Source organism: Budorcas taxicolor, chromosome 13, assembly GCF_023091745.1.
Source record: "Budorcas taxicolor isolate Tak-1 chromosome 13, Takin1.1, whole genome shotgun sequence".
NCBI classification, from domain to species: domain Eukaryota; kingdom Metazoa; phylum Chordata; class Mammalia; order Artiodactyla; family Bovidae; genus Budorcas; species Budorcas taxicolor.
In genome coordinates this window covers 19,288,095-19,576,452 of record NC_068922.1, presented here as the reverse complement: position 1 = coordinate 19,576,452, position 288,358 = coordinate 19,288,095, and the positions used below count along the sequence as shown (strand labels likewise).

The 288,358-nt window shown below is 43.4% G+C and overlaps 1 protein-coding gene across 3 annotated transcripts; it reads right to left on the bottom strand.

Annotated features, from left to right (window-relative positions):
* Positions 1–109,165: 109,165 nt before the first annotated feature.
* Positions 109,166–255,532, bottom strand: NRP1 (neuropilin 1). Of its 3 annotated transcripts, none has more exons than XM_052650758.1 (17): positions 255,225–255,532; positions 251,689–251,863; positions 198,961–199,142; positions 192,324–192,551; positions 184,131–184,286; positions 181,690–181,856; positions 153,541–153,696; positions 149,686–149,830; positions 141,257–141,588; positions 135,511–135,655; positions 132,044–132,148; positions 127,161–127,220; positions 120,969–121,106; positions 117,266–117,537; positions 116,679–116,775; positions 114,251–114,301; positions 109,166–112,166 (listed from the first exon to the last, which is right to left on the bottom strand). In XM_052650758.1, the coding sequence occupies exons 1-17, from the start codon at positions 255,295–255,297 to the stop codon at positions 111,877–111,879; spliced, it is 2,772 nt and encodes a 923-aa protein (XP_052506718.1). In that variant the 5' UTR covers positions 255,298–255,532; the 3' UTR covers positions 109,166–111,876. The 3 variants fall into 3 exon arrangements, with proteins under 3 accessions (XP_052506718.1, XP_052506719.1, XP_052506720.1); XM_052650759.1 differs by having other exon boundaries at positions 132,065–132,148; XM_052650760.1 differs by lacking the exons at positions 116,679–116,775; positions 117,266–117,537.
* Positions 255,533–288,358: the final 32,826 nt, after the last annotated feature.

The following is a 288,358-nucleotide window of genomic DNA, read 5'->3' as shown; positions in this document are numbered from 1 at the left end:
GGATGTATAGCCTAATGAGGACATTTCAATATATTAAAGAGCCACCTATGATAGGCCCTCGGTGGGTGGAGGGGGTAGGGGGAGGCTCAGTCCTTTTCCCTTGAGTTCAATCATCATTGAGGAATTGCTAAGCTTTGGAAGGTTCCCAATGTCAAATGGAGCAGTGTGGCCCAGGGAGATGGACAGAAAGTGCCAGTGATGGTCCTGGGGGATTGAGAACACACACTTTCCCTGGAGCCAGCTCCTGGCTGGCAGATGTCTGTGTGTGCTTAGTCACTCAGTCGTGTCCAGCCTCTTTGCGACCCCATGGATTGTGTAGCCCTGACAGGCCATGGACTGTAGCCCCACCAAGCTCCTCTGTCCATAGAATTCTCCAGACAAGAACATTGGCGTGGGTAGCCATTCCCTTCTCCAGGGGATCTTCCCAACCCAGGAATCAAAGCTAGGTCTCCTGCCTCGCAGGCAAATCTTTACCATCTGAGCCACCAGGAAACCAGACCTACCATTCCTCAAGCGGGAGATTATATACCTCTACAGGATTCTTCAACTCTCTCCAGAAGCAATAGTTTGAAAATGTAGCTAGATTGTCCTTCAGACCTGGGGTAAGAGAACAAAGGTGCTTCATTGTAAAACGTAATCGACTCCTATTCCAGGTGATCCCCTGGTAAAGGACAGGAATTCCTGCCTTGGAGCCAGTGCCAGTGGTCAGCTTGTAGCTTCCTAGGTGGTAGACAGGGGTTCAGGGTCATACATGAATTTGACCTCCACCCTTCTCGTGAAGGGACCCAGGTGGTGCTCTCTAGAGACAGGGTTTAAGGGCAATTTGAACACCTCTTTCCTGGTCTCCAGGCCCTCTGAAGAGGGAGTCTGAAGGCCCTTGGGCTCATGACGCTGGTCTCCCCTCTAAGTCTTGGATGGGCCCCCAAGCATGGTTTGTGGGAGGCCCAGTTTCCATACTCAGGCTGTTTCCTCCACTCCTGTCTGGGGAGGGAAGCAGGAATCCTCTCAGCACCAAGTTTTATATAATGTGATGCATAACGAAAACACATTTTCATGGTATTAGAAAAAATGCAAAAGGTGGTTGTGCCACTTTATTCAGCAGAGAGAACTAAATATATATGTTTCTTTTTTTTTTTCAGTGAATCATTCCCGTGATCTATTTTTCTGACTGCAAAACATCAAACTGTTAAGGAATTATAAATAGCATGCGAATCAATCTGTGGCCTTGCCTCATGCAGGTTCTTTAAATCCCAGTAATGATTTAACGGGCAAACATGCCCAGCTCACCTGCCCCAGTGAAGTGCAGTGATTCTCCTGCTGAGCAGTGAGTGATTTCTTCCCTTGTTCCAACTGGGCTCTGCGGTTCTTTTTTGTGTGTGTGTCTCGTTACTGATCCTACACGTCTTTCCAGTAGCTTCTGTTTATCTTGTGCATTGGATATGCCTCTGGTGATTTTCTTTCTGCCTTGTTTTGCTGGGGTGGCGTCTGGAAATGTGATCAGGCAGAGGGTGAACAGCCTCACAGAAGCATCCTGCTTCCCAACTGAGCCATGGGTTGCGAGGATCTCAGGGGCTTCCTCCACCAATAAAACATAGAACCAGTCTTGCCACTAAAGCACAATTCAGGATTATATTTATAATGGAGATATGATTTGTATCTGGTGAATAAATAATATCATAGCTGGACTGGACTCCACACATTTTTTCCCTTTCATAATTTTTGTGTTAAAGGCATAATGCAGAAAAAAGCCTTGTCAAAGCAAGCACAAGAATTCCAGTTTGCTCACTGGCTCGGCTGATGTGGGATACCAGGTTTGGTGAGTAGGTACGGAAGTTTTCAATCCATTCAGATTCTGCTCTTTAAAATTGGTTTGGAAACTACCTCAACCAAATAAATTGAGATGAGCACGGTGAGGGACATAATCTGTGTGTAAGCAAAATATCCGAGCCCAAGCTGAATATATCCTGTGCTTAGATTATGTTTATAACCCAAACAGTGTTGGCTTGAACCTCAGCTTACGTGTGAAGAGATTTTACCCTGTGGAGTGTGCTCTTCATGGGTCCTTGCGTTCTTGGGCGGCACCTTCTCTGAGAGCCGTGGCACCAGTGCCTTTACTGCTTTGGACATTGCTCTGTGTGCTGATTCTTCATGGCCCCACCTGTGCAAGCTCTGCCAAAGCTCCAGAACTGGTCCTCCTCCACAATTGCCCCCCAGGATGGTCGGTGCCCGGCTATCATGAGGCACAGGGAGAAAAGAGATGTTCTGTCCACATCCTAGTCTAAGGTCCACTCCAGAGCCCTTGATTCCTGTCCCAGAATTGACTCTCTTTTCTCAATAACCAGCCAGAGAAATATCCACTACCCATAGGGACAACCCATTCTTACACACAGGTGTGTAACAGCTTGAGAACAGTTTCTTTTGGATTATTTATTCATTAGTAATGTCTTTCATGATAGTTGATACCAAGTCCATGCTGGGCTGTGCCAAACCCTGGCCAGGTGCTTTCCATGCACTCTCTTCTGGTGGGAAGAATGGTCTGGTAGGAAATACAGTTTCTTTCTATCTTGTGCTAAGTCTCCAACCAAGGTTTTCCACAATTTCCAGAGCATACCGCCCTCTGAAGTTACACAGAGCTGAGAGACATTGCCAGAACCCTTTCCTCAATATCCCCCACCAAAAGGCAAGAAATTCTTAAATGGCCTTGGCTCAATTAATTCTAGTAATGTTTCAGTTCTTCAAGCAAATTATCTTCTCAATATTAAAACTGCGTTCATGTCAATGGTTATGTCCAAATACTAGGAAAAATATAGAGTATCTCCGTTTAGATCTATAAAATTAAAGGAATACTTAGAGACTTTGTACCAAACAAGGGTTAGCCTTGAAAACGGTGAATACACATCTTCAAACTTTTTATAGAAAGAAATCCTTTGTGGCTTAGAAAGGTTCCTTTTTCCAGATTCTAAATTCCAAGTTGCAAAACAGATAATACCAACTTTGATAAATCACCATGCAATGAGCTTAATAAGAGAAAAATGTTCTGTGTAGGTTGTTAAGCACCTTTTTTTTCCTACTTGGGTTACTTGAGGAATATGAATTAAAAGAAAAGGGATCAGAGCCAAGGGGTTAGTGTATAGGGGTGAGTTGGGAGGAAAACCTAAACATACATTGAGCACCAGCTGTGTTCAATGCTGTGCTAGATAATTTACATAAGATATTTTATGCTATTCCTCAACCATCCTGTGATTTAGTGAATAATATAGTCCCTGATGGATGAGAATAAAATATAAGCCTGGGGAGATTTCCCTGGTGGTCCAGTGGTTAAGACTCTCAGCTTCCCGTGCAGGGAGAGTGAGTTCAAACATTGGTCGAGAAACTAAGAGCCCACTCACCATGTGGCACAGCCAAAAACAAAAAAAAAATTTTTAATGTAGGCTTGAGGATTTCAAATCTCTCATGCAAGCTCACACAACTTGTTTGTATATGTAGAGCTTGGATTCCAGCACAAAGCACTTCTAAGTCTCCTGACATCACGCTACATCCCTGGCCGCAGATCCCACACCAGTCACCCTGAGAAAGGACATGGGGCTGCAGCCTTGGATCCTTTGGGCACATTAAGAGAACTTGAACGTGAGGAAGACTCTCCCAGGATTATTTGCTATTTCCCACATTCTCACCATCTTTTCTGTAACTCTGTGTAATTGACTGTGGATTTTTCATTGTAGGAGGGTATTTTCAGTCAGAAGAATATAGTCAGGGAAAAAAGGAGGTGAGGGAAGAGATTTATGAGGCTTTCAGGAAACTTACAGGAAAATCCCCTAAAAAGTCATCATTTGTTATTCTTAGTATCGACTTGTTAAAAGTGAATCTCATTACCTTTGTCTTATCTGGCATGTTTATGGAAAATGTTTATTTATTAATGAATTTTCCTAAAGCAAATGCAATAGACACATAAGGGCATGCTCATGATCACTTAGCTGTGCAGCTGTGTATATTTATTACTGGTCTTTAGAGACTGTTCAGAAATGGAGGGTTCCAGGAAAACAACCCCAAAGCATTCAACTTGTTAAAATGCATGCATTCCATGAATCTTTTATTCAAGGAATTAAGAAGCAAATATAGTTTGAGTTTGTCTGTGATCAAAAATAATCTTCCTCAGCATCTTTCCCAGAATTGTCCAGAACAATGTTCTTTTCCTTCCAAGAGATGCATGTATCTCTGAGGCCCTGGTTCAAAGAGGTGTCAGGGTTTGTTCTCCATCAGCTTGATCTGGTCACACGAGAGCACGGAAGAAGCCCATCCATGATCTCCTTTCTTGGGTCTTTGCACTTCATGCTCCTTCCACTCTTACCAGGTGTGTTGGGCATCCTGGAATTCCATAAAGTGAAAGTGAAAGTGAAGTCGCTCAGTCGTGTCCAACTCTTTGCGACACCGTAGACTGTAGCCCACCAGGCTCCTCTGTCCATGGGATTTTCCAGGCAATAGTACTAGAGTTAAGTGACCCCTAAAGGACCAGGAGGCACCACCTATGAAATGCAGTCATGCAAGCCAAGACTGTCACACAGGGAGGGGTCTGCAGGCCACGTCATCACTAGCTCCCTTTTTCTGCAGATTTGGAGGCTGAGAGCCAAAGAGGGTCACCTGACCTGTCTGTGGTCACCTGGTAATAACCAGAAAAGCTGAGACTCTGACCGGGGGCTTTCCCCTGTTCCATACTGAGCTGGGGGATGTCAGGGACTTCATCTGATCTAAATTTCTGTCCCCTTAGTCTCATATGAAAGAGAAGCAATCACAGACTGGGTCTGAAACTCTGAGAACATGCCGGGCACCTCCCAGGTGGATCAGTAACGCTTGTCATCAGAAATCCCAGAAGAAGGGAGAAACACGTGTTTGAATGAAGTGTATTCATAAAGAGTAAACACGTGGTGCACGTTGACCGTGGAGAGAATGCCCTGCAGCAAGGTCTAGGCAGGGCTTCTTGCCTTAAAACCACAAGCTGAGGACTTAGTGCTCTGGCATCCACAGTTGCCTTTGGGCCTTGCTTCACTGACCAGCAACACCTCACAATGAGAAGGCTGTTTCCTGGGTCCTGGGGTCTGACTGTAGGCCTGGCCTATTCCAAGCTGTGAAATGAGCTGCTCTCATTTTTTTTTTTTTTTTCCTTTTTTTTTTAAGGATGGGGCCAACATGGGTATTCTCATTAGGCCCTGTGTTTCTATATATGTGTGGGTTCCTGAAACAACTCTCCTTCCCTTCCCTTGATAAATTCTGATAAACTGGCAGTTTACTGTATCCAGTATCTACCTTTTACTGTCCTAGAAGCTCAGGAAGCCTGAAGAAGAGACACAGCACAATAGATTCTTGGGCTGAATTTGACTGGCAGACATATTTCAGTTGGCTTGAAGAGTATTTAAAATATTTTGAGACAATGTTTAAAAACTGGTGGCCTCATGTGAGAACCTGGATTTGGAGTATGTCTTGTTAAATAAAAAAATCAGCCAATCTGTCCGTGCTGGGCCACAGTTCCCTGTGGCAGAGTCGTCAGAGTCTGAGCCCTGTGGATGAGCCATGCATTCTCTCACTGAGGTTTGCCATATATCCTCATGGCAGCAATCTGGGTTTACAACAATTATTGAAGAGGAAACAATAAAAGCCACTAAACTGCATGTCCACCAGAATTTGTGTATTCTTTTATTTACCCACTCACAAATACTTGAAACCTGACTCTATGCTGGAACCTGTTCTAATATTGAGGAAAGGATTTTCCTGGTGGCTCAGACGGTAAAGAATCTGCCTACAGTGCAGGAGACCAGGGTTCAATCCCAGGGTAGGAAGATTCCCTGGAGAAGGGAACGGCAAACCATGCAGTGTTCTTGCCTGTAGAATTCCATGGACAGAGGAACCTGAAGGGCTACAGTCCATGGCTCATAAAGAGTCAGACATGGCTGAGCAACTAACACGTTCACTTTCACAGTGAAGCACACAGACAAGGTTCGAACCTGCAGAGGAACCTACAGTCTAGGAGGGCAAAGAATTGAGCAAAGCGTGATTACTGGAAGAAGCCAAAGATGTCAAACTGTGCTCCACAGAGAATTACAACTGAGCTATCTGATGGGGACTTCAGAGAGGAACCCAGGAAGGCTTCTCTCAAGAGCTGGCGTCTGAGGTCTGAAGGAAGAGGAGGGGTCACTTGTGCAGTCATCAGGGAGACAGGGTTCCAGGCTGAAGACAAAACTAATACAGTGGCTCTAAGTCTTGTTCAGGATTTGAAGGAAGGTCTATGTGGCCGGAGAGTGTGGACAAGAGGAGGTAGAGACGCGGCAGGAGCTATTTAGCCCTCTGTAGCCCAATGAGATAGAATTTTAGTCTCAGTTGCATGCAACCCACTGGAGGGTTTTATGCAGGAGAACAATGTTATCTGCCTCAAGTAACTACTTCTGAATGTGTAAGTTTCCATTTCAAAACTGGAATTAAATCCTGCATCTAAGAGAGGTAAGCACTTCTTAAGCTGCTTCAGTTTTCCTAAAAGGAATGACTTACTCTCGGCAAAAGTTACAGAATAAGTCATTTCCTGGGGCTGCCATAACAAACGACCACACTTGGTGACTTTAAACAACAGAAATGAATTCCTACAGTTCTGGAGGTAGAAGCTCAATATCTGAGGGCTTAAACCAAGGTATAAACCAGACTGGGCTCCCTCCAAAGGCTGGGGGAGAACCCGGTCCCTGCCTCTTTCAGCTTCCAGTGGCCACAGGTCGTCCTTGACTTGTGGTCACAGAAGCAGAGCCCACAACACAGGTTCAGGGCAGGTAGTTTACTTGGGTGGTGATGCCAGAGGCTCTGGCAGGGGAGTGGCGGGAGGTGGGGGGTTAAAATGGAGCAAGGGAGCCAACAAAAATGCGTTATTGAGGACGATGGCACTATGGGCCACGGAGGCTCCGTTCTACAATGACCATGAACAGTCAGTCATCGGCTGAAGGCTGCCTCAGGGGACGTGAACTCCCCCACACATCTGCCTGACCCCTCAGCCAACTGGAGGCCAGAGAAAGCCCTCAGCGAGGGAGGAGCTTGCATTTGGGGGCTGCAGGGCTGGCTCACCTAGGGGTGAATATGGAGAAGCTTTGGGCAGGATCTGACATCTGCTGTAGTCGTCAGCGTTTTTAAGATTTCTCTTGAGCCTGTTTTATCTTATATTTAAAGTTGAAATAAAATTAGTAAATTTTATAAATTTATAAAATTTATAAATAAAGTTAGTCGATCTATTTCTAAAGAGATTTACTAAAGAGACAAGGTGAGAAAGTTTATAAATATTCTACTAATGATGGTTTCATTCACATTTACATTTATCTATATGAATAGAGAACATTTTATTTAAAATTTATTAGCAGTCTGACTCAACTCTTAAGTGCATATGAGCTTGGGTCTAGTAAGTTCTTAACTATTAGGTGCATCTAAGCATGTACCTATTAGGCATTAGGTATTGTGAGAATGTAAAATAGAACAAGATTTGCCCCCCTGTCCAAGTCACGTAGAATTAGTGGGTAAGATTCTTTACCATCTGAGCCACCAGGGAAGCCCAAGTGGGCAAGACACAGATGCACAAATCGTTTTCATAATAGCTGCTGCGGCGCAGGTTCATGAAATTGAAGAGTCAGTGTCTCATCCATCAGTTGTTTTCCACAGCAGTACTGTTCCAGGTACCCACAACTCAGGGGTACACAGGGCAGAGGAGAACTCACATTTGTGTGTGGAATTCCTAGCGTGCTACTTCAGTTCAATCACCCTCTGTCTCTCCTGCCTCATTTCCTGCCACTTCTAGGTTTTGATGCTTAAGCCACCTGACCATTCATGATTTTTTCGGTCCAGACTTACAGAGCTTGTGAATAGCAGAGCTAGGTCAGAAGGGAACCTGGGTGATTCCTGGGCCCAGGCTTTGTGCTCCTACTGCCACACTCACTGGAGATTGATAAGATTATGTCAATAGATAGGAATATTTCCAGTGGTCTGTTTACAGTATTTTCTCTTTTGACAATATAGTAGGCTGAATAAAAGTTCCCCAGAGATGTCTCCAATCCAAGCTCTGGTACCTGGCCGTATGTTACCTTATGTGGCACAAGGAACTTTGCAGATGTGACTAAGTTGAGGGTATTGAGATGGGAGGTTGTCCTGGATGATCTGGGTGGGCCTCATGTAATCACAAGTGTCTTTATAAGAGGGAGGCAAGAGGTCAGAAGGGAGAGAAAATGCTATGCTATTGGCTTTAAAGATGAAGGAGACAGACAGGAGCCAAAGGATGAGATGAGGCAACCTCTGGAAGGTGGAAAGGGAGAGGAAAGGAATTCTCCCCTGGAACGTCCAGAGGGACCCCAGCCCTGTGGACCCATTTTAGACTCCTGACCTCCAGAACTGTAAGAAAATAAAATTTTGCTTTTTGAAGTCAATAAGTTTGTGGTAATTTGTTACAGCAGATGGTGCAGCAGAAAGGTATCCTGTTCTATGAAATGTCAACTTTGGACAAGCTTATCACAAGGCCCTCTCTGGTCTGTAGTCTAAGCCGAGGGTCCTCAGGGATCAATCAAGGCCTACAGTCCTGACTGGTCATGTCTGGGCTTCCCAGGTGGTGCTAGTGGTAAAAACAAAACCAAATCCACCTGCCAGTGCAGAAGATGTGGGTTTGATTCCTGGGTCATGAAGTTCCCCTGGAGGAGGGCGTGGCAACCACTCCAGTATTCTTGCCTGGAGAATCCCATGGGCAGAGGAGCCTGGTGCCAGGCTATGGCCCATAGGGTCTCATGTTTGGAGCTGAGCATCACAGGAGTTAACCTACGGAACAGAAGCTTTCAGGATTAGTCTGAAATACAGGCAGTATTTTACTGGCAGCCTCTTAAAAGCACATGACTCATTCAGAAATACAACATGTGGTCGATGACTATGTCAGACTTTCAGGTAAATTTAATCAATAGACAACCACTATTTTATTTTTATCCAAACCTGAATTTCATATTACATTTCATTCCATTAGCCTTGATATAAAGTGGCAGTTGATAGCAAGCCATATTGACAGGCCCTCCTGGGCATAATCTAGTAGTCACCCTAAATCATTTATTCGCTGCATGATTCATGGCTTGTAAGGAGCAGGTAGTCACCAAGTATTTAAAAAGAAAGCTAAATAACAAGGCACTCGAAATTTTTATTTCAGTTATTTAATCCACCTTAATTAATTAAAGGCATTTGATCGCCTCTCAGCATCTCGAATCACAATGGGTACTGTTTGTTCCTAGCACAAAAAAGGGCAAAGACACAGGTGATTTTGGGGAGTGGATGGGGTGGGATGCCTCTGTGTGATTTTGTAAGTCGAGGTCCCTAGAGGCTAGCTCTGGCGGTGTGCTCCCACTTGGGGCGGTCATCTTGCTTTGATGCAGGGGATTGATGCAAATCATTTGAGATTAACAAATGTTTCTTGATCATCTAGAAAATGTCAGGCTAGTCACTAGAGGTATAAAGATTAAGAAGGCTCAGACTCCACTCTGTAATTCTCTTAGTTCAGGGAGTATCTGTGAAGTTTTTGAATTATTTTTCATTGATGAGTTATTTTGTTTTAGAAATACTGGTGACAAGAAAACCAATAGTGACTTAAGCTGGTTTCTGGTAGCTTCTTGCTTATAGGCAAAATAGGTGTTGAAGGTTTTCCTGGTCCCTGGAAGGTCCTTCAGCGAGAGGGATCGTGTAGTCACTCAAGGTCTGGGAGAAGAGTTCAGGGGTCTCTGCAGAGTATTAGGTTCCTCTCGGGCACCACTTAGCTCGCAACCATGAACAGTCTGAGAATGTGAGAAGGAACTACTTTAGACCAATAGCAAATCTACAAGTGGAAAATTCTGTGCTGGGCATACACTGAGAGTGAAATACAAACATGTCGCAGAGGGAAACGGTGCAGACGTCTGTCAGCAGCAGAGCCAAGGGGGCGGTAGGATTCCCACAGGGTTTCCTTTACTTCAGCCGGCAGGGCAGCGCATGTACCCCGGTCTTATTCTTGCAGCGTGTGAACTCTCTAGCTTTGCCACGTGGGCCTCCCCCTGGGTTAGGTGCCCAGAATTCGTGAGAACACTGTGATGCAAAAGATTGAATCCTCCATCGCTCTGTTCCTCTGCCCCCCAACCCCGAGGTTTATTAGGATTACAAAGCAGTGGCCAGTTTACCTCCCACATGGAAGCAGTGACATCCAGTGAGAGCCGTGGTCCGTGTGAGGCATGAGACTCCAGACTGTGAGGCTGGGCTGGTGATGCCCTGGAAGGGTTTACTGTCCACTCAGGAGACTCCAAGTCCCTGTGAAGATCACTACATCTGAGTCTGAGAGCTAAATACCCATCAGTGGTTACAATCAGTCCTGCCGGTATTAAAGGCCAGAGGCTTAGCCTTTGTGGAAGAAACGGGCCTTGGGCTGAACTTTGAAAGAACAAACTGGCAGTCTTTAGGCTGATAACTAGTGGGACTCTGCACACCTCTTTTTGCCTATGATTCGTACACTAGCTGCTCACTAGTGAGGGGGGCACAGTGTTGGCGAGAGAGTCCAGGGTCTTGAAGGAAGACAGACCTGAATTCAAGTCCCAGTTCCAACTTTGCCATTTCCTACCTTTACAGACAAGGTACAAAGTGTCTCTCACCCTCAGTGAGCAGATAAAATAGAATAACAAAACAAAAAATAATAAAATAGAACAATACTTATCTCACCATGTTTTTATAAAGAGGAAATAAAAATCTAATAAAAATAAAAAGGTGCCCAACTCCGTCTGAAAATTACAGTCTGTTAGGATAATGGTTAAGTGGGCTGTGACAAAGACTTCCAAAGCTACACTGTTTGAAGGAAAAAGGCATAACTGAGCCCTAGTCATGGAGACGGTGGGATATCTTGAGATCACCCAAGGTGACCTTCTTCATTTAACAGAGCAGTGCTCTTCAACTAAATTTAACTTCTCAGGTATTGAGTAAGTCTGTCTCTATATATGAAGCCTTTTAACTCTGAGGAGCTCTAGGTAATTTTTTTTTTTCATGGTACAATAGTATTTAATGAGCACCACGTTGGTATTCTAGGTAAGTATTCTACCCAAATAATCCCATGAATGCTGGGCTCTATTCTAGAATATCTGAAGTGGTCAGATATGGGCCTGGGTTAGGAAGACTTTGAGGAAGTGGGAGAAGTCATTTAAGTCAGTAAAAAAAAAAATAGTTGGGCTGGTGAGTCTTCCCAGGAGGTCCAGTGGCTAAGATTCCATTCTCCCAATGCAGGGGGCCCAGGTTCAATCCCTGGTCAGGGAACTGGATCCCACATCCCACAACTAAGAGAGCATATGCTACTACTAAAGGTCCTGCGTGCCTAAGGAGGACTGAAGGTCTTAGTTGCATGCTGCAACTAAGACCTGACACAGCCAAATAAGCAAATAAATGTATATATTTTTAATAGTAGGGCTGGTTGGAAGGGAAGTCCACCGAGAAATGGCAAAAGAGGACCCACTGAAGTTCTTGCACTCAAGGCAGGAAAACACCCTGCCATTTTATTATGCAGCACTTAATGTTCTAAACATAGAGATGCATAGAGATCATCTGGGGAGCCTGCTTAAAATTCCCATCTCCAGAGGTGCCAGCTCAATGGATCTAGTGGACAGAAATATACGTTTTTAATAAGGATCCCAGGAGGTTCTGATGCCAGTGATCCATTGACCTCAATTTAAGAAACACTATCATAGATTGACCTTTCAGAAAACTCTAAGATATTTCTATTTTCATCTACAAAATAGCTGCCCATTACACTTAATATTGGTAGTTTATTTTGCCACTTAGCCCAGGTTCTGATTGATGATGTACATGCTCAGGGATCAAGGACCCATGAGGAACCAGGAGCAGTTTTGTTAACATGACAATCCCTCATGCCCAGCACTCACCTCTGGTGGAAGCTGGTCTGGACGTGTGCTTTTGGCTGGAGCCAAAGTCTGTCCTGTGATTTCTTCCTCCCTGAATTTCTGCTTACCTCACTCTTCCTTTCTGTCCACAACAAATGATGGGCAGGACACAGTGAAAGCAATGTGAGGCAAAGGCTACCAACCACACACACACTAGCCACCTAGAAGGGGAGAAGGACAGCAAGAGAATAACCTGGGCTGTAAAGCCAAGATGGTAGCCAGAGGCAACAGATTACAAAGCATTAGAGAGGACCCTTAAAATGGTGAGAAAAGTGTTTTGTGCAAGTAAAAGAAGTGACTTTCAGGGATTAAATTTTACACAAGATATACAATGTCACTTGTGCACAGGGTCAATGACCAGAGCCAGCCAGAGCCAACCAGGCCCCTTAGTTCCTGGTGAGTCCAGGAGACACCCTCCCTCCCTCTCTGTTGCTTTCTTTTCAGAAATCAAGAATGAATTTCTCATCAAGACCAAGCTTAAGAGAAGGTTGAGGAAGGTGCATTATTCATCTCTCTCCTTTTTCTTGTAATGGGCCTGGGCAGATGCACGGCTGTTAATGAGCGACTGTCAGGGATTCCTGCTCAGCCACTGGTCAGCATCGCAGTGGGTCCCTCCCCCAAGCGAGCGACAGTTAGGGGGTGACCTTAGCAGTCCTGCTCAGCCATTGGTAGGCACCGCTGTGGGCTCTGCCCCCTCCCGTCCTCTGTATAAAAGGAGCAGAATTGGGACTGAGGGAAGGTGGTTTTTTGAGACCCTAGACTGCCATCTTCTCAGTCTGCCAGCTTTCTGTTAAAGTCTCTATTCCTGGAACTTCCCTGGTGGTCCAGTGGCTAAGATGACACGCTCCCAAAGCAGGGGGCCTCAGTTTGATCCCTGGTCAGGGAACTAGACTCCCACATGCTGCAACTAAAGATTCCAAGAGCTGCTGCAGCTGAAAAAAAGAATCGCCATTCCTTGCCCCAACAACTCAGCTGATTTACTGGCCTGTCATGTGACGAGCAGAGCAAGCATGGACTCGGTAGCATTCTTACATTCTCATAGGGCCCCTCGTTCTTATACACACTCTCTCTGACACAGAAACTGGTGCTGCGCTAGGCACACACAGTAAGAGCTTTGTTAAGTCTCAAGGTCAGATGCAGGCAGAGCTCAGAGATGCTTTTCACAGATGGGTGAATTCTCTCCCATGATGAGCAGCCATCCTGTGAGGGGATCTGCCGTGGCCTCCCTGCCCCATACCTCCCCTCACTTCAACCACACACCTGCCCCCAGGGGGCTCTTTCCTCTGACCATCCTAGTGCCATCATTTCTATAGAACGCTGTGCCCTGACAGTGATCACAGCCTCATTCCAACGGCCTCATCCTCGCTACAACCAGTCTACCTACCCCACAGCCACGGCATTTGACTTGATAGTGACATCTTTGGGCTTAGCAATGATCCAGGTATCCTGACTACAAGGTTGAAATAGGACCCTTCTGACCAACTGACTTGGGGGTGCTGTCTCTCCTAAGATGCAGAATGATGTATTAGTCTGCTAGGGGTGCCGTGACGAAGTTTCATGAACTAGGTGGCTTAAGCCACAGAAAGGTAACATCTCACAGCTCTGAGACCGGAAGTCTAAGATCAGTGTGTCCGCAGCACCATTTCCTTTTTAGGATCACAAGGAGCGTCCACTCCTTCCCTCTCTCTTAGCTTCTGCCTCTTTGCTAGCTATCTTTGCACGTGTGGATGACCCACACTTATCTCTGCCTTCATGTTTTGTCCTTCACATGAGTCTCTGTCCGAATTTCCCATTTTCATAAGGACATCAGTCACACCAGATCAGGGCTCCAGTCTACCCCAGAATGATCGCATCCTAACCAACTACATCTCTGATGACCCTATTTCCAGATAAGGCCACATTCTGAGATACCAGAGGCTAGGACTTCAACATCTTTTTGTTCAGCTGTGTCCGACTCTTTGCGACCCCATGGGCTGCAGCACGCCAGGCTCCCCTGTCCTTCACATCTCCCAGAGTCCACTCAAACTCAAGTTTATTGAGTCGGTGATGCCGTCCAACCATCTCATCCTCTGCCGTCCCCTTCTTCTCCTGCCTTCAGTCTTTCCCAGCATCAGGGTCTTTTCCAATGAGTCAAAGTATTGAAGCTTCAGCTTCACCACCAGTCCTTCCAATGAACATTCAGGGTTGATTTCATTTAGGATTGACTGGTTTGATCTCCTTGCTGTCCAGGGGACTCTCAAGAGTCTTCTCCAATACCGCAGTCCAACATCTTTTGGGAGGACACAATTCAACACGTAATGGATGGTAACTTTCTGTCACTTGTATGTACCAGGCCCCTTACCAGGGATGATACTGGAGTGAGGTAAGTGAGACACTCATCTGTAACTAAATTGAGGGAGTGCAAAATAACTCAGCAATCAAGATAAATAATATGTTAATAATTCATTTTAAGCAATTAAAGTTAGAGAAAAATTCCATAATGAGCAAAACATCAACATTTGAAATAAAGGCAGCCCCTGGCCCCACACTTGCCTGATGGGGTCTCCGTCTCCTTCTGCTCCTGACCATCGATCCATGGCCTCACTGCCCTCCTCAGAGAGAGCCCTGGCTTCTCTCTCTTTCAAATTCACTTTTTATTTTTACTTGGAAAATAACTGCTTTACAGTGTTGTGTTAGTTTCTGCTGTACAACAGCGTGAATCAGCTTTATGTGTATGCGCATCGCCTCCCTCTCGAGACTCCTTCCCGCCCTCCCTCGCCAGGCCATCACAGAGCAGCAAGCTGACCCCCCTGTGCTACACAGCATCTCCCCACTAGCTGCTTCACACATGGTGGCGCACACACGCCAATGCTGCTCCCAGTTTGCCCCTCCCTCTCCTCCCCTCCTGTGTCCGCAAGTCTCTCCTCTGTGTCTGCCTCTCTATTCCTGCCCTGCAAATAGGCTCATCTGCACTGTGTTTCTAGATTCCATATACATATATATACGCATTAATATACGATACTTGTTTTTCTTTTTCTGACTTACTTTACCTGGCCTCTCTTTACCCTTGAATATAATCTCATGAAATTTAGAACACAACTTAGGACATGTCTTTGGATTTTGAATTCAAAAGGCTCATTTAACACTAGGCTTGAACCTTATTCATTTCCCACTTAAGTAATTCTCTGCCACGTACCTTCCACATCTCTCAGACTATGAGTTTAATTAGACTACCTTAACTCTACTACTAGAGAGTTTATCTAGTTTATCAAGACTAGCTTGATATCGCAGACCCACATAAACACTTCCTGGAAGGGGTTTCTGCTTCTTTCTGATGTCATTTGGCCCTGTCAGCATTGCTTCATCTTTGGTGTTTTGTTTTCTTTAAATACCAAACAATGGTACACCCAGGATTCTCTCTCCATCCCTGGCCCCCTTCAGGGATGGACTGGGTTGCTCTGGAGGTTTATTTCTCCTCACTTCGAGGGCAAGAGCAAGTCTGGGGTGGGACATCAGCCTACCCCAGACTTGCCAAACTCACCCACATACGAGAGTTGGAAAGGAGAGAAACTTCCTCAATTTCAGGGAAAGAAGATAAGCATTGAGCATCTTTCAGAGACTGACCAGGGTGAGCTGTTTTGCCAAAGTGACAGAGAGAAAAGGCAACAGTAGCAGATAGGCATGTGTTATGATAAGAGAAGGACACTCCTATTGCTGACCCCATAGTCTGTGACCTGCCTGTTGATGGCTAATTGGGCAGATGAAGTGGGCACGTGGACAGTCTCTTGTCTCTGCTTCCAGACTTTTCCAGCCTCCATCACCCTTATGACTCCCAACTTCATTCTGACTTAGCTTTTCTTAGCACAACCCACAGCACCCACATCTACACACCTACACCACATTTACTTGCCAGCCACCTAATTCATCAGCTAAACACACTTTAAGTCCTTATTTCTTTAGTGAAGTGTAGACTAGTTTCTGTGCTTATATGGAGGAGAAAAGATGTTCTCTGCCATGGATTGTTTTTTTTTTTTTAAACACCATTCACTAATAAGCCTACATTTTACAGCCTCTTGGAAAATACTTCTATCAATGTGTCAATGTGCACGAAACAGCACAGGTCTTGGGCTCCCAGTGGAGCTTCATAAATCTTAGTTCTAAATTACATATCCAATAAAGAAAATGTAGGAATCATTTTGCTTTGGAATAAGGATGTTTTGCAGGGCCAGCACTAGGGGAAATGTTCAGCATCAAGAAGGCCAAGATCTAGGGGGCCACAGGGAACCAGGACCAGAGACTGGAGCTGGGAGGCATGGTTGCTAAGAGCCAATTGCAGCTCTGCCCCTGGTGACTAGTTCACAAAGAAGCTAACTTCTCCAGGCCTTGGCTTCCTTAGGAGTAAGACAGGGGTCCAGCATGGGCGGTGACTTCCCACTCTGACTCCTGAAAATCTGTGACACTGTACTCACTCCTGTGCCTGGATGAAGGGACACTCTGGGCGAAATCACTTCCTTTGTAAGTTAGCAGCTTGTTTCTCCAGGATTCTCTGTAAAGATTGGTGCTGCCAACAGTCACAATCCTCTTGAACTCGATAAATGGCACAGTACTCTGGACACAGCTGCCTTTCTGAGATGGTACTGAAGTCATCCAATTGGGGAAACAGAAGACAAGAAATAACTGTGAATGCTTTTGGGGAGACATAAGATGAAGAAAGAAGCTGTGCTCTTTATGGAATAAAAAGCGGTTGCACAACTGGGTGCGCGTGCTAAGTCGCTTCAGTTGTGTCTGATTCTTTGAGACCCAGGGGACAATAGCACACCAGGCTCTCTGTCCATGGGATTTTCCAGCCAGGAATACTGAAGCAGGTTGTCACGTCCTCCTCCAGGAGATCTTCCCGACCCAGGGATCGAACTCGCATCTCTATGTCTCCTGCATTGGCAGGTGGGTTCTTCAGCACTAGCACCACCTGGGAAGCCCCAGCTTGTGCCTAAATGATTATCTTTACTCTTCAGGTCTTGCTTTTTTTTTTTTTTCCTTAAAGAGCCAGGGAACAAGGGAGGAGATGGATTTCTTCAGAAATAGGGAAAGATGTGCTATCTGCAAGAAAGGGAAAACAAAGGACACGTTCTGTGGAGACGGCAGCCTGTCTGCCCTTCCCTTGGGCAGCAAGCTCACTGCGGCCCAGTTCGCCAGCTCTGGCAGGTTTGCAGTGGCGGTCCCGGTGCTGCCTCTTCCCAGTAGTTCCTGTGGAAGCAGGGCTGGCTGGGGGACACTGGCTCAGCGGCACATTCATTACATTACACAACAGCTGTGGAAAGGATGAAACTTACAGAGAGACAAACGGCTGGGGAGCAAAACAAGTTAGCAGCCCTGGAAACTCAGCAACAGCACATCACGTTGGGTCTTCTCCTTGGATTAAGATGCTGGTCCCTAAATGAGCATCCTCATTGCAGTAAACTTGGCTTTGCCACCTCCCGTGTTTTTCTTTTGCCAGTTAGAGCTCATGGTGCATTGCTTGTTAGAGTCCATCTTACTCCATTTCTTTCCTCCTCCACTTAGGGTCAGGCACCTCCTTGTACCATCAACATCAACCCAGAAACACACATTGCCCCAGGCATGGCCTCAAACACACACATGCCCTCATGTGCACACCCTCCCTCTTTCCACACACACACTCCCCACTCACATGTGAATACAGACACTCACCCTCACGGATGCGCACATTCTGGAAATTCCCAAGTTATCCACCGAAGTTGGGCCCTGGTGGTCAGGCCACTCTCTGAATTTCTCCTCCTGCTCTGAGGTCGCTGAACTGAGCATGTCCCCTCCCAAAGTTGACAGTTCCCAGTGTTCAAGAGTGTAACTGGTTTATTAAATGCTGCGAACTTGGTGAGCAACACTTATGAAGATTTTTTTTTCTGCAAAGCTGACCTTCCAACACGATTTGTCCACTCTCCACTTCCTTCCCATAGTGATGAACCTGTTGTTACTCAGGTATTGTCAGGAATCCCCAAAATGCAGTCTGGCCACTTGAAGACGTGGTATATTAGCTGCTTTAGGGCTCAGGTCACGTCCTTTTCCTGAGAGCCCTGCAGGCGGAGCATCCGGGGAACCCGACGGGGTGTGGCTGGTCTTTTCATTTCTTTTACCTTCTGCTTCTCACAGGTGTGGTTGAGATGCAGAGGGAGGTGGGCTTAGAGAAAGGAGCACACATTTCAATTAAGCTGTGGCTGTGGGTGTTCTCTCCTGGCTGTTGATAGCCCTGTGTGGAGGAATTGGGGGTGCTGGCTAGGGGTTGGGGTGGGGGTGCTGGGGAGGGTGATGCCCTACTGACATGGTGGCCTCTTGCGGCCCCATGTCCTCTGCCTACACCTGAAGCCCCTTGCCCCCCCACCAACGGGGCTCCTGAATGCTGTCCTGGGAAGTCAGCTCAAAACCCACCACATTCTGTGGCGATCCCAGGTGGCGCACACACTCCAGCCATGCCAAAGGGTGGGGGGCAAACATCACTATTCCCGCCCACTGGCCATCCTGCCAGCTCCCTCTGAAAGGCAGGAAGGCAGCTCAGCAAGTCTGCTGCAGCAGAGACGGTCCAACTGAGGAACAGCCCCTAGTAACTCTTCTTCCTTACACTTCACAAAGGAGCCTTTGGGAGCCCACCTAGGACTGGCTTTTTGGAGGCAGTGTTATAGGATAGACAGCCCCAAGATCCCTGCCCCTGGGGGTACACCATGCATCACTCCCTCAAGGCTGCGGGTCTGATGGTTTACCCCCATGATGAGGTCATGTTCTACCGCACAGTTGCCTTAAAGAAAGGGAGAGTAGTGAGGTGGGCCTGCCCTAACTAGGGAGGGCTCAGAACACCTGGTTCCTCCTGGAAACAGACTGTAAGTGTGAGGGGGACTGGACATGGGGGTGCTGCTGTTGGCTTTGAAGATGGTGGGGGCCACACAGTGAGGGAGGTTCATGGCCTCTGGGAGCAGCCTCCAAATGACAGGAAACAGGGACCTCAGTCCCACAGCTGCAAGGAACTGAGTTCTACCATAACGAGTGAGCTAAGAGAACCCGGAGCATCAGAACCCAGAGCATCAGATGAGATCACCGCCACCAACACCTTGATTTCAGCTCTGAGACCCTGAGCAGAAAACTGTGCCGGGGTTTCTGACCTGCAGAGCTCAGGAACTTCTGTGTTTTTAAGCTGCTACATTTGTGGTGATTTGTTACAAAGCAAGATAAAAGGAATAGTAGAAAAGAGGGAGGAGAGACTCCAGAGATCTTCAGGAAGCCAGCAAGTCCCGGTTCCAACTACAGGCGCTGTGTGCACTGTGAAAGTGTGCGTTCACAAATGCACACAAGAGGCAGGTGATGGGTTGACGGCAGCAGAGTCAAATAGCCCCAGGGAAATATCTGGCTGCTACTGGGGTCTTTTAAGAACAGGGGGACACTGGTCTACTACTTTCGACTTTGGAAACGAGCTGCAATTCCCAGACAACAGAGAAAGTTCTGTTGGACCTCCTGCTTGCTATCTAAGGGAGAGGCGGTGGTCACAGCAGCTCCGTCTCTGTGTAACACTGATGTTGAAGAAGCGTGACTTCGGGGTGTAATTATGAAGCAGTTTTACTTTTGTCTTTCTTTGTGCTGTGGAGCTAATTGGTCTCTTGCTCCTGGATGTCCATAGCTTTTATGGTCACCTTCGGGTAATAAAAGGTCTCCTAGTACTATTACTTCAGGTATTAAAAGGTGATTAAGATGTCTGATTCAGAGCAATAGCCAAAACTTTCAGCTTCATTCAAGGTTACAGCTGCACCTCTGGTTATCTGCGGCAGGAGGGAGTGGGTAGCTCACTTCTTTTTCTCCAGCTGTAAACTCTGCCAAGCCCAGAGAGTGAGAGGCCAGCCTGGCAGCTCCAGCTGAGGGGGATCTTTTTTCCCTTGCATCTCTGTTTTCCCTTTCTGGGTTTCACACTGGCTTGCCCAGCTTTTCCGTATTCCTATCTGACCTGTCACCTAGTTTCTATCTCTTCTTCCCCTTCGAGTGTGGCTGTTTCCCTCACCCTCCCGCCTTTGACTTTCTTCTTTTGTTTTCCATGCCCGCCCCCTCTCCCTGCACTCCAGGGCTTCAAGTTGTGTGCGTCTGTGGATGACTTTCCAGCCCTCTCCAGCCCGAAGCGCTAGTTCTGTGTTGCTGATTATCTGTTGGGAATCTTGACTTCCAACGTTCCCCATGTCCCAAAGGCAAAATCTTCTCAAAGCAAATTCCCCTCCCTCTGACTTCCTTGTTCTCAGCTGCACCACAGTTTCCCAGGCATCCAGGCTGCCTGTCATCTTCGGCTGCACCCTCTTCCTTAACCGCTGCAGCAAATCCATCGCCAAGTCCTCACATTCTGCCTTCATGGTGGTTTTTCTTTTTTTCTTTTTTGTAATTGCTTTACAGCTTTGTGTTAGCATCTGCTGTGCAACAAAGTGAATCAGCTGTAAGAACACATATATCCCCTCCCTTCTTGAGCCTTCTTCCCACCCCTCCCTCCCATCCCTCTAGGTCATCACAGAGCACCGAGCTGAGCTCTGGGCTACACAGCAGGTTTTCATTAGCAATCTATTTTGCACATTGTAGTGTATGGGCTTCCTGGTGGCTCAGACGGTAAAGATTCTGCCTGCAATGCCGGAGACCTGAGTTTGATCCCTGGGTTGGGAAAATCCCCTGGAGAATGAAAAGGCTACCCACCCCAGTATTCTTGCCTGGAGGATCCCCATGGACAGAGGAGCCTGGTGGGCTACAGTCCACGCGGAGTCAAAGAGTCAGACACAACTGAGCGACTAAGCACCGCACAGCATAGTGAACATATGGACTTCCCTGGTGGCTCAGATGGTGAAGAATCCACCTGCAATGCAGGAGGCTCAGGCTTGATCCCTGAGTTGGGAAGATCGCTTGAAGAAGCGGACAGCTACCCACCCCAGTATTCTTGCCTGGAGAACTCCATGGACAGAGGAGCCTGGCGGCCTACAGTCCATGGGGCTGCAGAGTCAGCCATGGCTGATCAACTCACAGTGTCACTTTCAGTGTCTGTATATCAGTCATAATCACCCAGTTCGTCCCACCCTCTCCTCCCCTCCTGGGCCCACATGCTTGTTCTCTGTGTCTGCGTCTCTATTCCTGCCCTGCGAATAGGTTCATCTGCGCCATTTTTCTAGATTCTACCTATATGCATTAATATATGATATTTGTCTTTCTCTATCTGACTTACTTCTCTCGTACGACAGTCTCTAGTGTTTCATAGTAGCTTTTGAACAGGTCTCCTCATCTCTATCACAACTGTTTCACCCTGGTTCTACCACTTGGAATTAATAGTTGTTTACATTTTGGTGCATATTTTTCTAGCCTTTTCCTCCTATCAATATATTAAATAAAGAAAGAAATATTCATCTTTTTTTTTATAGACTAGGATTATACTGTTCACTTTGTTCTGTGGAGCTCTTTTTTTTTTTTTTTTAACTTAGTGTGTGGTGAAACACTTTCTAAATCACTTCATATTCATTCACACTATTTTGCAAATACTAAGGCCCCTGAGGACTTGGGGTTTTGCCTTGGCCTTTTCCTCTTCTTCAGTTAACAATGACCTAAATTTCCATAGAAGAGGGAGGAAAAGAAAACTTTGCTGAAAATATGGCAAATCCTGTCCCTGGTGAACCAGAATCCTTGGATGTCGCCTGACTTGGAACGAATTTTTTTTTTTTAGTGTCCACAGTATTTGTTAATCATTTATTTCTTGGAGACTATTCCTCAACCCAGATACTCCTAGTTTCATAGTTCAGGAACACAGCTAAGTGACACAATTTCATGGAACTCAACCCAAAGAAATTCTTTATGTTTTAAATCACTCTGAAAGATACCAGCCTTCCTCTTCTCCTCAAAATCTTTCAGGGAATCATAATTTCTGTAGAAATCTGCACATCCCTTCTTTCTTGGTTCAGCCACAGCAAACTTATAGAAAGCTACAGTTCCCAGGGGGACAATGAATGCTCCAACAAGATGAAATCACAGACCCTTGGCCAGAAGGCCACTCATCTGAGGTTTCGTCAAAAAACTGGGCATGGTAGTTTTTCTTCTTGATGGTTCAACAATGATGTTCTTCCAGGCTGATGGAGAAATGGACCTAGAATGAATGTTTGACAAGCGTTTGTGGAACAAGGGGAGGTGACGAGGAAGGAAGGCTCGCGTGTGGGGGGATACAGTGCCTGGATGGGTTGACCAGAGCTGTTATCAGGCCTGGGCTGGGACAGGTCAGGGAGCCAGTCCCCGTGACTGGCAGAACTTTGATGAAGTTACCTGGCCAGACTTGTGTTCCCCCCTTTGCTGAGAAGAGGCTACCAGTGACCTGTAACAATTGGTCCCAGTCTAGAGTTTTCCCAGGATGTGGGATTTTCAGTGCTAAAAGAGACTGGTTGCAGCAAATCAGGACAGTTGGTCACCCTCCTCAGTGAATCCCACCCTGGGTTCAGATTCTCCTGTAAAGGATAAGGATTGATTCCAAAAGCTTCAAAACCACCATCTCACCCCTGCAGGGACCTTCAGTGTGATATCTGAAAGGAGACATCCTCTAGTCGGAATGAGAAAAATAAATGTCAATCATCTTTACCCCTCAGTTATTCTTGACTCTCTGTCACTAGTAGCCAACCCTAATTCCTACTGATAGGACTGTATAAAAGTGCACGTGTGTGCTCAGCCGTTTCAGTCGTGGCCGACTCTTTGTGACCCCATGGACTGTGGCCCACAAGGCTCCTCTGCCCATGGGATTGTCCAGGCAGGAATACTGGAGTGGGTTGCCATTTCCTTCTCCAGGGGATCTTCCTGACCCGGATCTCCCGCCTCTCCCGCCTCTCCCGCATCTCCCGCATCTCCCGCCTCTCCCGCATCTCCCGCATCGCGGGTGGATTCTTTTCCGCTTAGCCACTGGGGAAGTCCCTGCTGTTGTTCAGTCGCTAAGTCCTGTCTGACTGTTTGCAGCCCCATGAACTGCATTACGCCAGGATTCCCTGTCCTTCCCTATGTCCCAGAGTTTGCTCAAACTCATGTCCATTGAGTCAGTGATGCCATCCAACCATCTCATCCTCTGTGCCTCTTTTTCCTCCTGCCTTCAATCTTTCCCAGCATGAGGGTCTTTTTCCACTGAGTCAGCTCTTCACATCAGATGGCCAAAGTATTGGAGTTTCAGCTTCAGCATCAGTCCTTCCAATGAATATTTCGGGTTGATTTCCTTTAGGATTGACTGGTTTGATCTCCTTGCTGTCCAAGCCCATGTATTAAAGTACTACTAATTAAATTCATTTGCATAAACTCACCAATTTTATTCTTTATTACTGTGATGTGTAATAGCGAAGTATGTACCGCAAAGTACCATTATAAGTCAAATTTTGTGTACAAAACTTAGTTTATAGGTACACTTGGCTTCCCTTAATAGCGTATCAATTATATGTCATTCACTGACAACTTAAAAACCATGGGAGGATACATTCCTTCCAGTGCGTGAATGGAGGCCCAGGGCACCAGGCCCTGATGTTGAATGAGAATAAATAGTGGAACCTCTTTTGAACAGAGTCTGAGAAACAGCATTAACATACTCCTCATGGCCAAAGTGCATTTTATTCAGCCTTTGCTGCACGCAGTTGTTTTTAGAGACGTGGTGTGACCTTTGGTATCTCTGCATCTGTGAAATAATACACCAGCCCTTAAATCAGGATTTTGTGGGATTACAAATGCTTAGAGATGGTTTTCAAATTATTATTCTAGGGCTGGTCTGCTTCCTTTCTTTCTCTTAAATAATCTGCTTTAGGCATTGAAAAGGTCTACTCATTCTCGGACATGACTATAGCTAATTTGCTGAGAGCCTCTGAACATAGCCCAAGCCTGCTTAGGACATCTGCTGAGAAGTTAAATCATTTTAAGTGGGGAATTAGGCTAATGTTTTTTGCTAGGGGAAAAACTGTGAATCTTGGTATTCTACATGAGACTTTTAATGGGGGAAATGAATTATGCTACAGATATACAAAAGAAAAATAAATCTATCTTACTTTATTAGGAGTTTGACACTTTTATTTAGAAAATTTATATTTCTGAATGTTTCCTTCATACATTACAGATGCATTTCAAATGTTACTCTGTTAGGTTAAGAGTCTATGCCTTAAAAACAGATCGGGGTGAAAGTGGGGATTTGGACCACTCTGAAGTAAGAGAGAAAGAAGAGATTTATCTAATGATAAGATGTATCAAAGAGCATTGCAAATCTTTTTTTTTTTTTTAAAGCAGAGGAATTCGGATCTGCCTGAAAGATTCTGAATAGAGAAATATTCCCTGGAAAATTACTTTTGCATCACCACTTACCTTCCCTTTTAACACAGGAAATCTAAATGGGAATTTTATATAATGGACCATCATCCACAATAGATAGATGGACAGTTCCCTATTTGTAGGTTCAATGTTGAATGGTATTTGCCAGGCACTTAGAAAAAACTGGTGTGTTGAGGCTATTGGCTGGTGGCAACATGAGGAATTCTAGCTCAGGGAATAAAAGGCAGCTATGAGGTTCTATTCTGATTGGTTTTCAAATAAGTGCTAGAGTGGGGCTCATGGTGCTAAGAGATTTGGTTTTGAACAAGAATGGCAGTTAGCCATCTCATTCTCTCCCGAGCCCTAATGAAAGCCAAGTTCCCACACTATCAGTTCAGTTCAGTTCAGTCGCTCAGTCGTGTCTGACTCTGCGACCCCATGAATCGCAGCATGCCAGGCCTCCCTGTCCATCACCAGCTCCCAGAGTTCACTCAGACTCATGTCCATCGAGTGAGTGATGCCATCCAGCCATCTCATCCTCGGTCGTCCCCTTCTCCTCTTGCCCCCAATCCCTCCCAGCATCAGAGTCTTTTCCAATGAGTCAACTCTTCACATGAGGTGGCCAAAGTACTGGAGTTTCAGGTTTAGCATCATTCCTTCCAAAGAAATCCCAGGGCTGATCTTTAGAATGGACTGGTTGGATCTCCTTGCAGTCCAAGGGACTCTCAAGAGTCTTCTCTAACACCACAGTTCAAAAGCATCAATTCTTCGGCACTCAGCCTTCTTCACAGTCCAACCCTCACATCCATACATGACCACAGGAAAAACCATAGCCTTGACACTATAGTTCGCCTGTATTACTGTGCACCAACCCCGGGCAGGGGCTTCCCAGGTGGCGCTAGTGGTAAAGAATCCGCCTGCCGATGCCAGAGACACGGTTTTGATCCCTGGGTCAGGAAGATCTTCTGGCATAGGAAATGGCAACCTGCTCTAGTATTCTTGCCTGGAAAATCTCCTGGACAGAGGAACCTGACGGGCTACAGTCCAGGGGGTCACAAAGAGTCAGACAAACACAGAGCGACTAAGCACACACACACAAACACAACACTATGCAACCCATTTTCCCAGGAAGTTGTGGGGAAATATTGGGCACCGCCCACCACTTCTGGCTACAGCTAACCTGCCTGTTATGTTATTTCAAAACATAAGTAAATGTCTTTGAAGAAAAATGAAGCCTGTCTTCCTAATTTAATTGTGCCTTTTTTCCCTCTGCTATTAGTTTCTTTTTTTTTTTTTTTGAACCTCAGTCTCCTACCAAGGAATTCAATAAACTGAGATATTTAAGAAAAATATTTGTAAAGTGTGTCCTTTCAGAAGTGCATGTTCTTCTGGGTGGTTGACTTCTTTATGTTGCCGAACCCCTACGAGAAGGAGTGAGTGAGACATCAGCCAGCTGCTCTAGGCTCTTCTAGGATGGAAGCTCTGATTAGCCTTCTCTGTGTGTGTGTGGCCAGGAGGCCAGGCCAGTGGGTATGAGTTCAGTCCTGCTGTGTCAGACTCTGGGGCCGCTTAGGGAATCTGTTAGCTCATCTATAAAATAATGATGGCAAAGAATGTGAACCACTCTCTGAGCCCTTTGTCACTGTGAATAAGCGTCAAGTCCTCCCTTTGTGCCAGGTAGCATTATTATTCTTCATAACGTCTAGCTGGGGAAAGTTGGTGCCAGGGAAGTTTAATCTTGCTCTCACAGAGGGCACCCCAGTGTGACAATGAGCTCATTCTTCCAGAGGTGGACTCTCTCAGCATTTGCTTCCTGACCGTGATTCATGGTCCTGAATACCTGTGACCCCCTGGTCCTCTTTCTGGCTGGATTTCTCTCCTCAGCTAATTTAGAATGCAGAATTTCATCTTGAGAGAAAGTTCAACATTTATTTCTCTTTACTCACCCTCCCAAGGGTGACTGCAGTGGGGCAGTCTTCAGCAGCCAGAGCTTGTTTGCACCGCAATTATATTTATCCAAAGTAGAATATAAATTGTGCAATATCCTCCAGCCCCCGCCCTCCCCACAGAAGATCTATCAGAAAAAGTAAAGTTTATATTACCCTTAGAAAGGACTTCAGTTGCTTTGTTTTGCTTGTGGTTTCTCATTTCCTGAGACTTTGAGAAATTTTGACCTAGCTTTTCTTTTTTTTTTTTTCCTTTTTAATATATTTTATTGGAAGGAGAGAATGCTCTTGTCACTAAGCAACATAAATAGGGAAACTGCCCGTGGTTGTTTGTTGTATAAACAGTGCAATAGTGAAGATAAAGAACTAAAATCCTGACCTTTTCCTGTTCTTTCATAAACCAGCCTGAAATGCCAGCATGGTGTCTGAACATGTTAATATACTGGGAGGACATCGTTCACACCATGAACTTGACCTTCACAAGCAGAAGGAAGACTGCTGGTATAGCAGTTGTTTTATGAGAATGGCAGTATTCTTTTTATCAGTAGGTTGGAGGCACAATGTACATATAATTTCTTCTTTATTCCAGGATTTTGCTTTCTGGCTCAATTTCAAAAGGCTACTTGGCCAACTACTTTGTGTCTGTCCTTTCAAATTTTGTCCGGTATCGTTTTTCAGTACGGGGAGGTACTTAACCATTGAGAGATATGTGGGCCTGTCTTCTTATTTAACAGATGAAAAGGGAGAGCTTAATTGGTTTGGGCAATGTCACCACACTGAACAAGCCCCCAGGATGTCACTAGAGTTCATGTGTGTTAGTAAGCAAATCTTGGAAAGCCTGAATAACAAATCTCCCACAATAAAGCCTCCTTTCTGAAGTGGGTGGTAAATTTTGACATAAGAACACAAAAAAGGCTTTAATCTGGTATTCAATTCCATAAATAGTTATTGAGTGGTTCTCATATACTAGTAGAAATAGCTACCAGAAAGATAAAACCTCTTGAGTTCTTTGGGCTTTCCAGGTGTCGCCGTGGTAAAGAATCTGCCTGCCATTGCAGGAGACACAAGAGACCCTCGATTGCTAGGCGGAAGATCCCCTGGAATATGAAATAGCAACCCACTCCAGTATTCTTGCCTGGAGAACCCCATGGACAAAAGAACCTGCTGGGCTACAGTCCATGATGTCGCGAAGAGTCAGACATGACTGAGAGCACGTACATGTGGACACAGTTGAGATCTTAGCATGGTCTTTGGGGAACGGACGTCTCTCCTTTGCTTCAACACTTGCTTGTTTCCATTCATTCCTTCATGAAGTCAGTCATTCACTCACCCAACAGACATATCGCTGAGCACACCCTATGGGTTAGGTACTGACTTGGGCCCTGAGATAACAGAGATTCTGAACAGGTTAGTGTCTACTTCAATTCAGGGAGCTTAAAACCAGATGAGGAAGGGTTAGACCATTTCGGTTCGATGGCAACATTAGCACAATGTGCAGGATGTTCTGGAAGCACAACCACACAAATGTATATCTCACGCAGTCCCAGGATGGGATGGTGATTTTTGCCTCTGGAAGAGGCGATCTGAGTTGGGCCTTATCAGAGGGAGTTATTTATGTGGATATTGTAAGGACAGGATAGGAAAAGGCTTCCCAGACTGACAGTGTAGCAAACACAGGCACGCTCAGTCACTTCAGTCGAGTCCCACTCTTCTATGACCCTATGAACGGTAGCCTGCCAGGCTTCTCCGTCTGTGGGAGTCTCCAGGCAAGAATACTGGAGTGGGTTGCCATGCCCTCCTCCAGGGGATCTTCCCGACCCAAAGACCGAACCCATGTCTCCTGCGTCTCCTGCAATGGTAGGAGGATTCTTTACCACTGAGCCGCTGGGGAAGCCCTTAGCAAACATCAGTACAGTTCAGTTCAGTTCAGTCGCTCAGTCGTGTCCGACTCTTTGCGACCCCATGAATTGCAGCACGCCAGGCCTCCCTGTCCATCACCATCTCCCGGAGTTCACTCAGACTCACATCCATTGAGTCTGTGGTGCCATCCAGCCATCTCATCCTCTGTCGTCCCCTTCTCCTCCTGCCCCCAACCCCTCCCAGCATCAGAGTCTTTTCCAATGAGTCAACTCTTCGCATGAGGTGGCCAAGGTACTGGAGCTACAGCTTTAGCATCATCCCTTCCAAAGAAATCCCAGGGTTGATCTCCTTCAGAATGGACTGGTTGGATCTCCTTGCAGTCCAAGGGATCCTCAAGAGTCTTCTCCAACACTACAGTTCAAAAGCATCAATTCTTCGGCGCTCAGCCTTCTTCACAGTCCAACTCTCACATCCATACATGACCACAGGAAAAAACCATAGCCTTGACTAGACAGACCTTAGTCGGCAAAGTAATGTCTCTGCTTTTGAATATACTATCTAGGTTGGTCATAACTTTTCTTCCAAGGAGTAAGCGTCTTTTAATTTCATGGCTGCAGTCACCATCTGCAGTGATTTTGGAGCCCCCCAAAATAAAGTAACTGTTTCTACTGTTTCCCCATCTATTTCTATGAACATAGAAGGTGCCAAATCAGAAATGGTGGGTGTGCTGTGTGTATACACAGCCCTGAGACTGTGAGCTAGAGAGGCAGAATCGGGCAGTTGTTGAAAGCCTGCTGTATCTGGACCTCACACAGAGATTCTGACTGACAAAGGCTCTGTCACTGTATGTCAGTGATTCCGAAGAGGGACGGGACAGTGGAGAACTACACACTGGCTCTTCCATCTACTGCCTGTACCTCACGTGGCCCGTACCTCTCGACAGGAGAGTGCAGTCCTCCTATTTGCACAGAAATAGGAGAAATCGAATAGCTATGATAACCGTAACAAGTGATATTATCAGAAAAATTAAAAAGTTAAAGCTCCTCCACTTGATGCATGTGACCCATTTTTATTTTATCTGGTTTACCATTAACTCTGCCACAGAAAAGTAAGCTCATTTTCCTCAGTCATATTTCCAAGTAATTCATTTTGGAGGGCACACATGAGAGAGTGCCGCGCAGAATAAAAGAATTTTTTTCTATGTGACTAGTTTGCCTGAAGTGATCATCTGAGTCCACCTATTTTTTTTAATTTTAGTTTACAACACTGTATTGGTTTTGCCATACATCAACAGGAATCCGCCACGGATGTACATGAGTTCCTAGTCCTGAACCCCCCTCCCACCTCCCTCCTTATACCATCTCTCTGGGTCATCCCAGTGCACCAGCCCCAGGCATCCATCCTGCGTCGAACCTAGACTGGTGATTTGTTTCTTACATGATATTATACATGTTTCAATGCCATTCTCCCAAATCATCCCACCCTCTCCCTCTCCCACAGAGTCCAAAAGACTGTTCTGTACATCTTTGTCTCTTTTGCTGTCTCGTATTCAGGGTTATAGTTACCATTGTTCTAAATTCCATATATATGCGTTAGTATACTGTATTGGTGTTTTTCTTTGGGATTACTTCACTCTGTATAATAGGCTCCAGTTTCATCCACTTCATTAGAACTGATTCAAATGTATCCTTTTTAATGGCTGAGTAATACTCCATTGTGTATATGTACCACAGCTTTCTTATCCATTCGTCTGCTGATGGACATCTAGGTTGCTTCCATGTCCTGGCTATTATAAACAGTGCTGCGATGAACATTGGGGTATACTGTGTTCACACTATTTTACTAGAACTTTGGGACTGTGGTCTCCCATTTTTCATGCATGTACAAAAGGATATCCTTGAACATCCAGTTGGTCTGCAGTGAGGATGAGAGCACATTGGTAACCACACATCTGCCAGGGGATTATTGTCCATTATCGATGAGAAAGTCAGTGGAGCAAATTAAGCCGAGTACATCACTTTCCTCAGATGGTTCACAGCCTGGATCACGCAGGATCTGTCAGGACCTGAAGGCTCGTGTTACACTGAATGGCCCCTGGAGAACGGCTTCTTCTGAGGGGCATTTTGCTGCACCGTCATCGCCTAGACAGAGGGTACCCAGAGGAGAAGGCTGCTGTAGGATGCAGCCCCATGGAACTCGCACTGTCTGCTGTGAGAATGTTGTCCTAATTAGAAGGACCCCTCCCCTTCCTGAGGGGACAGTCGTACTTCCCTTCAACAGTGGTTTGTTTTTATGTCATGGACACTGAATGCCTCCTCCGACGTCCGCTGGAGAACACAGCATCCACCGTGCCATCCAGTAGCTGTGGTGAAGAATTCACTGTGGGATGCACATTGCCATCATCCCTGGTTCCATTTATGTTACTTGCCTCATGTCCTTTCTTCTGTTCTTCCCTATTTTATAAACAGTCTTTTGCATTTTATACTTTGTCTTTAAATCATTTTTGGGAAAAAAAAATGTGGAGGGAAAGAGTCTTATTTTTTTATCATTGACCTCATTCTTGCTGAGTGTGGAAACACAAAAAAACTCAATTAAAGGTAATTCAGCCTCTTTTAGTTAGAAGAAATCTTTCTCTGGGAAATATTTTGTATTTACAAGTATAGATTTACACTGAGGGATTTTTCTCTCATCTTAAGTGATCTCTGTCTCTCTCCCCTACTGAACCAGTGAAGCTGCTCAGTCCTGTCTGACTCTTTGTGACCCCATGGACAGTAGCCTACCAGGCTCCTCTATCCATGGAATTTTCCAGGCAAGAGTACTGGAGTGGGGTGCCATTTCCTTCTCCAGGGGATCTTCCCCACCCAGGGATCAAACCCAGGTCTCCTGCATTACAGGCAGACACTTTACCATCTGAACCACCAGGGAAGTCCATCTTTCCTCAAAAGGCACCTAGAAGCAGGAAGAAATTGTGGGGGTGGGTGGGAGAAGTGGGTGTTCATATATGTGTGTGTATGTGTGTGTGTGTGTGTGTGTGTGTGTGTGTAGACAATGAATCCAGACAATGTTGTATTGAGTCAGAACTATCTGTAAATAATCCAGGAGGCAGCTGGCTGTCTGACTTGAAAGCCCAGCAAGGTCTAATGAGGGCTTCTTATCTTTATTTGTGAGCTGACCTAATTCTGATTACTTTTGGAGTTTACCGCTAGAGCAAAGAGGCTGCCTTCTTTGTGGTACCTGTTCATCTTGAAGAGGATTAGGGTTTCTCCAGCTTCCAAATGGAGCCCTTTTTCTCCTCCCCTCATTTTTAGGTTACTGATCCATATTTCAAAGCTTTAGAAAAACTCATCTGTGAAAGCCATTTTAAAGATTAAAAATACATTTAGGTTAACACGCATTAACACTTCAGCGCAGCAGTGTCTTATTCCGTGGGGGAAACTGTCCGGCGCGGACAGCATTCAGGGTAAATCTGGACACAGGCTTTTGGTGAGGAGCTGCAGCAGGACCCCTCCACAGCCAAGAGTCAGAGCTGTTTGCTCAAAAGGGACAGTTTGAGAAGAGGAAGAAGAAGGAAAGATTAGAAGGGAAAAGCAAGAATTGCCGATTCTATTGAGCTTCTGAGGATGGTAGACTGACCCTACGGATTGCTTTTTGGGTGAAACTGGGAGGCTTTTTGGTAAGAAGATGTGAGCCCCCTGCAGCAGACAGAAGAGGAGATGATGTTATATCTGAGGAGTCCAGCACCGAGTGAGTGCCAATTCTTGGAGGCAGCCATGCTCCATCAGTTCCTTGAAGGAACCATATCTGCTTTCTCTTTCAGCCCCAGTCTGAGCCAGACTCTGGCATGAAGTAGGTATGAGGGGCTCTGTGGAAGCAGGATAGACTACCTCTGGTCTTTTGGCAAGTGGTTTCCATCAAGTCACAGCGAGTCTCATGTCTGGAGCCCTCCTACAACAAGACACTCTGTAAAGCGTTCGCTCACTATTTACTGAGCCTGTCAAAGTGTTGGCTGCCTCCAGGGCTCTTGAGGGAGCACACATATGCCAGACTGCTTCCAGGAGAAAGACAAGCAAGAGATAAATTTGCTACTCATTTTCAGGACTGTCACTGTGAGAGCATATTTGTTATTTGCTCCCTTTCTGCTGAGGCTCTGGGAACAGGGAAAATACCATGAAGAAATAAATGCAGGGCTTTTCTGGTGGCTCAGGGGTAAAGAATCTGCCAGCCATTGCAGGAGACACAGGTTTGATCCCTGGTCTGGCAAGATCCCACATGCCGTGGAGCAAATAAGCCCTTGTGCTCCAACTACTGAGCCCACGTGCTGCAGCTAGAGCCTGCACACCCTAGGGCCCGCGCTCTGCGAGAGAAACCGCTGCAATAGGAAACCCACACACAGCAGCTAGTGAGTAGCCCCCCTCCCTGCAACAAGAGAACCGTCCACACAGCAACAGAGACCAAGCACAGCCAAAAAGAAACAAATACAATTCTAAAAAAAAAAAAAAGAAATGGAAATGTGATATCAAAGTGTCCTAGCCTGGATGTTATGAACTATGTGTCCTGCCCAAAGTGTAAATATAGTCTCCTCTCTTTTGAGTTTTCCAGGTAATGGCTTAAACTCCCACATCCTGTGTTAATGAAACCTAATACCTTCCTCTTGAGCTTTACCCTCTTGAGCCTGGAATGTGACAGATCTCAGGGGCAGTTTGCTGTGCAAAGTCAGTCCTCTGCAGAATGTGATGCTGCTCCAATTTGCAGTGAGGTCCTCGTGGCCCAGATCCCTGTACGGGTGGCCCTGGAGCTTCCAGGACCATGATCCCATTGTCATCAAAGCTGGGACAAGATCATCCCACACTTTAGTCCTCTAGGTTGTGATTCTTCCTGTTTGGCTCATTTAGTAGCCAGCGCCCAGGGGGCCAGCAGCCGCAGGAGCACAAGTCAGGGCTTCCTGGCATCTACTCTTTTCACACGCACTCCTGACCTCCACCAGGGAGCCACCCTCTGGGCCTTCACTAAACAGGAAGTTCGAGATTCTGGGCATGCAACAATGCCTGAGACAGCCACGGTGCTTCTCCTTGAGGCAATCCAGTGAGTGGATGGGTTTCCAGAGATAGAGAGTGAGAAACGAGCTGAGAGCAGGCTAACCTGTGGAACACCAACGCGGAAGGAATGGTCAAGGAGAGACAAACCTTCAAATGAGACTGAAAGGTGTAGGAGAAAATTTAAGAGGTTGCAGGAGATAGGCAAAAAAGTTAAAACAATATGGTCTATCTACAGGGAATGTTATGCTTCAACAAGGAGGAATGGCCTTGATAGACACTGTAGAGGGCTGAAGATCAGGACAAATAAATGCCCATCGCATTTCACAATAAGGAGGTCATGGGTGCAAATCCTGGTGAGAATAGTTTTCAAGCAATCCTGGCATGATAGCTACTCAAGGACTAAGTGGAAGGTGAAGAAATGGACATAGTGTTGATGCTTCCTTGGGCTTTCCGTGGAAGAAAGGACATTGTTGTTCTTGTTCAGTGGCTAAGTCCTGTCTGACTCTTTGTGATCCCATGGACTGCAGCACATCAGGCTTCCCTGTCCTTCACTATCTCCCAGAGTTTGCTCAAACTCATGTCCATTGAGTCCTCTGTTGTCCCCTTCTCCTCCTGCCTTCAATCTTTCCCAGCATCAGGGTCTTTTCCAATGAGTCAGTTCTTTGCATCAGGTGGCCAGAGTATTGGAGCTTCAGCTTCAGCATCAGTCCTTCCAATGAATATTTAGGGTTGATTTCCTTTAGGATTGGCTGGTTTGATCATCACCTTGCTGTCCAAGGGACCGTTAAGAGTCTTCTCTAGCAACACAATCCAAAAGTGTCAGTTCTTCAGCGCTCAACCTTCTTTATAGTTCAACTCTCACATCTGTATGTGACTACTGGAAAAACCATAGCTTTGACTATATAGATATTTCTCAGCAAAGTGATGACTCTGCTTTTTATAAATATGCTGTCTAGGTTTGTCATGGCTTTCTTTCCAAGGAGCAAGTGTCTCTTGATTTCATGGCTGCAATCACTGTCCACAGTGATTCTGGAGCCCAGGAAAACAAAATCTGTCACTGTTTCCACTTTTCCCCTTCTATTTGCCATGAAGTGATGGGACCAGATGCCACGATTTTAGTTTTTTGAATGTTGAGTTTTAAGCCAGCTTTTTCACTCTCTCACCTTCATCAAGAGGCTCTTTAGCTCCTCTTCACTTTCTGTTGTTAGAGTGGTATCATCTGTTTATCTGAGGTTGTTATTTCTCCTGGAAATCTTGATTCCAGCTTGTGCTTCATCTAGGCCAGCATTTCCCATGGTGTACTCTGTATATAAGTTAAATAAGCAGGGTGACAATATACAGCCTTGATATACTCCCTTCCCAGTTTTGAAACAGTCAGTTGCTCCATGTCTGGCGAAGAAGTTGTTCCATACTTCTTGAACTGTATACAGGTTTCTCAGGAGGCAGGTAAGGTGGTCTGCTATTCCCATCTCTAAGAATTTTCCACAGTTTGTTGTGATCCACACAGTTGAAGGCTTTAGTGTACTCAATGAAACAGAAGTAGATATTTTTCTGGAATGCTCTTGCTTTTTCTATGATCCAACGAATATTGGCAATTTGATCTCTGGTCCTCTGCCTTTTCTAAACTCAGCTTATACATCTGGAAGTTCCTGTTTCACATACTGCTGAAGCCAAATTTGAAGAATTTTGAGCATTACCTTTCTAGCTTGCATGTAAAATGAGTTCTATTAAAACATTTTTGGCATTGCCCTTTTTTGGGGGGATTGGAATGAAAACTGACTTTTTCGAGTACTGTGGCCACTGCTGAGTTTTCCAAATTTGCTGACATATTGAGTGCAGCACTTTAACAGCATCATCTTTTACGGTTTTAAACGGCTTACTTAGCTGGAATCCCATCACCACCACTGCTGCTGCTCCTGCTAAGTCGCTTCAGTCGTGTCCGACTCTGTGCGACCCCATAGACGGCAGCCCACCAGGCTCCTCCGTCCATGGGATTCTCCAGGCAAGAACACTGGAGTGGGTTGCCATTTCCTTCTCCAATGCAGGAAAGTGAAAAGTGAAAGTGAAGTCGCTCAGTCATGTCCAACTCTTCGCGACCCCATGGACTGCAGCCTACCAGGCTCCTCTGTCCATGGGGTTTTCCAGGCAAGAATACTGGAGTGGGTTGCCATTTCCTTCTCCTCACCACCACTAGCTTTGTTTATAGTAATGCTTCCTAAGGCCCATTTGACTTCACATTCAAGGGTGTCTGGCTCTAGGTGAGCAACCACACCATTGAGGCTATCTATGTTGTTAAGACATTTTCGTATAGTTCTTCTGAGTATTCTTGCCATCTCTTCTTAATCTCTTCTCCTTCTGTTAGGTCCTTGCCATTTCTGTCCTTTATCATGCCCATCCTTACATGAAATGTTGCCTTGATACCTCTAATTTTCTTGAAGAGACCTCTAGTCTTTCTCATTTTATTGTTTTTCTCTCTCTCTTTTTTTTTTTTTTTGCATTGCTCACTTCAGTTCAGTTCAGTTGCTCAGTCGTGTCTGACTCTTTGAGACCCCATTAATTGCAGCATGCCAGGCCTCCCTGTCCATCACCAACTCCCAGAGTTCACTCAGACTCACATCCATCGAGTCCGTGATGCCATCCAGCCATCTCATCCTCTGTCGTCCCCTTCTCCTCCTGCCCCCAATCCCTCCCAGCATCAGAGTCTTCTTTTCCAATGAGTCAACTCTTCACATGAGGTGGCCAAAGTACTGGAGTTTCAGCTTTAGCATCATTCCTTCCAAAGAAATCCCAGGGCTGATCTCCTTTAGAATGCACTGGTTGGATCTCCTTGCAGTCCAAGGGACTCTCAAGAATCTTCTCCAACACCACAGTTCAAAAGCACCAATTCTTCAGTGCTCAGCCTTCTTCACAGTCCAACTCTCACATCCATACATGACCACAGGAAAAACCATAGCCTTGACTAGACAGACCTTAGTTGGCAAAGTAATGTCTGTGCTTTTGAATATGCTATCTAGGTTGGTCATAACTTTTCTTCCAAGGAGTAAGTGCCTTTTAATTTCATGGCTGCAATCACCATCTGCAGTGATTTTGGAGCCCCCCAAAATAAAGTCTGACACTGTTTCCACTGTTTCCCCATCTATTTCCCATGAAGTGATGGGACCGCATGCCATGATCTTCATTTTCTGAATGTTGAGCTTTAAGCCAACTTTTTCACTCTCCTCTTTCACTTTCATCAAGAGGCTTTTTAGTTCCTCTTCACTTTCTGCCATAAGGGTGGTGTCATCTGCATATCTGAGGTTATTGATATTTCTCCCACCAATCTTGATTCCAGCTTGTGTTTCTTCCAGTCCAGCGTTTCTCATGATGTACTCTGCATAGAAGTTAAATAAGCAGGATGACAATATACAGCCTTGACACACTCCTTTTCCTATTTGGAACCAGTGTGTTGTTCCATGTCCAGTTCTAACTGTTGCTTCCTGACCTGCATACAGATTTCTCAAGAGGCAGGTCAGGTGGTCTGGTATTCCCATCTCTCTCAGAATTTTCCACAGCTTATTGTGATCCACACAGTCAAAGGCTTTGGCATAGTCAATAAAGCAGAAATAGATGTTTTTCTGGAACTCTCTTGCTTTTTCAATGATCCAGCGGATGTTGGCAATTGATCTCTGGTTCCTCTGCCTTTTCCAAAACCAGCTTGAACATCAGGAAGTTCATGGTTCACATATTGTTGAAGCCTGGCTTGGAGAATTTTGAGCATTACTAGCGTGTGAGATGAGTACAATTGTGTGGTAGTTTGAGCATTCTTTGGCATTGCCTTTCTATGGGATTGGAATGAAAACTGACCTTTTCCAGTCCTGTGGCCACTGTTGAGTTTTCCAAATTTCCTGGCATATTGAGTGCAGCACTTTCACAGCATCATCTTTCAGGATTTGAAATAGCTCAACTGGAATTCCATCACCTCCACTAGCTTTGTTTGTAGTGACGCTTTCTAAGGCCCACTTGACTTCACATTTCAGGATGTCTGGCTCTAGGTGAGTGATCACACCATCGTGATTATCTGGGTCATGAAGCTCTTTTTTGTACAGTTCTTCTGTGTATTCTTGCCACCTCTTCTTAATAGCTTCTGCTTCTGTTAGGGCCATGCCATTTCTGTCCTTTATCGAGCCCATCTTTTAGGAAGGCTTTTTTATCTCTCCTTGCTATTCTCTGGAACTCTGCATTCAGTTGGGTATAAACAGAATGACGGATGGACGAGGATAGCATGTTAGGAAGAGTTTTTGTTTGGTGTTTGCTTCTTAAGATGGGAGCGTCTGCAGTACTTTCAATACTGGTGGAAGAGAGTCAAGTGAGGAACAGATGCGGGAGAGAGAATATTCAGTAAAGAGGATTCTGTTCCCATCAAAGGCAGCTGAGATTTGGGATGGACGGGTAAGACAGAGATGCATTTATGGAGGAGGAGATGTGTCCTTCTTCGTAATAGGAAGGAAGGAGAAGAGGGCGGTACGTTTGGTGTGTGGAAGTTGAAGCAGTTTCAACACTTCAGCTAATAGGAGACAAAGAATGAGGCCTCGGACAAAGGGCTCCATTTATGACATTAACATGTTTAGTTCTGACGCCAAAGCGGAGGCCTGGGGATGATGTTTCTCGACTGAGTCCCAGTCTCATCAGAGGATGAGATGGTTGATTCTGAGCCCTCTCTTCAGATCTGTGAGACAAATTCCGGATCCCATGCTTGTTCTCTGACAGCCGTGTCACCTAACATGTGATAAGAAATAGTTTGGACTTTTTACTTAGTAAATTCAGCTTGAAAACTGTTTACAGGACACCGTCAACGAGCCAGGATTTGGAGATATGAAAGGAGTAATTAATGTTTCTGCCTTCAAGGATCTTGTCCCCCTAGTGACATGAAATGCATTTCAAAGGGAAGCTGACTTTTTAGAATGACTTTTAGATGATCTGCTGCCTTTGAATATCCAGTTCAAGATTACTTTCGATAAATAAAAATGGTAAGTAATAGCTTCTTTGGGGATACTGTGCTCTATTAAGATGAGCAAACTAGGACAAAATTAATTTAATGAATTAATGTAATAATTAATAATGAAGCATCTCTGTTTTATCTAGTGCTTTAACTTTCAAAATGCTCTATATTTATTGTTGCTCTTTATATTACACAGACATTCTCAGATACATTACTTTAATATTTTATAAATTATTTAGTAACCACAACATTAATCTTTAAAGTTAATTCTCTTTTTGGCTGTGGCACGTGGGATCTTCGTTCCTCAGCCAGGGATCGAACCCATGGCCCTCACATTGGAAGCACAGAGTCTTACAGTGGACTGCTGGGGAAGTCTGAAAATTAGTTCTTAATACCTACCATTGGAAGAGAGAGGAAGGATTAAAAAGACAGCATTTATTTTGTACCTGTAATGTGCCAGGCATCTTATATGTGTTATTCAATCTTTACAAAACGGATGACGCGAATGTTAGCCCCATTTTACAGACGGAGAAGTAGAGGGGCAGATCTAGACTGAGGCCATTTAGCTGGGGCAGGGGGTGGATGTCTGGGAATCAAACTCAGGTCTACTGATGCTGTAGCTTTTACATTGTGTAATGTTTTCTTTGGGGTTATTAAAATAATCTCTGCATCTTTGCAGCCACTCTCTGAATTGGATACTGCTAAGTCACTTCAGTCGTGTCCGACTCTGTGCGACCCCAAAGACGACAGCCCACCAGGCTCCGCCGTCCCTGGGATTCTCCAGGCAAGAACACTGGAGTGGGTTGCCATTTCCTTCTCCAGTGCATGAAAGTGAAAAGTGAAAGTGAAGTCGCTCAGTCGTATCCGACTCTTAGCGACCCCATGGACTGCAGCCTACCAAGCTCCTTCGTCCATAGGATTTTCCAGGCAAGAGTACTGGAGTGGGGTGCCATTGCCTTCTCCGCTGAAATGGATAAGAGCACAAAAAAAGTTAAGAGTCTCATCCAGGTGGTGGCCAGGTGGACCTCTGGCTTTTAGTCTGCCGCCCCACCCCCCTTTTGTGACTGAGTCACACATGACATCTCCCCACTGGGCATTACCTACAGCTATGGGCAGGAGAGTCTGCAGGCACTCAGGAGGGCCCTGAGGGTCTGACCTCCAGGAGTGGGTTATTCCCGGGAGAATCTGACTCTCTGGCTTGTTAATTTATAGCATCTGCATTCCTGCGGTTTTATGCTTGACAGACACTAATATTCAAGCTTCCTCCTTTAGAAAATAAACAGGCAAGTCAAAGGAACAAATTAAAGTAAGAGGTTTGTTAAGGGTTGGGGAAATAGTGACAGATTGTGGAATTTCAGGAAGAGTCAAAGTTGATAAACGATCTGAGGGACAGATTGATAGAGAGAAAATGTAAAAACAACAATAATAACAATTAACAAAAAAACAAGCTGAATCTCTACATTCCTTGAGCAAGATAAGGAGTAAGTGTGGTCGTCTCTGAAGGCAAGTGCCAGCAGTTTCGAGGTCTAAGCTGTTCAGCAGATAACTGTGAAATGATATTTACACTGAACTTGAAAGAGGCTCACCTGAAACCTGAGAGGACATACTCATCTTCTAGTGAACTGGTTGTAAAAGACTAAGCAGATTATGCTGTGTCCAACTCAGTCACTCAGTCGTGTCCAACTCTTTGCAACCCCATGGACTGTAGCCCACCAGGCTCCTCTGTCCATGGGGATTCTTCAGGCAAGAATACTGGAGTGGGTTGCCATGCCCTCCTCCAGGGTGTTCTTCCCGATCCAGGGACAGAACTCTCGTCTCTTATGTCTCCTGCGTTGGCAGGCAGGTTCTTTACTACTAGTGCCACCTGAGGAGGTTTTCACTCCACAGAAAATTACCATTAATTGGAGTTTCCCTACTTTAACTGAAGTGAAGTGAAGTGAAAGTTGCACAATCGTGTCTGCTCTTTGCTATCTCATGGACTACACAGTCCGTGGAATTCCCCAGGCCAGAATACTGGAGTGGGTAGCCATTCCCTTCTACAGCGGATCTTCCCAACCCAGGGATCGAACCCAGGTCTCCCGCATTGCAGGCGGATTCTTTACCAGCTGAGCCATAAGGGGAGACCCCCTACTTTAAAACAGGTGACAATTCTGGCATCTACTGCGCTAATGTCTGGCCTGTGGTGCCCTGGACCTCACACTGAAGAGGTCCATTCCTACCTGAAGACCTTTGCCTGTCCTTCCCAGATTCCCAGGCTTCCCAGAAGTCTGGGTCGTTTGTCCCCCTTGGACCCCCAGGCTGGGCTGTCTCTTGAGTATTTTCATCATTCCTCTTTCAAACATGATTCTCTCTTGTCCTGTTTCCCTTGATTTTCCTTTATAATGAACAGCAATCTATCTCCCTTCCAGGTCAGCAACATCTCACTTATCTAGGAATATTTACATTTTATTTACTTTCTTTTTGCCCCTTCTCTTTGGCTGTATCGCATTCCATGTGGGATCTTAGCTCCTGGACCAGGGATCAAACCCGTGCCCCCTGCAGTTGAAGTGTGGATTCTTAACTGTTGGACTGCCAGTGAAGTCCCAGGAATATTTACAGTTTAAACAGGTACATTTACCTGCACTCTCCTTTGCAAAGGAATCGAAACCTCAGCCTAGAAATAGTTTCAAAGGGGAGACTACCTTGATCTCTCCCACACTGATTTTCTCAAATACGAATCCCAGCCTCTGAGGCCACATGGCTGTACCTTGTGGCCAGGAGGTGGGGGTAGGAGAAAGTTGTCACTTCCAGTTTCAGTAATGGGAAGCTGGGCCTGCTTCCCACCATGGTCTAACTGGGGAATTCCCCAGACAAACAATAGGGTCTTCTTAAAGCATGTATATTTCTACGTGTTAGTCGCTGAGTCATGTCCAACTCTTCGCAACCGCATGGACTGTACCCTGCCAAGCTCCTTTATCCATGGAATTCTCCAGGCAAGAATACTGGATTCTCTGGGGAATACCTTCTCCAGGGAATCTTCCTGACCCAGGGATTGAACCCAGGTCTCCTACATTACAGGCAGACTTTACTTGATGGATATATAGTATATAAAAATCATCCATAAAATACAACATATAATTCTACTTCAAATGCAATATATAATTATGTATAATATACATAATATAATATGCACAGCATAATATAGCAAATAGTTTGTCTTATTTCTCCTTTTGCTTAATTTCTCTCTTTCCCAGTTAGTATTTGCTTGAGCACTGGAAATTCATTAAGTCACAGTTACTAGAATAAATACTATTACTTTTTCAAAAGGTGGTTAGAGAGAAGGTTAAAGTAATATTTTTAATGATTTATTTGGAGTCTCTTTTTGTAATTGTGTTCTGTTTCTGCCAGTGTAATGAGGAAATTGAAAGTCAGCTGGATGTCATTTTAAGCTGCTAATCACTCTCATTTCCCCATTTTATTTTTATAAGCCTATTTCATTGTCTATTTCAAGATATTAGGTAGACATACTTAATTAAATAATCAATGAGTGATCAGAAATAATAAAAACAGTAGAAAACAAAAAACCAGAGATAAATTAATAGAAGAATAGGTAGGAAAACTAATTGGTGAATGAAACAGAAAAGCTTCAGTCAAGTACCTGATTAAAAAGCCAGGCATCTGAGGAGTAAACCTTGCATCCTCCACCTTTTCCCACCCATCAGCCCATTCATCCACGCTACGTGGGTGGCCTCTACACTTGGCTATTACAGATTCAGGAATAAACATTCACACAGTTTTGTTTTGTTTCTTTCATTGACTGTATTCTTCACACTGTACATTTCAAAACCTGTGATGTATTTATTCTGCAGCTGGAATTTTGAATGTCTTAATCTCCATCACCTATTTCTTTTCTTTCAACAACACCCTCCCCTGCCCAACACCTGTTTGTTCCCTGTATCTATGACTCTGTTTTGTCGGTTCATTTGTCTTGGTTTTTAGATTCCACATATAAGTGACATCATGTGGTATCTGTCTTTCTCTGACTTATTTCACTTAGCATAATACCCTCAGATCCACTCATGTTGTTGGAAAGGGAAAGATTCTATTCTTTTTGTGGCCAAGTAATATTCCATTGTATGTTATGTGTGTATGTGTATCTTTTTTACCCATTTATCTATCCATAGACAGATAGCATCTATAACTATAACTAGCTATTATAAATAATATGGGTATGTATATATATATATATGTTTCCAAATTAGAGTTTTTGTTTACTTTGGGAAAATATTCAGAAGTGAAATCACTGGATCATATGGTAGTTCTATTTTTAAAGTTTTTTGAGGAACTTCTATACTGTTTTACATACTGATTGAACCAATTTACATTCCCACCAACAGCGCACAGGGGCCCCTTTTTTCTACAATCTTGCCAACACTTGTTATTTTTTGTCTTTTTGATGACAATCTTTCTGACAGGTGTTAGGTTATATCTCATTGTGGTTTTGATTTGAATTTCTTTGATGATTAGTGATAGTGAGCATCTTTTTATGTGCCATTTCTTCAGAAAAATGTCTATTCAGATCCTCTGCCCATTTTAAAATTGGGTTGTTTGTTTCTGATGTTGCTGCCGCTGCTGCTAAATCGCTTCAGTCGTGTCCGACTCAGTGCGACCTTAAAGATGGCAGCCCACCAGGCTCCTCTCCGTCCCTGGGTTGAGTTGTATGAATTCGTTGTATATTTTGTATCACTTTTTCACAAGACTGGCATCATTATTTATTTCGCTAGTGGAAATGGTCTCTATCCACCCATATATAGACAGAGGTGATTTGAAGACCCACTTTATATCAGATCTGCTTTACAGAGAAGCGCTTCATAATAACTTTTGCCAACATTACATTCCATAGAGCCTGGAAAGGCAGTGCAGTGGGGGATCTGCCCTCTCAAGGAGTCAATGCATCTACGTATGCATTTGGAATCCATTCACGCAAAAATCATAGAAGACACTATCGTACAATACTCACGATTATGGCCTGTGCAGTCTAAGAAACCAGAGCGAAAATTACAGCCCCACCACATGCTATACATGTGCCCACAAGCAAATAATCCATCCTTTCTAAACCTTTAAACACCAACCCACAGCAAGGAGAAGAGTCACGGTACTTACCTTGCAGAGCTCCTGGAAAGAGTACACAAGCAAAAAACTCGTAGGATGCTGCCTGGCATACAGTCATTGTTATCATTGGAATATGGCTATTAATCCTTTAATGATCTATAATTTTATTTAAAAAGTTCACATATCATTTTCCCACTTGATGCTTACTACAGCCTATGTTGTAGACATTTTTAGTATTACTCTTTCATGCATTTTATAAAAATTACTTAAGTTCACAGATGTTGAAATAATTGATTAAAGTCCCTCAGGCTAGTATTTGGTGAGACAGGAGTTTTAACTTAGGTCTTCATAGTACAGGACATTTTCCTGGAATGTCATCAGTCAGTCATGTAAAAAGTTGATTATGCCACTATGTTTTGGTGTGTCAATTACACATTTCATGTGAGCATACACTGGAACTTCTGAATTAAAATAGAGCTTTAGATCTTGTAATTTAATAGTGGAGAGTCTGACTACACGGTTATTTCTTTTTAAAAATGTCGAACATGACATAGCAACTGAACAACTAAAACATTGATGAACAATTGAAACACATTAAACTGAACATGTATAAAGTGTACAAGTATGTATACACACGTGACTCCATCAGTACCATCGAGATAAGGAACACTTTCATCACCCCCAGGGTTTCCGGGGTCACCCTTCCTTTTTTTCTCTTCTTGCCCCTCCCCCATCTTCAGGCAACCACCGATCTGCTCGATATCACAATACAGAAGTCTGCAGTTTCTGGAACTTTATATAAGTGAATCATATATTACGTTTTTGGGGATTCTGGTTTCTTTACTCAGTGTGATTATTTTGATATTTACACATACCAATAACCCACTCTTTCTTACTGACCTATAGCCTACTCTTTTAGGGATGTCTACAGTCATTTACCCATTGTTCTATTGTTGGACATTTGAAATGTTTCTCCTTTGGGCTACTATAAAGAAAGCTCTATGGACATTGATTTACAAGTCTTTGTCAGTTACCTGAATATATTTCTTCCCATAGGAGTTGAATGGCTAGGTTATATGTCTGGGGAGGTGTGTGTTTAACTATGTAAGAAACTGCCTCCCCAGTTTTATTTTCTTCTTTAAAAAATATTCTTTCATTTATTTGTCCACATCAGGTCTCATCAAGTCATGTTGGATCTTTTGCTGCGCACATGGACTCTCTAGTTGTGGCTCACGAGCTCAGTAGTTGCAGTGCGTGGCTTCCAGAGCTCATGGGCCTCAGTATTAACAGTTGCTCCTTGGAATGTGGGATTTTAGTTCCTTGACCGGGATTGAACCCATGACCCCTGCAATGCAGTTAGATTCTTAACCACTAAGACCACTAGGAAGTCCCTCCTGCACTGTTTTTCAAGGTGGTTTTACCATTTTCCATTCCTACCAGCAGCAGATGACAGCTTTAGTTTCTCCACATTTTTGCTGACTGTAGGTCAGTCTTTAATTTTAGCCATTCCAGTGGGTGGTCATAGTATCTTCCTGTGGTTTTAACTTGCATTTCCCCAGTGAGTATCTTTGATGTACCTAAATGCCACCTATCTTCTTTTCCAAATTGGGCCATTTGTCTCCTTAGTGATTTATAAGGCTTCTTTCTATAGCCCACATACAAGCTTCTGGGGTGGGGAGTGTTTTTGCAAATATTGTTCTCTCAGACCGTGACTTACTTTTTATTTATGTGAGAGTAGGCATAGGAATTTCATTCATCCTGAGCTCTTTTATTGTGATCCACACCGTCAATGGCTTTAGCATAGTCAATAAAGCAGAAATAGATGTTTTTCTGGAACTCTCTTGCTTCTTTGATGATCCAGCGGATGTTGGCATTTTGATCTTTGGTTCCTCTGCCTTTTTGAAAACCAGCTTGAACATCTGTAAGTTCACGATTCAAGTATTGCTGAAGCCTGGCTTGGAGAATTTTGAGCATTATTTTACTAGCATGTAAGATGAGTGCACTTGTGCAGTAGTTTGAGCATTCTTTGGCATTGCCTTTCTTTGGGATTGAAATGAAAACTGACCTTTTACAGTCCTGTGGCCACTGCTGAGTTTTCCAAATTTCCTAGCATATTGAGTGCAGCACTTTCACAGCATCATCTTTCAAGATTTGAAATAGCTCAACTGGAATTCCATCACCTCCACTAGCTTTGTTCACAGTAATGCTTTCTAAGGCCCACTTGACTTCACATTCCAGGATGTCTGGCTCTAGATGAGTGATCACACCATCGTGATTATCTGGGTCATGAAGATCTTTTTTGTACAGTTCTTCTGTGTATTCTTGCCACCTCTTCTTAATAGCTTCTGCTTCTGTTAAGGCCATACCATTTCTGTCCTTTATCGAGCCCATCTTTGCATGAAATGTTCCCTGTTATCTCTAATTTTCTTGAAGAGATCTCTGTTGTTTTCCTCTATTTCCTCTATTTCCATTTTCTGTTGTTTTCCTCTATTTCCTTGCATTGATCGCTGAGGAAGGCTTTTTTTTATCTCTGCTTGCTATTCTTTGGAACTCTGCATTCAGATGCTTATATCTTTCCTTTTCTCATTTGCTTTTCACTTCGCTTCTTTTCACAGCTATATGCAGGTCAGGACACAACAGTTAGAACTGGACGTGGAACAGTAGACTGGTTCCAAATAGGAGAAGCAGTATGTCAAGGCTATATATTGTCACCCTGCTTATTTAACTTATATGAAGCGCTGGCCTGGAAGAAGCACAAGCTGGAATCAAGACTGCCAGGAGAAATATCAATAACCTCAGATATGCAGTTGACACCACCCTTATGGTAGAAAGTGAAGAGGAACTAAAAAGACTCTTGATGAAAGCGAAAGAGAAGAGTGAAAAAGTTGGCTTAAAGCTCAACATTCAGAAAACTAAGATTGTGGCATCTGGTTCCATCACTTCATGGGAAATAGATGGGGAGACAGTGGAAACAGTGGCAGACTTTATTTTGGGGGGCTCCAAAATCACTGCAGATGGTGATTGCAGCCATGAAATTAAAAGACGCTTACTTCTTGGAAGGAAAGTTATGACCAACCTAGATAGCATATTCAAAAGCAGAGACATTACTTTGCCAACAAAGGTCCATCTAGTCAAGGCTATGGTTTTTCCAGTGGTCATGTATGGATGTGAGAGTTGGACTGTGAAGAAAGCTGAGCACCGAAGAATTGACGCTTTTGAACTGTGGTGTTGGAGAAGACTCTTGAGAGTTCCTTGGACTGCAAGGAGATCCAACCAGTTCATCCTAAAGAAGATTAGTCCTGGGTGTTCATTGGAAAGACTGATGCTGAAGCTGAAACTCCAATACTTTGGCCACCTCATGCAAAGAGTTGACTCATTGGAAAAGACTCTGATGCTGGGAGGGATTGGGGGCAGGAGGAGAAGGGGATGACAGAGGATGAGATGGCTGGATGGCATCACCGGCTTGATGGACATGAATTTGAGTGAACTCCGGGAGTTGGTGATGGACAGGGAGGCCTGGCGTGCTGCGATTCATGGGGTCCCAGAGAGTTGGACACGCCGGAGCAACTGGACTAAACTGAACTGAGCTCTTTTAGCCTCAGGACACTCTGTTCTTTTTTTTATAAAAATATTTTATTTTCTATTGGGGTATAGCTGATTAACAATGCTGTGATTCAGATGGACAGCAAAGGGACTCAGCCATACATACACATGTATCCGTTCTCTCCCAAACTCCCCTCCCATCCAGGCTGCCACATAACACTGAGCAGAGTTCCATGGCTCCTCCATTGATAATGCTACATGTGAATTTCTTTCTATGACTTTTACACCTAACTTCTTTCTGATCTGGCACAATTCTTAAAAGGAAATAATTTATAACAGTGCAAGAATATCAACCTGCTATTTTGTGCTGGAATTTCAGACGTCCTGAACAAAGACTCTGGAGTCTCAAATGGTGAGAACAGATGTCAGTTCTGGCTCAGTGGCACTACAGATTCAATTAGCCCTCAGATCCACCCATGCTCCATGTCCAGGAACTTCCCAGAATTCACTTCCTAGGCTTGTCCACCCACCTCGCCCTTCTGAGAGTTAATTCTAAAGGAACCTCCCTTATATAAGATCAGTAAGTACCAGGGATGCGGTGTACAACATGATACATACAATTAACACCACTGGGTTGTATATGAAAGTTGTTGAGAGTAAATCCTAAGAGTTATCATCACAAGGAAAATTTTTTTTCTGTTTTTTTTTCTATGTCATACCTGTATGAGATGATGGATGCTCACTAAACTTACTGTGACAGATGCTCACTAAACTTACTGTGAAACTTACATCTCATGATGTATGTAAGTAAAATCATTATGCTGTCTACCGTAAACTCATACAATGCTATATGGCAATTATAGTAATATCTCAATAAAACCTAGAGAAAAAAAATGTAGCAGTTGCCTCCTCAGGACAGAGGAGGCACTTGGCACTTTTTCTCACTGGTGGGAAAATTCAAGAGTAATGAAGGCTTTGTTGCCCTACAAGCCTGTTCTGCAATCTCCACGCCTGGCGGGCACTGGGCGTATGCACAAGTTCCCCCTTGTTCCCATGTGGCCTCCAGCTGGGGACTGTCATCTGCGGCGAGTCCTTGAGTCATGGGCGGACACGTTCACACTAGTCTTTCTCTCTGTGTGGAATAGTCAATTGTTCTCCACCCATCTGGACACTGCTCACTGGCAAATCATGGAACCGACAAAATTTCTATTTTTAGTTGCTTATTTCAGAAAAAAAAAACACATAAGACCCCATTATAATCAAGTATAATTTTCTTTTGTAAAACAGAAACTCTGGTCTTTCTGCTTCCAACCCTCCTTTATCGATATCTACTCCATGGGTGAATCAAGGCGACCTCTGTCTTGCGTCATCCTATAGAAACTAGCTGGTTTTCCTGACAACTTAAGCTGTGCATTTTATGGTGAATTTCAGGTTCTGAGAGAGGCCTTTCTAAGAAATGAGTAACTGCAGAGAGAGAGCCTTGAAGAAAAGCTAGTGTTTGGCTTCCTGAATGGAGAGAGCTTTAATATAAGAGGGTGTGAATCACAGGGAATAAAAATGGGGAGTCGGCAGGAAGGAGTCTTGGAAGATTTCGAAGGTAAATTCCAATTAGAAGATAAAAGGAAAAGAAACCTATTGCTAAAACAAGGTTGTGTGATGATCTTTGCAGCTGGGAACATGATTAGAATGCAGAGATGATAATAAAACACGGGTGGTGAAGGGAAACTTTTAAGAGCTGAATGAATAAGGAGGTAAGGTAAAATATTTTAAATCATGTTTAATGAGCTTGAGATGGAAAAAGCCAAAAAGCAGAACTGAAAAGTGCCAAGAGGAAATTTTTAAACAACTTAATACACTTCTTCCCTGTAATGAGGTGGGGGATGGGAAGAGATAGGCGGATCCTTCTCTACAGAGGGCTGCAGTGAGGGGCAGTCCAGGCAGATGGCCCAGTAGGTGGGCGGTGGAAAGGAGTGCAGGACTCCCCTCCTGTCTGGACTCCCCATCCCCTCATGCTGTAGCTGCTTTTCTGCCAGATCATATACAAAAGTCATTTTTAGCTGTGGCCTCCCTGCACCCTGACTCATGTCGAGTGCGCCGAGCTGTGGCTGGCACACCAGGGTGCAGACTGACACCCCGACATGCCATTGATTGATCACCTATTCGTTTAGCACTTAATCGTAACTGGCAACACATGCCAGGTATGTGAATGTGCTTTGTTTCGCAAGTCATATTGTAAGCACCGTTAGGACACAGACTACAGTCCCTCCATCTTTGCTTTTCCCATGGCACCCAGCCAATTGCTATAAAAAGAGAAAGGGGGGACTTCCCTGGTGGCTCAGTAGTGAACAATCTGCCTGTCAATGCGGGAGACACGGTTCTATTCCTGGTCTGGAAAGATCCCACACGCGGTGGGACAGCTAAGCCTGTGTGCCACAGATACTGAGCCAGTGCCCTGGAGCCGGGGAGCCACAGGTACTGAGCTCACACGCCCTAGAGCCCCATGCTCCACAACAAGAGAAGCCGCCACAAACGAGAAGCCGATGCACCGAAATTAGAGAGCAGCCCCCACTCACTGCACCGAGAGAAAAGCCCACACAGTGATGAAGACCCAGCACAGCCAAAAACAAATAAATAAACAAAATCATTTTCCCTCGTGACTCAGATGGTCTCCTGTGTTGACTCAGATGGTCTCCTGGGTTTGATCCCAAGGTCAGGAAGATCCCCTGGAGAAGGGGATGGCTACCCACTCCAATATTCTTGCCTGGATAATTCCATGGACAGAGGAGACTGGAGGGCTATAGTCCATAGGGTGGCAGAGGTGGACACGACTGAGTGACTAACACTTCCAACACATTCATAGTTTAAAAAAAGAAAGTAATCAAGAAAAACATACAGGATGGAGATACAGCTATCTGTCTCATAGCTGTCTGATTTTCTAAAGTGTCTTCAGGCAAAAGACCATACAGATATGGGGCCATCTCCAGAAATTCTGCAGTCCTGAGACTGATTCGGATCATCTTATGGGTCCAGGGACTGAAGAACTGTTAACACAGTTCTGGGTTCCCATTCTTGCATCTAATCAGCATCTGAATGTTGCTGTTTGTCTAAATGAGAAAGGGATGCAGGGGCTGTCTTGTCTACTTCCTTCTCGTTGGGTAATACCAGCTGTGTCTCTAATTGCTGGGTCTTCATTGCAGAGGAGCAGCTGGGGAAGGTGGGAGTCACCTGATGGAATGCCCTGGACCCACGTCTGAAGCTGGGCTCCTAGCACATGAGTTTTCCCATCCTTGGGATTCAACAGGGATTTTTCACTTAGCAGTTTAGATACTAAGCATGCCAGGAAGAGCCAATCATGTGCTGGTTAAACTACATAGAAACCTGTGGTGGATGACACGTGGCGCTCAGACGTGTTTTCCTCTGTAACCGGCAGTTCCTTTTCATTATGACGGGGGTCAGTGCTCTCAATGATCAGGTTTCTCTCCAGGTCCACATGTTGGTCTTAGCCTTAAATATTTTGTGCTTGGATTTTTGCTTTCTTCATTCTTGAGTCTCTTACAGTCTTTCTTGCTTTTTTATGAGGCCCTCATTAGCTCAATGCCTTTTCAAAGTGGTACACAGCCTTCCAGCATTGCTGCGTACACAACTGTGGATACAGATGGTTCTCTTTGTGTTATTCCACTCCCTGCCTTGAATCTTACTCTTTCAGCTGTCTCGGTTCTGAACCATAGCACAGACTTGGATGATTGCTGGAACAACAGTAGTGATTGTTGTAGGAAGGTTTGTCTTAATTAGAGCTGAACTTAGGAGGGTAGATAGGATTCAGAGAGGTGGAAGGAAGAAGATATATACCCTCCTTCTCAGAGTTGCAGGTGGATCAGAAAGACTGTAAAGAAGAGATTGGAAAAGCAGTCTGGGTCTGGGCTGTGGATCATGAAGGTTTTGCCCTCACCACTGTGATAACCTGGGGACAGGGGAGCTGGGCACTGGCAAGAAATGCTTAGGAAGAAGTGAACTGGTATAGAACTTGCTTTTCAAAACCAACACCACCACGTGGCCCAGAAGGAGGGCACACAGACCAGAACTGGTCAGCCAGCAAGAACCAGACAAGGTCTGTAAAAATAAAGTGCTTAGGAATTTAGGAGTTGGCTTTGAAATCACTTCCTGCTCTGGATAGAAACTTAACATTTTCTATGCAATTTCTGTGCTGGTTTTCTCTAAGTAGAAAGCCACTAAAACTTATCTGTTCCAGATCGAGGTGATTTCTGTGCACTGCGATCCAACAGTGAAAGGAAATGGCTCCTGGGGTTTGCGCCTAATAATGACTTTAAATTCCTAGGGGTCCCATTCAACTTTGGGGAAGAATTACTGACTTTTAGAAACATACTATGGTGATTTGACTCAAAGAAAAAAAAAGTAAGCCAGCTTTCTGGGAATTCTAGAATTTTCTTCAGTTTGGCATCTGTTCTAAGTAAATGAAGGTGTGATTTAGAAGTGAAGTAACCTTGTACTTAACCCTTAGAAGACAGTAGAAAGCAGTATATTTCATGATTTAATTTAGTTTCTCTGAAACACCCATACAGACTCTGTTACAGCGGCAAAATGAATGGTTTGAGCTGAAACCTACAGGGAAGACAGTGGAGTGAGTCTGGGTTCTGACATCAGGCGGCCTGAGCTCGTTCTGCGTCCTCCCATTAGGGGTTCCTGTGGTGGCCCAGGCTTTGGTGTCCCTAACCCAGAAGTATGGATGCTTGTCAGAAGGAGTAATTGACATGGTACTTCGGAGTATATGTTCAGTGAATATACCAATTACTTGCTGCTGCTGCTGCTAAGTCCCTTCAGCAATGTCCGACTCTGTGCGACCCCATAGACGGCAGCCCACCAGGCTCCTCCATCGCCGGGATTCTCCAGGCAAGAACGCTGGAGTGTGTTGCCATTTCCTTCTCCAATGCATGAAAGTGAAAAGTGAAAGTGAAATCTCTCAGTCATGTCCAACTCTTCGCGACTCCATGGACTGCAGCCTACCAGGCTCCTCCATCCATGGGAGTTTCCAGGCAAGAGTACTGGAGTGGGTTGCCATTGCCTTCTCCGCCAGTTACTTGAGGACCTATCAATACCTTCTTAGCAAAGCCCTTCCTGGGCTTCCCAGGTGGTGCCAATGGTCAAGAACCTGCCTCCCAATATAGGAGATGTGAGAGATGAAGGGTCAATCCCTGGATTGGGAAGATCCCCTGGAGGAGGAAATGGCAGCCCACTCCATTATCCTCGCATGGAGAATCCCATGGACAGAAGAGCCTGACAGGCTACAGTCCATAGGGTCACAAAGAGTCGGACACGACTGAAGCAACTTAACACACATGCATGCACGCAAAGCCCTCCCTGAGAAAGGACTTGGTTTTAACAAGCAATTTAATCAATGGGAAACATTTTGTACAAATGGGGGATTTAACAAATCCCCAGATTATTGAGTAGTGTAGGGATACACCGATGCAGTTGGAAGGAGAAGTGCAGGAAGAGATAAACTGCAAATTCCATACTCCTTCGGAAATAGGAGGTAGGGTCCTTACAGCTCATTATCGTGGATTCAGGAGGTTTTTAAAATTCCCAGGAAAGTTCAGAGGAGGGAACGGCTATTAATGTACCTGACCCCAGGCGACCTTGGCCCAGGAAGTTCGCAACAGCCTTCCAGTTGGATCCGGCCAGAGGTCATTTTTTTGTTTTTTGTTGTTTGGGTTTTTTTTCCCTTTAATAAAGAGAATAGGAAAAGCATTAATGTGGGAACTGGCTAGGAAAGCATATGGTCATTGCCATTCTGAATTCTTTTGGAAAGAGTGAGCAGAAGAATTGAATGATTTTAATGAGAGTTGTGAGTTTCAAAAGTTAAACCAGTTTCTGCTTCTGGGAACCCAAGAAAAGCCAGGAAGTAAGAGAAAGAAATTAGGAAGAAAAGATGGAACAATTGACTGGGTTTCGGTGCGGTCTATTGTGTCAGTCTATAGCCTCCATCCCTCCTTAGTACTTTTGTGAGTTTTCTTTCCAATTTTGTTCCAGGAATCTTCTGACAGTTTGAGGGGTGGGGCATGTCCTTACCAATGGACCAAAAGTACCAGATGCCTACTCTGCGTCACGTGTCTCATTATAGTAAGTCACCTAAGTATGAACGAGTTCCAATCCAAGAGCATGATTGTAAGTCCAATTTGTTCATAAGTTCAACAGTTAGCAAAGGTATACAACTAATACAATCGGTTATATAGTACTATATTGTAGCAGGTTTATAATAGTTTTCACACAAATAATACATTTTAAAAAGACACAAAAAATAAAGAAAACATTTTTAAACTTAGAGTGCAGTACCTTGAAAAGTACAATAGTCCAGTACAACAGCTGACATACAGGGTCTGGTGTGGAATGAACAGGCAAGAAGAGTTACTGACTGGAGCAGGGAGAGGAGGTGGGAGATGGTGGAGCTGAAGGGTCATCAGCAACAGGAGATGGAGGGCAAGCTGGAGTTTCACTCATGCCCGACACTGATGGCACAGGTTCTGGTTTGTTACTCAATTCAATTCTATCTACCTTCTTGAAAAAACGATCCAGTGATGTCTGGGTACATCCTGGGCTCGAAATGAAGGTACTGTACTCTTGTACTCTATACAGTACCGCACAGTATAGTACACAAAAGCACAATCTCTTGTATAGGATGCTTACACATGACAATGTATGCCAGACATGGGAACTAACCTGCGTGATTGACAGCCGAACGCATGTTTGCATCTTTGAAAGTTCAAGACTCGAAGGTTCATATGTAGGGAACTTACATCCTCTCAACCAGTCTTCACAGCAACTTTGTAAGGAATAGATAAGAACACTCATTTTACAGATGACGAATCTGATGCTCAGAGACAGTAAGCAATTTGCTTAAAGTCACACAGCTCACACATGGTAGGTTGAAATTCAAACATAACTATACCAGAGTACAATGCATATGTACTTTCCTCTACTAATTCTAGATATCAGAGGAGAAAGGGGGAACACTTTACATCAGAGGAACTAATTCTCCAAAAAGCATCTAAGAATATGTTTTATTGCACTCATTTCTGAAGGCTGGTCTGTTCACAGAAGGCTCCGTACACAGTTAATTGGGTGCTACCTTCCTGCATGGAGAATAACTAGCCCAAAACATAGGCAAAATGTAGCCCCAAACTACCCAAAACATAGGCAACTTTAGGGATGGGAACTTGAAATGGCTTGTGATTGCCTATAACTACACTATATAAAATAGTGAACTTTATTAGTAGGGAGAAGAGACAGAGCTGAGACACAATGTTTGAGAGTTAAGAACGCCTGGGAAGGCAGGATAACTCATTCCTTTGGGGATTTCAGCCAGCCATTTGTGGCTATAACACAGTAGGTTGTAGAAAGATCTGTGTGCATGCACACTTTTGAAAAAGTTCAGTTGGCTTATTTGCAGGAAGATGCTCCAATCTACATATGGGCCAATTTCCATTTGGAGCTGAAACAGTAATATAGAAATTGCCGTAATTTAGTCTACTCACGATGTAGGCAGAACCTGCCCATATCAAATTAGATGTTCATGTTCCTTCTCTACTTTATTTCTATATTTAGTTTATTCCCTGCCAAAGATGTGTAACCAAAAGATTATAAAGAAGGAGAGGAAGAAAGAAAGAAAGAAATCTTTCTTTTCTATATGTACATTTTATCAACACAGCCTCAGCCTGAGATCCCTTGGGGAAAGCCTTTCAAGACAGGCAAAATGATGTCCTTCCTGCCACAACATAATTTCCCAGCTGCCAGGGGAAAACTACATATTGTACCCTAAACAACAACTTGGAGAGAATAGATAATAATCACTCCCCAAGGGCACTCGCTTCAGCTTCCCTCAGAAAGGGCTGTAGAAACGATCCTGAAGTTACCACTGACTCTGTATTTTAAGAGACACAACAGACTCCTGTCCTTCTTTATTGGAAAGACTGTACTGCTTTTTTGCAGGCGAGTCTCCATTTTTATTTAACAAACTATAGCACAAGGGGCCTCAGGCATTGGAACAACCAGAGCGGAACAGATCTCATCTGGGCAAAGATTCATCTGAGTGGGAAGAACAGTCTGCAGAGGGCTTCAAATTTCTTTCTTGGTCCTCCTCCCAAGATGTTCTTATTAGTGTGAAAATCTTGTGATGGCCACAGCAGTAAGTGTGAAAACCACATGTTTTGATGCAATACAAGTCTTTACAATTTTTATCCGGAAGCTTATAAGAAACACGTGCCACTTTCTCAGAAGTACCCGACTGAAAGCAAGTGTCGTAGCTTGGAAAAGCTTCTCTCGCTTTCCCCAGTACTCAGAAATGCTGGGGGGCCCAGTCCCTCAGGTAGCCGCTCTGTGAGAGCTCACATTCCCCCCTTTCTCTTTTTTCTCTGTAAGAACCACACAGACTCACAGACTGACATCCTCAGGGCTCCTGCAAGCTGGCACACAGCGGCCCTGCCCTCTCACGCCTCCCGTAATGGACGGACACCTTGGAGAAAGACTTCTAAGTGAGCCTTAGCGAGTGCCCCAAGCCTTCCATCCTCCCTGCCAGAGGTTTCTGCTAAAAACTCAGAAGTGGTTAGCGCTATTTTTATCAAAAGCAAATAGAAAATAATAATTTCCTCAGGATACACATCCTCTCAGAAAAGAAAAAAAAAAAAATTCTCGCTTTGACAGAAAAAGGAAATGGATGAAGAGAGTCAGTTGAGAGTCCTTTTTGTTTCTTCATGTTCCTCCCACACACAGTAGCCAAGAGATTCTTACCCTTGAAAGGGGTCTCCTGAGCTGGTTCAGGGCTGTCCCCTCAGCTTTGATCCCAGCAGGTAAGAGCTACCTCGTTTCCAAACCCAGCCTCCTCGGGCACCTGCTCTGGTGTGTACCAGGCCCCCGTCAGGGGACGCTTCTCAGGGCGACCCCAGTCCCTGCTCCACCCCCCGCCCCCGACAACCCCGCATGTTGTCATTTGCCTTCGCTCTCTCCAGACATGCCCTCCCATCGCCTGTGTGTCAGGGTCCTTCACACGCTTGATGACTTAGAGTCCATCACTCCTCATGTCTCCCTTTTCCCGACCAAGATTAGAAAATGTGCTTCTTTAACTTTTTTCCCTTGTGAGTCCCAGTTTCCAGCCATGTTTTTGGTGTGCCTCTGAACCCTGCCACCTTCCACTTCTCCTCTGCTGAAGAGAGGCTGCCGTGATGGGAAGATTACCCTGGGGTCCCCATGCTTTGATTCTCAGATTCGCATTTTGGATCCAGAAACGGCTCAGGTAACTCAGGGTAACAATGGATTTTTTTTTTTTTTCACTAGCTCTTAAAGATAGTACTGGGAAAAAATATTTCACAATTTTGGGTACCTATGGGAAATTAACTAAAAATCCACCCCACCATCCCTGACTGAATGTGTTAAAAATAAACAGAAGGCCTGAATCATCTATTTTCTGCTCTAAATTATGGTTGGGTAAAAAAGAATGGAACCATTTATAGCGACATGGATGGACCTAAAGATTATCACACCAAATGAAGCCAGTCAGACAAAGAGAGGTATTGTATGATATCACTTGTTTGTGGAATTTAAAAAAATAATACAGAGTAATTTATTTACCAAACTGAAACAGACTCACAGACATAGAAAACACTCTTAGAGTTACCAAAAGCGAAGAAAGGGGAGGAATAAATTAGGAGTTTGGGATTAACAGATATACACTATTATATATAAAATAGTAAAGGCCTACTGTATAGCACAGGGGACTATATTTAATAGCTTGTAATAACCTAAAATGGAAAAGAATAGGTACATATACACCTGAATCACTCTGCTATACACCTGAAAGTAACACAACATTGTAAATCAACTATAGTTCAACTTAAAATTTAAAAAAAAAAAGCTGTGGCTGGGTTTTTGAAGGTGAAGAATAGTTATGGGGGAATTAGCATCAAATAAAAATGTCATCCATAGCTTCATATCTTGTTCTGATGATATTAATGTGAGAGATGCAATTTATTGTCCTGAAATGTGAAAATTTGACCTAAATGGGTCACCAGATGGATGAGTTAGATTAAACAGGAGGAAAGAAACCAAATAGTAGCTGAAGAGTCTGGGAAAGTTCCACGGAACTGTTTGTGTTTTTCATGAATCGCCCAACAGTTGCCCCCATATATAACTATTCTGGAGGTGAGCATGGCCTGTTACCCAGGTCTGAAGTACATCAGGGTGTTCCTGACTCAGGAGTTTATATTCTATGAAATTTGCTTCTGCATGGACTGAACAACTGCTTGGCATTAACTTGTCACATGTGAAGTATAAATTACTGCCATGCCAAAGACATCCTTTATGCATAATGTCAGTTTCAGCTCTTGGTTGGATTCTCCCACTCCAGAAATGAACCAGCGAGACCATTCCAGATTTTCCAAGCATCTTAAATAAAGGAAATCCCATCTCACCATGTGAAATCCTCTTGCAGAGAAAAGGAAGTACGACCCAAGCTGTTGACTTATTCTGAAAAGTAGTCTGAAATTCAGAAAAAAATCTGAAGACTTGTGGTTGTAAAGAAAATTGGCAATTACTTCATGAGTCAGAGTACACTCAAAATATTCTCTTTGATGGCTTAACTTATGTGTGACACCACACAGGTTGTTGACATGTTGTTGTTTTTAAAAATAGGGAGTTCCCTGGTGGTCCAGTGGTTAGGGCTCTGCGTTTTCACTGCTGTGGCCTGCTTTCAATCCTTGGATGGGGAACTAAGATTTCCCCTGTCCCCCCAAAATGTAAAAGGATTAAAAAACACACACACACACATTCGTTACCTGTTTAGAATGTTTACTTCCATAGAATAGAATGTAAGATTAATTAATTCTTATGAGTCAGATCTGGTTGGTAAGGAGTTGGTTAGACAGGTTATCACCACTTACAAAGGGATAAGAGTGAAAGAAATTTAAGTCTCTCTAAGGTCAGAGATGACTCAGCGGTGGGGTGATTAATTCACACCCACACGGCAGTGAGGGGACTAAGAGCCTATTCGTCTTCCGAAATATATTATCCAGAAGCCCTCTTATGGACCTAAGGCTTATGAAGGTTTTTTGATGGCTTTTGTTTCACACTGCTAGGTGTTGTAGTTATTCATCCAAGAAGATAAAATCACAGACCGTAAGGGCTGAACAAATCTTGGGGAAATCCAGGTTTCCCCTTTCTGTAGACAAGGCAAATTAGGCCCCTGCAAGATTACCAAAACCAGGCATAACTCATGACTACAGTATGAGTTTTTTGGCTCTTTCTGCAGCGGGGGATGGCTCTTTTCTTCTCCTGCTTCACATTGCTGGGGCCTATTTTTGGGGCTGACAGTTAAAAATGTTCATCAACTGTACATAAGGAACCGTGTGCTGCTTCTGGTGAATCAGTAGTAGTTTTTATGTTGAATTTGTGGGGCAGATTTCATCTACCAGCATAAAACATCATCATATATTTTCAATTCGGCCCCCTCCCCACACAGAGGCATTGCATCCTGCCTGTTGTAGGCAACTGACGGGGAGACACAGGCACTGTGTGAAAAATTCATTACTGCCTTGCCTAAGGAAAGAAACAGATTCTATCAGCATGTCTAAGCTTTTGCAGATAACAAGAGAGCAACGTCTTGGCTTACCAAGAATGCTGCAGGCTTTTAGTTTTTTTCCTACCTTTTGAAAATTCATTCTTGTCTAGTGATTAGGTATGGGTAAAAGTGAGTTAAGTACTGCCTGACAGTGGGCTCAATAGAAGCTCTGTAATATCACCTCTCCTGGTCTTCTTTGATATAGAACCAGCCATCTGTATCAACGGTTTCTCTGCTTCTTTAATAAGTTGTAAATTGAGTAACATAATTCTTCCCATGTCCAAGGCTAGTCAGCCAAAACACTGTGTTCAGAAATTGGCTGGCTGTGTGTTATAACTTGTCTGTCAACACTTCCTTTCATTACAGTCCTATGCTTGGTTTTTGGAGACCTATTCACTAGAGATTCACTTAACTTGGGTGTGTGCTCACGTTATTCTGTGCTTGAGTTAGACCAAAATCCCACATTCCACAACGGTCTCTAGACTATCACCAAGCACAGAAAGGATCAGTTTGGGGGTTTGCCAAGGCTCCTTCTGTGAGACTTCTCTTTTCGCAATTAATAAGGTTGATCAAATCTATCAACTTTTGTTCCTTGTGCTATCATTTCACAGAAACGGCCTATTCTTGAGTCTTGTAGTTTACTCTCCTTTTTCTTGTGAATATATGTGTAAGGAACCCATATAAGATATAAGTCCAGTGAAAGAAAGCCCTTTCCTGTGGATTAGGCTTTAATAGAGTTTTTTCAGAAATGAAATGGGACAATCTTTTAAAGACAGGATGCGTGGTCATGCAAGTATTTATGAAGAGAATGGATTTCCATGTTAACCTGAAGGTTGAAACAGATTCTAAAACTCCTTCTGAAGCTAACATCTGTTGAAACGATACTCACTTAGTTTAATATAGGGGAGCCCAGGGAAGCTTAACAAATATAAATGGAAGATTTTTGTTTTTTTATTATTATTATCAATTTTACTTGAAAAAGTGAAAATGTTCTTTTTGTAGTTGTTGAAAGAGTCATGTGGGATAAAGGTTTTTGTTTTGGAAGAAAAGAAGGGCAGTTTAGTTTATGTGGCGTGGTGAGAAATTATCTTAAGCTGAAACACACGTCACAGATCCTTCTGTAAGAGCAGCCTGCATTTCCTTAAGGAAGGAAGTATCACTGTCTCATTCCAGGCAAAGGTAAGATGCCCCAGAAATACAGACCAACTCCCCAAATATTTATGAAGCAGCCCTTTTTCTCGAGCCAGCAAAGACAGGTAACAACTGCATCTTCAGGTTGAGGTGGTAAACAACTCAGGCATTGGCCGGCGGAGCATATCTGCTCTTGAAGTCAACCGTGCAGGGAGAGGGGACACAGAGGAAATGCAGTCTCATTTCCCAATAACTTCCCTGACCTGAATTAAGGTGGGAGCCCAGGAGAACATCTGTAAAAATAGCAGCATGCAAACTTCAGAAAGACGGGGCCATGCCCGCTTCACAACACTCTGAGTCCCAAACTCTGTCTAGTCATTGTACAATATGAGTGAAAACTCTTCTGGGATGAATCACGGTTCTAGAATTTTAAATAGTCACTGCAAAGGACAAAGAACCACAGCCATGCGGTATCATACCAGTTTAATAAAGCTACCTGACATCTACCAGCCTGAATATAGACCCTGGCAACGGCAGGGGAAGAAGAAATCCAAACGTTCATTCTCAGAGAATCATTGTTGATGGACTCAATCTCTTCGTTATAATTACAAGACAACTTTGAGCTTATCAAAGGCTCTCAGAATATCACCACTGAGATTCTTCTCTAAGCCTTCACAAATAGTGATTAATAAAGCAATTTCAAAGGACTATAATCCTGGGCTGTGATTCACATGACTGTGAGTTATGATTAACACCAAATCACCAAGATAATTTCTATATGAACACGTGGTCATGTATAGTGTGTGTGTGTCGGGGGGGCACTGCTGAGCTTCAAGAGAAGCCTGAGATGTAATCATTTTCCTGTGTTTGTGTGGTTCTGATCACATGTACCATGAACTGAGGGCAAGTCCTTCTCCATCCTGAGCCTCCGTTTTCTGATCTGTGAAATGGGGGCACTGATGCTGGCCCTTTTGGAGGCTTGGGAAGATGGTACTCAATTACCACTTGCCTTCTTGCGGTGGCTGGCAAAAAGTCAGGCACTACAAGGGAAGTGAGTGTCAGCATGTTGGGGTCAATGGCGACCGCGCTTTTTCCCACAGCATCATAGGCACCCTAGACCTCCCCTGATTCGGCAGGCCACTGCAGGATGCCCAGCATCCACTGAGCCATGGCCAGCCCTCCCGGGAGCAAGCCTACCGAATGCAAACATCCAGAGGGTTCTGACTCTCAAGTGTCTTACAGAAAATAGAGCCAGGAGCTCCATCTGGCACTCCATTTGCCAAATGTCCCATGGATGTCAAATACTGAGAAATGTGGCTCCTTAAAATCCCAGGGAATAAGACTTCTGCTCAGCAGCTTTCTAATGGACACGCACCACACTCTGTGAAGCAGAAGCCCTCCGCTGCAGTGGGCTGGTCACGGAGGATTGCATACCAGCACCCCCCCGCCCCCCACCTCCTTCGACCTCCGCTTTGAGGGACAGGGCTGCTCAGCTGTGGATGAAGGGCTGGTCGGCTTCAGAGGCGTGTGAATACGCCTGTTGCCGATAGAGGGCAGTGTTGCACGTCTGCAAAAGCCCACGCTCGACCGCCTCACAAGACCACCTAAGCTCTTACCTCGGCCCTCCTGCAACTCCAGCACCAGTTTAATGACGAACAGGAGCAATTAAAGCATCTACCCCACGAAACAGATGGCTTCTGGTCAAAGCTCATTATTGCTACATCACCACTTTGATACTGGAAAGGGCTTCTTAATAATTCATTATTATTCCTCACCAGTACTTTTCTGCAGAAGACATGTATTAGCCTCGCTTTTCAACAGACAGATCCAGAGAGACTATTAATACATGGCATAAGTTGTTCAGTCCAGAGCCAGAAAGACCTAGAAAGTACCTCAGGGTTTCTGCATTATGCTGAGGCATTCTCAAAAAGACTGCTTTGCTGTCTTTGAATGAAAACCGCCCATGGTCTTCCTTTGCTCTTTTTTTTTTCCAAAGAAAATATATATTTTTTTTTAGTTGGCTGCACCAGGTCTTAGTTTTAGTTGTGGCACGTGGTATTCCCCGACCAGGGATTGAACTCAGGCCCCCTGCGTTAGAGGCATGAAGCCTTAGCCTCTGGACCACCAGGGAAGTCTGGTTTCCTTTGCTCTTGATTAATTGTCTGGTTTGGAGAGTCACTGAGTCTTCACAGATGGGACCCCTTTCCCCACCACCCCCAACTGCCATTTATCTCAGTTACAGTCAAACCAGCTAATTAAGCCCATTCTGCAGCCCAAGGAAGGAGTCAGAAGGGGATGGGGAACAGACACATATAGACAAGTCAAAGAGTGCAACTGATTTGAGCGATTAAGGGTAAGAGAGTTTTCATCCCTCAGTGTCTCCTCCCTGCTCTTATGTAACTGAGAACATCTTGCCCAGAGCTAGGAAGCTGTCAGCTCTCTCTCCCGCACTCTCCCACTTTCGACCCCTGACTCCTACAGAATCTCATTCTGCAAAGCCACATTCTGAAGGCATTGAATCACTTTTTGGCTAAGCACATGTTGGCTTTGGTGTCACCTACATACACAGCCTTTCTGCTTTATTTGAGGCTGGGTGACACATTCTCTTATGTAATAGGCTGGCAGCCGAGTAAGACTGAAAGCTTCCCTCTTATGTATGAAGTGTCATCTCTAAACGGGAGACTATTTCTTACAGAATGGCACTGATAAATTGGTAAGTGGAATCAGCTGACAAACAGCGCCCAACAGTGCAGGCTCCTCTCATTGCCAATTTATCTCTAAAACACGGTTAGGCGAAAGAAGGCTTTCTGGCCTAAGTGCCATTACGTATTTCGGAATGACAGATTAAAACAAGGATTTGCAGTCAAACCTTGCCGGTAAATGTACACGTATCACTTGTTGCAACGTGGTCCAGTGGAACACAGGGCCAGGCCTGGATACTGGCACACCAGGCGGCAGAAGTTTCTGTTTTGGGCTGTGAAGTTTCTCTCTCTGGTGGAAGCTCTGTCTGGCACATTTTTCAACCACCTAGAAAAGACTGTTGGCCCCCAGATAGTCAAGTGTTACTTTCGCTCTTACTAAGCACTGTGCCAGTCTCGGGGCAGTCGGAAAGGGTGGAGGAGAGCATGATGCTTTGATGGCTCTGGCCTGGTCTAAAGCGACACACCCAAGTCTGAAGGGTTTGTACCCACATCCTTTCCGTTGCACCTGGGTTGCTGGTGGCAATCACTTTTGCAAGATCCGTTGGATACAGTGCCAACTAGAACTCAACTAGATCTCGATATACGTGGGCCATAGGCTTAGTCCTCCCTCCTGGGGACTTCAGAGACCACTAGAAGACAATTTGGCCCAAAGTCTGAACAAGTTTCTCTGATCCAAAATGGCAGCTTGATTCCAGGTGACTTGGATGTGGCCAACTGTTTCATTCAAGACGTCGTCAAACATCAGACATGACAGAGCTCTCAAGGCTGACGTAGTCCAACTGGTCAGCTCACTTTATGCACAAGGACGCTGAGGTTCAGGGAAGTGCAAAGACTCGCCCTCAGGCTGAGGTGATGAAGAAAAGACTCTGCTTCCGGAGTCAGAGGTTCAAGTGTGACTATTTTAGTTGCCCTTGAAGAGAACCTCTCTGAGACTCACATTATTTTTTGTTACTGTTTTTTGTTTTTTGAGTTGTTGATGACAGGTGAACCACTCATTTCTGTGTGGCTCAGCATTGCCTGGAAGACTTGATAGATATACTGATTCTGAACTCCCTGCCAGCCCTCCAGCAGAGATTTGAATCAGGTTTCCTTGGGTCTGTCTGAGGGCCACCATGGAGAATGATGTGATCTTTGCCATCTTAACATGGCACAGTGTCCCATTGGGTCTCTTCACTCTGTTTTTTAGATGTGGTCCTGAGACTGTAGCCTTACGTTACTAAGTAGGAAAAACAATTGGCTTCAGCCACCTTCTATTCCATCTTCACCCCTCCTCTCTCTGATCACCCACACCTTCCTCCTCCTCTTGCCCTATTCAGGACATAGACATAAACAGCCTGTCCGGCTGTTGACCTTATTAAGGCTTCCAAAAGGTCTGACTTTGAGAGTAAGTGTGAACACATATCAGCTTCATGGGGCATAGGCCATTATGTCCTGACTTGCTTGCTACATTCTATCGTGAGCATAGGACTAGATACAGTGGGAATTTCACTCAAGTGCCTTGTTGATGGAGATGTCAGATGTTGCATGGAACTCATGAAATCCTACTGCTTCTCCATGGCCTAATACTTAACGAGTAATAGAATACATTGGCAATTGGTAACTGGACAAATACATGTACATTTTTTTTAGGCTACTCCAGTGGTATGCGATATATTTCTATTTCTAATTCTGACCATAACACATTTTCTACCATTCTTCTAGAACTATAAAAATGAAAATCAACGACAGCAATGAGAAGATCATTTACTATGCAATTTTCTTTTGTGCCCACAATTTGAGTTCTTTATGTTTAAAACGCATGCATGCGTGCTAAGTCAACCCCATGGACTGTAGCCTGCCAAGTTCCTCTGTCCATGGGATTTCCCAGGCAAGAACACTGGATTGGGTTGCCATGCCCTCCTTCAGGGGATCTTCACAACCCAGGGATTGAACCTGTGTCTCCTGCATTGGCAGACGGATTCTCTACCCCTCAGCCACCAGGGAAGCCCATGTTTAAAAATGACATAGTTCAAAATAGGTCAACACTGTTCAAACACTTTATAAAGACCTATAATTTCTTTTTTTTAAATGTTCTGATTTTGTGTATTGAAAAGATAAAATTATAATCAATGAAAATCAAAGAGAAAATAATCTGCTATTTAAGCACTGCAGAAGATCATCTTCTTTTCATTTCCTTTCTGTCTTTATTCATAGACTTGCAACTTAAGGAGGTTTGTTTTCTATTCTCATCTCAGCAAGCATGAGTCTGAGAAAGGAGCCTCACTTTAAGATGGAGGAATAAATGTCCATCTCATTCATGTCAAGGGGTGGTTATGGGAATCTGGGGATTCTACAGGTGAAAATGGTTTGTATGTTATAAAGTGCCTTAAATGCCAAAAGGATTGTCATTTTGATCAAAGTCTCTCATTTCACAATGGTGTTCTCCATCTCTTTAAAAAAGCTGTTGGCATCTGTTTTTAGAGGATGACAGATACAAGGTAAAATGAAGAAAGATGAAAGGGTCTGCAAAGATTTCAGAGCATTTGACCCAAAGAGGAAAAAGCTGAAAAGCTTCTTAATATCTTCAAGGATATAAAGTCCTATGATAAAGTGTGAGTGGGAACCAGCTGTTACCCATCTCTTTGGAGGTCAAATAAAGAAGTTATGGGCTTCATTTTGAAGAGGCCATTTAAGTTTTCTTAAAATCAACTTCCTGACTGTAGGGATTTTTGCCAACTGGGAAGGGATGGTGTAGCACGAGCCTCCTGCCTTGTGTCTTGAAGAATGTTGTGTTCATCTCCTCTCATGTACAAAATACCCTAAAACCTCATGGGCTGAAACAAGCAAGCACAGTTTTACGATGCTCTTGGCTTCTGTGGGTCAGGGACTCAGCTGGGGCATAGAGCGGTCTGGGTCTGCTTGGCTGTAGGGAAGATCCAGAAGTTTGGAAGGAGCTCACATGATCTTGGAACCAGCAGCGGGTGTCATTATGGCTGATGTCTAGGGCCAGGTTGTGCATCTCTCTCCAGGTACAGCTGAGATGTCTTCAGGTGGTCACTGCATCAGCTTCTCCAACACGGCAGCCTCAGGGTGGCTGGACATCTCACATGTGGTTCTAGGAACAAAGGCAAAAGCTGCTTGGCTTTGAAATCACCCAAGTGTCATTTCTGCTTAACTAGGACTGTGGAAACAGTCAGAATCCCATCCAGATTCAAGGGGAGAGAACACTGATGTTACTTCTCAACGGAGGACTGTCAAAGAATTTGTAGCCATGTTTTTGAAAACCATCATAAAGAACTGACTGTCATCCATTTATTCACTCCACCTATCAGTGTTTCTTAAGCCCAGACACCAGGCTGGGATAACTAAGAAGAATTCAACACATCCTGGCCAACCTGAAGGAGTCCCTGGGCCAATGGTGGTGGAGTAAACTTGGGGAGGGACCCTGCAAAGCCCACTCAGGCTTTCTACCATGAAGACCCTCCTCTCTGGGACTGAATGCTCTAGGGGAAAATTCTGGTCCTTGTGGATTCGACTAAGCTATGAGTAGTTTTTCAATCTGGTTTTATTTCTAGCCTTTGGCTTGTGCTTTCTGGATTCCACAATCCAGGGGAACTCGAATCTTTGGCAGCAAGTCCCATCCTAAATGTAAACAGATGGAGAAAGTGCCAGCCTGGCCCTGCAGAATGCATTCTAAAGCAATAACGTGCTGACACTGGTTAGGCAAATGAAGCTGCATTAAACAACTCTGTTTGTTGAGCCCTTTCCCAGAGGACCCAGAAGTTTCACATTGGTGAGGGGCACAGCTAATGCCTCTCTCAGGGTTCCCCCCGGGAAGGGCTCCATCTCAGCTCGGTAGACATTAGTATAGCAAATGAGAGCCTTGTTGGTGAGCTTTCAGGGGAATATACCAGATTAGCTGGAGTGACTTTTAATTATTTCTTTTATGTTCTCCAGCTTTTCTCAGGGCAGAGAATACATCAAAGCCACCTCCAACCCAACTCCTCTTGCCATCACTTAAAATAACTTCATGACTGACATGGGCCCCACTGACTCAGAATCAGATTTCGATTTGTTCTGTCTCTTCCCCATCCTGCCTTCTTGGCACAGGGAGGAGCTGGACAAACTCAGCTTACCTTTCAGCCCAGTATCAGGGCTTCTGATTTTTGCTTTCCTCAATCAGGACAGGAAGAGGCAACACTCCATTGCTGGGGTTAAGAGGTGTCTGTCCAGAGTATCACTTACCCTCACATCTCTCCCTCTGGCTGAATAAAATGTCCACCACTAACTTATGGGCTGTCCCCATAGTCTTGTGGCACAGTTGGCCTATGGGATGTTCAGTAAAGGTCAAATGTCCCCTGGTTACATGGATTAACTCGAGAAAAGCAGTGGCTGTAATAATCAACATGTACTGGGCATGTAGGATGTGCTTGGCTGACCTCTTTTCTTGCAACATCTCATAAAATCTCTGCTATATGAGTGACAACTTGATGGATTAGTCATTATTGTTATCCTTGCTTCCTAGATAAGGGCTCAGGGGGTTACATAGCTTCTCCCAGGTTCCGTGGATATATTGTAAGAGCAAGGATTTGAACCCAAGTCTGTTTTACTCCAAAACTCTTGTTTTGAACTACTGCATAGCAATTAATTATACTTGGCAAAGTGCAGGAGTTCAAGAGTTTGGGATACCTGACAGGTATGTTTTGATGGTGTGGGCTAGGGGAGGAGAGGGAGGTGTTCTTTCTTAGGGAAAACACTTGGGATGCTGCCGCTACTGCTGCTAAGTCGCTTCAGTCGTGTCCGACTCTGTGCAACCCCACAGACGGCAGCCCACCAGGCTCCGCCGTCCCTGGGATTCTCCAGGCAAGAACACTGGAGTGGGTTGCCATTTCCTTCTCCAGTGCATGAAAGTGAAAAGTGAAAGTGAAGTTGCTCAGTCGTGTCTGACTCTTAGCGACCCCATGGACTGCAGCCTACCAGGCTCCTCCGTCCATGGATTTTCCAGGCAAGAGTACTGGAGTGGGTTGCCTGCCATTGCCTTCTTCGGCTTGGGATGCTAGGAAGATGCAAAAATAGAATGTGGAGGATGCTGAGCATAAACCCACACGTTCAGGGTTTATTGAACACCTACTCTGTGTTGACGTATAGTGGAGTCAGGAGTAATGTACAAAGACCAGCAGGAGTTACTTACGAAAGGCAGGAGGAAGACTCAAGAACAGCACTGTGGGTGCTGTGGGTACTTTCTCTTCTGGAAGAACCCACCACCCTGGGGTCAGCCAAGCGGCTTAGCGATCCCAGCCCTCGTAGTTCCACAGCCACACCCCCGGTGGCTGACTCAGTCCCTGGAGTCACAGAGTATGTATGTGTATGTGTACCAAGTCGCTTCAGTCATGTCCAACTCCTTTGCGACCCAATGGATTGTAGCCCACCATGTCCCTGAGATTCTCCAGGCAAGAATACTGGCGTGGGTTGTCATGCCCTTCTCCGGGGGATCTTCCTGACCCAAAGACGGAACTCAAGTCTCTTATGTCTCCTCCATTGCCAGGCGGGCTCTTTAGGAAGTCACAGAAAATGTCTGTAGTGTTTGTGTGTAGCAGGTGTACGAAATAAGAAGCAAAATCAGGACCCAGAGCCCCAGGGACAGCAATCTGCAGAGTGGGCTGGAAACTCTCAAGAACCCCCAATGGGAGCAGCAGGAGCTTTGCTGCAGACCCAGCGGACAAGGAGCAGCTGGACCCTGGGGATGCTGTCATCCTGGGCTCATCCCTGATGGACAGGAAGTACTTCCCTCCAGTGAGTGCTCAGTGCTACTGAAAGAATCGATGGGAGCCAGGGGAGTGGAGGGGCCAGAGGAATCATACATATTTTATGCTGTGGAATCAAATGGGATAGGCAAAGCGATTTCTTTTTCAAATGGAAGTGGCGGAGACTCGATTTCATTTAAGATTAATAGGTGCACTGCCCAGTCATCAGAGCTCGGAGACAAAGTAAGATGAACAGGCAAGATGCTGAGCCACAAAAAATGGAGCTGGGATGTTCAGGGCTGCAGAGGAACATTTGAAATAAATAACACAATCCAGGTGGTGGCCTAATGGGCAGGCACCTCTTCTTTCATATCATTTGTTCCTTGAAAGTGTGGAGAAGCTGGGACATTATTTTCAAAGCACCAGGAAGATTCTGGTAATGCTGATGAAGTTACTTCTAGTATGTGAAAAATGATGCTCCAAAACAGTCTCTGTCCTGATTAAGTCTGGCTGGAACAACAAAACTCAAGGCTGAGGGGCACCCGCCGATGGGTGGACGAAGCGTGCGCAGTGGCCTCTTTCTTTCCCTGCCCTCGCGGGGGCCACCCACCTGAATCATTCCAGAGCACTGAGCATCTAGGCTGTCTGCAGAGATGGGCAGGGACAGATAGCTCACTCTTCCTTTGGGAATTTCTTTTCATGCTTAATAGCCTCTGAAGGCAAATGGAAGGTGATTTTCCAGGCCATTCCCTTTGCTTGATCTATTTCCAAACACTGCGTCTTTGCCTCCACTTCCTGCTTGTTCTATGAAAGGAGAGTGTGGCAGAGCTTCCTTTAGCCAAGCCCTCTTTCTCTCCTTTTGAGGTCTGACACATCCCTAGGAAGTCAGTCATCAGTCATCAGTCACTGCCCAGTCATCAGAGCTCGGAGACAAAGTAAGAACAGGCAAGATGCTGAGCCACAAAAATGGAGCTGGGATATTCAGGGCTGCAGAGGTACATTTGACATAAATAGCATAAATATCATATGGGCAAGAGTAGGATCAGTGCATCTTTTGTGAAACGGAGGCAGATAGAGTGTAGTGACCAGCAGGGCCTTCCCTGCATACAAGACAGGCGTCCAGGAAACACGCCCATTCTGCTCACCCTTTCTTCCCACCAACTAGCCACGAATCTGGGTTGTCGCATCCTCCATGTGGGTCCTGCCCCGGGAGGCAGGCGGAATAGAAGATAAGCTCCCGTTTCCTGCCTGCCAGGCGCGTGCAGACTTCCTGTTTTGTCTCTTGCCCTTGTTTTAACCTGTGCCCAGATCTCTGCTGTACTTCAGCCCATAGGGGAGCCGAGCTGTCAGCACCGCTCCCTGAAGCCCCAGAGAAGAGACATCAATCAGGGGACCCTCTACCTTGGGGCGGCATGGCCTATTTGGGAGTCACTTAGGGCTTCCCTGGTGGCTCAGACAGTGAAAATCTGCCTGCAGTGCAGGAGACCGGGGTTCAATGCCTGGATCAGGAAGATCCCCTGGAGAAGGAAATGGCAACCCACTCCAAAATTCCTGTCCTGGAGAATCCTATGGACAGAGGAGCCTGGCAGGCCATCGTCCATGGGGCCACAAAGAGTTGGATACAACTGAACGACTGACTATGCGGAAAAACAATAAGCGAAGCAATACCAAATATGTCCTTGCAGGGCCCTCCGCACCACGATGCCCGCCCAGAGGACTTCCCTTTTGCAATCATGTGCACGTGAACCTCAAGTCTCTCACGCCTGCAGGAGAAGTGCTGCTGTGACTCCAAAGGGTGGTGGGCAGCGTGATGCCAGAGGCTCTGCTGCTTCTGCTGCTTCATGCTGCCTGCAGGTCCTGGACGGCCCCTCATCTGTCACCCACGGGGGGTCCTCCGCCAGTGCTGCCAGTGCCCTGTGGCATAAAGCTCAGGATGGGCCCACCATTCCTTCAGGTCTTCACCACTTGCCACTCAACTGAAAAACAAATGAAACACTGTCCTCTCCCTCTAAAAACCACACTCAGTCCCAGAAAGTCACAGATGTGTGGGGCCAGGGTGTTGGAGAAGATGATGTCACTGCCCTCCCAGCTGCCTTGATCTGGTTTGTTTTTCAAACGATATGGGAGAGTCTTCGTTGTGATTACAAGCAGAGAGGAAAAGTACCACCATGTTGACCAGGATCAACACCCCCCTGCTTTGCAGGCTCAGGGCTCCTCTACCCAGGGAGCCCTGTGGGCATTTGTGACACACGTGCCCATGGGAGGGTGTGTGTGGGTGCAGGGAGGGCTGGGCCCCATGCAGTCCTGGCTGCGGTAGCAGATACAGAACGGAGGCATTCAGTCATTTATAAAACCAGCCCCCCACTTTTCCTGCAGGAGGTAACGTGCACACGGGCCTGGGACGGGGTGGTACTCAGTTCCTGGTGTTTCCGTTCCTGCAGGGGCAGCGCCAAGGTCCCTGCTTCCGGGGGTCCTGAGCCACCTTCCACGGTGCTTGTTCCCACAGGTGGTCAGCAGGCCACAGGCCACTGCAGGGACATGAAAGCATCTCCTCTCCCAACACGTCATCTTCTCCTTCGGTCCCCCTGTCTCCATTCTTCCCTTTTTCTCTTCCTTCCCCGCTACCCACTCAATTTTCCCCTCACCCCTTACCCAGTCCTTTGGAACCAAGAGAACTGGCGAGCCACCAACTCTTTATGACCTTGGAAGAGGCCTTCACCCCCTTGGGATTCGTGTCTTTTTGAGTAGAAGCAGGAAGCTGGACCATGGCTTGGGAACAGAACCTCGGACTGATCTTGTTGACCTGTTGACCCAAGCCCCAACTGTCCTTCCAGCCCATGTAGGGTGGTGGCTGGGGGCCCCCACAGACCCCGGGCTCCATTCACCAAACTGTCCAACCACTAAAATCAGCTCTAATTGTATTTTCCTTTTTCTCTCTTGCTCACAGAAGGAATGCAGTGGCTAATCCAAGCTGCTGAGGCAGTGTTTTCTGTCACGACCACATCGTGCACCAACCACTTGGAGGTACATCTCGGCCAGTGCTGGGGTGACCTTGGCTCAAGTCTGTACTTTACCTCGGCTTCTGAACAAAGCCAAACAGGAGCCATGAAAGGACTACAGGGCCAATGAAGTAACGTCTGAAAATGTTTTTGGGATCTTTGAGTTTCTCAGAGTAATTTTTTTCTAATTCCAGAAAGACACTGTCCCTTTAAAAATAAAATAAAAACAAGGCCATCTGAGCGGTGAATTTAAATGAGCTGTGCATAATAATTTCATCTTCATGCTGTAGTTGAACCCACAATCCTGGGCAGGGCCTAAATGTAACTACTTCAATTATTTATCAGAAAAATTGTTTTTCTCAACTCCACCCGGATGCTGAAATGGTTTTCTAATACAGTTTTTAAAATATGCTCCAGTTCATGACCTCAACTTCCGGGAATCATTGTGTTCCCATCAGTGGACCACATCAAATCAGTTGGCTCCAAAAAGCACGGGTGATTCAAAAAGTCTGACTCAGCCTGGCCTTAGAGGACACTCCTGCGGATGCAGGTCTGAGCTCAAACTCTTCAACCCTGGGCAAGTTTTAGCAGAGTAGAGTTGGGACGATGGTGATGTTCTCATGATTAATCTCCTGCACAAAAGATTGAACAGGGAATTAATGTGGATTTCTTAGAAGTTGTTGGAACTTAAGAGCCTTGGTTTTAGTGAGAATTTCAGATGCAAGAGCTGCCAGGGACATTTGCCATCAGGATCATGACCTAACTGTATTGATTATCTCTTATTGTCCGTAAGAGTCTGGTAGACGCCACCAGTGAACTTTCCAAATTGTCCGTAGGCCTCCAGTGAATTTGTTCCAGTGAAATAAGTGGGCTCCTGGGAATACCTCCCTCAGGATATGAAGGACGAGAGGATGCTGGTACCTCACTAGGCAAAGCCTCCCCAGCAGGCTTCAGGATCCAGAGCAAGTGTTAGAGATTTTTGGAACTTAGGCCTCAGGTCAAATAGTATGATAATATTGAGCTCCATGAAATTGCCAATATTCAACTGTTTTCTTAAAACTAGATTTTATTATTATTTTTATTTTTGAATGTGCTAGGTCTTCATTACTGCTCCAGCTTTTCTCTAGTTGTGGCAAGTGGGGGCTACTCTCTAGTTGCAATATGCGAACTTCTCATTGCAGGGCCTCCCTTGTTGGAGAGCTCGGGCTCTGGGCACATGGGCTTCAATAGTTGCTGCTCCTGAGCGCCAGAACACAGACTCAATAGTTCTGGTGCACAGGCTTAGCTGCGCCATGGCATGTGGGATCCTCCTGGACCAGGATCAAACCCAAATCTGCAATGCCAAGCAGATTCTCTACCACCTAGCCACCAGGGAACCCCCTCAACCATGTTTTAACCTGTAAAAATGGCTGTTTCATGTGGTTTGACCTAATGTATGTACTTGACACTTGATAGTGACCTTTTTCTTTCATGGAGGCAGAAAGACTCTGTGTTGCACTTAGAATGAAATCCTACTCGTGCTCAAAGGTCCATAAAGCACCTCAACCCCAGTGAACTTAGTCCTGTTAACTCCCTCATGGTTTCTCACCACCCCTGTCAGAGTTAATCTCTCCATCTGGGGTTGTGCTGACAGTTGACTAGCAGTTCTTGTGAAATATACACCTTTAACTATAGCTATTTGTATTCATGAATGCCCATTAAAATTACAAATTCTTTGAGGATGTGGTCTATCACACACATCTTTGCATCTCCTAGATGCCTTTCCACATGGTAGGCACTATTAATTATTTATTGGTTGGCTACCTGGATCTTGATGCTTTTACTAATGTAGCAAAAATTGATTACCACCAGTCAGCTCTTTCAGAATTTATAACAGGACTATAGTTTTTGCCTCATGGAACAAAAATGATTATAGTTTTTTATATTAGGATTAAGAAGGTTGTTGCCTTTTTAATCTCATGTAGCACATAGCATTTTCACAGAGTGCTTTGCGTTCACATTTTCCTTTGCGTTGATGTGATTCAGAAAATACTAAGCGCTGATGGGCTTCCCTGCTGGGTCAGTGGTAAAGAATCCACCTGACAATGTAGGAGATGCATGTTCAATCCCTGAGTTGGGAAGGTCAAGAAAATACTGAGGAGGGAGGTCAAGAATACTGGAGGTAGTTGGATTTCCTGGGAAATCCTATGGACAGAGGAGTTTGGCTACAGTTTATGGGATCATAAGAGTCAGACACAACAGTGACTAAACTACTGTAACAAGAACTGACTGGTTTTCCCAGTTCTGCTATGTCCCCTCAGGTAAGGGGTTCCATGGGGGCACAGAGGGTGTCGCAACTACCAAAACACATGGAACTAGATCACGTGCCCGAGCAGAGCACGTGACCAGAAGCCAAGGACTGGGAGCTTCCAGGGCAACACACCTCCGGTGGAGCTTGGCAGCACTCCACCCTCCCTCCAACCCCATCGTGCCCACCTGCTCCCCGTCGTGGGCTACTTCTCCATGAATGGACCTGATGTTCTTCCAGATGCCGAAGCCAGAAGTCCTTGAGGCCAAACGCACCCTCCCGCCCGTTGCCTCCATGACCCCCGCATCTCACTGGCCATCTCTCTGTTCTTCCGTTCTGTCTCCTTCTGCTGCCTGGATGCCAAGGTAATGCCCTTGGTTCCTGGCTCTCCTGCTGCCTCTCTTCCCTCCGGAGGCTCCTCCACCAGAGTGGGCTTCATAAGCTGTGCTTCTGACCGTGTTGTTCCTCTGCTTCAAACCCTTCCTGCACGCCTCACTTGCAAGTCACACGCTTCCATCCGGTCCGGCCTTCCTCTCTGGAATCCTAGCCCATCGCCCTCTCTCTGAGCTGCTCGGAGTTCCTGTCTCCCCTTGAGTTTTATGTTTCCAGCTCCCTCTGAATGGTCAGCTCACACCCTCCTCACAGCCAAATCCTACTGAACTGTGAGATTCAACTCCAGGGTCTCTTTTATCATTCCCTCCACCAGGCTGGCCCGTGTACCTCCCTGGATCCCACAGCACCAAGCTCACCTCCAGCAGAGAAAGTGGAGCCACCAGCGCAGAAGCAGCTCACCTTAGCTGTGACAGTGTGTTTCCTTTGCTTTGCTTACTTGATGTTATGTGATGCACAGATTTTTATTCTGGCTCTATTTTCTTTGTCAGGACAGTGACTAACGGTAAAGATCCAGCTCTGGCTCTTTACGTGCTAATCCTAGCCTTGAGTATTTCTCTACTTGGCCTGTTAGAGTGGGCATGAATTTATATGTGACAGGCAGACACAGAGCCTTTTAGCTAATTACAAAGAGAATGCCCCACATGGCAGCTATCCTGTCCCCTTGGAAACAAAAGCGGAGAAAGATGATTTGCTGGTGATTGAAGGTAAATCTCCTGAGGTTTCAGAGTTGGGATTTAGTGACTGCCTGCGGAAAGGAATAAACTCCCCCATCGTCAGACAAAACTCAGGTCTAGCTGTGAGCAAGGGGCAAAGCTGCCCATCTTTATTGGATGCCAAGTCTTTATCACAAATGATGAACAGGAGGCAAAATCTCACTTTCCCAGGGTATCAAATTTGTCACAGGCCTATGCTGTGTTCAGGGTGGTCATCTCCTTCCTACTGGAGGATGTGGGGATAGGCAACCTTCAAGACCTACCTGGATGAAGCCTGAACCCTAAACAAGGTGTTAAGAACCCAAACCTGGGGATGGTGCCTGAAATATGGCAGCATCTGTGACTCATGCAAGCTTAGTCATTTCAAGTTGAAGCTGTGCCAGTTCACCACCCAGTAATATTTTCCACTCAATGATCACTGATAAACAAGAGATAACCAGTCATCTCTAGATTGTGCTCAGAGCTCCAGCTCGGAGGCCCAGGCAGCTCAGAGGATCTGGAGGTGGCAAAGCAGCAGGCCTTTCCCCTCCAGCCTATCTGCTGGCTTACACCCTCCCCCAACCCCGCCCCCGAAGGCGGCGACAGCTGGTGTAGCTGCTCAGCACGGAGTTGAAATTGGGGGCTTTTACGTATACAGTAGGTTTCAGAGTTTAAAGAATATTACATAATTGAAATAATATTTTTTTAAAAACCGTTGACTTTGCTATACTGGTTGAAACTACAATTAGAAGCCAGCAGTCAACAGTGATGGGCTTCCTGAGTAGCGCTAGTGGTAAAAACCCTCCTGCTAATGCAGGAGATATAAAGAAATGCGGGTTCAATCCCTGGGTCGAGAAGATCCCCTGGAGGAGGGCATGGCAACCCACTCTAGTATCTTGCCTGGAGAATCCCCATGGACAGAGAAGCCTGGTGGGCTACAGTCCATAAGGTCACAAAGAGTCACACACGACTGAGTGAGCAAGCTATTCAACAGTGATGGAATCTCTGAAACAATGGGAAGAGCCCCTCACATTGAAAGTAGTTCACAGCAGACATGGGAGGTTCAGCCCAGACAGGCCAGGGCTCTGAGAGGCTGCTGTGTCCAGAGGAGGCAGCAGCCAGGTGGGGCTTTGAGGGCCCCAGGTGATACAGGGCACGGCCCCAGGTGATACAGGGCACGGCCCCAGGTGATACAGGGCACGGCCCCAGGTGATACAGGGCACGGCCCCTGTGAGGGCTGTTCATGCTGCAAATTCAAGCACCCATGAGGGAGCAGCTTGGAAGGGCAGGGGTGTTCTTGCTGCTAACTGGTTTAGTCTCAGCTCGAGTCCAGCCTCCCTTGGCAGACACAACTGTTACTATCCAAAGAGACTGAAACTCATCAAAGCTGTTTGCGTCTATGTGTCAAGCCACAGAGATGATGCAGTCATGAGCACAGACTTGCGGCTGAACGCGTGTGTGCCGCAAACTCCTCCACACGAGAGGGGCTCGTGTAGTATAGCAGGAGGCAAGTGTTTTGAAGCGAAAACCTGTGAATATAAGATGACGATGCGACATGACAGGAGACAGGTGTGCTCCGCAGGCAGCCTCTCTCCGTGGAAACTGCAGGGCGGGCGTGCTGAACTTAGTGAGATGCAGCAAGCTCCCAGACTCATTTCAACCCAAGCAGACACAACCTTCCATGACTTCCATTAAACAATTTATTAAAAATTTAAAATAAGAATGCCTGTCTATGATATTTCCTTTTGTTGGATGATGCAGTGAAGTGACCAAGGGGCTGTGTGTGTGTGTTGGGGGGGGGGGGGGGGTGGCCAGGGAAGATCGGGGATAGACAGTGACAGATAAGGGAAGGAATACACAGCGTAATTAGCAACCAATGATGGAAACCTAACTATGCTCTGATTTTATCCTTTTGGGGTTATCGTTTATATTCATACATGATTCAAATAAAAACCCTGGAGAGGCTATTCCTAGTATTCTCTTGTAGATATGGGACTACTGAGGGAAGCTATGTGAGTCCCCCTACGTCACACTCTAGGAAAGATCTCAAAGCACAGTCCCAGGCTTCACACCCAATGCTCTGTCCTCCGAAATATGCTCTTTCTTCAGAAAATCATATAGATCATGGGGACAAGATTTTCCCAAGATTATTTGGATTCCCATGTGCATGCTATTGCCTCACAGTCTGTAGGGTAGAATGCTGGTTCCCATACAATGTGAATCCTACTGTCTGGGATCAGTTGTGAACAGAACTTGGGGACAGGTTGCAGGCTCCTGAGCCACTGGGTGGGGGATGAGGAAAAAACCCATAGATGTCAATATTGTAATACTCATTGTATCAGCTGTGCTTGATAAGCATTTGCTGTGGGCCAGACCCTCAGACCCTTAGTAAACTCCAGGATTTGGTGATGGGCAGGGAGGCCTGACATGCTGTGGTCCATGGGGTCACAAAGTGTTGGACACGACTGAATGACTGAACTGAACTGAACTGAGACCCTCAGACAGGCTTCCCAGATGGTGCTAGTGGTAAAGAACTCACCTGCCAGTGCAAGAGAGGTAAGAGACACGGGTTCGATCCCTGGATCAGGAAGATTCCCTGGAGAAGGAAATGGCAACCCACTCCTTGCCTGGAGAATCCCATGGACAGAGGGGCCTAGAGAGCTACAGTCCACAGGGTTGCAAAGAGTTGGACATGACTGAAGCGACTTTGTACACATGCACGCAGACCCTTAGACATAAGCACTCGTGAAATGGGGGCCACAGCTGGTGAGCACTCATAGACACAGTCCTGGGCTCCGCAAAGCCCCAGTCTTATTAGAAAGATCAGCAAGGGAGCCTGGGCTGCTCCCCCACCCAGCCCTCAACCCATTCCTCACTGAGAATCTCTGGGTGTTATTTAGACACCACCAATCCTGATATTGACTCAGGGTTGGGGGGAGTCTTCTGAGAGAACACAGAACATGGTTCTCTCTATAGAGCAAAGGCAAGGGCCAGCTTGCCCACCCAGAATGGAGGAGAGAAGGGTTCAGAGAGCCAGGGAAGTTAAGTCATTCATTCATTCATCGGATAAATATTTGTAAGGAGCCAATGACGTGCCAGCCACTCTTCTGAGGGCTGGGACGATGGTGGTGCACAAAACAGATAAACACCCCCTGTTCTCGTGGAGATAATAGGCCTTGATCTCCTTGAATAGGCCCAGCCTGGTGGAGAGGCTGGGGGAAGGAGAGAGTGTTCTGTCTCAGTGTAACATTGAAGAACCCAGGGCTTTGCCATCTACAAGCCAGCAGACCCAAGGTGCAACTCAGGCCCTCCACTGTGTGCTGCTACACAAGGGGACCAGTGGAAAGAGGGGTCCTGGGACCTTGGCAGAAACTGCAGAGATGTTGGCACCAAATGTTGTGACTCTAAGTTTGTTCCTTCTGTTATCTTTCCCTTCCGAATGAAAGTTTCTAGGGAGACATGGGTGACAAGTGCACCCAACTTTGTCAACACTTTTGAGTACAGATATTCTATTGAGACCTATTGAGTAAACTTATTCATCTACCCAAATAACACAATGCCCTTAAAGAATTTAAGATATCTGAAAACAGTCATCACATTTGTAAAGTAAGGCAAAGCAATGCCTAACCAAAAAACCAACAGAAAGTTATATGACCATTTTATATTATGCAAAATTGCAGTTAAGAACCAGAATTTGAAAAATACACAAGGAAAGGGCCTAGGGCTTAATCAGTGTATTTATTATTTTTAGAACAAACTCTAAGATCAAACATGTCTATTTCATGGGATTTTATATGTATGATATTTCAGATCAAGACTGAAATTTCTATATTAACAAAAAAATCATCATCCTAAGCTACAGGAGCGGAGCAGGGAATAAACTAGTACTTTCCAGCAATTTCTTTCTGCCAATTCTAAACTGGTTACAGGAAAGAACTGCAATTTGTGAGGTAAACTCAGCAACAGCTTGGTTTTCAGAGGGAAACTGAGATACACACATACCTACCCATGGTTACTTCTTTTCGAAGAGCAAGAAAACAAACCCCAAATGCATGAAGTGGTAATAATGGTTGGTTTTATTCAGCTGATAACAAATTTGCCCCTTTACAGGCAGAAGATGCAAACCCAAGGCAGCAGTGTAGGACTTCCTTTCCCGTGATGGGCAGGTCCCTGGATTTCACTTCTCTGACAGTCACTCTTGACACCTGCCAGCTGATCACTCAGCCCCCATGAACTTCACTCCAGTGCAACGCAGCTTCTGTGGTCATAGCCCTAACCTCGTCATCCACAGCATGTTCTGCCACCTGCATCTTAACCTCCCTGTCCCCTCCATTCCTCCTCCTCTTCCTCCCAGTATTCCTTCTCTGTCTCTTCTGCAGATGCCCTGGCCTCTGGGAGCCTCCATCTGGTACCCTGCCCTCCATCCCTGGTCAGGAGAGTCCGTCCTTATCCATCAGCTAAGCCTCTCTCGTCTCGCACTGTGGCTCTGTCTTTAGAACACCCTTTACCTTTCTCAGGCTGGGCCCAATTCAGAGATCAGGGTCCATCATCTCCATGAGAAGAGGGACTGTTTCTCTGTTTTGTGCACTTCCATAGTCCCAGCACCCAGAAGAGGGGCTGGCACTTCCTGGGCCCTCCATAAGTATTTCTTGGATGAATGAATGAATGACTTAACGCCCCTGGTTCTCTGCACTCTTCTCTCCTCCCTTTTGGGTGGGTGAGCTGGTCCCTCTTGCTCCTCCCGCCATTTCTCCCTTTCCCTGAAGGACCATCAAGATGATCCCTGGTGTCTAAAAAATGCACAACCTGAGGGCCCAGCCCAGATATTCTCAGGGAGGAAGGGGCTGGAGGCCAGGCGTGGGAGCATCCCAGGCTCCCCAGTTGGTCTTTCTGATTAGAGTGAGGCTTCCTTGAGCCCCGAGTTTGTGTCTGTGAACCTTCATCTTCTCCAGCTGCAATCCCTGTTTTCTAAGTGCTTCTAAATGGAGTCCAGTTACCTGGATGAGTGTTTGCCTCTGGGAAACACACTGTTAGAAGGCTCCTTCCTTTCCCACATGACTTTAAGACCAGTGCTTCCAGGGGAGAAGTGTACCAGCCAGGGTGTGGAGGCTCACATTTGAAACCTGGTTGTACCTTGACGGCATAACATCATCAGCCAGCTGCACGCCTGGGCGGCACTGGGCCTGGATCATAATGCGCTTCATCCCTGAGTTACCGTCCTCGTATCTGATTTGCTAGGGAATCTGGATTTGTCAGAGTTCTCAGCACCATCTGCTTCTGGCCAATGTTCCTACTTGTTCAGCACCCCAGAGAGCAGAAAACAGGACCTGGGTCTGCAGTAGCAGAGCGGGCAGCACTGGAGGTGGGTGGGCCACCTAGAAAGACCCCCTGCTCCATCCTTATGTATTTTCTAGGCTGACCAGCACATCAGAAGTGAGGAATGGTCTTTCCTAGCCTGGGGTTTCAGTGAGCGCACCCTCTGCTCCCAGCTCCACACAGAAGGAAAACACACCCAGTCCAGCTCCAGGACTAAGAGAGTCTGGTCCACCGGGGTCATCTTTAGCAAGGACATTAACAGTCAGGAAATGGTGAAAAGAGGTTTCGAGGACTGACAAAGCCTTTAAAACCTCCAGATCTGTGAGGAGCTGGTGAAAGACGGAGGAGGCCAAGAGCTAGCGATTGGCTTTTGGCACCTCTGAGTCTCCCCAGTGAACACAGGCAGCAAAAGCCTTTATGTTTATCCGAGGTCAGCAGTGAGAACGCAGCCAACAGGGAGAGAGCAGCCCATGGAGGAGGAGGGAGTGGGAGGAGGGGAGAGGACGTGGAAAGGAGGCAGGAGGGGCTGGGCAGAGACTGACAAAACCCAGGCAAGTCTGCTCCCAGGGGCTGGGGCTCTGGAAAACAAATTTGGAAACATTATCCCACAAGATCTCCATTGAAGACATTAAGCCTAGAGGCCCTAAGAGACCCACTGAAGAGAGGAGGCCGGAGCCGGGATCTCAGAGGCTCAGCCATTCTGTGAAATCAAAACAGCTTGAGCCAAAACAGCTCGTGAAGAGATAAGGGATTAAACCAAGCTTGGAACCATTTTAGATGAGAGAATCTCTAACATTCTTGAGGTTCCCATAGGAAGAGGTTTGCTCAACTTAGCAATGAGCTGTGAAAAGCAGAATTCCATTTCGGGGGTCCCTGCTGAAGCATAAAAAAAACAAAAATTCTCCCACAGGCCATGTGATTGTGTTTATTCTCTTCCAGGGCTGGCAACATACAGTGAACCCCACATTCCTTAGTGATTGCACCCCAAAATATCATACTAGGGAGTTGTTAGGTCTGGGGACTCAAAATTCACTGATAAAGTGAGTTCTTACTGGAATTCAAAAAGCAAACAGGAACCAAGAGTATTTTTATTGCACTTTTCCATCTAAAGCTTTTTCATCTTGGTTTGGATTCCAGTTGCTCCCTGGGCAGTTTTGAAAAAATAAAAATGAAAAGGAGAAGGCTTCAGCAGCTATAAGTAATAGAGGTGAAGATACCATCGAGAAGGAAGCTGCAAGCGGCTGTGGGGCAGGTCCCTGGGTGCCTGGAGGATGCACGGGTCATGTCTCAGGTCAGGGGCACTGATGTTTTATGCTGAACATTCAAAAAGTTACATCCTGGAACACCTTGGTTAATATCAAGACTCCCCAAGCATGGTGTCAGGGATACGATCTGAGGTCCCCAACAGAATTTCTCCAATTTTTCCAAATGTGTTTCAGGTGAGGAAGTGAATTTTAATACTAGGCAGAGAGTCAGGTCTTTGGGGGTCTCTCAGAATCCAAAAATGTTGAGAGGCCCATCCTCCATCTCCTGTAGCACCGACTCCTGTTTGTACATAAACAAGAGCCAGTATTCTCTACTTCTCTGTTCCCAAGTTGAGGGATGTTATAGGACATTGCATTGTTATCTGGGAGGGCTTGGGGGCCTACGATTCTTCAGAACCGAGGAAGTAGGAAGTCTTGTCAATGGAGAGTGTAAGAAATGAGCGTTCAACTTGGACTCCTGAGCCTGTGGGGAGGGGGTTGGACACTGTGGAAGGGGCAGGTGAGGCTCTGAACCCCTGATTTTCCTAGCCCTCTATCTGGCACCAAAGCCCATGGGAGCCAAAGATCTATCTCCTCCCTGCAAACTGAAATGTGGCAAAGACGTCAATATGGTTCATTCCTAAAGGGCCACATGTGACTTTCAGCTTCACCCACCCAAGGATGCCTCCAGAATGGAGCTTGAAAAGCCACTCTGCTGACCTGTGTGGGCTTCCTTCTATGGAGCACAGTGGCTCTTTTCCTCCATATGTGGGGCTGGTGCTGCCCTTGGTTGAGGAAGAGGAGTAGAAACGGTGATGTCCTGCCCTTCCCTTCTCTTCTGCCTAAACATCACCCAGGAGATCTGAAGTTTGTCAGTATTGCCCTTCTGATAATATATAGGATTCCTACACTGTTGTGCGGATAACTGGACAGAAACCCAAATGACAACACTCAGTGTTACTCAACTGGGGAAACAGAGGCGTGGAAGATTTGGGACAGCTTAGAAAAACTGAAATCAATGAGTTAGGATAATTGTAGATTAAACTCTCAAATTTTAATGTCTTCATACAACAATTTATTTCTGTCTCCTGATCAGTTTGATGCAGGTATTTGAGTGATGTCACAGTGTGGAACTATTGCACAATTGCACTCATCTCACATGCTAGTAAAGTAATGCTCAAAATTCTTCAAGCCAGGCTTCAGCAATATGTGAACTGTGAAATTCCAGATGTTCACACTGGTTTTAGAAAAGGCAGAGAAACCAGAGATCAAATTGCCAACATCCGCTGGATCATGGAAAAAGCAAGAGAGTTCCAGAAAAACATCGATTTCTGCTTTATTGACTATGCCAAAGCCTTTGACTGTGTGGATCACAATAAACTGTGGAAAATTCTGAAAGAGATGGGAATACCAGACCACCTGACCTGCCTCTTGAGAAACCTGAATACAGGTCAGGAAGCAACAGTTAGAATAGGACATGAAACAACAGACTGGTTCCAAATAGGAAATGGAGTATGTCAAGGCTGTATATTGTCACCCTGCTTATTTAACTTCTATGCAGAGTACATCATGAGAAACGCTGGGCCGGAAGAAGCACAAGCTGGAATCAAGACTGCTGGGAGAAATATCAATAACCCTCAGATATGCAGATGACACCACCCTTATGGTAGAAAGTGAAGAAGAACTAAAGAGCCTCTTGATGAAAGTGAAAGAAGTGAAAAAGTTGGCTTAAAGCTCAACATTCAGAAAACTAAGATCATGGTGTCCAGTCCCACCACTTCAAGGCAAATAGATGGGGAAACAGTGGCTGACTTTATTTTTCTGGGCTCCAAAATCACCGCAGATGATGACTGCAGCCATGAAATTAAAAGATGCTTACTCCTTGGAAGAAAAGTTATGACCACCCTAGATAGCATATTCAAAAGCAGAGACATTACTTTGCCAACAAAGTTCCGTCTAGTCAAGGTTCCAGTAGTCATGTATGCATGTGAGAGTTGGACTATTAAGAAAGCTGAGTGCCAAAGAATTGATGATTTTGAGCTGTGGTGTTGGAGAAGACTCTTGAGAGTCCCTTGGACTGCAAGGAGATCCAACCAGTGCATCCTAAAGGAGATCAGTCCTGGGTGTTCATTGGAGGAACTGATGTTGAAGCTGAAACTCCAATACTTTGGCCACCTGATGTGAAGAGCTGACTCATTGGAAAAGACCCTGATGCTGGAAAAGACCCTGATGCTGGGAAAGATTGAGGGCAGGAGGAGAAGGGGACGACAGAGGATGAGATGGTTGGATGGCATCACCGACTCGATGGACATGGGTTTGGGTAGACTCCGGGAGTTGGTGATGGACAGGGAGGCCTGGCGTGCTGCAGTTCATGGGGTCACAAAGAGTTGGACACGACTGAGCGACTGAACTGACTGAACTGAATAGTGTGGCAGTCAGGACACCTGGCTCCTCCCATCTTGTGGTCCAGCTGTCTCCACGGCCTTGGCAGAGACAGCATATGGACAAGGCATCCCCGAGTTCTCAAATGCCCTGTATTGGAAATGACACAAATCATCTCCACCTGCATTCCTGTTCCAGTTCTTTACTGATGCGCAGCAAATCACCCCAAACTTACTGGCTCACAACAGTGACAACATTCGTTTTGAACTTGCAATTTGGACAGGGCTCGGTGGGGACAGCTTGTTTCTGCTCCATGTGGTGGATCCTGGGATGGCTTGGAGGCTGAGGGCCGCAGTTGTTGGCCACCTCACGTCCTCTGTTGCAGTCTAGCAGTCATGGGTACATCAGCTGTGGCTGTAGCCAGAGCTTGTACACTTGAAACTTCCACATGGCTGCTGGGCTGTCTGATTCCTGGGTTCTCATGGTGAGTGTCTCGAGAGGACGGGACGGAGGCTGTATTTATGACTTGGTTTGCTAAGCCTCACGGTCCACCCAGATGGAAGGGAGAGGACCTAGACCCCATGGCTTGATACAGGAGTGCAGTATCACACACTGTGAGACATGAGACAGGGTCCTCTTAATGTGGCTGTCTACAGATTACACATCAGCCACAACCCCATCCGTGAGGACCAGTCTCTTGAGGGCATCTAGATGCCAGGTGAGCTTAGGAAATACAGCTGGAGCTGGGCAGCTGCTTCAAAGTGACAGCGATGGCAGGAAAGCCCTTTTGGGTTGTAAGGAGCCGGCCACATGCAATTTTTTCATGTCATGAATGGGTCTGTTGTAATGCTCACACGTCCTATGGAAGGGAGGCATCTCAGACAGGGCTTTGGCAGAAAAAGCAGAGTCATGCTGTGAATGCATGAGGTTCTGTTTAGGGAGAAAGTGTGATCACGTGCTGCCCAGGCAGCTTCTGTACACTTTCCATCTTTAACACGGTCCAGGGAAGCCAGCCAGGCTAGACAAACCTGGGCTCAGCCGAGCAGCTACAGAAACAGGGTGAGTGGGACACAGGCTGTGCCTTCCCCTGCTCTTCTCCCTCCTTATCCTCCAGCCCCTTCATTCTCAGAGCTACTCTGACTTCCTGTGGATGTAAAGCATCACAGAGAAGCAAGGAAGGCACTAAAACATTTATTCCACCGTGTAGTTAACAAATTTAATGAGCACCTACTGTGTGCCAGGCTCTGGAGAAACCCTGTGAACTAGACTGACAGGAGGTTGAGGGGGTAGGAACCCCAGCCGTGGGCTTTATGCCTGATTTCAGCCAGAATCTGGCATGAGAGTGCTGCGCTCGGAAAGACAGGTGGGCGGGTCACAAAGAGTTTACTGACCTCTGTAGCAGGCTGGTGGCAGGTCAATTAACCTAATTTAACCGCCTAACTGGTAAACTACACACTCCCTGTGTCAGATGTGTAAATCAGTGCTGACAGATGACATGATAGGGATATTCTTGCTGTACATTTATCTGGGGGCGATTAATTATAACGGTCTGGAATGGCATTTGTGCCTTGAAATACGGAGGCAGCTGAAGAAATTCTGTATGTACTGCTGAAGCAAACGCAAAGCTAATTTGCATTTAATTGTAATCGGCATTCATTTAGGGTCCTGGCAGCTGAGCCGCACTGCGTGTCAGCCAGACACCTCGGTGGATCATGAAGTTACCCTCTTGAGTGTTTCAGGGACGCTGACTGCATCAGTAACAAGTGGCGTTTTGAAATCGAGCTCACAAATGAGACAAACTATGAAAGAAATGTCAAAATCAGGAATGGAGAAAATTGCTGAGTGCCTTTGGAAAGGCTTCTCCCCACCCACTCTTGAAAAAAAAAATCCCAGATCTTCTTTTATCCACCCTTTCAGCTGTAGCTGTAGAGCTAAAGCGTGTTTTGCTAAACAGGCAGAGAATGAGTGCTATTTAACAAAGAACACATCAAATGTGGGACAACTTCATAGGAAGGGCTTAGAGGGAAAAAATAAAGAAATCAAGTACTTAAGCTCTTGCTAATTTTGATGCCTGTCAGGGGAGAAGACGTCACTGGCCATTGAGGAAGATTAACAGTTGTTTTTCTAGGAAGTTGGAAGCCACAGTACAGGATGTGTCTCATTTGAGTGTATAAGAAGTGGCCATAAAATCAGAGGACTTCAGCAATATTCAAGAGCGGGCATCTGCATTCAGTTGTGTGCCATCCCTTTCTAAGTACTTATCGTGGGTAGCTCTAGGCTTAAACTGACTCTGTCATTACTTGAAACATTCTTGGAATTCCTCTTCAGAGGGTAAAGCATATTCTCATTGAATACTTTTGTTGTTCTTGTTTAGTCACTCAGTTGGGTCCAACTCTTTGCTACCCCATGGACGCAGCAAGCCAGACTTCCCTGTCCTTCACTATCTCCTGGAGTTTGCTCTAACTCATGTCCATTGAGTTAATGATGCCATTCAATCATCTCCTCCTCTGTCGCCCTCTTCTTTTACTGCCCTCAACCTTTCCCAGCATCAGGGTCTTTTCCAATCAGTCAGCTTTTTGCTTCAAGTGGCCAAAATATTGGAGCTTCAGCTTCAGTCCTTCCAATGAATGTTCAGGACTGATATCCTTTAGGATTGACTGGTTTGATCTCCTTGCTGTCCAAGGGACTCTCAAGAGTCTTCTCCAGCACCACAGTTTGAAAGCGTCCATTCTTTGGTGCTCAGCCTTCTTTATGGTTCAACTCTCACATCTGTACATAACTACTGAAAAAAACCATAGCTTTGACTATATGGAAATTTGTCAGTAAAGTGATGTCTCTGCTTTTTAATATGCTGTCTAGGTTTGTCATAGCTTTTCTTCCAAGGTGCAAGAGTCTTTTAATTTCATGGCTGCAGTTGCTGTCTACAGTGATTTTGGAGCCCAAGGAAATAATATCTGTTGCTGTTTCTATTGTTTCCCCATCTATTTGCCATGAAGTGATGGGACCAGATGCCATGATCTTAGTTGTTGTTGTTGTTTTTTTTAAATACTTTAGCTGTAAAATAATTTAGAGCCAAATCTGGGTCTCATCTAATAAAAATGTGTGTGTGTGTGTGTGTGTGTGTAATATGCAGTGAGAAAGGTTTTCTTATGTGGAGCTGACGCTGGCTCTGAAGCCATTCCTTGAGGAGTGCTCCTGCACTTGTTTGAAAGATAATGACCTTGCTGGAAGATGTCTATGGCCTAACATCTCCCATGCTTCTTTTGCTGTGGGATCCTTTCTTTATATATCTTTATTAACAGCCCATGTAACCACTGTTCCTCAAAATGTCCTTTGGGAAATACTAAACTACAGCCATTACAAAGAAAGGGACACACAGGAATACTCGAGAAGATGCAAGGGACTTCTGGTGAGACAAAGTAAATCGACTTCCTGTATTCCTTTTTTTTTCTCCCAATATGCCAACAAAGGAATACAAAAGACACATTCTCCAAGGCAGTAGAAGGCAACAATAGGCAAAGGATTGCAATACATTCCTGGGGAATGAAGAAGTCCACAGAAGTGGCAAAGCCTTAGGAAAACAGAGGGAGCTAAAACCTAAAACCTAGATTCCCTGAGAGGAGATGTCATAGAAAGGTGAGCTGCTTTGCATACAAGGAGGCGCAGACCTGGATGGTACAAGATATTGCTCTGAGACAGTCTGTGGATGAGATACTAGTATAGACTGAATGTCTGTGTTCTCCCCAAATACATAGGTTGAAACTCTAACTCCCTGATGGGATGGTATTAGGAGTTGGGGCCTTGGGGAGGGTGAGAGGCTAGAGCCCTCCCCAGCAAGACTAGTGCTCTTATAAGACTGCCTCTGCTCTCTGCCAGGTGAGGACACAAGAAGACAGTGGTCTCACCAGGACCTGACCATCCAGGTACCCGAATCTCAGATGTCCAGCCTCTAGAACCATGAGATGTACATTTCTGTTATTCATCAGCCCTTGGTCTATTGCATCCTGTCCCAGCAGCCTGAGTAGTCTGAGAAGGGTGCTGTAATAGGAAAGCAGGTGGAGGTCTACCTGAAGAATGGTGAGGCCCCCAGGCAAGTTCCCCTCTCTGTGTTCCCCTCCTATCAAGAACTAGAAGCTGATTCTTCCTTGGGAAAATTGAAGTTGAGAGGCTCTGAATTTCAAGACATCAGACAAAGATGTAAAGAGGGACAAAGTGGGGAAGGACACACCTGGGAACAAGGAGAGTAAGTCTTGGTTTGGCCGAAAAGTTCATTCAGGTGTATGTTACAGAAAAATCCAAATGAAACTGATAAATGCATTTATAAAGTACGACGGCTTCAAATATCCCCTCCCCCACCCTTCTCCTGCGGGACTGCTAGCCAAATGTCCAGAAAGCAGGAGGTCAGATGATAGAAAATTCATCTATGGAGGAATTTGAGGGCCCCAGAGGAATGCCTGCATGTATTGACATTTGGGCATTCCTCCCTTAAAAAGGCTGGGTTGCTGTGTCAGTATCTTAAAGTAAAGCCCTCTGTTTTGTTCTGGCCACCATCACTCATGCCCAGTGAAGCCCCACCAGGCTTGTAGTACCCTACCTTTAAATCCAAGAAACTGCTAAAGCTTATAAGCATTTAGGGAAAATCTCCTCTGTGAAACAAAAACAAAACAACAACAACACAAAACCAGAAATAGTGACACTGAAGAAAACAGAGATAAAGTAGGGGACAGAAGAAAACAAACTTGGTATTAATATGCTTGCAAGATAAGCGATGCTTTTCCCTTGAAACTAGAATCCATTACTGTGAAAAAAAAAAGAATAAGATATACACCAAAAGCACAGGCAGGAAAAGGGGGAAAAAAATGGATAAATTAGACTTGTTCAAAAGTTTTGTACATCAAATGACACTATCAGAAAGTGAAAAGAGAACCCACAGAATGGGGAAAATATTTGCAAATCACATACCTGATAAGGATTAAAATCCAGAATATGTAAAGAATTCTTAAAACTTAACAAAAAAATCCCAACTTGGTTCAAAAGTACTTCAAAAGGCATTTCTCCAAAGAAGATATACAAATGGCCAATGAGTTCATGAAAAGTTATCTAACATTGCAAATTATTAGGAAAATGCAAATCAAAACCACAATGTGATACTACTTCACATCTGTTAGGAGGGTTATTGTTTTTTAAAAAATCAGTAAATAATGATGAACCTCTTGTGAATTTAGGAAGGTAAAATGGTGCTGCCACTGTGAAGAACATTATGACAGTTCCCCAGATTAAACAGAATTATCATATGATCCAGCATCCACTCTGAGTTATAGATGCCTGACAACTAGAAGCAGAGACTTGAACATATTTGTGCACCAGTGTACACAAAAATATTTGTATACCAGTGTTCATAGCAGCATTACTCACAATAGCCAAAAGGAGAAACAACTCAAACGTTCATTGACAGACAAACGGATATACATACAGTGGAATATAATTCAGCCTTAAAAAGGAGTGACATTCTGACACATGCTGTAACAAGGAAACATTTATGCTGCTGCTGCTGCTAAGTCGCTTCAGTTGTGTCTGACTCTGTGCGACCCCATAGACGGCAGCCCACCAGGCTCCACCGTCCATGGGATTTTCCAGGCAAGAGTGCTGGAGTGGGGTGCCATTTCCTTCTCCAATGCATGAAAGTGAAAAGTGCAAGTGAAGTCACTCAGTCGTGTCCAACTCTTCGAGACCCCATGGACTGCAGCCCATCAGGCTCCTCTGTCCATGGGATTTTCCAGGCAAGAGTGCTGGAGTGGGGTGCCATTGCCTTCTCCAACATTTATGCTAGGGGATATATTACTAAGTCAGGCACAAAAGAGTAAATATTTAATGATCCCACTCATATGAGGTACCAGAAAGTAGAATGTTGGTTGCCCAGGGCCATTGGGAGGGAGTGGGGGCCTAAATGGGGAGTTATTGTTTAAAGGGGACTGAGCTTTGGGGTGGATGATGAAAAAATTCTGAAAATGGGTAATGGTGGTGGTTGCACGACACTATGGATGTACTTACCACTGAATTACACATAAATGGTTAAAATGGAAAATGTTTATTTATTGTTGTGGTTGTTTCAGTTGCTAAGTCATATCTGATTTTTTGCAATCCCATGGACTGCAGCCCTCCAGGCTCCTCTGTCCATGGGATTTCCCAGGCAAGAATACTGGGTTGCCAGTTACTCCTTCAAGGGATCTTCCCAACCCAGGAATTGAACCCTCGTTTCCTGCATTGGCAGGTGGATCCTTTATTGCTGAGTTACCAGGGAAGCCCATGTTATATGTATTTTATCGGAATTTAGAAAAAAAAGAAAAGGAGAAAAAATAAGGATAAGAAAGAGATCATGAAAATTAAAACTAGGACACCCCTTCTTCTAATATTTTATTAGAAAAATTAGAAGAGAAGATAGGAAATATCCCAGAAAAAAATAAATAAAAGGACAAATGGAGTAAAAGAAATGAAGATCTAGAAAATCATAGATTGAATCAGGAAGTTCTGTGTCTAATTCCCAGGAGTTCCAAAAACAGAAAATAGAGTGCATACAATCACGAAAGGATTAACACAAGAAAGTTTCCCAGAACTGAAGGGTGTGATGTTGTCTAGATCGAAAGGGCCCATGAGGGACTTAGAGCAACACACCAAGGGCTAAAGAAAAGCCTGCACAGGGCACAGTGTCGTGAAACTGGGGTAATGAAATGACCCTAAAAGATCTCAGAGAACATGTCACACACAAAGGACTGGAAGGGAGACAGCACTGGTGTTTCTGCAATGACACTGAGAGTTTGGAGTCACAGATCACAGGGGCAAATTCTAAAACTTGGTAAGAATGTGCAGGTAACCTTGTTGCAGGCTGTGCTGAATCCTTGTAAGATTATTTGTTCCCTAAGGCCCTCCTCTGTTGGCCTGTCAGACTAAGAAAGGGTCTTTGCCATCACTTTATAAAAGGTGTTTTCAGTTCCCTTTTCTTAAATTTCAGCTTTATGGAGGTATAACTGGCATATGGTTTTTCCAGTGGTCATGTATGGATGTGAGAGTTGGACTGTGAAGAAAGCTGAGTGTTGAAGAATTGATGCTTTTGAACTGTGGTGTTGGAGAAGACTCTTGAGAGTCCCTTGGACTGCAAGGAGGTCCAACCAGTCCATCCTAAAGGAAGTCAGTCCTGGGTGTTCATTGGAAGGACTGATGCTGAGGCTGAAACTCCAATACTTTGGCCACCTGATGCAAAGAGCTGACTCATTTGAAAAGACCCTGATGCTGGGAGGGATTGAGGACAGGAGGAGAAGGGGACGACAGAGGATGAGATGGTTGGATGGCATCACCGACTCGATGCACATGAGTTTGGGTAAACTCCGGGAGTTGGTGATGGACAGGGAGGCCTGGTGTGCTGCAATTCATGGGTTCGCAAAGAGTTGGACTTGACTGAGCGACTGGACTGAACTGGCATTTGGGCTGTAAGATATTTAGAGCGTACATTGTGGGGATTTGATGTGTGGGTACCGGGGATCATCTGCTCCCAGGACAGCAGGAGAGTCTGTCCCAGAAGGGGAGGAGTCCAGAGAAGTGACAAATGACTCAGCTTCCTTTCTTTATTCTCCTGGTTTTGAGCCCCTGGAATATCCTTAGCCTCTGACTTCCTGTTTTTTGGTTTACTCTCTCCTTTGGCAGAGTTCATCCACCAATAGCTTCCTAGGGAAATGGAAAATCTGAGGCCCTGTGTGCCAGCAAAGCCTTAGTTCTATCCTGAAATTTACTGGACAGTAAATCACCTAAGAAACAGAGGACCCCAAGGTGAATCTGTCCAAGGAGGCCAGGTGCTCAGTTACCCGTCTCTGAGGGAGCCTGTGCTGTGTCCATACAGAACTGTGGATGGGGGGAGACACACATATACATGTGGCACAATTACTGGACTGTCTGGAGAGAAACAGGGATCCATACAAACAAAACCAGACAAATGAACTGAATGGAGTAATTATTAACCCCCGGGAAAGAGTTGTGTGCGAAAGGAGTATTGACCTGTGTGCTCACTGGCTCAGTGTGTGAAAGTCACTCAGTCTTTGACTCTTTGCGACCCCAGGAACTGTAGCCTGCCAGCCTCCTCTGTGCCTATGGAATTCTCTAGGCAAGAATGCTGGAGTGGGTTGCCATTTCCTTCTTTTTCCTGACCCAGGGATTGAACCCACCTCTCCTGCACTGCAGGCAGATTCTCTACCATCTGAGCCACCAGGAAAGCCCAATGGACTCAGTAGTGAAAGATAATTGTATATTGATATCTGGTTGACTACTGATATAACTCAATACTGTGAAAAACCTGAGTTGGGAGAGTTGGAAAAAAGCAGCAGGAATTGGGGGGCGGGTGGCGAGAGGTAAGTTCTTATACACCATGGTGGGATTTAATAGTTAATGTCTAAACTGACAAACCAAGAATGAGAAATAGCAATATATAATTTAGAAATGTGACTGTAAACACTTGAGGGAAATCAAAAGAACTGATTATAGTTAACTCTGGGGACCATGCCTAGATCGTTTGATTGGATTTTTTTGAAAGCTGTGCGTGATGCAAACATCTGTGTTTGATAAAAAAATGTAAATTAACCAGCATATTCTCAATTTATGAAGATTTGTGAAATAGAAAAGTTCCTCAAAAGATAAGGTTATATGATTTGCATATTAAAATCAGAGATGTGCTTGTATGGGTTGAGCCTCTGAAAGGCTTCAGCTGGTTGCTCTTATATGGAGGGGATTCACCAGCCCTGTGGTACCCCAGTGACTACCATAGCCCAGGACACCAGGACAATCACAGTCCCCTCAGCAGTTCATTTTGGAACTTTGAAATTTATAATTGATCACCTCTTTTGTTCTCTTCTCTCCCACTTTTCACTTCTGATGTTGTATGATCTCATAGGGTTGCTCAGGTATGTGATGGTTGAGGGGGCCAAGCTCATTTCAAGGATGGCACCAGGTACCTGGCAATTCTGACTGCAAGTCTCCTGAGGGCAGAGATTTTGAATTATTCAATTAAATACACACTTATGAATCTCTATTGAAGGCATGATCCTTGCACTAGATAAACAAATATGAGGAAAGTACCATCCTTGATGTCAAGGCAGAGATGGTCAGGTTTCTCATAATGCCAAAGCTAGACATTTATAGTATTTCAATAGACAAATTGGGGAGAAAGCGTCCCAGGTGGTGCTAGAGGTAAAGAACCCACCTGCCAATACAGAAGATGCCAGAGACAAGTGTTCGATTCCTGGGTCAGGAAGATCCCCTGGAAGAGGGCATGGCAACCCACTCCAGTATTCTTGCCTGGAGAATCCCATAGACAGAGGAGCCTGGTGCACTACAGTCCACAGTATCGCACAGAGTTGGAGATGACTGAAATGACTTAGCACACAGAGAGACAAGGTCTTAGCCTGAGTTCTTTACCTACGGGTGCTCTTCCAGGGAGGCCCTTGCCTGGGACAGTCTGTGGGCATGTATATTTGGGGTGGGATGGCTCTGGCCCGTCTTGTCCCTCATTAGTCAAAGTTAGCCCTAGGCAGGACATCACCTGCACTGCTGGCCTTTGAGCAGGTGAGATCCTACCCTGTACAAGGAGCAGCTTAGAGTTTGGAAGGGACAGGAGAAAGAGGCCCTCTGGGGGGCTGGTCAGGTGGGGCCAAGGACTGGTTGCCAGACTCTGCACTGAACTAACAGCTGAGAGTCAGGACTTGGGGAGTGGACTGTGGTGGAGGAGGCTAGAAAGCCTGGCTTAGTGCGAGCACTAACCCACTCCCAAGCAATCCCACCCTCTGAGCTTGCAAACAGCTTAGCTTGTAAATATTAGCAATTCTGATTGTTGGCCAGGAAGTGTGATGTCGTTTTTTTAATTTTTTAGTCTAAATAAAGGAAAACAAGATCTCTCTCAGATCAAGGCAAGTAGTCCTGGCAGATGAGTTTATCAGAAGACTGTAAGCTCCCTGAGTGTCTTTTTCTCTTTGGTCCTGGGACGAGTGAATCAATACATTCCTATTGATTTTTTGATGAACAGACCTTATGGGAGAAAAAATAAAATAAAATTACACAATCTGGATCGGCTGTTCTAAAACCATAGTGCCCCCTGGATGGAAGTTTGCGTTTTTTAAGCAAGTTCAAGGTGATCCAGGTGCGGGTGGTTTGTGGACCAAAATAAGAGCAACACTGCTGAAACCTGGGGATTTGTGGCCATATGGATGTGACCTGCAGAAGGTCACACTGTATGTTTACTCACAGCAGGGCCACACCTACAGGGCACAGCTGCAGATACCACATTTTCCTTCCTATCCGTGAGAGGTTGGAGCAATATTTGCTACAGAAAAAGGAACTTGATCACAATGGTAACAAACAACTTGTAAACAAGCAGAGTATAGAACTGTCTAAACAGTGTGGTTCCAGCAGTCCCAATTTGGACTTGAGTCCCATTTTTCTCCCTAATAACCCCATCCCCTAGGATTGAACTTCATAAGCATTTATTAGGCACTGACTTTGTACCAGGCTCTGTGCCTCATTCTGGAGAAGAAAGGTGTTTAAGACACAAAGCTGTTCAAGCCTTAAAAGCTTCCTCTGCATTGGCACTTCCTTTGGGGAAAAATGCAGCCTTGTCCCCTGTGAATCCCCTCGCCAGACACGTGCATGTGAAATAAGCAATGGCGAGCAGGTGAAGACTGCTGAGGTGTGAACCTGGGAAAACCACTTTTGTTCATCTCAGACAGTGAAAAACTGTTGTTTGCTTCACTTCAGAGGGAATGGATGGCCATTCTTGCCTGGAGGCTCCGAGCCTGTGGGTCACTTTGACACAGAAGCAGCCCTAGTGTCCAAACCTGGCGATAAGGCCTTTGAAGACAACATTCCACAGTTATCTCAACTTGGCAGTTTCCAAGGAAACAGGACCCTGAGTCCACTTAGCACTGCTAATAATCAGACTGTGATGTCACCAACACAAGTTAAATAGAACAAGTTTCTGATGGGACCCAGCTGAGGCCACATGGGGTGCCTCCCAGGGCAATACCACAGCTGAGAAATGATGAGTGACCTCCCTTCTCAGAGCAATCACTGCTTTTCTTACCTAATAACAACATTCCCAATGACTGCCTCCGACTTCATCCTTCCTCCCCCTGGGTGATGAGTACTGCTCTCCACGTTTCTAAACTGCCTGCAGCCTGGCAGCCTCCACTGCAGAGCAGTTCCCTCTTCCCCAGTCTCTCTTTAAATCACTCTGCACCACCCCAACTCCCCTGTGATGAGCTGTCCCACATCCTGTGGTGTTTGATCATCCTTGATGTAGCAAGTTATAAACCTAAGTTTGTCTGCCTGCTGGTGTGTCCATGGTGGTCTTTATCTGATGGGCTTCATCAAAGGTAGGGTGTATGTGTGTGTGCATGCATGCATGCTCAGTTGCTTCAGTTGTATCTGACTCTTTGCAATTTTATGGACTGTAGCCCACCAGACTCCTCTGTCCATGGGATTTTCCAGGCAAGAATACTGGAGTGGGTTGTCATTTCCTTCTCCAAGGGATCTCCCTGACCCAGGGATTGAACTCGTGTCTCCTATGGCTCCTACATCGGCAAAAGATTCTTTTACCACTGAGCCACCCAGAAAGCCCCTTATCAAAGGGCAAGGGCTGGCAAAAATGAGATTCTTTCCTTCCCATGGCTCACTGGCAAACGTTTTACAGGATCTCAGAAAAGAAAGGAAAAGGAAAGAGCACTGATTCATAGTGTTTGCCTATTTGTGTGGTGGAAATATTCTCACCTGGGTCAGTTTCAAGCTACCGATATGACTTCACTGAATGCTGAGGTGGGAAGAGACCCACATAATCAGCTTTTGGTGGATTCATATCAGTGGGCTTGTTAGGGGAAGCACACTGATTGAAACCGCCCACCCTGGCCAGGCACCATAGTAACTATTTGCATGAGTTGTTTTATGATAGGAGATCCTGATAAGGAATAGGGAACTAATAAGCCACCACCAACCTGAAGAGTTCGGGAAAGGTCGAAAGGAGACACAGCATGTCCATCCACTTCCCAGAATCCCTCTCGCTAGCATCCATCTTGGCTGAGTGATGGATGCACCACCAGAAAACACTCTGAATTACAGAGATTGGCCAAAGACCACCCGGAAACTAATCCCATAACCACAAACCATAGAGCCATACAGCAAAGCTATTCTCCTGGGTTCTTTTACCCTACTGCTCTCCACCTGGGTGCCCTTTCCCAATAAAATCTCTTGCTTTGTCAGCAGATGTGTCTCCTCGGACAATTCATTTCCGAGTGTTAGACAAGAGCCCAGTTTCAGGCCCTGGAAGGGGTCCCCCTTCCTGCAACAGGCTCAAGCACATCTCTGCCACCATCTCACCCGTCTTCCTCAAGAAGCAACATATTTTGCTCATTCAGTTTTCCAGATTTTGTTTCCCCCTGGAGTAGCATATCATTTTTTTTCTTTCTCTGCATTTGGGTAAGGAATCTGGCACCTGGCTGATTTATAAGCAAGTCCTGAGAAATGTGACTGAAATAAAAACTCATGGACAGTGAACTCACATATAAAAGCAGGCAAACAGCAAAGAACCCAGGGTTTTAGAGACCAGTAAACACATATTTGGGCTTTCCTGGTGGCTCAGCTGGTAAAGAATCTGCCTGCAACATGGGAGACCTGGGTTGATCCCTGGGTTGGGAAGATCCCCTGGAGAAAAGAAAGGCTACTCACTCCAGTATTGTGGCCTGGAGAATTTCATGGACTATATAGTCCATGGGGCACAAGAGTCGGACACGAATGAGAGAATTTCACTTTCAACACACATTCACGTGTCATAGTCAGGAGCTTCACTGAAGGTGGTTTTCTGGCCAAGGTAGGGAGCAAATGATTCTGTCCTGGAGGAGAGAAACATCCCCTCTTAAGATAGCAACCCCAGTTCATCTTCCTTTGGCCTGAGTTTAATCTACCAAACCTATAGCAAGACCTGCCTTTTTTTTTTTTTTTTTTTTTTAATTCTACAAAGAAAACGATCTTTGCTGAATACCCAAGGAGTAATTATAGATAATGGTCCACGATCTGGCAGCTTACAAGTTCAGCCACTTGGCTGAGAAATGAATTCCCTGTCTGCTACTACACGACCTCATTATGTGCTGCACTGGTGAATTGATAATGACAAGACTTAAAGAGTCTGAGAGCAAAAGAAGCTCCTTTCTTAGCCTGACTGGCCTCCAGAGCAGTGCCCTAGGGAACTCAATGCAAATTTCCAACAAGATTACCAGCAGCTTCTTATCTTCCCCTTGGAATGCTGGGAATGTGGGAACTGTGAAAAGCCCACAAAGATGGAAATACCGTGGTTAAAGGGAGAAAAAGAGAAATTTTCAGTTTGACGAAGAGAAAGAAAATGGTTTAAGGTAGGCTGAGAGAATTGATATTATTTTTCTAAAAAAGCATAAGACCTTTCGACAAGATTACAAAGAAAATAGATCTCACATTATGTCAGTACTTTGCTCGACAGATCTACATAGGATCTTGTGCTGAGGGTACCAAACAAAGTTCACCATCTACCAAGAGAGAGAAGTCAAGTCAGCCGCTTACTTCTTTGCTTTCAGATGCAGTCTTAGACTTCTCCCTGAAAGCTGTGTCTCTGAGCCAGGCTCTCTGAGTCACTGGCTTCAGGTCAGTTTCAAGCTGGTAGGAGCACCAGCAGTAGAATGAAGAATGGGAGATGCTAGGATAGCCATCCCCATTTTTATTCTGGGTGGTGACCCAGGGGTGCCAGCTCCCATGGACCAGATCTGGCCAGGTAGCCTTTGTTTCTGAATTCTGATACCAGTTATTTTTCCGTCATTCCTCCAGCCCCACCCAGCAGGTAGTTAGCAGCTGTCCAGTGTCATTACAATCTGCATTGCATCATTGTCCCCTCTTGAGTTTGTCAACTCTCTCAATATCTTTGTAACTAGTTTATTGCACTGAACACTTGGAATGTTCAACTCCTGTGGAATTTCCTAGAATGACCTTGATTTAATTATCTACAGGTTGACCTATATAGAAAGTGTAAACAAATAGTTATAAAGTTTATGTGATGTTGCTAGAAGTGGTCCGTGCTTATGCTATGGGGACCTAGACAGTGGCTCTCTCTCATTTATGGGGAGCAGGAAAGCTTATCCTAAGTGGAAAATTTCAAAATGAGCTCCGAAATTGAGTTGGAAGTTCTGAGGCACTCAATCAAGGAGGATCAAGCAGGAAGAGAGAGAGTATTCCAATTGTTTGCAAAACGCAAGGCAGGTTGACAGGGGGTAGTGTTCTAGAGGAGTGTCAAATAATCAGAAACCTTTGAAGAATGGGTCAGGCACAAAGCACGTAGCTTTCCTGGAGGTTAGCGGTTGGATTCTAGTCTTTTTCTTCTTTCTTTTTTTCTAAAAAACTTTTGGCTATGCCCTGCAGCTTGTGTGACCTTAGTTCCCTGACCAGGGATCCAACTTGCATCCCTTGCATTGGAAAGCAGAGTCTTAACCACCGGACTATTGGAAAAGTCCCCAGATTCTAGGTTCTATGACTGTCGACATCACTACGGCCACAGAAGCCTTCAATTTCCCAGGACTCAGAGAATGGGAACAACCACGTGGGAAACAGCTGGAAAAGTCACTACTGTGTGCTGACTCTTATTCATTCTACCAATGTGAAGGACCATTTGCCGAGCTGGCACCCTCTGGACCCACCCAGTGAAGGAACTTTAAACTATGTGCTTATGTGATATCAATATTACCTGAAGTCTCTAAATTGCAAGGCACGCTCACTGAAAGTCAGATAGTGACTTCCTGGAAGATTCACTCGCTTGGCTCCATTTTATCAGGGTGGGGAGTGGAGAGGCAGAAAAAGAATTCCCAACTCACTACTTGCAAAGAGCCCAGAGTACATCTGTTAAATCCCTTTCTTTTGATTGCAGCACAAAAATGCCTAAAATTTAATTTTTATTTCCTCCCCAAATATACACATGCCGAAGGCAACTGTGGCCTTTCTGCTGGGGGAGGTCACAGATTCCAGTTTGGGAAACATATGTTGGAACCTGTCACTGACACCATAGGATTAACACAGAAGGATCCTCTTGATTCAAGGGTGACATTTACATTTCTATGCCATAAAGCATCTTTATTTCCCAGCAGAGTGAATTTTCAAAGTTGCTTCTCATTCACTCATGACTTAATACTTCCCCACAACTTGGTGAGGCAGCCAAGGCAAACGGACAGAGAGCAGTTACTTGCCAGAGAGCTTCTAACAGACTCAAGACCAGGAGTGGCATTTAGGTCTCTATTTTTGGCACTTTCCACAGTCTTTGTGGGGATGGGGTGGCTGCTGTCATAGCAAGTTTAGGCGCTGTAAGCTATGACCAACCTAGATAGCATATTCAAAAGCAGAGACATTACTTTGCCAACAAAGGTCCATCTAGTCACGGCTATGGTTTTTCCAGTGGTCATGTATAGATGGGAGAGTTGGACTGTGAAGAAGGCTGAGCGCCGAAGAATTGATGCTTTTGAACTGTGGTGTTGGAGAAGACTCTTGAGAGTCCCTTGGACTGCAAGGAGATCCAACCAGTCCATTCTAGAGGAGATCAGCCCTGGGTGTTCTTTGGAAGGAATGATGCTAAAGCTGAAACTCCAGTATTTTGGCCACCTCATGCGAAGAGTTGACTCACTGGAAAAGACTCTGATGCTGGGAGGAATTGGGGGAAGGAGGAGAACGGGACGACAGAGGATGAGATGGCTGGATGGCATCACCGACTCGATGGACGTGAGTTTGAGTGAACTCCGGGAGATGGTGATGGACAGGGAGGCCTGGCGTGCTGCGATTCATGGGGTCACAAAGAGTCAGACATGACTGAGCGACTGAACTGAACTGAAGAGCTCCAGGGCTAACACTCCACTGAAAAACACAGAAGCTACCTGGTGGACCCTGGTTCTCCCTTAGACTATATTTGGGAGGCCATATTCAAAGAGAGATTTCAACCTTAGACAGAGCTTCCAGAGCTTTCCTTTCTCACTACCAACCACCTGACCCCAAGAGAAATGCCCTTCTGACCCCTACTGGCTGTGGTAGCACATGCACTGAGCAAGCACAGAGAATCATTTGAGAGCTGGTGCCGGAAATACTCTCCCAAACACTCTCCCACTATGACTGGACAAGAAGGTTAAACATAGCAAAGCTTGACTCAGTCCTGATTAAACATGCTGGGAAGACAGAAACAAATAATCACCCCGTATATAGCAATAATGGAGCAACAAAGTAAATATTAAGGCAGAGGCTATCAATATTTAACTAGCAGATTACTGTACAGAGGATGCACTTTGGAGAATAGGAGGGTGACCAGAGAGGCAGAAATGGCTCAATTATGATACACTGTCACAGCCTGGGAAGAGGTAGGGGCTGCCTGCATTGTTTAACCTGAGGTTACCAGCGCACACCAGAGGTAATCAAGGGTGATTAAGCTGGGGGAGGATGATATGAGATAATTCTAGGCTCATTAGCATAAATAATTTGTTGAGAGTATGGAACAGAGACATGCTGTAAATTCTGGCTGCAATTTCGTCCCTATGATTCCTGCATGTCTGTGTCTCCCTCATCAAAAATTCTCTTAGGCTTTCTTCCGTCCTTTATTTGCTCAGCTAGGACAAAGAATCTTAAGGACCACTTTGCATCTTGGGGCAATGCTTCCAACTACGACTTAACCTGATGTTCCTGTCTTGTGTTCATGCAAACAAATTTATTTCTTAGTCTATTACTTTCCAACCACTTCTCAGAATGGGGAAACTGTCTAAGTATTGCACACAAGTAATTTTTCGTGGGTAAGTGTGGGACCTTCTGAATTAAAGATTAAAGTGTGTATTAGCATATCAAAGCAGCCGTGATTCTTAAAGAAGAATGTAGTTGTATATAGCATTTCCTGAAAACATTAGTCCCTCAGAACCGTTTTTATGGGAGCATACTGTTAGGTAGGTAGAACAGGGAAAAGGAGTCCAAAATGGCAGTGGCTACAAGACAAGGAAGGGAAAAGCCCACGAAAATGAAACAAAAGAAGGTCCGAGGACCGGAGTGAGGACCTCAGGTAAAACAAACAACACTCCTGGCTGGCCCAATTTGCATAGGACTGGCCCAGGGAGAGATAAACATATAAAAAGAGGAGCCAAAGCTAGCTCTCTCTCTCTCTCTCTCCTGCGCACTGGGGTGTTCTTCTCCTCATGTCTTCAGATGGATGTGCCCTCATGCCTCGAAGATCGATTTTCCTGCTATCTTCTAAATAAAATAGAGAAGTAACACTGAGCTGTAACACTGATTTGTCTAAGAGCTATAACATGGTCCATTCGAGACCTGAGAGCTATAACATGGTCTATCCAAGACTTGAGAGCTGTGACACGCCGAGGGGGCTTTAATGTCCGTCACTCCAAATCTCTGTTGTGACGAGACCAAGAACCGAGGAACGGACACTCACGTGACAATACTAAATAACCAAGGTTCCGTGGAAGGCTTTTGATGAAGGGTTTTTTCCTCCCGTTGTCCTCTTCGGTCATCCCACCAGTTTCAGTTACTGTGTTCCCTCTACAATATTTTGTTCCTCCTTCCTTCGTGTTTGGAGTGAGATGGCCACCAGCTGATTTTCTAGGATCTTTGTAACAGGAGTGAAAATGCCTGAGGAGACCCCATCCTCAAATGTGCAAGGCAACTGCATACTCTGGAGCCTTCCCCAGAGCACTGAACACATGAATGTACTTTATCCTTAGAAGTTAGAGTAACACGCAGACACTTCAGCACTTAATTTAAAAAACAAACAAACAAAAAACCCCCTGCTGTTCCTCAACAGGAAATGACAAATTTCAATCCCACTGGGACTGCGTCATATTCTGATATCATTTCTCCAAAGCTAACGAAATGTGAACCTCTTGGAGGCCAGGAACACAGATGATCCCCTCTTAATGACTTAATACTTTAATGTCTCTGAGTTTTCTCCTGGCTCCCTCGGGCATCTTGTTCTCCACTCCATTCTGAGTCTCACTGAGAATTTCTCCAGAAGCTGCACAGAAACAGGGATATTTGGTCCTTGAGGCAGGGATTCAGGTATCAGGAGATAAAAACCAATGAGAGAGAATTTCAGGGGTCAGGTTTCTCTAGAAAGAGCTCTGTTTCATTCCTGTTTTGGCTACTGCGGATGAATTCTGCCAATAATTCTGTTCTCAAAACTATTTTGTTCTTTACTAAGTTATTTATTAAACCTGTAATGATGCTAGTTTGTTCAGCCGTTTGGCTTAAGTTTGAAAGTCCTATTTCTGTCATATCCTGTTATTTTATTTTCTAATTATAAGTTTTTGTTTATTCATATTCTATATAACATCAAATAATTGTTGTCTCTTTGGTTTCTTGATTTATGTTTTTTCCTAGTTTATGTTATTTTTTTTTTCTATGATGTTTTTGTGTTTTCTGATATTTGTCTGGTGCCCAGATGCTTCTCTTTATCCTGTTTATGCTTGGACCACTGAGCCTGGGCCATATCTTTGCTCTGACATAGACTTTCTCCTCACTCTATCCGACCTACAGTGTGAGCAAAATGAGAAAAGAGTGGGGCAAGATCATCTTGGTGGTTGGTGTCTTTGTTAGTGTATCTGGGCTCAATTTTAAGATTTTGTTCAATGTTCTAAATTCGACATCTGATCAGTTATTAGATGTTATACTGGTTAAGCCACAAATGTCAAAGCAACAGTGATTTAAACAACATAGAAATTTGTATTTCTCTTGGCGTAGGGGACGACAGAAGATGAGATAGTTGGATGGCATCACAGACTCAATGGACATGAGCTTGAGTAAACTCCAGGAGTTGGTGATGGACAGGGAGGCCTGGCGTGCTGCAGTTCATGGGGTCACAAAGAGTCAGACATGACTGAGCAACTGAATTGAACTGAACTATGTAACTAACTGAACATAAACCATCTGGGTTGGTGCCACAGATGTGTCAGGGAGCCTGAACTCTACCTGCTTGTCAATGCGTCTATGCATTATGGGGGTACTTGGCTTTCACTGGTACATCCACAGGCAGTCAGTGTGCAGAGAAAAAGAGCAAGGAAAGGGCATAATTACAGTTTTTTAAAGATAGGAACCTGAGGTTTCAAGCATCACTTCCTGTTCCATATGACTGGCTCGATTGTAGTCACAAGGGCACAGAGTATAGCAAGGGGGGCTGGGAAAGGTAGTCGTTCTCCTGGGAAGTCAGATGTGCAGGTGAAACTTGGGAATTCTATCACCAAAGGAGGATTTCCCTTGTGGTTCAGCTGGTAGAGAATCTGCCTGCAATACAGGAGACCTGGGTTCGATCCCTGGGTTGGGAAGATCTGGAGAAGGGAAAGGCTGCCCACTCCAGTATTCTGGCTGGAGAATCCCATGGACTACACGGTCCATGGGGTCGCAAAGAGTCAGACAAGACAGAGAGACTTTCACTTTCATCACTAAAGGAAGAAATTGAAGAATGAGTTGGCTCTGCCCCACCAAACTTCCCACCCCCTAATGGGGGATGTAATTAATTTCCAGGGAGGGAGTATACATTCACACGGCAGAAAGCAGAACTGTCACAAATCCTAGCAGACACTTCCCCAACACAAACGGTCCTCGATGACAGACACATGTCAGAACCAACTAGCCAAACACCCAAACAGCACTTTGTGCTCAAAAGAAGTTAGCCCATCTGCACACCAGCGGACTGACTGACCTACTGCGTCTTGGAGCTCGTCAGCTTGTCCAGACGCATGTTTCCGCTCCACCGAGGAAAAGCGTAAGTTAACAGCCAGTGCCGAGCAGAGGAGAAACAGGGAGGATCCCCGAAGCAAACGGTTTTAGCAGCCACTAGCAGCATCCCCCCAAACCCCTTTCCTTGGGACAAGTAGCCATGAGCAGCGCCTCCTCACCGCCACCCTGGTGCGCATCATGGCGGCGACGTTGCTCGGGAAAATCCTGGGAGCCAGATGCCGCGAGAGCCCCACGGCGGGAGCCAAAAACCTGACCGGGAGTGGGGAGTCCGCTGCTTGTCATTCTAGGGCCGATAAACAGGCGGAGTTGGTAGAAAGGAAAGTTTCCTTTATTTCAAAGGCTGGCAACCTGTGTGTGTGTGTGTGTGTCTGTGTATGTGCGTCTCTGTGTATGTGTGTGTGTGTGTGTCTGTGTATGTGTGTCTGTGTGTGTCTGTGTGTCTCTGTGTATGTGTGTGTGTGTGTGTCTGTGTGTGTGTGTCTGTGTGTGTGTGTGTCTGTGTATGTGTGTCTCTGTGTATGTGTGTCTGTGTGTGTCTGTGTGTCTCTGTGTATGTGTGTCTCTGTGTATGTGTGTCTGTGTGTGTCTGTGTGTGTGTGTGTCTGTGTGTGTCTGTGTATGTGTGTCTGTGTGTGTGTGTGTCTGTCTGTGTGTGTGTGTCTGTGTGTGTGTGTGTGTGTAGGGGTGGGGGAGTGGACGGCAGACTTCTGTCCAAAGGCCGGCTCCCCCTGACTGACAGTCACAGGGCAAGAGCGTTTTTATCGATGGAGGGAGGAAACATCACAGTCCGCTCTAACTGTCATCTTGAACTTGGGCACAGGGTGCTCTGATCAGTGTCAACTTAATTGTTTTAAGTACAGCTAACCTTTAGTTCCACAGTTGATTTGTTCCCATTTCTTTGAGTTCAGTTCTCAGAACTGTGGCTGCCTCTGTCGTGGCTGCAGTCTAATCTCCCTCAGCTGGTGGGGTTTCAGTATCTATAAGACAGTTCACAAGATATGGCTCAGAATATTATCTGCAGCCCTGAGGAGGAACTAAGGTCCTTGACATTGCTTAATGACCAGACTATTATTACTTGGTCTCATTTGAGTGTTTTCCTTTGTGTATTTTCTCAATTCTCTTATTAAACTTATTGTTTGGCTGAAGTTTTTCTACATATAAAAGGCAAGCTGAGGACAAGAGTTGCAAGGACCAGCTGAGGACAAGAGTTGCAAGAACCATAGGGTCCTGCTCTGTTTCAGTAGGGCGTGAAAGAAATGTCTTTGAAGAAAATATACGAACCCTCCAAGTTCTTGCTCCAGAACAAACTCCTGGTAGGTAAACCCACCCTGAAAATTTCCCCTCTTTTCCCATTTCCACTGAAGTTCTCTTTTTCCAACCAATCACCATGGCTCCTTCATTCAGCAATACTTATTTAGGACCTATAGTGTGACAGGAGCTATTCTATGTGCTGCGGAAACTGCAGGGAACTAAACACAAAAAGTCACTGTCCACGTGGAATTTGCATTCTATTAGTATTAGTGGGGCTTCCCTGGTGCCCCTGGTGGCTCAGATGGTGAAGAATCTGTGCAATACAGGAGACCTGGATTTGATCCCTGGGTCAGGAAGATTCCCTGGAGGAGGGAATGGCTACCCACTCCAGTATTCTTGCCTGGAGAATTCCATGGACAGAGGAGCCTGGCGGGCTACCGTCCATGGGGTTGCAAAATGTTGGACATGACTGAACGGCTAACACTCACTTTTTTTCACTTTTCAGTATAGATGGATAATAAAATAAATAAGTAAGGTATATAGTAAACAAAAAGGTGATAATTTGTATGGAAAAAAAATAGGGAGCAGAAATAAGATTGCGCCTTGGGTATAATTTGACCTGGTTTTTTTTTTTTTAAGTTTTTTATTATTTATTTTATTATTTTTTTAAATTATTTATTTACTTTTGGCTATGCTGCATCTTTTTTGCTATGTATGGGCTTTCTCTAGTTGTGGTGAGAGGGGGCTGCTCTATAGTTGCAGTGCTTGGGATTATCATTGCTGTGGCTTCTTCTGTTGCAGAGCATGGGCTCTAGAGTGTGGGCTTCAATAGTTGTGGGGCATGGGTTTAGTTGCCTTGTGGTGTGTGGGATTCTCCCAGAGCGGGTATCAAACCTGTGTCCTCTGTGTCGACAGGTAGATTCTTAACCACTGGACCACTGGGGAGATCCTGTACCTCAGCTGTTGTAACCTCAGTTCATAAGATTGTTTTAAGTGTTAGTGGAAACATCCAGTAAAGTTTGGTACACAGTAAGCATACAGAAAATTGCAGTGGTCATGATGATAAGGAGTTAAGAAGTTTTCATAGAGTAGATTCAATAATGCACTTGCTGATTAGCTGAAGCACTCACATCCGTTGTTCAAGCTCTGGGTGCTTAAGGGACAGGGACCAAAACCAAGCTGAGTCACTGCGTGGATTTCTCCACACACCCAAACTTTCTAATACATACAGGAAATAAATCAAAAGGATGTTATTTGGATGACAGAGTATTTCTTCTCATAATTCATTGGAACTTAGGTAGCTTGAATATACATAAAATTAAAAGATGACCCAAGAAAAATTATGTCTAAGATTCTAAATTTAAGATCTTTTTAGATAGAATAACAGCAGAAATTTTGCAAATGATCTGAGGGTAATGATCGAATCTGCTTTAAATAGAATCACATATTCAAAGTCAAGAAGCAATTTAGTCAATGTTGAAATTTTTCAGAAGTTGGATGAAATTAGAGCAAGGATGGCCTAATAAGCCATGGAATGGTTTCCCAACAGGGTTACATCAAGATCATTAGTGTTGCCAGCACCACCTCTCTGCAAGATGTTGATGGAGCCTTGAAGAGTGTGTTAATTAACTGGCATTAAAAGTGATGGGCAGGGGAGATGCTCAAATCACCGAAAGGAGCATCCCAGAGACCAGACCTACTCTCTATCCTGGCAAGTTGTCTCGTTCAAGCTGCTGAAGGGTGAGGCTCTGTTATAGTACCATCACCAGAGAACAGGTCCATTTCAACCCAACATTCTGCCAGAGCAAGAGATTTCCAACTCTATTGATAGGGCAGTGATATTAATAAAATTCAGTTGGTTGGTAAAGAATGTGCCTGCAGTGCAAGAGACCCAGGTTTGATCTCTGGGCCGGAAAGATCCCCTGGAGAAGGAAATGGCAAACGACTCCAGTATTCTTGCCTGGAAAATCCTATGGACAGAGGAGCCTGGTGGGCTATAGTCCATGGGGTCACAAGAGTCGGACATGACTTAGTGACTAAACCACCTTTGGTTATGAATGTTACACATTTATTGAACCCCTACATCATAATAGGTACCCCTCTATATGGTCTAGAAGACCATCTTTCTCTATAGAAAAACCTTCTCTTGGGAGTCACTGTTGGGCAGCAAAACTATTACCCTAGAGTTTCTTGCTTATTTGTAATAAGGATCCCAAGAAACGAGATTAGAAATTATTGAAGCAAGATTAAATTGGGTTCAACCTAGTTTCACCATTCAGGATTTTAGATAAGAAGATTGAATTGGCTCATGGGACCTTTATCTTACCATTCAGGATTTTACCATTCATAATTTTAACACCAGTCAGGATTTCAACACCTTTGGAAAGCCGTAAACTGTGTGTGATGAATGAGGCAACTTCTTTTGAACAGAAGGATTTGGCGCTTCACAGATGGATCCTCCTCCTTTCCTCCTGATCACACTGATGAGTAACAGAGTGTTTGCTGCATGTGTGCTAAGTCCCTTCAGTCATGTCTGGCTCTTTGCGACCCTATGGACTATAGCCTTCCAGGCTCCTCTGTCCATGGGATTCTCCAGGCAAGAATATTGGAGTGGGTTGCCATGTCCTCCTCCAGGGGATCTTCTCAGCCAAGAACTGAACCCAAGTGTCTTACATCTCCTGCATTGGCAGATGGGTTCTTTACCACTAGCACCACCTGGCAAGTCCCATTTGCTTTTCTGTATAGCACTTTAAATGTTTCATCAAGCAACATACTTCATGAGCCATTATCTATTCCTCTCAGAGAAGTCCACATGTAGGGTCCTCACCAGCAGCACGCTTCTAGGCTCAGTGAGTGAGATTTCCAAATTTTCTAATTTTACTGTTTTCCAGGCTGCTCAGACTCTTTTGTAAAGTGCTTTGAGAATCTGCAGGTATGTTCCCTGTCTTGGAGTGTCCTCAAACCACCAGGTAAACTCTGGAATATCTGGCATAGTATACCTACAGGCTGGTCAGTGCTTCTCAGACCCAAATGGATGGGCATGTGAGTCATCCAGGGATCTTGTTAAAAGGTCTCAGTGTGTCTGGGGCATGTTCTGAGACTCTTGCTTTTCTAAGAGACTTTTAGGGGATGCTGCTGCTACTGGCTTGAGTAGCCAGGCCCTCCGTGAGCACTTCTCACGCTCATGCAAGCAGGGTTATGGTGTGATAGGAGGAATGGAGGGGGAGATGAGACCAGGTCCATCCTGGATTCACCCTTCAACTTGCCTAAACTTTGGATTCCTCATTTATAAAGAGGAATAATGACAAAGCTTAGCTCCCAGAGCTGCTGTGAAAGTAGAATGTTCTCAACATAAAGTCATTACCATAGAAGTTTCCCACAGAGTTTATTCCTTCTCTCCTGAAATGATATAATTGGTTCATGGGATCTTTAGTGCTATTAAGAAGTGACTTGTGTGTGATAATATAATGCTCTTATTTGTATCACTTTGCAATGTTTCTTTGGAATATTTAAAAAATGCCAGAGATCACACTGGTCGCATTCGCTTCTTGGTGCTAAGTTCTACTTAGTTCAAGGTTCCTTCCCTCTGGCTTCTCAACCTGTGAGCTGAAAAGCTGCTTAAAAATCCTTCATGATAGAGTTTAGGGAAATTTCTGGCAGAACTGCTTTTCATTGCAACATGACAGCTCTGATTATCTCTGGGAAGCAGAAACATCATGGAGTATTACAAAATCCTTCTGATTTGCGAAAAGATAAAGTACAATCCAGCCCAAGTGGTGATTAATATGTTAGCAGGGAAGACAGGAGATGGAATGATAAATAATTTTCATGTTTTCAGTTAAATGTTTCAAGCTTTATGACATATTTTATTCTTGACTTTGGGAAGAATTATACAGTGATTTAGCTCCTTAAACCCAGGAAGAAAAGCCTAGCTTAGCAGCTAACTAGGGATAAGAAATGGGTTGAAAGCATTTATGTTTAAGGTTTCTCAAACAAAGGAAACAGAACCCATGAATCTATAGCCCTTAATTCAGAAAGTATCTCTGGATTAATTCTGGTAGATTCATCATAAGTCATCATGTTTTCTGGGTACACCCATGAACATAAATAGAATTTAAATTCAGTGAAGTGTGAATACCCAACTCTGCCTCCTCTATCCATGGGATTTTTCAGGCAAGAATACTGGAGTTGGTTTGCCATTTTCCTCTTCTAGGGGATCTTCCCAATCCGGGAACTGAACCCACATCTCCTGTGTTTTCCTGCATTGCAGACAGATTCTTTACCTGATGAGCCATCAGGGAAGCCCTTTCTTTAAGCAGAGAAACCTCAAACTCCACTGAGTAGGGCAAATGTTCTCTTCTTAGTTAAAACTTGGAAGATGCCAAAGACATCAGTGTCCAGAGAAAAGTAGACTATTGATTCACTGGGAAGAGCTGTGCAGAGCAGTCCACCTTCATAGATTTCCTGTGCTTCAGAATTAAATTTTCCTATAATCAGAGGAAAGTAAGCAAAGAACTGTTGGTTTGTGAATGGTACTCTATCCTACAGAGCATGCTTTGATTTCACCCTTCTCGTCTTTGTTATTGTAATTATTATTATTACTATACTACTGTTATTTTGGTCCCGGGTGAACTCAAAATTTTCCAAGAATTACCAAGTAGCCAGCTGCAATGCCATGCTTAGCTTTGCCCTCTAAAGAAATTTAGCACAGCTGCATGCATAAACACTATCCAGTTTATTACCTATTTTCTATAAGAACAAAACTTACCAACAGACATATGGGAATTTCATTAAAAAAAAAAAAACTTTACTAAATGGAATATAGAAACATTTGACACAAGATTTGGAGTTGAAAAATTTCCATTTATAAGGCCAAATTCTTTATGCCTTATCTTGACAAGTGTCCAATTTGGGTTGATGTTCTACTTTCAGGAAATGTTTTCTTAATCTTCTCTCCTTATTAGGATATTATTTTAAAAAAAGAACTTAAAAAAATCTTGAAAGTTATTTGTTGCTGGAATAATACCAATTTCTTTAACAGTAACAAAGCTAATATAATAAAAGCCATCAGGTTTGGGATATTTTATGAAAATGTTTAATTCAACTGTTTCTTTGGAATGTAGTAGTCATAGTTTGGAATTTAAGTTACAGTTCAGTTCTATGTGGTTGTTTTATGCAACTCAGTGTCTGAGAATACAAATGTCATTTAAAGTTAAGGCTTCGCTGTTCATTTTGAAACAACAATTTACAAGTGTCATATTGTCATAGAAAATAAAAATTTCTGTAAAAAAAATTTGCACAAAATTTTATGATGGTACAAAACATGAAGCAATAATATACCAGTAAAATGAAAACATTTTACTACAGAAAGATTTATAGATCTCAATAAAGAAAAAATATGTTATTTTACACCTTTTAAAATTATGAAACAATCTAAAACAATATAAACTGAACATTTTGTAACACTGCCTTTACAAATTAATAACTTTATAAACATATACTTTTTAAATATATTTATCAGTGCAAGATACTTTAAAATTTAAAGTTGCAGTATCATTTTTCCTTGGCTGAGGACAACTTTAAGTCTGTTGCCTAAAAAAAAATCAAGTCTTAATGCTTTCGTCTGGGTATGATTATAACGGCTGAATGGATGCCCCTGGGGGTTAAGAATCTATTCTTCTTTCATAGTGATCAATACTTTCCTGGAAACAAAAGGCATTCTCATTTCAATTAAACCAGGATGAATGGACTTTCAGCTCCATGATGCAAATGTGACCCCCACAGATGTACTTGAGTGAGACCTACATCAGTGTAGGAGGGAGGAAGCTCTTCTGTCCTACACGGCAGGGCATAAACACACGGAAAACAACCAAAGCTTCTTCAGGCTAATTCATAGCTGCCTCATAAGACATTTACTTCTCTGTGGCTTACGTCTTGCCAGCTCTAAGGCAGGCTTTCTCATTGTGAGCCACTGGAAGTTTCCAGAAGCTTTCCCTAAGTCTCTTGTTTTTTCAGGGTTGCTGCTGAATGGATTTTTAAGAACATTTGTTTTGACTTTACTCCTTTTCTTCCCCTCTCTTATCTTAAAATACTCCATCCCCAGGCACTAGAATTTATGGTTGCTTTCTTAAATTAACCATTCCTTCTTCCACTTCCTTTGCTTGACTCAATACCAAAACAAGAAGGTTCTCATGGGTCATTTTCATGTATTTGGGTGTAAAAATCTCTGATTTTTGGATTTTGAGGGAATTTCATCCCTTTGAGTCTCACTTGAAAGCCAATGATTTCTTCCCTCAACTTAACCACTATTTCTACTAAATGCAAACATTTCTACTGAAGATCATTTTGATTGGTATAGATAGCAAATGGCTTTAGGAAAAAAGATACTGTCACTTTAACCAGTTAACAAGGAAACCAAAGTTATACTTTGGAGGGCAAAGTTAGGAATTTCCCTTATTTATTTATTTTTCCAACATAAAGTCTAGTAAAATTGTTTGCCATTCCCAGCAGGTTAAAGCTGCGAGTTTCTTTTCTGAAGAATGGCAAATGCTTAAATCCTAAGAGAGAAAAAAGACAGAGGGATAGCAGAGAAAGAGTTTACATTTGAAAATACATTCCATATGAAAGAACAGTAAGAGAGAATATTGCAGCTTTATACAAAAGGGTCAAGAGACATGAAATTGAACTACGGAAAAAGCGGAACGATTAAGTCGCGTTGCCAAATCTTCGGAGCCCTTGCCTTCCTGGAGGCTGACATCTCACACTAAAATATACTTTCTTCTTCGTCAGCAGGCCCCCAGGGTTTGATTCAAGAAGAGGGCTTTCACCAGCGAAAAACAGGGCGGGTGAATGTAACACAATGAGAACCAGTACAAACAAAAAGGCACTTGAGAGGACGTAGACTAGCCAGTGCCAAGGATTCTTCGATGCGGTTGTCCGCATCACACCCAGTTGCCAGCAGTGTTTATGATGGCACAGTTTTCTGTATGGAGTTCACAGCACGAGGTTGAGTACAACACTGGAAAACATCGAGGAAATCTGACGGTATTGCTTCGTAAACAGAGCTGACACACTAGACTGGTACTGAGGCTACGGTATACTTTAACAGAAAACACTCTACTCCTTCTTTGCCTATCCACGACGCGGGCGATTATACACAAGGCCAGCTTCAGGAGTCCACTGAAAGGCGGTTATTCGAATATATTCTGGGCACTGGGCTGCAGGTAGCGTGTCCGTCAAAGGGGGCCCGCTAAATACACTTGGTGCCAGCATCTTGGATTTTGCACAGTTTGCTAAAAGAATCCAGAAGAGGAATAGGAGAGAGAAGGGGAAAGGGGAGTCCTTTGAATGATTAAGTCAATCATACTTGGTCTCAACACCAGCATTTGATTATTCCAACGAAACCAAAAGAAAGAAGCTTGACTGTACAGGATTCCGATTGTTAACACAGCTAAGTTGTCCGTGTCTGTCGGCCAAACTCATTGAAGCTCCTGAGAAAAAGCTGGCTTGGCGTCATCAACGCGCTTCCCAGCCTGAACAGTGAAAGATCAGCCGGCCCCCAGCTCAAGCTCTGTCCTCCGCTCCACTCTTCTGCTTGCCTGCTCACCTCTTGTCTGCTTTCACGCCTCCGAGTAAGTACTCTGTGGATTCAGTTTGTCTTTTTTCAACTTCACGCCATCCACGAGTTCAAAGTTATAGTTCTCCAGGGCAGATAAGTTTCTTTCTGACATCCCGTTGTGCCAACAGGCACAGTACAGCACGACCCCGCAGACAGCGCCCAGGAGGACACCCAGGGCGCTCATGGCGATGATGGTGATGAGGATGGGGTCCAGGGTCTTCAGCACATTGCCCGGCTTCCTGGAGATGTTCTCATCACCTTCACCCGCGCCTTGGTAGCCTGGTGTGCTCCCTGGGGAGAAAAACAAAATTGGCTCCATGAGCACTGCTAACACACCAGATGACGGTAGACAGCAAAATGGACAAGAAGTTAAGCACACATCTGGCTCTGGGCTGTCCTTCCCAAGAGAGCCCCTGGGGGATTTCTGTGGTGGGGTCCGGCTCCTCCATTGCCAAGAAACACCAGCATTTATGTTTGAGAGTTGTTGGGAAACAACGCGTGGGAGGGAAGGTATTGGGGCTTTGGTGCTGTGATTTCGACAGAAAGCTTAGCACATGGAAACCACTGTTTCTGGGCAAGCCGTTAGGGCTGGGTTCTTATCTAATTCAGATTTTATGCAGCCCGCCCTCCATGAGACTGTAATCTGTGTTTATTGTCCTTGGCCAGATACGCAATCTATAAGCTTTGCAAAATGCTCCTTCCCACATTGGTCTAGCAGGGGATTTAACCATTCCTGATGCATCTGTTTGATCCCCAAATCCTGCATGAGAAGATGGCCCAAGCTGCACTTCTGAGTGGTGGTCCTACCACAAGTCAGATCTTCAAGTTTCCCCCCAGACCGACCATGGTTTCACTCAATCAGGAGAGAGCTTTCCGACAGAATGAGGACATGCCTGCTGCTGCTATTTTAAATGGCTTATGGCTCCAACTGAGAAGCCAGGTCGGTGTTGTACTGAACAGAACACATTTAATAATCAGCATCTTTGCTGCCCTGGTTGTTTCACTGGAGATGGTCACACAGCTCTGCACGCAGGCATTGGGGAAATGTTTTCTTTAGAGTGGAACACGAGAAATTATTAACATGGGAGCTCTGAGCCTCATTACCTGATACTAGAAATGAGACTAGAATGTTAATGTGCAACAGGCCTGGTGTTTACTTAATGGTGTTCTGATCAACAAGGATTCCAATCAAAGGAAACTAAAAATATGCGATGCAAGTCCCTACAGGGGGAAAGAAGCTACAGGGACATATTAATATTCTCTCCCTTGATGCGACACTGTTTTGAAACAATCTCTAATAAAGTTTACATCTCAGTGTGGACCACGTAACTAAGCTAAATGAGCCTCGTGTTGAGATGATCAACTGTGAATATGGCGCCATCTCTATTTGTCTCTACCAAATCCAAGTCTGGCTATGGTATTAATATGTGCACATTTCTGATGGCAACTGGTGCTGATGCTGATGGACAGGGCACAGATCTGTGAGCAGCAGCTTGAGTGATGCTGGGGCAAGTGTCCAACACCTGCCACTGCTGGCAGGAGGCATGGAGACTTCTGGGAATACAACATCGGGCAGGACCTCACTCCAACCAAATGCCTTGCACTGGATCACAAAGAAGTGTTCAATGAAAACACACTTTTGAATTAATCAGTTTGAAGTCTGCTGCTACTGCTGCTAAGTCGCTTCAGTCGTGTCCGACTCCGTGCAACCCCATAGACGGCAGCCCGCCAGGCTCTCCGGTCCCTGGGATTCTCCAGGCAAGAATACTGGAGTGGGTTGCCATTTCCTTCTCCAATGCATGAAAGGGAAAAGTGAAAGTGAAGTCGCTCAGTCGTGTCCGACTCTGTGCGACCCCATAGACAGCAGCCCACCAGGCTCCACCGTCCCTGGGATTCTCCAGGCAAGAACACTAGAGTGGGTTGCCATTTCCTTCTCCAATGCATGAAAGTGAAAAGTGAAAGTAAAGTCACTGAGTCGTGTCCAACCCTCAGACCACCAGGCTCCTCCATCCATGGGATTTTGCAGGCAAGAGTACTGGAGTGGGGTGCCATTGCCTTCTCCATCATTGACATGGGTAGGTGTTTATTCTATGTGAACTGCTTTGGTACCCCGGGTTTCCCCTGTGGCTCAGCTGGTAAAGAATCGGCCTGCAATGCAGGAGACCTGGGTTCAACTCCTGTGTTGGGAAGATCCCCTGGAGAAGGGAAAGGCTACCTACTCCAGTATTCTGGCCTGGAGAATTCCATGGACTGTATAGACACAACTGAGTGACTTTCACTTAGTACCCTGGTGTGCCAGAGTTTTAGAGTTTCTCCATAAATATAATAAAAGCCATGTAAACTGTTTTAAAAATAAGTCAGCAAGACAAACTTACCTGTTTCATCGATTTTACTTTCTGGGTTCTTTTTATCCAGGTCTGCTGGTTCTGACAAGTCAAAGAAAATTGAAAGAGATATTTGAACTCTCAACCAAATATAATACATACAAACTACATCAACCCTCACACACTAATCAGCAGCGGCTCTGCTGGGTTTTTCCTCAAAGGTCTTAGCACAATCCGACCCCCCAGGTAACTGGAGAGCTATAGAGAGGCAGTGCTGAATGATTAGGGAATTGGAGTCAGATCTAAATCCAGGAAGCCCTGCTGCAGCAGAGCGCGTTGTCTTAGGAGACGGGTGGGGAGTGCAGTGGAGGCGGGTTGGGGGGAGTCGGGCCACGGGGGGAAGGTGGGGAAGTGGCTCTGGCATTTGGAGTGTGGGGAAGTCTGGTAAAAATAGAAAACAGAAGTGGGGTTGCACATATGGCTGCCATCCTGTGCTTTTGTAGATAAGGGCTTCCTAAGTGTTAGTTGGTTTCCCATATAGTATGTCAGCTCATTAAGGCCACAGACTGCATCCTGTGTCTTATAAAAAAAAAAAAAGTCTCCAGGGGGAGTGGAGTCCCGGTGTCCTTTATGATTCTAGTAGACGATAGGGACCTGGTTCACACCTATGTCCCCAGTATTTAGAACAGTGTCCAGAACACACTCCATGATTCAATAAATATTTGTGGTATTAATGCATGAATAATTAATAAAGAGCTGATAATCTCCTAGCATCCAGGGCTAAATTTTCAAAGAAACATATGTGACGAATAATTGTAGAATTATCTTAGACAACTTCTTACTGTCACAGCAACACAAAGTTGTTGGGTTGGTTTTTTTTTACTATTTTTTAAAACTTTTTATTTTCTATTAGAGTATAGCCAATTAACAACATTGTGATGGTTTCAGGTAAACAGCAAAGGGACTCAGCCATACATATACACGTATTCATTCTCCCCCAAGCTCCCCTCCCATCCAGGCTGCCACATAACAATGAGCAGAGTTCCCTGTGCTACACAGCAGGTCCTTGTTGGTTATCCATTTTAAAGACAGGAGAACATGAAGTTTTAATGGTGCTTTAGCTGTGGCTTCCTGAGTATAACGCCCAGCAGTAACCACAGCTAAGCAGCCCAGTCACATGAACAGAAAAAGGCTCAGGGGACTTGTATTAGCCTCTGTGTCTTCACTGTAGCACTAGGAAGCTGCTTTGCCCTTAATCAGAGAAAACCTGTTGAACCAAACTGAAAGTACTTCTTTGTTTCAGTTGGTGGAGTTTGCTCTCCCATTCCAAAAACATCACCATCAGCCTTCCCATCTTGGAAAAGGAATGAAAGTAGCATAGGCCCTATGTAACTATATGAAATAGACATATTAACAACTGTGTAGACCTGGATGCTGGGGAGTTTGTAAAGCAGTTGTAACTTCAATATTAAGCCTTATTATTTTTTCTATGAAGGTCTGCTAGGTACTGTGGCATTAAATAGATTTCCTTACATAATATGAAGCAGACCTTTATTCACTGCTCATTCTAATTTCTTCAATCGACCCTATCAAATTATTGCCACTTTAGGGACTACATATATCCAATATATTGTATAATAAAAGCTTTGTAAATTGCTGAAATGACCAAAAACCCATTATAGCCAACAGGCCTCCTTTGTCTTAAATTTGCCCAATAGGCTTATTCCATTTTGTTATAATTAACATCCTATTATATCATGATATATAACAAAAGTTTAAGTGTAGCAAGTGGAGCTTAAGACTAATTACTGTGCTATTACATTGCCATTAGTGATGCTATTTATAATTATATATCAAGAACTGGGAGTATGAATTGGTTTTCTATGTCAAGACTTTTATTCATATACACCAGGCCAAGAAAAATCCATAAACTCTGAAATGCTAGGCAAAATCTCTAAATTTCATTTATTCTTTTGAGGCATTTCAACTGTTAGGAGAGTCAGAAACCTCTACTTATTTTTATAATAAATCAAAGAATGATGTTGTCTATGATTCATTCACAATGTAATCTTCATTAAATCCACTGTGATGAAAAATTTCAAAGGCTTCCTATTTTGTTTATACATTGAGATATCTGGAATTACCCAGATGTCTGAGTTTTCCACTTTTCATCACAATGTTTAGGCACGGCCTGAAATTGTGAGTTTCTTCTTTGCTACGATTTTTGGTTGCACATTATTGGTGTACTTCTGTGAATACTATCCAGACATTCTAAGTGAACCAGGTTAGATGATGCGGTAGCAGAAGGTAGACTGACCTGGCTTTATGCCTTGTTGTATCAAAGCAAGCACATCTATAGGACGTGCTTATAGCCCACATTAAAATTCTAGGTCTAAGTGAGCATGACAAAGACCATAAAGTGGACAGACTCATGCCCTGAGCAAGCACCGCACTGGTTTCTACAGCAACCCATACTTACTTGCGCAGTCCTCTTGAGGGATGTGGTTATTGATGCTAATATCATCCACCGCAATCCCGCCAAGGTTGCCTTTTCCGATTTCACCCTCAAAAATCACCTAACAAAATGAGATCATTTTCACAGTATTTAAATGTTTGGTCCCAAATAACAGTGTTTACATATGTTTGTGCAGCTCAAGTCACAGCACGTAAATGAAATTCATGAGATTTCGAATGAGCACGCGACTTGCTCTTCAATCCGTATTAACTGCTTGGGGATGGTATAAAACTTCTCCTCACATTCTCTTTGTGTGACACAGAATCTAAAACTAGGAAGAGCAGCAAATAAAAGGAATGTTGATTGTGACAGCCCTAAATAATTAGAGAGTAGCATTTCCCTTCTTTCTTAGCAATCAGTCCTCTGGCTGTCAACTAGGAGACTATGAAATAATGCTACCTAGATGATCATCGGTGTATCGGTATCTCAGGTTGAGGACACACCTGAAATAATTTTTGGAATGATTCCCGCATCTCATTTGCATAGCTTTCAAACAGCATCCCAGTGCCCCCGAAGCAGCTGCCTGCCCCGACCTAGGAAAGGGGGCTCACCTGGTAAAGCTTCAAAGATTTGTGGAGCAGGACACGCCCTTCTTTCCAGTGGTCCCCTTGGTGTCCGATGGCCATCCAGACCAGCTGGTCATACTCCTCTGGCTTCTGGTAGCGCAGCTTGACCCTCAGCGTGCCCACGTGTGAACCAGACATGTGATACCAGAAGGTCATGCAGTGGGCAGAGTTCTGGGAATAAACCACGGGGCTCACCAGGCGAGCCACTTTGCCCTTTTGGTTTTCATCAGCTTGGGAGTAGATGAAGTTGCCATCTCCTGCTGTGACAAAAAGCTGTGTTGGGGAATGGCCAGATGGATGAACCTCTGTCTCTTTTCCATCAAGTTCTGCTCTCAAACCTCTCCTGGCCAGAGCACCAGAACCCAACTGTGCAGCGGTGGTGGTGGTGAAGTGGGTAATGGTAGGTAACCTCAGTGGCATTGAAAGGCTCTGCTCTTGGCATCCATGAAAGGACGTTTGTGCTGGAAACTGTAAACCTCAATAGTCGGATACCACTTATCTAGAATGCATGGTCACATGGACATGGGCTATGACCTGCGTTGGTCTCTACACCATTGCAAGCAGATCAGATGTACTGGAAGACCTATTTCCATGCAATTTTAAGACTTGAGCCACACGTGTGTGAACACAGAGAGTAAATGTAAATATTTAGATCTATTCTTATTTATTTACCATTGGAGCAGGAAGACTTCTGGTGGATGATGCTTTGGTTACTATAACTGCCTGATAACAATGAAGCTGCTGTCTGTCCACATAATTTGGCAATTTCCCCCCACCCCCACTTCAAATTCCAATTCTTTTCCCCTAGTTTATTTTAATGGCTTATATTAATAAGTTTCTTAAATACACCTGAGAGCTTGAAATTCAACTGTGAGTCCCGCTCTTGTTTGATGTGGGCTTCTGGTTCCAGGAGAGGAGAGGCTGCTTTTCTGAGGCTTATTAGAATGTGCCATTTCAGCAACGGAGATGCTTGCTGAGCTTGGAGGACTAACTCCCGGCTTTCCTGTTAATGACCCCCGGTGGGAGCACTGCCTCCTGCTGCCACCTGGTCTAAACACACAACTCATGTTTCACTGTTTGCTCTGCAAATAGAAATGCTACTTGAACGCCGCACCTGATGAAAGCGTGGATCTGATGGCCAGCTTCGGTGGGCAATGGGGTGTTGTGTGTGCCGCCCCAGGGGCTGGCACCTTTGGGAGATGCTCTTGCACTGCGTGTATGTGGGTGCACCCTGTGTCAGCAGCGTGCAGGTGGAGTGGGTGTGTCCTCACCCACCATCTTCCTCCCTCACCCGGCTGCTTGTATGAGAGGCTCCTCAGCACTCTTAATAAAACTGGTGGGTGGGATAATGAAAGGAGGGTGGGAAATAGAAGCCACAGCCCCAGCAGAATGTGTGCGATCTCCATCTCTCCTGGACCGTGTAGACTCGGTCACTCCTGGGGTCTGTTTTCTCCCACTGATTTACCTAATGATGGTCACCTGTCTGTGTGATGGTGCCACCTCTCTCAGCCCACCAAGACAGGCAGGTAAGACCTTACCCCACCTTGCCTCTGCCGCCTTGCCCCCATTGTGTGGAGAAGAATGAGGTTGAGGATGCTTAGCTGAGCTGGTCCCTGAGCCAGGCCCACATCTTTGCTCCCTTCTGTGCTGTCTTCTGCCACCCCTGCTCCCCCTGCCATTGGACACCCTCATCCCACGGCATGGGTGAGCTGTTTCTCACCTGGAACCAGACTGTGAATGCCCCCAGGCTCGGACTCCCTCCTTTATACCTACATCTCCCGTGCCCCTCCCAGCATCTGCCACGGGTTTGGGGAATCCTCTATAAGAAATGACACAGCTCTATTGTTAGAGGTCCAATGCGGAAAACCAATCGGGATCCCTTTGATAAATTCAAAATCGGGCCACAGACTATTGTACCTAGATACTGTTCATTTTCAGAAGCCTCCACGTCTGATTTGCAAAGCACCACACATGAGCTGTGGCAGGCTGTGTGCGTGTGTCTTGTGTGTGGGGCTCTTTTCATCCAGACTTTCATGTTAACAAGTCCCTGCCTTTCAGATGCCAGGCTCACCCAGCTCGCTCAGCAAATGATTGCAAGTTTAGTGCTGCGGGGGCTCTTTCTGGTCTGGGTGGATCTGGAGGGCTCCCGGGAGGACAAAAGAGAAAAATGCTTCTGAAGGAATCACACTTCTCAGCCGTTCATCTAAGACACGCCTGCCTTTTCTGACACTCCAACACATAAAGCGCTGATATTTTTCCTTTCGGGGTTTTATCGCAATTCTAGGTCAGGAACTCTCTCTCCGTTTTCTCAATTAGCACTGTACTTCTGTAAGCCTTTTAGCTTTTGTCTCTGGCTAACGTAGCTTTTAACCTCCTTTGAATGTCAGATCCTACTGAGCCTTTTTGCTTCACTTTGCATCAATTTTTCCACCATTACTGCCTTCATTTCAGCTAATTGCATTTGGTTAATTTGGTGCCATTTCTACGTACAGTGCCATTTACAGTCAAAGTATTTTAAGTTTTCTAAAACTGCTTGTCTTAAGATTCAATTGAAAGTGTCTCAGAATTGAAGGAGTTCAATTTTATCCAATTTCCTTGTCATTCTTATTAGGAAAGGAGGTAGCCGTGATGAAAAGAGGCCTATTCAACCTACTTAATGGTTGTATTCACTGGGGCAGAGTGAACAACCAAGTGGGAAAAGCATGAAGGAGCCTTTGGCTGTCCATCAGCCCACTGGCCCACTCATCAAGGGGGACCTTGGCTTAATGAGATGTCTCAGCCTCAGCAAATGCCCCTCTGGGGTCTCTTCTGGGAACCATGACTTGAACAAGCAGTGTTGTCAGTAACACTGATTGGGCTGGAAGGTTGTGGGTTGGGTGTGTTTTTTGTGTGTGTGTGTATGAGTATATGAATTTTTTTTTTTTTTTTAAACAGGACATTGATGGTTTTTTAGTCCATCTCTCAAGCTGAGTAATGACTAGGAGGAAAAGAGGATGGCAATGGGTAAGAGTTCCTAGAGGGGCTGACAGCTCCCTGTGCACCCTAACCCTAATTAATCTTAGAAGGAAAGTAAAACAGGAGGTGGGGTGGGCTGTAAACTGGGGTGTGGCGAGGTTTCTACTTGCTCAGAGAGAATGAGCTAGATTACTATCTTCCTCAAAAGAACAAGATTTCAACCCTTGACCCCAATCCACTTCCACTCCGAGGGTCAAGAGAGTAAGCATTAGGCAATAAATGAAATGACACTATCTATGTCTAGACTTGCTTCCAAATCACTCAGAGTCGGGATGCTAGAGATAAAATGAGATTACTAGGATCTGATGAGTGTTGAAGTTGGGTCATGTACAGAGAGGGTTCATTTTTGTATTTCTTTTCTCCTTTTGTCTATGTTTGACATGTCCCATGAAAACAGTTCAGAAGGAGTAGAAAACGGGTCCTAATTCACACACACTGATTTGCCCAGTTTGTTACTTTTCACAGGGGTCAATCAGTTGCTAAGTTTATTTAGCATTCTCCAGTAAGTGGCCTAAGAGAATCTCTACTAGGGAAGGGCATCTTTTTAATTCCAGAAAATAAAAGCACAAGTAAACGATCTGCAGTATTTTCTAAACTCACAGACCCCAGCAACCTTCCTCAGTAACACCCTCTCAAATTTAAAGAAATGAGGCCACAGTGAACCCTCCATTACCTGTGTGATCCTGAATCGGTCCCGTCTTGCTGGTCAACACACTCCATTTGAGCTGCACATGATTGTCATGTTCCCAGTGACAGAATGTCTTGTGAGAACCCCAGCCAAACTCACAGTTAAAACCATATGTTGGAAACTCTTCAGCGGGTGGAAAGGAAGAAACAGAGACAAGTAGAGAAACACACATTTGATCATTTAGGTCAGAAAGGTCCTTAATTCCTTCATGGAAAGCACGATTTATATAATTTAATATCTATCTGAAAATCCTAGGAAGGTCACAACACCCAGGATTGCCAAGGAATGCAAAAGATGCATGGAGAGATGCACAAGCTTGCAGCATCACATTTAGTAACTTTTTTTTTTGGCTCCAGCTCAAAAAAGATTATGGACTGCCTGTCAACTTGGTACATAAAATTTCCAGGAAGGTTACTTTCCAAAGCATGTATTATTACATCTGTAGCATTCTCCCTATTTCCACAATATTTAATATAAAAGATACTCTGCTCTTGAGGACAGTCATATAAATTGATATCCACCAATGAAAAGAATCTTAATTAAGAGACTGACCCATGAACCTCCAAAGTCTAGAAACGTGACTTGGCTGAGTATCTCACCCTGGAGGTTATCTGTATTCTCAATACACCAGCTTATGCTCCAGGTTTTTACTGGCAGATCTCTGAAGCATTTCGTTAAGATTTTTTTTTTTAACTTCTGTGCTTTATATCAGGTCAATTAATTTTAAGTGGGAAATCTCTGCTTCTTTAGTGAATTTTCAGATTTGCATATAAATTGTTTGCCCCACTTAAAACTGCAATATAGGGTCAAGTAAAGCCAAAGCATATTTGAATGGGTACCCACTTGTATATTTTTTAATGTTCAAAATGCTTCCTTTGGGTTCTAAAAAGAGTGTGAAGGGAGTCTCAAGAATGATTTGTTTCATGTGTTCTACAAAGTGCTATTTGACTATGGGTTGTTTTTTTTTTTTTTCCTAACTTGTATAGCCTTAGTTTTTACTCAACCTTTTTGCTGGGGGAATTTGGTTAACTTTTTAAGGATGGGGAAAATGAAGCCCTTGATATTTGGAATTATTTTTGGTAAACTGGAGTTAACAATAAAAATAATCCTAAAGATAAAATTCTTTTCTTTCTGCCAGTCCCACTTGTCTCCTGAATATAAAATTAAACACACAATAGGGGCTGTTTTCTCTAATGACGGTCATTGCTTCTCACTGAGTTCAGGCGTCCACAAGATGGCAGCATTGAGACGAAAAGGAGGGTGCCCCCAGCAGCTTGCCTGCTGATCTAAAAAATAAGTCTAAACAATCTCTCTGTAGCAAAAGGGAAGTATGATATTTTACGCTGTATTAGGGTCAGGCTGAGAGCCTATCTCATTGTGGTCTTTCCTTTAACTTTGTCTAAGTGTTTAACACAAATATTTTGCTTTCTACTGAGTCTGGGCTCCATTGCCCCTCCCCCACTTCAACAATGGCAGGCAGGAGGCAGGGTAAGGGAAAGATTTACTGAATAGATAAGAATGAGTTACTTTGCATTTTTAGTTTCCAAGGAACTCCTTTCAAATGCTAATATGAAATTTTGGAAGGAAGGCACCATACGCATCCTCGAAACTGAGCAAGATGGATTCTCCCTTCCAATGACAGTGTGACCTGCCCAAGGACTCACCGGGGCCAGCTGGAGAAAGAAAGCCTAGTAAGTCATGTGATGTGTATAACACAAGCACTTTCAGTTTGTGCAAAGGGCTATATTTCACAGCGGTAGTGTCACTGGAGATACATATTTTATGCCCCAGTCCATCATAACCATGAAATAGGGCTTCTTAAAGCATGAGAAACCCTCTCCCAAATCCTCCCTTCTGTACAGCATGACTGAATTCTGCAGATGCAGTCAGCTGAGCAATGGAGGAGTAGCTGAGTAACCTTGGCTGCCAACACCCACGGCCCTGGAATGCGCTGTTGTGTAATCTTGTGTTAGAAACTGTTAATACTGAAAAATATTAATATGTGTGTGGTTTTAGGTTTTCTCCTTAAATGTCATTTATAAGACCTACACAGAGAGGAGGGCAGTCAGTCATTACAGGATACACATTTCTGGTAATATCTGCCTTGTTAATGCTTTAAATTTATTGTATAATTTACAGAAAACCACACCATCCATAATTTGGCGATTACTATTCTGGCAGTGTCATAAAATAAATGAACTTGGGTATTTTTGTGGCCAAGACAAAGGGCGACTTTGCCTGAAAGACTAATTTTGACATCTCCTATTCGAGTGAATGGAAGTCAACCTTTATCTTCCACTGTTCTTTCCAATCTATGAATTTTACACAGTGACTACTCAAACTTTTCATATTTTACTACTCTTCTCTCTTTGGCTCAATCATATATAATTTATGGCAATCTTGTTAAATTAGAATTTTATTTTTAATCAGTACCTTTTGTGGGGGATGGGCATGGAGACAGAACAGCTCAATGTTGAAGATTCAAGCCTGGCTAGAAAGGCTATTAAACTCACAAAAATACACACAGACATTTCTAGAAATGGAAAGAGGAAGAGAGAAGGACAGAAGCAGAGGAGAAAAGGGCAGAGAAAGAGAAAAAAGCAAATGGACAAATGAAATTAGTATACAGGACAATGTCCATTTGACCTTTCAATCTTCAAAATATTACCCAGGCCCCATAGCTGCACAATTCTCATTAAATTCATTGGGAATAATCTGGCTAAATCCCTTCTTGACTCTTAAAAATAGCAGGAAACAATATTCTGAACTTAAAACAAATTTATAGCCGCTGTGAGCCAGCACCAGCTGCGCCTGGGGGACCTAGCTTGCCCAGAGTTACATCATTAGCACCATATATGCACAAGGATTTAATTTTCAAATCTGGTCTTCAGAACTTCTATTGGATATGTGAGCTCGCTTACTCATAGGCTGGAAATAAGCAGAGGTGGCTGGGTCCATGTAACCATGGGTCATGAACATACTCTGAACTGATTTAGAGAATGTTTGGGGATCCTTGGAGGGTAAGAGCCTTCTGCCAAGGGGAAGACGGATTTAAAATGCAGGGCTTCTCATCAGTTCCTGGCAGAGCATTAACAGGCTTTTATGCATCTGGTGACAACCCAGATAGCACATGGGTATTATATGCCCACTGAACATATTCTATTGAGAAGAATCTTCAGCATGAAATCTTCAGACTCTGCTTGACTCTCTAGTGGCTTCAGCAAAATCAGATGATGATGAAAGTTTAAGGTCTGATATCCTGCTGTTTGTCAAGGTGCCTGCGGGACAGTGGGGATCCAGGTATCAGTAGATGGGTCTGACCACGAGCAGGGGAAACCTCAGAATTAGACCTGCTTTCTGACTCCACGCAGGCTCAGGTTCTAAGCATTGGCTTAGCCAGGAGGTGACAATGAACAGAACTCCTCAAAGAAACACAGACAGTTCACTATATACAGATGAAGAGAACAAGATTCATGACTCAGACAATGGAAAAACAGGAAACCAAGGCAACTTGTAAAGGACTCTGGGCTGACTGTGGACTAGACCATCCCTATCAGTAAGGTCTGTGGTTCTGTAACAGAGAACAAACCTGACTCCATATTGGATATATTACTTTAGCTCTAACGCTATGCTCTGTTGCCTGAGTGTAGCCGTGCTGGCTCTGCACCTTTTATAAAAGAATGCTGCCTACAGCCTGAAATATACAGGAGAGCCCATTCTCAAGGCTCTGACCTTTAAAGGTACAACACCTTTCTGTTCATGTACAGACAAAAAGTTGCAGGACAGAAAATAATGAATTGTCTTCCTGGGGTTTTATAGGAACATTGTGACCAAATCTACATGGACAGCTGCAAGAACAAAGGATTCCAGGACCAAGAAGTTCACAACCACCAGCTGTACCATCTCCCTTTTTAGTATGAATGAAGCCTCAGTTCTAACTCGGGTAACATGGTTCTTTGGGACACTAGTCCACCACCTTCTTGGCCTGTTGACTTCTTACTGGTTCATGATTTGTATATCCACCCGCTGATCACAGTAGATGCTGGGAGATGACTGTTTGCTCTGGAGCTCCCCCTGAAGCCATCATGCCAAGAGCTTTGAGCCGTAAATTAAAAGTTCACAAAACCATTCCTGCTTTGATAACACAGACCTCCAACACGGAGGGGGAGTCATCTCATTTTGGGCTCTTGTTCACAGGTTGTTGTTGTGTTTTGATGACCCCTAGCTCTTTTGACAGGCAAGCAAAGAGAAGAGATCTGTTGATGGCAGCTTCCTAGTGGTTGTAATTAACTCTCTGGCAAGAGGAAAAACTAGAGCACCAGTTAAAATGTTTGTTACGTTATTAACTTCACTTGTTCACCTCACCCCATTCCCTGTGACAGTCATAAAGAGCTTACAGGAAGTTACCCCAAAGAAAACCACCCAGATGGGGCTGAGTGGGAAAAAAGAAGAAATATATCAGGGAAGATGGGAAGCAAGCAAAAGGCAGCTAGCCAATCCCCCAAGGCCACATTTATAACCTGAAAAGATATGAGGGGGACTCCTGCACGGTGAAGATTTAGCTGAACACTATTCTTCTGTTTCATCTTCGGTATTTGGGGGTGTCTTAGCTGAGTGGTGGGCTTCCTCAATGGCTCAGTGGTAAAGGACCCTCCTGCCACTGCAGAAGACTTGGGTTTGATCCCTGGGTTTGGAAGATCCCCTGGAGAAGGAAATGGCAACCCACTCCAGTATTCTTGTCTGGGAAATTCCATGATCAGAGGGGCCTGGTGGGTTACAGTCCATGGGGTCAAAAAGAGTCGGACACGACTTAGCAACTAAACAACAATGAGCTCAGTGGTAGCAGGGAGTCTGTCACCCAGAGCCAACCATGGGAAAAACTGGGGTTAAGTTCAACTGAAGGGAGGTTTGTTTTGCAGTTTAATCAGGTCAAGAGTGACAGCACCCTTTGAGGAAGCATGCTAATTAGAACAGTCCTTTCTGCTTTCTGCTGGCTGGGGAGGGTCTGCTGTTGAGGAAACATTGATGTACACCACATGCCCGTTAATAAGTGACTGTGGAGGCCAAGGCTGAGCAGGCTTCACTAGAGGAAATGGGAGAAGCTGGTGAGCTGACCTGTTCACCTCTCTCTAATGGTTAACTTTTAAAGTATGTAAAACCTCTGATTGCTTATACGCACTGTTTCCCCTCATGTGTGTCTGTGGGGAAGATTTTCAAAAAATACTATCGAAATACAGAGAGTGAGGGGGAGGCCACCATTTCCCTGTGGCTGGGCCCTGATCAACAGCAAAGCTCTGAAAGTCATCACAGGACTCTATGAACAAGTTACTGACCAGAGACACATTAATATGTCTTTTGTTGTAGTTCATTGCTCAGTGTGTCTGACTCTTTTTGATCCCATGGACTATAGCCCACCAGGCTCCTCTGTCCATGGGATTCTCCAGGCAAGAAACTTCTTCTCCAAGGGATCTTCCTAACCCAGGGATCAAACCCGCATCTTCTGCGTTACAGGCAGATTCTTAACTGTTGAGCCACTGGGGCAGCCCACGTCTTTTGTTACCTGAATGTTATCAACTGGAGACATTTCAATAGTCACCTACATAATAATCACCCGACTAAGTTTTTGCAAACCCCCGCCCCGGGTCAGTGATGTGTTAATAAAGAAGGATGTAGAGGGAGTCCGCCTCAGGGCTCTCCTCTCCAGCCCTGGTTTCCTGCACACCATCTCGCGGTGCACCCACTGGAAACGTGGCTGTAAAACTGCCAACTCCGTGGCAGGCAAAACTGACAAACTTCGCCTGTCTCCGATTTGCAGAGCGGCGATGAAAATAAATAGTCAGGCTGCTGCCTGGGAGATTTCCTTCTCCTGAGTTTGCAAACACAGTCCATGTCCTAGATGTGCTGCGTTTAAACAAAGTATGTTCCTTGGTTCCTTCCGTTGAGAGTGGGGATTGTCACCATTTGGCAATGACTGATGGGGGAGGAAATCTCACTCCCTGCTGCATATACATGTGGATGAAAGGGAAGCCGTGTTTATGGCTCCTGCTTGGGGACCAGATGCTGGTGGCATCTCTGCTAGGACTTGATGGGAAATGCAAACCGAGAAGCATAGCAATGCACTATTTTGGGGAAGAAGACACACATATGTGAATCAATTTTCTCTTTGGTATCTGATACCTGATTGGATAGTGCTGTCTATCACAGTCGGCTTCTCTGTGGTGAGCACAGTGGTACCACCTGAAACACAGAAAGAGTAACATCCGAGATGAGAAAAAGCAGGATGACAAGCAATACCCAGCAGAGAACGCTCTTACATACGTCTGTTAAAGGCTAGCAGTTCCCTTAAATAACTCTTCTTTTAATTCCAGCTAGAGTAACTGTCTCAAATTTTGCTCACCACCACACCAAGTTCAAATAAACCACTATTTTTCACCCATTTATTCATAAAGCATCTAGACAGTATGGATAATCCCAAACTTCCTTCCGAGGGCATTCCTTGACTCCCAGACTAATCGACGATGCTCACAATGGCAACAATGAAAAGCAAAGGCCTCCCAAGGTCCTTAGTGACCTGAGTATTAAACTTGACCTAGACCTCTAAGTTCAAATAGTTTCCCAAGGTTTCAGATGTGTGCCTTTTGGAGGGGAGGGTGTTGCAAGGCTGGTCCCCACCATCTATTTTAGAAACTGAAGGTTTAAAGTGGATAGCTCTAATTCCTCCTTTTTTTGCTGCTGTAGTTGTTTATTTTTCCCAAGGACAAATATTCCACCCAGTATGTAGCTTCGACAAGCTGCAGGGAAAGTAGAAGGGGGGGACACATTTTTCACAGTCCTGAGGAGCTGGAAGACTGCACAAACAACCGCCTGAACACTGTGAACTTTAATCAGTCTGAGTTGACTTGGAATACTTGATCCAAGGACGTTGCGGAAACTTAGATCTACCATCTCAGCTTAAGTATCTTAGCTCAGCCATTTTCTGCCCTTTATCCTGCGACTTCTGTTTTATTTATTTTGGCTTCCCAGGTGGTGCTAGTGGTAAAGAACCCACTTGCCAATGCAGGAGATGCGGGCAAGAGACTCGGGTTCAATCCCTGGGTTGCGAAGATCCCCTGGAGGAGGGTGTGGCTACCCACTCCAGTATTCTTGCCTGGAGAATCCCCATGGACAGTGGCGTCTGGTGGGTTACAGTCCATAGGGTCTCAAAGAACCGGACACCACTGACGTGACTTAGCGACAGCAGCAGGAGGCAGCCTACAGGATCTTCACCAACCAGGGATGGGACCCACGCCCCCTGTGGCGGAAGAGTGGCAGAGTCCTAACCACTGGACCACCAGGGAAGCCTGAGATTTCTGTTTTACAGCCCTGTTCCTCAACTTGCCCAAACCACAAGCACCACTTGAATGTTCTTGAAAAACTGGCTTATTGTTTACTACGCAGGTACTTGAGAAAGCCATTTCTCCTTATGTGCGTCCGCCTTGCAGATAATGGTTGAGGATCTATTTGCTTTCCCAAGAGATAAAGTCCTGGGCAGACTCAGGGTAAGGACATGGGTGGGCTCATGCTGATCCTGGAACGTTTGGAGGTGGTTATGAGGTGCCACTGTACACCTTTCAATACTATCATTCAATAAAGAGACTATTATCATTCCTATTCTGGCTGAGCCCTGGTCCTAACCTACAGCTCCCACGGGTCAGAAATCACCCAGCTCATGAATCAGAGGGCCATAAAACCGAGCTCCTGGGGTGGCCTGAAGATTTCTGAGCTCATCCACTGCGGCACCAAGTCGTGTTACCCCCGCTTGCTCAGTAAATACGCTGGATGAGTGGTCACACATGTATGTGCCCTCAACGAGGCAGGCGCTAGGAGAAGGAATTATATATATTATGGGTTAAGAAGGTGAATCTGTAATGGCAGAACTGGAGGGAGGCCAGAACGCATTAGCATTCCGTTCCCAGTGGTCTTACAGGAGAAAGACTCAAGGTGAAAACTCACTTTTTAAAACCGATACGCACTGTCAATTTTGTGAGAGGTTGGGAGCCAAATTCTGCTGCCGGGTAGACACAGATCCAATGTGAAATCTGGCCTCCTGGTGCCTTTGAAGCCAATTGTATTATCTAATGACTTCAAAGGCATTTGCAAATGAGGAACTTCAAGGGTGAATTTTCACCTTGGCAAGCAAGCAAAGGAGAGAAAAATCTCTCTTTATTTCTATGTGTTTGGTGCAGTTCACCTGGAATTCAGTGTTGTTAGAGGTAATGAGCATTTGGCTACAATACTTATCTCCCACTATGTCCAAATCGGTCACCCCTGGGAGAAGACATTAAAGTGACACCATCTGTATTTAGGACCCAAAACTTAAGAGAACACTGATCCCAATTTCTAGGCTTAGCACTAAGCATTCCAAGTTTGCAGGTGTGACCGAAACAACAAGGAGGGTACGGACTTGCGTGTGAGTCCGGGAGGCAAGATGCTACCTGGGGAAAGATACAGGGGTTGGGGAGGGCTAGGCTGCTTGCAATCACTGGTGCCTGTCAGCACACCCTTCTTCAGAAAAGACTAACACAGAGCTTCATAGAGGAAAATAAGCTTTTAAAAAAGGACAAATTGGTTATGATGCAATAAATGAACATGAAGCATGAGGAGGCCTTCTAAGATCACCTTTTCTTTTTTTTTTTTTTTTAACTTTTTCTTTTATATGGGAGTATAGTTGATTAGCAAAGCTACAATAATTTCATATGGGCAGCAAAGTGACTGAGTTTTACATGTACCTGTATCCTTTTCCAAATTCTTTTCCCATTTAGGTTGTCACATAATACTGAGCAGAGTTCCCTGTGTTGTACAGTAGGTTCTTGTTGGCTAAAGAATCACCTTTTTTTAATGGTGGAATGAAGTTAACTTTATCAGTACCCCAGAAGTACTTCTTCTTATATGCACATATTGATCAAATTATTAAGACAAATGTGCTGGCCTGAGAAAATGACATTTTTGGGGGGCCAGGATAATATGTAAAAAAAAAAGAGACTGCCCCTTTTTTTTCTATCTAAATAAATGATTCTATCCAACAAATGAGTTTATACACTGTAAATAAATGATCACCTTGTACTTTTAAAGGATTGTCAGTGTTTCCACTGGAAATGACCCATTTTCTGCGGTTTGCAACTTGGTGCCATTCACAATTTGCTCGAGGCTAACAGACTTGCCCTATTTCATTCAAAGGCTTAGGTTTCAATTGATTCAGTCATGAAGCAATGCAAAAATGAGAAGGTTGGTTGTTCCGACGCGAGGAGTAAATCTGAGGCTTTGACTCTAATCAATATTAACTGACCACTTTAGGGTTTATAAAGGAAAGAACCTCTTCTCCAGAGGGTAATTGAACAGAAGAGTCTCTGATGACTGTATCCATTCCTTTTTATGAGGATTTTCACTACAGATGGGATGTGTGACTAGGTTTGCAAAAAGCCTAAGGTTTGCAGAGAGTGTTTACAGGCGACCTTGGGAAGATTCTGTAGGACCTGCTTCACAGGCTAGTACTTGTTTTTCGTATTAGCTGTATGGTTTTCAGCTGGAGTTTGACATCTTACAAAGAAAAGGCCTGTCTTATTAGATTTTTTTTTTGTGGCTTGTGGCTACTTAAACACAAGATTTATTTTCAAAAGCCCATAGCCATGTAATATTTATTGGCCATTTGACTGTAAGCGATTATTCTGGAAATTTGGAGGGAGAGAGACTTAGGAGGAGGGATTTAAATGTAAACTCAGTTCATGGTACTAAACTTCTCAGCTAGATTTTACTTTTATTCCATCTCAGAGTAGCAGAGCAATCTTGCTCTTTCAGAGGAGAGGTTCTGAAGTAATTGGAAATGGGGGTCCCTCCAGATTTTACATTAATGCATTAGCCACTAACATGGCACTATTATGAAGTTACATGGGAACAACTTCAGTTTCGCCCATGGAAATGAATTACATGGGCTCTCTAGAGTCCCATCTGGGTAAAAACACAGACTGCACCCAAGGGCTGCTGTTTAATGTAAAATGAGAGTCAGATGCTATAAGAAACTGTGCTTTGACCTGGGTAGCAATAAAGGTCCCAGAGCACCTTTGGCAACAATAGGGTGAAAATTCTAGGACTTTGGCCAATTTCCAAATGGTGGAGTCCGACTTCCCCATCTGCTTAATGTTTCCTCTGCCAGTCCAAGTGGAAGAGAAGGTCACTTTTTAGCTTTTAGGATTTCAGAATATTTTGGAGTCATCCTCTAATGAGTTAGTGAGGCACACAGTACATGCCGTCCCTGATATATCTGTTAGTGGTGATGTGAAATAGCAACGAATTCTGACTTTCTAAATTTTAATGTAAAATGATTCACAAATTCTAACTTAAAAGCTGCAGTTCAAATTTAAGTCTAATTTCATCAATTAGTTGAAGGATCCACTCAAACATGTTGATTCCTGTTTGAAAATAAATGTTCTCAAGTGTGTGGAGCATGTGTTACTGGGGTTGGGGGTGAGGGTTGAAGATGAGAATCAATTTATGTTACATATTGGTTTTTGTTATTGTTTAGTCGCTAAGTTGTGTCCAACTCTTTTGCAACCCCATGGACTACAGCCTGCCAGGCTCCCTGTCCATGGGATTTCCCAGGCAAGAACACTGGAGTGGGCTGCCATGCCCTCCTCCAGGGGATCTTCCTGACCCAGGGATTGAACCCAGGTCTCCTGCATTGGCACGTAGAATCTTTACCATTGAGCCACCAGGGAAGCCCAACCTCAGATACAGTTAGCCATGGAGACATTCTTATTCATTCAATGAAGACAATCCCAGCCCTTGACTCTGAAATGGCTAAAATTACTATTTTGGATGGCTGTGACTTGGAAGAACAATTTGTTTGCACGATGACATGAGGAGATGAAGATGCATGTGTTCTGGCAAAGTTCCCTCCACCCTGATGCCTAGTGCCACGAGGATTTTCACACACACACACACACACACAGAGGCGTTACTAAGCGGGTCTCAGCTACAACATGAACTAAGATGCCACAGCAATGGGATGAAGATGGTTTCTGCACCTGTGAGCTGGAAGTCATCACCTGTTCCGCTGTGGCAGTTGGCCTGGTCGTCATCACATTCATCTACCAGGTTCCCGTTGGGAGTGGTCGGCCCAGCTGTAGGTGCTGAAACAAGATCCAAGGATTATTTTCTCACACCTCTGAAATGCATTCTCCAGCCCCCCGGTTGTTGACTCTGCTAATGCTTTTGCAGAAAACTTTAATCTGCCGTTGGAAGACCAGGAGGGTGGTGTGCCTGCCTTTCTTTCAGGAGTGGGAGATACGTGGATTTTGCAGAAGGCACTGGGGACTGCTCTGTTTTGGTATTTGATTCCTATCTCCTTGGTAGACTTGGCTGCCTTCTCATTTCATACGTTGTTATCTACAGAAACATCCTTTCTCTGAAAAGTTCCTGAATTCTCACTGGTTATTTATTCATGACCCTGGAGTTGAGAATTTTGATGATAGAGGTTTTGCTTGAACTGTTTTTCCTTTCATTTTCAAGGTGCTTGAGGAATTTTTACTCAGTTTATCTTGTAATTTTTTTTTCCCAAAAGGGAGTCTCAGCGTTCACTTTTAGTACAATATTGTTCTTATTTATTTTTTTCGCAGTGACTCCACTTCCCTCTAAGTAAGCGCCTGGGCTTGTGAGTGCTCCCTCCAGAGCAGGTGTCTGGGAGCTCCCAGGGGTCACGTTACCTTAACTCCTGGGGGACCACATTCTGCTGCCGGCAGGTATTCCCATAGCTCTGAGTTTGTAGTTGAAAAGTAGCCAGCATTAATCAAAGACTGCTTTTGAAGTTCTTTACATTTAGTTCCATCTATTTTTTTTTTCAGCCTGTTCCTCATTTTTGCAATCTGATTAATATTTTACAGTTTTCGGCATTACGTTTCACTTTACAAGACTTGAGATAATGGACAGTTCTCTTGATGTCTGAGAACCAGACAAGATGCTGGGAGTCAGGGGGGGAGGCAGGGGTCTGTTCTCTAATAGCTTCTGGCCAGTTGGAATGTGCTGGTAACTGCTGCTTTCTCAATAAAAATTTGACACAGTTTTTCATTGTACAGAAGGACTGAGCAGAGTTATAACAAATGGAGAAACATAGCTAGTTTCCAGGTCCTCAACTGCCTGTGACACACACCAGTAATTGCTAGGAAATCACCACATATAGGTAATGTCCACACTATTTAGGCTACAAACTGGACTTTGTAAACTGTGTAGGGTTCTGCTCATTGCTAACAGTGAATCGATAGCACCCTCTTCAGCAATCTTGATGCTTGCCTTTGCCAAGCTGCCTTTGGTTTTGTGCCACTTTTAAACTCTATTCATCTTGCTGGTTTTTCCACATTCCTTGTGGTATTTATAAAGGAGTTTTACATTGGACGTGGCCCAGGATAGTACCTGGATTAAACTGAAAAAAGTAAAATGTTATTCTTTTAAAATTTTTTTAAATTAAATTTCCTTTTTTTTTTTTTTTTCAGTGTGGGGATAAGCATATGGGATCTTAGTTCTATGACCAAGGATTGAACTCATGCCCCCTGCAGTGGAAATGCAGTCTTAACCACTGGACCACCAGGGAAACCCCCAAAGTGAGGCATTTTGTTGTCCCAATTTTACTACTTGAAAATATTTTATCTTCTGTGGTCCTCTAATTGTTTCTTAAATACAAGTCCTAGCCCCAAATAAGCTAGAGGCCCCAGAGATGGCTGGGTTGTACCTCATCCTTTTTTCCTATCCCTTTAGGCATCTCCTGTAGAACAAGGTACAAAGTTGATATTTAATAAGAGCCTGTTAATCATTTTAAGGAAGAAGAAAAACACTCCCTTTCACCAACTGTGTTAAAAAGCTTGGACAGTTCTTTCCCTGGATACTGGTTCCTCACGTGGCTCGGGGCAACTTCCCCACTTTGCTGAGTGCCTGTGAACATCTGTAGTCTATCCCTTCACCACCATCGCGACCTCAGCACAGAGTTGACACTGGCAAACTGCCACCAGGCCCGGTCTTTTCAACCATCCATTCATTCCACCTCCTAAATCAGTGTTGCTTCCCAGAATCCAGGCTAACGTCCTGCATCAGAGCAGCAGAGGCCCTTTTCCAGGTGACCACACTGCTCAGCACACTGAACCGATGTGTCTGCAGGGGGTTCGGTCTGCCCCCACCCTCTTTTTTCCTAGGTGTCTTTGCCAATGTCCTGGAATACTGTCATTCACGGTCTGTGTTGACAGTGATGGGATAATTCAGGGGTCCTGGGACATAGCCACAGATATGGAAACAGCTACCCAATAAAGAATGGGAGATAATGGCCTGCTTTTAAATAAACACATAGGAAAGCAGCTATGAATTATTTACTAGGATGGTGATTTATAGCTTAAGATTCTTTAGTGCCTAAGAAATGTTTTATGATATTTAATGTGCTCAGGAATGTAATTATATTTGGGTAGCTTGAAACACAAATAAGTTTTAAATCCCAAGAAGGTGATATTTAAAAAGCATCCTTCCAAACAACTTTGAGCATATGCTCAATGGATTAACATCTGGGTACCAACAATAGCCATTCTTTGCACTAACCTAGAGGAAGACCTTTATGGGGATGAAAATGTTGGTATAAGGTTACTCATTTATGCCCAAATCGAAGGCAGATGGGAATTCCAGTGCACAAAAGCATTAAATAGTACACTGAGCAACCATCATATGATTTTTTTAAACATTCATCTCATTCATTATGTGATTTAAAAAAAACGCAGAGGAAAGTGCAGTTCTGAGGTCAATGTGAGAACTGAATTTGTCCCTGACCTTCCCATGATAACCTAAGTTTATGCAGTCGTTTATCTTTAAACAGACCCCATTGTGCATTACATACATTATGTGATGTAAAGTTTGGTTTCTCTGCAGCACTCTGAGAAATTTATCCAAAACAATGTCTCAATGTTTTTGGTCTGTCAAATGCTGCTTCCCGCTAGTATGTGATGCTAGTCAGCGCTGCAGATGGAAACTCGGACCAGACACAGGCCTCTGAAGAACTCTAAGAAGGTCAAGGAATCCGTGGTTGCCAGGGGTTGAGGTAGGATGGGGATGGAGAGGGTCTGCTTGAGCTGCTAGAGGGGCTTTCATTTTGAACCCATTGAAATCTTTTGTAACTAGACAAAGGCTGATTGCATAAGCACCTGTTAACTACGACTACAAATGCCAGACTTGTTTATAACGGTGAATTTTGTTATGTGAATTTCAAAACACATCATTTTTTAAAAACAGATCAGAGAACACGCCTTCACCCAGGATCTGAGGAGTGTTATGCAAATGACCCCTACAAAGGCAAGGTGCAGAAGCATTGCTTCGTGCCGCTCACCGGGAGATGAGCCCTGCGCACAGGCAGGCACAGGAGACACAGGACCATTTGGGGGAAAGGTGGCCATCTGCAGCAGCACTGTCAGGGCCGTAAGCACGTGAAAAAGGACAGAAAGCATCTAGGGAAGCAGAGCGGGCTCACCTTCCACCTCACAGCCCAGCAGCTCCATTCGCAGCCCCAGTCCGCCGTGAGTGGCTCTCTCGGGGTAGATCCTGATGAACCGTGTGGAAAGGGGTGGAAAGGTCCGCAGCTCAGGTGTATCATAGTTGTTGTTGCCTTCAAAAGACTGTGAAGAACGAGAACCAGCAGGTATTAACAAACCTCCCTTTTGGCAGAAGAGTCTCTCCTTGAGGACTCTTTAACAGGGCAGAAAAATGGGCCTCATTCTACCACTTCACCGAAGGCTGACATTCCTACATGAGAATGGAAAAAAACAATTAAACCTTCTCTAGGAAGTGACAGATGTTCCTTCTCAGAAACTCTGGAGGCCGCACTGAGGCTAGACCAGAAGCTAAGGATTTAATGAGACACATTTTTAAATGATAGGCTGATGTGCCTGGAAGAAGTGACAGTTTCACCATTTCCTTGAGGTGGAGGAAGAAAACTCGAGAAAGGAGCCTGCCTCTTCTCAGAGCTAATAATCGAGACTGTGTTTCCAATAACAACTCCTCTTACATTCTCTTGGATGAGCGGGTCCTGGTTTTGCTAAAACTCTGTCCTCAAGAAGTGTAAGGGGGCTTCCCTGGTAGCTCAGTGGTAAAGAATCCACCTGCCAACGCAGGGAACACAGGTTCGATCCTTGGTCTGGGAAGATCCCATATGCTGTGGAACCGTGAAGCCTGTGCTTCGACTATTGAGCCTGTGTCTAGAACCTGGGAGCTGCCGTCACTGAGCCCACATGCCCTAGAGCCCGTGCTCCGCAACAAGAGAAAGCGAATATAGTGAAGTCGCTCAGTCGTGTCCGACTCTTTGCGACCCATGGACTGTGTAGCCTGCCAGGCTCCTCTGTCCATGGAATTCTCCAGGCAAGGATACTGCAGTGGGTTGCCATTTCCTTCTCCAGGAGATCTTCCCGACCCAGGGATCGAACCTGGGTCTCCCTCACTGCAGGCAGACACTTTACCATCTAAGCCACCAGGGAAGCCCGCAGCAAGAGAAGCCACTGCAATGAGAAGCCCATGAATGGCAACTAGAGAGTCGTCCCCACTCTCTGCAACTAGAGATAAAGCCCATGCAGCAAGGAAGACACAGCACAGCCAAAAGTAAATAAGTAAGTTAAAAAAAAAAAAGCAGCTCAAGAAATTCCTTTCCTGGAGGAGAGAGTAAATTTCACATGGTGCAAGTGCTGGATTACCAAGAACTTGGGTGATTCCAATCCCCTGGAACTGCTGTTGACTTACGCAGTCCCGCCAGTGGAGACATCTGTAGATAAAAGAACTTCTGATCTCAGGAAAGTTACAGGGTCCTGCTCGCTAAACGATGTTCGGATGCCTGGTTGCCCTGCAGTGAGTGAAGTGCATTCCTAACTTGACATCACTGTGACATGTTCAGGAGACCAGTCGTTATTGCCCTGCTGCTGCTGGATTATTCTGCTCCCCTTTTTAAACTGATGGGAAGCCCTTGAGTGGAATCATTGGAAAATGGAGCAATGGCTAGGCTTGTTTTCTTTTTCAAGAAATGGATAAGCCTCTCTGTATCCTCCTATCCCAATATCCTTCCTAACTCTGTCCAGAACGGGAAGAGGGGAAGGATTAGAAAAACCAAATTGCCTTGTCACTGGGGCTGTTGTTTTATACACCGAGCACCACGTGATGCTTACTGATGCAAGGGATTGTTCTACAGGCTTAAAACGTATTAACTCAACGTAATCCTCAAGACAATTTCCAGAGGTAGTTTCTATTATTGTGTGTGTGTTCAGTCACTCAGTCATATATGACTCTTTGTGACCCCATGGACTGTACCCCGCCAGGCACCTCTATCCATGGGATTCTCCAGAATACTGGAGTGGGTTGCCATGCCCTCCTCCAGGGGATCTTCCCAACCCAGAGATCGAACCCACACCTCTTATGTCTCCTGCATTGGCAGGCTGATTCTTTACCACTGAGCCATCTAGAAGTAAATTAATTGGCCTTTTCCAACTCAGAAAATCCTCTAGGAATCTAGAAGTACAGGGCTCATACCTATCTGCTTCTCTCAATTAAAGTTCCTTCTATCATTTTCAAGAGTAAATTCACTACTGGGGGCCCTTGCCTTCTTGATAGAACTGCAGTTGCTGCCAGTAATTGAGAATCTGACGGATATCATTGTCAGGCCCAATTAAGTATTGTCAGTAAGACACTAATTATAATGAAAACAGCGCTACTACACAGGCAAGTTCTATCTACATTAACATAGCTCCAACATTCCTAGGAGAAAAGCACTTATATCTATGGAATCCCAGCTTCTTCTCCTACTTGTCATGTAAATACATTACAAAGGTCATCAGTGATGAGTTGGGAAGAATATTAGCAAGGAAGGGTCACGTGGCACTGGGCTAAGTTTGCTAACATAACTTGTTTACAACATAACACTGTTCACAACATGTCTTTCTGTCCTTTTACTAATCATGCTTTAGGAGAAGAGGACTTAGAGTGTTGAGATATATTTGCTCCTGGAAAGACTGGTTGATTCAAAGACTCTGATGTACCTTGTCCATCATGTACTGTTTAGGTGTAGGAAATAAGGAGAGGGCATAAAGGATTCCAACTCTATCAGGGTGCTGTTTCATGTCATAAAACAGAGTGCTCACTTTACCATTACAGAAAACATACTTGGCATCCTGAACAGGTAACCTTTACTAGCAAGTTCAAATATAATATGTTTTAACTATCTGTGCAAAGTTACAAACACACACTCCTCCTAACTGGATGATTTAACCAGTTTCCTTTTCCATCTTGAAGATTTTATTCCAGGGGAAGGACATGTTAGGAATCACTTATTAGATGCCCTGCCAACTATTTAGAAGCTTTTATGGTTTAAATAAGGGGCTTCCCAAGTGGCACTAGTGGTAAAGAACTTGCCTACCAATGCAGGAGATGTAAGAGCCACAGGTTTATCCCTGGGTTGGGAAGATCCCCCAGAGACGGGCATGGCAACCCACTCCAGTATTCTTGCTTGGAGAATCCCATGGACAGAGGAGCCTGGCGGACTACAGTGCATAGGGCTGCAAAGAGTCAGACACGACTGAAGTGACTTGGCACATAGCATATGGCTTAAATACATAGGAACATGATAATGATGCGTAAAATCATATTTTAGGAATAAGCTCTGACACATTCAACCAATCTTGAACACAGTGTTTTTGTTACAGTTGAAAGCTGGCTGCTGTTGGCTTCTTGCGAAGGCTATACATGATGCCCTACAAGGGAGTGATAGCTTTAGACCTGACCTCAGATGAGTGGATAACAAAGGCCAGTGAGCACAGGGCGCATCCCCCCCAGAGCATATAGTGACCTGTTTTCCTTCCCTCTTAGAACCCTCGTGCTGAAGAACGCGTCACAACAGTACACCCTGCCATGTGACTGTGGCAACTTGTTGATTTGCAGCATCTTCACACTTGGTGCTAAAGCCACAGGGCTCATGACTCCTCCGAAAAGACTGGCTCTTAGGGGAACTCCAGTTTCTGATGTTTATCTTACTTTTTCTTCCACCAAAACAAGAGGGGCAGACATTAAAGAGGAAAATGAAAGGGACACCAAAGAAAGTAGCTGCACATGGATTAAAAAAAACACTGGAAATGTTTTAGAAACCCCAAGTTAACTAGGGGTGAGGTGGGAGAGGAATTCTTATGTTTCTGAGCAGCAGCATCCCTCTCAGTGCTCTGCCCGCTGGAGCAGAGCACATGTGGGGACAGCCTCTGCAGAGCCCCCACATCTGGGCAGAGTGAGAGCTGGCTGCGTGGCCTGGCTTTGCTTCCCGCCTGCAAAGCCTTTGGCCCGGGTGACTGTATTCAGCCATAAGCCCACAGTCCCATTCTCTCCCATTCCCCAAATCTTTTCACAAAAGTAGCAGACCCTCAGCAAAGCAGGGGTGAAGAGGCTGGGACAGAAAGGCCAACTGGGCTGGTGGTGAGAAGTATTATTAGCTGAATACAATACCCACATAGAGCTCTGCATACAGAACTGAATTTCTGAGGACTCTTCCTTACTTCAATCTGAAATCAGTTAATCTGAAATTTAGCTGATTTCTGAAAATAACTTCCTTATTTAATCTGAAATCAGTTTCCAGGTTACCCAGCATACTTGGGGTATCCTTTCCAGGTTGGTGTTCTGAGCCCAAGAAATGCAAATACATGTAACCATGAGCCCCAGAAAACCATTATCACTAAAGGATATTTGTTGTGTTAAAAAAGAAAAATTATGCCACATGTTCTGGGGAAGGTTGGAATATATCTTTTTTCACTAGATCATCAAAGGCCAGCTGCTTTTTAAAAGGTTCCAATGTATAAAAAATAGACTTAAGCATTATTCATGATAGCCAAGTGTTAGAAGCAATGAAAGTGTTCATCAATGGATGGACAGATACCCAACATGTGGCCTGTATATGCGAGAGAATATTATTCAGCTTTAAACAGAAATGAAATTCTGATCCACACTACAACACTGGCTGAGCCTTGAGGACATCATGTCAAGTAAAACAAGCCCATCACAGAGACTAAATTTTGTATGCTTCCACTAATAGGCTCCTGCTGCTGCTGCCAAATCACTTCAGTCGTGTCCAACTCTGTGCCACCCCATAGACGGCAGCCCACCAGGCTCCCCCGTCCCCAGGATCCTCCAGGCAAGAACACTGGAGTGTGTTGCCATTTCCTTCTCCAATGCGAGAAAGTGAAAAGTGAAAGTGAAGTCGCTCAGGCCTGACTCTTCCACACCTCATGGACTGCAGCCCACCAGGCTCCTCCGTCCATGGGATTTTCCAGGCAAGAGTACTGGAGTGGGGTGCCATTGCCTTCTCCAGTCAAATTCACAGAAACAGAAATTGAAATGGTGGTTGTCAGGGGCTGGAAAATCATTGTTTAATGGTGAGGGAGTTTCAGTTTTGTAAGAAGTTTTAGAGATGGGTTTGCACAACAATGTGAATGTACTTAACACTACTGAACGGGTACACTTAAAAAAAGGTTATGATGGGAATTCTTCCGTTATGTGGATTTCAGCCCAATTATGGGCTTCCCTGGTGGCTCAGTCGGTAAAGCGTCTGCCTGCAGTGCAGGAGATCCGGGTTCAATCTCTGGGTCGGGACGATCCCCCGGAGAAGGAAATGGCAACCCACTCCAGCACTCTTGCCTGCAAAATTCCACGGACCGGGGGGCCTGGTAGGCTACAGTCCATGTGGTCTCGAAGAGTCAGACACAACTGAGCGACTTCACTTTCACTTCTATGGAACTTCAGAAAATTGTACAACAGTATAGAAATAAAAGACTCTTTCATTCAATAAAAAAATTTTAAAAATACATGTAACAAGGGATTGGTGGTAGAAGGGGGCTGGCAGCCGGTGCTCTCCAGAGATGATCAGAGGATCTTCGGAGGGAGTGCGTGTTCCTACCAGATTACCTGGTGCCCATGTCCCCGGCCCCACTCTCACAGCCTCCCGCTCCCCGAGCCTTGAGTCACCTGCTGTTTCCTGAAGGAAGGAAAGGTGACCAGCGATGAGATGCTCAGCCGCGCTTTTTGCATCCCATTCCTGTCTCTCCTGGCATCTTACAGACTCCATCCCTCGCCCCCGCAGATCCCACGGCTTTCAGGAAATGAGAGAGATGCTTCCGCAGGAAGAGGCCAGGGTCCTTGATTCAAGTCAAGGCCGCCAGGGAGCCCCCCAGCCCTTCCCGGCGCCACCCCCGCCCAGGGCTCACCTTGGCCTTGCGCTTGCTGTCATCCATGATCATCTTCCAGTCCGAGCCGTTGTTGCTGTACCCGATCTTGAATTTCCTCATGAACACCTTGTTCTCCCGGTGCTTGCCCCCCTGAATGATGACTCCCCGCACAATCTTCTCCTCAGCCAGGTCCACCTGCAGCCACTCATTCACGTACGGGTGGGGGGCGGGGGGCAGTGCCCAGCCCGAGCGGCTGGTCACCAGGCGGATGTTTTCAGGCATCCAGTTCCTGTCCCCTTGATTGGATGCTGTGATCTGGGAGTCGGAAATAAGGCCTGACACCATGCCCAGCATTCCAGAGCAAGGATAATCTAGGCGGAGAACGAAACAGACAAACGTAAGGTGATTTGAAGTCTCTATGCTGAGAAAGAGAATCCACCTTATTGAGTAAAAACAGGGACTGTCCCCATTCATGTACATTTGTAAATGCCTGGACCATCTGATATGTAACCAAAGCCCCCACCCCCCCCCACCCCACCTCCCCCCGCCGCTCCTCTTTCTGCACTGCCCACCCTACACTCAACAGTCCAATTTAAAAATCTTCAATAAGAACCATCATTTTATCCTTTCTGAGTTCTTCCAAGTATAAAGTCAACATATTTACTGTCCCCTTGGTATTCGGAAGTTATTCTTAGATCAAGTACAGCCCATTAACTGACTGGAGGTTCAGTTAATGGAGGGCTACAGTTGTGGGAATCAGTCATTCCAACAGCAGCAAAGTTGGCAAAACAAAAGCCAAAAGATGATGAGGAGATGAAGAGAAAGAAAGTGCTTGAGGCAGCTTGAAGAGGTAGGAAGGTCCCCCCACCCCAGGATGTTTGAGGGGAGCCTTTGAAATGAATGCTTAAGGTGGGGGTCCATCTTCCCACCTCAGTGTCCCCTCACCCCCGTTTCTAACTGCAGCAGAACTTTGCAGTATCCCATCCTCACCTCAAATATTCCGAGTCCAAACAAGAACAGTCCTTTCCACTCAACACTGAATCCCTTTATCCAACTCTTCACTTTAATGGGTGGAATCACCCATCAGCTAGTTCCTGCCTAGTTATCTTTGTCTTTCTTGATTTTCCATTTTCCATTCCTGTTCTGCTACCAAATCCTGTCATATTTCCATTTAAAAAAAGTGTCCTCGATATGCCTTGCAACCTTCTTTTGGCATCATCTGGATTGAAGGACTCAGGCTGACACACTGAATGATCTCCAGACTACCCTCTCACACCCCAGTTTTGAGTCAACAACACCCATGTCACTTTTCATAACTTTGTTTTTGCAGTGTCATTCTCATGCTCAAAAATCTTGCATTGCTAAGGAAAATAAACCAAAGGACAGCTAATGCATGACTCTCCTGAAATGAGGTGCCTGGAAGAGTCAACTCCATAAAGATGAAAGTAGAATGGTGGTTGCCAGAAACTGGGGGCAGGAGGGAATGGAGAGTTAGTGTTCCACGGGTACAGAGTTTCAGGGGTACAGAGTTTGTTTGCGATAATGAAATGTTCTGAAGGTGGATTGTGGTGATGGCTGCACACTAATGTGAAACTTGAAGGCAATTAAATTGTAGACTTAAACATGGTTAGAATGGTAAACTATGTTATGCATATTTGACCACAATAATAAGATCTTTGAAAAATCTCCCTGGCTTTCCATTATTTATGGGATGCTATAAAACAGTCTCTCTCTGGCTTTCAACACCCTCATTTTGGCTTCATCCTATTTATTTAATTTTATTTCCTATTACTGATAGGAATCTGTTTTCTTCCCATATACCATAGAGCTAACTCTCATCATTTTCTTTGTTCAAAATGTTCCTGCTGCCCCCTTATCCTCCTGTGGACGGAGGTAAGTTCTGCCCAAACATTCAAATCCAGCTTACGACTGATCCTAAAAACTTCTCAAACGACTCTCGCCTTTATCCTGAGCTGTCCCTTTTCAGAAATATGCCTACATGGACAGGAAGCAGCACAGAGCTTAGCATTAAACTAGTCTTTCTATGTTTTAAGATTGGGAATCGTGTCCATAATCAGATTGTAAATTCCTCCAAGACCATGAACAGCATCATAGATCTTGCTAAACTTCTACAGCAGACCAAGGAGCTTCTGAGCAGAAGGGGAGTATCAATCACTGATTAATTGATTGGTGGCTTCATAACAAAATGTCAAACACTTCAATTATACTCTTTTCAAAATTGTACATCTCCATCTAAGACATGCCAGGAAGAAGAACTTATTCTTTTTAACAACCCCGTTCTGCATAAATCAAAATTCAGCTGAAAATATAACCATTGTAAATGAGAGGTATGTGTCTAATGCAATTAAGCCTTCTCCATGTTATCAGCTGACCCTTGAGAATGAATTAGACACTTTCTAATTCAGACATTTTCTAAATCAGATGCTTACCACCTGAGTTCTACAGTTCAGATCATGTCATTTCTTTACTTAAAAAGTCAGTGCCTGCTCATCTAGGAATTATACACCTACTTTCAACCTCGTGTGCCAGGTTTTTGGTACCATGGCCTTGCAAGCCTCTCCTCAGTGAAGAACTCCCTCACCTCTGTGGAGTGGTACTTGGAGGCTTCCTCTCATTCTGTCCCCTCCACTAAAGAATTTCCCTTCACTTTGCCCTTCCCACTATCTTAAAATGTTGACCTGTTTTCAAATTTTATGTTAAATATTCAATTTTCCTGATCTCTCCAACTAGACATGGTTTTCCTTTTCTGGGACTCTTCCTAGCTCTCCACCTGCATGTCTCAGATATGTTGACCATATTCAGTTCCTTGGGTGGATTGCTTGCTTGCTACCTGACTCCCCAGATTTTAAGTTCTTTGAGGCTGTGAACCAAGTCATATTAAAAACTTTTCTGTGAGTCTTTGTGCCCTGCTTTATCCGTGGTATTTGCTCCACAAATATTTGTTGAATGAATCAGCTTATTAACACAATAAAAGGCAGCTGCCATTCTCCCCAAGCACCCTTTCCTGTAATTCAGCCACACTATTTGCTTCAGGCTGGGGTCTGGAAACCAAGAATAAATTCAATGGGGATTATAAAAAGATTGACAAAAGCGATTTTACTGAGGGTCTATGAAATTATAGTGTTAAAAATAGAAGTCGCATATTTGGTCACTGTGGTCACACCTGTCTGACTCAAAACTGACTTTTGTGAAGAAAATGTGTAGCTGGTAATCCGTACCAGATGTTACCCTTCAGAGAAAAACAAAATTAACTTGAATACTGTAAGGAGAGAAGAAGCTCTACCAGATGAATGTCCCTTCTCTAGTGCAGAGTTGCGGGGACACGGTCCTTGCATCCACAAGCCTCCTGAGGCCAGCCTGCATCAGCCAACACAGCCGTGCTGCAGTCAGATGGCCTCATCCAAGATCAAGGAAGAGGCAGCCTGACTTGCCTTTGTCTCCAAACCAGTGACTCACTTTTAGCCACGGTTAGGAGAAAGATACCACTAACAATTCAAGGTTTGAAGGAGATGCTAGGTTCTAGCTCTGTTCATCCACAGCAGGCTGGTTCAGTGTGCCTTGGTTAAAGCCTGGCTCCATCTCACATCCTTTGGAAACAGTGTTGCCAGATTTAGCTAACAAATAATCTAAAACAGCAACACCAGAAGCCCAGGGTGCCAAACTAAATTCAAATTTCAAATGACAACAAATAACTTTTCAGTATGGTGGTGGTGGTGGTTTAGCCACTAAGTTGTGCCAAACTCTTGAGACCCCATGGACTGTGGCCTGCCAGTCTCCTCTATCCATGAGATTTTCCAGGCAAGAATGCGGGAGTGGGTTGCCATTTCCTTTTCCAGGGGATCTTCCTGACCCAGGGATTGAACTCACATCTCCAGCATTGCAGGTGGATTCTTTATGGCTGAGCTTCCACTTGGAAGCCAATTTGTCCCAAATACTGAATGGGGAACATACTTACACTAAAAAATTCTTTGTCATTTATCTGCATTAAATTGAACGGGACATTCTGCATTTCACTTGGCAACCTTGATTAAAAAACTTAAAACCAATCCTAGATGGGAGGGGAAAGTGAGTTCTGTGATGGGGAATTAGGTGGTTCTTTTCTTTTTGAATTGAAACACAACTGATGTACATTACATTAGTTTCAGGTGTACTCCACAGTGAGTTGATATTTGCATATATTATGAGATGATTACCACTGTAAGTCTAGTAACCATCTGTCCCCATACGACGTTTTTACAATACTATTGACCGTACTCCTTATCCTGTGCAGTACATCCCTGTGGCCTTAGCTGGAAGTTTGTAAACTTAATTCTCTTCACCTATTTCACACACCCCCACCTCCTTACCACTCTGGAAGTGGTTATCTTCACTGATATTATTTTACAATAAAACCTCTGAACTGAGACTTCATGGGAAAACAGAAATACTGATAAATCAAATACTTAGTTAACTGGTTTTCAAGGAATGAGAAGACAATGACTGCATTTGATGGGTGAACCTGAATAAGCATAATTTAATCTTCCCTGATGACTCAGAAGGTACCTATGGATGTTGGAGGGCTCAAGATCATCCTTGCAAACTCTGCTCAACACAGGCACACACTGACCTGTGCAGAAGCCCCAGTTCATTAACTTCTGGTAAACGAAAAAGCCCACATGGTCTGCAGTGTGTTCTCAGACAGCAAGGGCATCTTCACCAGTTTTTCTTCCAAAATGATGAAGCCTTCCTTGTCAAAATAATGCAGATGCTCCTCTGTCAATCACCTACAAATCAGGATGATTTGCTCCAATTCTGTTCTCCTTATCTCTCTATATGGTGACCCATTGTTGTACACTCTGGTTATCACAGGATTGCTATGTTTCTAGCAAATAATTTCTGAACAGAAAAATTGGGTTAGACCTTGGGAGCTCTGGAGACGTTCAAGTGATGTATTCGCATGGTACCTTTTAATTCAATGTGTGTGTGTGTGTGTGTGTGTTTTAAATCCAGATTGAGTTGGAGCTTGCCTACTCTAGAGGAGAGGGTCAAATTTTGCAATCCAGTCACTTGTTTGTAGGAAAACATGGATAAAGCTGCAATTCATTAATTTGCTCATTCACTCATAAAAAAAATAAGTGTGTCCAGCGTATTATGTTCCAGGTACACAGGACACAATGGAAAAGAAGACAAATATGACCCCTGCTTTCATGGAGCTTCCAGACCAAAAAGCTTTGTGCTTTTTTCTATCAGTCTCCACTGCGGGGACCATGATCTCTCAAAGATGAAAATTATCTCCCCTGGTAACACTGAGCAAACACTGATATCATTGTCTCATTAGAGGTTCTGTTTGCTGGGGCCTGTTGCAGATTCAACTGATTGGGCACCACGCACTGTTTAATATACCAGGGTCCTGTTTAGTGAGCACTTACTCTAAACCAAGTGTCATAAGCATCCTTCCCTTGTGGCTCAGCTGGTAAAGAATCTGCCTGCGATGTGGGAGACCTGGGTTCGATCCCTGGGTTGGGAAGATCCCCTGGAGAAGAGAAAGGCTACCCACTCCAGTATTCTGGCCTAGAGAATTCCAGGGACTATACAGTCCATGGGGTCACAAAGAGTCAGACACAACTGAGTGACTTTTGCTTTCGCTTTTCATTTAAATCTTATTACAGCTGAATTAAGTTAATCTTAGTGACCAGGAGATGGAGATGAGCGGGACCATGAGTATTGTCCATGGTCATTCAGTCACTAAGTGGACAGCCTGGACTGAAGCTTGGATATGTCTATACACCTTCTCTTTGTGTGACCATCGTTATGACAGGCTGGCCTCTCTAAAAACCTGCCTTGACCAGTTATTTGCAGGTTGTAGTTGTCTTATTAGAGAGAAAGTATCCAAAACATATTAGGGGTCATGATTAAGAGAGTGGCAGTATGTAATTTGAAAAAAAAAAAGAGCTACTTAAAATAACTGTAAAACAGAACAAATCAAATGTGAAAATATTAAAGCATGGTATTTCAGACATCTGTGCTGTGCTAAGTCACTCAGTCAGGTCTGACTTTTTGTGACCCCATGGACTATAGCCCGCCAACCCCTTCCGTCCATGGGGATTCTCCAGGCAAGAATATTGGAGTGAGTTGCCATGCCCGCCTCCAGGGCGTCTTCCCAACCCAGGGATTGAACTCAGGTCTCCCACACTGCAGGCAGATTCTTTAACGTCTGAATCAACGGGAAGCCCATGAATACTGGAGTGTGTAACCTATCCATTGTCCAGGGGATCTTCCAGACCCAGGAATCGAACCAGGGTCTCCTGAATTGCAGATGGATTCTTTACCAGCCGAGCTACCAGGGAAACCCTACAGACATCTATGTTTGCTTAAATAACTAGGCCATTTGACTGTTTTTAAAAATCCAATAGTTTCCCTTGTTTATATATAAAGACTCATGCTCCTAGAATTATCTCTCAGCAAAGTCCTTGTGAAAATGAGAAAGAGCAATTCAGGCTTAAACAAGTATCTTATTTAATTAAAAGGAGAGCCAGAAATTCAGAATTCACACTAATGCATTTATGAGGTTTACCTTTTTTTTTTTTTTGGTACAGTGACATGAGAATAGGTGGGAGGAATGGGACAGAAATTTCCACTCTGCCTTCAAATGGCCTTGTTTCTGTGAATTTACAAGTAGTTGTTTACATTTGTAATGCCCTGAAAATGACCTAGAACCTTCTCTCCTGTATCTGCTGATCAAGAATAAAGCCAAGGTTATATCTAACCCTACACTGCCCCTTTTCTCCCTCCAAACCTCTCTCCACCCAATGCCTGCCTCCAAGGCCTTGAACTTTCTAAATATTTAGATTCTAAAACAATAAACAAGTCTGTCTCTAAGATGGAAATAAATAAAATTTGGGGAAGAGATCAAATGTCAGTTTTTACTTTCCAAAATGGGCTGTACTGTAAACAAATGTAATTTTGTTTTTTTCTCCTTAGTTAGCTTTCTTCAAATTGCTTGTAATTTCATGGAAAATTGCCTAGGTGATTTTTTTTTCCCTTCAGAAGTCAGTACTTTCCTTCTCTAAAAATAATTGTACTAAAGAGGATAAAAATAAAAACAATAGTGTTGGCATTCATGGAATGAGAAATTAAATGCTCTCAATATGTATACTAACATCACATGAAAGATATTTGACAGACTTTAAAGGTTGTTCAGTTTTAGTTACTTTGTAGTGAATAAGTTACTGATTCTGTTTTTGAAGTTTTTTTGCATTCTATGGAGGTTGCATTGCCCTTTTTTTAATGAAAAATTTGTAGTTTACTTACTTACATGGAACGGTATTTGAAATGTGCTATTTACTTCAGAAGGCAGAGTAGATGTACAGGATGAGGAAGAGCAGTACTGGTTGCCAGAGAAACACAGTGAGACTAACTGGATCCTTCTACTTCCTGCTCCGTCCTGACCTGCCCACCTTTTTAGCCATTTAATCGCCCAGTAACCTCATCTTCACCTCTCAAGTGCATATAATCCACCTACTTGTTCCAAATTTGAAAGAGACTCTTAAAGTCCTATTAACATCAGAAGAAACAAACTCCAAAACAAGAAATATTGACAAATTGATTTCTAATATTGATGTTAGTATATGCATTCAATGAAAGATAGACATGTATTGAGCCAAAACCTAAGAGTAAGTTGTCAGGGCAGTTAGTGAGTAAAAGGAGAATAAATTAACTCCATAAATTAAACTCCTCCTGAACTGTCGCTAATGAGGTCACCTCTAGGCTTCAAGATTAAAACGACATGTATACACTACCATGTGTAAAACAGATAGCTAGTGGGAAGCTGCTGTACAGTGCAGGGAGCTCAGCTCAGTGTGCTGTGATGGCCTACAGGGTGGGATGCGGGTAGGTGAGAAGGAGGGTCAGGTGGGAGGGGATATATGTACACTTCCAGCTGATTAACTTTGTTGTAGCAGAAACAAATGCAACACTGTAAAGCAATTATACTCCAGTAAAAAAAAGACAAAGAAGGTGAAGAACATTTCAAGCAACAGTTATTTACGTAAACCTACTAAGTAGCAGTCAGTATGGAGTAACCAGGAGATGGAGGATGAAAGGGAAGGCATTTGTCTTCCTGGAGCCTGCCTAGTGGAAAGACACTACGTGTAAATACCTACCACATGCCAGCCTGTGTAAGCGCTTCATATTCACGAGCTAATTCATTATCACAACAACCCTGAGTGGTGTACACCATGATGCCTGTTTTCTAGGTGAGATAACTAAGGCTTTGAAAGGTAGTAAACTGCCCCAAGAAATAAGCCAGTGAGTAAGAAGTACAAGTAGGATCTAAACTTATTTTTGTCTAAATCCAAAGTATATGCTCTTAATTATCAAATGAAAATGACCAACCCCATTTATATCAAGTTACTCTCCCTATATTTAAAAGTTGACAGAGATAAAAACCAGGTGATCTTCCATCTTACCTGTTATCTTGCAGCCATAGACTTCAAATCTCATGGAGATGCCAGTTTCCCAGGTCACAGGTTTGATTCGGACAAATCGAGTGATCAGGGGTTTGGGAAAAACTCCAATCACGACATCTGTGGGGTTGGTGTTTCCCTGAAAAATCTAGATGGAAAAAGAAAGGGTCCTTTAATAACAGACATTTCAGATTAAAAACAAATGCAAAAATATGTTTTCACAAGTGCTTGTCAAATTGTTTACAGTCTCTTCATTGTTTACCATGGTTGAGGTGTTAATAACTTGTCATGTTATTTTTCCAAATGATGGCAATCAGAGAAGAACCATGTCTAAGATAGAATGTTGTCCCAATCATCTCTTCAGTTTTCCGAGAGGATTTTTGCTTTTTATTTGCTAAGCTGTGTCCTACTCTTTGCAACCCCATGGACTATAGCCCACCAAGCTCCCCTGTTCATTGGGATTTCCCAGGCAAGAATACTGGAATGGGTAGCCATTTCCTTCTCCAGAGGATCTTCCTGACTCAGGGATCGAACCCACATCTACTGCATTGCAGGTGGATTCTTTACCGATGAGCCACCAGGGAAACCATATAGAATGTTGTCCTAATCAATTTTCTGAGAGGATGGAGCCTCTAAAAGTATTATTAAAAGGATAGCATTTGTTAAAGAATACATGCAATTATCTAAAAAAGTGGGAAAATGATTAACATTATCAAAGAAACTTACAGAATACGGTGGACATTTCATGGGAACTTTCACTGTTTTACTTTCCCAGGAATTTCCCAAAGGAGTGCTTTTTGAGTTCAATGTAGGATCTGGCTATTTGAAAATTCTAGGTTATGTTCAGCCCTAGGTCAAGGAGCTTCCTCCCTTTGAACTCCATTTCTTGATGGAAGATCTTATCCCTGACGTGAATGAATGACTCTGATTTTTTTTGGGGGGGGGGGTGGTTGTTGGTAAAAGTATGTGTCGGTGGTCAAGATCAAAACTGAATTATACATAATATGTAATGGAGAATCAGTTTTCCCAGGGTTTCTGTTTCTCGTTTTAAAAATGAGTCATTTTCTTCTAAGAAAGATGAGGCATGTAGCTGCAGAGTAATGAGTGCCAGTCACGTACTGGTTTCCCACAAGTATCCGTGGGGGCCGCTTGGCCTGGGCATGATGCCACGCAGTGTCCTCTGGCGACATCTCTCAGGAGCAGGGGGCTGTCTGCCACGTGGAACCCTCTGCCACTCGACTTGTCTCAGGTGGGACTGAAAGCCTCCCCGTCCCTGGATTTTACCCTAGCTTACAGTGGAGACAGCTTGTAAAAAGTACTGTGTTTCAGACACAGGCCTTGTGTAGCTAGAGCACCACGGGGGCCATCAGAGGCGAAGAGACTTCCTGGTGAGTCTGTGGAGGAGGACCATCATCCCCCGGGAGAAGAAGCTTATGGGTCGGGCTGAAGTTCTTACTACATTTAGCCTAAGAGCCCTGCTCCGTGGGAGGCGGTCAAGCATTTTACTAAGTCGGATGTTGGCCGGATCCCTCTCTGGAGACGACGTAGTATCGGAATTTAACCCAGCCTGTGATGGCCTTTATTTACTTTTTTAAACGAATATTTATTTACTTAGTCCTGCTGGCTGTGCTGGGTCTTCGTTGCTGTGTGGGTTTTTCTCCAGTTGCCGCTTCTCCTGTTTTGGAGCACCGGCTCTGGGGCCCACGGGCATCAGTAACTGCAGTGTGGGGGCTCAGTATTTGTGGTGCCTGTGGCACGCGGGATCTTAGTTCCCTGATCAGGGACTGAACTCATGTCCCCTGCATCGGAAGGTGGATTCTTAACCACTGGACTACCAGGGAGACCCTGTGATGGCCTTCAGATTTCTGTCTTCAGCAAATCTCTCTGGGCAGCAATCTGTGTGAATGCGTTTTTGTGTCCTGATGAATAATGGGGAACTGCCTGAAGGGGCAGAGTTTCCCAAGCCAGTGTTTCAAGGGCCGGGGGGTCCACTTCAGGGAGGGACCACAGGCTGGCTTACCCTGAGGACGTTTTATGTTTCCTGAAGACCAGGTGAGAACACACACACCACCAACAGAAAAAGGCTGCTGGATCTGTGGTCAAAGGCCACTGTTGCTGAGGTGCGTATGGCCAGCTCTGCCCAAGGAAAGGAGGGGAGGGGGCATGCCAAAAGACCCCAAAGTACAGAGCAAGGCAACAAGAGCTGGACTCCGGGTGGACCTGGGGATTTCATTCAGGTTCAGTGAAAGGGCTCAGACACACACCCGGTCTTTCCCAACATTTTACCCTTTCTGCCTCCTATTCTAGAGCCCCTGTGTGCCAAGGTGGCACTGATTGTGAGCTGTGCCCATGTCAGACGCCCCCACGGCCCCAGTGTGCTCTCCCCACCCACATGTGGACAACTGTGGGCCACGGCTGAGGAGGGGTCTTGGATAAAGAATGCTCACTGATTGAAGAGACTGCCTGAAAGCTGAGTCAGCCCTCCCCACTCTCTCAAGGTTCTTCTGTTTGTTGGTGTGTCCTTGGCATTAGTGTTTTTTCATTTGTTTGAAACTAAAGCAGGCCTTCAAAAAAATGACTCCAAAACAAAAACAAGCCATGACACTCAGGGTCAAAATTTACTCAGTGGATCTGCACCAATAGTGACCGTGAGGGATTTCTTTCCCCAAGATGGAGGATCCGCTCCATGTCCTCTAGGGAAGGACAGTGGCCTTGAGCTGGCCGGTCCACAGAACTTTCCTCCCACAGATGGCTGCCTCTCTACGGCTGCGGCCTTCCTGCCTGCCCTAAGTGAGAGTGGCAGCTTTGCAGCTAGTCACAGGGTAGTTTTTTCCTTCATTCTTTTTTTCGGGCATGTGGGATCTTATTTCCCCAACCAGGGATCGAACCTGTGCCCTCTGCATTGGAAGCTTGGAGTCTTAACCACTGGACCACCAGTGAAGTCCCTCAAAGGGTATTAATAGCCCTCTCACTTCACACCAAGGAGGCCTTTCTCAGTTCCAGACCCAGAAGGAGACATTTAAGCCCATACATGCTCCAAAGAGAGACAAGGACATGTTAATTGGTCTCTTCTGGAACCCAGAATTCCAAATTACCTGGATCTTTGCTACCTTCTCATCAATTCTGCATGTTTCACTCAGCCCCCAGGGTAAGCTTTTAATTTTGGGGAAATGGCAAGCACGAGCTCTCAGTAATCTCTTGATTAGTAATTCAGAGCAAGCATAACTTCAAGTAAACAGCAGGCTGAGAAAAACATCTCAGCTCCAAATAATTCAGGACAGAGCGCCCGGGGGACAGGGCATGGTGTGGCCTCCTCAACAACAAAAAGCAGCAAGGAGGTGGCGTGTTGTTCGTGGGATCTGAGAGAACACCTTTAGTTCTGTTCATTTGCGCAGAAGCAGCCAAACACACTTGTAAATTAGTTTGTGAGGCGCAGAGGGTAGATGAAAAGGAGTCTTCTAAAACCAGCCCATTACAGAGAGGAAGAAAGAATTAATCTATGAAAGAGAATGAGGAAACACGGGGAGAAAGACAAAACAAAACAACTCCAAGGGTTCTGAGGGGGACGGTGTTTATCCTATGCAGAGTCCATGTCCCTGTGGGAGGTTTAAAGCAATTCTTGAGTCTGACTTAATTTGGCTGGTATTGACTTTTCTTGGAAACATCCGTATAATTTCCTTTTGGCTTCTGGATCTGGGAACACGAGACCCCTTGGTCAGATTTAAACTTCTAATTGCACTTTTCATTTTAAATCAATTCAAAAACAAGCCAGGCCAGACAGCAAGCTCCCAAACAAACAAGTAAAAATTGATCATCCATTTCAAAGACTGCATTAGTGGAGGAGGCAGGCAAACTTACAACAGGTTTATTTCCTTCTTTAATGGTGATCCAGTCTTCCCCGTTGGAGCTAATGTCTATTCTGTAAGTTTTGACGTAGTATTTCCTCCTGGTTTCCTTTGAAATGGCTCCCTGTGTCCCGACAGCAGTGACAAACCGCAGAAGGCCCAGGTCTACCTGCAAGACAATACAAGCCTGATCAGTTGCCCATCCTGATACCTCTGTAACGTGGAGCATCTTTTCCTGTGGGGACCACGATGTAGTCTTCTAATTCCATCAGTATCGACAGCCCGAAGAAAGCCTCAGATATGGTAAGACAGCCACTGCCCTAGCTGGCAACCGCCAGGAAGAGAACTTTCTCATCCTTGCAACCGGCAACCAAGATTGCTTGATCCTTGGAACAAAAGAGAAAACCAGGTCCAATATCATATGACTGTATTTTCTAAGAGATAAATGATACTTTCTAAACAGCACATTAATAAATGTCACTTTATAGACAGAAAACCAAGACAAACAAGATAAGCTCCCCTCCTGGTTATGGAGAAGCCTGGACTAGAACTTGAGTCTCACATGGTCCCATTTCCCATTGCTCTGCAGCAACTTCCCTCCTTCTAAATAGGATGTGGACTGGAACCATCCTGACTCTGAAAGCCCTTGTGTGTGCAGGGCTTTGGGAAACGTGCCATCAATTTGTAATCTGGAATGGCCAAATTGCATTTGTGTATAGTACAGAGATTTAAAGAAACAAAGCACAAATATTTGGCAAAATATTTCATAATGTTCACAAAAAGTAATTGCATGTTACGACTGATTAACACTAACAAGATATTTCAAAGTAGTAAGAGGCCGTTTCCCCTGAAAATGGTGAAAAAAACAACCGCCCCCTCCTTAAACCCTAAGCTACCCCCTTCCCCAACTGCAAGGGCAGCATCTCGCTTTTCAGTTGCTACATGACAACCCAATTCTCAGGAAACAATATTTCAATTAACCCTCCAGTGCCCATGGGCCATAAACACCTAAACAATTTCCATTTTATGTACAACCTGTCTCCTGAAGAATGGCTATTGTCTTCCCCAAATTGCTTTTTCCTGAAGGCCCTTGGAGCAGTTAAATCAACATGTTGCCAATACCTTCAAAACTGAAGCAAGACCAAAAACAACAACAGCCCCACCACGGAGAAGCCAGCTTGAACACACACAATTCAACAATAGGAGATTTCATCTAAAAAGGAAGGGGATACTACTCAGTGTAAAACAATCTTTATTTCATTATCCTGATTTTAAAGATGTAAAGTCCAGGCTCAAAATGCTTTTACCAGGTTTAAAAGAAAAAAGGAGCAAACCTTTAATAGAAATACATATTTTAAGATGATAATGGTAGATATGGTCTAAATTTTAACAAATAAGTACTTATCCAACATATTTTTATTAAGTGCCTAAACCTGCTAACTGAAATTTGCATTTTTTCAAAAATGAACTCTAACACTTTGTATGAATTTGTGTACACATTTCAAAAATGGGAGGCAGCCCCGTTTACCAGATTTAGCCAATAAAAATACAAGATATTCAGTGAAATCTGAATTTCAAATGAATGCAAATGTTTTTAAAATAAATACATCCCATGCAGTATTTGGGACATTCTAACAACAGGTTCATTGCTTACTTGAAGTTCAAATTTTACTGGGTGTTCTTTTCTGGATGTGATCTGGCAACCTTAAATCTAACTCTGTTCTGAACAAATAATCAGATGATCTTAGGTTGCTGCAAAAACTCGCTGATTTCTTAATGCTGCAACTTGAAAGTTAATGGCTACTCTAGACATGGATGCACTGAACAATTTCAACTGTTTTCAAATGCTCTCATAACACTTAGGGCTTTACTAACTGTCCACTGAGTCACGCCCTCATGCCCAATACCCAATCCACTTCAACCTGAAGAGCCCTTAAAACCTTGACTTTCAAGGGACTGTGAAGCAGAGCTGTGCAAATAAACTCAGTCAACCTACAGATGGCTCTTTGGCTTGGAAATGATTAACTTCCCAAGAGTGCATATGCAGCTTAGGCTGATTAAAAAGAGCTCTAGAACTTCATGCTCTGGTTGTCCTTTTCCTATTTTTAAAATTTTGTTCTTAGGATAAGAAGTTAACTGGTGGTCAACTAGAAGAATCCTAGCACTAGAAACAGCCAACTTTAAAAGAAGGATCTATTGACTGGAATCAACCGGATGCCCAACGCAAGAAATGTCCAAAGTCCCAAACTGAGAGGTCCCCAAGCATGTGCATGAATCACCCATAAAGAAGAAAAGATATGTTCTTTTCTTAACAGCAATGAAATGCATTCACAACCTCCCCTTGTAATTGCATGAAGTTTCCTGCTATGCTTTCAAACTCTGCAGATTCTCTTACTGCACTGGGATACTTGAAATTTCACTTCATTTTTCTTTCTAACATTACTGCCACTGGGTTTAGAAAGAATGAATGACAACCAAATAATTATAGCTGGGAGTTGAACCATTGTAATTAAAACTGAATGGTACCCAGAACTCTAACAAGACACAGCCCAGTACTGGAAACTCTCACTTGCAACACCATGAGCTTCTCTTAAATCCTTTATCCTTGGGGACCCTTGTGGACTGCCCTAAAAGCGACTCCCAGTGCCTGAGAGTTTGGGAGGAGATAGATATCAGCCTCAGAAGCACCACTGCTCACTCTGCACGTATCTGTAGGGAGACCCAGGAGGACTTATTGGGTGTTTACACCTTTCTTAGGGTTGAAGCCATCTTTGCTAATCATGATGTTGCTTTGATGTACCTTTTTATTTTTTATGGGCTTCCCTAGTGGCTCAGAGGGTTAAGCATCTGCATGCAATGCGGGACACCTGGGTTCAATCCCCAGGTAGGGAAGTTCCCCTGGAGAAGGAAATGGCAACCCACTCCAGTACTCTTGCCTGCCTTTCTCAGGGTCAAAACCATCTCTGCTTATCATGACGTTGCTGTGATCTACCTTTTTATTTTTTATGGCTGTGCTGCACAGCATTTGTGATGATAGTTCCCTGACCAGGGATAGAACCTGCACCCTCTGCACTGGAAGCATGGCATCTTAACCACTAGACCACCAGGGAAGTTTGGGATTTACGTTTTCAGTCTCACCTGCTACATCCACTTCCCTTCAATGTATCTTTCAGCCACATCAAGTATTTATTCTTCCTAAAAGACATGCCTTTTCTGCCTTTGCACCTTCACATATAAAGTTTTCTTGACTTAAAAGGACATTTCCTCTTTTCTTTGACCACACATGACTGTTTCCTCTTTTTGGCCTGGTGGGCACAACAAGTCATTTCTAACCTCAGCATGTTTAGCACAAGGCTCAGTTCTCCAACTCTCAAGTCAATATATTGTGTTTTTCCTATACTTGCATCCAGACCTTTAAGATTCAAGGAGTGTTTGTTTTTCTATCTAGAAAAGTGGTAGGTGTCTATTAAAAATTCCTAGGATACAGAAGAGTCTAAAGAAGAAACTGCAATCTCCGTTAAGACCACCAATAGGAAATAACCACTGAAAGTAGTCTTCCAGAGTTTTTTTTTTCCTTATGCAGAATATATGTGACTATTGTGTATATGTTTTGTTATTATTGGGTTTATCAAAACATTCGTTCAGGTTTTTAACCTTAAAAAAACTTTTTGGTCATCCCAATACAAGGTCATATTACCTCTACGTTTGATAACCTGCTTTTTGTTTAGTTTTATGGATATATTTCCATGGCAAAAATATTTTTCTATACCATCAGTTTCAATGGCTTCATAGTATTGGTTGTAACAATGCCATTGGTTGTAACATCATCTGTTTAGTCAGTGTGCTGCCTGTGAACATTTCTACTCCCCTTGACTGATATTTATCCAGTGAACACTTAGTATCAACTTTCCACTAAGTTCTGTATTAAGTGATGAAGATACAAAGAGAAGCAAGAATGGGAGACACAGACAAGATTACAGGATGGGCCAGTGCATGGAGGAAGGGAGCTAGGGAGCTGGAGACATCTCACAGTTGACTTCCGTGTCTAAGACACCTATTGAAGGATGAATGGTAGGAACTTACATGTGGACAAAAAAGGGAGAGAATATTCTAGAGAAAAGGAGGAATGGGAAGGGCAGAGGCAAGGGGAAGGAAATGAATGAATGAAATAACATCACTAAACAACCTACCAATGTTTCTTTCTTATCCCTATAGATATTATTTGTCAATAAATGGATTGATCTCTAAAGAGATTGTTCTCTGCTCATTTGGAAGCCTAAAGAAGCAGTTGTCACGAACACTACTCAAAATCTGGCCATCCTCTTAGTGGGTTAGCTTTCTGAATTCTGATGAGCTCACCCTAACCTCACAGTCTAACAGACAAGATTGGCGACCCAAGACAGGCAGCTGAAAAGACAAAGATACAACCCCCAGAAGTTCTACACAATGGCAACCCTCTGTGTTTTGGAGGGTTCATCGTCCTAAAAGATATTTCCTTTCTTTCCATAAAAATTTAGACACACAATAACCATAATTAACCTGCTTTCCCTAAATCCAATCAGCCCTGTTCCCATCACCGTTTTCTTGTTTTAAAAAGAATGCCATTGTTTCACAGCTGCTTTATTTTTAATTGGAAGATGGGTGTGATTTCACATCTGAGTTTGATGTACTTCTGTTTAACATGAAGGGTGATGCTGAGGGGATGTGATGATGGGGGGTGTAGCCAGAGCTGCGCATCAAATGCCTTCATTGGAATTGTGGAAAGTCTCACTCCGTGTGTATGTGTGAGAGACAAACATAAACATCTGGTTATTTATCTGATGGTCTGTAGGCGATTTGGCAGAAGTTTCCCAAACTCCTTTGGAGTTCGAGCGGCCACTCTCTGAGTTAGCTTATCACCATTAGCAGAAGTGACCCAGTATGACATCCTGTTTCCAATATAAATATAAAAGTCTAACACTGCTGGGAGAATGTCTACACCCACATCTTCTTTTCACTGTACTCCCTGTGCAAAGAGAAGACACAGCTAGACACAGTGGAGGAAAGCCCCCCTTTTATTCTGGGTGGGGAGAAGTGAATTAGTAAAAGAAAACAGCCATCCTCATCCCCTTCCAGGGCAGGGGGATGGTGTCCTACAGCTCCGGTGGATGAACTCCCCACCCTAACGCCCTCTTCCTTGTAAGACGTCTGCAGGTATTAACCCACATGCACTTTATGGCCACAGCATTGTCTTAGTAATGACAGGAAACACATTCCCCAGATAAAAAGAAGTCAGGAGAGAGACACATTTTACTGGGAATCACTTGAGGACAGAGGGCACGTTTTTAGCATCGTGCAGTAAATCATCCTGCAAACCTCTGCAAACTGCTGGTCAAACACCAGCATGCAGCCTCCCAGCCATGCAACAAATATCATTGCTTCTTACAATAACACATAACCAGCTACGGGTAACATCAGAATGTGGAAAGCCTCATTTCTAAAATGAAAATCTGTCTTGCTCAATAAAATACTGTCCCTTGCGTGAGCATTGGCAAGGGAATGTTTCCCGGCATTTAACATTCCCAAGACAGGTCTGTACGAGAGCCTGAAAAAATAAAAGACAAAGAATGGAAGTCTGATTAAAAACAGGAAAGATACTTTTTTTGATGGGAGGAGGTGGAGTGTGTTGGGTTCTTTTTAGAGCATCTCCGATGACTCAAAGAGCTGTTTAATTCATCACTAGACACTACAAGCTAAAGAAAATATTTTTAAGCAATTGTCTCATTTCCTCAGATAACACACATGCTTTCTGATAATGCCTGAGCATCTGAACATGGATACTCTTCCAGGATCTTGGAGCTTAATTCACGGTACCTGATCACCTCGTTCCTTGACTTGGGACCTTGGACTTTTTACAGTTATGAATAGGCATACAATCGTTTTACAGTTGGTGACACGATTCTCTCTTTATGTATTTTTCATGATTACTGTGTTACACAGGAAAAAAGACTGATGACTAAAATTACCATTATTAATGGAAATTTTATAGGGCAACTCTTCTGTGTCAGGCATCTTTGTCCTCCATCCTCAGTTGCTTCGGTCATGTTCAACTCTTTGCAACCACATGGACTGTAGCCTACCAGGCTCTTCTGCCCATGGGATTCTCCAGGCAAGAATACTGTAGTGGGTTGCCATGCCCTCCTTTAGGGGATCTTCCCAACCCCGGGTCTCCTGCGTCTTCTGCATCGCAGGCAGTTTCTTTACTGCTGAGCCACTGGGGAAGCCTGTCAGCCATCTTATTAAGGGTTACACTTAGATACATTATCTCTTCAGCTCTCAACAGTCATACAAGGAAAAGGTTTTGTGGACAAAGGAACAGAGAAACAAAGTATATGAGTTCCTTGTTCAGAGTCACACACATGTTAGAGACAGATTCAGATAAATTTCTCACTCCCCATCAGATTAGTGGCCCATGTACTTGTCACCACCACACCCATGCTCTGCCTCAGTTCCTATCTTCAAAATCACAATTATCAAAAGTTAATTTAGAATTTCTTAGTAAACAAAAATTAAATCTTGTAGTTATTCTTTCTGCAAATTCAATATTTTTGCATAATTATGGAGAATCTAAAGCCATTTATGATTACTTTGACTGCATCGAACATTTACCTTGACTACTGGAAAGCAAAATTTTGCAAATGACTCACTTATGCTGTTGAAAACTGAGACAGTGGTGATGGATCATTTTTAGCAAAAGATAATGAGAAAACATTTTAAAATTCTGGTAAAGAATACAAATATCCAAGAGCAAGAAAAGTGTATTGCAGGAAGAACCTCACCGATTTTCTTTTCTCATCTTTTTTTTTTTTCTTTTCTCATCTTAATGGCTTGAATTAATTTTTTTTCCAGAAAGGAAAGCATTTTGCTGGGTGGAATGAAACTATTGGTTGCAACAAAACCAGTGTTGGTAGGAAAACAATCCCGAGTGAGTGGACAGATGGAGTTTCCTCTCCAAAGACTTGAGTCAAGCAGCTAGAATAACACTAGATAGGGCTGCACAGCTCAGACGCAGCCTAAAAGGCTGGCTTCCCTGATACTACTGTGCATACCACAAAAGAACAGCAAGGAAAGGGCAAGAGAATGAAGTCCCCAAACAAGTCACCTCCATCTCCCCTGGCTTATAGGAGAGATCATGCTGCGGGGTGCTCCACTGCCTCTGTACGCTGGCATATCCTTTCATTCTCATAAATATTTGCAGAAACCAGAAGCAATGAATGAAAAAAGAAATATTTGGGGGGACTTCCCTGGCAGCACAGCGGTTAAAACACTTCTCCCACTGTAGGGGGCATGGGTGCAATCCCTGGTCAGGGAGCTAAGATCTTACCTGCCATGTGATGCAGCCAAACCACACGAAAAAATAAATACCTAGAAAAGAAAATCTGAATTCTGATATGCACTTGGAACTAGAGCTCCATCTGGTTCTGTCTGAAGAGTAAGAGCTGCTGTAGCTGTTAGAACTGACAAGGGGCACGGTAGGAGGAAAGGAAAGGGACTCGAAGTGAGAGGTTAATGCTCCAAGGTCCCCACTAGAGACGTTTCCAGAACCCAGTGACTCAAATCACTCCCACATGGAAACCAGGGGGATGCTGCTCTGGGAGGGGACAGCCAGGCGGGTCCACATCTCCTCAGAGGGTCAGATAGAGCATGTCAAAGATCTTGAGGAGAGCAGGGCACAGGACTATGACGCCCATGCCTGAACATGCTCAGCTTCACAGATGACACCTATTTAAGACAGATATGGGAGGTGTGTGTCTTCACAAACTCCTTGCAAAATCTGAGGGTTCTTCTCCCCCTTCTATACGCTCTAGAACAGATATAACTGTGTTCAGAAAAATCAGACAAGTCTTCCATTAGGATTCCTCAGTTACTCACTAAGTCTGCAAAACCTGGTTGTCAGGAGGCAGTATATTTTGATAACAAAGGCAGTGAGAATGAGATCATATGAATTCATTGTTCCTATAGACCTTAGGATACAAGTGATCAAAGATAACTGGAAACTGCTATGCAGAGTTAAGGAGAAAGGCTGATTGAATGCCTAGACTTTGGGAAAGATTGTTTTATATTTTTTTAGACAAACACCAACCCAAGAATTCTGTCTGTTTCTCCTTAAAGTGAAGGAGATTCCTTACTGTAGCACCATGTTCACTTTCAGACGAGGACCTCAGAAACTTTTAGTAGCTTGGTCAAGATAACTCCTAGATTGTGCCCTCTTCCAGCTTAGATACCTGGGAGTTGCTGCTGGACGGAAAAAGATTCAAGGGCTTCATATTTTTAATTAACATTTTTTGAGTGCTTATTTGTTAAGTTACATTAAATGGAAACCCTGAGCCTAATCCTTTGATCTGGAAAGAGGATAAGCATTCAGAACGAAATAAATGTAATCCCTAGAAACTTGGTTAAGAATTTAACCTACAAACTGTATAGCAAAAACTGCTTAACAGAAGTGTCTTAAGAAAGAAAACTAAGTATGCTGCAGTTCAAAAAAGTTGCAAATATGTACAAATATTTATACATCCTCAAAGATGTATAAACATGATGCAGATCTAGTCAAATGTTCCACAGGACCCATATCAGGGGCTCTTACTAAAAGGTTCACTCAGCAAAGATTTGGCGAGCATTTCCTACATGGAGGAACAGGCTGGCTTAGGCGCTCCTGATATAACTTTTGGCTTTATCCATCAATTGTTAATTGTAATACTCATGAAAACTAGGAAAGCATTCTCCTAGTAGAAGGCTCAATGGGTAGGAATCACTTGGGGTCGGTAGACAAGAGCAAACTGATGGGTCAAGTGGAATAGATCCAGTTGACTGCACCCATTGACGTCTCGTGAGACCGAGCAGACTGTGAACAGATCTCTGGCTTCTGACATCTGTCTCAGCCAAAACAAAGAGGGCGCAGTAATGGAGGAATGGATAAAGGGGGATCCGGATGACAACCGCTTTAAAACGTAACAGTAGCATCTATGGCCTCTGCATATAACTTCGGTAGGACTGTATTATGTAGACAAAGCATTTATTATTGTTTTTTATTATTAAAAACATTTTGGGAAAACTATAATTGGATATATGGAGCCAGAGTACAAGTCCATTGTGTGTCTTAAAGCCCAATAATGGTGCTTCACACATCGTAGATGCTTAAACTGAAACTGTGAAATTGAAGTAAACTGAAGGATACCAAGGGTCCAGATAAAAACATTTAATCCATTAAATCCAACAGATATTTATGGTATGCCAGACTCGGGAAGCAAGCAGGTCTGCACAGAAAAAAATCACAAGACTGAAAGTAAAAACTGTCATCGTGACCACAAATGAGTCATTGTGAGGTTCAGAAGATGGTTATGGGCTCAAGGGGAAAGTTCAGGCTTTATGGAATAGAGAGCATCTGAATCGTTCAGACTGGACTTCACAGGATAGGATCAGATTTTGGCTGGAAGGGGCCAGGGTTGATGAGCTAAAAGCAGAAGGCACAGGAAAAAAAATCCTACCCAACTGCCTATATTTAAATATCTGATATGATGAACATTTTCCTCGTGTCTAGTATCTCTTGGCAAAAGTCGTTTAGAGAGCAAAGCAAAGTGTCCTCCCCATCCCCAACCTCCAATACACACCTCTGTGCAGAGGCCTTCATGGAAGCCAGGCATCCCCACCAGCAAGTGCTGGGTGGGTAACAGAGAGACTATGCAATCTTGTTTGTAATTAAACTTTCAGCTCACGACCATGCAAGGCACTGCTGAGATAATTCTGCTAAAGTGTTTGCTTTTGCTACCTCTGGGAATCCAGGCATTCCTGGGAATAAGACCTAACCCTCAGCCCGCATGAGTCAGACTCTTCTCTCCTAAACCTCTTGGCACGCTGTCCAGCCCTATCCTCTGTTTATATCTACATTTGAAAGAAAACACCTCAATGAAATGGCATCAAAACTGCGTGATGTTTTCTGCAGGGATCCACACTGCTGTCAAAATGACACCATTGTTTCTCAAACCAAAAGGGCAACGAGTTGAGATCCTGAGCTTACAGTGGTGGGTATTTCTGTGTCTCACATCCCTTGAGCTGTGGAGGGAAGTTGGTGACTGGAGTTTCTTCTTTTATCACACAAATAAGTGCTAGGTACTTGGATGCGGGAGACTGAAGGTTACCAAATTTCTGCCCTCTCGTCAGTCAGGGAAAAAGTCGAGTAGACAAGAACTCTCTCTACAGAGAGAATTGGTTGCATTAAATATCCTCAGTGAATGCTAGGGCTACAGGGAAAATATCTGGGTGACGCAGGCAACACATGTTGGCAAAAAGGCACAGGCCCTAGGAGAACCTCTGTGACTCTGACGGTAAGGAGTGACCTGGAGGATGTTAAGGAAGCTAATTAGTCATTCCAAGCTGTGGTCTCCTCCTCCCTCCAACAAAAATACTAATGTATAGCCCATTTAGTTATTTTTCCTAGTTATTATAAGAGTCATAGTGATGCATTGCTACACACGTTAACCATAAGAATGTGACCCTAATACTTTTTTTCCCTTAGTCATTTGAGTAATTGGAGTGTGTGGGTGTGTACGTATGCGTGTGTGTGTTTGTGTGTGTGGTTTTGCCTGAAGTAGCTAGGTGGGCTTCCCAGATGGTGCAGTGGTAAAGAATCTGCCTGCCAATGCAGGAGACGCAAGAGACAAGAGTTCAATCCCTGGGTTGGAAAGACTCCCTGGAGGAGGGCATAGCAACCCACTCCATTTTTACTGCCTGGAGAATCCCAATGGACAGAGGAGCCTAGTGGGCTACAGTCCATGGAGGCTATAGTCCGTGGGGTTGCAAAGAGTTGGACCCAACTGAGCGCATGCACATACACACACACACACACACACACACACACAAAGCTCTCTTTAAATTCATCTGCCTTGAACAGTAGAATCCCATCCTTAGCAAATGCTCAATACACATTTGCTGAATTTAAATGCAGTGCTGTGTCAGTTCAACACTGCCAGCAAGACCTGAAATGCCTTTCTTCCAAACAAAAGCCAACAATCCATTGTTAAGTCAATGTTAGCATTTGAGCAACCAATCTGTCCTCTAAGTTGAGGAATATGGCTATCCTTATCTTGATGTTTAAACCGCAAATATTAAAACTACTCATAAAATTTCCAGTCCTTTGAAAAGTTCACCACTTAAAGGGAGGGTTTGCTAAGTGACAAATTTCATTGGCTAGGTCCATGTCACATGAAGGATTCCTTTTTATTTGTTTCTCAAAAGAACTCTCAGTTACTTACTAAGTATCCTTCCTCCCAGAATTTACCCTGAAGGGCAGCAGGGCTTAAATCTGTTTTTCACCGTATCTATCATTCTCTCCAACCTCTTCTCAACCTTTTCATTTTAGAGTCAAGTTACTGGCAGTCATGACATCCACAAGATTTTTACGGATTGGATGTATATGGTATCTTAGACTTTTCTCAGACCCTTTCTGTATTTTAGAAAAAGTAACCACATCAACATTTCCCTGTCTAACTGTAGGTCTTCAAGTCTTCACCTGCTTGACATGTGATCTTCATAGGATATTGTCATTGTAAGCTTTGTGTGGCTGGGAAATGAATGCAGGTTTCAGGCCTTTCGTGATCTTTGTGTTTGTCTCACGGTCTCTGAGAAGCAGCCCCATGGAAGAAGCATTGATGCTGGCTCTGAATCGAGGCCAGGCCACATAACACCTTTCCACGATGCAGTAACCTCAGTTATGCACACGTACATCTTTCCAGTCTATCAGCAGCTTAAAGAGATTATTAAACCTAAAACACCAAGACAATATTAAATAGGTACAGGTAAGGTCTATTTCTGTTTCAAAACCTGTTGTATGCTACCCACAAAATTTTAATATCTGCAGTATTGGGGAGATTTCAAATCACTTAAGATCAACACACATCTGTCCTTAGATAGCACCTATTTAAGCACAAACAAAGTGATTTGTTTATCATCAGTTTTTTGGTAAGTCACACCTTTAATTTTTCTCCCTCTTAAAAGGCTTGGTTTCAAAAACAAACACAAGGGTGAATTTTTGGAAACTAAAGACTTGCAGATGGGGGCAGTGGTCTAACTCAGCCTCTTGGCCTATAAACTTTGACAGTATCCTTTTACACCGACTTTCTGTGTATTTCTCAGGCATCTAGGTGGGCCTCTCGGGTTAATGAGAGCTTCATGTGCTGATGGGGAATCTGGACATGCAGGTGTCCAAGAAAACTTCTCTATTTGGTGTTAAAAATCCTGCAAGGAGTTGATGGGATTACCGAGATTAAAGCCAGTCACCCAACAAAACCCTTTATAATGAACACTGCCCCGGGGACAAGAGAAGAGACGAAGAACAGGCTGCCGAGGTACAGCTGGTTGTCAGAAATTGTGTATAAACTGTAGGTCTCTAAAGGGGTGTCAGTCATTCCTGAGAACAGATGAAATGAACTTCACGATTTAATATTTGGTCCACAGCATTTTCCCTATTTGGAAGCTAACTATTCAGCCAGGAAGTGTAGACTGACTTTTTTTTTTGAAGATGACTGATAAAGGAGGTGGAAAAGCCTTTGAAATAATACATTTTCAAAGAATTACTGTCTAAGAGAATCATCTGTAAGTACCATTCACAGGGGATATTCTAGAGTAATGGATGGAGCAGAGGCCAGCCCATGGCAAGAGAAGAGCTGGAAAGTTGGAAAAATGTGGATGGAGGTGGGCAACCAAGGCGAAAGAGGGGACACGTTTTGTGCTCTGAAGACTTGCTGCTTTGCCATCCAAATGCAGTCAAGGAATAGAACTGCAAATTCTTTTAATGTTCTGAAAAAAAAATCTACCTGTAGTAATTTCATTCATTTCAAGCCTGGGTCATAAGATGGGAAAAGTGTATCTGCCTGTCTACTTTCAAACCACAGGAGAAGAAACACAGATGTTCCACTAAAGCCATCACTTCATGCTCTTCCCCCTCTAGCCCTGCCCAGAGTCCTAAACATGATGGGAACTGTGACTTGTATTTATCCACCAGAACCATTCTTTTTTTGGTTGTTTGTTTCAGAAATGGTTCTTTTTCTAAATTAAATAATTTTTTAAACTTTTAAATTGTATTGGGATACAAAGAAAGTGAAGTCGCTCAGCCGTGTCTGACTCTGCGACGCCACGGACCATAGCCTACTAGGCTTCTCTGTGCCTGGGATTTTCCAGGCAAGAATACCAAAGTGGGTTGCCATTTCCTTCTCCAGGGATTGAACCTGGGTCTCCTGCATTGCAGGCAGATGCTTTACCCTCTGAGCCACCAGGGAAGCTGTTGGGATACAGCCGATTAACAATGTCATAATTTCAGGTGAGCCATATATATACATGTATCCATTTTATCCATTGTTTTTCCAGTAGTCATGTACTGATGTGAGAGTGGGACCATAAAGAAGGCTGAGTGACAAAGAATTGATGCTTTTGAATTGTGGTGCTGCGAAAGACTCTTGAGAGTCCCTTGGACTGCAAGGAGATCAAACCAGTCAATCCTAAGAAAGTCAGCCCTGAATATTCACTGGAAGGACTGTTACTGAAGCTGAAGCTCCAATACTTTGGCCACCTGAGAAGTTCCAATACTTTGGCCACCTGATGCAAAGAGCTAACTCACTGGAAAAGACCTTGATGCTGGGAAAGATGGAAGTGAGAAGAAGGGAACGGCAGAAGATAAGATGGTTAGACAGCATCATCAATTCAATGCACATAAATTTCAGTAAACTCTGGGAGATAGTAGAGGACAGAAGAGCTTGGCATGCTATAGTCCATGGAGTCAAAAGAGCTGGACACAACTTAGCAACTAACAATAACATCCATTGTATCCTCCAGAACCATCCTTAACGCATGCAGACACGTCTGTTTCACCATATCCTTGGAGGTAACAAAAGGCAAAATGTTTTCTTGGTGAACATGATCACACTGTGGTGTGTGTAGTGTTGGGGAGTGTGCTTTTTGACAGGAAAAATAGGGCTAAGGTCCACATTTGGAAATGCGAAAGAAAAAACAAAAAAAAACACTTTTTTTCAAACCACTTTGAGGTTTCCAGAACAGCAAGAACCTATCATGTTGTCACTATACTTTAAGATACAAAGTCACGTCTGAAAACACATTACTCTGCATGGTTTTAATTAAAAAAACTTCTGATATTTAAAAGGAAATGGAATGAATTGGTTCTTAATTTGTTGGAATTACTTTTGATAAAAAGATTTTCATTAAGATGAATTTTATATGAGACGAATATTCTAAGTTTAGGCACTTTTAAAAAAGATAAGTAGATAAACAGATGTTCCCATAAACTCTTCTGGAAAACAGCAAAGTTCTTAGACTAAGGGAACTAACATTATATTATAGAGGTTGATAATTAGAATTCAATTTCAGCATTTACAGATTGGACCCCAAAGTAATTATTCTTGCTTTCTTTTCCTTTTTTGTCCTATCCTTTAGAAGACATAGGATTGCCCAGATGGTGATCATATAAGATGCCTTCTACATTTGTCTTAATAAATGAGATTCACTGATTTACCATATTTAGAGGAAATATGTTAAGGGAACAAATGTATTGACTGAGTTTTCTTTACATGGTACATGATTGTTAAATAAATGAATTCTTACCATCTTGGTATCAGAGCTTTGTAAATGAATAACAGCATTCTTTTAAATTAATGCAGTATTTGGAAATGGAAGTTAAAACTATAGAAATAGGATAATGTGTGTGCTGTAAATGTTAGTGATTGAAAATAGCAGTAACTAGTCTGGATTTTCAGAATAATGTTTAAATAACTAGGCCAGGATACTCTCTAGGCCCATCTATGTCTCTACAAATGACCCAATTTCATTCCTTTTTATGACTGAGTAATACTCCATTGTATATATATGTATAAAACAGACAACTAATGAGAACACACTGAATAGCACAGGTGCATGAAAGTGCTGCACTCAATATGCCAGCAAATCCGGAAAACTCAGCAGTGGCCCAGAACTGGAAAAGGTCAGTTTTCATTCCAATCCCAAAGAAAGGCAATGCCAAAGAATGCTCAAACTACCGCACAATTGTACTCATCTCACATGCTAACAAAGCAATGCTCAAAATTCTCCAACCCAGGCTTCAACAGTATGTGAACCGTGAACTTTGAGATGTTCAAGCTGGATTTAGAAAAGGCAGAGGAATCAGAGATCAAATTGGCAACACCCGCTGGATCATTGAAAAGGCAAGAGAGTTCCAGAAAAACATCTACTTTTGCTTTATTGACTATGCCAAAGCCTTTGACCGTGTGGATCACAACAAACTGTGGAAAATTCTGAAAGAGATGGGAATACCAGACCACCTGTATGCAGGTCAAGAAGCAACAGTTAGAACTGGACATGGAACAACAGACTGGTTCCAAATTGGGAAAGGAGTGTGTCAAGGCTGTATATTGTCACCCTGCTTATTTAACTTATATGCAGAACATCATGAGAAATGCTGGGCTGGATGAAGCACAAGCTGTAATCAAGATTTCTGGGAGAAATATCAATAACCTCAGATACACAGATGATACCACCCTTATGTCCAAAAGCAAAGAAGACCCAAAGAGGCTCTTGATGAAAGTGAAAGAGAGTGAAAAAATTGGCTTAAAACTCAACATTCAGAAAACTAAGATCATGGCATCTGTTCCCATCACTTCATGGCAAATAGATGGGGAAACAATGGAAACAGTGTTAGACTTTATTTTTTGAGGCTCCAAAATCACTGCAGATGGTGACTACAGCCATGAAATTAAAAGATGCTTGCTCCTTGGAAGAAAGGCTATGATAAACCTAGACAGTATATTAAAATGCAGAGACGTTACTTAACCAACCACAGACAAAGCTATGGTTTTTTCAGTAGTCATGTATGGATGTGAGAGTTGGACCATAAAGAAGGCTGAGTGCCAAAGAATTGATGCTTTTGAAGTGTGGTGTTGGAGAAGATTCCTGAGACTCCCTTGGACTGCAAGGAAATCAAACCAGTCAACCCTAAAGAAAATCAGTCCTGATTATTCATTAGAAAGACTGATGCTGAAGCTGAAACTCCAATTCTTTGGCCACCTTATGGGAAGAACCAACTCATTGGAAAAGACTCTGATGCTGGGAAAGACTGAAGGTGGGAAGAGAAGGGGACAACAGAGGATGAGACGGTTGGATGGCATCACCGACTCCATGGACATGAGTTTCAGCAAGCTCTGGGAGGTGGTGAAGAACAGGGAAGCCTGGTGTGCTGCAGTCCATGGGGTTGCGAAGAGCTGGACACGCCTGAGCGCTCAGTTGTGTCCGACTCTCAGCAATCCCATGGACTGTAGCTCGCCAGGCTCCTCTGTCCATGGGGATTCTCCAGGCAAGCATACTGGAGTGGGTTGCCATATCCTCCTCCAGGAGATCTTCCCAACCCAGGGATCGAACCCAGGTCTCCCACACTGCAGGCAGATTCTTTACTGACTGAGCCACCAGAGAACTCTTCGTAATTCTCGTGGTGATCTGAATGGAAAGGAAATCCAAAAGGAAGGAGATACCTGTAGATGTATGGCTGATTCATTTTGCTGTACAGTAGAACCTAACATAACATTGTAAAGCAATTATACCCCAGTAGAAATAAATTAAAAAAAAAAAAACAAAAAAAAACTAGGCCAGGAAAATTCTGCATACTTTATCTTCATTTTGTAAGACTGGGAACTTAAAAGTTCTTTTCTCTTTTCCCCATGAACTCTGTGTACCTCCTGAAATATCAAAAACAGTCTGTTCAGTATTTCACAGTTCATATGATTTGCTAACCTCTGTTTATTATCACGAGTATTTCCCACTGGAAGTTTTATATTTAATTTCCAGATCTTCAAACTTAAGGCTCTGTCTCATTTCTTGCACCTGTAGGCATCAGCCTGCGTCTTTACCAGGGTCTCGGTCTTTCTCTTTGGAGACCGGGTCTATGCTCCTTCAGTTTTAGCCCTAAGTAAACACATCGAGTCTTAGAAGCATTGAGACCTCTGTGATGATTCTCCAGACAGCTGGATCTCCCACCATGCTTTTTTTCCTCCCACATTTCTGCATTAGTATGGTGGCCTATAACATTGCACGTGGTATTTGTCTTCTTAAGGAAAGAAGAAAGACCGAATGTTGGCCAGACTTCAAGGTGTGAATAGGCTGGAATGGTGGTTGAGCTTATGCCTTACAGATACTTCTGTGAAAGACTGGGGAGACAGGAAAGATGAACTGTCCAGGCTTCATCTTATCTCCTCTAGTAGGCCACACTGCCCCCTGAACTCGCTCGAAAGGATCAAGTGAAACACCTCCCTAGTGAGGTTTCTATGTGAAATCCTCAGATAAGCTTCAGGGTGAAGCCAACCCAAACAGTGACTTGATCTAAGGGGGAAAAAGACTTTTTAATTAAAGGAAAAAAAAATTTTTTTTTGGCTATCTGTTGCCTGATATGATTATCAATAGTATTTAAAACGAATTCCAGCTATGCTTCATATATTTATATTCTCATTTAAGCAAGCCCAGGGCAGCAGCTGATGGAGTAAATTTATTTTTAATAGAATCACAGAATCTTAAATGCTTGAAAGCATTTCAGAAGCTGTCGCATCCAATCAGCCATCCCTTGAAGAATTCTATCTGTTGCCCTCTCGGGCTTGCTAAAAGAATAAAGGAGCTTATTTATTTTTCTGCTGAATCCAAAAAAATGTAGTTACAATTTTAAAGCACTGGGATTGTAAGAAAAATAAAACTTTGGTAAAATTAAGACTTCATTCTTCTGAAGGAAGGCAATTAGAGGCAGGCCATAAATATGTTTTTAACCCCTGGAGGCAAATAGAGCTGGAAAAAAAAATGTATAAGTCACTTGTACAAGTACATATGTGATTATTCTGTCATAACATGTGCAATTAGTCTCAAATGCTTACTTTGTTCGATAGTTGGAAATATAAAAGCATAATGCATTTTATTACTATTGGGATTTATAGAGCATTTTAAATTTAATCTACTCTCCTTTCTTTATTTGAGCGTACAATTGAATGAAATGTGAAGGCTGGGGGCTTGCTGTGGAGAAAGGAAAGAAGTGTGTGTGTTTTTTTTGTGTGTCTTTGGTTCAGGTCAGCATCCAAAATTGCTGTTTTGATGTGGATAAAAATTGCCATTTTGATATGGAGCTTTCAAATGGTGCTTTAAATGAGAAATATACAGAATACACATGCACATCCTGGCTTTGGAATTTCCAGCGTGGACCTTTTCTACCTTTCTGAAGAAGGTTGCTGTGGATGTGTTTGAAAAGTTTCAAACTGTGGGTTCTGCCGATTCTGAAGCACACACATTTTGTGCTCTGGGTCTTTCAATTTCTGATATTAAAGTTATTCAAAGCTTAGAAATTTGTGTCCTGCTTTACACGCTGCATAAACGTAGTCATTTCTCCAATTATGTGAACATTAACACACTCTGTAAAAGGTACAATTATTAAAGCCAGGGCAGAAATCAACAAACCCCACCAAAGGAATTTCTTAAAACTGGTATCATAAAATCTGTGCACGTTATGGATTTCATTAACATTTTACTCCCCGAGGATTCCCAATTGTATAACAACAGAAGTTCTTTAAATTTTAAATACCACAGACAGGAACAGTCTTTCACCTAAAACAGATGTAAGACCATCAACCTTGCCTTCCTATTGGTCCACAGATACAAAACTGGCTGGTAATTGATGGCTCCTTACTTGTTGTTGTTTAGATTTCAGAATTGGAAACTTAGTAGTATGTTTCCCACGAAAAGATAATAAGCAATAGACAGGTTTTCAAACACAGTTCCTTACTCTTGATTACTTTTGAAGTTTAAAAAAAAACAAAACAACTGTTGATTTATATACTGCAAAAAGAAAAACTCAAACAGGTAAGTCAAGGTAAGGAACACACAGAGTCCTAGTGTAGAAGAGCTAATTTCACTCTTATTTTCCCTGAATCTTGTCAATGATGACTGCTGAGTTTATCGTTGTGTTTCCTTTCCTTAGTCTCATCCTTATCAGTGCATTTTGAGACTCAGTCACGTCTGAAATAACATCTGTATTTATTTAGCTAAAAACAGTCCACTTTTAAAAGCTAAAAATAGTGAAGCTTTAAGATAAACAAGCAAGCAGGTTTATGATGGTATTTTCCTGCATAAAGTAAACAGATGCATTTGTATTTTTGGAAAACAAAAGAACTATGGTTCTGTTCAAACCCTATCTATGATAAGAGTTTGAAACGTGACAAAAACCAGCCAAGCAACCAGCAACTTCTTATTTCAAAATGCTGATCGATTTGATTATTTTTAAAAAATGACTTGGTTAGGATATGTGGTATCTTCTACACCAGTGGTTTTCAACTGGGGATACATTTGCACCCAAATAGGACGTTTGGCAACACCTGGAGGTGTTTTTGGTTGTCATGACTGAGGGTGTGGGTGCATATATGTGTGTCTTACTGACTTCTAGTGGGTGGAGGATTTTGCTAAATACCCTACAACACACAAGACAGGCCCCACAACAAAGAATTATCCAGTCCATAAGCTCAAGGCTGTCCAGACACAGAAACTCTGCTCTAGACAAAGTCCAATCATTTGTTTAAATTAAAGCTTCTGCAGTGACTGTTCGATTTACTAGATATCAGTCACTAATCAGTAGCTGAGTAGGGATACACTGGCATTTAAATGTGGTTGCTTGGTCTTCACATGCCATGTTCAGAAAGGATCCAAATTCATTTTCTCATACTGTTACAACAGAGTGGAAGCATAGAAGCGGGGGCCAGAATACTGAGATTCCAACCCACGTTCTGTCACGAACTTGCTCTGTGGTCTTGCAAACCACCTAACCCCTTTGAAAGCATGCAAATTAAGGGATTTAGACAAACGAATGTTTGCACCTTTGTTTAATCATATTCTTAAAGTCAAGATATTCTGGAAACAAATATAGAAACCTCTCCTCTAGAATTTAGCTATGAATGTTAGGTCCAGATAAACAACACTGGTATGAAACAATAAGAAACCAAAACAGCAGACAAAAAGGAAGGTTCACACTCTACCAACGAACTTAATAAGGGTGCTCATGCTTAGTCGCTCAGTCGTGTCTGACGGAGACCCCATGGACTGCAGGCTCCTCAGCGCATGGGGATTCTCCAGGCAAGGATACTGCAGGGAGTTGCTGTGTCCTCCTGCAGGGGATCTTCTCAACCCAGGGATGGAAGCCAGGTCTCTCACCTTGCAGGTGGATTCTTTACTGTCTGAGCTACCAGGGAAGCCCAGTTTTAAGTGTAATTCTACCTAAACTGTTGTGGTTCTTTCAACACTGTCTTCCCAGTTATGCTTCATCATAAAAATCAAAGAGTCTTCTTTAAATGTCATACATTTTTTTTAAGTGTATTGACATGAAATACTAAATCCTTTGACTGATTTTTAACATTAAGTCGTCAACTTAACCAAAATGGTTAAAGTCATCTCAATATTTTCCTCTGTGACAAAAGACAGCTGCTGCTGCTGCTGCTACTGCTAAGTCTCTTCAGTCATGTCTGACTCTGTGCGACCCCATAGATGGCAGCCCACCAGGCTCCCCCGTCCCTGGGATTCTCCAGGCAAGAACACTGGAGTGGGTTGCCATTTCCTTCTCCAAAGCATGAAAGTGAAAAGTGAAAGTGAAGTCGCTCAGTCGTGTCCAACTCTTAGTGACCCCATGGACTGCAGCCTACAAGGCTCCCCCATCCCTAGGATTTTCCAGGCAAGAGTACTGGAGTGGGGTGCCATTGCCTTCTCCCAAAAGACAGCTAAAAATGTCTAAATATTATGTCACATGTGCATTCTGTTTTTCCCCAATCATAGCCTCCTTCAAAAACCACAGAAACCTTGGAATTTCTTTTGTCTCTATATACCTCTCCTGTTATACATTTCTTTCAAATGACTTTCTATAACACAAACCACCAAGGTATCAGAAAAACCATTAGGACAAGTCCCTTTGGAGAGAATAACTTTTGGAATACAAGCTTCCTGGCTGGAAACCTAGAGATAGCAAGTCTGTGATACATGAAAAGTGGGAGGTAAAGCATTTATTTTGTGCAGGGAATACAAGCCACTGCAGAACTAGGGTAAGAAAACCAAAGGCTCATCTGGGTGACTTTTTAAAAAAGCAGATTATCTCCCTTCCAGATCAATGTTTCCACTAAAATAGCAACTTAATATTAGTTGCACACACACAGAGCATACCTGGGGAATAAACATTCAATTGAACAGCTGTATTTTCCCTAAATTTGCCAACATTATATTTTACACGTGTCATTCCACATTTAGGCAACCCAGTCAGCTATTTTCATCAGTTCTCTAGTAGCACATTTATAAAGCGTTTTATTGCAGTTTCAGCAATTTACTAATGATCCAAATGAGAAAACGCCCCTCTGAAGAGTCTGGTCTGTAAGACCTGACTATATAGTCAGGATAAAATTAAGAAACTTTATAGTTGAGATAACATGTTTGTTCTGGATTAGTCCAATTCAAGCAGATTTTGAACACAGATTATAAATCTGTTAGAAACTAGTAGTTGTATGAAAATATCACCAACTATTTCATAAGAGATCCCTTTCCATACTCAACACATTCATATGAGAGAATGAAAGATTCATTCAAAAAAGTGGTGAAGGAAAGAAAATGAGATATGAAACTTGTGAAAATAAATGACATTCAAGAGCCTTAAGATAAATTTCTTCAGCTTCTACTTTCAATCTGGGGAAAACTTCAAAGATTACAACAAGTGTTTCAGATAACAAATTCTTCTAATCGAATCAACAACACTCATTTCTCCCACCTAAAATCTGATAAGTCACAGTGCTGTGTGTCAGAGCAAACATTTCCAAGAATTCACGGATTATTTCATTCCATTTGGCACGTCAAGGATGTCCAGATAGCTCTTTCTCAGCTCTTGACATCAGGTCCATGCCTTTAAATGATGTTCTGTCTTGATTCTCGTTAAGTAAGTTAAGTGAAAGTTGCTCAGTTGTGTCCGACTCTTTGCGATCCCATACAGTCCATGGAATTCCCCAGGCCAGAATACTGAAGTGGGTAGCCTTTCCCTTCTCCAGGGGATCTTCCCAACCCAGGGACTGAACCCAGGTCTCCTGCATTGCAGGCGGATTCTTTACCAGCTGACCCACAAGGGAAGCCCCCGTTCTTGGTAAGGGAGGATAATCCAGCTTCCGAATCATGATGGACCACCATGGAGGTTGCTGGTAGCAACAATTCACATTCCTGGGTGGATATGGAGGCGCCTGATGGTAGTAAACCTTGAAGACCCTCCTGGACTAAAAGGAAGATCTTGAGGCTCGGGGCTGGAACCTGGCGAGGGGCATTACAATTTCTTCTGTGACTCGTGAGGCCTTAAGACCTCACCAGGCTTTTCACTTTGCTCAGAATCTGTACAGTTTACTGTACTGGGCAGAGCAGGAAGTGAAAACCAAATCCTGACTTCTCTGCTGGTGGAGGGGTAAAGAATCTGCCTGCCAATGCAGAGGACACGGGTTCAATCCCTGGTCTGGGACGATCTCCCATGCCGTAGAGCAACTAAGTCCATGCACCACAACTACTGAGCCCTCCCACCTAGAGCCTGTGCTCTCCAACAAGAGCGTGACCCCTGATGGCCGCAACTAGACAAAGCCTCCCTGCAGCAACAAAGACCCAGCACAGCCAAAAATAAGTAGATAAATTTGAAAAACAAAAACAAAAACCAAGTAGTAATTCCAACAAAGAGCTCTGCAAAGGCCAGCTACACCTGGGCCTGGCTCAGATCTGAATCTGAGCTTTGAGTCTCCAGCGGCTGCCTGCCCTCCAGCTCTCCAGGTGCCCAGAGACTCAAGTCCCAAGTCCGAGGAAGGAGGTCCTCTTTGGTTGTATGAGGCTGACTCTCCCCACAGGTTGTAGCATTCCCCAAATTGGGACTTGAGGAAACATTTAACCTCTCTGAGCTTGAGCTTTCTCATGAGAAACTGCAGATTAAAAAAAACCTCTGGTCCACTTCACTTATACTTTAAGACTAAGACGGGATGTCTTAGTCTTAGCGTCTGAAAAGAGGCTTTTAGACAGGGAATATGCTATAGAAACATAATAAGGTTTTGTTGTTAGAATGTGTCTTAAAATGAATTTTAAAATTCTCCAAGGAACCTCAGGGTCGCTTGGATCTGACCAGCTTGAATGAGGGCACACACTTTCTTCAACCCCACAGCTGTGGCTGTGAGTGAGTGAACCCTGAATGTGTGTGTGTGTGGCAGGGGGTGGGGGTTGTAGGCATGTTTTGACTCAGTTCAGCTCTTCTCCTTACACCAATGTCTTTGGTTATTGGTGTCACTTTTCAAAGTTCCTTCAGTTAGAAAATGTGGAATATTATCCAAGGAAAATGCATATAAGGCAAAAGGAAAATATGGGAACAAGCTCCTGGAGGGGTTAGCATGAGTTCCTCTCTTCTGGAACTTTCCTTCTCCTCATCCCTTGGAATGAACCAGAAAATGTAGTAAACAGAGATGGGGCTTGCTGACGGATTCTTACAGCTACAGAGGGTCTTCTCAGAGAGTTCTCTCTTCTATGGGATTAATCCATAATAGGGCTGAGGGACGAAACCAAGCAGGACGTGGTTTAGAAGCCAGCTGCTTTCTGCTCCTCTGGAATAAGTGAGGGCATGAATAATCTAGCACCAATCTCCCCCCCACCCCCCACCCCGCCAACAAAAGACAATGCTACCAAATTTGGAGACACGCAGAGTTTCAGCTTGAGTTGGTGTGTAAAGTAATTCTATTTCTAAAGTCATTAGAAGGTGTAGTAAGTAATCGATTAGTCCCTAGTGCCATTTTTATTTCTTCGGATCAACAAAGTTCATACTCCATCCAGGCATTATGTCTCTTGGCTTTTTTTTTCTTCTCTTGTCTCCTGGCATTTTAATCAGGGAAAAGTCACGGTTGTTTTGAGGAAAGCACTCCCAGGAGCTTTAATTAAAGCTAGAAGGACAAATCTGTTTACAGCACGGTGAACACCATCATTAATAAAACATCAAAATAATTAACGAATTAAATTCTGCTTTGTGTGTGAATGGCTATACTAGGATTTAGGATAACATGTCTTCTGATCAGACACATATTCTATGCACTTAGTTTGCAGACGTGAAAAGAAAAATCTGAGCCTGCCTTTCTCCGAGATCCACTGTCTCTGGCAAGACTGCCAGGGCTTGAACGAGGAAGGCTATGTTACCTTTGTGCAAGAGTGCTAAGTCACTTCAGTTGTGTCTGACTCTTTGCAACCCATGGACTGTAGCTCACCACTCCATGGCAGGCTGCATGTGACCACATGAAAATGTCCAAGTCAGGACTTCCCTTCATGCTCCTCCTCACTACACAGCCCCTTGCCGGGTTCTTAAGCTTTCTGCCAGGCTCCTCTGTCCACGGAATTCTAAAGGCAAGAATTCTGGAGTGGGTTGCCATGCCATCCTCCACGGAGGATCTTCCCAACCCAGGGATCTCAAACCCACGTCTCCCGCGGCTCCTGCGTTGGAGGTGAATATTTGACTGCTGAGCCACCTGGAAAGCTTAGGACACCTTTATTTTATAGGAAAATAAAACTCAGTGTCAGCGAGGTTAATGGCTTGGACTCAAAGGATGTGCTTGAAAATTAAGAATTTTTTATAGCACCACTGATACACTGATTCCTCAGAATCCTTGACTGCTTAACCAGAAACAAAAAGAAGATAAAGATGAAATGAATAGAATAGTAAGATCAGTAGTTCTAGGATACAGACCAGAAAGGAATACTCCGGGGAAAAAAAAAGGTCAAAGCTCACAGAGTGATTAACTCTGCAATCGACAAGAGGAGGTTTTTGCCTCTCAGGATACCAAACGGCCTTCAGACCAGGATGTGACCACGTGAAAATGTCCAAGTCGGGACTTCCCTTCATGCTCCTCCTCACTACACAGCCCCTTGCCAGGTTCTTAAGCTTTCTGCCAGACAACAGATCCCACAGGAAGCACCACAGAGGACATCCACACCGGCGGTTAACGACGCATTGTTTTTTTATGTCACTCGGTAATTTCCTAAAGAAAACAATTGAACTAAAGACTGTTCCTGTCTTGAGGGAGAGTCAGGTTCCAGGGCTGCCTTATTAATTTAACACATGCAAGTGTTTGTCCTTGTTGCTACAGCAACATGTTTAGTGGGGTACAAAAAGAAAAAGGAAACAAATTCCATCCACATTCTGCTGTGCATACAAATGGGACTGTCCCATGCGGAGGGTCCTCTGGGGGTGAGGGGGCGGGTAGGTGCCTCCTGCCCTGCGTCTCCCTTTCGCTGTGCTTGTGGCTTAATTTATTAGGCATCCACCCAGTGAAAGCAACCAGCCCACTTCTTCTAAGGAGTTTCAGAAAAGCTGGAAACACATGAAATTATTCATAATTAGGTGATGGGTGGATGATAAGATCCCCCACTATGTACACAGCCGCATCTAGCATGGCAATGAATTCGCTGAGCTCCTCGCCACCCTCCCTCCCTGGTAGGAGATAACGATCATTTTCCTTCCAGATGAACTGTCGTTGACATTTACCTCCCAAAGGGATGGAAGAGCAAAGGCCCCACATTCTCAGTTTAGAATCAGGACACCCCCAAACCCATCCCACGTGAGCCTTCTCAGCACGAGGAAAAGTACAAAAGGAGACCGATGCCTCACAGGATACACCTGAATGTATAGGAAGCAAGGACGAAGATGAAGCACAGGGGGTCCAACAGACCCCGCCTCCAAACCTGATCACTAACCGTGATCTCGGGGCATTTACTGATCTCTTCGAATCTCGGGCCCCTCATCTTAAAAATGAGGATAACTAGACCTCCATCACAGGGTTGCTATGAGGATTAAATAAAAATGTGTCAAGCACCCAGCTGAATTCCGGGCACAGAGTAAACACTGGCAACTATCCCGTGAATGACACGTGTCATTTGTGCTGGCACCAAATACTTCTATCTGTTCTCCCTCCCTCCCTTGCTGCCCATCAGAAGTTAAGTGTGGTCCTGGGAGGCACTCTGGCAATGAACGTGGTGAAGCACTCCTGGACAGAGTGTCAGAAGCCAGCCTGCTTGGCCATGCTCCCCGCCTCTTGGTGACAGGTTCTGGATGATGACTTTTTCCTCCAACTAAGTTCTGGTGTGAGAAGATGTGGGGCAGACTGCTCCCGCCCCCCACCCCTCCCCTCACCCCCCCACACACTGACCAGAGAGGGCTTCCCTGGTGGCTCAGTGGTAAAGAATTCACCTGTGAATGCAGGAGACACAGGAGACCCAGATTTGATCCCTGGGGAAGATCCCTTGGAGACGGAAATGGCAACCCACTCCACTATTCTTGCCTGGGAAATTCCAAGGACAAAGGAGCCTTGCGGGCTACAGTCCACAGGGTCACAAAGAGTTGGACACGACTGAATTGACTTAGCACGTACACAGGCACGCCAACCAGAGATGCGGGGGATACTATTGGCAAGAGGTAAACCTTCTTGCCTGGGGGGTTTTGGTTACTTAGCATATCTGAACCATTCTTTGATAGAGAGCTGAACCATTTGAGATTTTTCTTCTGGGGCCATCTTAAATGGCACCTGACTCCTAAGAGAGATGTAAACTCTATCCCACTGACAAATGTTTTGTGAGAGTCCATGCTGTCTCTACGCTTCTATAGACACAGAATTCCTTGCCCAGACAAATTGCTACCGTTGCATTTTCCAAACTCATGCAAGACCACCGTCTCTAAATTATTGAGTTTGCTCCACGTCACCAAGAAGACAACTATATTACCATGCAAACTTGCTTAGCTCTGCAAAACGTAAGCACCCCTCTGAAGGCAAGTCAATCACACTGAATTGCTTACTGGTTGGGGGCGGGGGGGGGGGGGCGGAAATCTCCAAGAGCTCTTTTGACGTAGGCAAGTTCATTTCATTTCTGACTTCATCTAGAGCTGGATTCAGTGATCCCAAGGTAACAGCCTCTTCTTTTCTCACCCTCTACACATTTCTCAGTGTTATCATTTTGAGGTTAGTGTGAGTTCAGCCTCCTGAAATAGGCCATTTCACTTTAAGTGTATGTTAAACTAATATTGACCTTTCCAAAGTAAAACAAAATCTGGTATTTGTGCTCAAAAGACTGAAACAGCCGTAGATGTAGAAAGGAGGGGATTAATCATCCTGGTATTTTTTCTTGTTTAGGAACTCTCCCTGGGAATTAGTCATTTTTATATATCTTGAAATGAGTGCAAGACAGGCTCTGCCTACACTCCTGAAAAGGAAGTCTGGATCCTTCAGCAAAAAATGTTGAATAATTTGCCCACAGTTGAACCCACACAGCCAGATATGATGTTTGATTTGACAATGGGTGAAAAAGTCAAGAACCTGAATATCAGGCCTTGGGTGAGAGTATCCAGACATCAAGGTTGGGCAAGTTTAGACTTTGGGAGTGAGGCCAGGGATGAGCTGGGAGACAAGTTCAGGTGGGGGTGCAGAGGAGGGGAGTCTGTGGAGGGTGGAAGGGTGAAGGCAAGCAGGGAGTATCAAAGTGGGGAAGCAGAACCAGCATCACTACTAAGGATGGAGATGTGTGCATTTCATATGTGTGCGCCTGTACGAAATCCAGACACCAACACCCGCTGTCAAACCACTTTCTGGGCACATGCTACATGGACACCAGTGTGAGAAAGTAAACCTCAACCTCATTCTTCTCTTCTTCTACCCTGAGCAAACAAGCAAACAAAACACTTTATCAAACAATGACTTCATGCACACCTGCAAGTACAGTTAAGATATTTCATTAAGGAAATAAAAATCTGTTGAAGTAGGAAGCACATCAATAGAAAATGTGTAGCTGTTGGGGAAAAAAATTCGTATCTTTGAGTTGTTACCCAAGTGAGACATCTGTGCTCAGATTCTGTTGAGTCATATGCAAGTATCCGAGAAGCTAAATGGGTTTTCAGGGAAATCACCAGGGCTTTTCTCTGATCCTATGAATTCTGCAGAGTAATTGCATTTGGTGTCTCGTTGTCCTTCTGGTTGGAAGGTCTCATGATGGCACATTTTTTTCAACAACCTTTGTAGACAATCCAAAAGCCACATACCTGGATCCACTCTCTGTAGGAATCCTCTCCCGGGGTCCACCCATTCTCAGGATAGTGGAGGCGGGAGCGTTCAGCAGACCAGTTGGTGCTGTACTGGGAAGAAGCTGTGATCTGGTCAGAGTGGATCTCTCCAGATTCCATGCCCAGAGCTTCCATACATTTGAAGTCTGAAGGGAAAAAACAATGATCCAAAGTCAGGAAAATGCAGGGGAACCTAAGATGCATTTTGATGTTCACACAAAATCTTACAAAAGATGACAGCAAGGGGCTTATTGGATTGTAACACTGATATGTGCATTTTCACAGCAAGAATTCTTCAAATCAAGGCTATAAAGATCTCATACTTGGGGCTCAGGGTGACATAAATATTATTAGAGACTTTTTAGGAAATGATGGATATTCTGATTTACTTTCTTTCTTTTTTTTTTTTTTTAAATTTTAAAATCTTTAATTCTTACATGTGTTCCCAAACATGAACCCCCCTCCCACCTCCCTCCCCATAACATCTCTGTGGGTCATCCCCATGCACCAGCCCCAAGCATGCTGTATCCTGCGTCAGACATAGACTAGCGATTCAATTCTTACATGATAGTATACATGATAGAATGCCATTCCTTCAAAGTTAGCATATACAGATATGTCATATGCATACACATAGAGTTATATTTAAATAAAATTTTACTATTTCCTCTAAGACCTAAGAAAAGTGAAAAAGACTCTTTGTCTATTTACAGCTCCTATCTGGTGGGCTGAGTAGAACTTAACTCTCTCTCTGTCTTTCAGATTCCTTAACACTGGCGCTCAGGCCTCCTCTCTGAGACTCCCCTGTGTTATTCCCCTGCCCTGACCTGGCCATAGTTAATAACACCACTAGTTTATCTTATTAATATACAAGAGTATCCATCAGGGGTAAACTGTAGTATCATAGGGTCCCAAAGACCACCACAGTTTTACAGCATAAACAGTAACATTCACAATAATGTCCATGAATCATAAATACATATATTCCATTAGGCCTCATATACTCTACAAAAAATGAAATATGAACTATGATATTGGGAAGTGAATAATTAAGTTCAGGAAAATGTGAATTCAAAGTACCAAAGTGAAAAAAAAAAAAAAAAAAAAAAAAAAAACCCTTCAGAGATTAAAGAGAAGGCTCTCAGCCATCCAGAAAAACCTCCACCAATGAAACTTCTACATTTTCTGTATTTTCCAGCATAATTAATAATGTTTTATGGCATACAAGATTTTCTTTCACTGGTTTCACACTTTTAAGCTTTAGATTTGTTATTTGGAATATAAAATAGGCACAAAAATACATGAATGAATTAACCAAATAAATTAAGTACAAAGAAGATTTTGAAGTTTAATTGGCTTTTTTCCTTTTCTAGTAAGATCTGAAAGAAAAGACATGAGCATATCTGTAAAAGAGGTCTCCAAACGCCCCTGCCTTTTCCCTATGCTACGTGATAACCTAGCAGCTAAAACTGGAGAAGGCCATGGCACCCACTCCAGTACTCTTGCCTGGAAAATCCCATGGACGGAGGAGCCTGGTGGGCTGTAGTCCATGGGGTTGCCAAGAGTCAGACACGACTGAGCGACTTCACTTTCATGCCTTGGAGAAGGAAGTGGCAACCCACTCCAGTGTTGTTGCCTGGAGAGTCCCAGGGGCGGGGGAGCCTGGTGGGCTGCCATCTCTGAGGTCGAACAGAGTCGGACACGACTACAGCGACTCAGCAGCAGCAGCAGCAGCCAAAACTGATGAAACCCAAATCATTCATTGCTCTTCCAGGTTTCCTCCCTCAGGCCTTTAAAAAAGCTGGAGACCACATCGACTTTTGAGCAAGGACTGAGTTAGTCAAGCATTTTAATAAGATACAAACCCATATTACTTCTTTTTTCTTTTATGGAAAGTAATCACAGAAATTGAAACATACTTCTTTTACATGAATATCCACTTTCATTCATGTAAGAAAGACAAAAACAGCTTCTGCCAGGGTCTCTCCAAACCAAACTACCACGCACCATCCATTCTACCTGCCTGCCCATCAATGAACAATGTTGATACTGACTGGTCCTTATTATTAGAGATCAATACCTGTGCTTCCCAGACTCTCAATCCAATACACACTGGAGGGTGCCAGGTAGGTGGTCTGGTCATATTTCATTGTTTCTAGGTGCAGTTTTGGCATTTCCCAATTTTTCTCACATAATTTCAGAGGTTTACAAGCAGCCTTCTCAAACATAATTTTCTTAAGAAAGCACCCCAAATAGTTCTTTCTGTTGATATTCATAAAAACCATTTTAAAAAGAGAGAGAAACACTTGGCACTCCAACTCACAAAACACATCTTTAGTGTTTCATAGAGCTACAGGTCTGTGAGGAGGAAGAGCAGAGAATATTTAAGGCAGGGCTTTGCAAGAGGCATCAATACTGACCTTCTGAAACACTACTCTGCAGGACACTGTAGTTTGCCGAGAAGCCTTCTTTGGCTATGGCACTGTCCGTGTAGAACACCATGGACAGGATGCCGGACGACGAGAGGATCCGACCTGGTGTCTTCTGCCCACAGTATCGCCCAATGTGGGGACCAACTGCAGAGGGAGAAATGCAGAGACTGTGAAAACACCTTTTCTGCTGCAGCTCATGCCAGCAAAACCATTTGCAGACACAGGTCCCAGTGGAACCCAGAAGTGTTTTCTTACCCAAAGCAAGCCTTCCCTGGTTAATTGGTTTGCGGTGAACATACTGGATCAGGTTTGTGGAGGATTTCAAGTGTTGTCAGAAGGGCAATGACAGACGTAACCACATTCCCCAGTGAGCAGGACTGTTTTCAGGAACAAAATCGAAATACTGGCTTCGATTGTAAAGGAGATTTGAGCTGCCAAGTGCACCCTGGCATTTATCTCCAGGACCACATGGTACACACAGTCCAGCGCCCAGCAACTCCACCAGGCTGTGATCACCCAGAGAGGGTTCTTGGAGTTGCCTGTTGTCCCTGCCCCCAACCTAGGAGGGGATCCTGGGAAAAGTCCTGGAACAGAGAGGTCCTGGCAACAGAGCAGAACCAAGGTCTGACCCCACCCTGGGTAACCCCCACTTTCTTCCTCTTTCAGTCCTGGAGCCTCATTATGATAAACATCACAGACTTAGACAAGTGACAGTGGGTGATGTATCTGAAGACCAATAATTGTAATAATTAGCAAATTTACAAACTATAGATATCAGTATACATACTAGCAAACTGTAATCAAAACAAAGGAAAAATGCATCTTTCTGACTTCTGTTTTTCACATCCCAAACCTTAGAGAGGTGACTGCATGGTACTCGTGTCCAGTGGACAAGAGAGGACCCAAATCAGCCATCTGACTGCACACCAGGAAACGGGCAGTAACGGAGGCAGAGAAAGACTGGGGACACTGACGAACTTGTGATAGAGTCAAATTGTTATTTGGCTTAAACTGGCCAGTCCCTTGTTGAAGTGCTTTCACACCAACTGTGGCAATTCAGGAACTGTAAGTTGCCTTATGGACAGTGCAGAAGCCCTCTGGGCTTGGAGAATCTTTTCATTTCCCTGTATAGATCAGCAGCAAGACCAAAAAAACAAAAACAAAAAACCCTCCTCTTTCTCTAGAATTTTTTTCATCGCACATATGGTAAAAACATACCAGATGGTTTGGGCTTAGAAGGACAATCTGGTATAGACCATTTCCCCCTCCAAGAAATCCATGGTTCTGTGCATTTCAACTAAGAGTTATTGCTTTGTTCAAGGAGGCATGGTAGGTGGACTTTTCTCTGGAGGGATGGGTCGTGGGCAGGGGTGTGGGGTTCCAAGGCCAGTGTGTGCCACTTAGATGCAGAAGGCAGCTGGTGAGGGCTGGGAGAAGCTTCATGTGTGATCTAGAAAGCACACCCCATAAGATCTGGCCTACCTGGAGCCCCACGTGCCTGCTGAGTTCCTGGCCAGTGGCTGTCTGAACACCCTGCTTTACAGAGTGATCAAATCCTGGGCTAACAGGTTTTTAGTTCCTGGCCAACCATCTTTTAAAAATAAAAGGAAAGGAAAGAAAAGAAAAAAAAAAAAACTAAACCAAAGTGGTCGACTATTTGAATTAGTGCAAAATGCTAAGTTTGAATAGCTGATAACTTCTCCATGTGCCCAAAGTAATGGATCTGCCAAATTCTGTCATCCTTCACTCTCCAGCACCCAAATATTTGTGTGTGTCAACCACTGTATTATGAAGAAGACAAGGAGGCTCCTCATTTAGGTGATGGATACAGATGATTCAAAGGGCACCACAGAGTCCTGGAGAGTGGGGCACTGCAGAATGGCGGGGGAGGTCATGGTATCAAGTTTCCCAGTTGGCAGAAGACAGCCTCTCAGAGGAAACTCTCACTGATTTTTGTTTTTCTCCAGCTTTAATCCTGGCCTCACATTCTCCTACCCCAAGTGCTGTCTCTTGGCCAGGCTTTCTTCATTCTGAATGTGGCCCTGTCCCCAATTCAACACTTTCCCCTTCCCCTGTGGGGTGCAAAGCTGCCAGAAACATATGAAAATATCTCACTAGAGCCATAGACTCATAGACTCTCTGCCTTCCTCAAAAGGAATCCCATTTCTGGTCTGCAGTCTTAATGGGAGGCTGGATCACAGAAAAAGGAAGAGAGTTCCAGAAAAACATCTATTTATGGTTTATTGACTATGCCAAAGCCTTTGACTGTGTGGATCACAATAAACTGTGGAAAATTCTGAAAGAGATGGGAATACCAGACCACCTGATCTGCCTCTTGAGAAACCTATATGCAGGTCAGGAAGCAACAGTTAGAACTGAACATGGAACAACAGACTGGTTCCAAATAGGAAAAGAAGTATGTCAAGGCTGTATATTGTCACCCTGCTTATTTAACTTATATGCAGAGTACATCATGAGAAACACTGGGCTGGAAGAAGCACAAGCTGGAATCAAGGTTGCCGGGAGAAATATCAGTAACCTCAGATATGCAGATAACACCACCCTTATGGCAGAAAGTGAAGAGGAACTAAAAAGCCTCTTGATGAAAGTGAAAGAGGAGAGTGAAAAAGTTGGCTTAAAGCTCAACATTCAGAAAACGAAGACCATGGCATCTGGTCCCATCACTTCATGGGAAATAGATGGGGAAACAGTGGAAACAGTGTCAGACTTTATTTTCTTGGGCTCCAGAATCACTGCAGATGGTGATTGCAGCCATGAAATTAAAAGACACTTACTTTTTGGAAGGAAAGTTATGACCAACCTAGGTAGCATATTAAAAAGCAGAGACATTACTTTGCCAACAAAGGTCCATCAGCTATGGTTTTTCCAGTGGTCATGTATGGATGTGAAAGTTGGACTGTGAAGAAGGCTGAGCGCCAAAGAATTGATGCTTTTGAACTGAGGTGTTGGAGAAGACTTGAGAGTCCCTTGGACTGCAAGAAGATCCAACCAATCCATTCTAAAGGAGATCAGTCCTGGGTGTTCATTGGAAGGACTGAGGCTAAAGCTGAAACTCCAATACTTTGGCGACCTCATGCAAAGAGTTGACTCATTGGAAAAGACTCTGATGCTGGGAAGGATTGGGGGCAGGAGGAGAAGGGGATGACAAAGGATGAGATGGCTGGATGGCATCACTGACTGGATGGACATGAGTTTGGGTGAACTCTGGGAGTTGGTGATGGACAGGGAGGCCTGGCGTGCTGCAATTCATGGGGTCGCAAAGAGCTGGACACGACTGAGCAACTGAACTGAACTGAACTGAGAGTCTAAATATCTACTTCCACTTTATTGACTACGCCAAAGCCTTTGACTGTATGGATCACAACAAACTGTGGAAAATGGGAATACCAGACCACCTGACCTGCGTCCTGAGAACTGTATGCAGGTCAAGAAGCAACAGTTAGAACTGGACATGGAACAACAGACTGGTTCCAAATTGGGAAAGGAGTACATCAAGGCTGTATATTGTCACCCTGCTTATTTCACTTATGTGAAGAGTACATCATGCTAAATGCTGGGCTAGATGAAGCAGAAGCTGGAATCAAGATTGCTAGGAGAAATATCAGTAACTTCAGATACACAGATGACACCACCCTTATGGGAGAAAGTGACGAGGAATGGAAGAGCCTCTTGATGAAAGTGGAAGAGGAGAGTGAAAACTGGTTTAAAACTCAACATTCAAAAAACTAAGATCATGGCAACCAATCCCATCACTTCATGGCAAATAGATGGGGAAACAATGGAAACAGTGACAGATTTTATTTGGGGGGGCTCCAAAATCACTGCAGCCGTGAAATTAAAAGATGCTTGCTCCTTGGAAGAAAAGCTATGACCAACCTAGACAGCATATTAAAAAGCAGAGACATTACTTTGCTAACAAAGGTCTATCTAGTCAAAGCTATGGTTTTTCCAGTAGTCATGTATGGACGTGAGAGTTGGACTATAAAGAAAGCTGAGCGCCGACGAATTGATGCTTTTGAACTGTGGTGTTGGAGAAGACTCTTGAGAGTCCCTTGGACTGCAAGGAGATCCAACCAGTCCATCCTAAAGGAAATCAGTCCTGAATATTCATTGGAAAGACTGATATTGAAGCTGAAATTCCAATACTTTGGCCACCTGATCCGCTCCTTGGAAAAGATCCTGATGCTGGGAAAGATCGAAGGCGGGGAAGAAGGGGTCAACAAAGGATGAGATGGTTGGATGGCATCACCGACTGGATGGACATGAGTTTAAGCAAGCTCCGGGAGTTGGTGATGGACAGGGAAGCTTGGTGTGCTGCAGTCCATGGAGTCGCAGAGTCAGACACAACTGAGCAACTGAACTGAACTAAACTGAGAGTCTATTCATCTTCCCTCACTCTTTCCCCTCATTTAAATTCCATTGTTGTGGTTTCATAACTTTCTTTTTCTTACGTTTGTGGGCAAACTTTTAAAGCCTTAATCCTTGAGGTCGTTCTCGACTTGCCAAAGCCACTGACCTTACCAGGAATACGAGCACACAAGGGAAGCTTGCAGTCATCCCCATTCCCCTCCCCCCTGCCAGCTCTGGCTGTCTCCCCTCCCCTCCACCATCACCCAATTCCCCTGGGGATGGCGGGAAAGGGGGTCTCTTTGAAAGAGCAAACAGAAGAGAACTTGTCTAGTGCAGACTCATAATTTAGAGAGTCTCCATGACTCACTGGTTTATAATGTTGAAGACATGCCTGGTAAATCTGCCTTCTGTCCTTCTGAACATCGCCCCCGGACACCAGCATGCAGCTCTCTTTAGGAACCCTCAAGACTGGAGAGTGAAAGGCTTTTTCGACTATAATACAAAGAAGTATTGAATTTTCCTGAACAACAGCGAGACCTTAGCCTAGCAAGCTAATGCAATATTGATCTGAGCTGGAGCGGCTGCAGGACCCTGATCCGTCTTATGTGTGTGCTCATTTGTGGATTTACATGATCGCAGCTCTTGGGTTCCCTAGTTCCGTTATGGTGGAGCCAAAGAGCAAGGCGATGAATGCCAGCTGTCCCCAAAACAGAAGTATAATTCAAAAATGGGATGCCTGGAGAATTTAAAACACAGGCATCGAGCTCTCTCTTCAGGGAGAGCAGGCCTACGATGACCGTTGCTTCTCAGGTGTGAAGGCAACACTGTATTTGTGCTGCTTGAAAGAGGAAACGGCAAAACCCCATTCTCTGTATTCTTCCCACTAATCCTTCCATTAATTAGAACTCTACCTAAGAACCAGACAATTTGGCTTTCTGCCACCTTTTTATGAGGAAAAATAGGCAACAATCTACTATAAAGAGGTACTATTAAAATAAGATTTTTTTGAATAAATAAACACAAAAGGGGATCATTTTAAACAGGTACAAGATCAGCCAAGTCTATTTTTCTTAAAGTTAACCTTTTAGTGGACAATATCTGGATTCTGCAACTTTTCCCCAGAAAGAAGAATTGGCACAATTTATGTCATTTATATTTTGGAAGGTTTATACCACTGATATTTCATATTTATATCATTGATACTGTATATTTATATTTTAGAAGGTTATTTTTAACATAAAATTCCATCTAGCTTTGATGAAGCTTATCCCTAAAATCATAATAATAATTCCTAATAATTTGGGGAGTGTAGGTCACAGAGCATTTCCAGCTCTATCCCCAGCCTGGATGGAGGGCTGGCTTCATGGGCATCCAGGTGCTGTGAACTAGGCATTCACATTTGGCCCCATTATTCAGCACAAGCATCTGCAGGCACACTTAGTTCATGGCTCTGAAACTATGTGTAACTTTCATCAATGACTCCAGAGCTGTTAGTTTTGAATCTATGGAGCTTCAAAGAGACTGCTAGCTGGAGAAGTGGGGTTCTCCAAGTGCATGTCTCGTATCTCACATTTTGGAGCAAACTGCTTCTCTTTGAAGTCAAGTTGAATCGCTTTCAATTACTTGTCGTCTAACTCAGTGTCTATGATAAAATGCCACATAAAATCACTTGATGGGTAAAAGCCTTCAGTGCCTTCTGGTTGTTTTTTTTGGAAAGGATATCAAAGAATAAAAGTGATTTTGCTGGCAAGGAAATCTGTATGTTGAACTACGATGACAAACAAGTTCCTTGTGCTACTGACAAAAAAACCCAGGAGGACACACTCTCATTTTGCCTAAAAAAGAGTGCACTCTGATGCTGGCATAGACAAGATGAGGCCTGGTGAACACAAACAAATATACAATCACATTTTTCTAATTCCAAAGACAGTTTTCTCTAGGAATAAGTCAATTCACCCAAAACATGGGTGAATTGCAGGCTGACAACCCATATTGTTAATTGTTCTTCACTTCAACTCAATGATTTTCTAGAGCCAGAAAATTACTACTTTGGAAAACCCCTGACACTAATAACAATGCTCTCCTTTCTACATAAGTTGGTTGATTGGACCTTCTTTTCAGATGTCAATTTAAATATAAGTTCTAGAAAGGAAGGCTGCAAATATGGGTTTTGAACAAATAAACCCATTATTAAATGTTCCAACTATTATTGCAATACTATTATAATATTGTTTTCCTAATTATTGGATTGAATACTTAGAAATCAATCAGAGCTCTGTTTGGACAAATCTCATTCCTTAATGAGGGAGTTTCAATAAAATCATCATAATCCTATTTAGATGGTTAAATAAAGGAAAGAAGAGACTCAACTAATGATAACTCACCCATTTGCTCCAATGACATAAGCTTTCTCTAAACCTAGATTTTCTCTAGTGCTGTTTACCACTAAGGAACAGGGCTGAACTGAGTGACACCGATCACTTAATGTCATTTCTAAGAAAAAGGCAATCTCTTTCACATGATAATAGCTTTCGTTCACAATTTACTTAAATAGTCTTCCTTCCATCCGATAATATCATCTGACTATTTTATAGATAGTTCCAAATCTCTAACTGCGTGATTTGTAAGAACTTCTAAGCTGCCCTTCCTGATCTGTGTAGAGTGTGTTCTCCAGAGAAATCTTACTATTAAACCAGACTAAACACAAGACTAGCAATGCAGCTGCAACAAATTATTTGATATTATCTCCCTCTGTTCAGAATTTGGGTGTGTATTTTTGCCATTCACCTTCTAATTCATAAGGACTGAAATGGAAAACTAATTTAGCTGGCCACATGGTTACTTCTCCCACCTCCTTCAAATCTGGCTCATTTTCTTAATAAGACCTAACCTGACCATCCTATTAAAAAAATTCCACCCATTTTTTTCTCTTTACCTTCGTTTTTTTCATGCCTTTATTCTATTTTTTCTTCTTTTCCTTTTTTTTTGTTTATAGCACTTCTCACCTTCTAACATCCCATGCACGTGATTCAATTGTCTGTAATGTGCACTGTTTATTACCTCATTCCCTCTGATAGAATCTAAATGGGGCATCCATCTTTGCTTTGTTTGCTAAGAGATTACTACAGCGCCTGGTACATGGCAGATGCTCACTAAGTATATTTTTTGAATGGATGATGAACTCAGGTGATGTGAACAACGTGTACCAAGGATGTGTGCCAATCGGATTTGATTCCCCAAAGATAAAAATTCCCTAGAGAGCAGACAAGGAATCCATCTCAACTAGGAACATCCAAATGCTCTCCTCCCTCTTTTCTGAGATTTCTAAATGTGGTAGCAGAGTGGGTGTATAGTTCACTGTGAAAATTTTAGCAGGGACTTAACCTCTCTGATTCTCAGTCTCTGCATTCGAAAAATGACTGACTTCATTTAATGGATGTCTTAAGAGCTCATCTTCTGATGAGTTTATGAATTAATAACCAGTAGGCAAGCCAATGAAATGAGAAAAATACTTCAGTCAGGAAAACCATGGGTTGCTTCCAATTTTCCCATAGAAAAGGTTATGAGACCTTGCAGAGTCTTTTATGGCCTCTGTTTCCTTATCCACAAAATGAAAGCATTAGACTAGAAAATTACCAAGTCTTTTTAGGCTCAAATATTTCATCACCGCTCTGCATAAAGAAAATTGCTGTTTTTCTTCCTCCTTTTGAGCTACTTTTTAAAGTGATGCATGTATATGATGCTTGTAAAAGGATCCCGGGGCCCTTCCCCTAGATCCTTCCCCTTTGGGGTGCTTTGTGCCGTGCTTACCATCGGGGAATCCATCCCAGATTTCTAGCCGGTCATAGCGACAAAACACCCCCCCGGGAGGATTCGAGTCAGGCTCCAGGTCAAAGCTTTCAAATTCCAGGATAATCTCTGACATCTTTGGTGCAAAGATAATATAGGTGCATTCTAGGCTGTTGGGATATTTTTCAGGGAATCCGGGGGACTTTATTACCCCACTAGGCATTGTGTAGTTCTGGGAACATTCGGGACCTACGAGTGAAAGAAAAAAAGAAGCAGAGTGAAAATTCCACGTAAATAACCTGGGCAAAGACAGTTTATCTTTCCAATAAAAGCCCACCATTATAATCATTGTCCTAATCACTCATTACTCAGCCTTTTCACAGTGGTGATATATACGGAAAGTCGAGTTCAGATTTATTGCATTCACCTTCGTTTTCCATCTGTGTGGAGCAATTTACAAACTTCTGCTGTTGCAGAGGGGAGAAGAAATGACAAATACAAAATCATGTGGGAACAATGAATGAGTAAGCTACAGAAATCTCGACAGAGCCCTCGAGAAATAATTATAGCCCCTTCAATCTTAAATCTTTAAATCTTGAGGCTGACAGCTCTTTATTGGTAAAATAGAACATTTACAAAGCCGAGGGAGAGAATCCAGTGGAGGGAATTTGGGTTTCAGATTCCTCCACCAGTGACTCAGTAATTCTGCCAGATGTGACCTTTGCCTCCTTGACAAACTAAATGTGAAAGGTAATTCGTACATGTACGCAGGGTGAGTGACTCATTCGGAATGGTGTTGACACAGGTGTGCCAGTAAAGTGTGGCTGTTAGTGGGGGCATGATAAACTGGGATGCAGGTCCTGTGGCTCCAAGTCACCTGATACCAATGTTGACATCCTAACCTTCCCCAACATACAGTGCAGGAGGGTGTGTGTGTGTGTAATGTATTTATTTATAATGTGTCATTTAAATGACAGTTCAGTGTTATCAAGACTACAAATTACGGCGATTCGTAATTTAGGTTGGTTCAGAGCATGCATACAGTTGTTGCAAGTCAACCTTATGAATACATAAAGGACCACAATTTCAGTTCATGGAATTGGCAGTGAATAGGGTGCTGTCCACCACACAATTGAAAATGGCCCATCCACACAGACTATCAGACTATCCACACCAGCCTATCAGTTCTGCCCCTTATCGCCACCACAACCGTGGTGATTGTCCAAGAACTCTTAGGCAGTCTGGTAAACAGAGATGACTTGACCTTTCTGAATCTCAGGATCCAATCTGGGGATGTTTGGTTAAACCATTCTTTTTTTTTAAAAAAAGTATTTACTTATTAATTTGACTGTGTTGGGTCTTAGATGCAGCCCGTGGCATTTTCATTGTGTCGTGTGGGATCTTTCATTGTGGCCCATGGACTATTGAGTTGCAATGCACAGGCTTAGCTGCTCTGCAACATGTTGGACCTTAGTTCCCCAAACATGGATCAAACCCGGGTTCCTTGCATTGCAAGGTGAATTCTTAACCACTGGACCACCAGGGAAGTGCCAGTTCAACAATTTTTTTCCAGGGCTATTGTTGCACTGATGGGGACTCTGCAAGGGCATATAAGGATTCAGGTCCAAATAGGGAAGCTTGTGGAGCTTGTTCTTAACTAAATATTCTTCCAAAGTGCCAGGTACTAAAGGCAACATGTCTGGCATCAATACACATTAAATTTAACTAACAGATCTCTATTTTTAGTGGTGAGGGCTATTAAGTTCACTCTCTACCTCAGTGCATCTGGCAGAATGTTGAGAAAACAAATCAGTCTCTTTCTCCCCATGCATATATTAGCCATGGTCCTGGAGACGCAGAAGACTACTTAGTAGATGGCACAATAAACCTGGTCTGTAGAGGTCTGAGTTGAAGAAATACCTCCCAAATCCTTCTACGATGGGGCTGATCCTTCAACACAATGGCTTCAAATGCTTATCTATTCAATTCTGGTTAAAAAAATTATTACCAAGTGGTATTTTTGCCATGTCAGCTTCAAGTAAAGAGATTGTGGAATGTGCTATATAATTTCTAACATGTTTCTAAGCTATTTGGTGGTATCTGAGATAACAGTAACTATGCCAATTTGTCATTAATTCAAAAGTCATTCATTCATATATAGTTAATTGGGAACCCTTTAGAATTTTATTTCCAAGATGTAGGAACAGAGACCCTGGAGACTTTCAACCTCCTCCCCAGGGCTTTGGCTGGCAAAGCAAACAGCAGAGTTTAATGCAGTTTCCTATCTTTTCTCCTTCTTCAAAAGATAAAATTATACAGTTGTGGTTAAGATTTAATTAAAAAAAAAAACCAACGGAATTAAGGGCGCTCTTTCAAAATCAAATAAATTCCAATGCTTTCACCTATATCCTTGTCATGTCAGATTCCTTTGGAAGCTGGCCCAGGTTTTCTCAGGGCTGGGGACATTGTGGGCTTCCCAGGTGGCACCAGTGGTAAAGAACCTGCCTGCAAATGCAGGAGACGTAAAAGATGTGGGTTTGATTCCTGAGCTGGGAAGATCCTTTGGAGGAGGGCAAGGCAACCCACTTCAGTATTCTTGCCTGGAGAATCCCACGAACAGAGGAGCCTGGCGGGCTACGGTCCATAAGGTTGCAAAGAGTTGGACACAACTTGGCACGCGTGCATGGGGACATTCCACAGGGAAGTGGAAGCAAGCTGCATGGAGCACCAAGAGATCTGAGTTCTACCGCCTTGCTAACCTGCTGTGTAGCCTTGGTGACCTCGTAATCTTCCTGATCCTCAGGTTCTGTGCATCACACATGAGAAGTGGGCTTTAGGGTTGGAAAATAAAGCCTTTCAAACCCAAAGCTGCTTCTGTAATTTCTTACTTTCTCCATTAGACATAAAATTTGTTTTAATGAGTTCCTTATTCTTTATTGTACAAGCTTGCCACCGTTGAGGGAGCACTTCCCCCAATGGATGATGGCAGGAGAGGGCTGAGGGATCCCGGGGTAAACACACAAGCCACAGACAGGACTGAGGGTGAGTAGCCAGGGTGCCCAGGAGGGTGTGAGCTGCTGGGTAAGGGATGCACACACAGCAGGGGCACCCAGTGACACCGCGCTTTCCCCATTATTAAGAATGAGAGCATCCGGTGTAGCCACAGGCATACCACATTTCGTTGTTAAGGACCATCAGGATGGATAAGGATAATACCTAAGATATCCCCTTTGGAATTATACTTAAATGTACAGACTCTTAATCAAATAACATATGAAGTCACCAATCCTGCTCTCAATAAATGCCATCCCTTCCCTGACTGAGACCCATAGGAAATGGTACAGCTTCTTCCAGCATCTGAGCCTGGATGACAGGGGAAGGACAGCGGAAAGGTGGGAGGTGAGCAGGCTGAGGTTTCCTCAAGAAATTCTTTAGCTGAATGAGAATCATTTTAGGCTGATGGCCCAAGGTTTCATTATCTGTGAAGAGGAGGGGTGTGGGTACCCGAGGAGAGAACTAGGGTGTCCTGGGGGCTCCAGGAGGCATGGGGAGAGGTGGGCACTATCCCCTGCCACCCACTGGGCAAAAATGGTTGTCTAGAAATGTAGCCTTAGGGGTGCAAAAATGGCCCTGTAACCTACTGCCAGAAATCCTCAAGGCTGACAGGTGAACGAATAATGCATTGGTTCCAATTATGATTAGTCTAATTTATGTGTTTCGAAGAAATCTGAAATTGCTGCAGCCTGAAAGAAGTGCTATATTTTTCAAAGACCAGAGGTTCTATAATATTTATCATGAAATTGCTTTCAAGGAAAGAATGTCTGTGAACCTATGTGTGCAAATGTATTCTACTAGATCATGACTTTCAATGGAGTATCTGTAAGAACTATAGTATGTGCAACAAGGGAGAAAGATGTTTTCTTTTTTAGGTGGTACTAATTTAGCTGGGAAATGAGACACATATACGTGACAAAACTTGAAAATATTTAGGAAAGACATACTGGTTAGTGAAATACAGTTGTGTCTGTGTATATATACATACAGTATCTACAAGTGTATATTTATTTGTGTTGTATAATAGGGGACAAGCTGGGTAAGTGTAAGAAAATGAAAAGTACATTAATTAAGGATAGTAAACTTGGAGCCAGGTTTCCATGGAGGTTAAGAGGCTTAAGCCAGAAGAGAGAGAGAGTGCTGTACAATTTGGAGGGACCAGCTTCACTGTAACAGTTAGTGTGCATGGCACACAACTTCTGGGACATCCTCTGCTACGTGTTTTCATTTCAACCGATCTTCACAAAGAGCCGGTGCTAGATACAGTTATCCATTTTCCAGATGAGGAATCCAAGGCTCTGAACATTCACACAGATGGGCAGTGGCCACATCAAAATTCACATGCAGATCAGCTGGGCCTCACTCAGCGCACCCACCAACCTGGGGCAGGAAGATACGCTGTGAGTTCGCGCAAGTGAAGCCAGGAAGGTTGGGAGCAGCTGATGTCAAGACCTGAGCATGACCTCAGAGAACACTGAGGCTTCACCTGACAGGTGACAAATATCCGTCATAGGCATTCTGGGGATAGCAGTTTGATGACTGAGAGGCTATGTGTAGGGTTAGAGAGCGTGGGGATAACCATTAGACAGTTCTATTTGTTCAGTGGCAGAGGATGTGGAAAGAAAGCTGTAAGACTCTCTTTTTAACTGAGCTATAGTTGATTTATAAGATTATATAAGGTTCAGGTGTACAGTCTGGTGATTTGGAATTTCTGAAGCCGTGACTCTCTGAGACTTTTGAACAAAAATCCAAAAGAACCAGCAGCTATATTGGATGTAGAAGAAAATAAGGCTTTAAGTCTCAAGGATGGCATTGGGCGGTGGGGACAGAGGGGAAATCCCAGTGCATCTGAGACTAACAGAAGTTTGAGGGCTGAGTTCATCTGGAAGGAAGCAGAATTCTTAATGACTTAGGGAGGATCTTGCTATTTCTCCACCCACCACCTTCAGATCTTTGGGAAACACTGACAATGAAAAGCTGTTCTTACCTCTTTTTCTGACACTTTCTTTCTTTGATGCTGTCAGATGCAGGTGAGCAAGTAAACGCGTATGTTTGAGCGTGTGTGTACCTACGCATACGTGGATTTACATAGGTCAAACAGCTTTCAACACAAGGAAATACATACATAGTCATGTGAGCCCACTGAGATCCTACGTCTGCTGTTATTTATACTAAAGGCTTTCTAAGCATGTGCTCAGATGAATTTCTGAAGAAAGTTCTCTCCATCTACCCATATTTATATGGGACAGTACCAGAGTTCTTTGAAATTTAAAGACGTTGTGCCAATGCTCCCAGAAATGCTTAAAGTCCTTTTTGTTATTCTCAGTGGCCACTGACCCACAAGACCTTAGGCTTTCGAATTTGGTGTGGCTAGATTTTTTTCTATTAAATAAAGCCCTTTTTCATATATTCCGGGACAACACATTTAAATCTGTCACCTCTGTCCCTGGAGGGCCTCCCACACATTAATGTCAACTTAAAAGGGAGGGTGGGACTGAATTCATAGCAGGAATCTACAGGCTGCCGTGGAAAACAGTGACATCCAGATGAAGACACAATTTTTATTAACTGGTTGATAAGTGAGTTTAATATGTCAAACCTGGGAGACGATACATTCTCAGACTCTATCCTGTCCCAATATATACCATTGTGACAGAAGATGGTGGTGCTTTAGTCATTGAGCCATGTCTGACTCTTGTGACCCCATGGACTGTAGCCCGCCAGGCTCCTCTGTCCATGGGATTCTCCAGGCAAGAATACTGGAGTGGGTTGCCATTTCCTTCTCCAGGGGATCTTCCCATCCCAGGGGCTGAACCGAGGTCTCCCGCATTGCAGGCAGACTCTCTATTATCTTACCACTGAGCCACGAGGGAAGCCCTGAAAAAAGATTAGTAAGTGATTATTTTGGAGGGGCAAGCAGATAATTAATTCTGAAGGGGAATGTCATTTAAAACATTGTTATTTTGTTTCCTCCAAGAAGTTCTTGCCCTAACCATGTTTCTGTTAATGGAAAGCTTCTTCCTCCAGAAGTTTTTGAAACTCTAAGGCTAGTGGACTACTGCTTGGATTTTCCTGGGAGCAACCAATTTTGGATTTTGCAATAAAATAAAGGGAACAGGATGTATTGAGCTGGCCAAAAAGTTCATTTGCGTTTTTTCCATAACATCTTATAGAAAAACCTGAATGAAATTTTTGGCCAGCCCAATACATCATTTTCAGGTAAGAGGGATTCATGCATTTTTAATGAAATAAATAAATCTTCAAGAGTAGATCCAACTTATTTTTGAAGAAGAAAGAAAAGAATAAATGTCCTTAAAGGAGCTTTACAGAGTATATACTTTAAAAACACTGGTCAGTATATTAGAATGATGAAATTCTGATTTTTAAAATACATTTAAACAGCTTTCCAAACATACTTCTTCCATACAGCGGGTAACTTTCCTTTGCACAAAGTATTTTCAGCATTTTTTGTCATGGGAATATCTGACTTTTTACCAAAAGATTAAAAACACTACTCCTGGTCTTTCTTTTCACTTTGTCTTTCACGAGATCGAGTGAGGTTCGTGACCACTCAGTCATACTTGGTCTCCTGCAGGTCACTTACCTTTCTTGAAAATTTCATAGCGTATGGAAAATCCTGCCCCGTGTGTCTCATAGTCAGAGACAAATTTGATAAAGAGAAATGGCCCTGAAGACACGAAAGAAGAAGGGGCAATCTTTCCACAGAACTTTCCCAATACACGTCCATTTTCGTTTTCTCCATCGATGACCTCCACGTAGTCATACCTGAGACAGAAGTGGAAGCAAACATCAGGTTAGGGAGAAAAGTCCTTTTAACTTCAATCATTTAGAAGCCAGCATTCTCCACCACGGTCTGTCAGGAGAAAAAAAATAAGTGCTATCTGCATTCACGGCTGGATTTCACAGAGGCAGGGTGGGGGGGGCTGCGGGGGATGGGGGGAGTCTCGCAAAATGAAATAATTAAAATGGACTACATCTTGTCCGCGCACATCATCTGGTAACGCAGAACTGTTAAGAATAATGGTGTCCATTATACTTGCAGACAATGTCAGTTAAAGTAACCAATTAACAAGAGAAAGGAAAATCTCTTGAGTACAATTCTCTATTATTAAGTTGTGTTCCTTTGTCTGGGGTTGGGGGGGGTGTCAATACATAATGCTACGCATTCTTTTCAAACTGTGAAGTTCTTTTATGAATTCAAAATGTCTCCTTGGCTGGAGCTCTCTATGAATAATACTTTGATTTCTGGGAGCGACCCTCTAAACATATGGCCACAGAATAATAAACAGATTCTTTACTATTTAACTCAATTCCACCAAACTCCAGGCTTCGCAGGAGAAAAACCTCTCTCAGTATCTACTGTGGTCAAAACAAAGATTTTCTTCCCTTAAAACTACAACTTGAACTGTAGAACATAATCTCTACAAGGAAAAAAGTTTATTTAAAATTCAAAAGTAAGTGTTTACTACCAGCCTGAATCTTTAAAGGAACGCTGTCGTTGGAAAAGAAAATATGACAGAATTGGAATCATCAAAGTGATATGATTTTTTTTAAATTCAAGCTTAATGATAATACACTGAAGTATCTGATAAAGGGAGTAGCAATAAAATACTAGCCTCAAGAATGCACTGAGATAACGCATATGCTTGGATGAACTTTTTTCATCTCTAAAATATGGAAATCCATCTCCACTGAAGTAGCATCTCCTAGGAAAACAGGAATATTTTTGTTTGTTTGGCATTATCTATTTCTTAGTGTCTTGCTCTTCCTTTTCTATGTTTTATTTGCCAAGTAACCTAGGAGTCAGATAACCAGATAATCTCATTTGGATTCCATATTTCTTCTAGAACTGACATGAAGACATTACAATCCATTCATTTCTAACCTGCATTTCTCTGTTGAACTTGATTCAAAAGTCCTGGGATATATTCATTTCAGGGATGGCTAAAATATGGCAGTAACATAAACTGCATCTGGCAATTTAAAAGAGATCAAAGTGCGGGAAATCTTCATGACGACCAATGTCATCCTTAGCAATCGTTTTCAAACTGTCCAGGACACATGACTTATGTTTATGTAAAGTCTCATGAGACAACTGCAAAGATGCTATCATGAGTCCAAGTGGATAGCTTAAGGCTCTCTCAATTAAAAATGACATTACCTCATCAGTTAAGACTGTGTGCCAGCCTTGTGTATATCAAGAAGAAAATAAAGCTGACAGTGATGGAATGAAGTATTAACATATGTGAATTACTGTATTAACTGCATTTCCCCTGCTGCATCTGCTGATTGCAAGAGCAATCACTGGCCAGTGAGCATCACTGTCCTTTGAAAAACTATGGAGCCACACAGAGGAACTGTTTGTTTCTCTATACGTTGGGAGATGCTTTGCATGCTCAGACAAAGGAGAACTGGAGGATGATGAGGAGGAAGAGGATGAAGACGGTGTTATGTTCAAAATCCTCAGGGGCTTTTTATCGTCAACTGAGGGCCACTGGAAAGAACCCCGCCTCTGTACTCCTGAAAGCCTCACAAGCTGGCATTTATGCAGTAATTCCTTTTATCTCTGCAGCTTCATTGACTAGGCAGGTCTGTGCAGTTTACCCCACACTCGCTTATAATTTAACTGTGATTTGAGAGGCTGGCTGTGTTTGGCCTGGCGACTGTGTGTCCAGCGCTGCTCTACAGGCTTTTTACTTGCATCCCGACATGGTCTGAATACTAAGTGGCCACATCCTAGTGCATTTTGCCTTCCAGACACAAATCAGAGAGGTGGGTCAGCCATTCTGAGGACTAAAGGGCATTTCTGCAAAAGAGACCTCTCTCCCAGGTATGAGAGAACTCAGCTATTAGACTGCTGGGGATGTATAACGGGAGGAAGCTAGTCTTTTAATCCACATTATCTGCTAGTGGTAAATTCTAAGCTCTCCTCTTGGCAACAGTAAAAGCTATTTTTAAAAGGGGCAGAGGGACTAGACGTTCTACCCAGCAAGAGATAAGACACTGCATCTTAAGTGCCAATTTTAGGCAATGGGATTTTTCAGGGACACAATAGTTACATTTATATGCCAGGATGCTGCTATCATTTTAGCACTTTCCTTCCCGGTACCATCCGACAGGCGCCCCCAAATGTATCACAGAGAGCGGTTCATGTAAATATTCAGGAGGGTGTACGCGTACAAATTGCAAAGGGTGATACTGCCAAGGAAGTTAAAAAAGCAGCCAGCCTCTCCCTCTGAAGTTGAGACCAGTTCCACTCCATAAGTTTCTCGCTGGCAAATGTGATGCCAGGAATGCAGCTGGTGTGTCAGCATCCCTCCCCAGAGACTTAATGTGTCACCACAGTAACGCACCCAGCCTGTATTGGCCTGAGGCCCAGGATCCCAAGTTTGCAAATTTCGGTCCCCCAGCCGGCTGCACTGCTCTGTTACTGCTGCTGGCGTGGCAAGCACTGTGTTCCTTGCAATGCTAGCATCCTCGGTCCTGATACCAGAGACCTGCACAGGTGAGCCTGGAGGCACCTGTCTGACTTGCATTCTGAATCCACAAGCTTGGGCTTGGGAGGAGAGCTGGGGATGGTGTCTTGGGACCCATTCAGAGAAGCTAGTGGAGGGTTCATGGAATTCCCAGGCAGCGCTAGCGGTAAAGAATCTGCCTGCAAGTGCAGGAGACATAAGAGACTCGGATTCGATCCCTGGGTTGGGCAGATGTCCTGGAGGAGGCCATGGCAACCCACTCCAGTATTCTTGTCTGGAGAATCCCCATGGACAGAGGCGCCTGGCTGGCTACAGCCCAGAGGTTCACAAAGAGTTGGATACAACTGAAGTGATGTAGCACATGGATGAGGGTTCACAAAGTTAGCCCATCTGTTTCTCTGGAGTCCTGCTCCAGAAAAAGAATGTTCCAGGTGACAAGGAGGCTGCATCTGGGTCCACAGTGTACCACCCACCTGTGTAGGAAAGCCCTTCCTCAGACATCACTGCCCCACGTTTCATCATAGCATGCCAGCATCTTATGGATTTGGCCATCTCTTAAAAAAAAAAAAAATTGGGGCTGTGCTGCATGGTTTGTGGGATCTTAGTTCTCTGACCATGGATCGAACCCAGACCCCCTGCATTGGACTCGCAGAGTCCTAACCACTGGATTGTCAGGGAATTCCCCCATCTCTCTTCTTAAACCGTCTACCTTTAAGTTTTCATTTCCAGCACGAATAATGGTAAAGTAGCCAACCTTTACTGAGAATAAAGCAAAGCTCTCTCTGCTTAACCTTCTTACAATTAAAGACATTTCCCTAAGGTTTCCTTTTTCAGCTGTGAAGGCTTGGCCAGGGCAGTGGTGGGGTGGGGGCTCTTCTCATGAGTGTTCCTGGCTTTAAGCCCAGGCTTCTTAAGTCCCAGGCATCTTGTTGACATATCTCTAACCCTCACCCTACCTGGGTATATGTGGGTGGTAAACACATTTTGAATCCTAATAGTAATCACGAGTTAGGTTTCCCATAAGAGTGATTAAAGAATAAAGATTTCCTTCTAAGAACTCTTGAAAGGATTACTCAGAAATTATTATTATTATTTTCTTCTGGAAAGTTTAAATTATGGTTTTAGGAAAATGGCCAAGGAAGGGGAAAAGTGATGGGAAAATGAGAAATGTCTTCAGTCACTAAAGAGTGGTTTGGGAGGCTTTCTAGGTATGCAGTGCTGAATAGACAAATAGCACACTTTACTTAAGTCGGGTTTTCTTCTCTGAGTGCAAATGACCCTTGACTCTATGGTGGGGCCCGTTAGTGGTTAAAAAAAAAACCAATTAATCCTCTGTAGGGTGTTGTCTGTATGGGGAGCTACTGTACCAACCCCCCTCACAGCTTCTGGACGTTCTCGAGTTGTTGAGAAGGGGGATTTTAGGTAATAGTGTCTTTTTAATCTCCTTCCAAAAGGATCTTCCCCCGCGTGCATACCTACGTTAATAATGGAGAAATTCGATACCTGACATCATAAACCAGAGTGAGAAATGATGTTGGCTAACATAATTTTCACCTGCAAAAATGTGTTTCTTTGGATCTTTGGTCTATTTTACACGAGGCATTAATAGCCATCCCAACTGAGCAAGCTGTAAACGATTACCGTGCTGCTGCCCAAGAATTACCTTCCCTATTCCCCAGAAGAGAACAGATTTTTTTTTGGAGAGTATTAGAAAGAGGACGGGGATATAAAAATATACAGTGATGGAGCTAGGAGGGGCCAATTAGTTTTCGTCTGTGTTTCTGAGTGATTTTACATGATCCACCTCCTAACTGTTACGACTTCCTTGCAATGTTCTAATCAAGGGAAGTATAAGAAAAGCCTTATAAGGCTCACAGTCTCTTCTGTTGTAAAGGATTCTTTAGAAATCTATTCAAAAGAAATAAACTGGAATAATGTCAAATATGTATGGAAAAAGTATTGCCTGAAGCTTTATAATAATGGGGAAAATGGAAATAAAGCAGATAGAAAGGAAGTAAGAAGGAACATACATACATTCATATAGAGGAATACTATGCAGCTATTAAAAAGAATGTTCAACAAAAGTTTCTTATAACAAAGGAAATATGCTTATGATAAATAAGTGAAAAATCAGAACATAAAACACTATACATAAGATATCCTCTATTTTTATTTGCATGAATTAGAAGAACAGGAAGGAAGTATGCAAGGTGTTAACAAGTGTTTATGTCTGGGTGGGAGATTATTTCTCTATTATTATTATTATTTCTGTATCTTTCAAAATTTTATAATGAACAAGTGTTCCTTTGTCACCAGATAAAGTTATTTTGAAAAGCATTAATATCTATGCATAAAGTCTCAACACCCTGCAATGGAGCTAACAACTCTGTTTATTGGTCAGAAAACAGTATCTTTAATGATGCTTTATTTGGAAATAAATCAAAGGCTTTGCCTTTTGTTTTTAAAACAACAGGATCAATGAAACTCCCTGTATTTGGTGGGGGCAGCAGTGGGGGGGCAGTACTAGAAAGTTAAAATGAACCAGATTGGATTTCATACTTTCTGAAATGCTGGAAGTAATACTTCTTCACTGTCGTGTGTTTATGTGGATTTGCATGACGCTTTAGACTGTTGACATTGTCTGCATTTTTTCCCAGGTGGAGGTGGCTGCCTGTGAGACATTGGAGTAGCAGGTTAGGATTTGAGTGGCATTTCTGTTGCCCCACCATCAAGTTCCTTCACTGATCTTATCACCCAAATTCAGGTTCCAGCTATGAGGAGACTAAGGGTCTACTGTCTACTGAACTTTGAGGTAAGCACAAGTGCCAGGGTGCAGGTGTGACTGCTGGCTGGCCTGGTCTATGCCACAGAGCCATGAAGAGCCAGGAGCTAAAAGACCAGGCACCTTTGCTCAGTGGCTGCTGCATGTACTTCAGCCAAACCATCTCTCTCTAGTAACCTACTCCACTGATGGTAAATGGGATGTCAAACATCTCACTCCTCTTGAATCAAAAAATTGCTACAAACACTCTTTTGTTCAGTGTCATTGTCCTCCTCAAAGGCCCACACAGTATTACTCTCATTACTTGTCTGTAGGTCTCCAGGTCATTCTCCTCCAGGAAGTTCCAATGCCACAGAGTCCACCTGACACCTTTCCTGTGTGGCTCCTTTGATTAAAGCTCAATAAGGATTTCCATATGCATCACAGTCAGATAGCCCTTTCTCAAATAATCAGAGTACAGTGAAACTCACAAAGTTTGATCTCACATGTTAACATTTTCATTTTTAAGCTTTTGTAATGCCTCAGGGCTGTAATAATGAATATTAGTAATTTTATTGCATCCATAGAAAATAGATGATTAACAGGTTAGGTAATGGTATAACAATATGTATAAAAGTGAACAGTCCCAGGAAACGAGGTTGTTACAAAAGTGAAGAAGGAAAATCTTTAAGGAAAAACTTTTACTGGAGTAAAAAGAAATATTAAATGGTTTTCATTGCAATAATACAAAGGGCTAATCAAAGGGAGTTAGATGGAGAAGACTCTTGAGAGTCCCTTGGACTGCAAGGAGATCCAACCAGGCCATCCTAAAGGAGATCAGTCCTGGGTGTTCATTGGAAGGACTGATGTTGAAGCTGAGACTCCAATACTTGGGCCACCTGATGTGAAGAGCTGACTCACTGGAAAAGACCCTGATGCTGGGGAAGATTGAGGGCAGGAGGAAAAGGGGATGACAGAGGATGAGATGGTTGGGTGGCATCATTGACTCAATGGACATGAGTTTGGGTGGACTCCAAGAGCTGGTGATGGACAGGGAGGCCTGGCGTGCTGCAGTTCATGGGGTCCCAAAGAGTTGGACACGACTGAGTGACTGAACTGAACTGAATCAAAAGGAGTGGGTCATGGCTTGTTAAGACCAACTAGAAAAAGAGAGAAATTGTGATAATAAATATTCCGCAGATAGCAGACTCTTTCCTGCTGCTGTGTAATGAGTCACTCCAGACATAGGGGCTTAAAACAGCACACATTTATTAGCTAAGTCAAAGCCTTCCCAGGTGGTGCTAGTGGTAAAGAACCTGCCTGTCAATGCAGGAGATGCCAGAGACAAGGGTTCCATCCCTGGGTTGGGAAGGTCCCCGAGAGGAGGGCACAGGAACTCACTCCACTATTCTTGCCTGGAGAATCCCATGGACAGAGGAGCCTGGCAGGCTATGGTCCATGAGGTTACAAAGAGTCAGATGACTGAAGCTACTTAGCATGCAGGCACACACTGGCCTGGCTAGGGTTTCGACTCGGCACATCATAAGACAGAAGTCAAGAGTCCACAGGGCTACCTTCTCATTTGACTTCTGTGTCTTCATATTGCTGTGGCAGTTTCCTGCAGTTAGGGAGCTACAGTCCCCATCTCCTTGCCCGCTGCCAGCTGGGGGCTGCTCTCACATCCCAGGGGCCACCCGCCTTCCTTGCCACACCACTCTCTCCAGCTTCAAAGCCAGCAACAGAGACATTTCCTCACACTGGATTCTTCCTGTGCTTCAAAACCCCTCAAGAAAAGATGGGTCCTTAGTGAGCATTCACCTGATTAGGCCAGGCTCACCCAGGACAACCTCCCTTTCTCAAGGTCATCTGATCTGGCAACATAATTAAATCTGCAGAATCCTTGTACAGCAGCACCTAGATTAACAGATGATTGAGTAACTAGAAGAAGCTGTGTGTAACCAGGCTTGAGGATTCTGCCTACTACCCAGACCCAGCTCTGGATGGACACATGAAGCTTGGAAGCTGCAGCACAAATTCAAGCAGTGGGGACGGTCCATGTACATCCCCTAAAAGGGTAAAGGCTAGTAAGATCCAGGGTAAGACAAAGGGCAGGGGTGGGGAATGCAGCAAGGCTAGAAGCTAAAGTCTCAAAGGGGACAATAGGGCAGAGGTTCCACCTGCCAGTTCTCAGGCCACACTGGCTGTTGGTTTGGGAGCCCTGAGCCCACGGTCCTCAATTGCAGAAAGGAAAGCAGGTTTCTGGAGTGAGCCATGTGCTTCTGATTGAAGCAAAAACATACACTGCAAAATTGTCCAACACATATGTCTAGAGACAGAAGAGTGATCATAGCTTAATCCAAAAATAAATATATAAAAGAACTCAAGACATGGTGTAAAAGAATGGTCAAAATATATATAATTTTAACAGAAAATGTTTGGAGTTTGAATTTCTCATTGCTGTGGGATCTCACTTTATAATTAAGATTTATTGGCATAGAAGATAAAAAAAAATGCTTCACATGGGAAAACATCTCTATGGTTAAACTCAGATTATGAAATCCAAAGATGCATTTCAAATGGAAGATCAAGGACGCCTCCCTTAAAACAACTCCGAGGTAATGGAGTCGTCCAGTGTCAAACTTGCAAAGTTCAGTATTTATAGAAAAATTCACATGCCTTTAATTACAATAAATTCGGTTCCCAAGTAAAATGGTGCCATCTGGAAGATATTAACATCATTTACAACTTGTTCGCCTCCCTATTTCATAGAAAATTTTTACTTCTTGCCAACTTTCCACTGTTCTCAGGGTTAAAAAAAAAAGGGGGAATTAACTTTCATGGATTGTCTCAAGATGGGTTTATGTAGCTAGTCAAGTCATCAAAAAGTGACAAGAGGGAGCGTCTTGGACACATTTACTTCCTTCTTATTTACTTTAAATCCTAAAGTTCTGGGTTTTGTTTGTTTGTTTTAAATAAAGCCTGTTCTCCTCTCTCTGCTCCTCTTCTCTCAGCCTTCTCATGGGGATAAAGTGGGGAGAGAACTGGGATGTTAAAAAGCGGGGTTCAGGGACTTCTCTGGTGGTCCAGTGGTGAAGAATCCGCCTGCCAATGCAGGGGACACAGGTTCGATCCCTGGTTCAGGAAGATTCCACGTTGCTGCTGGGCAGCTAAGCCCGTGTGCCGCAACTGCTGAGCCTTGTGCTGCAACAAGAGAAGCCACTGCAATGGGAAACCCATGCACCGCAGCTACAGCGTAGACTCTGACCACCGAAGCTAGAGAAAGCCCGTGCGCAGCAACGAAGACCTGGCACAGCAAAAAATAAATAAATATTTTAAAAGGAGATTCAAACAACGAAAAAACAAAACTGGGTTCTGGTGTGGGCTCTGAGCTTCAGGTCTCACTCCTGCACCTTTAATCTATTAAGACGTGCCCCATCTTTGACCTCCCACAAACTCTCAAAGGGAACCATGGGGCAGGAGGTGCTACCTGCCTGACCATCCATCAGATTAGCCAAACTGGGGTGACTGTGACCCAAGTCCTCACACTCTTGTCACTGACTAGCTGAGTGTCACTTACTGACATCTGTAAGCCTCAGTTCCTCACCTGCAGAAATGGACAAAATAATTAACTTGCAACGATGAGAGGGAGGACTCAGTGAAATAATGCATGCTGATGTCCCCTTCCAAATGAGGCTGGAATGCAGAAGGAGCAAAGAGAAAAATGCACAGAAAACCAAGTGGAGCACAGCTTTGTTTTCCAAATCATATATAGTATGCAGTTCAAGACGGGCTGTAGTCTAGGTAGGGCAGAAGCTTGGCTACTGCTATTAATATCTCCCTGGGGAAATCTATCAGTCAGAAGATGACTAGCTCTCGGAAGATGACATAACTCTGAAAAATACTATTTGGAATGACGGTAGGCCTTGCCCCTATTGTTGTTGTTATTATTATTTAGTCTCTAAGTTGTGCCCAATTTTTTGAGACCCCATTTGCTCAAATTCGTGACCACTGAGTCAGTGATGCCACCTAACTCCCACATTCTCTGCCATCCCAATTAAAGCCATAGTCAATAATGGAGTTAAAGAAGCTAATTTATATATATTACAATACTTTTTTTTTTAAGAAATCACTAAATCCATTAAGTGTTTCCATTGATGTACCCAACTGATTTAACGATCTGCAATTGGATTAGTGCAGCCGGCATGCTGTGCTGAATTTGCTCAAAAAGCCCCCTTAATTGGTATGGTGGAGACACACCAGGGGGCAACTTCCAGTTCTAGAAAAGCAGCAACTCTGCCTTAAGGTTTAGCAAGGTCATAATCTGCAAGTTTCCTTTTTAATCCTTTGGAAAAAGAAATAAAGCCATAATTCTGTTTTAGACAATAGGACCTAATGTGTTAATTTTAAGAGTTAAAAAAAAATCCTCCTGATTCATTAGTAATTATTCGGTGGGGATCCAGGTAGTTTGCTAATCAGAGCTGCAGGAACTAAAGTTGGCAAATATTCATTTTTTAAAATGCTTTTTTTTCTCTTTCTTTGCAGTAATCACAGTAGAACATTTTCAGCACCAGGTAGGTGAGATTATTCTGGAGTGGGGAAGACCCTGACTCTATAACAACTGCCCATTTTTTTTCTAAAAAAAAGTGGAAATCAAAAGATGCTGAATAAACAATGGTTTCAGAGAAAGATAGGTGTTTCTTCCTTTTAGATATACTGGTCGTAAAAGAAAGGTTGAGCTGAGTTTTAGGATGGGCAGTTGGCACTGACCCAAGTAAAAATGGTGCTATTCTGTTCAGTAGACCCTTAAGGTTTACTTAAGAGTACAAACCCCTGAGCTAACCACAGCCAAGAAACATGAAACTTTTAGATACGGGCCCAATGCATTTATTTTGCGAGGATGAAATGCACAGCAGAAAAATTGATCATGTCATAGACAGAGTTTCCTTAATCCCTCATGTTTATTGAAAGCAACGTTCTGTTTGCTGTAAGTCATTCTTAGCATCCGAAGTTTTTGTGCTTAGGGTGTTGGCTCTTTTTCAAATTTTTCATTATTAAAAATTGTATCAAGTCAAAAATCAGATGTTTTAACTGCAGATGACTGGGTTACTAGTAGTCATACTAACAAACGTAGGATATATTCTGCAACCACAAGTCAATTTGTGATACAGGGAATAATTTTTATAAGAGAAGTCTATTGTGGGCATAAAATACTTCAAATGTCACTGAGGGCTTCTGTCTGTGTTGAAACATACAAACTGGCTACAGACCAAAATATGAAGAGAATCATTGGTTATTGGCCTAAACATTCTTATCACTGATTTTCTTTACAGACTGAATAATTAATTGGTGTAAAGCAAGCTTTTAACTATCTCTGAGTTATGAACAAGTTCACAGAGACAGGAGAGGATTTTAATGACCTAGGTGGCCTCATGATTTATACGGACCTTAAGGAGTAGTTGTGTGTTTAGAAGAAAGGCAAGCAGTGGCCATAAACTTTACGGGTAGCCAAAGAGCAGAAGCACCGTCTTGCTAAGTTTAACCATATGACCACATAAAGGGTCAGCTCACAGAAATGGCTCTGTGGTTGGAGCATGGATTTAACCCAAGCAGGAGATCATATGGCCCTCATCCTACCATCTCAACTACTCCCCAGCCCCCAAATATATTTATGGTAAGCTTAACAGAAAGGAAAAGAGAATATGGTCAAGCTAGGTAAAATAAAACGTCGCATAAAGGGAGCATTTCCAAACACAAGCTTCTCTTAAGCACAGCACAAGCCAGAGACTGGTATAAAATGTTCCCCTTGATAATACTAAAGATTCAGCTGTAAAAACAAGACAGGTAAGCAAGGAAGAAAGAAGCCTGTCCTCCACCTTTCTTCCTCTAATTGTTTCGAAAGGAAAGATTTTTTTTTTCACTGAAAACCAGAATACATAAAATGATTTAAATTGTTATTCCGTTAACAGCCTAATTTCTTTGAACGCATTTAATGTAAAGGGCTAAAATTCACAGCTCTATCTATGAATAAAAGTTTATTAAGAGAATTGATAGCATATGGTTACAGGGAGAAATAAGAATAAGGCAGTTTTCCAGCATTTAAGTTCTTGATTTGGGGGCAAATAAGTGTTCACTTACAAATATACAATAAAACAGATCCTTTGAGAATCTTTTTAGGGAAAACATTCAAAACATGGCAGTTCTTGAAGCTGTTATATTACTTTAAAAATACCCCATATTTCAGGGACTTCCCTAGAAGTCCAGTAGTTAAGAATCCCTACTTCCACTGCAGGGGCAGAGGTTCAATCCCTGGTTGGGTAGCTAATAGCCCGTATTACACAAATTGAACCAAAAAAATAAATAAATAAATAAAGACTGAACAAAAAAAATCCACAATGAACAAGAAAATCAAAGTTTAAAAAATACCTCATATTTCAGATATTTCATTAATTCTGATTGCTTTTTCCTCTTATAATAGCAAATTACCTAGATCATATCATTAGCATTCTCATCATTTTGCAATCTGTTGTTTGTTTGTTTTTTTTAAAAATGTAGAAAGCAGGAATCATAGCAAACTGGTCCCAAATGTGTCCCTCAGAGCACCAGTCTTATGAAATGCTTCATGAAAAAAAAAAATGTTTCCCCCCCAAATCATTTGGGAATGCTGCACGTCACAATGTTCCTTTTGTGAATATCCATAATTTGTGTCAGTATAAAGGCTCTGAGAAGTCCCATGAGCATGAAATGTTGATTTAACTTGGTTTAACCCAACATATACCAATCTCATTGATCATAAGACCCTTTTATTATATAATACAGGTGGAACTAGTGTTGAAAAGAAAGTATTTTCTACATCTTATTTTGAAAAGTCACTTACCTTGCACTAGCCACAGGTCAGATATTAAAAAAAAAAAAAAAGAATCCAGGGAGGGAATCAACTTTGTAAATGATATAAATTTGAGAAGATGGAGATAAATTTGGCAGCTTAATTCCTTCTCCTATTCTGCCTTACATGTTAGAAGTTTAATTTGAATCAGTGATTTGAGAAACTGCTTTAGCAACAGTTTTAGAATAAAGAAATACGGTGCTCCATGTAAGACCGAGTCTATACTTGGTAAAAAGGGGCTGAATCACAGGGCATGGCTGACTGCAGTGTCTGTCTCTGAGCACAGGAATCAGGAACACACTGGTTTTACTACCTAGCTGATGTTAAGGTGAATACCATGAATAGGACTGGCTTCCCTGATGGCTCAGATGGTAAAGAATCTGCCTGCAATGTAGGAGACCTGGGTTTGATCCCTGGGTGGGGAAGATCCCCTGGAGAAAGGAATGGCCACCCACTCCAGTATCCTTGCTTGGAGACTTCCACCGACAGAGCAGCCCAGGGGGCTACAGTCCATGGGGTTGCAAAGAGCTGGACACGGCTGAGCAGCTAACACACATATGAATGGAACTACCAGAACTTTACCATGGAAAGAGATCTAAGGGATAAGGAACCAATATCATATTTTAGATGAGAAAATTGAAGCCCAGAACATTGAAGGAACTGAATATCTCAAATCTAGTTAGCAGAAGAACCAGAACTTTCTACTGTGTTATGGTAAAAGACAAATCCTTGCATCTTACTTTTTAAGAGATGATGAAAACGATTACTGTGATCATCAAGGTCTACTTTTAATTTGAGAGTTCCACGAAGGGATTGCTCAGCTTCGTTCAAAAAACAACAGGAAGAGGAAAAACACAGAGTCCAGGCAGGGAGCTCAGCACATCTTTAGTGCCTGGCGAGGCTCCCCAGTCTTCCTGACTTTGCCTCAGATCCATTCCCTCAATAAATGTTTCTTCAGTACTTAATGTGATTTCCACTCATTGATCCTCAAGACCACATTTAGTTCCTCTTTCGCATGACAGCCTTGCAGCTCTCTGAGCATAACCGTCATACCCCTTGACTCTAACTCTGTTGGTATTGTAAGAAGAGAAAAATTTGAAGAATTCATTTATTAGACTGACACACCAAAAAACCAAGCAAAACACAGATAAGTGTGGAAATCACTTGTCTAATTGCTAGAAGGCTGCTGAGATATTATTTTAGCAAACCAGGGATGCTGAGCAGTTTGAAAGCGTGTATCCATTTGAAAGGTTCTGTAACTGAATTTTGGGGACCTGGGGTGGTGTCTGTGTCAGGAAGGGCAGGATGGGGGAAGGGCTAGATGTCTATCGTCCTCTCTTTCCAGAACCTTCTCTGCCTTCCCACTCCCTCTACTCCACATGCTCCAGCCTCTGCCCTTCTTATTGGTTTTGAACTAGGCTATCAAGAGTTAGGGGGTCTTGTCCCATAAATAAAAAACCAGCCCTGGGGAGCAAGAATCCAGGAAGACGTAGAGGACAAGGAAGGGTGGACCCAGGAATCCGCTGTGGATGGAATTAGAGGTCAAAGGGATGCCTGGATGTCAACTTAACACAAGCATTTCCCACATCGACTTTGAGGGTTGGCTTTCTGATGCTAAAGAAAACATTTAATTTATTCTGCTGAGTTTTCTTTTACAATCTAAGTATGCCAGCCCCAAACTCCAAATTCTGGACAGAGAACATTCCTATTTTTGTAACTGCTAACTTTCTATGCTGAATTTTCTCTTATTGCCTCCCTCTTCAAAATAGTGTATGATTTCATGCCAACTGATAGTCCCTTTAACATCTTTGCATGTGTGTGATATAGTAAGACTATTACTGCATTGTAAAAATGTCGCTAATCCAGGACATTTATTCTCCTTCCCCAACGGAAACAAAATACCCATTTTCACTAATTAAGCACACACACAGCCTTCATAATATTTTAAACCTTAAAGTAGGCTTTTGTAAATTTGGAAGTCAAATGTCCTTTCTATCACTGACTTACTACTGAATTTCTCCCTAATTATTCACTGACGAATGCACACTCAGAAACACAGGTTAATAACAGTTCAAATGCTGCTAAAGCAGTAATGCTGGGCTTGGCAGTCTTGAAACATAATAACTTCAACTTGAAGTTTCTCTAATTTTTCTTCTTTAAAATCCAGTGTCTTCAAACATACTTTCCCCTTAATGGGTGATAGACATGTCAAACACAGGCTGGGTAAATGTCTGATAAGTAACAATATTGATCTCTTCAATGGAAATTTTCCATACAAACAGGAGACCATTAGCAAAAGCTTTTATTTTTACTCCCATTAGGTTTTAAAATTAAGAAGAAAAGTATTCTTAACATGCATGAAATTATATATTTACATATATTATATATATAATTTTGGTGGAAAAAGTAGTAATAGCTTACATTTATATATGAGCTTATAAATAGCTTATATATACAAAAGTTTTGGTGAAAAAAGTAGTAATAGCTTATAATTATATATATAAAATGTTGGGTGAAAAAAGTAGTAATAGCTTATATATGCGTAGCACTCTTTTCTGAAAGGCTGAGAAGGCTTTTTAAAATGCTTGTCCTTGTGGTACAGGCTTGAAAAGTGAGCCAGTAGAATCCTGTGACATGTCCTTACTGCCAACAAGTCTATATCACTCCTAGACCAGCCGGTTGATTTTGTCAAACCACTGGTTTCACAGGAGATTCATTGCTGAATTCACTAGTGAATTGAGCGAAGTAACTTCTGAGTGGTTCACCCAGAGTCATACTGAGCACGCAGAATGGAGTCCAGAGTCTGAGTGGGGGTCCAGGCAGCAAGTTCAGGGACAAGAGGGGAACCAACAGCATGATGGTGTAGCGGAGCTAAAAGAAACAGAAGTTGTACCAGGGGAAGATAATCTGAGGACATCTCTACAACAGCGTGTCTTCCTCAGCCTCCAGACCATGCTCTTCTCTTTCACAGTGGCAAGGTTATCTCAGGGAGAGGGCAAGCCCAGACTTGGCTGGGGCTACAAACAAAACACTGCATTTCCTTCTTGCTCTAAACTGGACTTTTAAAAAACAGTATCTAAACATGGTTTAGATATCACTTTGCTGACAAAGGTTCATATAGTTAAAGCTGTGGTTTTTCCAGTAGTCATGGAAGGATGTGAGAGTTGGACCATAAAGAAGGCTGAGCACTGAAGAATTGATGCTTTTGAACTCTTGTGCCAGAGAAGACTCTTCAGAGTCCCTTGGACAGCAAAGAGATCAAACCAGTCAGTCCTAAAGGAAATCAATCTTCAGTATTCATTGGAAAGACTGATGCTGAAGTTGAAGCTTCAATATTTTGACCACCTGATGCAAAGAGCCGACTCATTGGAAAAGACCCTGATGTTGGAAAAGATGGAGGGCAGGAGGAGAAGGGCCCAACAGAAGATGAGATGGTTGGATGGCATCATCAACTCAATGGACATGAATGTGAGCAAACTGGGAGATAGTGAAGGACAGGGAAGCCTGGTGTACTGCAGTCCGTAGGGTTTCAAAGAGTTGAATACAATTTAGCGACTGAACGACAACAAAACCTAGTTAACATGACTTTTGATAATGGTCTTTAAAAAGTTAAAAGATATGATATGAATCCTAGTAGATAAATGGAAGAGTAAAAACAAAATTAATAAGGGTGACTTGGAGGTCAAATGCAAGTCCAGGTACTAGCTGCAGGGTTTTCATTTTAAGGTACAAACTGAAGGAGCTTTGCCCTGGCTAGTTCCAGGGTCTCTACTATGTCTCTTAGTATTAGCTTTTTTTTTTTTTTTTTTTAAAGATGTGGAACATTTTTAAAGTCTTTACTTTGAATTTGTTAACAATATTGCTTCTTCTTCTTCTTCTTCTTCTTTTTTTTTTTAATGTTTTGGATTTTTGGCCCTGAGGCATGTGGGACTTAGCCTGATCAGGGATCGAACCCATGATCCCCGCCTTGGAAGGTGTATTATTGACCACTGTGCTTCCAGGAGAATTTCAAGTGTTAGCTCTTTGAAAATCAGGGACAACTGCCCTAATGTCCCCCATCTAAGGATAACTGCACAGAATTCTTCTGGCATCTCTTCCTTAGGAGTTTCCCTTTTCCTTTTTCTGCCAATCCAAACTCCATTCTTTCAAAGCCCAACTCAAGGTTCACTTTTCTGTGAAGTTTTTCTTAGATTCAATTGCCTGTAAATGTTTCCTCCCCTTGAATTTATGGAGCCCTGAGTTAGTATAGACTGAGTAATTATAGATTTGCTCAATGTTGAGCTAGAATCATTTTTTTAGGTGTTACCATGTCTTATTCATTTCTCTGATAAGATTATACTTCTCGTAGGTAGAAAATATGTTGCTCTATTTATCTTGGATTTTTGTGAGAGTCAGAAACAAAAACAGTTTCCTTGGAAATAAGTTAACACATTGAGAAACTGAACAAACGAGAAAAAACTAGAACAAACATAGCATAACCTCTATTTTGTGCTCCTACATTGACATCATTGATATTTAAACACAATCTTCTACACTGTTTAGTAAATAGATTAAAAAAAAAAAAAACACCTTACACTTTCTAAATTTTTTTCGACAAACACCATCAATTGCTTTTGGGAAAACTCAAGGAGCTATGTTCTGCTTTTGTTCCAATTACATTAAACCTTATTAAAACAGCCATCATGACAACCACCGCTCTTTGGAAGAAAGCACCAAATACTTAGGGGCATAGCCTCAACTAGACGTTCTGGGACTTAGAAGCCCAACTCCTATTAGTGATAATAAGTATTACGTCTATAAATCCCTAGATGCTTTTGTCAAGCCTACTCGTTTCGGTTTCCACAGGTGGAATGATGGTTCTAATGAGGTCCATGTCCTCAAAATTTCTACTTAGAAAACTACAGTGTTGAGATTTCACCTTTTCTGCCATCCCTGGTCATGTTACGGATAATGGTGACATTTACGCACTTTGAACTGTACGTTAAGAGGCTGTAATTCACTCCGTTTTAAAGAAATTTGCTCCACATCAAGTCTTCAATCCAATGGATATTAGTATGTGTTACAAACGCATATAAATGCTAAGTTTTGCCTAATGACGCTGTTCATTATTTTCTCTCTGTTACGTTCCCTCCTGTATCACCACTGTCTTCTGCCTCCTTCAGTCAAGGGACAAGCATCGCAAGGTTTCATAGGCTTTATTTTTATACTGATCTTTGGAGCGCATGACACACAATTCATTCTACTAATTTACGTTTGTTTTCAAGGTCAGTATCTGCGGAAGCATTTTCCACTATTTCTTTTCATCATTTGAATTTCCAATTATTGTCCTCAAATGCGTTTCACCCCTCTTGAAATCCAGAGCCTAAGGGGAATTGTGCACCCTGCTCTGGATATCTCTGTTATTCGGCTTAGAGATGTAAATTACAGGTTTTGTTCTTGCATTTCTCCTTTTTAGGCTCAGACTTGCATTAAAATGGAAAGGCCAGTAGGCACTTTGTCAGTGAGCATATATGTAATGCCAAATGGAATACGTCTATATGCACATATATTAGTGTATGCACAAATACAGAATAATCTTATCTAAGAAGATTAGTTTACAAATAAAAAGATTCCAAATCTGTGCTAGTTTACACAGAATGTTGCCATTTGGAGCTAACTTTGCGTGCTTGCTTCCCTTTTGAGCAGGCAGAGATGACAGGAGAAGGACGGGTTACCCCAAACCCCAGGACTGGCAAATGATTAACTCTAGTGGGCAGGTGATTAGCCCGAGTTCCAGAGTCACAACCTTGCCTGTCAGTAACTTGCACCCAAACTCCTTCAGGAAAGGTAAGGGAACTTGAACATGCCATTTTTTAAACCAAAGTTGGTGCAGTTTCAACAGACTCTGAATTCTGTGCACGCATTTTCTGTGGAGTCCGATTTCCAGTTTTTGTTAAATTAGTTTCATATCAGTCAATACTTGTTTAAAAACATGTCATAAGTCTCTGTGGCTTGTGCATGCTTCAATTACCTCTGATTATTACATCAAGATTCACAAATGAGATACCACAGTCACTCCTATTTACTGCAAAATGCTATTGAAACAAACTGAAATTCAATTTCAGAACAGATTGCAATAACCCATCAAAACAGAGCAAGTGGGGGAGGTCAGGCCCCCAAGGTGTGCCCAGCCATTGTTAAACCAAGACGGCGTCTCACCTAATCATTTAAACGTGGTCTTGTGGCCTGACATTTTTAATGCTTTCTTGATTTCTTTCTTCTGGCTCTGTGTGTGCTTTGCCACCATGGGGTGCAGTGTATGGTGGGTTATGGATTAAATACCCAGTCCTCTTATGCCAATAGCACTTTTAGGAGGGGACAAATGATTGGGTACTTTTACAAATAGTCACGCTGCAGGTGTCTGCAGAAAGCAACCTTTATTCAGTGCTCTTAAAAACCGCCTGCTTTTTAGATACAAACTGATCTATAAAACTGCAAAGTTCAAATTTTTCAGTTATTATCTGGGCAATAATAAAGTCTCAAGCTCCTTGGTAAGCTGGTGGGACACTTTTGTTGGCCCACATTAAGATCCCAGGCTTAACGAATGCAATCTAGTTCTAAAAGTTAATTTCACTTACATAATCTCCCTGATATGCAGCCCACGGTTTGCATTTACTTTTGTGATTCAATGCATTTGGATTAAACTGGATGGTTAAGAATTTTACGCCCCAGCCAGCTCTGACCCTGGAGAACAGAAACACACACATAGTCTCCCATCATCAGTTGCTTCAGGGCAAGAAAAAAAGAAAGCCACAGTAATTTGGAGACAAGACTTTTCCAGACAACTGCGAACAACAGCAACCACAGCGAGTCACTGAACAGAAAGAAGTGTGTTGTGGAGACCTGGAGAGCAGTGAGAAATTAGTGGGGAACACAGAGAGTGGACCAAATACGCAGTTTCCAAAAGAGAGAATGTCAGCAAGAATGCTAGAAAAAACTCAAAAGAGTCTGCAAATTCGTTGACCACGAACATTTAAAACATGTTTACAAAAGGTTTCCTGGAAGCAGGGAATTAATGAAATGGGGACACAACTGAGAAGGTCTGTACATTTTAATAAAGACAGTTATGTACAAGCAAGTCTGAAGTTGAAATGAAATGAACTGGTTCCATTTCTTTATGTTAAACACAGGAATGGAGATGCAGAGAAGTTGAATTTCCACAATCACAGCATTAGTTTTAGTGTCAAAAGACTCAAGTCTTCTGTCTTTAAAATGGATAAACAACAAGGACCTAACTGTGTAGCAGATGGAACTCTGTCAAATGTTATGTTGCAGCCTGGATGGGAGAAGAGTTTGGGGGAAAATGGATACATATATATGAATGACTGAGTCTCTTTCTGTCCACCTGAAGCTATCACAACACTGTTAATCAACTATACTCCAATATAAAATTAAAAGTTAAAAAAAAAAACAAACTCAAGTCTTCTGACACCTTATCTAGTACTTTTCCCACAGAGATAACAAACATGTTTTCCCACTTCTGTTGGTTAAGAATGCAAACGTTCTCTATGGATTTTCTTCTTTCCTAATTTTTCATGAAAAGCAGAATCCTATCAACCCTTGGTCTTCGACCTTTTGGTTTCTCTAGCATATTCCTGAACAATAAACGAAGTGATTTTAAGAATCTTCACTCAAACAATATACATTTTCAAGGGCTCTGATGGACTGGGTTAATCCTTAACTACAAATAAGGTCAAGCAGGAAGCAAGTTTTCTATGTCTGTGCCACTCTGCTGACATTCACACAGAACCTCAGAGGCAAGTGTCTGAACGTTTTGGTGAGAATCGAAACATCGAAGGGCTTGGAAGGGCTTGAGGTTCATTTACAGCCTAATCCAGTTTACGCAGGTGAGCAGATTTGTCTCTGTTTGAAGGAAGAAAGTCCACAGCTTCCCTGGTACAGACATAGAAAACTTGCTTTCCGCTTGATCTTATTTGTAGCTAAGGATTAACCCAGTCCATCAGAGCCCTTGAAAATGCATATTGTTTGAGTAAAGATTCTTAAAATCACTTTGCTTATTGTTCAGGAATATGCTAGAGAAACCAAAAGGTCAACAAGCAAGAGTTGGTAGGATTCTGTTTTTCATAACCCAGTCCTATATTCCATAACCCTGACTTTTTTTAAAGCAAATTTTATGAGACAATTCCAATCTGTCTTATTTTATTTTCATACCATTTCTTCTCCTGTTTCTCCAATTTATTTAAATGCACATATGCACATATACTTAAATAACATAAGCTATTTTTTATCCCAGAATACTTAAGTTCTCTATTTCTTTTCAGACAAGATAAGAAATGCTTATAAAATACTAGCTTTAACACAGTAATCAGGACAGGGACTTTCTCCAGCCTTTTCCTTTCCTGGTATGTTTTTGGTCCAGTAAACTTGAATCGTAACATCTTCAGTTGCTATCTTGGCATCCAGCGCAGAGCAAAACAGAAACAGAGTGCTTCCTTAGAATTTTACAACCTGTTTGCACTGTTACGTCTTTACAATGGTGATGGTATATTTAACCACACACAATTCATTTCATTGTGCTAGAAACAAAGACAACTATCATGAACCAGAATTACAGAAGGGAATGTGGAGGGCATCTTCTCTGACCCCTAAATGTTTCGAATAAGAAAGCAGAGACCCTGGTAAGTGATGTGGCCCACAGGTCCCACGACCAGCAATTGCAGCAGTTTGTGCTTAATTCTGGATTCTCTCTTGCAAATTATTAAAACACATTCTGTCAGCATTCAGCAGAGGGGAGAAAACAGAAAACACATCCATTATCTTTGAAAGAAGAATGCTTGACATCTACTAATAGCACACACAGACACACACACACACACGTGCGCGCGCACACACACGCACACATTCAATGCTGCTTCAGTAAAACCCATTTCTAGTAATTATGCCAAGAGACACAATGGGCCAGAAGAGTAAGTAGTTGAAAGTTAATGAGGAAGAAAAGAAGTAATATGCCCTTATTGGATTGATAAAATCATAACAGGTTCATACTATATACATGAACCTGGGAGTAAACTAACATCTGTTTCATATCTAAGCAATAATAAAAACATTAAATAAGGACTACTTCCTCAGTGTCATAGCTATTCATCCACTAAGCTGCCCAGAGCAAGCAACTGTGATGGGTATGGCTTTGACCAAGAAACAGGAGGGCAGAGTTGTAAGTCAAACTCTGCTGCTGAACAGCTGGGTAATGCTTGGTGAGTCACCTGACCTCTCTGGGCCTTTGTTTTTTCATCTGCACCCAAAGGGCTTTGCCCTGGAAGATCTCCAAGGCCCTTTCCATCACCAACACACCCCGATTCAAAACAGTCATGCTGTGTTCTGGTTCCATCATAGCCACTGGTCATGGCCCAGAGCCTCTGACTTGCTCTGATACCATCTCTAATATGTCAGATGTGGGCAGTGGATCTCAGACTGGTCATTCTTCAAGTGTCAAGAGAGTTAAAAAAGAATTTAGAAATGGTAGGTTTTCATTTTGATGATTACCTTTTTAAAAAGCACAAGCCAAACATATCCTCATTCACCACCATATAAGGAATACCGCCATGTGTTTTTGCAGGCACATGGGTATTTGTGTTTATGATTCAGCGCATGCCAAGTGCAGCCGCAGGAAAGCTCCCTGTGTGGACAAAGACACAGTGGAGGGAGAGTGACTCATGTCGTGAAAAACTCAGGAGTAACACAGAGCTGAACTCTAAAAAAACCAGAATGCACGGTGCCTCTGGGTTTCCCTGGTGACTCAGTAAAAAAAATCTGCCTGCAATGCAGGAGATACAGGTTCAGTCCCTGGGTCGGATCCCCTGGAGAAGGAAATGGCAACCCACTTGAATATTCTTGCCTGGAGAATTCCATGGACAGAAGAGCCTGGCGGGCTACAGTCCATGGGGTCGGAAAGAGTCGGATATGACTGAGGAATTGACACACACTATGGTGCCTCTCATTGGGAAATCAATAAGCCATAGTTAATCCACAGTAACTCTAGACATAAATAGGCAGTGTAGAACTTTTCATTAAAAGAACTCTTTCATTAAAGGAGTTTTTTCCAACGTGATATTCTGGGGGTACACCATTAAATTAATTCATGATTAATAGACCATTAATTTAAGCTATCAGTGGGTAAAACAAATTAAACAATAAAAAAATTTAAAAACCAGCAAAGACCATGAAAATGGCTAAAAGGGGTTTCCATCATGCTGAAACTCGAGGAAATTAAGTTAATAACAAGTAAAGCATAAAATTGCAAAGACATCCTACCATTATTATATTACCCAATAAAAGGGATTTTGTTTCTACCAAATGCCATCATTCATTACATCATATTGAGGTTGTTATCTGAGTATTCACATTTTGCAGTTTTGTTGGGACAAATGTGTAAACTTTCATTGCTCTATTCTATGGGGACATTAAACATAAATAAAAGATGGATAAATTTGGACGATATGTAGAATAAGTAAGATGATAATAAAATAGTTTTCAATGCAGAAGTTCTGTGGACATGCTCTTCTGTAAAAGGGATCAATAGATTCTTAAATTTTGAAAACACTTTTCTTTTCTTTCAGTTTTATCCTCAGGCAGGAACCCACAGACAGACAGGAAGGTCTGTTTGAAGCCAGGCTGCCTTCCTGGCCCACTGACCTCTCTACTAAGTTTGATTGTTCTGGAACTCTCGGTCTCCTTTTCCTCTTAGTGGCTCTAAGTGGACTCATGAAAAAAGGCTCTTTTCATCTTAATCCTACTTCTTATACAGAAGCCAGCCCCGAGCCAGCTGGAAATCTCCAAACTGCCTTGTTCTTGGAGGAGAAGGACGAGACGTCTCTGGACCCCTAGAAGGCCTGGATGCGAATGAGAGAGCCGGGGAGGGTTGATCTCCAGCAGTAATTGCCGCCTCACCCAGGGGAGGGACGACGGGCCGCCCTCACTCTAGAGCTGGTGAGGTGGAATGGAAACCGACCAAAGGCTGTCAGGCCAATGCTCGTTCAGGCCAGGCAGTGGGCTCCCTGAAATGGATGGCATCACCAGAGCCCAGATGGGATTAGCATCTCAGTCCTAATAATCCCTTGTGGCTCAGCTGGTAAAGAATCCGCCTGCAATGTAGGAGACCTGGGTTCAATCCCTGGGTTGGGAAGATCCCCTGGAGAAGGGAAAGGCTACCCATGCTAGTATTCTGGCCTGGAGAATTCCATGAACTGTATAGTCCGCGGGGTCACAAAGAGTTGTATACGACTGAGCAACTTTCACTTTCACACCTAATAATCCAATTTAAATAAAGTCTTTTGTGCAGCGCAATTTCTATATTTGCAGCACAACTGCAAATACTCTACAAATTAATACAAATGACAAATTGAAGGTTGACACAAACTGTAACAGAAAAACAAACACTAAACATTCTCATCTCTAGTGATGCCATATAATTAATTTATGGCAAATTTACTTAAGGCCATGAGCTGGCTGTGTGTCTTGCTATAATCAGCAGCACACTTTTAAGGGGAGACTAGTTCATCTGTAAATCTAAATTAAACAAGTTTCTTCCCAAGGCTGTTTTTAGGAGCCGTTTGCTATGAATTTCTCAGTTTCTTTAGATTTACATCGAATATAAATAAGGATTCTGCCATATTGCTGGGGCCTCTGCAAATTTTACTTCCTCCCTTATATCTCATGGAGTCAAAGTATATCTTGTCCTCAGGAAACTCCTCTGCCTTCAGACACTTGGGGCTTAAACATAGGATTATCTGTCCTAAATTAGACAGACTCTGAGGATACTAGGGGCGGCGGGGAGGAGAAAACAGAGATCCACCCTGGTGTTGACTCACTGAGATCCTACAGTACAGAGGCTTGGCCTTGTGGTGCTAGAAAATCAGACTATCAGATGCTACTCGAAGAAAAAATGTCTAAGTGTTACATTATTCTTGAAAATAGCTCCAATATTTTCCTGTTAATAATACACTTATCAACTTCAGTTCACAGTTGAAATTCATTTTTCTGTTAATCACACTCATTTTGGCAGGCATGAAATACACATGTTTTTATGGAGCCAAACGAGGACTTTCAAGATCTTGGGATCCCCTGAAGAGATTTTTTTCAGTTGGTGAAAGGGAACTTGCAAGAGAGCTGATTTGCAGAACTGGTCCCAGGAGTGGCTTGTGAAAGTCACGGTCAGTTATCTCTACCCCAGGTGATCAGAACTCACCTGCTGGGCACTCAGATATGCAGGTGGGCCCTGACCACACAGGCTGACAGCTCCAAGGATCTGAAAGAGCTGCTTCTGTGTGTTCACAGCCACTCTTGACCCTGACAAACACCTCGTGAATTTTCAGCCTCACAGTAGAAGGGACCATTTCACGATCTAATCTGAATTCCCAAGATCCCAAGTGCTTTTCAGTTACCGCTCAGGAAATAACCACACTCATAACTAGTCATGCTGACAGGGACTGTATATCCTCCGATTGGCTGGCTGGGGAACATGACGTCCCCCAACCAAGCATCTGGTCAGGCTTCATACAGGCTGTGGTTTTGGCATCCGAAGGATCTGGCTTCAAACTCATCTGCCACCTCGAGTTCTAATAGTCTTAGAAAAAAAAAGTTCTGTACATTTTTTTTTTTTAGAGACTTTATTGAATTTGTTACAAGACTGCTTATGTTTTATGTTATGGCTTTTTGGCCATGAGGCATGTGGGATCTTAGTTCCCCAACCAGGGATGGAACTCGCATCCCCTGTATTGGAAGGCAAAGTCTTAACCACTGGACCACCAGGCAAGTCCTAGGTGGATCTTAGAACCTTTTTATACTTGGCTTCCTCTTTAGTAAAACGAGTATGAGAATGTCTTGCGGGGTGCTTGTGACGATTAAACATCATACACACCCACCACCAGGCACACAGAGACATAATATGAATTGCAGCTGTTACCCTTCTAAGCTAGGCTGGCACAATGTTAGAATGTACGCTCCATATTCTTCCCACTAATCTAAACACTCCTCCTCCACCACCATAACTTCTACTGCCTACTCCTCATGAACACAGACTTGTACCAGGAAATTAACTATGTACTTTTCCTCCACAATCTCATTTTATAACCAATAACACCACAAGGTACTATTTGTAGGTCTACTTCATAGTTCAGAGCAAGGAGGCTTAATGAGGTTCCACTGGGTAAACCCAAGGCCATAGAGTAAGTGGTGATCCTAGGATAGGGCTGTGGAAGCCACACCTTATTCCTTCTACCAGGATGTCAGCTCTGTCTCAGCCCCACCACAGAAGACCTGCCCTTCCCCACTGGGACCACCCTTTCTTCTGGTCACTAGCTCTCTGAGCAGAAGTCCACCAGGCCTGCAGACTTGCTCAGCATGGCAGCCTTTGGACCAGAAGGCCTGGATGCTGAGACTGGGGCCTCTGTCCGTTCTGTTCACAGAATTGTCTCTGGTCCTTGCAGAGCACCATCCCTAGGATCATCGTTCAGGATGTCTAAGGCAGGGACCAGTTTCGGATATTTTGTAAAACTTGCTGTAGGTAGTTGATTCTGAGGGATGTGCTTGGTTGAGCATTGTCCTGACTGCCTTGAGAGCAGCTGCAGAACTTTGGGGGGATCCCTGGGCCTCCTGTCAGTTTCCTACCTGAACTCCCGTTATTGCTAAATGCTCTTCTGTGGAAACCAAACAAGATGACCTGTGTGACCTGGAAAAGTCACTTTTGAAAGAAATTCACTTTCTGAGCTTGCCACCCTCTCCTTCCAGGCAAACTGCCTCGGTCACAGTACCCAGGTGCCTGTGTGCCCACACCCTCTTCACAGCCAAAGAAATCGGCCTAGACTTCTGTTCAAACTAGCAGCTAGTGATGGGACCTCCCTGGTGGTCCAGTGGCTAAGACTCCACGCTCCTAATGCAGGGGGCCCGGGTTCCATCCCTGGTCAGGAAATTAGATACCACATACGGCAACTAAGCCGTGGAGCAGCCAAAAACAAAACAAAAACAAGAATCAGAACACACACACACACACCCCGTACTAGTGAAATATTTCCAGTGACCCAATAACCTCACTCCTTTATCTTGGCTTTTAAAAGGACAAGAACACACCTGCCTCCTGTTTTCATTAGCCTCTGACAGCGATAAAGCCTCTACACATTTTGCGAGTCCACCTGGCAGGAGAGCTGTAGAGTCAGAGCTGTTCTCAGGACCAGGTCTATCACGGCCTCCGGGCTCCGGGCGCCAGAGTCCCGACGCCCCACTCTGGGCGGTGGCGGGGAGAGGCCTTCGGAAGCGCTGCTGCCCGCTGACCCAGGACCCACGGAGGCCGTGGCAGGGATGCTGTGAGCAGTCTCAGGCAGGGATGTGACCTGGCTTCACCTCCCGTGCTGACCACACGTCTTCCCCAGGACTGCTGGCCCCTCTCTCCTCCATGTGAGCTGAGCCAAGTCCAAAGCTGGCTGACGTTTTCGCTGAAAGGGGCATGACTGCAGCATCGCTGGCGGAGGAAGAGTCGCTGCCCGGTTCCCCGCCGCGTTCCGCCTGCAGCGTCCTGTCGAGGGACTCAAGGACGCATGCGCGGGAGCCCCGCATATGGAGAGCCCATTTGCTTAGTTCCTCTGTCTTGAGGTTAGGTTGAGAATCTTTTCTTCAGCCTGACATTACGGAGGCAGGCAGAAGAGGGCTGACCTTTAGGAGGTTTGCATAAAAGAAATAAACTGGATGACAGCATATAAAAGTTACAAACCTCCTTAGAATGCCATATGTGAGCGACTTGTAAACAGTCCATAAATATCACCTGCTGGGTGCGAGGCAAGGAGACCGATGCGGAATTCTGCACAAGCACATTTTCTGCAACGCGGAGCATCTGGTAAGGACGGTTTATTCTCCGGTTGGCACAGGACGACAGTGATAAAAACCTGTTACTAAGACTTCTGTCTGGAATCGGGGATTGTGGGCGGCTCATCCAGGTCGTGGAGATGGAGCTGGTGGGTGGGGCTCAGGGGTCACTTGGGGACTGGCTGGTGCCAGGAGCTGGACTGGAAAATGAGCGGGTCGTTTGGTGGGGGTCTTGATTTCACAAGGGGGATGTCACCAGCCACCACCACACACACAGTTTTGGAAACACTGCATAGTAATGCTTGATGTTTGAGGCACTTTCTTAAAGGTTCACAAACATCTATGTCAGAGTGTGGAAAAATCTTTGTGAATAGCAACGTTAACCTTTACACACTGTTTTCAATCTCTTAATGATTAGTTCTAGAATAATTAATTCTATAAAGAATAATATGGTCTTTCCTAGGTTCTATTCCACACAGAAAATAATATCAAAAAGAATGAAGTTTGGTTGTTTTTCCCTTCCCAAACACACTTAGAAGAGTCCTCAGGTAGAAAAGATATTTCAGATTGCTCCATAGTGGACAATAATGTGATAAGGGAAACAGAACTGAAGAAAAGGTGGGCTGATGGCTTTCTTAACTATAAACACATACATAGTCCAACATATTTTAATACCATTATCTCTGACCCTCCCAGCACAAACCTTTCCAGTAATACTTTTAATCAAGAATTCCTTCTTGTGTTCTTACTTCCTGCCCTTCTGGGTTCCTATGATATTCAGTTTCCATCCTGGTCTCATCCTGTTTGGCCCCTTTGCATAAAAGCTAAGGAGGCTGGCCCACAGCTTGCCAGGGCTTTCAAAGCTGCAGCTGTCTGTAAACAGGAAAGATTTCCTCTGAGGCGGAGGGCCTCTCCTTGATCAAAAGATGGCCCCTGGATAAGGACTTCCCCCAAATTTTCAGCCATTAGCACTTTGAGATCAGATGTTCTCTTGAAGGGCACATGACTAGCCATCCGTGGCAGAGGTGCCAGGTCTCCTGTCAGGAGTCCAGGGGCCACACACAAATTGCGAGAGGAATCGGCTTCAGCTGCTTTGTCTGTTAATGAGGACGTAGGGGCTAGAGAAATATAAAGATTCCTCCGAGCCATGGCCCTGCCTGATAAACATCCAGGGAGGACAAGCTGACCAGACTTCAGAGCAGGAGAGGGGTACAGGGGAGCTGCATGAGGTGCTCTGGCAACCTTGGAGACCCCCGAGTTTGGAAATAATGACTCTACACAAAAAGGCTCCTTTTATTCCCCAAACTGTGTTTGAGAAATGGAAGCGTGGCTGATGACATTAGTTGGAGACATCTTTCCATGTATCACTGAAAACTCTGGGTATGTTTGTTTTAGGGGCTTCCCTGGTAGCACTGTCAGTAAAGAATCTGCCCGCAGTACAAGAGACCCATGTTTGATCCCTGGGTCGGGAAGATACCCTGGAGAAGGAAATGACAACCTGCTCCAGTATTCTTGCCTGGAAAATCCCATGGACAGAGGAGCCTGGTGGGCTACAGCCCATGGGGTCGCAAGAGTTGGACACGACTTAGTGACTAAACCACCATATTTGTTTTAGAGTCGACTTTATTACTTTATAGCCACAGTTCCGCTTTTCAAAGTTGAGAACATCTTTATCCAAGGCAGCTCATCTCCCTTCTCCTGCCAACCCCATCATCTCAAAAGAATCTATTAAATTCAGGCAAAATCTGTCCCTCATCAGTCACCATACTTTGCATTCCTTTCTAGTTGATCACATCTGGTTGTGGACCTCAGTATGTAAGAGTGAAGTGAGAGAGGAAGCTATGAAATCATTTGTTATCTTCTTTCTAAGATGGGTAAACAGATCAAAGTCTGAACCAAAACAAACAAACAAACATTCTTAAAAGACATGCTTTCCTGTGTGGGTTTATTAGAAACCATTCTTTTTAATTATCTGACAAGGAAAAGGAGTGCTTTGAATTCTTATCACGTACTCTGTGACTCTGCCTGGCACTTACAGACTGCCCGGTTAATCCTTATTTGGATAATCTCCACCTTCTGAAATAGATTGTTGTTGTTGTTCAGTTGCTAAGTTGTGACCAACGCTTTGTGATGCCATGGTTGAGTAGCACAATTGCTTGTCTCTCCCTTCCATGCTCCACTGGTACTAGCAGATCAGGAACAGCTTCACGTTTAAACTCTATCTAATTTCTTTCCAACGGACAATATAATATGGAAATGGTGTGATACGGTCAAATTTTGTCAATGTGGAAGGGTTTCACAATCTCTAAGTCAGATTTTAGTTTGAATCTCTATGTCAGAAGTTGATGGTTAAGAAGAAGAAAGTAAATGCTAAATGCGATGGAGGTGACGAGTGGAAAGTGAAACCAACCAAACTGGGTAGAAAATGCCTCACTTTCCCTTCAGCCACAGCACTTGCATCCTAAGCTATAAAATATCTATTTACAAGTCGTGTCTCCCCCATTCACTGTAACCCCTTCACGAACAACAAACAAAGCATTCTTGACCTTTCTGTGTCTCATACCCACTAATGCTACTAGCATACGATATATATACCACCCATTTTTTTTTTTTTTAACTGAATGAGGTCAAATAGTACTGGCATAGTGATGGGAAAGAAGAAATTAAGATTCTGTTTTTTTTCAAATTTTGAGAATCTATTTTCCCAAGATACAAATGGGGGAATTTAACCAAATCACATGAGGAAACAAGCATTTCCTGTTCGATACTTAGCTGTTCTTGGGAAATAGCTAGATGAAATTTGGGTAACACATAAACAAAGGCTAAACAGTCGAAAAGAACTGAAATACATTATAATAGTTAGTTTAGGAGTTGACCCAAGACGTTGTCAGTAAAATACTTTCCATTTTTGGCCTCCATTCCCTCTTCTTCATTGATTTCCTTTCCCTTATTAGCATGGAATCCCTACCCCCAGAAGTACTATATAACCCCTTCAAAACCTCGAGAAAGCTAAGAGAATGGGGAAGAACACAAGTGTGGTATAAGAGACCTCAGTAGCATTTTTCATTCCTAAGAGGTTCTAGTCAGCATCCCTGTCCTGCTCCACAAGCCCCCAATTATTTTATTTTATTTATTTTTAATATAAATTTATTTATTTAATTGGAGGCCTAATTACTTTACAATATTGTATTGGTTTTGCCATACATTGACATGAATCCACCACAGGTTAATTTTATTTTTAGTGAAGTATAGTTAATTCACAAGGCTGTGTTTCTTTCAGGTGTACAGCAAAATGATTCGCTTGTACACATATATATTCTTTTTCAGATTCTTTTCCATTATAGGTTTATTACAAGATATTGAGTATAGTTTTCTGTGCTATACAGTAGGTCCTTGTTTACCTATTTTATATAAAGCAGTGTGTGTATGTTAATTCCAAACTCCAATTTTGGCCCACATTATTGCCTCACTGGTCCCTTTGCTCCTCAGCACACAGGGCACCAGAAGGCTAGTACAGATGACTGTCCCCTAGCAACCATTCCAGTGACAGTATCCAGTTCAAACTTAGCTTCGAGATAAGCTGTGTCTTTCATTATGTGCTCTGGGAAGGAAAATAAAATGACTCTATCTCAACCGAAGGCAATGTGATTGGCATTCAATCTGCTCATCCCCTTTCACTTGTGAACCTATTCGGTCTAGGTCTGAATCTTTACAAAAATGCATGGCACTCCCCCCGGAAGATGGCATCGGGCCACTGCTTGAAAGCTTCTGGGGAGAGAGAAGCTCGCTGCTTTATGAAATGGTCCCTCACCAGGCTAGAAAGAGAGTAGAAAACCATGTCTTAAGTCCAAGCAATGAAACCCCCAAAAGTAGAAGCATTCATGCAACCAGACTGATTTGAGGAAATGTAAACAACAGAATCAGTTCTTTGTAACTGCAGTGTGATCTGCTATAGAACCATGGGCAGCATGATGGTGTGCCCTGTCAGGCCACAGATGAGCACCTGTGACAGTTACAATGGCCCGATATGCAGCTTGGGGGGGACAGTAGCAGGAATCAGTAGTTTGGGTGACTTCACTGGCAACTCCCTTCTAAGGTACGCTGTCACATATTTAGGTGGATAGCAACTGTTCTAATGTGCTGAACTGCATTTGTACAAACATATGTAATGTACTCGGAGAAGGCACTGGCACCCCACTCTGGTACTCTTGCCTGGAAAATCCCATGGACGGAGGAACCTAGCAGGCTGCAGTCCATGGAGTCGCTAAGAGTCGGGCACGACTGAGAGATTTCCCTTTCACTTTTCACTTTCATGCATTGGAGAAGGAAATGGCAACCCACTCCAGTGTTCTTGCCTGGAGAATCCCAGGGACGGTGGAGCCTGGTGGGCTGCCATCTATGGGGTCGCACAGAGTCGGACACGACTGAAGCGACTTAGCAGCAGTAGCAGCAGCATGTAATGTACTAAGACCATTTTTGAAAATGTGTGACACTCTTAAGCTAAAATAACTCAAGATTAAACTTGGATTAAACAGGAGGAGAAGGGGATGACAGAGGGTGAGATGGCTGGATGGCATCACTGACTCAATAGACGAGTTTGAGCAAGTTCCAGGGGTTGGTGATGGACAGGGAAGCAAAGAGTCAGACTCGACTGAGTGACTGAACTGAACTGAAACTTGGACATCCCTGAGAAATTCTATTTTATGAGTTGGGAAGTTTGTTGTGGTATAGCCGTTTCCTTCTCCAGGGAATCTTCCCCACCCAGGGGTAGAACCCACATTTCTGGCGTGTTCTGTATTGACAGGTGGATTCTTTACTACTAGCTAGTGCCACCTGGAAAGCCTTTCTACCCATTGGTCCCTGTTCTATCCTTCAAGATGACAAAAAAATAAAATCTAAATATGCATGCATCCCAGAGCACCAAATCATGATTATGCACAGCCTGCAACAAACCACAGAGAGGAAAAGCACCAGAGCTGAAGAGGAAGGGTGGACAGGCGAGAGGACCACTTTCCTGGGGATCAGGAGAACCAAGCTGGCTCCAGGGACCCACCCACCGGGCAAGTCACCCACTGCTGAAATGCCTGTTTCTCCCTCCATCAAAAAGAAGGATCAGAATGTAAATCCAGGGTTATCTTCCTGACTAGTTGCCAAGCAGTAGATGTGTGTTTATAAACTTTCTACACATTTTAAAATACATGTACTATGACTAGATGCTTATGATGGCAACACAATGTGCGTTTTTTTTAGTGAAAAAGTCTTTCTAACCAAAATTTTAACTTGCAGCTGTTATACATATATGGTGTGTGTGTGTGTGTGTGTGTGTGTGTGTGCGCGCGCGCGCGCAGGAAAGTTATTGTTATTACTAATCTGCTAGGTCAAATCCATTTATTCCCCATCTCTTTGTAACTTGCTTGGGCTGACTGGGCACACACTTCTATTATTGGCAGAGGGCTGTGTACATCAAGCTCACATTGTTTCTCCAGGATAAATAAGAGGCAGAAACAATGGGCATATAACCACTGCTGGACTCAGATGTGGTGTTTATGAAGGCAGCTGGTTTTGCATTCTTGGGGTCAGAAGGGTGTGTGTGTGTGCATGCGAGTGTGTGCATCTATGTATAAACCAACAGCCTCCGAAAGCAGCTCCCTTTATCTTCATTGTGCCAGAAAGATTCCGAATTCAAAGCACCTTCAGAAGGGAGGTAGACAACCGCTGAAATAACATGATAAACACATCTTATCCCCCTGGTCAATTCACAAGTTTCTTTGAGGGATAATTGCTAATTATATCTGTCATAGTAGCATTACTTAGGAGGTTACACTTGGTTTATTTTCTTTTATATTTGCTTTACACCTTTCTAAAAGTAGTCAATGAGGTCTTTTAGCTGCTCTACAAAGGGTCACCTAAGGAAAAGCAATTGTATGCTCAACATCTGGGAAAAATATTGCCTGTTGGGTAGCTTCCATGAGAACAAAGTTATTTCTCAGATTTTTCCCTTCCGGCTTCAGCTTTGTTTTCCTAGGAACTGTGCAGTAATGCTAGAATTAATAAGTGATGGAGGCCTTGATTGAATCAATATTGAGTGCAATTCATTGGTATACATAGATAATGAGTCTTACTCTGGGAGTTAGTGAATTTCTCAAGAAAGGGCACTAAGAGAAGATACAGGGCAGAAAGAACAGCTGCCTGACAGAGGCAAACAGAAGCTTAACTTTATAGACTGCGCCGTACTTCACATATGTTGAAACAACAGGCTGATTCATAGCTTCCTTGCTTAGATTCCAAACTGCCTTGCAGTGAAAACAGATTGACTGCCCTCCTTGGTCTGTAACTGGAGGGATTCACAATTCCACAAGCTCAAATCTTCAGAAAGGGAACTCTGCAAACATGGCTTCTAGTTTTTGAGAGCCACAAATTCAGATGTTTTCACAAAACAGCCAAATTTTTAATTAAGACAGGGGCTGGCAAACTATGACCTCCCAATCTGTCTGACCAACCCTGCCTGTTTTTGTAAATAAAGTTTTACTGGAACACAGACAATCCCATTCATTTACCTACATTCTGTGGCTACTTTCTCATTATGATGGTGGAGTCAAGTCATTGACATTGATGTTGTCTTGCCAGAGAAGCCTAAAATATTTACTACCTGGTTCTTGGCAGAAAATCTGCCAATTCCTGATTTTAAGTATCAATTTATGTCATAAAAATATCAATTTCTTTAAAAATGTAGATGTAACTTAAAAATAAACATTATCAATCTCCTTTATCCCTGAGAATAACCCTCTCAAGTGAGCTGGTATTTCTATCAAGAGTTTTATTACTGCCTTTATTGCTCAGTTCAGGAATCATACTTCTAGAAATTTCTTCTACAGAAATTCTCAAAGATACATAAAGACATGCATATAGATGTACATCTCAGCATCATTCACATTTGCTTAGAATTCTAACTGAAAGCACTCTAAATATCCTAAGCAGTTTGAATTAAAATTATTCGTTTGCAAAGACCATGTGATTTATAAAAGATGTTTTAAAAACTAGTTAAGGGCCTAACATTTTGCTTAAAATGTAATTTTTAGAGAAAATGATAGTATAAAAGGTGTCTATAAAGAATCATCTCTTTTTTCTAACATGAGTGTTTCTAAATGCAAAGAAAAAAAGGCTGAAAAAAGACATATGAAAATATAGACAGTGTTGTCTTTGAGTGTTCGGATTACGGGTGACTTATTTTCTTGTGTTTTTCAAATATTTATTTAAGGGAAAAATATGCAGCATGGCTTCCTCATACATATGCAAACTCAGTGTGTGTACATGTCTCCAGAAAAGGCCTATTGTGCAAAACAGAATATGGGGTTTGCCAAGCCACACAGAACAGTTCTACTTAGAACTATAAATATGGTATTTTTTTTTTTTAAAAAGAGAAACTGCAAACCTTGAGTTTTAAAAAGTGATTCTATGGAACACATACATTAGACTTCATTTAAAACAGAGAAATTAATCCAAAAATCGTCAGTGGGCTTATGTAACAATTAGAGTTTAAAATTTATCTTTGATAACTCTGTGCTCAAGAAAAATAAATATGCATGCCTTTTTATTCAATTAGCAAAAATGTTTGTTCCAAATAGAACTCTTCTCTGCCATTCTGTGCTTAGCCTATTGGCCAAAGAGGCTGCTTCTGCATATGAATTAAAGATAGCAGATTGGTAACATTTGGGTACCCTGCTTCCTCATGCTCACAGCAGGCACTGCAGTCCATTCTGCTACTTTTTTCTGGAATGCGCACCAAATGGCAACTACTAATCAACCAGAGGTATCGTGTGATAGCAAACATACCTGCCCACCCCCGACATGGTGACATAGCAGGTCTAGCAAGTTAATTCTTAGCGTCCTCCTACCCTTAAGACGAAATGGTCAAACCCATTTTTATCAGCATTGAACTTGACCATCTTACTTCAAACACAATAGAATGCTGTGTGTCTATTTCAAAAGCAGCTCAGAATGTCTGAAATGGGACCTACTGTCTCGTTTCTCTGACTATTGACATTACTGGAACTATGGTATCTTCAGACCTGAGGATGGAGACGTTTAATCCGTAACGTCCCAGCCTTCAGCTCCCTTCAAATCCTATCACTGGTCAGGGTCTGTCCACATCTCCTTGATGATGCCTTTCCTTTCTATTTCCACTGTCAGTACTTACGTTCAGGGAGTGACGGGGACCTTTCTCGGGAAGAGATGAAGACGGAGTGGTAAGATGAAGCATCTACCCGTTTACTTAGTCACTAATGTTTTTATCGAAGAATTATGTTTAGACCTTGCCTAGGTATATGAGGAAGAAAAGATCTCCTACGGTTTCTTCCCTTTCTGTTGAATTTATTCCACTTGAATGGCTGCTTGGACTATAAACCAGCTCCAAAAAGGCCTAGCTGACTGTGTCCAGTCCCCACTGAGATTCCTGAGTAAGAATCACCCAGAGTCCATATACCCCGCAGCCCCTCTAAGCTGGCTTTCATACTTTGAAGCGACCCCAAACCATCTAGGGAAGCTCTGGAGGTCACGGGCTCACTCCAGCCACGCCCAGTGCTTCCTGAAGCCTGTTACTCAAGACACCACCTAAAGTTAGAATAGCCAGTCAGTGCCAGGCATGGAGAATAGGCATCACTGGTCAAGTATTCGGGGCTGGAGATGATGTGAACTTGGGAAACAAGAGTAGCCCAGCCAAGAGCTGAATCACAGAGAGTCTGGAGCCCCAGCAGAGGGTTCAAGGCAAGAGCATCGCAGCCAGCAGTGAACTTGATGCTCAGCCAACAGTTGCCTCAGCCAGACATTTTCTATATGCATCTTGTTTGGAGCCAGAGCCAGGTCCCCAGGGGGCTTGCCTTAGAACTGCAGGGGAAGATAATGAGCCTGGAAGGGCACAGAGGATACTCCTGCCACGGCAGCTCTCCTTGTTTATCATTGTCTTCCTGGAACACAAGTACCATGAAGGCAGGGCACCATGCTCTATGCCCAAACAGTGACTGACACATACTAGGCAGTCAATAAATACATAGTGAATGAATGAATGAATGATGAATGATTAAGGCAGCAGACAACAGTTGAGGTATTAAGAGGAAGAATTTTGGTGTCCAAAAAAACAATGTTTTACAAAATGCCTGAATCTATCCCAACTTTCAAGTTTGTGAGTTCTGAATTTATAACCGTGTGTATTTTTCTTCTAGGTCTATGTCATGATGAATGTTTAACAGTTAACTCATGTTCACCATCAATCTCAGGGCCTGTGCAATCAATGCAGAAACCGAACCCTCAAACAACACTGGTAAGAAACATGAATAGTTTAAAATCTCAAGGTCAGGCCTAGGAAAGATGTAATGACAAAAATGACAAAAGTAATGGGGGTTGACAGTTCAAGTTCTTTTTTTAGGATGGTGTTTAGAAATACTAGACATTTTTCAATTAATGCTGGGAATTAGCTAAATAACTCTAGACGTCAGTCCACCATTGATCATTTGCTTGAACAAAACTTTGGCTCAGGAGGAACAAATAGAGGAGAAAAGTACAATTAACATATTCATTCATTTTACGTTCTGTTTACATTTGCATGTTGAATGACTTGGGCTTATTTTTTTAAACCAAATTTCCTGCCCGTAATAGAATCGTTAACATTCATCTTTATTGGTGGCACATCTGTGTTTAAAGTCTTGGGAAGTGTCTGGTCAGATATGCTAAGGAAAGGACACACACAGAAGGACAGCAAGTTTCAAGCACATCTCTCTCCCTGTTCGGCCTTTGGCAAGCTGCTTAGTCTTTATACATTTGGGTGATTTCATTCTAAAATGGGTCTGGTACAAATAAACTACAAATAAACAATTTCCCAAGGATGTGTGAATTAACCAGTGGTTACAAAGAGCTTCAAAATAATGATGTGCTATCAATGCTAAGTCAAATTATGAAATTACACCTTTGCAAAAATGCTATTGTGGGAATAAATGAATCTGAACATTGTATTTACAGTGTGATTTGCTTCTGAAAAAAAAATATTTATAGTGGGCCTCCGCAGGCGACAACAAAGTGCCATCTTATCTCCTGTTGATAGACCACAATTTCAGAAAATTATTTTTACAATGGCATCTGAGTGAGCACCTTAATTCAAGACTGTTTTACAAATAGATTCATAGTTCATTGTATAACTTACACTGCCGTGGAGACATAAAGAGTAAGATGGGATTCATGAACAAAATCACTGTTGTAATTCCTTTGTACTTTTGCAAATGTAATTTCTATTCTTTACAATCTAATTTTAACAAGCTATGCTGAATGCAAAGATAAGGTAAAAGCTACTTCTGTGTTGGTGATCAAACCTGAGCTTAGGTTAATACTCAGGTTATCAACTGCAGTTAAATTACACTTCGAACTTGGCCTGTGGCTCATCTAGTTTCAAGAACAAACAACTCATTCCTACACAGAATTTCCACAGCCTGCAAATGTTATATTCAGCAATGGCAGAACAATACGTGAATATTTCTGAGACCACATTCCTAGTTCTTTTAAATAACTTATTCGTGGGACTTCCTTGTGGAAGTAGTCCAGTGGTTAAGACTTTGCCTTCCAATGTAGGGGGTGAGGGGTTCGATCCCTGGTCAGGAAGCTAAGATCCCACATGCCTCATGGCGAAAAAACCAAAGCATAAAACAAAAACAATACTGTAACAAATTCAATAAAGACATTAAAAATCGTCCACATCAAAAAAAAAAATCTTTAAAGAAAAAAAGTAAAAAATAACTCATTCGCTAAAATAGGCCTGTTAACAGGTAAAACTATAGCCTAGGTGAAAAAGTGAATGATTCCGTGGAATAAATGTTGCGAAAGTAGAGTTTTAAATGCCAGATACAATTTGGGCGTAGAAAACAGACATAAAGTCCGTGTCTGGGAGGGAAAAAAAGAACAGGCAGAGGCTGTGCTGTAAAAGGCAAGGAGGGTCTGCGCTGAGCTGGGGTAGCTTAGCTCTAAGAACGGAGAAAGCAATGGCACCCCACTCCAGTACTCTTGCCTGGAAAATCCCATGGACAGAGGAGCCTGGTGGGCTGCAGTCCATGGGGTCGCGAAGAGTCGAACACGACTGAGTGACTTCCCTTTCACTTTCATGCACTGGAGAAGGAAATGGCAACCCACTCCAGTGTTCTTGCCTGGAGAATCCCAGGGATGGGGGAACCTGGTGGGCTGCCGTCTACGGGGTCACACAGAGTCTGACATGACTGAAGTGACTTAGCAGTAGCAGCGGATCTAAGAAAGAAGAAAGATGTTGGGGGGCAGTGGGGGCTTGTGTCAAAAGCCAAAGAAAGGCTCAGGGATCGGGGCCAGGCTGAGCAGTCAGGAAAAAACCTCTGGAATTGACTCTTGTGGCACCAGAATTCCCCTGCACAAGCTGAGTCCTGTTATATCGGGTGGGCCTATTATTCCTATGACAGTTTATGGGGAAGCCGACGAACTTTTGGGCCAACCTTATATTGGAGGCAATAAGAGCTCAGAGCCCAAGGCCCACCCTTCCCACCTCACAGATGAGGAACTGTGGGTGCAGAGAGATGAAACACACCAGCCCACAGGTACTTGGAGGCTGTCACTTCTAGAACTCAGGATCACTGTGGGTTCCCAGAGGTACCACATGCAGAGGACATGCCACCCACCAAGTGAGTCATCATAGGAACTGTGAGCGCGATAACACAGGACGGACGGGCCCAAAAGAGAACAAGCGGAGGGCATGATCAGCTGGCCCTTCTTCCTCGGCCCCACCTCATCATTCCCCCACCCAGCCCTGGAAATTCTGTTCTCTGGATGCAGAGGAACTGGAGATGTGAGAGTGAGGGGGTGCTATGGCTTTCCTGACCAGAGATGTAACAGAAACATCCAGAAACATCCCAAGAGAACTCATGGAAGTTCAGGGCATTAGGAGCCAGAAGGGATGTGAAGGCAGCCATGCTGGCAGGCGGGTTTGCTGTCCTAGGGGTGTTCATGCCCCTGCTGCTTCTCTGCCCCTTCCCTCTGATACTCACTCATGGTGACACACAGCTTTAAGAAACGCTCAGGAAGCACTGTTATGGTGAGAGCCAGGGGAGCTGCTAAAACCCCTCCCTGTCTGCTTCAGGAAACACCTCGGGCTGCCTCAGTCTGTCTTCTCTCTAGGATCACATCTTTACGTGGCTGCTCAAAGGCACAGCGCTTGCTTTTTACCTGGTACCGTGGACAAACATATCTACACTATGCACGGGACGCATCCCATGCTGCCCTCCCTCATGGAGGAGTTCAAGTTCTACATGTCCCCCAGCAAGCCTGCTGTGAAGTTAGCATGTGCATTTATTGGGGTTGCCAGCTGGAATGAAAGAAGGCTTTAAATTATTTGTGTGAAATTTATGTAAAGGTGGTTTGGATGTGAGCCCAGATATGAATATACAATAGACAAAGTTTACAGAGTTATGACACAACATTCCAAGAGTTGTGGGGATGTCAGAACACACTAGCAATCTGGACTATGCCTGCAAGGTTCAGACGCTGGATGCCTCTAATTCTAAAGCAGATGGTAGAGATGGCTGTGAGACAGAAAGAAGGGCTTCCGGTCAAGCCGTACCTCTGCATATTTTTTGAGATGTAGCTAAAGCTTTACATTCTAGGCTTTTCAAAGTAGTGGTTTTTAGAGGAAAAAATGTAAGCTTGATACCACTACCCCGGAAAATAAAGGGTTTACTGTCTCAAGGAAAAGTGTAAGTGTGCATATATCTGATTAAGTTCGAGCTTTTCCTAGGCAGCTGACTCAGTTCTTCGGTGCTAGGTGAGCACGCGGAGAAGGACGTCCATTGGCCAATTCAATTCGGTGAATATTAATTGAGCAGCTGCTACAGGCAAAGCACCATGTGAGGTGCTGCCAGGGCTGGGAACCACTCTCAGTCTCCCCTCTGGAATATCTTCCAAACTAGTCGAGTGAATAGTAGCAGAATACCAATGAGGTGTTAGTTGCTCAGTCATGCCTGACTCTTTGAGACCCCATGGACTGCAGCCCACCAGGCTCCTCTGTCCATGGGATTCTCCAGGCAAGAATACTGGAGTGGGTTGCCATTCCCTTCTCCAGGGGATTGAACCCAGGGATCGAACGTAAGTCTCCTGCCCTGCAGGCAGATTCTTTACCGACTGAGCTACCAGGGAAGCTGAATACCAATGATTATGACTAAACATAGAAATTGGAAGGAACATGAATGATGCATAGACATAGCTCTTGGGAGTGTCAAGGACAGAGAAAGAGACCATGTTTAATCAGAAGCAGCTTTCAGAAGGAAGCCTCACTGTGATGGAGCCAGAGGATGAGCCACATATTGATGGGGAGATGGAGGCTGTGTAGGGCATTAACCCCTTGCCCATCTGGGAAGGAAGCAGCCCATGAAAATGCTTGGGGTAGGAAGGCAGGGGTGAGTCTGCAGAACTCCAAGGTGGCCACTTGGGTGGAAGGTAAAAGGGAACCAGAGGAGAAAGGCCCGAGGAGTGGTTGAAAGGGACAGGGTCTCATTTCTAGTTCAATTGACCTCTCAATTCAAGGCTGAGAAGCACGGATGAAACAAGAAGAGAATGGGAGACTCTTGATGTTTCTAAACAGAGGGGGAGAAGAAGGGAAGCCCGCTCCTGAGGCTAACCCATTGGCACCAGGTAGAGGTTAGCCAGTGTTAGGATTTGAGAGCTAACCAGAGGAACACAACAGAAAAGACAGATGTGGTGGATATTGCAGTTATGTGATTTAGAGGCTTTAAACTGATTTGAGGGACAACTAGAAATTAGGAGATGTCCCAGAGTCTCAAGGGTGCATAAGCAGGAAAAGGTAGCAAAGAGTTATTCCTCAGGGAAGGGGTACACTTTGATGGCTCATTTGGGGCAACAGTCCAGGCAATCAGCATCACCCAGAAACAGTTTGAAAGTCTAAGTCCAATGCTTGGGGGCTTCCCAGGTGGTACAATGGTAAAGAATCTGCTTGCCAAGGCAGGAATCACAGAAGATGCAGGTTCTATCCCTGGGTCAAGAAGTTCCCCTGGAGTAGGAAATGGCAACCCACTCCAGTATTCTTGCCTGGAAAATTACATGGACAGAGGCGTCTAGTGGGCTACAGTTCATGGTCTCAAAAAGAATCGGACACGAATGAGCACACAGCACACACACATAATACTTTAGGCCAAATCGAGGTGGACAGAAATCTTGGTATAATCTGAGCTGAGTGGCTCAAAAAGGCAACTTGGGGAGAAGATATTCAGGGTCAAGTCCAAACCTTGGCAAAGGCCTGTATTCAAATGTTGGAGGATAAAGAAAAACTAGCCACAACGGGAAGAGGCCAGAGAAGTGGCGATGAAACCAGATGGCGCAGGGCCATGAGACTCAGGAGAGAGGAAAGCGCCAAGGCTCTGGATCCTGTTGTGCAAAGGGTGAAGAAATCTGAACCGATAAAAGGCCAGTGGTTTGCTGCATGAGACTAGTCACTGGGATCTAAGATTTGAGCAAAAAATTCACTCAAATGGAGGGGAGAGGAATTAGGCTGGAAAGGGTTTAAGGAGAAAGTGGAGTTCTGGGGTGTAGACACCACTTTCAAAGCCCTTGGCAGTCATAGGAATGAGAGGCGAAAGTTTGGTTTGAGCGGTAACAAATTCAAGAAGTGTTTCTTTTACTCATGGGTAGAAAGTCCTACAGAATCTATTGGACCCGGGTGGTCTACATGATCCCACAAGAAGGGAAGCGAAGCCCTTCTGTTGGACTCCCAGCCAAACACAGCTGTGGTCATTTCAAAGGAAAACAGGGCTGGGGGACCGAGAGAGGCTGCAGACGTCATTTTACCACATACGAGCGTTCTTGTGGGCGGAGTCGCCAGAAGAGACCAACAGAGTCATCTCTTCCCAGCCGCTATTCTAAGCGCCTTCCTGTGGCTGGGCTTTTTCTCGAGGCTACCGAGAACTCCCTCACTTTTGAGAAGTCTGTCCTAATCCAACATGGTGGGGGGAGATGGCAAGATGCAAAAAGCGGAGGCTGCTAGAAACCAAGGGAAAGTGGGGATGGTGGGAGGAACCATCAATTTTACAGCATGATTTCCCCTGCTGCTTTTCTGTATGAATTTATAATACAAAATCCATGTAGTTCCCTACTCTTGGACCCAACCATATGGGCACTATTTGTTTTCTCAGATTGGGAAGAAGGGACAGCCCTGTTGTAATAATCACCATGACATTGGCTCTTGTCTTAAAGGAAAGGCTGATCTCTCATTGGATTGTATTGAATATACTGGGGTCGCTAAAAAGTTCATTTGAGTAACAGCTTATGGGAAAACCCCAAAATGAATGTTTTGGCCAACCCAATGTTGATCAGTTTTCCAATGGCACACCTGGGCAAATAATGACTTTTTCAAGGCTATGAAAGCTTTTATCTAGTTTGTGACAATGAGCATCTTCCTTGAACTCCCTAGAAACCCACCTAGATTTTTATTTTCACTTTTAATTTTTTTAAAAGTGTTATTGGAGTACAGTTGATATAAAATGTTCTAAGTTTCTGCTGTACAGCAAAGTGATCATTTATACATGTATGTATATCTATTCTTTAAAAAATTTTTTTCCACAATAGATCAGTACAGAGTATTGAGAAGAGTACCCTGTGCTATACAGTAGGTCCTTATTATCTATTTTATCCATAGTAGCGTAGATTTTTAGAAGACTGCAATTTTGACACATTTAACCAGCCAACTCACTGTAAGAACATTCAGAAATTCTTGTTGGCTGAATACACGCTGAGCGTGAGATACCATCTCTATTGTGGAGATGTGCCGTGCTCTTGAAATATTTATAAGTGTCTCCTCCCAAGGATGCAGACTTTATTGTTTACAGTCTGAACTTATTTTAAGGAACAAAACCTGCGGATGCACTTCCCGTTAGAGGAATACCTAGGCTTTATTTAACATATCTCTCTTGTATTCCTAAGATATTTCCACCTACATTATCTCATTCATGCTGTGTTACTGAGTTTGGTAGAGGAAGGAAAGCATTTTGTTTTCTTCAGAAAGAGAAGGAAAAAGATTAGCTGAAGCTGTGTCTAGGTCCACACAGACAATGATGTCGTTCTGTCTTCCTGAGCCATGGTGATTAACACTGTCAAAACCATCGTATTAATGGCGGTCTAACCAAGCCATTAATAGACTGCAACCCGGCCCATAGGACCTGTGTCCTGTCTCACAGATGGGAATGCATGGCAGAGGGGCAATTATAACCCATGTCTCTAATTTTCACCAGAACACTTTTTCATAGGGAGCTGCTAACATGGTCCCCTGACAATCAGAAATCCCCAGCTCATGTTAATGAACTAACACACACAAGGTATGATGCTAACACAGCTACAGAGGGAGACGACGAGGTGTCTTGCAGGACTGACCCAATATAGCCTAATGGTTACTCAGCAGTGACCCTAGCCAGGGACAAAGAAATTGGCACTGGAATAAAGAGTAAGGAAAACGCAGAATTTTTTCCCTGGGGGGAACAAAAGGAAAATTCTAATCAGTGCTAACCCCACCCCCCACTTCCCATAGCGTAGTGTCAACAACCTTCACTGAAAAATCAAATTATGGGCTACCCCTTGTAAGTGTCACTACACCTAAAAAACAACATGATCCTGAATCAGACCAAGTCAATCTAGTGCCACCAAGTTTTTCTGGGGTTCCGCGTCCTTGATTTTCTTTGAGTCAAGAGTGTGTTCTTTTGTCTTTAAATTTAGTACTTCTAATTTTTCAAAGCTTTCTGGCCAAGACTAAGATTCTGACTACATCTTAGGTTTTACCGTGCCATTTCACTGACCAAGGGTATCATACACAATAGCTGACCAGCTCACAGCACCTAGTGGCTGGAGTGTCAGATGGGGAGTTAGAATCGAGACTGCACTGACTTGCCTTTGCCTGCTCTGGCTGTTCTAAAGAAATATAAGAACTTGAATGGAGAGACATTTAGCATCCTCTTTCAGATGGGACAGGTCGAGCTCTCCATGACACGTCAATCTATCACAGAAGCAACAAGCCATCGCCTCCAACCTGGCCGGCTGCTTGTACAACTATCTGAACAGATAAAAACAAAATACTCTGGAGCGTCTGTTTCTTCTCAAATCACACTCCTCTGTTTCTCAGAGGAACCCAGGGCCTTGAGCAAACATTCTCTTTTTAACCCTTCCAGTATCACTATGGCCAACACAAGTATTGACATCTGACAACAGGGAAGCTTTGGAAAAGCAAAACTTTCCCACTATTCGCCTGAGATGAAGCAAATGAGGGGAGTTTGGAAGAGAACCCAGTCTTCTTCCTCCTGGGCTTGTAAGGAGCTAGTATACAGCTGGTATATCCTATGTCCCTTGAATCAATTGTATAAATGGGAACTCTGTACTGCCTGGTTTCTAGGCTTCAAATAAATGTTATATTTACGTGTGTTTTGTGTTTTCGAATTCCATCAACCAAAGGACCCAGAATTTAGATATTCCCCTTCCCCACTCCACTGTAAATTTTATTGCTAAGTTAAGACAAGTTTTGACTCAGTGGTAAGATCGTCAACTGGTTGGAAGTTTCTGTGCACAAGGCTTCACTAAATCTGAAGTAAGAGTTTAAAAATTAAGTCCTTCTTCAGAATTAACTGGTTTGTATTTAAACTTTCGGGTGTTTCATGGAAGAAAATGGCAGCTAAGTAAAAAGTAATCTAGTAATTTTCATATGAATTTTCTCATTCTAAAAGTATATCCCAAGCCCCTTTGATCACAAAGATGGAAAGGTGTTTGGGGCAGCAGTTGAGCATTTGGGTTCAGTTTATTTAACTTCTCTAAGCACCAGTACTATCATCTGCAAAATGGGCACGCAAAGATTGAGACAGGGACTTCCTTTGTGATCCAACAGTTAAGACTTTACCTTCCAATGGACGGGGTGTGGGTTTGACCCCTGGTAGGGGAGCTAAGATCCCACATGCCTCCTGGACAAAAAACCAAAACAGAAATGATATTGTAACAAATTCAATAAAGACTTAAAAAATGGTACACATCAAAAAAAAAAGTCTTAAAAAAAAGATTGAGTGAGATGAAGCCTAGGGTGTTTAGAAAGCTTATGGCAGCCACAGAAGACCCAACAACAAGAACATGATGACCCCTTTGTAAACACTCTACTGATTATTTAAATTAAAGGAGAAAAAAACATGTTGCACATAAATATGATACAAGATGTGTACAATACAGACCTGGGCTTGATGAGGAGAAAAACTATTTTAGAAGCAATGGAATGGCCAGAAGCCAGTTTTCTTTTTTTTTTTTTTCTCTCTCTCTCTCTGTGCCGCTGCAAAATTGAGTAGAATTCTGAATGAAAGCAGTTCATTTTCTAAGCTATCTGTAAATACTAAATGATTTCAACCATAAGCCATCATAATGTGTTTGGCGTGCTTCACAGCCAGTCTGAGAGTTACCTCGACCTCTTATCATCCTAACTGACCTGGATACTGGACACAGTTCAATTAACCACAGAAGAGCAGGAAAAATGTTCTTTGGAGGTGCTATGTTCTGCCAACTGACTGACTCCTACAATCAGGATTGATTACAAACAGCCAATTAAGACACATTTGGAACCTGATCTGAACACTAATCTTGTCTCTTATTTTTCTTTAGGCTTAATGATCAGCCTTGATGAATCCTACAATGGCCATTAGTTAAGTTCATTTTATAGCCTTCCTCACAAGCACACACACGCATATGTTTGTGTGTGTGCTTCTGCCGAAGGATGTCAGCATGCATGCAAGTATCAAGTTTTACGCTGGAAGGGAAGGAGCTGAGAATACGCATGCTGGTTGAAGGCATATGTCTCCCTTGGATCGATTCTGAAGTGCCTCCTCCCCAAAGTGAGATCTGGTTGGAAATGCCATGCACATGTTGATTCAATTTGAGAAGATTTCAGCTAATCTTCTCTTTTAGCTTCTCATAAAGGTTGCTTCTTTCAAATTACAGAAATGCCCCCCGCCCCCGGACAACCTAGTAATACTCAAAATTCATTATGATACAATGTGACTGCTCATAGGAAGAAATAATAAAGGAAATTAATTTTATTAAACACGCGGGGTTCTGTTCAAATTAAATCAGTGCTAATGGAGAAAGAAATCAAAAGGCAGAAAGTAGATAATTACCTGCCTGTGCAGCAAACAAGGATGCGGCAGGTGGTAGCAGCAACACTGACCTCCACTGTTCTGAGAAGAGTTCATTTTTACCCACTCGATAGTATTTTAATTGAATTTAGTTTGGTGGTGGTGCCTCTCATATTGCCCATATTGGGAAGTTACTTGAGACCAAAATCAACAATGAAAAGATGAGAGAAAATAAAGCAAAGAAAGATCATTCTGAATTTCCCTTGCATAAAAATCAGGCTCCAGACCAACAGTTTTGCACTTCTTTTAACATAACCATAGTAAAGCAATAAATATATTTCTACAATTGTCATTAAAAAAAATAAGAAAAATGCTTCAATTGTACTTTCTGATTAGAACAGTACAGATTTTTTTTTCTATCCCCATTCCAAAGAATATGACTATTTTCAAAGGATGGTACATACAGACTTCAAGACTATTGTTGAGTTTTGTCTGATTTTGAAATTTATAAAAATGGAATCACACAAGTCAGGACAGCAGTAGCCTTTGAGGCCAAAGGGCAGAGACTGAACGTGGACAGAAGGTGGCCTCTTACTAAGAAGCTGGGAAATGTTTGCTCTGATTCAGTTTATATGAATATGCTCCCGTTGTAAAATTGCATCAAATGTTACTTTCTATATTTTTCTAGATAGAGATTATAATTTAATAGACTTTCATATTTCACATAGAAAAAAAGAGAAGTACTTTGGCAGAAAATACCCACTGTTTTCCATAAAAATAAGGTCTTTGTTTGATTTGGTCTAAGTGATGCTCAAAAACCCAAGACTAGGACTAGGGAGAACACCCATGCCTCAGATACAAAAAAAACTCCCTAATCAGGATAAATAATACTTTAATGCAATTCTAAAAAATGAAAAGTAATACAAAAATCTATGCCAAACCAACCAAATATCAAGCAAAAAATATTACTTAGGGAAACCAAAAATGGAACTTAGAGTTCCCTATAAATGACAAAGTAACCATTGTATAATTACATTTTCAGGAATAATCAGATTTAAGGAACTAAGGGCAGATTAATTTTCCTTCAGTGAGTTTATATTCTATGAAAATAAATGGTGTTTCAAAGTTTATAACAACTTAGGAAATTTTAAAAGTAGTGTCAGAGATACAATGTGTGATTTATTCCAACAAATCCCCAAACTTGAATATTATCACTATTTAATTAAGGTCTATTGTGTCTAAATTTCATATGAAGTTACTAGACTGAAATCTTCCTTTGACTGTGTTGAATTAAGAAAAAGACACTGAATTCTTGACTACAGAAGAGAGAGACTACAAATCTAAATTGTAGATAGAAAAGCTTCTGTGGGTAATTAGTCTGGTGTCTTGATGCAACCCTACAAAACAACCCTGACAAATCAGGCAGCGAAGTCAGGAACTTGTCACTCAGAAGACCTCACTTCTCGCCCATCACCGCCACTTTTTCAGGCTCTCTTTCTGGAGCTTCACATTCATTTTCTTAATGTTTTTAACCCAATGTCTGTGAAATTTTTTATTGCTCCCCAGATGACGACATCTGATCTGAATGTAACCACACACCTCTTTGCTCAGCAGTATTTGTCACAAACCATTATAAATTATCATGCTGATAGTTTGCATTGCTGGGAAACCGGAAAAACGCCATAAATTCTAACTACTGTATCAATGACATTCTTGTTTATTATGCAGATATAAAGTTTTATGAGAGTCAAGATGTCCGCTTTACCACTGAAGGAAACCCCAGTGGAGTAAGACCCAACCAGCTCAATGTGAATATTGAATGCCATTTTCAGTGCACAGTGAACACTGCTTTCTGACAAACACTCAGCAGGTGGCTTTTGCTTTCTTCTCTGCTTTTAGCTCCACTTTGACACTTCACAAGCATGGAGGAGTTTGCTGGTGCAAAAGAGAGAAATTGGATTCCTCTTTTTCCCTCAACGTCGTCTTCTCCACTCAGAATATTCTCTAGCCTCCTCCAGTATCAACATTACAGTAAAACCAGGCAGTCTATTTACCTAGAAATCCCAGCACAAGGTTAGCCCCAAGACAGATGCTCTCTGGCTCCATGGATGGACTGATACCACACCTTGTTCAGTGAAAGCATTCAGGAAGTTCCGATATTATATTTTTGATGCTTATTTGCAATGAAACCTGATTCAGGGGTGGCCTACACACAGATGGTTGATTTTTAAAGCTACCAAACACAACTTGGACATTTTCCTAAAGGAACTATCCCCCCTTGATATCCACTGTAAAAAAAACCTTTTTGCAAAGTTAGCATAAGTTAATTATGTACTGGGCCAGACGTGGCATTCTTCACAAGAAAAGTTGTGTACATTTCACTGCGTGGTTAAAATTATGAGAGGATATCTTCATTTCACAATACAGAAAACCAAAAAATAAAAAGCAAAATAAAAATATTTTTCCTACCAGAACTTGTCTATTTAATTATTTATTTATCCCTACTCTGTAAGAAACAACTGTCTACTTGGGTCTCCAGGATGTTTTTGCCACAAGCGGACGTGTGAAGGAATTGATTTCTTGAGCTTTCTTTCCCATTGTGAAAGTTGACTATTCAAATACTGACAGTTTCAAGGGAGATGCCGAGTGTATTATATGCAGATGATCCCACTAATGGATCAGTATATTTAGTTTGCCTAGCTTCCTAAATCTGAATGTTCTAATAATCACCAAGTTCTTAAAGATACCCTGATAATATAATAACTGCTTCTGAGGGGAGTTTCTAAACTGAAAGTTTCACTTTTCAAAGGGCTTTCGTATCCACTACTCTATTTTATCTTATGAGAATATGGTACAGCAAGTCCTCCTGCCTGGTGTTAGATACAGCTGAAACAGGGAAAGATGTTAAGCAACTCACATAATACAAACAACTTGTTCTTAACAGACACGATCACTAAGAGCTTACCAGTTCTCTGAACATGGTGTGTCATCTCAATTACATTTTTGGAAGTCGCTTATTATAAACAAAAGAATTCCACAGTCCACCAAAACTCTGTCATTTACTATAAATAAAACAAGCCCACAATTCATCAAAACCCCCAAATCTATATTTTTGCACATCCCACATAAACTTTGGAAGTCTATGAATTTCTTCTGACAGGAGTTTCTGGTGCTTTCCATTCCTCTAGAGAACTATAATCCCCTATAGATTTTGAAGCTGTGGACTCTTCTCACAATCTTTACCAAAGGAGAAAAGAATTGTGCCACATTTGTTGAATTTTCAACTGCAAACTTCAACAATAACCAGGAGTCATGTGGACCAGTCAGGGAAGATAGTGACGGCAAATGTCCTAAGTTGGTCTTCCTATATCATTTTGAGAACTTCTATTGATAAAATGTCAGGCAGCAACACTTGAAAACAGGGCACAGATGTATTCTCCAGGACCATAATCTCCACTGACTACAGCAGGCTAAATACATCAGCCTTCAAGACTGGTCAGGAGATGGCTTCTTCACAGAGAACAAATCCTCACTTACTACAATTAAGAAACCACCTTACTCTGAAGCATTAAAACACAAAACTCACCATCATAATTATAGAAACAGTCTTATTGGCCAGTTTCTCGCTGATATCATTTAAATGGTCCTTTACTCTGAGTTATAGTGATCCCCTTTTCTTATTATCTTTAAAAGTCAAAACTAACAAAAAAGCTGCCCCCTGCTCCCACCATGCTCGACCTCACATCATGATAAGGCAGATAACTATTTAAGGTCTGCTATGTGCCAGATTCCCTAGAGGGGAAGATTCCCCTGGAGGAGAGCATGGCAGTGTTCCTGCCTGGAGAATCCCATGGACAGAGGAGCCTGGTGGGCTATAGTCCATGGGGTCACACAGAGTCAGATATGACTGAAGCGACTTAGCATGCACACATGTGCCGGATGCTTATCAACACTTTCCATACATTAATTCATGCAACTGGCTTCCCCTCCTTACATTCCTGTGCAGTTGGGTGTTGGAGCCAGCTCACACCAACTCATGAGAATCAAACGTGCACATCTCTTTGCAAATCTGTGCATAGTGACACGCTGGGTGGTTTGAAATCGGCCGTGGACAGAAAATTTTCACTACAGAAATTGGCAAATACCACAGATCCAGACTTGACCCATCCCCTCCTCAAATCCAGTTGCTAACATTGACCAGCACACAACTTCAAATATTCTGAATTCTTTATTATATGACACACATACATGGTCGAGACTCTCAGATCAGAAATCAGCAAACATGAGTTTCCTGGAATCTAACAGCACCTTATTTTGAGGAATAATGCTATTACTTGAGCATGTTTTACCAGAGTTTCTTAAAAATATCTCCTATAGCAGCTCCTTCTTGTTGCTTACTCACTAAGTCACTTCTAATTCTTTCGCGACACCAGAGACTATAGCCCACCAGGCTACTCTGTCTATGGGATTTCCCAGGCCAAGAATGCTGGAGTGGGTTACCGTTTCCTTCTCCAGGGGATCATCCCAACCCAGGGATCAAACTCAAGTCTCCTATATTGGCAGATGGATTCTTTAACACTGAACCACCAGGAAAGCCCCCTCTAGCAGTTTAAGTATTGTCAAGATGCAAAAATATAACACAAAACAAAATAAATGAAATGGAAAATAAATCTTCAGGTTGTCTCAGCAATGGACATTGTAAAAACCACCATACAGAATATTGGCTTAAAAAAAGAGAGAATGAATTTCCCGTTTCCAAGAAGTTACTGGAACACTTTATTAATGGCAGCTTTCACACAAGATTAAAAAGTCAATATAATGCCCTGAAGCACTTCTGAATCACAGAACAAAGATTAAATCGAAATCGGCATAATTTTACTGTAGTGTCTGCTGATTATTTGGAAATTGATCAACAGCACATGAATGTATGCTAATTCTCCAGGCACCAGATGCTGAATTAACCAGATGATGTCATTTCCCTGGCCATGAAAAACTAGTCTACCCTCAGAATCCAACAGGTTCTGAAGGACTTCCGACAGGTGGGAATATTTTCATACTATTCTGTTCTTCTCTACAAGGGTTATTATGTGTTTGTAAAGAAAATATTTTAAATAATGAATCTGCCTGCATAATAATGTTATCCAGTGGAAATAGTAGCCTATACTGTATATAGTTATATCAAACAGACTCATTTTAAAACTTGGAAAAACCTATCAGTCCTTGAGAAACACATTAGAAGTGAGATTAAAATGTCTAAACATCATTAGAGGTTGATATTCAGGCTCAGGTCTCTGGAGAATACACAGCATGGTAGAACCGGATGAGGTGGACAAGACAGAGCCAGGCTGTCTGCTGGATGTCCAGTGAGAAAAGCAAATTTAGACCCAAGTGGACTGCTGCCTGCATTGTTAAAACATACTTTCCAACTGTGGAAAGCAAAACTTACACACAATTCTTTCATACAAAGTGAGGATTTATAATTTATTCTGTTTCTCTACTGATAATGTTTTTATAATAATGAAACCTGGCATAAATTGATTATTAGTAACTTAACCATTGAAAGAGATAGGAAGGCTAAAGCATATGAACAAACATTATATTATTGTGAATTAACAATTTTTTTAGCATTTTTCATAAGGGACTTGTGATCATTAACCTACTATAAAAGTCCTTCATTAGACTTACCCTATATGCCTTGTTTTTTTTTTTCCCCAATGACAATTTGCTTTGGTGATGTCAAACTCAGTAAGATAAACAGTTCTTCGATCACAAAATATGCCCCAGATTTGTTAAAAAAAAAAACAACCCAACCTCACCATCTGCCAATGCACTGCATGTTGGAGACTCACAATATTTAATAAAAAGCAAGAGGCTGGGTTTCTAATTCTTTGCCTTTCCAGGAAAAAAACCTAAATACACTTTTCTTAACACAAGTTCCCCAACCAAAAGTGCTAACAAGAAAAAGACTATGAGAGATTACACATTTAAATATAATCTCCCTGGTTTAGGGAACTCAGAAATCACTTAACATAATTTAATTTCCATACCATTGACACACGATCTGGCCTAGATCGGAATTCCTCCTGGATCCATTTACATCTTAGACAGTTCACAGACTTCCCCCCCATAACACCCGTGCCCACTAGATGGTGCTGTGGTGCCCTGTTCAAACATTTTCACTTACTTGCAGTCTCTGTCTTCCAAATCGAAGTGAGGGTTGAAGTTAATCATAATTCTCTGGTATGGGTCCGGAGCCTGAATCAGCCATTCACATTTTTCACTTGGGTGATAAGAGTGAGGATAACCAGGAGATGTAAGGTACCCGGGGCTTTCAATTTTTATAGTATCGCCACACTTATCTGCAATAAAATTAACATTTTAGTACTAGATAGTTCCCTGTACAACCAGTCAGGTATTCTAGTTTTACACATCAATGACAGGTTATTAAACATTCCATAAGTTTTTAAGGGGAGCTCCAAGAGGTGCCTGCAGGTCCTTCAGGTGGCGCTGATAGCAACATGCCTCCAAAGAAGGCTCTTTGATCTCAGGAAGTTGGTTCAGGAGGACTTAGAGCTGAAAGGGCTCCATCCCCACCTCCCACAAAGTTCCCTCCCAAGAAAAAGGTCTTCCAGCATTAAAAACATTAAGTCCTCAATGGATGTTAACATGGTCCCCAGGGAGCTTCTGCTAGACTTAATTATACCCCCAGAAGTGTAATCACATTAAGTAGCAAGTTCTAAGTGAAGGCGACTGAAAGATGCTATTCGACCCCTTGTGTTGCTGTTTGATGATAAGCCTGGTCTGTGTCATTGATCAGTGGGCATTGTCATCCAGGACTTCAACTGGCTTAAAGCCAAACCCTTTTTGGTGTTGTCTTATCTGCCTGTAAATCTAAGTGATTTTGAGTTATCTCTGGTCTTTGAGATCCAGAGCATCAGGGAACAAAGTAGATGTGCTGAAGCTGAAATAATTCAGCTCTACTGCTCCGAGGAAAGTTGCTCAGTTTTGGAGACCAGATCAAAGTAACTGGGCAGAAAGAAAAATAAATAGCTACACAGATTAATTCTAATTACCTACATGTTGGAAAAAACTCCCCCACATGGAGGTCTGGGTATCACAGATGGTGATCTACACCCTTACATTTTAGAAAAGGTGAGCTAACTACTTTTGACCTTCCTTAAAAAAAAAAAAAAACAATAAAACCCAAACCTGAAGTGATTCACTGAGAGCCAAAGAAACCAGTCTTTGGGCAGCTTTATTGTTCAGTATGGACCCTCACTGCCACTTTTTATGATGGATTTCATATTAGAGAGTCTCAGCCTGAAAGGCTGCCACATTTATTGATGCTTAATTTTGAGCAATAAAAATTCGGTGCATAAGCTATGTAAGAGGAACAGGTATGAAAGCAGTGAAACATATAAGCCTATCAATCACAAATTTTCAGTAATGGTATATATAGATTTTAATATTGCATCTAATAGATTCCCTGTGGAAAAAGAATGGCATTCTTTGCTCTCAGCATGAATTTATAAATCTACAGAATTTTATTACAGGAAAACCAGGTCAAATGGAAATGAAAGATGAAGTGCACATCAAAAATGCATAAAGCTACATGCATTACAGAAATCATTTCCCATAAATTAAAAGAGAAGACAATATAAATTACTTTGTTTTTCTCAGTTGCTAGATGTTTCTGACTTTGTTTCTTAGACTGTTGGGGGGCGGGGGTAGCCTTATAAGGGTTTCCTCTGCCTTAGCTTTTAGAAGCTTAAGGTTTGCCAAGAAGAAATGGTGTTGTAACTGGAGTTCAGAATCTCAGCTAATGATCATACTGGACTCTGTTATGTTATTCTGCAGAGGCTCTTGCATTATTTTAAATGTGCAGAAAACTTGGAAAGCAACCCCATCTCATTAAGTCTCCTCCAGCTCTGTACAAACATCATGGCAGTGTCTGGCATCTGTTAACGAGTGAAATAAAACAGCACTGCTTGTAGCCACTCGACAGAGTCACTTCAGAAGACATTTAGGTGGACTCAGTACCACACCAGAGCTCTTTAATCTGTGACTTCTGAGAAAGTGACAGTGTAATAAGATAATGCGGACTCCTAGACTCCCTGGCTCTGTTAAATCTCTCTAACACTTGATTAAGAACGAGCAGTTTCTAATGATTCTGGACCATTAGTCCTAAATAAGGTTAATGAATTAATTTAGCAGACACTGGTACTCCAAGGAGGTGGACATGGCTGGGAAAGGTCTGCTGAGCTAGAGGCATTAACTGGCTTTGGTCACTGTTAAGTATAGCAACATAGGTTTAACCAGTCAAGTCACTGATTGCAGCTTAGGGTCTCAGCATTCCCCAGATTTCTGCTAAGAAAACTGGGAAGTATGTGTATCTCTCATGTATGTATATACACACACATATGCACACACACACAGAGACATACATACGGAGTTCACAGCCTAAAGTCTGAAAGCTATTGGCATTGGATTTCAAATCCATCCTATGAACACCCGCCACCGTGGAAGCAGATGTTGTTACTGTAATTTCTAAACTCTAACCACTGGAGCTCTTTCAATCGGAGGTGAGTGTCATTTCATTCCCTGCCAGACTAGAGAAGGATGCCATCATCTGAGGTTCATTAATAAATTGAACTCTACATTCACAATTGTATGTGTTTTGCTTCCAAGCATATCTTTTAGAACACTGCTTGGTAGCTGCTCAGGAAATCTATTGCTTCAATCACGAAACCTCTAAAAAGCATATTAGAGAGATTAACGCCCATCATAAAGATGTGATTTAAATTCCTCTCGGTATGAACCCCTCCACTTGTGGTCTCTTATTAAAACAATATACCACCGGTAAGTAGCGGATGGGCTCTCTTAATTACTCTGATTGAAATCTAAGCCAGGCTAAAGTAAATATTTGATAATTAGTTAATAATAATTGCTGAAGACTTACTGTAAAGATAATGTCAGCCGCCCCCTTGCTTCCACCTACTTTACAGTGTAAGTTGAACATGCCTACAACCAGATCCCATTTTAAAACACATTATTTACGTTACAGGATACTGCTTCTAACCCAGCACGGTCTTCCATTTACTTAACACTGAGTGGTTTTAAAAGCTAAGTGGAAGCTGCAACTAGGTTAGGGGATTTTCACATATCCTGGTGCCTTACAGCGTGTGTATCAGATTCCTTTATTGACACGATATAACTTTCATTCATACTCCAGACGGAGCCGGGCTGGTTTGAAAAAGCGGAGGAGGGACTAACACCCACCCGCAAACCGCTATCTCCTGCGGGCACCCACCAGAGGAATCAGTTCGGGGGAGCTGTCGGAGAATCAGGAAGTGCTCCCGGTAAAGTGTTCATTAACTTTCAACAGCCATCATATTTTTGAAAGGGAGTCTCCTCTAATTGCCTTGGGGAGGAAACATTATTAAGATAATTGGTGCGCTGATCTGGGAAGGTAGGGCGCTCAGCCTTGTAGCAGAGGTGGGAAAAACCCCATGGCCAAACAGCCAGCTTCAGGAGGGAGTCAGAGGACGTGAAATCTCCCTGCCCTACCTACAACGACTGATCTTATTTCTGTATTTCTCCGTCTGGCTAAAAGTTTCCTTCACCGGGAGGCGGCTCTGCCCGGTGGGTCCCGGCAGCTCGGAGCAGGCAGCCGGGAACCGGGTTCACCCCCGCGGCCGCGCGCCTCCGCCTGTCACTTACCGTTGCGAAAAGCGCCGGCCGCGCCGAGGACCAGGGCTAGCGCGGCGCACAGGAGCGGCAGCCCCTTCTCCATCCTCCCTCCGCCGGGTCCCCGGGGCGAACGCGGGAGAACCGAACGTGCGGGGAAAGCGGAGCACCGGGGCGATCTCCACGATCCGGAGCGCTTTCACTCCTCCCGGAGCTGTAAAATCCTCAGACCGTGTTGGAGAAAGAAAAGCGTTGAGGCAATGCCTTGATCCGAGAGAAACGCTCCTCTTTTTGTGTCTCAAGTCGCCTGCATCCTGTCATTTAGCTCCGGTTTCCTCTCTCTTTTCCCACACTTGTTCCTCTTCCAGGAGCCGCTGCCCGGGCCATGTCTCAAAAAAAAAAAAAAAAAAAAGAAGTGGGGGGTGTGGGAGGGGGAGGAGGGACGTAGAGAAACACACACCAACGCCAATTTCCAGAAAGAAAAAAAAAAAATCCGGCTTGATTCTGGACCCGTTGGATCCGGGGAGCTGGCGCCCAAGGGAGGTCGGGGTGTCTGCGCGAAGAGGAGCAAGCAATGAAAAGATGAGCGGGAGACAGAGGAGTTTCACCAACTGCACCCTCGCCTCCCCCACTGCCTCCTCCCCTCCCCTTCTGGAGCCCTTCCCTCGCTTCCCCCCGCCCCTCTCCCCGCACAGGCTCGCCAGCGATTGCCTGACAAGAGACGGGGAGGAACAAGTTTCTCTCCCTGAACGTTCCCCGTCCGTCTGTCCGTCTCTCCCACAAGCCCTGCTGGGATCTTCCCCGGCAGGCAGGCGCCGGGACTCCGTGCCCAGGGCCGGGTGCCGGATGTGTTTGCGGGGGTACCGGGCGTCGAGGTCGGTGGCAGCGCCAGGGTCGGGCTAGCCCATCTCGGCATGCTCGCTCGGGCCCCCGGGGGAGAGCGGGGCAGTTCCGCTAAGATTTTGGGGGGGTCGGCCGCCGGAGACAGGCAGCGCGCCCGGGAGGTGGCGGCTGCTTCTCCCAACTCCGAAACCCTCGGGAGGCGCCCGAGGCGTGACCTGGGGTCGTGACCTGGGGCAGGAGCAGCAGGGCGCCCCTGGACGTTGCGGATCAGGCCCGAAGGGGCCGAGGAAAGGGGCTGGGGTTGGGGACGCACCCCGGAGGGTCGGCAGTATCGCTGCCACGCAGAGCCGAGTCAGTAGACTCACGCAGACTAGGCTGTGCTGCAGCCCCGCCCGGCCTCCCTGCCCCGTATCGGGGCGCGCGGCTGGGCGCCTGGCGAGCCCGGGTGTCTGCCGCGCGCCGCGGGCTCCATTGTTGCCGAAGATCTGGTGTCCTCTTCTCCCGGCCAGAGGGGACGCCGAAGGGCGGAAGGTGGTGAGCCTTCCAGCTAGGGGGCAGTAGTCGCTCGACCCCACCCAGCCGGCTTATTCGGAGCCCAGGTGCTCGGGGTTTGAAAATGAGGGGTCCAGCGGTCGGGGCTCCTGCGCATCACCGGGGAGCAGGAACAGTGGCGGGGGCGGGGTGTTGCTCTTGGCCGGGCTCTCGCGGTGCCCGCTCAGGCTACAGGCCGTTGTCACGCCGGCCCACCCCCGCCTCCCACTGCAGCGCGTCCTCAGTGGGCTCTGGATGCCCCCCAGTTCGGTCCCCGAAGGGTTTTCCGGGAAGTGCTGCAGAAAGCCTCTGCAGATAGGAATAGCAAGGACATTTCAGGGACCAAACAGGTTTTGGCTACGGATCAGGCCCTTGAGAAGGTAAATGCCCAGGGCCCCCTCCGAAGGAGTTCGTGGCGAAGGTGAAAAGGTCAGCCGCCTTCTGGGAACGGCGTTTCTGCACACGCCCGAAAGCAGAGCCTTAGTCCTACCTGGCGCAAAGAGCTGGCAAAAGAGATTTAGGAATGTTGGCAGGAAGACTCTGGTCAAAGGTTTTGGCGGAAGAACTAGGGGCGGGACGCGAGAAAGGCGGCCCAGCGCGCGCGGGCCCGGGTGAGGGCTCCGCTCTAGCGGGTGGCGGCTGGACGCGGTGGCGCGCCCCGGCTGGGGTACAGACGATCCCCGCGCGTTGTGCAAAGCTGCACCTCGGGCTTGCGGGCCCGCGCCGGGGGAGTCCCCGCCTCCAAGCTGGAGACCGGCCTCCTGGGCGCACGAGTCGTCATCCCCCCCGCCCCCTACGTCCCGCGCCGCCCGGGCCCGAGCGCTTATTCGCCCTAGCTGGTTTCTTACTTCCCCGCTATCCCACCGCGGACTCTGGGGGGAAAGGTGGCACTGTGAGGCCGAGAGTCAAACGCCTGGGCGGGGCGGAAGAGACAGTGGCGGGCTGAGAGCGGGCGCCAGGCGCGCCCGCGCAGACCCCGGGGAGCCATCGCCGCGGAGGGAAGCCCGGGCGCTTTGGCTACCGCGGGCGCGCGACGCCTCCTCCCCGCTTTCCGCTCAGGCCCAGGCGCACCCCCGGCAGTGGCAATCCCCGGCTGCTTGGGGCGAGCGGCATCGTCAGATTTGGGGTAACCCCGGGCGACCTTAGCCCGAGGTTCGGAGGGAGAGGCGCCTCTCCGAAACTGGCAGGTTGACAGAGAAGTCGAACCACGCGGCGCAGCGCCGGGGCGTCCCAGAGTCACGGCTGCCCGCCTCCTTCCTAGGGGGATCCGCGCGGCCCCGCGCGCTCCCGGGACCGGGTTGACCAGTCTGTGCCTCCGCGGGGTGAGCGAGGGGGCACTCGCAGAGACTTGAGCCGTGTTGTTTTTAGAAAACTGCCGCCAATCTCTCTTCCCTTTTCCCTGCTGAGTGTGCATTTCCCAGTCTGAACCCACCAAGCTAACAAAGCCACCAGATCCTGCGCTCCAAGAGGCACTGCCCCCGCCCCGCCACCTCGCCCCCTTCCTCCCACCCGCCTTTCCCGGGGAAGGGTCGGCACGCAGAAAACGCCTTTCTTGCTCTGCAGCTGAGCATTTTGCCAGCCTTTCTCCAACCAACTAATAAGACACGCAGTAGGTACTCTGGGGGAAATATCATATTTAAGTTCTGCTTCTGATTTTTCTGATCTGAGACTTTTCTCTAACTCCGGAGTTTCCACATGCAGTTCTGGGTAATGGGAGCCCTACCGCACTGATTGATAACTGGCTGCTAGTGGGCAAGTACGGAGCTAATTGTCCTTGCTAACAACGTCTTTCTTCTGCTGGTGGAATCCACTAAGTGTCAAAGAAGGTCAGTTTTAGATTTCTGCTCTTCCCTCTGTAAGGAGACAGACCGACCTTTACTTGAGGTAAGTGATAGGAAGAATTTGGCAGTATTCCTAGGCTGATTCTATTTTGTCTCGAGAACACACATCACTCTTTCAGACATCACAAGTCCTCAGGCTATGTAGGATCCGATTCGACTGAAGGGAAGATCCACCACCACACTCCCTGAGTGCAAGGCAGAGGCCCTGGATGGACAACACCCAGCTTCAGGAACTCCCATGAAGGGGTTACTGCAAGAAGAAAGCCCTTCACTTCTGTCTCCTGAGCCAGACTGGAACAGAAGTCCATCATTTAAGAATAGACTGGGTGGTAAATGTATGGTTTCTTTCATCAAGCGCTCATCAATTTGTCATAAGTAGGTGAGATCCATTGCTCCCAGAAGGCCATTTGAGCTACTAATGTCCTCAAAATTTCTAGGTTGGTGCAAATGCAGATTGGTATTTCAGAACTGCATCACATCAAGTTGCTGCCGGAGGGCATGGCAACCCACGCCAGTATTCTTGCTTGGAGAACCCCATGGACAGAGGAGCCTGGAGGGCTACAGTCCGTAGGGTCGGACATGCCTGAAGGTACTTAGTACATAGGTACACAAAGTCTAGTCAAGTTTTTTTAAAGCATACACATCAGCTTATTTCAGAAAAGCAACCACAAAACATAGTTTTAGTAGGAGCTAACCTACATTTGAAATGTAAGAATGAAAGACATAAAATAGAAAAGCTTAAAAATTGAAATTTAGATTAAGTGCCCACTATTTAAAATAATTACATTAAAAATGGCATGGTTGTTAAATGACTCTGTCATTCAAGGGATGCCCTTTTGGACCTCATGTAGAGCTGTCTCCATTTGGATTAACAGAGGAAAGAAGAAAATAAACTAACGAACGTTTCCCTTCTGATCCTTCATTTTGGGCCTTTTAAAAACCTTGAAAATTCTTCAAATATTGAAGAAAAGACTACTATCAAAGTTTTAAAACAGAGTTACAATATAAAGTGTCTGTAATACAGTGTGTACAAATGCAGGAAGACAATGCTAAAGTTTGAATCATGTGAGTAGATTCAAAGCATTTGTTGGTGTCAAGTATTAGGGCTAGAATTTGAAAACTTTTTTGTCTGAAAAGATAATCTTAGATTATTCTGCCTTCACTGATTACTTTTCATCATAAAAATTAAATAATAATAATCCATAGAAATACTCATCAAATCAATTAAGACATCATTAGAGAGAACATAGTCAACATTTGAAAAGAACTACTTCTAAGTAGAACAATCTATAAAGCATTATTTGAACATCAAATAAGGGAAAGCTATCTCTTAAAAGTTTATCATAGTTAACTAAAATTCTGAAGAATTTAAAAAATTAGTAAAACCTAAATTAAAACTATCAACTAAAGGTCAAAAATAATTCTAGAGAATTTTGAAAATTAGTAAAAAATAATTTTAAAACTATCAACCAAAGGTCAGAAGAACCCTCCAAAAAACATCTCACAGTTAAGAACTATAGAATTTATCCTAACAGAATATTATTTCATTTTGTATTTTTAGTAGATGGCTCTAGCTATTTACATGAGAATGATGCAGTTGTAAATGGAATTATTTTCTTAATTTCTCTTTCTGATATTTATTACTAGTGTACACAAACACAACAGATTTTTATGTATTGATTTTGTAGTTTACAACTTATTTCTGAAGTTGAAACTCCAATATTTTGGCGACCTGATGTGAAGAACTGTCTCATTTGAAAAGACCCTGATGCTGGGAAAGATTGAAGGCAGGAGGAGAAGGGGACAACAGAGGATGAGATGGTTGGATGGCATCACCAACTCAATGGACGAGTTTGAGTAAACTCTGGGAGTTGGTGACGGACAGGGAGGCCTGGCGTGCTGCAGTCCATGGGGTCGCAAAGAATCAGACATGACTGAACTGAACAGTGTTTTGATGGAGTCCTTAGGGTTTTCTATCATATCATCTGCAGATAGAGACAGTTTTACTTCTTTTCTGTTTGGATGTCTTTTATTTATTTATTTTTCCTTGCCTAATTGTTCTGACTGGGCCTTGCAATATGTTGAATAAAAGTGAAAAGGGTGGGCATCCTTGTCTTGTTCCTGATCCTACAGGAAAATCTTTCAGCTTTTCCCTGTTAAGTATGATCTTAACACTAGATTTGTGATATATGGCTTTGTTATATTGAGGTATGTACCCTCTATACCCAATTTGTTGAGTGTTTATATACCATAAATGGATGTTGAATTTTTGTCAAATGCTTTTTCTGAATCTATTGAAATTATCATATAATTTTTATCCTTCATTTTGTTAATGTAGTGTATCACACCAACTAATTTGTAGATGTTGAACCATCCTTGCATCCCAAGTAAATCCCATTTGATCATGGTGTGTGTTCTTTTAATGTACTGTCGACTTCAGTTTTAATAATATTATGTTGAGAATTTTTGTATCTGTGCTCATCAAGGATATTGGCCTGTAATTTTCTTTTCCTGTGGGATCTTTGTCTGGTTTGGGTTTTGAATATTGTTAAACGTTTCGATGATGGGTCGATTCTAGTATTGGGGGACAATGTTGAAAAGAAGGCACAGGGAAGATAATAAGGGTGTAAATTGCCTGACAAGGCAGGAGGGGATGTAATCTGGATTTCAGAAAGACAGTTTACTCTAGATTGAATGAGGGACAGCTCCTTCGTTATAACTGTAGGGAAAGAGGAGCTGATGAGTATAACTGCCAGCAGGTTTGTCATTCTGTAGAATAAGTGGACAGTATTTTCTTTTACGTTATCTCCTGTCTTCTATAGCAAGAGACAGAGGGGTACTTAAAGTCTACAAAGAGCAGTGAAATTGGAGTGAAGACCAGACTAACTAGAGAAGCTGTTACTGCTATTGCTGTGGTTTTGATAATTTTTGATTAAAATAGTTTGAGAGTTTGAGCTAGGAAAACACTTTCCTAGAAAAATTGGCTAGGCTTTCATAAAATTCACAAAAATATGCTAACTCCTACTGAAATAATAATAGCACATGAAAAGGTATTATTTTAACTTTAATGATTCATAGTAGGTGCTCAATAAATGCTTTAAGAAATGGGAATTTTTCTAAGCATTATTTATAACAAATTAAAGACTATGTCTATTGATGTACAGGAAGTATTACTCTAAATATCTTTTTTCAGTTATGTCTATCCCCTATTCATGCTCATCTTTGGCCTTTAATATTCTAGAGAGGGCCAAAGAGGGTTTTAGAATTTGTGTTTTACACCCTATACCAGACATCCACAGACTGACTTATTTAGACAATTAATGTGAAATACAACCAAAACATTTCTTTAGTTTTGTCAGTTTCAGAATCACCATCATTGTCAGATAAGTTAATCACAGATATTTATGTGATTCTTTTGCTTGCTTTGAATTGTTACATAATTTCTGCCTTGGGCTTCCCTGGTAGCTCAGCTGGTAAAGTATCCACCTGCAGTGTAGGAGACCCGGGTTCAATTCCTGGGTCGGAAAGATCTGCCGGAGAAGTGATCGGCTACCCACTCCAGTACTCTGGCCTGGAGAATTCCATGGACTGTATAGTTTATGCAGTCAGAAAGAGTCAGACACGACTGAGTGACTTCATTCACACTTCCTGCCTTGATAGTTTGGACAAACATATTGCGTAGACTGTCTGTCAGTGGGCATCTTTCTTCAATGGGTTATGTTAGACCATCAGATTGTTAGTGCTTTGCCTCCTATGTAGAAGGTGATACATTAATACTTGGAGATTTTCAGCTACAAAATTCACCGCCTGGATAGACTTGCCCTAATGCCATACAAAGCTTGTATGAGGTGAGAAGGCCATGCAGAACAAGGCAGGTTTTCTTAAGTTTTATATTAAAAAAAATTTTCAGCCAATTAGTGCAGCAGGTTACCTTTTGCAGGCATACTTTCCTCCTACTCGAATGCTGTAAACTCCCCAAGAGGGACAATAAATAGCAGTGTAGACAGGAGGGACAAATATTTGTTAAGAGACACTCCTGCACTTTCTCTTCTTGATTTTTTTCGGTGTAAGTTTTAGTTGTAGGAACTGGAAATAATAGAACCATAAAAGTTTAGACAGCAAAGTTATAAAGTGACAGGGGATAAGAAAATACATGTATAAGTTTGCCTTTTGAAATATAAGGCAAAAAGGAAGTGGCATTAGGTCCGTCTAATTATACTGCATATATGTGCATTAACAGAGTTCAGAATGGACCTGGGTCTTACCAGCCTCTAAAGGCACTGCTTCTTTTTCTCATACCATGGATGGAAAAACCAGAATAGGTGGTGTGTTCAAATTTAACAAGATTATGCAGCAATTCTGTGATGGAATAAAATATGAGAAATTGATGTTGAACTTAGATTTTATCTTACAGAAGTTGGAAGTAAGGTTTTATAGTAAAATAATTAACACAGTTGGTTCATTCTTTTGAAAATTCAGTGCATATTTAATAGCTTGTGTTTTATGATATCAAATGTCTTCTTAAATTCGTACTGTGCTATTGTCTCTAGTCAGGTGTACAAAGGCACAGTGTAGCTTTTTCAAACCTCTTTGTGATTTTAGAGCCTTTGGGATTATATTTAAGGATAAGTTGGATGTTTTAAGCAGTACTCAAATTTTAGCTCATACTCAAATTGACTCAAACATACTCAGATTTAATGTTGTCTGCCAAAGCAGACTCCTGTCTCATTGATTTTTAAGGTTCTTTGGGCTTTGGTTTGAAAATGTCTGCCTTGGGTTTTCACACAGTGATCTGTCCTAGACAGACCAACTCTGTTATCTATGAAGCTGATGTTAGTCTTGATCATGTCAAGTGAACGTCTTTTATTATGTAGATATAAGATCACAACTTTTCCTGTTACATGTAAGAGGAACTTTCTTGTCAGTTACAGGATATATGAGTGTGTGGTACTCAGGGTTGTCCGTTGCACAGCCAGAAACAAACCTGGATTAATAAAACAAAAGCGATTTTTAATTGTCATATCTGAGAAGTGAAGGAGTTGACCTGGCTTCAAGAAGAGGTGGAGCCAAAGGTTCAGTTGGTGCCAATCAGCAGAACATTTTCTGTGTTTCATCTGAGTTGGCTTCCTTCTCAGGTGAGAGCTTTCCAGGCAGAGTTATCAGGCGGTCATGATTGTTCTAGACTTAAGTGAGCCTTTCTTCCAGATTGTGGTCACAGAGGAAGGATGTGGGGGCAGGGGCTTTCTCCCCTAGAAGATGTAATTATCTGTAATAAAACTATGGTTGGCTCCCCTTGGATGATATGCCCGAGGGAAATGGATTATTCTTGTTAACTGTCCTGGATCACTTGCCCACCCTACCTGTGGCCACGAGGCCATGTGCTAGACAAAATGCAGAGAGGAATTCTAGAGAAAATCTCTGGATTCTTTGAAAAAAGGGGAAGGAATGCTAGACTACAGAAGTCAACAGTTGTCTGCTCTTCAGAAGACTCTTCTCTTTGTTACTTAGTTGTTTTGAGTGAGAGTGTATGAAAACTTGCAGTCCTTTGTTTTGATTACGGTTGTTGCTACTGTGTTGTGTTTTGCTTTGCTTTTAGTTTTTCACCTAAATAGACACTCACAGCAGATAGCATGAATCCATAGATTTTATTACACAATCCGAAGGTAGTGCTTCATTCAGGGTTGACTGTCAGTCAAAATTGTAAAGCAGGTGAAGGAGTTCATCTTTAACTCCATCTTCTTTTTGGAGTGAAGTTCCTGTATTTTATTGTCTCTTCCCTGTTCCCTCACAAAGACCTTGAAAGAAATAGATTACGTTGAGAGCACAATGCATAACCCACAGAATGGGGAGATTTCAGGGAAGATTTTAGAAGTGATGAAACTTCCAGAATACACTCATAAGGATACTAAATAAGGCACCGTGCATGCTGGTGTCAGTGTATACTGCTGAGGTTCAGAAGTTCCAAGTTGCCTTTCGGGGGAAATGAGGGCATATTTATGGTGAAGAGATTGCCATGAAGACACAGCCTAAGACTTACTGACAAAATAATGTTTTCTTCAACAAATGAAAAGTTTTTACAGTAACATGATTCAGTTCAGTTCAGTTCAGTCGCTCAGTCTTGTCCAACTCTTTGCGACCCCGTGAATCGCAGCACGCCAGGCGTCTCTGTCCATCACCAACTCCCAGAGTTCACACAAACTCACGTCCATCGAGTCGGTGATGCCATCCAGCCATCTCATCCTCTGTCGTCCCCTTCTCCTCCTGCACCCAATCCCTCCCAGCATCAGAGTCTTTTCCAATGAGTCAACTTTTTGCATGAGGTGGCCAAAATACTAGAGTTTCAGCTTTAGCATCATTCCTTCCAAAGAACACCCAGGACTGATCTCCTTTAGAATGGACTGGTTGGATCTCCTTGCAGTCCAAGGGACTCTCAAGAGTCTTCTCCAACACCACAGTTCAAAAGCATCAATTCTTCGGCGCTCAGCCTTCTTCACAGTCCAACTCTCACATGGCTGGTGGACTTTAAATATAAATTTTGCAGTAAACAGCAGTTGCATCATAAAAGGAAAGGCTTGGGACTGTATATTTTTCTTGTGTGATGTTTTCTTGACGTATGTTAAGCTCCACTGAAAACGAAGAAATAGAGAATTTGAACAGACCAATTACCAATAATGAATCCATAATAAAAGAACAACTCCCAGCAAACAAAAGTCCAGGACCAGATGGCTTCACAGATGAATTCTATCAGACATTTAGGGAAGAGTTTACGTTGGTCCTTCTCAAACTATCCCCCAAATTGCATTCATTCTACGAGGCCAGCATCACCCTGTTACTAAAATCAGATGAAGTTACCACAAAATAAGAAAATGACAGATCAGTATCACTGATGACCATAGATGTAAGAATTCTCAACAAAACATTACCTCAGTAAATCCAACAATACATCAAAAGAATCATGCACCATGATCAAGTGCGATTTATCCAGGGATGCAAGTATTTTTCAACATCTGCAAATTGATCACTGTGATACGCCAAACAGTGACAAAATGAAGCATCAAAGCCTGGTGATTGGGGAATTCCTTGGCAGTTTCGTGGTTGGGAGTCTGCACTTTCACTGCAGAGGACACCTGTTGGATCCCTGCTTAAGGAACTAAGTTCCTACAAATTTGGGGTCATGGCCAAAATAAAACCAAAACCAAACCAAATCGAAACACCAGGTTACTATATTAGGTGTATTGGAAACAAGCCTCTGTCGTTTATTTTCTTTCACAAAATGTTACTCTTTAATTCTTAAAAGATAACAGGTTTAAATGGGATGAGAACAAGGGCGGGGACAGCCTCACCTACGAGACACAACTTAGTTTAAGAGATTAGGAGAACAGTCCCAGCTCCACCATGACCTTGCAATTCTGAACACACTGTTTCATCCTGCTGGGTTGCTAAGGTTTACATCTGTAAAAGACAGAAACTGAATTAACTCATCTTTTAAGACCTTGTTGTTGTTTAGTTGCTAAGTCATGTTCGACTCTTTACAAACCCATGGACTGTAGCCCTCTAGACACTTCTGTCCATGGGATTTCCCAGCAAGAATACTGGAGTGGGTTGACATTTGCTTCTCCAGGCAATCTTCCCGACCCGGGGATCGAACCCATGTCTTCTGCATTGGCAGGTGTTGCAAAACTGAGTGATTCTACTGTCTTGTGGTCAGTTTTTTAAAAAGATGTTAGAGTGGACAGGTCATCATCCAAGGTCACATGAGACCTTGAATGTGGGGGAGGGCTGTACCAGGGCATCACAGGAGTAACTCACATCAACAGGGCTTTGCCCGTATGATATTTGAAACCTTCTCAGTATAGTTTCTTTCTGAATTGTTTGTGTTCCTAACATGGACAGTGACATGGAGAGCCTGTTCTATGTCTATCTGTCTATACTTTCAGCTCGCATGAGAAATCTGATAATAAAATACTATCAGAGGCTTGGCAGGGGATGATCAAAACCATGAGGAAGTCAAGCAAAGAAACTGAAAAACACGCAGATCCAGCATCCCTCATCAAAATTTCTCTGCCTGATCTCCCATAAGTATAGGACAAGTCAATAGTCCTATTCAGCAGGGATCGGGAGAGCTTATTTCATGAAGGATATTTGTGTGTGAACTAAATATAAAAATTAAGAAAAAGATTTATGGAGAAAATACAGGTTAAAGCATGGCTCTTCTTTAGCTTTCTCTGATCACGTGCTGTTTTGCTGCGGGAAAGTGTCTGCCCTTCTAGACACCCTTGTCAGTGGAAGCAGGTATCTTTCCTGCAGCGCACGGACTCTCTAGTTGTGGTGCTCAGGCTTGGTTGCCCTGGGGCATGTGGGATCTTGGTTCCCTGACCAGGGATGGAACTCACATCCCCTGCATTGCAAGACAGATTCTTAACAACTGGACCACCAGGGAAGTTCCTCAAATTGAGTTTCTGCTCTCTATTTCCAGTTCCAATCAGGAGTAGTGATGGAACTTCCCTAGTGCCAGGTCAAGCTGAAGACAAATGATAACACATTCTGGCTGTAGGTCTCCTTTTATATTGCCTTCAGCTTCTATACCAGGAATGTATTATTTTTAGAGTATTTTTCAGACCAACCTTGAGTTTAATTATGTATTTGCTTTTAAGGTTGAAAACTCTGCCAACCACATACTATGCTTTTGACCGAGAAGGTTTCTGGGCCAACTTGGGAGTCTTCATAGAGATCTTGGGTGGGCTCCTACTGGCTAGCTAGCTGCAGCAAATATTTTCAGTATCATGAAATCCAGGATGTCGGGTCTGTTGCTAACATGAAAATATTCCTCAGTAATATGTTGGCCCAAAAAGCATGAGGGAATCAGAAAGGAAGTCCTCCATCCGTCTAATAAAGCCTGCCTTGGCTGTGGTTTTAATAACCATATCCCTTCATAAAAGCTGTCCTTGGAAAACAATATAAATACAATAAAGTTTTATAAAAGCCCCAGAAGATTCCACCTGTTCCCTTGAGGCTGAGATGACAATCCTGACTTTAAAATCCTGTCTTAGTCCTTCTGAGTTTTCCCATTTCATGCTCGCTGGGAGTTTCTTTGTAAAATCAGCCTGTGGGTAATGAGGAAATCATTACTTTAATTGAAGGTCACACCTACAAAGATCCAGGTGGGTGTACTCTGGCTGATGGAAAAATCCCTCAGAGTGGTATCCTGCCACCCTGAAAGAGAGGTCCAGTTGCAATTTGTCAGAACAGGGGTGGCCCTGCTTGGAATCTAGGACATTGTCTTCTTAATCTCACAGTTGAGTAATTTCCATTCCTGATGACTCCCTTCATTTGAAGGGGGAAAAGAAGAGCCCCCAAGGACTTCATAATTAAACACAAATGCCTTCATAATTTTAAATCACACCTGAATGACTCCACACCCTGTTGGTGTTGTCCTTGTTCCGTCTACACAACTGTGACCTTTCATTTCTGCCTAGATTAGTGCCATGGCCTTGGTATTTTTCTGTGTCTTCCAGCGCCTTTCTTTTAAAAGAGGAACCAAGAGAGTGATATTTTGGTGTTTGCTTGCTTGCTTTTCTCTTTGCTTATTGTTAACATCTAGGGTTGACACACTTCTTAGCCTAAAGCAGGGAGGACATTCTAAACACAAAGCCACTGTACTTTCAGCAACTTGATTTCCTAAACTATTGGAGGATTCTGGGATCTGTTAGACTGCAGCATAAGCATTTTATAGGCATTCCCATGACAGAATTATTAGCTAACAGTTTCACCTAAAACCCCTTCGTAATTTTCTTCTTCTCTTTTTTTTGTCCAATTTGCTTTCTCTTTCTATGACTACAACTATTAAATATACACTCTCAACATCTCAGTTCCTCTTCTTTCCCTGGAGGAATATTTTCAATTCTCTAATTTCAGCTCCTGCTGCTTATCTTTGGGTCATTATTCTTATTATTATGTGTGGTCCCTAGCCTAGATATGGATTATGCTCTAGATATCTGTTTCAAAATTAGTTGGTTAGAGTCCTACATGGTTTCCTGTTAGAAGATAAACTATAGGCCAGTCCACCAAGACATTTTAAACTCACACATAGCTGAACTTCCATTCTTGGTGGCTCTGAGCTGTGGAGCCCTTGATAACATAAGGCCTGGTTATTTTTAAGAGGGTTCAGGGCACTAAGTCAATAGGGTACTAATACGGATAGGCAAGCAAGAGCTAACAGGGCTCCTCTCTTGGGATTGCAAGGGGAATTTCTTGGTAGCTCTTAATGGGCTTCCCAGGTGGCTCAGTGGGTAAAGAATCTGCCTGCAAGGCAAAAGATGCAGGTTTGATCCTTGGGTTGGGAAGATCATCTGGAGGAGGGCATGGCAATCCACTCCAATATTCTTGCCTGGAGAATCCCATGGACAGAACAGCCTAGCGGGCTACAGCCCATGGGGTCGCAAAGAGTTGGACATGATGAAGTGACTGAGCATGAACAGGCTTCTAATGCTGTGGTTATCTGGGGTCCTAACTGGATTCAAAGCTCTAGGAAGGAGTGCCCTCACAACTGAGGACATCAGCTTAAAGAAGAGGGTCAGAAGGAACGGGTGTTCTCAGTGAGGTCAGAGATGGCTTTGTCACCTGGGTGGAGCAGCAGGTGAGCAGATTGTGTCTATCGGTAAATAGCTTGTTTGGAAGTTAGGGACTGTCTTTCTTGGTCAATGTGGTTTTATCTTTAAAATCAACCATATTCATGACATTAAGTCCTCTATATACAAACAGGTTCTGTTCCAAGAACACATTTGTAAGTCCAGTTTGCCTTTAAATCCAACAAAGTTGGCCTCGGTACCCAACTAGCAAAATCAGCTACATAATACTGTGCTGGAATAGATTTATACTTTTCACACAAATAATACGTAAACCAACAAACACAAACCATAAAGAGAACATTTTAAATCTTACAGTACAGTACCTTGAAAAATAGGGTACACTGAAGAGTGCGGTACAGCAGCTGGCATTACAGGGGCTGGTATCCAGTGAACAGGCAAGAAGAGTTACTGACTTGGGAAGGGAGAGGTGGCAGAAGACGGTAGAGCTGAAGGATCATCAGCAATAGGAGATGGAGGGCAAACTGCAATTTGACTCACACCTGACGTTGATGGCCCAGGTGGTTCCTTGCTGGATTCAATTCTATCTACTTTCTTGAAAAAAGCATCCAGTGATGTCTGGATGTGTATATATGTGCTCATTTGCTCAGTTATGTCCAACACTTTGCGACCCCATGGACTGTAGCCCTCCAGGCTCCTCTGCACATGGGGTCTTTCAGGGAAGAATACTGGAGTGGTTTGCCATTTGCAGTGGGATCTTCCTGACCCAGCGATTGAACCCTCCTCTCTTGCGGCTCCTGCATCGGCAGGCAGAGTCTTTACCACTGAGCCACCTGGGAAAGCCCCACGTCTGGGTAGTAGCTCGCTCTTTCTTGTCATAGATGACTCCAGAGCACTGGATTGCATTCTGAACAGCTGCTGCAACCTTCATGTACTGATGTATGTTCAGGTCCTGTGTCTCAAAAACTAACACTGTCTCCTCAAATAAAGAAAATCCTTTGTCGTTTCCTGTGTCATGAATCTCTTCCATTCTTCAGTTACTTCTTCCTTTTGTCTTTCTTTGTCCTTTCTCTGGGCCTCCAATTCCAGCAGGTCTTCAATGCATGTTCGCATCTTTGAAAGTGTGCACCTTGAAGGTTCATATATAGGGAACTTACTATATAATAGGATCAGTTGATGCTTTCAAGGATTTGAGGGACTCTTATCTTAAAGCAAGGCCATCTAATTATCTTTGCTTGACTCATGCCTGTGTTTTTTGCTATTCAGTGAAAATGGTTATATACGATGCACTACTTTTAAATTTTCAAGAGTAGATTTGGAGCATTCTTATCATTATCCTTTATTCTTCCTTTCATGACTCAATAATATTTTTTGCACTTTCATTTAGCCTTTAAAAAATAGAATGATGTATCCAAGGATAGAGTCAATTACAGAGTGACTCTGGTAGCTTTTGCTTCAAAATTACTATATTGTGCTATTTTTAATATCAAATTGCCATTGTTTGGAGGCAAAAAGATGACTTCAAAATGGCTTCAACAATCAAGAGTGGCATTTAAGAAATATTATCCTCAATCCTGTTACAAGTTTTCAGATGTATTCTTATGACTGAAGATTGTTTTGTAAAAGCTTTAGACTGCTCTTCTTCTCATTGATGTTGTAGTCTAGAAATATTTAGACAGCTTTCTCTTACATCTGACATATCCTTGAGGCTATCAGAAAGACTAGCTCCTTTTCCCAACACCAATTTGCTATTTCTTATATATCCAGGGTGGAGTTTAGAAAACCCGGGTGACATGATCAATAAGCCATTTTGAGAATCGCTCAGAACTCCATTTTATCTTTAAAAAAATTTTTTTTAAAAAACAATCTTTAAAAATCAGAAACCCTGGCATAGCTCTCTCCAACTGTGCCACAGAAGGCCACAAGGATGTTGGTGCTTTTTCCTGTCTATTTTTGTCCCCTACGATAGCATAGCCCTGGAAGGGAGCTTTAGAAGTCATCTATCTGTGCCTTTGCTTTCCTGCTAAACATCACAGAGAAGAGATAACCGAGCCTGATCTGAAAGGTGAGGTGGTGAAAAACATTTCAAAATTAACTGACAAATATTTGTGCTTACTATGTTAATAGAACAGTATGGAGAGACGAACATGATGCTATCCATACCCCACAGGACCTTGCATTTCACCTGGGGAGAATAGACACGTTTATGTCCATAAGACTGCCATCAAGAGCCTCCCGACTTTGGTGTAGATCTTGAAGATCTGACTTACTGATCACTGCAAATATCTCCTCTTGACTTTCCTGCCTTTGATCCTATCAGTTTATCACTGGGAAAGTCCAATTGCTAACAAATTTTACCCACATCCAAATTCTAAAGCCTTTAATTTATGATAGTTAGAGGTTTAATGACTAGTTTAGAAATGGTCGGCTGGGAGACAAAATTTGGCTTTGCCATTTATTAACCATGTGGCCTTGGCAGTATTACTTTATGCGTTTGCCTTTTGATTTTATGTCTGTAAAATGGGGGAAAGATAGGCTTGAGAGATTTTCATGTTGAATTTTCAGAATAGTATCTGATATGGGTAAGTGCCCATCATATGAAATGGTATTTGTTCAAAAGTCATTCAGATGTTTCATTGTACCTTTAATGCCTCATGTCATCTGCTTTCTGCCTGCTTGTTTCCAGATGAAACTTCTCATTTGTGTGATTAATGGTGCAATGATTCAACTGTTGATCACAGAATACAGTTACATAGCTGACTCAGTCTTTCTTGTTGATTATTAATGTCATTCTTACTCCAAATAAGTATGAATAGAAAAGAAAGGGTCAATTACTATTTTCTAAATACTATCTTTGTAACATTGCATCCCAAGTCTGCAAAAGAACTGTAGCGAAAAAGGTGAACCAAACATAAGACTTTCCCTCAAAGATTTTACTTTCCTGTAAGAACGGCAGCCATATAAATAACTTTATTACTCTCTCATTCTGAAGACTGAAGGGCCAACCATGGGTCAACAAGCATTGGATTTACAGCACAAAAGTAAAACACCAGAAAAGAAAACCGACCCCAAAGGAAAGAGAAATAATTCAGGGAGGGAAAAAGAACTAAAAAAAGTACTCAGAAATTATGACTAGTATTCTCAGAGGGTTTTGAGAAGATGGAGCAGTATTCATGGGAGGAGAACATGAGGTGAGTCATCCAAGTCAGGTAATAAGGATCTTCACTCCACTTTGTTGACAGTGTTTGAAAAGCTGACACTTCTTCTGGACTTAGCTTCCAATTCTGTGACATGCTTGACACAGGCCACGACTATGTCACCATCATCCCATTCGATATATATATGCTTTGTCCCAAAACCTCGTTCATTGGTGAAGTCCTAGTGTTAGTATATTCATTGCTTGGAAAGTGAAAGTTGCTCAGTTGCATCCGACCGTTTATGACCCCCTATACAGTCCCTGGAATTCTGCAGGCCAGAATACTGGAGTGGGTAGCCGGTCCCTTCTCCAGGGGATCTTCCCAACTCAGGGATTGAACTCAAGTCTCCCACACTGCAGGAAGATTCTTTACCAGCTGAGCCACCAGGGAAGCCCCATTGCTTGGAAGATATTCATTCCAGACTGGATGAGTGTGTGTGTGTGTGTGTGTGCGTGTGTGTGCATGCACCTGCAGCCTTGTGTACATGTGGTGTGCACATGCTCAGCATCATGGTTTCGATTTGTTCTCTTCTGTTTTAGAAACTTCTATCCCTTTAGCTACGCACACACTGCAGCTTATGCAATCATGTGATTTTGGAGCTTAAGAACCTTAAAAATGATCTCATTTTATAAGTGAGAAAACAGAGAATCAGAGATGTTTCCAAACATCACATAGTCATTTAGGGGCCCAGCTCAGGTCTGTGGGTCTCAGGCCTGATAAATACCAACTAAAAACTATAGAAGGTTAGAGGAACTTTAATAGGAGAGGAACTTGAGCTGAGCCTTCAAGGATGTGTAGGAATGACATGGCATCTCTGTTCCCTTCTAAGTGGAGGGTTGAGGGAATTATGTCAGGTGTTTCAACACCATTTGAGGCATAAATGTGTAAGATTTGTCAGAGGACAGTGAGTAGACAAGGGGGAGAAGTTAGACATCAGACACTAACAGACCATGAGGGTGTTACTTGGATGGGAAGGGTATCCAATGCCAAAGGAAAGGATTCTATACTTGATCCTGTAAGCAGTTAGGAGTGAGGAAAGCTTGTTGGATAGGAAAGGAGCATGTTTGGTAGAATCTCGGGAAAATATGTGTTGTGTTGTTAAACGGGATTAATCGTATTGTAAAGAAAGTGGACGATCAAACGGAGCCATCAAAGAATGAAAATCATTTAACAGAGATCATCTAAGAGTGCAGAGAACTAATAATCTCTTTAGGAAACTGCTTCTACTTGGAGCCATTCTATAATAAGACAAGGAGAAGGACAAATTCAGATAAGTATTTCACTTGGTTTTTAAATGACTATACAGGAATATATATACGTCCTTAAATATGTTTTACTTATATTATATACGTGCTGCTGCTGCTGCTGCTGCTAAGTCGCTTCAGTCGTACCCGACTCTGTGCGACCCCATAGACGGCAGCCCATTAGGCTCCCCCGCCCTTGGGATTTTCCAGGCAAGAACACTGGAGTGGGTTGCCATTTCCTTCTCCAATGCATGAAAGTGAGAAGGTAAAGTGAAGTCACTCAGTCGTGTCCAACTCTTAGCGACCCCATGGACTGTAGCCTACCAGGCTCCTCCATCCATGGGATTTTCCAGGCAAGAGTACTGGAGTGGGGATATATCCCTAAATATGTTTTGACTTCTTTCTGCTTTAAGCATGATTAATCTTTTTTGGCTTTCTCCATTGACTTCCTAGATGTTCTTTTTCCTGGTTCTTTTTCCATCTGTATCATTGATATTGCTCCTCTCTCTTTTTTTTTTTCACACTATGACCTACACTGTCATCCCTATCATTCCACCCTTAGCCCTCTTTTCTTCATATTAAAAATGTTCCTAGTTGAAGCTGGTCCCGTTCATGACTTTGTAGTTGCTGTTTAGTCTCCAAGTCGCTAAGAGTCAGACACGACTGAAGTGACTTAGCAGCAGCAGCAGCAGTCTCTAAGTCATGTCCTACAGTTTGCGACCCCATGAACTGTAGCCTTCCAGGCTCCTCTGTCTATGAAATTCTCCAGGCAAGAATACTGGAGTGGGTTTCCATTTTCTTCTCCAGGGGATCTTCCTGACCCAGCAATGGAACCCACATCTCGTGCTTGTCAGATGGATTATTTTTTTTTACCACTGAGCCACCTGGGAAGCCCATTCTTGGCTTTAACTCTCACATAGAATCTGTGATTCCTCGAATCCATCATGATCTCTCTGCTGTACTTCAAACCCAGATTTCCATGTAGATGGGCCAGAGTCAATTCAAATCCAAAGGGTCTCAAATAATATTGTCTCCCTCCTCAATCCAGTTCCCCCAACTTTTCTTAGATTCTTCATCTTGGTTATATCATCCCTCAAGATACCAAAGCTTGGAGCTTGGAAGTCTCTGTGGCTCTTGGAGGTCATCCTAGCTCTGGTGTTCCATTCTACCCTGTTATACCACTCTCATATCAAATCTGCTTGAACACCTTTTATGGTCTCTTGTATGTACAGGATAAAATTCACACTCATAGCGGGATAAATATATTCCTTTATAACTTGGTATCATATTCTTTCTGGAATCATGTTCTGCTGGTTGACACTAATCACCCTCTTGCTTTAAGGAACCCTACTTTGATGGGATTTGCTCATCCATCTACCTCCTCATTCTTCAAAGCTGACATGGAGTATCAGCTCGCTTATGAAGTCTTCCCCAAACCACTGGCTCCAAGATACCCTACCTTCTGTGTTCTTGGTATTTTGTTAATTCTGCTTATGTGGTGTCTTCTGGTTACTGATGTGGTCTTCACCTCCTTTCTTAGACTATAGGATCCTCAAGAAGAGGGATTCTATTTTATTCATCTTTTTCCCAGGGCCTCACAGTGTGCCATATAAAATTCTGCTAAACTGAATAGAGAAATCATACAAAGGTTGACATGGGGGATATTTTCTTTCTGATTTTAGCATCCTAATTATTAGAAGCTGTGGGAGGCCTGGGAGGAGAACCAACTCGTGATGGGCATCTATTTTGTGCCGTGCACTACGCAATGTGGTTTCCATCTTTGCTCATTTGATCCTCGCAGGGATGTGATAAAATTAGTATTACAATCCCCACTTACATACAAGGAAAATGAAGTTCAGAGAGTTTGAGTCACCGGCAGACTCTAATTTTTAGATTTCAGGTCTTGGAAGTCAGTAAAAACTAGGACAAGGACTCAAATTAACTTGAGTTCCCCTAAAGCCATAGACACATTAAATGACTCAGAAGAAGGCAAAGTGGTTTGAGTTCTAGGGGAAAAGCTATATAAATATGATAATAACATTTTCTTATTCCAAACCCTTTCAATGGCATTGTTTTTGCAGACAAACGCACTAAATTCCAATTCTGCAGCCTAGTGTTAGGAGCCCAGAAACTGGGTAGTGACAATCATTTCCACTCTTCACTGCCATGAACTCTGCCTACACACTCTGTCCTGTGGGAATGAGGTCCATGGATTATGCATTCTTCAGCCTTCCAACTTTTGTTCATTTTTCCTCTCACTCTTCTTTCCACCTGGAATGTACTTTGTGAGAAAGACACTCACAAAGCTAATGAGCTTACTTAGCCTTATCCTAATTAAATATATGGCTTTCCTCAGCTTTTGGAATAAAAAAGTTCTTTATGGGCTACCATTGCACATTCTGTGGCAATTCAGGAATGTCCTGTTAGAAAAAAAAAAAAATCCCTCAAAAGCAGAACAGATCTGCTTTAGTAATGACAAAAGAGACTAAAAAATTGGTACTCCATCAACATGATGGAAGATTGCCAGAAACACTGCTTGAAGCAGGGAAAGATGATTGAAACTTAAGGACATAGAAAGTTGTTTTTTTTTTTTCCATTGGAAGATAATCGCTTCGTAATGCTGTGTTAGTTTCTACTGGACAATGACATGGGTCAGCTATATGTATACATATATCCCCTCCCTCCTGAGCGTCCCTCCCAGCCCCTGCGTCCCACCCACCTAGGTCATCACAGAGCTGAGCTTCCTGTGCTCGACTGCTTTTTTTTGTTGTTATTTTTTAACAACCCATTCTGAACAAACTTACCACATCTGTCAGTCTCCTAAACTTTCCCTCAGCTTATTTTTTCACATACCCCATGCCCAGTACAGTTATCTATAGCCCTGGCCGTGGCAGAAGATCAGGATGGCCTTGTTTCTCTGCCTACTGGATTTGGTCCAGAATTAGCCAAACTTTGTTTCATTCTCCAGTTTTCAGTCAATCTCTTGTCCAGCATGTATAGTACAATAATTGCACAGTTAGACAATGGAGCATAACGAATATTTCCTAGCACTTTCAACTCTTTTTTCTGATTATGATTCACCAACTCAGGGAAGGGGGTGGGAAGCCCGTGTCTCTAAAGAGGATTGAAGCACAGCTGTGGGGTGGGTCCCCCCATAAGTCTGACCTCAGAGCTGGTATGCTGCTGCAGCTAAGTCGATTCAGTCATGTCCAACTCTGTGCAACCCCATAGACGGCAGCCCACCAGGCTCCCCCGTCCCTGGGATTCTCCAGGCAAGAACACTGGAGTGGGTTGCCATTTCCTTCTCCAATGCATGAAACTGAAAACTGAAAGTGAAGTCGCTCAGTCGTATCCGACTCTTAGCGACCCCATGGACTGCAGCCTACCAAGCTCCTCCATCCATGGGATTTTCCAGGCAAGAGTACTGGAGTGGGGTGCCACCGGTTTCTCCATCAGAACTGGTATACTTGGGATAAATTCCCCACAACCTTCCCCAACCCCACCAAAGTGAGTCTACTTTTGTTCGCATATTTTTGTAGGAGGTTAAGCTTTTCATGTGCAAAGTTTTACTCTAGATGATCAATGGGGTAAACTTGTGTAACATTCAGAGAAACAGAACATCAGTATTACCTATTGCTTGAGCATTATGGCTGTCTTCTTCAAAGAGTGTATTACATCTCTTAGAGAAAAAAGAGAAAAATTCAAAGAACTTGAGGCACAGAGGATTGTTATGTTTACAATCTCTTATTTGAAATCCCAAACCAAACAGCTCTGATGCCTTTGTTTACTTATTTATTTACTTATTGCTACTCATCTGGAGGCCGAAACTGACCAACTTGGACACCTCACCTGATTTGACTTGTTGCCAGGCTCTTAATGATCTTTATTTGTCCTGCTTCATGTGACTATTCACCATTTTGCTACATAAATATTACTGTGTTTGATTCCAGAGCACCACTGTATGGACCCCATCGGGGTGTGACATGGGTGTCATATTAGCTTTGTAAAATTTGAAAAACTGAATAGTGAATGCATCTGGCCAAAGGAGCTTTGAATTACTGATTAAGATCTGAAATGCAAGAGGAACTATCTTGATTCTGAACACCTCTTTTTTTGAGACAGTATAACCTATCCCTCTGGTAAATCACACCAGCGATTCTTCAGTTTTATCAGCATCTCAAATCCACTGACCTCCCTTCTGTCCTTGTTTCAACCACCCATCCACCCCTTTCCTCTGCTTGCAATTTCTCCTCCTGCATCTTTACATATCAGGTTCTTCTTTATCACTCAGGCTTCAGTTTAAAAGTCACCCTCCAGTTCCTCTCTGCCACATCCTTTTGTGTGACAGAAATCCTGGTCTTTGTTGGTCCCTTCCTCTTAGCCTTCACATCTAGTTAATCAATGAGTTTTATTTTCTCTCTGCCATCTGGTAAAGCCCATTCGTTTCTGTCCTTTTCTGCTGCCATCACCCTCCTATAAGCCACCTTCCCCTCTTGCCTGGGCTCTAGCAGTAGCCCACCAGCCATTACCCACATTTGTATCTGTTCCCTTACAATCTGTGCACATCCAGTCACACAGCTGCCTTACGTAGACACTTCAGTGGTTTCCCATTGCTCTTAGGATGCCTTTCAGAATTCTTAACAAGATCTCTTAAGTCCCTGAATGATCTGGCTTCAACGTTTCTCTTCAGGAGCACCTTTCCATACTTAAATATTCTTTAGTTCCTTGACCATTTCATACCCTTTCCAGTTAAGCACATGCCTTTTCCTGACATGTGACACCACTTTACTTTTTCCCTTTTGCCTTCTTAACTCCTGTTCATCCTTCAAGTCTTAGCTTAGAAGCCATTTTCTCAGGGTCAGTTTACTCCACTCGCCATATAACACATAACATCCAGTACTTCCTGGTTGCAGAACATATTAAAATTATATGTAATCATTCATCTTTATTGCCACCTCCCTTGCTAGAATATGTTTCATCAGCCAAAGTGTCATGAGCTCTGAGGCCAAATGGCCTGGTTTCTAAATCCTGGCTCCTGTTCTCCCTGGCTGTGTGACCTTGAGCAGATTACTGAGACTTTTTCAAAGTTAAATTAAAGTAATTACAGCACCATCCATATAGACTTGTTTTGAGGCTTAAATGGGTTAATAAACAGAAAACCCTGAGTGTCGTGTCTGGCAGATAATAAGCACTCAATAAATCATTATGATTGTCATCACTGTTATGAGGGCTGCCTCATTCATCATGGCACATCCAATAAGTATTTGTTGAATAAGCAAATAATATTTTCATGAGTCAATTAAAGTTCGAAATAACGTTATTAAATGTCTAAATGTGCACTAGGCTCGTTAGGGGATGTAGAGATTAATGAGACATAGTTTTCACAATCAAAGAGTCTTCAACTCAGCACTTGAGAGTGAGATACATTAATGGGGTGTCCTCAGAGAGAAGAGCTACAGCTCTTACATCTTGGTGTCCTGGGCACCTTCCCCAAGCCTAGTGCCTACTTTGTGCTCCATATGTGCATGCTGAGTGGGCAACCACCTCATTGTCTCACAGAGGCAAACACGGGAGCTCAGGGAGAGCTGGAAAAAGCTGACCTGAGGAAATGGCAGAGAATTCTGCCTTGACAGGTAGGGTTTTAACAGGGAGAGCTCAGAGGATGGGCTGGGGAGTGCAAGGAGGTGGGGGAGGCATTCCAGGAAAGAAAATTAAAAGCATAGGGCTGGGGAAGCCAACAGACACAAGCAGTCCAGACCCATGCAACGGTGGTTCTCCCATGCGGTCCTTGTTCTAGGACGAGTGGCACCAGTATCACCAGAGAACTTGTTAGAGACGCAAGTTCTTAGCCCTCCTAGATTGACTGAATCAGAAAAATCTGGGGGCAGGGGAGATACCCAAGTCTGCATGTTCATGACTCAACCTCCGGTGGATTCTGATGCTTACTAAAGTTTGAGAACCTTAAAGTTTGAAACCAATGGGTCTAGAGCACTGTAAAGGTGTTCAGGAGATTCATGTGGTAGCAATGATAGCACAGTTCAGGGGTCCCGTATACAACCAACAGGTAAGCATAGACGTTAGTAGGAATTAGAATAAACACGGTTGTGCTTTGACTGAACACCACTGTTACCACTGAACACCATTATATAGTTCTTAATTGATTTTTTTTTCATCCATATATTGGGGCTGAAAAAAGGGGACTTTAGCGTAAGGCATAAAGTAAAAAATATTGATGTTAGAATATATGTTATTGAGAAGCACATGATAATATTTCTGCAAATTTGCCCCAAGGTGACCTTCACCAGATCCATAAGGCAAATATCAACATTCTTATAAGGCTCATAATGCTTAAAAAATAAAGAGGAAAAAAAAAGAGGAACACAGAAAAATATAGTGGTTATCATATCTAATTTGGTTTTTTATCTAATAAAAATGTATTATTTGGCAAGTACTTGCAAATAACAGCCTGCAAACTCCTTTCATACCATCATTAGAACTTAACAATTATGAAAATAAGCCAGTTTGATTTTAAAGCTGTAAGATTCAGGAATTCTAAACATCAACTACTAAAGTAGTCAAATCTTGATGATGTAACATATAATTAAATTTTAATCTACATTTTAATATACATCAATCCAGAAATCACATACAAGATCATTTTGAAACTTGTTACTAAACCATCCTTTTTTCATATATAATTAAAGTAAATCAAATACTATGTGTCATGTAATAAATCAGAAAAAGCTAAATTATTTTATGCATGGAATTAATATTATAGAAGACTATATTAAATGAATTTTGTAATGTGATTTCTAATAATACACTGATCTAAAAATAAGAGAAAACTTTTAAACTTAAAATGAATTCATTTTATACCATGAAAAACTTATAAGGAAGAGGTTCAGAGATACAAGAATTTGGAAAATTCAGACTAGGCACAGGGGGTGTGTAGATCCAGAGGCTGGTGGGGAGAGAGACGCACAGCCAAGAAGGTAATGAAGAGAAGTTGAGTAGATCTTAGGTGTGGGAAGTTTGAAAATCCTAAAAATAAATGGAAGCTGTGGTTTTGGAAGAGAAGGGATTTCTTTTCCTGAGATAAAAGGGGGGAAAGGTATGACTTTAAACATTAAAAAAATTTCTGTGCGTATCAAAAGTCAGAACACTCATTAAGTGTTCCTAGTACCGTCTCAAGATTCTGGAACAATTGGTCTATGGGATGAAAGTCTCCTGTGATCTGTGATCTGTGTTCTGGATTTCTTCACTTCTGATCTCCTCTGGGACCTATCCCATGGGACCTCCCCCATGTACCGTCTTTTCCTTTCCACTCACCCACCGTTAGGCTTCCCTGGTGGCTCAGATGGTAAAGAATCTGCCTGCAATACAGGAGACCTGGATTCAATCCCTGGGTTGGGAAGATACCCTAGAGAAAGGGGTAGCAACCCACTCCCATATTCTTGCCTGCATGGAAAGAGGAGCCTGGCAGGCTATAGTCCATGGGGTAGCAGAGGGTCGGACATGAGTGAACAACTAACACACACATGTACACACTCGCCATTAGCTTAGGAATAGAAACATGTTTTAAACCTGTATTCTGGGTTACCATGACAATACCGCAGGCCGAGTGGCTTAACAACAAGAGATTTATTTTCTCATGGTTCTGGAGGCTGGAAGTTCAAGATCAGGGGGCTATCAGGGTTGGTTTCCACTGACACTTCTCTTCTGGGCTCGCATGTGGCCACCTTCTTGCTGTGTCCTCACATGGAACTTCCTCTGTGCACTAGCAGAGACAGAGAGGGAGAGAGGTCTCTGGTGTCTGTTCCTTTCCATAGAAGGACATCATCATATTGGAGTCACTGTAACTACCTCCTTGAAGTTCTTTTCTCCAGATAGAGTCACACTGGAAGTTAGGGCTTTGACACATGAATTTAGGAGGGGAGAGATGGGGAACACAATTTCTTCTATCACAAAATCTCTGTATCTCTATACAGTGTCTTTCTTTCTTTTCTGATCTTTGGTTTTGCTGGTCCTTGTTGCTGTGTGAGGCTTTCGCTAGTTACAGCAGGTAGACTTCTCCAGCTGTGGCTCTCAGGCTTAGTTGCCCTGCAGCATGTGGGATCTTAGCTCCCCAGCAGGGATCAAAACCATGGAAGGATTTGACTGGAAGGTGGACTCTAACCACTGGACCACCAGGGGAGTCCCTGCATACATCTCACTTCTGTTTTTCCTCCACATTCCTGGCCACGTAGTTTTAGAGAGTAGTTAATACAGACTACACCTGCTGATATCTTTATTTCTATTTCTTTGGTAGAAGATTCCTTTTGTACATATGTGACCCTGCCCACTACCCTCTTCTTCTATCATGTGAAGACCAGAGATCAAGACAAGACTTGATTTAAAAGACAATCCTGAAACATCTGTTTTCCTTGCTTAATATTACATAGAAGAAATTCTCAAACTATTATTGAAAGTAAATTTTATTTTAAATACACCCAGCTTTTAGCCACTAAAGAATGTGGGGTTTGAGCACTTGTAGATGAATGTCATTGTTTCCTGCCTTTATCACTTGTCTCCGCTTCTTCATGAGGTTGGAAGGTCGGATGGTCCACATCGTGCTCTGGACTCCATGCATCCTTTTCCTGAAGTGTGGATAGATAAAGAGGGGGCTACAAGCCTGACTGTCAGTCTCCAATCCTCATCTCTGTCTTGGAGACTCAGACGCCAAGTAATACAACTGTTCACACTAGGCAAATGCAAATATAACTGAGCAGAATTTCTTTTTCTGTGTATATTTTGATGATTGAAAACCTGGGTACCACCAGTCAGCTCACAGAGAAGAAATGTTACTATATTGTACTCTGTGGAAAGGAGCATCTTTCAGGCCTTTCAAAGATTCCCCATAAGGGAGACTATAAATCAAAATGCTATGCTTCATCGGAAGTTAAGATTTGTGCAAAAGAAATTCTTATTCTTATTGTAGTTATGTATTGCATATTATTTAGATTATATATTAAATTATATAACAATAACAGTTTTAAAAATCTTTTCATGTTATTTTTCATATTAAATGTTCAGCATGCTATTTTAAAATGTTTTTGTTTTTCTAAACTAGCCTGATGGAATTAAAAGGGAGCTTTTGTTTGTAACTTCATAGATTTCTATGTTATTTGAAGTATTTTAATAATGAGATGCATGATTTTCATAAAGAAAGGAAGAGATAGTGAGAAGAAAAGATAGCTAGGAGTGCCAATGTATCTGTATGTTCTTTATCTTGGCTTGATTATAGAACTTCTTAAAAGGTCATTTGGTAAAGTGAAATAAATGACTTGGAAAAAATACTCCTAAGGGAAAATTGTTTTTGAACAATTAAATCATAATAATAAGAATTTAAGCCATGTTGCAATTAGTCTTTTCATGAACGCCTACAACTCCAAAATGGTTTTTACAAAAATGAATCTTGGCAACCAATTAATGGTTGGTCTAGTCTAATTTATTTGATTTTCTTGAGGACAGAGAAAGCTGAAGAAGATTCCTAGAAATGATAGCCATTTAAGGTATTCATACATGATAATATTTTTTTCAAAACCTCTTTATATGGATTATAAATTAAACTATTGTACCTTCTTTCTTCTTATCAAACACACTGCAATAACTTTGAAGCAGTCTGCATTCCTATGCTTTAAGTAAACCTGCAGGATGCAGACATATCCTATACACAGTGAACCTTAGTATTTTCTTTTGTTAAAACGAACCTAATAAACTATCTTCAGTAATTATTGCCAACTTTATTTAGAAGCAAGTCTCACCATCTGCATGCTAATGTTTATCTTTATAACAAACTATTGTTCATTAAATGTAAAAAAGCACTCTCTTACTTACTTAAATATATATTTACATTTAATTTTTACAAGTAAAGCAACAGGGACAAAGTTGCAACATTACTGGTTATTTGCTAAGCCAAATCTCTCCCTCTCTCTGTCTCTCTGTAGTAACTAGAAAGCTAAGAAATAGCTTTCAGGGGTAGCTCATGGAATGTCTTATTACATGCAGATAACATGCTTCTGTGAGCTTAAACAAATATATCTGATACTTTATGTTTTAGGTTCACATCTTAATACATAAAATGCCTTTTATATTCTTGAATATGGACCCTTTAATGAGTCATCAAAAACAAGACCAAATATTTATAACAAACACATACCCTTGTTATTCATTTCACTCAGCACATTTGTGAAAGATGATTGGATTGATATAAAAGGACAGAAAACCATAAATTAATTGATAGTGCTCACATATAGTTTAAAAACTCAAAAATTGCCACTTATTTCTTTCTCAAATATCCTGTGATCAAGAGCTTCATAGTAGAGTTATATGGGCATGATTGTGTCCCAATGGGAGATGAGGTACCAAATACTCAAAATTGTATCACTTGTGTCTCTCAAGGGCTTATGACTAGAAACAAAAGCAAACCAAAACAAAACATAAAATCCTACAGCAACATTAGCAAATTACCAAAATGGAGGAAAATGTTGCTGATTTTTATGTTAAGGCTGTATATTGTCACCCTGCTTACTTAACTTATATGCAGAGTACATCATGTGAAATGCTGGGCTGGATGAAGCACAAGCTAGAATCAAGATTGCCAGGAGAAATATCAATAACTTCAGATATGCAGAGGATACCACCCTTATGGCAGAAAGGGAAGAAGAACTAAAGAGCCTCTTGCTGAAAGTGAAAGAGGAGAGTGAAAAAGCTGGGTTAAAACTCAACATTCAGAAAACTAAGATCATGGCATCTGGTCCCATCACTTCATGGCAAACACATGGGGAAACAATGGAAACAGTGAGAGGCTTTATTTTTGGGGGGGCTCCAAAATCACTGCTGATGGTGACTGCAGCCATGAAATTAAAAGACGCTTGCTCCTTGGAAGAAAAGTTATGACCAACCTAGACAGCATATTAAAAAGCAGAGTAGTTACTTTACCAACAAAGGTCCTTCTAGTCAAAGCTGTGGTTTTTCCAGTAGTCATATATGGATGTGAAATTTGGACTACAAAGAAAGCTGAGTGCCGAAGAATTGATGTTTTTGAACTGTGGTGTTGGTAAAGACTCTTGAGAATCCCTTGGACTGTCAGAAGATTCAACTAGTCCATCCTAAAGGAAATCAGTCCTGAATTTTCACTGGGAGGACTGATGGTGAAGCTGAAACTCCAATACTTTGGCCACCTGATGCGAATAACCGATTCATTGGAAAAGACCCTGATGCTGGAAAAGATTGAAGGCGGGAGGAGAAGGGGACGACAGAGGATGAGATGATTGGATGGCATCACTGACTCGATGGACACACGTTTGAGAAGGCTCAGGGAGTTGGTGATGGACAGGGAAGCCTGGTGTGCTGCAGTCCATGGGGTCACAAAGAGTTGGACACGACTATTTGTTGTTTTTTTTTTTTTTCGAGTGACTGAACTGACTGACTGATGTCTCTTCTCTGTCATCTGATGATAAGTCTTATTTCTTCTGTCTGCAGGCAGAGGAAGAAAAAAAGGAGAATTGAAAAGAGAACGAAGGAGCAAGAAGGGCTTGAAGGGAGACAAGAGGAACTGGGCAAAGTGAAAACACACAAAGGAGTTGTTTTATCTGACACTCCACAGGGCCTGGGCTTCCGTTGTGGTTCAGCTGGTAAAGAGTCTGCCTGCAGTGCGGGAGACCAGGGTTTGATCCCTGGGTTGGGAATATTCTGGGCAAGAGAATTCCATGGACTGCATAGTCCATGGGGTTGCAAAGAGTCAGATACGACTGAGTGACTTTCGCTTCACTTTACCACATGGCCTTGGGGAAAGACATAGCCCTCCTTGTTTTGCTCTTGGCCATTCTTGCCCTGCTCAGTCTGCCCCCTCCTGTTCCACCATGACCCCAGCATCTATCTGTGACACGTGTGCCCAGAGGAAAGTTGGCAGAAGGCCTCCCTGTGGTTTCAGTGAAACCCAAGTAAAGGTCCTTCAGATGTTTGTGACCTTGGGGAAGCACATGTGCTTCCCTGAGCCTGTCTTTTGTTTCTAAAATGGGAAAACTGCTGATGTTACAAAGTGTTGCAAAGGAAAAACAAGAATAACACACATGTCCACACATGCACACACTCACATCCTGCCCTTCCCCTAATCCTAAACAGGCATGGTTTATACAGTCTAAGAAATAAACACATAAATAAGTAATAAAACCTCTCAACTCATATATTTTTTTGATTACCCAAGTGAAGACAAGACACTGTGTAGAAAGGAATTTAAATAATATATAACTCTCAAAATAGTCACTGACTGCCTTAAACTGCTATATTCTTTTGGAGTTTTTCTTCAATGAATATGCATACATATATTTTTATTCCAAAACACAGATTTAGTTATCATTCTGCAACTTGCTTCTTGAAGGTGACAATACAATTCAGACACCTTTTCATGTCAATCCACATACTAGGTCAATCTTGCAACATTTAACAGTTGTCACTTACAAGGCTGTGTTATAATGTAATATAGAGCATCTTCTGGATGGACATTTAGGTAGTTTTGCTGACAAAGGTCTGTATAGTCAAAGCTATGGTTTTTCCAATAGTCATGTATGCGAGAGTTGGACCATAAAGAAGGCTGAGTGCCGAAGAACTGACACTTTCAAACTGTGGTGCTGGAGAAGATTCTTGCAAGTCCCTTGGACAGCAAGGATATCAAACCTGTCAATCCTAAAGGAAATCAACATTTGAGTATTCTTTGGAAGGGCTGATGCTGAAGCTGGAGCTCCAATACTTTGGCCATCTGATGTGAAGAGCTGACTCAGTGGAAAAGACCCTAATGCTGGGAAAGATAGAGGGCAAGAGCAGAAGGGGATAACAGAGGATGAGATGGTTGGATGGCATCACTGACTCAAAGGACTTGAGTTTAAGCAAACTCAGAGAGATAGTGAAGGACAGAGAAACCTGGCGTGCTGCAGTTCAAAGAGTCAGATGCAATTAGTGACTGAACAGCAACAACGAAACATACCTATTACCTTCAAATTTCCCTTGTGTTATTTTTTGTATATGTTTGTGTGTGTTTGGTAAGAACACTTGTGATCTGTCCTCTTAACATTTAAAAATATTGTAATTGCAGGGAATTCCCTGGTGGCCTAGTGGTTAGGATTCTGTGCTTCCACTGGAGTGTCCCACATTCAATCCTTGTTTGGGGAACCGAGATCCTGCAAGCCTCAAGGCACAGCCAAATAAAAAAGTATACTAAAAAATACAATTCCACATCACTAACTATAGTTGCTGTGTTACCTATACACGGTTGTACATCAGATACTGTCTTGCAGATCACAAGAACGTCATCCAGCATAGCAGACACCTTATCCTCATTGAAAAAATCATAACTTCCTCTTCCATCCAGACCCTGGCAACTACCATTCCATTCTCTAAGATTGCCAGCTTTTAAAATTGCCAATATATTTATTGCCAGTACTTTAAATTTCAGTGTTCCAAGCCAGAACATCAGGATCACCATCCAACTTCTTTCTTTCATTTCTTAGCTTCCTTCCAAACTGACACCACACTCAGTGACGATTCCTCCAGAATGTCTCCTAATCCCATCCCCCCGTATTTATCTTCTTCGTTACCTTCACAGCTCTGTTAGCAGAAACTTCCAACAGTTCTCCAAAATCCATTATTTTCTTCTCGGGCACTTCAAGAAGCACATAGGTTCCTTACGCTCCAGGCGTGTCCATAGAGAAGGACAGAGAACAGAAATGGCACACATACCTTCCAGGCTTGGCCACTAAGACCCGCTGAGGTCTTCATCGTCTGCTGGCTGAATGCTGCTGATGGTGAGGTCCGTGGGATGGAGGAGCCACAGATGCTGAACCTGGGTCTCTGAATGACTGTATGGCGATGCCCCACTGCCTGGAGCAATGTTTCTAGCATTGAGCTGTGATCTGGTCACTTTGTTACAGCCATCAGCTTGCATTACAGATGGTGACCTTCTCATCTTTCATTCACACTATTGTAGTCAGCCTCTTCTGACATCTCTCCACCTGCTTCTTCCCCTTCCAGTAGCCGTGACCCCGGAATGATCCTCTGAACCACGCTGAGGGGCAACTTCCTACTTTGAAGCCATCAGGAATTCAACACCCTTCATTACACGGCCACTGTTTCATGGAGGGGCTCTTCAATCCTCCCACCCAGCCTGGGTGCCTGCATACACTGACACCCATAGTGTTCGATGCATCCAAGCAGGATGAATCAATGCAGGGTGTTTGGTTTAGAATCAACATAATACAGCCTCTAGGAAGCAGTTTCATAAAGACAATTTTGCCATATAGGACTATTAATTTGTGCATAACAATTGGTGAAAATAGTGATTTCATGGTTCACCTCTTCGGGTGGGGTAGAAGGGCATACTTCTGTATTACTGATTTATGCCCCCAGCAGTCAAAGCTTAAAAAGGCCTAAGAGCTCATCTAGAACCATTTTCTCAGGTTACAGGTAAGGAAACTGCCATCCAGACAGCTGGATGAACCCGTGGGTCAGGCTCCTTGGAGCTCCCAAGCTAGCCCAGCCCCATGCTCAGATTTGCCTTCCCTGACACTAGGCTGTCCCTGTGGGTAGCAGCCCAGAAAACAAGCGACATCCTCCGTCCCCTGTCTGCTCTGATTCTGCTCACTTGCAGGCTCAATTTAACCCTCTATTTAAAACCTCAAACCAGCCTAGCCTGTTGGTTCTCCCAATCTTGGTCTCCCAGCAAGGGACACGGTGTTAGTCCTGGCCTCTTAATCTGCATCCCCATTCTCAATAGACTGAACTCGAGGCTGCGAGGGTGCAGAGAAGTCGTCTTTCGAATGCAGTGGGAGGAATAGTGGGTTTATAGCTGTGATTATACCCCACAGATGACAGCTTCTTCTGAAAAGGTGT

Bases quoted from the DNA above. Each gene is read 5' to 3' on its own strand.
- NRP1 (XM_052650758.1), bottom strand. From the start codon at position 255,297: ATGGAGAAGGGGCTGCCGCTCCTGTGCGCCGCGCTAGCCCTGGTCCTC. The intron at 127,221-132,043 runs GTGCAGAAACCA...TCTGTGTTTCAG, and splicing joins TGATGACTTCCAGCTCACAG to GTGGTACCACTGTGCTCACC. The intron at 116,776-117,265 runs GTGAGCCCCCTT...TCATTTTGTTAG, and splicing joins AATCTTTGAAGCTTTACCAG to GTGATTTTTGAGGGTGAAAT.